General features: G+C 41.1%; 2 protein-coding genes and 2 long non-coding RNA genes across 4 annotated transcripts; all 4 read left to right on the top strand.

The window, feature by feature from the left end:
- The first annotated feature begins 84,941 nt into the window (after nucleotides 1-84,941).
- On the top strand, nucleotides 84,942-229,994 carry CACNB4 (calcium voltage-gated channel auxiliary subunit beta 4). Its single transcript, XM_040229074.1, has 14 exons — nucleotides 84,942-85,254; nucleotides 87,186-87,345; nucleotides 173,550-173,669; nucleotides 176,117-176,239; nucleotides 180,657-180,787; nucleotides 182,995-183,071; nucleotides 184,585-184,604; nucleotides 184,830-184,910; nucleotides 186,216-186,274; nucleotides 198,675-198,784; nucleotides 204,307-204,458; nucleotides 206,527-206,622; nucleotides 226,341-226,526; nucleotides 229,286-229,994. The coding sequence occupies exons 2-14, from the start codon at nucleotides 87,340-87,342 to the stop codon at nucleotides 229,544-229,546; spliced, it is 1,422 nt and encodes a 473-aa protein (XP_040085008.1). The 5' UTR covers nucleotides 84,942-85,254; nucleotides 87,186-87,339; the 3' UTR covers nucleotides 229,547-229,994.
- An 11,450-nt stretch (nucleotides 229,995-241,444) lies between these two features.
- ARL5A (ADP ribosylation factor like GTPase 5A) lies at nucleotides 241,445-269,968 on the top strand. Its single transcript, XM_040229073.1, has 6 exons — nucleotides 241,445-241,780; nucleotides 252,096-252,156; nucleotides 254,184-254,331; nucleotides 256,090-256,173; nucleotides 260,826-260,977; nucleotides 263,487-269,968. Exons 1-6 carry the CDS (start codon nucleotides 241,735-241,737, stop codon nucleotides 263,533-263,535), a joined length of 540 nt encoding a protein of 179 aa, XP_040085007.1. The 5' UTR covers nucleotides 241,445-241,734; the 3' UTR covers nucleotides 263,536-269,968.
- Nucleotides 269,969-274,769: 4,801 nt separating this feature from the next.
- On the top strand, nucleotides 274,770-282,223 carry LOC120854795. The gene is made up of 2 exons (XR_005719063.1): nucleotides 274,770-275,446; nucleotides 280,828-282,223. It is a non-coding gene; the product is annotated as an uncharacterized LOC120854795 (long non-coding RNA).
- Nucleotides 282,224-285,260: 3,037 nt separating this feature from the next.
- LOC120854793 lies at nucleotides 285,261-285,877 on the top strand. Its single transcript, XR_005719062.1, has 2 exons — nucleotides 285,261-285,372; nucleotides 285,615-285,877. It is a non-coding gene; the product is annotated as an uncharacterized LOC120854793 (long non-coding RNA).
- The last annotated feature ends 2,481 nt before the right edge of the window (nucleotides 285,878-288,358 follow it).

Genomic DNA, 288,358 nt, shown 5'->3' with positions numbered 1-288,358 from the left:
ACATATATGAAAAAAAGTTTTTAGCCTGAGATATAAAATGTCATAGTAGAAGTGGGAAAAAAGAGGGAGAGACAAGCTGAATAACCCATTAAAGTGGCCATAGGATTCTTAGAAACTAAAAGTCCAAGATGGAGCTTTATGTTTTTAGCGTTTCTGTGGTGTAAAGCTCCTAAGCCATGAGTAAAGTCTTCTGTATACACAACTGTCCCAAGTAATGGGGGTGCTTATTTGTTGCATTTTGCATTGTTACCTGTTGTTGTGGAAACCGCACGGATTTATTATTTCATGGCTTCCATGGATAGGAACCTGAGCATTGCTTAGCTGGGGTTTCTGCTTCACTTACGATCACAAGGCTGCAGTCAGGTACCAGCCAGGGCTGGAGTTTCATCTGAAGACTTCGTGTGGGGAGGGATCTGCTCTTATGCTTACTTACATGGATGGCAGAACATTCAGCTCCTTACGGTCTGTGGGGCTGAGGGTCTCAGTGCTTTGCTGCTGTTGACCAGAGGCTACCCTTAGTTCTGTGCAGCACGGGTCTCTCTGGTCAATGAAAGGGAGTCTGATAGCAAGTCAGATCATTATCTTTTGTCATCAGATCACAGAAGTAACATCCCTCAGTATTGCCAGATTCTCTGTTGGTTAGAAGCAAGTTACTCAGAGGGAGGAAATTGTATACGACCAGGAATATCAGGAGGCAGGGATTGTTCAAACCATCTTAGGAGCTGCTTCCTGTAGTTTTCAGTGGAAACCAGTATAGTGAGTTGAGGTCCACGTTTGTGGAGTCAAAGACTCAGAGCAGAGAATAGGAACTCAGTGAAGGTGGAAAGTCAGGCATAGTAGTGTCCACCAGAATGGAATACCACTCTCCCCTCATCTTCTAGGAGTTTCAGAAATCTTGGTTGTACATTGAATTTTCCACAGCATAGAATTCTGTTGTGAGCCAGTAGTGACTAGAGTATAAAGGGCAGGGTGATTCTAGTTGCCATCTGGGTTATGATAATAATAGAACTATGAAGAAGATACTGAGGATGCCATAAAAGTAGAATCTATAAATTGCCTGGTGAAATTGAGAAGACTTCACCAGGGAGGCAGCATTGTCTGGGTCTTCATGCATGAGTAGGAATCTGCTCTGTGTAGAAGAAGCAAAGTACATTTGAGGGCCCAGGAAGTTTTAGGGGTCCAATGGTTTTGGTAAACTGGGAAAAATTTAGTAAGCCCTGAGTTTGGGAAAGGTGGGAGGTAATTATAGTAAATGAGCTGAAGAAGCATCGGGGGACCTAAAATTTCTGATTTCTAAATATTTCTAAAAAACCTTTCAGGTGTTTGTGAATCAGTTGATATAACCAGAATTTTGAATTAAGATTCCCCCTGGCTGTGGTGTGAGAGGTGGTCAAAGAGGGTAGTGGTGAGGGCGAGTGATGAAATAAGAATATTAAACGTTGGTTGTCCCAATTTGCTGTGTGTGTTTTGTCACACTTTGCCCAATTTCTATTTCCTTCCTCTTTCCTAGTCAGAGAATTTCAGAGGCTAGAGTTCCTCTGACGGAAGTTATTTGTCTTTATAACAACTTTTTAACTGTCTTCACATCTCAGAATGGTGGTGGTGGGTATCACCTTCCTTCCTGCCCTTCACAGATATTTTAAGTATTAATTAATAATTCTGAAAGCCTCCAGAAGCTTAAAAGCTATCCTTAGCCATGTGAGTGTTCAAGAATAATCACAGTCATAATCAGAGAGCAGCAGGACTCTGTGGGGAGTGAAAATCCATTCATGTCTCACATTACCTGTGGGCTGTGTGGCCGCTGTGTGTGCCTGTGTGAGTGAGTCAGGCCAAGGAGAGGCCCTGCTGCTAAAATGGAAAAGAACTAAAGGCCTGAGACTGAGAAACACAAGCTGAAAAAAACCCTTGTTTTAAAAAGGATTTGATCTTTAGATATGACACAGGAGCACAGGTAATCAAAGGGAAAACAGATAATTTGGAGTCATCAAAGTTAAAACCTTTTATGTTTCAGAGGACACTACCAAGAAAGTAGGAAGACAGCCTGCATGAAGACGGAAAATATTTGCAAATCATATGTCTAATAAGAGACTTATATCTGAATATATAGATAACTCTTATAACTCAATAATAAAAAGATGAACAATCCAGTGAGAAATTAGGCAAAGGATCTGAATTGACATTTCTCCAAATAAAACATACCAGTGGTCAGTAGCCACAAGAAAAGATGCTCAGTGTCACTAGTCATCAGGGAAACACAAATAAAAACCACAATGAGATACCACTTTATACCCACTAGGATGGCTATAATAAAAAAGGTAATTTTGGCAAAAATATGATTAGTGTAATATGGACAACTAGGTAGAAATGTAAAATGATCCAGCCATCTTGGAAAATAGTGTGGTAGTTCTTTAAAAGCTTAAGTGTAGTTACCTTCAGTTCAGTTCAGTTCAGTTCAGTCGCTCAGTCGTGTCCGACTCTTTGCGACCCCATGAATTGCAGCACGCCAGGCCTCCCTGTCCATCACCAACTGAGTGACAGAGTTCACTCAGACTCACGTGCATCAAGTCAGAGATGCCATCCAGCCATCTCATCCTCTGTCGTCCCCTTCTCCTCCTGCCCCCAACCCCCCCCGCAACCGGCCCCCAGCATCAGAGTCTTCTCCAATGAGTCAACTATACCCAAAAGAAAGCATATGCCCACATAAAAACCATACATATAAGACTTTATTGGGGGCTTCCCAGGTTGCTCAGCTGGTAGAGAATCTACCTGCAGTGCAGGAGACCCTGATTCAATTCCTGGGTCACGAAGTTCCCCTGGAGAAGGGATAGGCTACCCACTCAAGTATTCTTGCCTGGAGAATCCCAAGGACAGAGGAGCCTGGTGGGCTTACAGTCCATGGGGTGGCAGAGAATGGGACACGACTTGAGCGACTGACTCAGCACAGCACAGCACAAGGCTGTTTATTGCAGCATTATTTGTTAATAGCCAAAGAAAGGAAACAACCCCAAAATGTCCACCAACTGATGAATGGAAAAACAAAATATGATAGGTATCTCTATGCAATGGAATATTGTTCAGCAATAAAAAGGTGATGCTTTCAAACTGTGGTGCTAGAGAAGACCCTTGAGAGTCCCTTGGATTGCAGGAAATCAAACCAGTCAATCCTGAAGGAAATCAACCCTGAATATTCATTGGAAGGACTGATACTGAAGCTCCAGTACTTTGGCCACCTGATGTGAAGAACCGACTCATTGGAAAAGACCCTGATGCTGGGAAAGATAGAGGACAGGAGGAGAAGGGGGCAACAGAGGATGGGATGGTTGGATGGAATCATAACTCAATGGAGATGAGTTTGAGCAAACTCTAGGTGATAGTGAAGGACAGAGAAGCCTGGCATGCTGTAGTCCATGGGGCCAAAAAGAGTTGGATACAACTGGGTGACTTAAAAACAACAAAGCAAAAGGAATTAAGTATTGATACATGATACAATATGAATGAGCCTTGGAAACATTATGGTAAGTGAAAGAAATCAGAAACTTCCCACATATTGTATGATTCCATTTATATGAAAAGTCCAGATTAGGCAAATATACAGAAACAGAAAGTGGTTGCCCAGGGCGAGGAGGGGTTGGAGGCTGGAGTAACTACTGAAGGGAACAAGGTATCTTTCTGTGGTGATGAAAATATTCTTAAATTGTAGTGACAGTTGCACAACTCTTTCAAGTCTGTGACTGTTCTAAACCGCTATGACTGTTCTACTCTTTAAAGGACAACTTAATAGTTATGTGAATTATATTTCAATAAAGCTGTTACCAAAAAAAAAAAAAAGAAGTTGATAGTAGAAAGCAGGATGATGGTCCGGGAAAAGGACTTTATTAGGTAAACGGCTCCAGCAGCCACTTGTCTTTACATTATGTCATTCTGTGTATTGCTTTCAGAAAAAGTGGATGCGCCTACAATTTTCTTTCCTCACTCTACTAGACCTGGCCCTATTTGCTTAAAAAAAAAAAAAAAATACCAGTGAGCATTGGTGGAATGTTAATGGTCTGAACTATATTAGCTTCCCATCTGTCTGTTACTCCCCAGGAAGTCTCTTTTTATTTGATTGTGACGATTAGAGGTTTTGTTCATGTTCCATTTGTGCTGATTTGGCTCATTGAGAATAAATCTAGTTTGTGATTCGCCCTCCTCCCGTCGTGGAGCATTCTAAACAGCCTCCTTCAGAGCTGTGTTCTCTTCATAAGTAGCAAGTGAGCCTTCTGATCTACCCGAGTGGGATGGAGATTGAGGGGAGTGCGAGGGTTAGAACTGGGGGTGGGAGAACCCTGCAGCTTTCGCTCCTGGTCTCTGAATGACAGGCGGCAGGTTCAGCACAGGGCGTTACTTTGGGAAGTCATTTTCCTTTGGGAAGTCAGCTGTCGTCAGCTGTATTTCACCAGGGCACCCACAGCCCTCTCCCAACCTGCTATGTCCCAGAGCAGTGCCAGCTGCATGGAGATACGTCTACACAGCAGAGGAGGGCTCCTACTGGGGCTTCTGTGGGCCAAATTAAGGCATCTGGGCACCCCACCACTGCATTGTGTCCTGGTTGCTTCAGATGCAGCTGTCTTGCAAACATGTCAATATGTTTGGCCTTTCTTAGGAGCTCCTTACCTGAGGTTAGTGTGTGTTCCTGTGCAAACAGCCCTGACATGTGACAGAGTATGTCCTATAAAAAGAGTCATTCTTTCATAGGATAAAGCAGCAACCTAGTATGTGGAGGTTTCATTCTTCAGGACACAGTTTGGCTTTCTACAGAGCTTAATCTTTGGAGGAGGTGGAATCTAAGGCTGTGGCTGGTAACCTACTTCCTTCTTCTAATGAAGAAGGTCAGGAAGAGAGGGAAAGAAAGCATCAACCAGCGAGGGAGCCACAGAAAAAGAATTGTCGCATAGAGAATGAAAGGAAGTGAAGGGATCTGAGTGCATAACAGGGAGAAGGAAGGGGGAAGCTGGTTTATAACATAAGAAGGTAAGAGAGTGGTTGTAGAGAGGAATATTAGCATTAGGGTTTGAACAGGACAAGTTAGGGTGGATAAAGATGGTGGCGATGCTGGACAATAGTAAAGCTGCTTCTGATTGAATTTTTCCTTCTTGATGTCCTCGAAATTGCATTTGATTGTTACTGACCTTAAGCCTCCTTGTATTTTCTTAAAAACCCAGTTCGCGCCTGCTGATGGGCCCTCCTGGATCTAACACAGTCTCAAGAGTAGGGGTGGGGGCGGGGTAGGGTGGGGTGGGGTTGGGGAAGAGAGTTCAGACTGAAGTTTCTGGTGGTGGTGCGAGGTGGGGTGAAATCTCATTTTACCCCAGTGGTCCTCAGCAGGGGTGATTTTGCTCCCCCCACCTCCCACCCGCCTCCCCCGAGGACTTGCAGCAGTACCTGGAGACGCTCTGGGTTGTTGCATCTAGGGGGTGCTACTGGAGAAGGAAATGACAACCCACTCCAGTATTCCTGCCTGGGAAATCCCATGGACAGAGGAGCCTGAGGACGCATCGAGTCAGAGATGACTTAGCAACTAAACAACAACCACTATCGGCATATAGTGGGTAGAGGCCAGGAATGTTGCTCATCATTCAGCAGGGCACAAATAGTCCCCCACAACAAGGAGTTCTCTGACCCACAGGGTCACGAGTGCTGAGGCTGAGAAACCCTGAATGACCAGTCCCTGAGGCCCAGGGCAGACGGAGACACTTTCTCCTAACTGATGAAAGCATCAGGAGACAGGTTAGTCCAGGTACCCAGGGCTTGGGCAGGCTGCCTGAGATGATATAAACTGATGAGAGTTTCTGGGTTAATTATCTTAGTTTAAAAAGAAGAGATTTGATGAAAAGCAGGCAGAATTCTCATCTCCTTTTGAGATGCCTGCTGCCCAACAGCTGTATCTTAACCCCCCTCATCAGAGGCCTCTGCCCAGCATGACATCTTTTTTAGGGTGGAAATAAGGGCTCTCTGAATAGGCTTCCAGTGTTCAGCCTGTGGTGCTGAATAGATGGTACTACGGATTGAGGAGAATTAAACAGAAAGGAAGTGAGCCTGAGTCTGAAGGGTGGTGGGCATATACTCAGAAGGCAAAATAGATTGTTCTGTTTGCCGCAGCCAAGTTGAAACCAGTGACAGCTGTAAGGAAGAAATTATGGAAGGAAGATAGTCATCTGAACGACTGTTCTCTAAAGTTGCTCTAGGCCAGAGGTGTTTGCTTTAACGTTTTGATAATTTAACGTCTTTTTACCTAGTTGAGCCACAGAGCGCGTTTGTGTTTGTATTAATAATATACCTGTTTTCTCCACGAAGGAGTTGTTTCTGTCTACGGTCACATCTGAAAAGATGGAAGCTTGTGTTCTTTCGTTTCCTCTGAACACATAGTTCAGGAGATATAAAAATCCACTCTTATGTAATCAGTTTCCAGGTAAAATGTTTGCTATGCCCCTCTTGATCACTTATTTTCTTTTCTCTTTTATTCAAAGCTCTAACTCAGATTGATTTTACTTATATACGATGATTCGTTTTCCTTGTTATAACTGAAGTTGCTATTAAAGAAAATTTTCCCATCCTTTCATTGATTCTCAGTTACTCTAAAGATCAAGATGTGTTAATCTCTAATACGCCTACTTTCTGGCCAATTTATCAGAACTTTTTACCCCTTCTTCCAACCTCTGTTCCAAAAAAGGGGAAAAAAGTCCTTCCAGCTGTTTATTACCTGTGTTTTCTTTTTTTTTCCTTTTCAGTGAATCTGCAAATATTTAATGTACCCCTGCTAGCCGCAAGGCACTGCACATAGAGCTGCGGGATTTACCGTTATGGATAAGGCACCATCTTGGCTCCCTTGGAACCAGGAGAGGGAATGCCCCGGACTGTGAGCTCTCAGAACTGTGTGTACCACATGGGATATTTGAGGGACCCAGATGTGAGGTAACTTATACCTGTGAGTCTGCACTCCAGACCCTCTCTCCTAATCCTTTATCTTTTAAAAAATCATGATAAAATTGACCGCCTTCCCCATTTTCAGAGTGCAGCAATGTGGTGTTAAGTACATTCACGTTGTGTGTGTGCTAAGTCGCTTCAGTTGTGTCCAGCTCTTTGTGACCCTTTGGTCTGTAGCCCACCAGGCTCCTCTGTCCATGGGCGTTCTCTAGGCAAGAATGCTGGAGTGGGTAGCCATGTCCTCCTCAAGGGGGTCTTCCCAGGGATTGAGCCTGCATCTCTTCTGTCTCCTGCTTTGGCAGGTAGGTTATTTACCACTAGTGCCATCTGGGAATCCCACCACCGTCCACCTCCAGGACTCATTCATCCTCCCAGACTGAAACTTCCTCCTTCCTGCCCCTGGTGGCAACTAGTTACTCTGTTTCTGTGAATTTGACTACTAGGTACTTCATGTAAGTGGAGTCATACAACAGCTGTCCTTTTGTGTGTGGCTTCTCTCACTTAGCATAATGTTTTCCAGTTTCATCTTGTAGCAGCATTAGAATTTCATTCCTTTTCAAGGCTGAGTAATATCCCACTGTGAGTGTGCCTCAAATGCTGTTTATTCATTCACCTGCGGATGGACATTTGGGTTGCTTTCACCTTTGGCTGTTGTGAATAATTGTGTACTCTCGATCTTTTTTCTTTTAAAGCATATTAAAAACCTCATCTGCTTGTTAAAGCACCAAAAAGAACTTAGCAGGTGATACCTCTCCATAACAATGAAAGTGAAAGTGAAGTTGCTCAGTTGTGTCCAACTCTTTGGGATCCCATGGACTGTAGTCTACCAGGCTTCTCCGTCCATGAGATTTTCCAGGCAGGAGCACTGGAGTGGGTTGCCATTTCCTTCTCCAGGGGATCTTCCTGACCTAGGGATCGAACCCAGGTCTCCTGCATTGCAGGCAGACGCTTTACCCTCTGAGCCACAAGGGAAGCCCATAACAATATATGTATACATAACTTTATGTGTTTATCTAGTTCTGTGCTCTGGAAGTAGTTACATAGTGGAAAATGACTTTTCTAATCTGAAATTCTGATCCATAACAGTAGCATTTCATACACTTGTTTCATATTCTCCCTTCTCTGCACCCAATCTCTCCCCCGACTCTCTCATCTCTGTTTCTGTATCTCTATCTCTCCATCTCTCTCATACCACCACCATTCTTTCCAATCACTTCTTTCTACTTTGTGCATGCTTGCTACGTCAGTCGTGTCCAACTCTTTGCAACCCCATGGACTGTAGTCCACCAGCCTCCTCTGTCCGTGGGCTTCTCCAGGCAAGAATGCTGGAGTGGGTGCCATGCCCTCCTACCCAGGGATGGAACCTGCATCTCTTATGTCTCCTGTATGGGCAGGCGAAATCTTTACCACTGGTGCCGCCTGGGAAGCCCCTTCTTTCTCTTAATTCAGTTCAATTTAACACATTTTTATTACTAAGAACTTTTTGGGTGCAAGGAGCTCTGGAAATTTTGAAGAATAAAACTGCCCTTGGGATGTTCATGGTCTCTCATTGGAGACAAGACCCTTTTACACCAGATGAGTGGGCGAGGCCAGATACCTGCTGTGGTGAACAGGCTTTTCAAGAAGGGGCAGAGTTGAGGGCAGATGTGTTTTAGGCAGAGATAGCCAGCTGGCAAAGGACCTAGAATGAGAAAGGTCGAGGATGTTTCATCTTAAGTTGATTTTGTTTGAATGTGGCCTTTAAATGTTCTCTTTTATTATTATAGGCTTGATAAGCCCTCTGCCTGGGAGCAAAAGTGATTTCTTTTCTAAACCCTATATTGTAGTTGTATTTAGGAAGTTTCTCTTTAATTGTTTAAAAATATGTGTTTGAGCTAATCTTAGCAGACATTCTCCATGGTTCAAAAAGAGGAGCAAGGTTTTTTAAGTTATTTTACATCAGTCATTTATTTTGATTTTTTCCATGTAATTTTATTTTTTATTAAATGAATATGATTGAATCAAATCTGTGTGAACCCTGGACAAGAAGACCTCTCAGTTTAACAGTTGACTATTTGAAGAATGAAGATATTTCTATTTATTTATTTTACAAAAGAAACAAATGAATTATAGATATTTTCCCCACAAATATATAAAAAACCAAGTATGTATATATATGTATCTGTATGAATGTATGTGTATATGTGCATGTGTACACACATTCTCACACACACACACACACCCTTTTAATTCCAAATGTGAAGGTAAAAAATCAACAACACTTTCAGCCAGAAGGAACACCCTAAGATGTAAAATACTATTTTTCTTCCTCTTGATCATCTTCTAATGATTATTTGCTTTCAGCAGATGGCCACACAGTATGAGCAGTAAGTGATGTAGTAAATTTAGGTGGTGTTTCTGGTCAATGGTACTGCCTGTCTAGCTCCTTGGACCTCAGCCCGACTTCAAAGAGTGAATCTCCTGGTTTGCAGGACTCACTCAGGAAATCTTGGAGGCCTGAGAGCTCTAGGATTTTTCTTCTGAAGAAGCCTGAGAAATACAGCTCAACACCCTGCTGCTGCTGCCATCGCTTCACAACAAAGATACGAGGACAGGGCCCGGGAAGGGGACAGATTGGGGAATGGAAATGGGATTAGACAGCATTCCCAGGGTCAGAAGGGAGCAGAAGCAGGATGTTGCTTTAGACCTTGCTGGTGACACCAGGCTTAACAAACAACTTGTTTAACGCAACTTCTTAAGTTGCGTCCAACTCTTTTGTGACCCCCTGGACTGTAGCTCACCAGGCTCCCTCCAGGCAAATACTGGAGTAGGTTGCCATTTTCTTCTCCAGGGCATCTTCCCGCCCAGGGAATGAACCCATGTCTCCTATATTGGCAGGTGGATTCTTTACCACTGAGCCACCGGGGGACCCAAAAAAACTTTCTAGCCTTCTCACTGTCCAGGCTTCTGGGAGCTTGTCCCCTAGGGAGTCATTGATGTGTTCTGGCCATGGATGTTGGGGAGATAGAGCGTTGCAACTGAAGCTCGAATTAGTCTGTTCCAGACCTGCATTTATGGTGAGGTTTTGGTAGAAGAGTGGTGGACTGAAGGGACCGCTCAGTTGATTCATTCGTTCCCACATGCAACTAAAATTTACTGAGCACCAACTATGTGCCAGGCACTATTCCAAGTGTTGGCAGTGACTGGGTGAGCATGACAAAAGCCCCACGTGGGGCTTATGTCCTGATGGAGTTTTACATTTTGATATGTGTATCTATTGTGAAACAGTTACCACAATAAGGTTGGTTAATGCATCTATCACTTCACATACATACAATTTTTTGTGTGTGTGGCAGTGTTTAAGTTTTACTCTCTTAGTAACTTTCAGATATGCCATGCAGTATTGTTAGTTCAATTATAGTTACCATGTTTTATGTTAGATCCCTAGAACTTACTCATCTTTCTGTTGGAATTGATAGAATTAGTGCTAACATTTGGTCTTCCAACTCCCAGGCATGTATCCTTCCAATAATGCTAGACCAAACACTAGCTTTTGATTACTTGCAAAGTATCTCCCTTTTTGATGGGTTTGGAGGAACAAAGAGAAGCCATACACAGAGCTGTTTGGGGAAAGGCTCAGTCTTTTTTAGAAAATCAGAGGATTAATGAAGGGAAGTGTTTCTAGTGATGTATCTCCTAGGCCATAGATATATCTCCTAGGCTATAGATATATCTATATATAGATATCAAGATGTATCTTCTTGACCATGGACTAATTTTCCCAGATTCTTCTTTCTTCCTGCAAGGTCTCCATGCTCCAGCCCCCTATCAAAATTTACTTTTCATGTAGTGATTTTAGTAAACTCTCTCATAATCAGCAATTGCAATCTTCCAGCCAATTGCCTACTTTCTTTGTTACTTCCCATGGTTATTTTAATTTCATTTTTAAAAAATTGGATTTAATCACGCATGGCACATTTAAACAGAAGTATGTAATCCCCATTACAGACTGCCCTTTTCTTTATTCCGGAAATGTTTCCCTTGAGTACTCAGTTCATGCAGCTATATAACGATGATGCCTTGTAAATTCATGGTTTGTTGAACAGATTCTTGAGGCTCAAATCACAGATCTGTCTATGCACAGAGGATTCTGCAGTGAAAAAGTCCAAAGGGAGGAAAAGAGTAGTTTGGGACTGGCTAATGGGAATGGGAAAAGTCGTCTGTATTTCTTAATGTCTCAGAATAATTATATTAAAGTCTAAGGGTCTGTTGAGAGAAATCAGGAGGGCTTTATTTGAAGTTGAGATCCTTGTTATGGTCTTTCCACGAAATTCACCGATTCTGTTCTCCTGGTCCTAAAAGACCAAGACTGGGGCTCCCAATCATTGCTCTACTTCCATGGGCATTTAGGGCTTTGCAGATGACCAGCGTAGAGATTGGATCACAATGCAGCTTTGTTTTTGTGGACATTTTCCCACTAGGAAATTGTCCTGAAAATACCAATTTGTTTTACAGAAAATATCACCCAGGGGTTAATTACCGTCATCTGGCACTGGCAGAATGCACATTTGGGTTCGAACAAAGGGCCAGATTTTTAAGTAAGATCTAATAAATATTTCTTTGATATTGAAGAATTTTTACTGAATTTAATTCACAGAAGGAAATATAACATCAGTGACTGACTAGACATGGTTCAGTTCTCATCTGAGCTACATTTGATAAAAGAGATATAAAAATTGAAGATTCTAAATTTATTGAATTCTTTTTAAAATGTAGGAGTTAAATACCATAAAGTAGGAGAATCCCAAATTTTCTGATACAGCAGATATATAAAATTCTGCTTTTTAACTAGTATATGGGTTAGACCTCTTGGTATTTTTAATACTTAAAAAAAAATCTCCCAGCTAATATATTCAGCATAACCCATAAATGAGACATTTCCATTTAGCTGTAATGAAAACAGGGGCCATCATTTATCAGCCAGTGTAATTTTTTGTAGAAATAGAATGTGGAATTAGAGTTCATATTCTCCTTGGATATAAAGTACATTCATTTCCTTAATACAATTCAGAGGATTTAATCTTTGTCAGCAAATTTTGCCCAAAGTGTGCACAAGATCAGTGTTGTAAATGTCTTTATTTTGTTTCCTAGTCTGTATTTTTAACTCCTTTGAAAAACAGATGTTATCTCGTATATGTTCAGGTTCAGCAATTCCTTCACGCTTTAAGAACAACTGTTTCTGAGGACTTATTTTGTTTTCTCAGAGCTTTGCCCTGCTTGTCCAATGTCATAAAGGAAATCCTATTTCTGTGAGCAACACTGGTCCCATGCCATTCCCTTGTCCTGTGTGACTACCCTGGGTAGAATGACTGGTCAGATGTTTTCAGTAAGAGATAGAAAGAAGCAAAGAAAGAAGCAAGCAACAAGGCTTTAGCCTCCAGGAGCAAACAACATAGTTGGAAGGGTGAGGTTGAAAGCTACGTGCAAACAATGAAGACTATTCCAGGGCTTCCTAAGCTGCTGGTGTAATGAGTAGAGTAGGAAGGTGTAGGCTTTCCACAAAAGGCCAGCCAAGGAAAGGTCTGGGTTCAACAATGGGGGATAATAAGATTTGTAAATAGGGAGAGAGATTGGAAATGTGTATTTCTTGATTTTTTTTTAAATATAAGGAAACATTACCTAAACCTTTTAAATATGTTGTTGAATTACCACTATATAAACCATTGGAAAAGACCCTGATGCTGGGAAAGACTGAAGGCAGGAGGAAAAGGAGGCGACAGAGGAAGGAGTTGGTTGGATGGCATCACTGACTCAATGGACATGAGTTTAAGCAAACTCTGGGAGATAGTGAAGGACAGGGAAGCCTGGTGTGCTGTGGTCTGTGGGGTGGCAAAGAGTCAGACTTAGCGACTGAACATCAAAACTAAACAAGGGACCTGAGTTCTAGATTACAGCTGACTCTTGAAGAGCATGGGGGTTAGGGGCTGGGCCAGCTCTCTGTGTATTATTTATAGTCTGCCCTCTCCATTCCATATCCATGGTTTCACCTTGTCCGTGGTTGTTCATACACAGAGTCAACTGACCCTGCATCATGTAATACTGCGGTATTTCCTATTGAAAAGAATCCTTATGTAAGTGGACACAAGCAATTCAGACCTGTGTTGTTCAAGGGTCAACTGTAGTTTCTTTCCTCTGTCCTGTTCCAGGGCTCTGATAAGGGACTAGCAGAGAGGCATCTCTGGGGAGATATCCTCTTGGGGTACACATGCACCAGCCTGGGAAGAGAGTAGGAGTTTCTTTTCTGCCCAGAGTGTCCTGGGCCTGGAGGCAGGAGGCCCGGGCTCCTGTTCCTCCTCACCACTAACATGCTGTGTGACCTCGACCAAATCACAGCACGTCTCGGGGCCCCTGTGCTCATCTATGTGACAGCACCCCCACCCCTGCCTCACAGTCCCTGAATCTTTGAAAATGACTTATAGCTAGTCCTGCCTTCTGTATTTTTCATGGAGAGATATGACCTAGAAGGGTGGGGTTGAGAGGTTGGGGTGGGAGGGAGGCTGACTAGGGAGGGGATTTATGTTTATATATAGTTGATTTGGGCTTCCTTGGTGGCTCAGAAGGTAAAGAATCCACGTGCAGTGCAGGAGAGTAAGGTTCGATCCTGGGTTGGAAAGATCCCCCTGGAGGAAGAAACGGCAACCGACTCCAGTATTCTTGCCTGGAGAATCCCATGGACAGAGGAGCCTGGCAGGCTACAGGCCATGGGGTCTCAAAGAGTCGGACACGACTGCACAACTAACACACACACACACACACACACACACACACAGTGATTCGTGTTGTTGTACAACAGAAACTAACACTGTAAAACAATTATATTCCTATAAAAAACAATAAAATGAAGAAATGGAATCCTTAGCCTCTGCTTTAAAGAGCTGAAGCAGAGACTGGACTGCAATAACGGGCCGGTCTGAGGCCAGGCCAGCCTTTCCTCAGTGCCCCACCCGTGCTTCTTCACGCCATCCACGTTCACCTCTGAGTCAGACTCGGCCTGGCAGCGGTCCTGAGTGCTCATCACCCGTTGTGAGCGCGCTGGCTATCTGCAATCAGGTGGCACTCCAGCCCTGCCCCCCACCCCCCACCAAACCCCTGTTGTCTTCATTAGAAGCCAAATCCGGGTGCATGGTCTGAAGCGGGCCCGTGAGGCCAAAGGCAGACAGCAGAACCAAAAAGGGCCCGGGGAGGACTGTCCTGCTGTGCTCACCCAGCATTGTGTGCCTAGGTTAAGAATTAGCAAACCCCAGAATCACAAGCTCACTCCCCTCTTGCCTTAGAAGGCTGTTTGTTCTGTGTTCCCATTGCAGGCAAGCATCCTTGAAACTTTACAGAATTCAGCAACTCTGCCATTGGCAGCATTTATGAAAGCAACCAGCACTCCCACTCTCGCCCCCAAACCCGGCTTGGGAAATCACAATAGGCTCCTGACATGCCTTTCTTTGGGGACCCCTCTGATTCTCCCCCGTTTTCCCTGCCAGCTTAAACACTGAACAGGTTCCCCAGGCCCTGCATTTTGTCACTGCCTCTTGGAGGGCTGTTGCCTTTGGCATCCAGCTGCTGAAGCCTGGTTCCATGCTCCCTGCAGGTTGGGGCGCTGCCAGCTCCCTGCTGTAGAATTGGATGCGGGGCATGCAGCAGTACTGCCAGCCTGCTGATGGTATGGCTCCAGGATGGGCGCCCTGGTTGACTTTCAACCAACCGGGAAATGAAAAATCTCTCTGGCAAAGTACTTCCTCCCTTCAGATACAGGGAAACTCTGGCTGCCTCACAGCAATTCTTTCTCTTCCTTGCACCCCTAGGAAGAGAAGAATGTCATCCTAAGTGCAGTGCCCTCATTTGGAAGGAGTTAGGTGCTTTTGGTCAAAGCAAGAAGGATGAGAAAAATATAGATCCGCCAGGAGTCAGATCACGTTGAGTTGTTATGGAATACTTCAAAATGTGTTAGTCTGTGTTTCTTGCCTCAGCATGTTTTTTTAGCTTTGAGATTCCTAAAACAAGAAATCAGATAAATAAGCATGTGTGGAAGTAGAGTTTATACTGACTCGAGAACACCACGGTTCTTCCGTACTGTGTGCAGACGTATTTCTTTTAGGAAATATTGAAGTTTGGGTCAAAGCAGGATTCATTTTTCGTGGAATGACTGATTTTGTAAATCAGTAGGATACAGAATACTACACAAATGGCTTCTCAGATTTGTACTCAAAGGTGAGAACCTCATGATATCATGAATATAGCGGGTTATTGCAGTATCTACCTATTTGAGCACTCATCAAATCATGAGTAGAATATTATTATTTCTATCCAAACCAAGATTCTCAGATACGACTAATTTAGAACGTAATGAAACAGAAGTCCACAGAGAAGTCCTTTAAGTAAGCTCTTGGGAACCTCTTTGCCCTCCAAGATAAACTGTGACACGGTCAGTAGGTGTGCAGTATGGTCTATGAGCGCCATCTTGTGGCAAATTCATTATAATTGTTTTGAGATAGAGACACCCAAACAAGGATTTGGCCAAGTTCACTGCCTTTTTGAAGCTGGATTTCATGACAACTTCTTCCTAGCCTCTGGTTCATTTCTTGGCATACTTAGCCAAGCTGTGTCAAATGAGGGGATCTCATGCTGTAGCAGAAGACCCTTGTCATATGTTACACTAGAAGGCATAGCCAAGATTTGATACTGTCTTTCAGCCATATTCCATAGGCCCTGGGATCCACAGTGAGAACAAATAGTATTCTATTAATAGAAACTAGTCTGAACACTCTAAAGTATCTTGACAATGTCACTTCCCATGTGCTGGAACCTCTGCTTCTAGAGGTTGTCATTCTCATCAAAATCTATCCTTCATCCTGTTTAACACTTTTATTCTCATTGTTATGGTGGGCTTTAAAAGTCTTATGGAGAATTTAATTTATTCTTGAAGTTTTAAAACTTCAGAAATGCTTAAGAGAACAAATTTGAGGGAGATTTTTAATTGATTAATCTGAGATAAAGTAACCTTCGCCAGCAAGGACAGCCTTAATCCATATTGGGTACATTCCAAAATCCTAATATTTTTGAAAATTGTCCTCAATAATTTGGGGAGCAAGGAAGGGAATAAATATACAAAATAAAAAAGTCCATTTAAGACAGTTCTTGCCTCCCACTAGGCCTATGAATGTTGCTTATAATGTGGGGGAGACAATGTCAGACATTTCTCTCACCTTTTCCTTCTCCTTCCCAGAGGTCTGAGATTTTGAAGGGTCTGGAATTGTAAAGTTGCCTAGCCAACAGACGATTGGATGAGGACATTGGAAATGTATTCACTTAACAGTGGGGGGGGGGCACTTAACCCCTGACAAGAATGGTTTTGTCTCTGCATTCCCTCACTTCTGCTGCCCGCGTGGTTGGTTCCCTTAATCGGCCTCTCTGCCTCAACCCTGCTGCTCATCCCACTGAGAAAAAAAAGGCACCTTTAAGCAGCACCACTGGGTTTCCCAGTGGCGCTAGTGGGAAAAAACCCGCCTGCTAACGCAGAAGAGACGTGGGTTTGATCCCTGCGTCATGAAGATCCTCTGGAGGAGGGCACGGCAACTGACTCTAGTATTCTTGCCTGGAGAATCCCATGGGCAGAGGAGCCTGGCGGGCTACAGTCCATAGGGTCCTCAGAGTCGGATATGACAGAAGCGACTTAGCATTCACTCAAGCAGCACGGCACAGTGCTTAGGAAAGAATAAAAGGGCCAGGGCAACTCTTTGCCCTGTAACTGCTTTTTCTGACCTCAAAGGTTAGTTACAATTGGAAGAGTATTTTTGTGAGGGGCGCCTTCGCCAATAGCAGCAACTCTGTACATGATGCTGTCCTCCGGTTTTTTAAAGCCAGACAGCAAACACCTAGACAGCAAAAAGGCCACCTCCTTCTTCTCATTTGTATACAAAGTATTATGTAAAAATCAGCATTTGTGGATGCTTTTCATGTCCATTTTGCGGTAACAGGGCTTAAAATAAAGATGAGAGAAGGCCAGAGCAGGCAGCGAGGTCAGCCTGCCCTCCGTGTGTGGCACAGATTGTCTTTGCTCTTAATTCCCCTGCAGGGTGCTCTTGCCTCTGCGTTGTCACAGCCTGGCACTGGAATCCTGGGAGACTGGCCTAGTGGAGACCCCAGGAGCACTCAGCCCATAAAGCCTTGCCATCTATACCCTAGTCCCCGCTCCTACTTTCCCTACAGAACTCCTGCCGGCAAGCAGTGTTCAGACCTGCTTGCGAGACAACTTCTAGTGGGATGTTTAATATGAAATGAAGCTTAAATGCACTAACCCTGTGCATTCTGATACTTTAACAGCCTGAGGAGAAAGTTGCTCTGAGTCCATCTTGCTCTTAAGCCTGACAGGCTTTATTTGGAAGAGCTGGCTGGGAGTGAGGCAGAAATGTTCATTTATTTTCCTGCCTGAGAAGCTGTTGAGCTGTATTTTTCCTCCAGGTGTTAAGAAACAGGAATTAAAGATAGTATGTGACACAGACACACTGTGTGATAAAAGTTCTTGCTTTTATCACGTTGCTGATTGCCTGAATCTTGTTAATAAGAAAGAGACCTGTTCTCAAAAAAAAAAAAAAAAAAGCTGAAGAGTGAGTCATCTTATTCAGGAAAAAGTTGAAATACCAGAGGAATTAGCAGAGTTCTTAAAAAAGAGCAAAGCCTTACGTTTTTCATTTTTCTCTTGATTTCATGTGACTTTTGCCCTCCTCCCCACTTCCTCCCACCCCCACTAGCTAACTGTTGTGTCAAATTATTTAGAACTTTCTAAATAGGGGAGGAAAAGCACTCTTGCAAGTGTAGCTGCTCTGTCTTTTGAGAAGATACCATCTGGGGAGGAGAATTTATAAAACGCTGGGAGGTTTGAGTTCCTGTTACTTTTGGAAATGGTATTTACCCAGACCACACTAAATCTGCCTCTCCCCCTAACTGGCAGATGCTGATAGAGTGGCATCTTCACGTGCTGCAAAGGCTGCTGGAGACTCTGTGAAGACCTCAGGTGACCTCAGCTACAGGGGTATCCGAACAACCACGGCGAGAAAATGCTGGCTTATTAGCCCCTCACTTCCCTCTGTGTTTTTTGCAGTAACCTTAAAGGGGTGGCAGTCCCTTCACACCACTCAGGGGGGACTTAGCCAAAGAGTTTAATTTGCATCAGCCAGTATGAATCTGCCCTCTTGCCAAAACACTTGTCAGCCTAGCTCTTCATCCTCATTTCACACCATTTTTCTTGGTGGCTGTTTTACCAGCTACAAGAGCCTTCTTGAGGCCCTCAAATATGCCAAGGTTATCCCCATCTTATCTTGTCACCCTGCTTATTTAACTTAAATGCAGAGTACATCACATGAAATGCTGGGCTGGATGAAGCGCAAGCTAGAATCAAGATTGCTGGAAGAAATATCAATAACCTCAGATATGCAGATGATACCACCCTTATGGCAGAAAGTAAAGAGGAACTAAAGAGCCTCTTAATGGAGGTGAAGGAGAAGAATGAAAAAGCTCGTTTAAAACTCAACATTCAAAAAACTAAGATCATGGCATCTGGTCCCATCACTTCATGGCAAATAGATGGGGAAACAGTGACAGACTTTATTTTCTTAAGCTCCAAAATCACCATGGACGGTGACTGCAGTCATGAAATTAAAAGATGCTTGCTCCATGGAAGAAAAGCTATGACAAACATAGACAGTGTATTAAAAAGCAGAGACACCACTTTGCCGATAAAGGTCCGTCTAGTCAAAGTTATGGTTTTTCCAGTAGTCACATATGGATATGAGAGTTAGACCATAAAGAAGGCTAAGCGCCAAAGAATTGATGTTTGAATTGTGGTACTGGAGAAGACTCTTGACAGTCCCTTGGACAACCAGGAGGTTAAACCAGTAAATAATAAAGGAAATCAGTCCTGAATATTCATTGGAAAGACAGATGCTGAAGTTCCAATCCTTGGGCCACCTGATGTGAAGAGCCAACTCATTGGAAAAGATTCTGATGCTGGGAAAGATTGAAGGCAGGGGGAGAAGGGGGTGACAGGGGATGAGGTGGTTGGTTGGCATCACCGACTCAGTGGACATGAGCTTGAGGAAGCTCCAGGCAGGGAATCCTGGCGTGCTGCAGTCCATGGGGTCACAAAGAGACAGACACGACTGAGTGACTGAACAACAATAATAACATTCCTATCTGGGCTTCCCAGGTGGCGCAGCAGTAAAGAATCCACCTGTCAATGCAGGAGATGCCAGAGCTGCAGCTTTGATCCCTGGGTCAGAAAGAGCCCCTGGAGGAGGACATGGCAACCCACTCCAGTATTCTTGCCTGGAGAATCTTATGCACAGAGGAGCCTGGGGTGCTACAGTCCATGAGGTCGCAAAGAGTTGGACACCACTGAGCACACACGCACACACAAACACACCACACACACCCATCTAGGCTGAGGAATCTCTAGGCCTTTGCGCCTGGCTCTTCCTCCTCACTCAGGCCTTAACAGAGATGGGACCATTGCAGGGACCGAGGGCGCCTTCCCACGAAGCTGGTCAGTCACTTTCCTGTTTGCTATCCTCAGAGCATTTTCAGCTCCAGAAGTGTTGGATGCCCTTTAAAGGCACGGGCTGTGACATCAGATCCCTTTAGGTGTGTCTCAGCTCTACCACTTAGGTGATGTTGGCCCTTCGGTTTGCCCATCCACATCCAAGTCCTCTCTTCCTTGTTCTGTGCTAGAGGGGACCACGGCAAAGAGAAACCTGGGCATGCGTTTAGCTGGACGTTTCTTTTGGGGGCTTAGCATCAACCCTGTTGTCAGTGAGGAAATACAGATTTACTTGTAACACTAGAAGCACATATTCTTGCTGCTGCTGCTGCTAAGTCGCTTCAGTCGTGTCCGACTCTGCGATCCCATAGACGGCAGCCCACCAGGCTCTGCCGTCCCTGGGATTCTCCAGGCAAGAACACTGGAGTGGGGTGCCATTTCCTTCTGCAATGCATGAAAGTGAAAAGTGAAAGTGAAGTCGCTCAGTCGTGTCCAACTCTTATCGACCCCATGGACTGCAGCCTACCAGGCTCCTCTGTCCATGGGATTTTCCAGGCAAGAGTACTGGAGTGGGGTGCCATTGCTGAGGGGATGTAAAATTTCATAATGTTAATAGACTTACTGAGTGTATCTCTTTTTAAACTGAAATCAATGTTTCGAAGTACATTTTACAGCCTAATAAATGCATCATGCAGTGTAAACTTCCAGGCCTTTTTTTTTTTTTCCTTTTAAAATTAGCCAGATTACATGTTTTCAGAGGATCATTGGTTTTTGTGTCTTTTGAATGTCTCTTGATATCACTTACTTAATGGCAGGGGCAGTTGGACTTCTTAGTAAATGTATTGGATCATTCCTTCAAGTGTTTTTTGGAAGAAAGCTCCTTTTGATATTTCCCTGGAGTGGCTGCAGTTTTGGTCTGTGGTATTTACTGAACTGTAGACGGTGCTACGGGGTGGGGTATGGGAGAGAGAAGGGTGATGAAGACCAAGCACAAAGACAACAGGAGACGCAGTGCTTCCTTCAAGCAGCTCACAGTTGTGTTGTATATGTAGGGAATGAAAAAGCGTGAGGCCATTTAGAGATTGTGTGTGTGCGCTCAGTTGATCAGTTGTGTCTGACCCTTTTGCGACCCCCATGGACCGTAGCCTGCCAGGCTCCTTTGTTAATGGAATTTTCCAGGCAACAGTACTGGAGTGAACAACAGTACTGCTCCAGGAGATCTTTCTGACCCGCATCTTTGTGTCTCTTATGTCTCCTAAATTGGCAGACAAATTCTTTACTACTAGCACCACCTGGGAAGCCATTTAGAGATGATTAGATGAATATATATTTGTATATAAATTAAGTCAGTGTATACAAAGGGACCGTTACAAAAGTACATTAAATGTATTTACTTTCCTAGGGAGAATTGTTAACAAAGATCATACAAGTCATTTTAGCAACACTAATATTTACTCACAATCATCAGTGTGCCCTTACTGGTGGTGGTTATGGTAAAGAACTCACCTGCCAATGCAGGAGACATTAGAAATGTGAATTCTATCCCTGGGTTGGGAAGATCCCCTGGAGGAGGGTATAGCAACCCACTCCAGTATTCTTGCCCGGAGTATCCCAAGGACAGAAGATCCTGGTGGGCTATAGTCCATGGGGTTGCAAAGAGTTGGACTGGACTGAAGCAGCTTAGCACTCAGCACACACTGTGCAAAGGAAATGAAACTGTGGGACTCATTCCAGGGAACAAAAATGGACAAATATCTAGAAGATGTCTAAACATATTTTTTTGCAAAGAGTGCTTTATTTAGGAAGATTTCAGTATGACAAAAGGGGTAGATTAGGGCCCAAGTGCTTGTTGTAATAGGATTTAGAGAAGTTGTCTAGTGTAACAGCTCCAAAATCAGACTTCTGGCATTCATATCCTGGCGCTGCCAACTAGCTGTGGATCTTGGTCAAATTTTGCTGCCTCAGTTTTTCATCTGCAGAGGGGGATGATTGTGGCCCGCCACAGTGTTGTGAGGATTAAAGGGGTCAATACAAATAAACCCATGAGTTCAGTGCTAGCTATTATTATTTGACCTGCTTGTTAATCTCCCAGCAGAAACACCAAAAACTTTAAGGTAGAAGGGTTTAAAGTACGTTGAGATCTTCCTTGGCAATAGGAAATGCATTAAAGTGAAAAAGCATTTTGATTTCTGAATTTGCCTATTGTTTAAAAGATTGTTTTGTTTATGGCTGTGCTGGCTCTTCGTTGCTGTGCTCGGGCTCTCTCTAGTTCCAGTGGGCTCTCTCGTTTCGGAGCGTGGCCTCCCGGGCATGTGGACTTCCATAGCTGTAGTTCTCTGGCACTAGAGCTCAGGCTCAGTGGTTATGCTGCAGGCTACTGGCACAGGCTTAGTTGCTCTGTGGCATGTGGGATATTCCCCGACCAGGGATGGAACCCATGTCCCCTGCATTGACAGGTGGATTCTTAACCACTGGATCACTGGGGAAGCCCCTAAAAATTGTTTTATTAAAGCATCTCAGTAATACAGTAGCCCACTAGGCTCCTCTGTCCATGGGATTTCCCAGACTAGAATACAGGAGTGGGTAGCCATTCCCTTCTCCAGGGGATCTTCTCCACCCAGGGATTAAATCTGTATCTCCTGCATTGCAGGCAGATTCTTTACCATCTGAGCCACCAGGCGAGCCCAATAGATGGTTAAACCATAGTGTTTATTTTCTGTGCATAAGGAGTTTGTAGTGCATTACAGCATCCTTAAAATGATGTCCATGGAGTTAGATATGCCAGCTTCAATAGTTGCTGGATTGACTTAGTTGCAAATCAGCAAGTCAGGTTGTTGACTTCTGTGAGTGCAAAATATGTTTGCTCCAATGTGCGTTACAGGCAAGAAGGTTAAACTGAAGACGTCAGCTCTGGGTTCCATCTCATGCTGGCTGTGTGGCCTGGGTTTGTCCACTCCCCCTTCTGAACCATTCCTTCTCTGTGGAACAAAGATGCTGGACCAGGGAAGAGGACTTCTTCCAGCTCTGACAGTCTTGGATCTGTATTTGAAACCATCTGCTGGGCAGTTTTAACAGAAGGTCTGCAAAATCAGACTTGGTCGTGTGCCTCCGTTCCTTTTTTCTTTTCCCTTCTTGGCCACGTTTACCCCACCTTGAATATCCAGACGCTTGAATCATCAAGGCTAGGCTGCACTCTGTTCTTGCCTGAATGTGAAATGAGAAAGCTCGCCCTCCCCTAATTGAACCTTAGTTAAAGCAAAGCCTTAAGCCCCTGGCTTTGTAAGACCACAGTGTTTACATTTTAGGGAGCCGGATGCTTACAGAAAAGGGTAGACTTAGCAATGGAGGAAATATCCATTTTCAAAAGCACGAAATGACAACATTAAAGCCTTCTCCTCTTTTTCGTGCCTGTGACCTAGTTCTCTGTCATTAACCCTGGATCTTCCTTCGTGGTTTCCCAGAGTTTCCACTGACTCTCCCCCGGCTCCCTGGAAGCTCCCAGGGCTCAAACCTGAGCCTGAGGTGCTGCCAGGAGGGAGGGGCACCTGGGGAGGTGAGAAAGCAGGTAAGGATGAAGAGATGATACCTGTCAATAGTGAAGGTCCAGAGGAAAAGCACTCACTCTCCTGCCTGCTCTCGAATCCTCGGTGTCCTGTGTTTCCCATTTCTGGAGTGTCTTCCTTCTGAGCCGAACTGTATGTCCCATGTAACACGTGACTGTGATTTGAGTCATGATTCACCCTCAGACTTTCATGCCGTCCTTACTTCATTATCATAATACCATACACTTGCTTGGATTTACTACCTTGTGAAGTGGGGTGACCAGCAGTCCTGGGAGCTGATGGGTTTCCCAGGGTGAGGGTAGCATGTTAGGTGCTAAATCCAAGACTGTGGCAGGCAAACCAGGAGGGCTGGTCACCCTTCCTTGAGGTCCTCTTTCTGTCCAGCAGTTTCTCAATTCAGTGTTACTTCTTCAAGTATCTTGTTGGCCCACAGCCTTATCTTTTGTCCATCCTAACACTTTTTCCCTGGAACTGAGACCCCCCGTCTGCCCCGCTTACTCCCCTGTCCTCCACCCAGACCCAAGGATGTGCGGTGAATGAACTTTCCTCCCCGGCCTTGTTTTGTTGTTTCTTTGCTTTTTAAGGTCTTTAATTTTTTTTTTCCATTGGGATATAGTTTATTTACAATGTTGTGTTAGTTTCGGGTATATAGCAAAGTGAATGTTATACATACATCCTCTCTTTTTTAGATTCTTTTCCCATATAGGTCATTACAAAGTTTTGAGTAGAGTTTCCTGTGCTATATAGTAGATCCTTATTAGTTATTTAGTTTATATGTCAGTCCCAATCTCCCAGTTTATCCTTCCCTCAGATCCTTTGGCATCAGCCTCAATCTCAGCAGTGAGTGTTTGTAAAATGGAAGAAAATGAGACACCTTTCTCTACTCAGTGTAGCCTTTTCTGTGGTCTCCTCTTATCAGGACACTTGCCTTTGCTTCCATGTGACCAGTTTGGGCCATCCCTTAGCTCTGGCTCTAGTTTCCCTGCAATATGATGTCCTCTCCCTAACAACCTAGATTTTTCTCCTTAAAGGGATATAGCACCATCCTCTACGAAGCCTTCTGAAACAAACCGCTCCTTTGTTTTCCATTCCCAGCATTCGTTCGTGTCTTTATCCTTTTCTTGCTGCTGTCCACTTGTGTGAGTTCCCTGGTGTTTATTAGAATTTAAGCGCTAAATGTACGGATCCACTGCTCCTTTCCCCTTGACTCCCCCAAAGCTCACTGCAAGCTGTTCACCACGTGATTACACATGAAATATTTTTGACCAACAGATTGCTCATTTGGTCTCAGGCTTGGTCGGATGCCAAGGAGAAGACATTAGAATAATACAGTCTCTTCTGCTTCTTTCCCAGAAAGACAGATACAAATGATACCGTTATACATACTACATGATGATGATGAAATGACTGCATCATTAGCTGGGAATCTGAATAATAAAATATTCAAAGGTGCAGTTAAAGAGTGGTTTGTCTGCAGGAGAACTGGTTATGTGAATGAGAGCAGTGATGGGGCTTGGGCTGGTCTGTGCTGTAAAACAGGAGAGGCATCTGGAGTCGGGAGAATGCGCATGAACTCTTGCAGGGCACGTGTGAATCTGGGCCATGGCGAAGTACCTGTTCATGTTGCACTGATGCATTTTGGGTAGCTTTAATTTTGTAACACAACTTCTCTCCATTGTGCCCTTTGTTGGTCTGGAGGTTCCAGTGTGTGTGTGTGTGTGTGTGTGTGTGTGTGTGTGCTCAGTCGTGTCTTATTCTTTTGTGGCTCTATGGACTGTAGCCTGGCAGGCTCTTCTGTCCATGGAGTTTTCCAGGCAAGAATACTGGGTTGCATCTTCCCGACCCAGGGGTCGAGCCAGAGTCTCCTGCACTGGCAGGTGGATTCTTTACCACTGCGCCACCTGGGAAGCCCCGACAATAGCCAACAAGCGAGTAACCCTTTGGTTTAGCATCCACCATGGGGATCCCTGGAATCCTCAGTCCTGAGTGGTTTCCTTCCATTTGAAGGGGATTATAGGCTACACCCTCTCTGCTCTTCCTTCATTCCTTTACTTCACTGAGGCCTTTGCTCAGATGACCCAGGTCTAGGGCTTGTCTGGTGGAGAGGTTCCAAAATTTGGTTCATGGTACCACATATGGGAGGAGGGTATGAGGAGATGTGTTACTCACAATGAGCATGTGTGAGAGAGCAGGACAGGATTTTGGGCAGGTCTGAAATGGCTTGGACAGCAGGGAGGGGCTATTGGCTGTGACTTTGATGGTGGGTGGACTTTGAGCTGGGGTAGCCCTTGCATAGTTTGAGCTTCCCACCAGAGCCCAGGAAGGCAGCACTTGACTTTCCTTCCAGCATCCCCTTACATGTGTCAGAAGGGGAGCAAGGAGAGATGGGGCTTCAAAGCTATCAGGGATCTAACATCAACTATGGAGACTGTCCTTTATTACAGCCCTCTCTCTCTGACCACCACTTTGCACTACCAGATTTTATATTAAAAGTTTATTCATCTGATTATTGTTTCTCCGACTAGGTTATAAGGTCTGATTTGTTTGCCATCCAATTTCCAGGGCTGAGAACTCTGCTGAGCAGCAGAAGGCTCTCAACAGTTATTTGCTGAAAGGATGCTGGAGTGTGGATGAGTTCCTCCTCCTGATGACTGGTGTGTCTCTGACCCTCCCACTTGTGGTGTTCTTCTCACCTTTGGCTCTCAAGTCACTGATTAGACTCTCTTTTCTGACTGTGAGTTCATCTACCCTGGCATCATTATCAGAGCAGCATTGGTTCCCTAAAAATTTGGAGAAATGATTCATCTTGAATAGTAGCAATTAGCCTCAGTATTTTCTAGTGATTAAGAGTCTATGCTTTGGATGAGATATTCTTGGGTTTATATCTGGTTTATATCTGTTTAATAATTATATAACTTTGTAATTTAATCAGCAGTTTGCATGCGTGTGTTCATGCTAAGCCACTTCAGTTGTGTGACCCTGTGGGTTGTAGCCCACCAGGCTCCTCTGTCCATGGCATTCTCCAGACAAAAATACTGGAGTGGGTTGCCATGCTCCCCTACAGGGGATTTTACCTACCCAGGGATTGAACCTGCGTCTTTATCGAGCTCATCTTTGCATGAAATGTTCCCTTGGTATCTCTAATTTTCTTGAAGAGATCTCTAATCTTTCCCATTCTAGTGTTTTCCTCTATTTCTTTGTATTGATCGCTGAGGAAGGCTTTCTTATCTCTCCTTGCTAGTCTTCGGAACCCTGCATTCAAGTGGGTATATCTTTCCTTTTCTCCTTTGCTTTTCACATCTCTTCTTTTCACAGCTATTTGTAAGGCTTCCTCAGACAGCCATTCTGCTCTTTTGCATTTCTTTTTCTTGGGATGGTCTTGATCCCTGTCTCCTGTACAATGTCATGAACGTCCATAGTTCATCAGGTACTCTGTCTATCAGATCTAGTCCCTTAAACCTATTTGTCACTTCCACTGTATAATCATAAGGGATTTGATTTAAGTCATACTTGAATGGTCTAGTGGTTTTCCCCACTTTCTTCAATTTAAGTCTGTATTTGGCAATAAGGAGTTTATGATCTGAGCCACAGACCGCTCCTGGTCTTGTTTTTGCTGACTGTATAGAGCTTCTCCATCTTTGGCTGCAAAGAATAGAATCAATCTGATTTCAGTGTTGGCCATCTGGTGATGTCCATGTGTAGAGTCTTCTCTTGTGTTGTTGGAAGACAGTGCTTGCTATGACCAGTGTGTTCTCTTGGCAGTGGTTGTCTTGGCTATGACCAATGCAATCTCTTGTTCTATTAGTCTTTGCCCTGCTTCATTCTGTGCTTCAAGGCCAAATTTGCATGTTACTCCAGGTGTTTTTTGACTTCCTACTTTTGCATTCCAGTCCCCTATAACAAAAAGGACATCTTTTTTGGGTGTTAGTTCTAAAAGGTCTTGTAGGTCTTCATCAAACCATTCAACTTCAGATTCTTCAGCGTTACTGGTCGGGGCATAGACTTGGATTACCGTGATATTGAATGGTTTTCCTTGGAAATGAACAGAAGTCATTCTGTCGTTTTTGAGATTGCATCCAAGTACTGCATTTTGGACTCTTTTGTTGACTATGATGGCTACTCCATTTCTTCTGAGGGATTCCTGCCCACAGTAGTAGATATAATGGTCATCTGAGTTAAATTCACCCATTCTAGTCCATTTTAGTCCAAAGCAAGAGAGTTCCAGAAAAACATCTATTTCTGCTTTATTGACTCTGCCAAAGCCTTTGACTGTTTGGATCACAATAAACTGTGGAAAATTCTGAAAGAGATGGGAATTTCAGACCATCTGACCTGCCTCTTGAGAAAACCTGTATGCAGGTCAGGAAGCAACAGTTAGAACTGGACATGGAACAACAGACTGGTTCCAAATAGGAAAAGGAGTATGTCAAAGCTGTATATTGTCACCCTGCTTATTTAACTTAGATGCAGAGTCTGTAATGAGAAATGCTGGGCTGGAAGAAGCACAAGCTGGAATCAAGATTGCCAGGAGAAATATCGATAACCTCAGATATGCAGATGACACCACCCCTGTGGCAGAAAGTGAAGAAGAACTAAAGAGCCTCTTGATGAAAGTGAAAGAGGAGAGTGAAAAAGTTGGCTTAAAGCTCAACATTCAGAAAACGAAGATCATGGCATCTGGTCCCATCACTTCATGGGAAATAGGTGGGGAAACAGTTGAAATAGTGTCAGACATTATTTTTTTGGGCTCCAAAATCACTGCAGATGGTGATTGCAGCCATGAAAATAAAAGACGCTTACTGCTTGGAAGAAAAGTTATGACCAACCTAGACAGCATATTAAAAAGCAGAGATATTACTTTGCCAACAAAGGTCCATCTAGTCAAGGCTGAGGTTTTTCCAGTAGCCATGTATGGATGTGAGAGTTGAACTATAAAGAAAGCTGAGTGCCGCAGAATTGATGCTTTTGAAGTGTGGTGCTGGAGAAGACTCTTGAGAGTCCCTGGACTGCAAGGAGATCCAATTAGTCCATCCTAAAGGAGATCAGTCCTGGGTGTTCATTAGAAGGACTGATGTTGAAGCTGAAACTCCAGTACTTTGGCCACCTGATGCGAAGAGCTGACTTATTTGAAAAGACCCTGATGCTGGGAAAGATTGAGGGCAGGAGGAGAAGGGGATGACAGAGGATGAGATGGTTGGATGGCATCACTGACTCAATGGACATGGGTTTGGATGGACTGCGGGAGTTGGTGATGGACAGGGAGGCCTGGCGTGCTGCAGTTCATGGGGTCACAGAGAGTCAGACACGACTGAATGACTGAAGTGAACTGAACTGAAAGAATGGTGGGGGAAGGGAGTAGATCATGAAGTTGGTTTTGAATGTGCTACGTTTTATGATACCTGTTAAAAATCCAAATCAGTACATGAGTCTGGAGTTCAGGGGGAAAGTTAAGTCTAGATATATATACAGTTTGGAGGCATCAGATGTAATGTCTGCCATGAGTACCAGTTGGTCCACTTTTGATATCTACCACCGCTGCCCTAGGCAGATTGCTCTGAGCTCAGATTCACCTCAAGTACAAACTCTTATCTCACTTTCTGTTTCTGGCCTTCTCTGAAGCCCCTTGTAGCTTAGAAGTGCAGAGCAACTAATACCTCCAGGGAAACCCTCCACCAATGGGAAGTGATGCAAGTGAGTAAATTCATTAGCATCCTGGCGGAGGGGGATGCTCCACACTTTTCAGTAGGGCCAGCAGAATCTAGTCCCTGTTGCCCAACAATGACCCTGAAAATATACATTTCCTTTTTCTTCATCCTCTCTCTTATTCTCTCCACTCCCTCCCTCCTGATTAATTTAATCACTTTCCAAATAAACTTGTTGCACCCAAATCCTTGACTCAGGCCCTGCTTTCAGATGAACCCAAACTAAGACATCCGCTTGTAAAAAGTATTAAAAACCATGAGACAGGATGATGAGATCTCTGAGAGAATGATTGTAGACAGAAAGAAAAGAAGGCTGGGAACTGAGCTGTGGTGCCTTCCTCAATCCTGGATGAACTTCACACTCTCCTGGCAATCTAATAATCCATTTGTGCCTGGGACCCACTCCTGCTGGATTAAGCCAGTCATCCTGGGTGAATCTAGGGTTGGGAACTACTGGTTTAGAGGTTGAGGAGATGAGATCAACAAAGGAGACAAAGGAATGGCCAGAAAACTGGGAAAGATGCCTGGAAGCCAATGAAAGAAAGAGTTCTTAGGAAGGAGAAATGATGATTGCGTCAAGTGCTGTCAGTGGTCAAGTTAGATGCATCTGACGTTCACTGAAGGATTTAACCACACGGAGGCCACTGGTGATCTCAATAAGACCAATTCTGGTGGATCACTGGGCAGAAAAAGTTTTATTGGAATGGATTCAAGAGAGAGCAGGAAGATTGGGGACTTCTCTGGTGGTACAGTGAATTAAAATCTGCCTACGAATGCAGGAACACGAGTTGGATCTCTGGTCCAGGAAGATTCCACATGCCAAGGAGCAACTAAGCCCCGAGCCACAGCTACTGAGCCGGAGTGCTGCACCTACTGAAGCCTGGACACCTAGAGTCTGTGCTCCACAATGAGAAGCCACTGCAATGAGAAGCCTACACATTGCAACTAGAGAGTAGCCTCTGCTTGCTGCGACTAGACGAAGCATGTGCACAGCAGCAAAGACCCGCAACAGCAAAAAAAATAAAACCACAGAGAGAGATCAGCAAGATTGAGATTGAAGCCACTTAACTCTGAAAATCCTTTCAAGGAGTGTGGCAGTAACAGGGAGTGGAGAAAGGGGAAGCTAATTGGAGGGAGAAGAGGCCAAGAGAGGGTGTTTTTTAACAATAGTGTATTTATATGTTGAAGCTGGTGGGGAAAAAAAGAAAGGAGAAGGTAGAAAAGGGAAAAGGATGAAGAAGGAGAGAAGAACGGGAATTGCTGAGCTCAGTCCTTGAGTCCCATCTCAAGGGGATGGTCTTGCAGGGAGCTTCTTTTCTGAGAGTTCCCAGGAGTCTCTCCTGGGCACCCATACAGAGACAGGGGCGGCCCTGGCCCTGTGCCCTCTGGAGGCACCTGCTGCATCAGCAACTCAGCTTCTGCATCACCGCCTGTGCTCTTTGCCTGTGCTATCCTCCCGTCCTCTTTACTAAACACGGAGATGGATGGAGCAACACGTGTTGGAAGAGCAGCACAGCATTTCACATGCACTGATGTTTTTCTTCAAAGCAAATGTAAACAAAAAATGCACAAAGGAAAAACGGATGGTTTTATGGTAGAATAAGCATTGACTTGTGAGATGATACTGAACAGTGTCTGCAATCTTTTTAGAAACCACAAAGGGGCACCATTCCTTTAAAACTGCAGAAAATCCCATGGTGATGTTGGAAACTGACTTCTTTGAAGTTCAGTTTCCTGAAGTTTATTTTCCTATGAAATGAGCAGCTCTTGTATCATAATAACAAGTATTTCCACCTCATGGAGCATTTGAAATGTGCCAGAGATTTTAATTTAATCTGGCCCACTTGAGACACACTGCATATTTTTCTTATTTCTCCTTTTTCATATGCTCACAGTACAGGCTGAGGGCTAGCAATGATCTAGTTTGTGCTTGTATATGGAATAAGAGAGACTAAAATGGACAATTTGAGGAATTTGGAGGAAACATCCTTGTCTTTCCTGGTTGCCACCTTACTGTTCCAGGCTCTAGCTCTGAAGCTTGCAAATTTTTTATGATGTGAAAGAGAAATTCTTTTAAACCATTTCCTGTTTTCTGTAAAATTATACCTAATTTATGTAAGCAAAAGTAAAGATTTGGGAGATAGGGTAGGACTGGGAAGAAGAAAGGTGAAATTCAGAACTGTCTTGGTACTTCCTGGCAGTCCAGTGTTTAAAATTCTGAGCTTCCAATGCAAGGGGTACAGGTTCAGTCCCTGGTGGGGGAAGTAAGATCCCCCACATGCTGTGTGGTGCAGCAAAAAAAAAAAAAAAAAAAAAAAAATTGGCTTACTTGTCTGGCAGTGTAGAAGCTAGAGCCAAAATGGCAAATTGGTTTAAAGTTAATATTCGATTTTAGATTTCTAATTTTGCAATTTCTAAATGAGTGCCACCTTCCATATTGGTACAGTGACAGGTCACTAAAGGTGCAGCACTCTTTCAATTGTAAAATGATATGCTGATGGGGATCGATGAGCTAATCCCTGTCAGAGTTGATATGCTAAGTTCATAAGCAACTGTTGAGGCAGCTGGGGCTTCCCCTGATGGCTCACCAAGTAAAGAATCTGCCCGAAATTCAAGAGACAGAGGAGAGGAGGATTCGATCCTTGAGTTGGGAGGATCCCCTGGAGGAGGAAACAGCAACCCACTCCAGTATTCTGGCCTAAAAAAAATCCCATGAACAGAGGAGCCTGATGGGCTACAGTCTACGGGGTTCCAAAGAGTCAGACAGGACTGAGCACGCGCTTGTACACAAGGCAGGGTTTATCAACTCTTTATTTCACAATTCAAAGCTAAAATACCATATAATCTTGCAAAGCCGTTTTAAGGTTTTCCAGTAAGAAAACGACAATGTTCCTTATGTAAAGGCTTTATGGAAACTGCTTAAATAGACAAGCAAAAATGGTGGAAAATAGCCATCATAGCTAAAGAATGACAAAACTAGTATCTACAAATCTTTATTTTTAGCCACTTTGTATTTTTATGAATTCAGCTTGAACTGGTAAACAGCTGGTCCCTAGACAAGTTAGGGTGTTCCTGCCATTTGATGTCTCCCTGCCATGAGCCATTCACGGTGCTTCTTCATCTTACACATCAGTTGCCACCGTGGTAAACAGTGTGTGTGTCTCTAAGGCACAGTTCTACCTTACTTGCGCCTGTAGTGGCTGTCTTCTTGGCTTTGTGATAACAGAAATGCTTTTACTTCTTTGAGTTTTACACTTCAGTTGTTTTTTGAAACAGATAGCCAGTTACTCTGGAGGGGAAAAGCTATTTAAAAGTTAATCCCAAGAATTAATGTTAAATGTCAGTCGGTACTATACCCATCCCATCCCCATAGTGGCCTTTATCCAGAGTTCCTTCTCTTTTCATTTTTTTCCTCAACTTATTTCGGTTTTGCTTTTCTTGGACCACCTCAACTTTTCCAAGTGTGAACATTGTCAAGAAATAGAAATTTAGGCAGCCTCCAAACAGCCCTAAACGCCTTTGCTCTCATCACCTGGGCCCTAATGATTTCAGTTGTGAGGCCTGCACATGATCTAATAGCTGAGTTGTGGCAACATCATCAAAGGTCCTGGGGTCCAGAGGATCCCCTATTAAACTTTCTATAATTCTTTGGCTTCCTGTTATTTCATTAAGGGAAAATCATAACAAATGTCTAATTATCTGATTCCGTAAGGAGAGCTGAAACAAATGTAGTGATTACATGTTGTTAATACTGTCCATGCTTTCATATCCACAAGTCAGTCATATTGAAGAAATGGAGATCTATGACATGCTGGCCTTTCCTTGGAACGAAAGATTGTGCTTTTTGTCCAACTTAATAAACAAGGAGGTGTTAGAAAAATTGTAGCAATAGGTATAATTTTTAATTACTCTTCATGGTTTTATATTGTACTTGGAGTGAATCAATTACTTCTTGCAAAGCACACTGAAGCACTGTGCTTTTGTATGATTTGAGCCATCGGTTGTGTTCTTTGTAAAATAATTACTAGCTTCCCATTTCCAACACTGCTTTTCTTTGACAGCTGTCGACTGTGTGATTCATCTCCGCCCTTCGCTCAGAGAATAATGAGTGGTGAAATGAAACAAATGGGGTTTATCTGGAGAAGCTAAAATAAGATTAGTGGTTCGAGTGGTGTCTGTTTGGATGAAGGTGATGCAGAGGTGGTTGGCAGGGAGAGATGCAAGTACTAAGCAGGTTGCTGAAGGGATGAACTGAGAGGCCCTTCGTCTCTCTTGAGTTTATTTATTTTATTTTTATTTATTTTTGGTTGTTCTGGGTCTTCATTGCTGTGTGCAGGCTCTCTCTAATTGCAGATAGCAGGGGCAACTCTCTGCTTGTGGTACTCAGACTTCTCATTGCAGTGGCTTCTCTAGTTGTGGAGTGTGGGCTCTAGGGACGGGGGCCTCGGTAGTTGTGGCTCACAGACTTCGTTGTTCCATGGCATGTGGAATCTTCCTGGACCAGAGATTGAACCTGTGTCCCCTGCATTGGCAGGTGGATTCTTAATCCAGTGTACCACCAGAGAAGTCCTCCCTTGAGTTTTTGTGATGGACTAATTGCAGTTAGAACTGGACATGGAACAACAGACTGGTTCCAAATAGGAAAAGGCGTACGTCAAGGCTGTATATTGTCACCCTGCTTATTTAACTTATATGCAAATTACATCATGAGAAACGCTGAACTGGAAGAAACACAAGCTGGAATCAAGATTGCTGGGAGAAATATCCATAACCTCAGATATGCAGATGACACCACCCTTATGGCAGAAAGTGAAGAGGAACTAAAAAGCCTCTTGATGAAAGTAAAAGAGGAGAGTGAAAAAGTTGGCTTAAAGCTCAACATTCAGAAAACGAAGATCATGGCATCTGGTCCCATCACTTCATGGGAAATAGATGGGGAAACAGTGGAAACAGTGTCAGACTTTATTTTGGGGGGCTCCAAAATCACTGCAGATGGTGATTGCAGCCATGAAATTAAGAGACGCTTACTCCTTGGAAGAAAAGTTATGACCAACCTAGATAGCATATTCAAAAGCAGAGACACTACTTTGCCGACTAAGGTCCGTCTAGTCAAGGCTGTGGTTTTTCCTGTGGTCATGTACGGATATGAGAGTTGGACTGTGAAGAAGGCTGAGCGCCGAAGAATTGATGCTTTTGAACTGTGGTGTTGGAGAAGACTCTTGAGAGTCCCTTGGACTGCAAGGAGATCCAACCAGTCCATTCTAAAGGAGATCAGTCCTGGGATTTCTGTGGAAGGAATGATGCTAAAGCTGAAACTCCAGTACTTTGGCCACCTCATGCGAAGAGTTGACTCATTGGAAAAGACTTTGATGCTGGGAGGGATTGGGGTCAGGAGGAGAAGGGGACGACAGAGGATGAGATGGCTGGATGGCATCACTGACTCGATGGACATGAGTCTGAGTGAACTCCGGGAGTTGGTGATGGACAGGGAGGCCTGGCGTGCTGCGATTCATGGGGTTGCAAGGAGTCGGACTGAGCGACTGAACTGAAGTGAATTGCAGTCATAACAGTTGTGAGGGAACTTGTTTGTAATTTTGGACATGTTTGAAGATTAGAGACTGTTATTTTTGATTGTATGTAGCCTTAATTTTAAATTCATATTCTCTTAGAGATGCTCTTTTCAGGAGGAAGACAAAATGTAAAAAGCTAGCATTCAGTAAAGTAAAAGAAAAAACTATATCCCTTCTTACGAGTAAGAGATAAAAACTGAAGACAGTGAGAAAAAGAAAAAAAAACCTCAGGTGACTCAGCTTTTTAATTTTCTTCCTTTCAAGGCTCAGTTTCATGTATAATGCATTGCCTGACATCCTGTGAAATCTTTAAATTAATGATATTTTTATACTTGATAAAACATATACTTTTTACACTCCATAAATCATCACGAATTCACAAGTAAAGGTATAAGAAGGGAATATAGGCACTGTTTTAATACTTAGAAAGGGTGTTAAATATTCTCCTAGACTTTGACAATATTTTTGAAAAGAAAACATGTTCAAAGTAAGAGACTTTTCACCTTGCTGACATTTCTAGGTGAATCAAATGTTAAGGAAAGATGGGTTGATGCAGTTAATACTCCTGTTTTCATTGGGTCAAACTTTGGTTGTCTGAAGGTAACTTTTTTCTTTACTTGAAATTTTAACCCTCTAAGTGCCTAACTATAATTTTATTTTATATGAAATCATTCTAAAATGAAATCATACTTGAATGCTGTTCTGTTCTGAAGTACAGAGCAGACTTTGAAAAAATTGCTTTAATGTCTCAGAGTTATTTCATGCATTTTTATGTTTATTCTTATTTATTTGGCTGCTTTGGGTCTTAGTTGCGGTACACAGGCTCTTGGATCTTTGATGCAGCATGTGGGATCTTTAGTTGTAGCATCTGGGATCTAGCTCCCTGACCAGGGATCGAACTCAGGCTGTTTGCATTGGGAGCATGGAGCCTTAGCCCCTGAACCACCAGGGAAGTCCCTGTTTTGTGCATTTTGGGAGCAAGCCACAGAAGCAGGTAGCAGCTTAACTATATACTTTTATATAAAACATATTTTAGGTGCCAGTTTAGCTGTTTGTCTCCTTTCCGTATCGTTTCACCTGAAGAAATTTCCTGTGCTTTCCTTTCCAGGGCTTCCTCCTCCAGGTGTGTTCTTGATCCTCTCACCCTGTCACCCATGTTGTCATTTAATTGTCACTGTTTGTCATGCTCTGGAACTACAGTCTTCCCCTGCCCCCAGAGAACTCCTTTGGCTGCAGTTGTACTTAAATAGACCCCATTCTGGAATGTAAATTTGGGCAGCCACTGTGGAGACCACTATGGAAGCTCCTTAAACAAACGAAAAACAGCGCTACCGTATGATCCAGCGATTCCACTCTGTGTATATATATCCAGAAAAGACAAACACTCTTAATTTGAAAAGATAAATGCACCTTGGTATTCACAGCAGCGCTATTTACAATAGCCAAGACATGGAAGCAATCTAAATGTCTGCCAACAGAGGAATGCGTAAGAAGATGTGGTACATATATACAACAGAATATTACTGTCGTAAAAGGAAGGAAGTAATGCCATTTTCCACAACATGGTTGGACCTAGAGATGATCACACTAAATGAAGTAAGTCAGACAAGGACAAATACCATATACATCACTTATATGTGGAATCTAAAATATGATGCAAATTCACTTATTTACAAAACATAAACAGACTCACAGACATAGAAAACAAATTTATGATTACCAAAGGGGAAAGGGGACTGGGGCGGAGGGATGATAAGTGAAGAGTTTGGGATTAATAGATGCACACCACTATATATAAAATGAATAGGTAAGCAGCAGTATCCTACTGTATAGCACAGGGAACGACATATAGTATATAATATAAAATTGAATCACTTTGCAGTTCACCAGAAACTAACACAACGTTGTAAATCAACTATGCTGTACTGTGCTGAGCTTAGTCGCTCAGTCGTGTCCGAGTCTTTGTGACCCCGTGGACTGTAGCCCGCCAGACTCCTCTGTCCATGGGACTTCCAGGCAGGAATGCTGGAGTGGGTTGCCATTCCCTTCTCCAGAGGATCTTCCCGACCCAGGGATGGAATCCATGTCTCCTGCGTTGGCAGACAAATTCCTTACCACTGCACCACCTGGGAGGCCCATTCTGAAATCAAAGCAGGACTAAAAACAGACACTTCCGCGGCACTACTACTGCTCCTGCCGGATCTCTGTCTCCTTCCTTTCTGGGAAGAGCAGCCTTCTATTCACTGACTTTACTTCCTCATTTCCAATCTACTTCTCAGACGGGAGCGTTTGGTTTCTTGTCTCATCACCCTATCCTGAAATGCTCTCTGAAAAGTCGTCATAAATTCACTGCCAGTTTATAAGCCTTGATAGAATGCTATTTAGTCTCTTTAGAGCGTTTCGTCTTTGTGAAGACGCTCCTCACCCTTGACTTTGGAGGCATTCCTGTCTTGACTGGAGTGTGACTGCTTGTTCTGCTTCCATAGGTGGCTCTTTAACTGCTTGGCCTTAATCGTTAGAGCTCTCTAGAATGCTGACCTGGTCCCATTCCATCCTTCATTTCTTTGGACAGACTTATCTATTTATATGATGAATACTCCCACATAATTTTACTTTCCCCAAATTGTCTTTGGGAGGCCCAAAATGAAACGGTCTTCATTCCACCACCCAAGTAATCATAGCTGATTAGTCACTTTGAAATGTTCTTTTAAACAAGACCATTCCCCTTTTGAAAAGGCTTTTGTTCAACAAGCAGCAATGTATGATGCTGCTGAGATATTGTCACTGTATGCTGCGCATCATAATGGCTAAGACTTGTGTCACTGAGTGCTGCTTCGTTCACCAGATTCATCTTTTCACCTTGCTCTTCTTTTCACATCATGCCCAAATGATTTTTTCTTTTAACTGATATTCATACTTCCCTACCCTTATTTCTAGATGGAGTTTGAAATCCCATTTGTATAATGACTTTTTAAAAATGTTTTTCCCCCAGTTTTCAACTTTATTAAACATAAAAGAAAAAGTTGTGACATAACAGATGCTAAAAAAGTATGAGACTACATTTCCCAGACTAGTTCTGTATCTGAGGCAACCTGAGATTGAATTGTATTCTTACTGGCCTTCGTGATGTAATGGGAGAGTATGTTTACAAAGCTGTGGGCACAGTGCCTGCTAGAATACTGTTCAGTGGGTGTTAATTGGCTTCTTTTCAGTTCAGTTCAGTTGCTCAGTCATGTCCAACTCTTTGCGACCCCATGGACTGCAGCACGCCAGGCCTCACTGTCCATCGCCACTCCCAGAGTTGGCCACTGTCCATCGCCACTCAAACTCATGTCCACTGAGTCAGTGATGCCATCCAACCATCTCATCTTCTGTTGTCCCCTTCTCCTCCTGCCATCAATCTTTCCCAGCATCAGGGTCTTTTCCAAGGAGTCAGTTCTTCACATCAGGTGGCCAAAGTATTGCAGTTTCAACTTCAGCATCAGTCCATCCAATGAATGTTCAGGAATGATTTCCTTTAGGATGGATTGGTTGGATCTCCTTGCAGTCCAAGAGACCCTCAAAAGTCTTCTCCACACCACAGTTCAAAAGCATCAATTATTTGATGCTCAGCTTTCTTTATAGTCCAACTCTCACATCCGTACATGACCACTGGAAAAACCATAGCCTTGACTAGACGGACCTTTGTTGGCTTCTTTTATTATTGTTCTAAACACCTGGGTTTCCTGGAGAGGAATTTCCCTGGGTTTCAGGGTCCCTAGTGTTCATTGGATTGTATTGTAGGATGTCTTGGGTGGGTTCTGTAGTATAATGACTTTTTAAATAGCTGTTTCATTATTGCCCTTTAGTTGGGCCTGTTGGGCAAGCTTCTGTTTTCTATAGTACCGTGTATGTATCATGGCTTAACCTTTTCTTCACTGTTCTCTGTAAAGGGAGGCACTGTGTTTTCTCTTTGCCTTTGGAACCAAGAGGAATATTCCCCAGAGGCAACTGAAATACTTGTAACACTGGAAGTTATGGTCACGAGGATTATTTCTGGGGCCATGTGTAGTCTTTGCTTCTATTAACTTGTCAATATAGCTCTCTTGCTCTGTTCATGAGTGCTGACCAGTTCCTTCCTGTCAGCCCCAAATAGGCAATACCCTAGGTCAGGAGAAGAATGCCAGCTCCCATCTTCACTTCACCAAAATGCAGATAGCCATGGAAACTCCTGACACTCTCTCTCAGTTAATTTGTCATGGCCCTGGCATCTCACATGGACACTGCTAGGAACCTCCCAGTTGAAAAAGGCTCTTTTTCCAAATGGGTAGGACTCCTAGTAAACAGCACCAGGATCTCTAATCTCTAGAGACTTTGACTTGGGGATGGACATGAGTCAGTACCGTAGGCTGCAGGACGGAAAAACTTGAGTTGGAAACAAATAGAAGCATAGTGACACTTTTCCGGGTTTTAAGGTTTCATCCACCTCCTGGGCCTTGTTTACCCTTCCTGCTGCCTCCCCGGCTATGGGCCCTCCTGCTTCTTGGGCCAGTCATGTGTGTTGCTTATGCAGCCCATATTTCCGTGGCAGGGTCCTCCTGCCTGTCGCACAGAGACTCCATGTGCAGAATAGTCAGAGAAAAGAGGGAGAAAGCTATTGGAAACTAACACCTCTATTCTTGTTCCTTTGCATAAGTACATAGGCACACATGCACACAGGGATATGTTTGGTGGTCGTCTGACTATATTCAGACTACTTACTGTTTTGACCTCTTTGAATCGTTATTCCTAATATTCCTTTGCTGGGGAGATACTGTCTTCTGTATTATCAGAAAAGCATTTGATTTATCTAGTTATCCATTCATCCTTCCAGTTACCCATCTAGTCATTCATCTGTTAAACATGTACAGAGGGACTGTGTTGTGCCATGGCTGCTAGATACCGGGAACTCAAAATTCGAGAGTAATGATTTCTCTTCATTTTTCTATCTGTTTTGTCATTTACAGCTGGAAAAGAATCCACCTACAATGCAGGAGACCCTGGATCAATTCCTGGGTTGGAAGATCCGTTGGAGAAGGGATAGGCTACCCACTCCAGTGTTCTTGGGCTTGCTTGGTGGCTCAGCTGGTAGAGAATCTGCCTGCAATGCAGGGGACTTGGGTTCGATCCCTGGGTTGGGAAGATCCCCTGGAGAGGGGAAAGGCCACCCACTCCAGTATTCTGGCCTGGAGAATTCCATGGACTGTATAGTCCATGCGGTCTCAAAGAGTCGGACACGACTGAGTGACTTTCACTTTGTCATATACACATATGCATTGAATATTTTTGTTTTTGGCCTCACCATGTGGCATGCAGGATCTAAAATTCCTTGATCAGAGATCAAACCCATGTTTTGCAGTGGAAACACGGAGTCTGAAGCCCTGAACCACCAGGACAGTCCCACATCAAAGTTTTGGAGTCAATTCTAATGGCTCATCCGGAGTAGACATGGGATTGAAAAGATGCATGTTTTGTAAAATGATATTCCCCAGGCATAGAGATAACCAGAAATGACCTGAAACAACTTCTGTCATCCAATTTTACTGCATGGAAAGGAGTCTGGTTGAAAAATTACCAGCTTGGAAAGTGTTCTTTTCCAGCTACATTCTAGTAAAAAATACCCCAAGTGCAAGCCCTGATGCAACATTGGTCTTTGTTCGGCATGAAAGTCTGTCATCCTATCACTGTCAATGCAACGTACACTTTTCAGACAGCAGAGGACAAGTCACATTATGTGTGTTTATTCTCCTCCCCAGACCTGGATCCTGGCCACTGACTACCCTTTTCTCCCCTGACTTCACCCGCCTCCACCCATAAACTGCCTTACACTTCTCCAGCCCACGGGAGAGAATGATCACCTGCCGGCTTTTCCGAATCTTTGTTTAATAGTTTCAGCTGTTCTAAATGGAAGGTTTCTCCAAATATTTGGTATCAGCATCCTTTGAAGAGAGTATATAGAATAAATACATCATTAAATTTCCCTCCTTTTTGTTTTTGGATGGTCCAACATCAGGAATATTTTTTTTAATCCGTCCTTCCTCCAGATGCATAGAGGGCTTAGGCTCTCAGCACTTATGCTCCCAAGCCTCGGTACTGCTTTGAATGTCTGTATTTTATTCTTTTTAATCTCTATTTATTTATTTATTTTTTTGGCTGCACTGGGTCCTTCTTGCTTTGTACAGGGTGTGTCTAGTTGCTGCGAGCAGGGGCTATTCTTCGTTGCAGGGTGTGGCTTCTCATCGCAGTGGCTTCTCTTGTTGTGGAGTACAGGGCCTCAGTAGTTGCGGTGCACAGGCTCAGTAGTTGTGGCACATGGGCTTGGTAGTTGTGGCTTGCAAGCTCTAGAGCATGGGCTCGGTAGCTGTGGTACACGTGCTTAGTTGCTCCGTGGCACGTGGGACCTTCCCGGACCAGGGATCGAACCCATGTCCCCTGCACTGGCAGGAAGATTCTTATCCACCGCGCCACTAGGGAAGCATGAATGTCTGTATTTTTTTTAATGACGTTTTTAAAAAGTTTTTTTGATGAGGACCATTTTTAAAGTCTTTATTGAATTTATTAGAATATTGTTTACATGTTATGTGTTGGTTTTTGGCCACGAGGCATGTGGAATCTTAGCTTACTGACCAGGGATCAAACCTACACCCTCTGCATTGGAAGACAGAGTCTTAACCAGCGGACCTCTGGGCATCCCGGGTGGCTCTTGTGGTAAAGACTCTGCCTGCCTATGCAGAAGTCACAGGAGACGCAGGTTCCATCCCTGGGTCGGGAAGATCCCTGGAGAAGGAAATGGCAACCCACTCCAGTATTCTTGCCTGAAAAATCCCATGGGCAGAGGAGCCTGGTGAGCTACAGTCCAGTGGACCTCCAGGTAAGTCCCTGAATGTAATTTCAAACTCCTCTTTTCTTCTGCCTTCTTCCTCACTTTCTACCTGCCTCGATCCCTTGCTGTCAGTGTTTCTGCCTTATTTCTTCTTTTATTTTTGCTTCTAATCTCTGTGTTCTTGAAAGCTAGATAACTGTACTTCTTAGAATTGTGTGCCAAATTTGAAGAATACACTCTGATCAAAGGTCCAAGGAAAATTCTAAGGAATAAAGTACAAGAGCCTTGTTGTTTTAAGACTTTTATTTTCTGATTTTCTGTCCTCAGGGTTTTTTTAAAGGCCGTCTTCTGTTTCTTAGCTTTCCTTTGCCTAGGTGAAGTGGTTTCATCTGTCTGCAACTGTTCATGAGCTGAATTTAGGTAGGTCAGTATTTTTCTAAGTGTGGTCTGCAGGACACCTGCTTCAGAATCACCAGGGGTGCTATAAAAATGCAGGTGCACTGGTCTCATTCCCAACATGTTCAATCAGAATTTCTGCATGGAGGGCCTAAAAATGTCCATTTTCACTAAACAGCCCCAGCTCTTTGTATACTCTAGAGCTTGAGAATCACTGGAGTGGGTGCTGTGCCGTGTTCTTAATCTGAACTGTGTGGATGCTCAGTCATGCATCTTTGCACTCTTTGCAACCCCGAGGGCGGTAGCCCGCCAGGCTCCTCTGTTTGTGGGATTTTCCAGGCAAGAATACTGGAGTGGGTAGCCATTTGCTACTCCAAGGAATCTTCCCAACCCCAGGAATCGAACTCACTTCTCTTATGTCTCCTGCATTGGCAGGCAGATTCTTTACCACTGTGTCACCTGGGAAGCCCAATCTGAGCTAAACTTGTCTTGTATTTGTAGTTGCAAATTTCCACTCAGGGAGGCAGAAAGCCTAGTGGTTAAAAATTCTGGAGCCAGACTGCCCAGTTTTACCTCTAACTACTACATGATGTTAGGCAACTCGTGTAAACTCACCGTGCTTCAGTTTCCCCTTCTATAAAATGGAGATGATAATAGTACCTACCTCGTAAGGTTGTTGCATGAATATGCAAACAATTAAAAATATCATACAATAAATGTTGGCTATGACTAATCATATTTTTGTAGAGTGGCTTTTGTGGTTTGTCCAAAGCACAGTGATTGCTGTTATACAATAAAAATATCCTCCCCAGACACCCTCATACCTAAGCACACATACACAGGCATGTCCGCCTGGTACCACAAATGACACATCGTGACTTGGCTTCAGATGGTTCAACTGTGAGTCACGGTCATGTTGACAGTCGCTTCTACCTCTTTGAAAGCAAATATGGAAGTTTGAAGGAGTATCACTGTCACAGCCTTAATTGTTTTATAGATATTTAAGCCTCAAATTCAGAGATTCATCAGTGTTTCAAACCAGAGTCATAGCTTTGTTTTAAGTTGAGCCAGTGAGATAGGGCTATTCCATGTGCACGAAGTTATGCAGCAGTTATGATGGAATCCCTTCCAGAATTCTAATGGTTTCCACAGCAACCTGAATTTAAAATAGGCTCTTAGAAGCCTCTTCAGAGTAGAAAAAGCAAGTTTCATTCCTCCTGTAGTTATGGAATATATAGTTTATGCAAAGCATTTTCTAAATGGAACATTTTTTTCTTCTTACTTATCTTGCCATTAATAATTTTAATGTTGTTCTACTACTGCATTCCTACATGTTTTTTTTTTCCTGTGTCTCTGAATGAGAGTCTCAACCCTCCCTAAAGTGCTCATTTTGCTATGAATAGTTAATGTTTCACTTTGTTGCTCATAACAGATGCACTATGTATTTTTGACTTTTCTGACTAATACTGTAGTAATCAGTGAAAGCGAGAGCAACTGTTAGAGGATTCCCAGGTTAGCAAGTCAACCTATTTTTAGTGACAGCTAAAGAAAAAGCATCTGAGTAAATGCCTGATTTTTGTCAAAGACGTATTTTAGCATGTATCTGCCTGAAACGATTCCAGAACTGGAGCTTGCGATCACGAAGAGCAAGTCTTTTCCAGATACCAACTGACTTGGTAATGGCAGGCTTAGTGGTGAGGATAGGCTATGTTTTCCACAGTAACAAGCACACCCAAAAGTCTCAGTGACTTATGACCACACAAATTCGTTTCTCATTTGTGCTTCCTGCTTACTGCAGGTTTGCTGTAGCTCCTCTCCTGCCATCTGCACTCTGAGACCTGGGTTGACGGAACAGGTCTTATCTAGAACATCACTGGCCCCATGATAGAGTGATCAGAGATCCCAGTGAAGCAATTTACTGACTCTTAAAGCTTCTCTCCTGGAGAAGGCAATGGCCCCACTCCAGTACTCTTGCCTGGAAAATCCCATGGCCGGAGGAGACTGGTAGACTGCAGTCCATGGGGTTGCTAAGAGTAGGACATGACTTAGCGATTTCACTTTCACTTTTCACTTTCTTGCATTGGAGAAGGAAATGGCAACCCACTCCACTGTTCTTGCCTGGAGAATCCCAGGGATGAGGGAGCCTGGTGGGCTGCCATCTATGGGGTCGCACAGAGTCAGACACGACTGAAGTGACTTAGCAGCAGCAGCAAAGCTTCTCTCCAGAAGTGACACACATTTCTGCTCACAGTTCATTGTTCATGGCGAATCTCATGTCTGGGCCTGAATCCACAGGTTGGAGACTATAACTGCCCTACAAAGCAGTTAATAGGATACTCCCTGTGATGTGTGTGTGCTTAGTCACTCAGGCATGTCCAGCTCTTTGCGACCCTTTGGATTGTAGCCTATCAGGCTCCTCTGTCCCTGGGATTTCCCAGGCAAGAATACTGCAGTGGGTTGCCACCTCCTTCTCCAAGGGATCTTCCTGACCCAGGGATCGAACCCGAGTCTCCTGTGTCTCTTGCGTTGCCGGTAGATTCTTTACCCGCTGAACCATCGGGGAAGCCATTCCCTGTGATAACAAGGGCTATCACAGCAAGGACATCAAAATTCGGAGATGACAGGTTTTTTTTTTTATAGGGGTGTTAGTGCTGGGGAGCACAGTATTTAACATTACGGCATTTTTGAGCTTTGTGAAACAGTCCTCGGAGATTTTGTGACTAACTAAAATCCTTGTAGCTGTGGGCACTAAAACCAGCTTTCTTAGCACCAATTTTTTATGGAATTAGGAGACTTGGTCTCATGGTTTTGACAAATGAGCTGTTTGTACAAGATAGCAGAGTGTTCAGACTTGGGTTAAAGTGCTTTCTCTTCCATTTGTTTTTGTCCTTTTGATTAATGGTACTTTGGATAATTAAATTAAATTAAACATTTTAATTTCTGATACTGGCACCCAGTGACTGCATAAATGTTTTTATAATTGGTTCTCTGAGGCATAGGACCTCTAAGAAATGAAGATGGCCAGCAAGATATTTTTCTACTGGTAGTTCTTCTGTATTGATTTGGAATTATGGTTGTTTAGATTGCACCCAAGCCATCAGAAAGAAGAAAGCTCTAGAAAGAGACCTATACTGGGCCAGGAAAGATATTTTTGAACCGTAGGGTGTTGTTCATACATATTCCTGAGCCGTTGCACAACTGAGGGACACCATCTGAGTCATGGGAGTGGGCATGGAGATGCACAACTGATTTATGTGACTCTATACCTGAAGCATTTCCTCTGTGTGATGTTGCCTCAGGAGACAGCTTAAGTGGTCTGCCATCCATCTGCTTGTTTCTTTGGGTAGATGAACTGCAACTGATGCTTCAGGGTCGCCAACTAGTGGTGATCACCACATCCCAGTGTCTCAAAGGGTAGCATCGGGGATTTTCTAAACTATTTGGGAAAACCTGACTTGCTTAGCTAGTGAACTTACCTATAGAGCAGATGAGGAGACAAGAAGAAGAGATGTACTGATTCAGCAGACTAGAAGCTTCCATCCTATGGCGTGAAGTCTGGAAATCGGCAAAAGGTTCCATTCTCCTGAAGCAAGAACCAGCCAGTCTCCTGATGTGTCATAGGAGGGGGCGCTTTCTTACTGCAGAGGTCCCAGGGCCTTGTGATTTTAAGACATCTCCCACAGTCTCACTGATTCCTTGGTGATGGTTGCATGAAGAGGTTCAAAGAGGACTTCTCTGCACAGGGCATACTTTTCTAAGGGGCCTTGTGCTTGGTTTAGCTTCCTCCAGGTTCCCTCTTCAGGACCTCTCTGCTATGTGAACCCCAGGAATTCCAGCGCAGAGGCTCGAGGGGACATATGCTAAAGCCATCCCCCAACCCCCGCCATACCGGAAGACATCCCTCAGATGCTCATTTTTTGTGACCTAGTATTTTCTCTCACTGAAATTTCTGTGCACCTACTGCTTGAGAACATTTAATATTCATAGTAATGTCCTTCCTTCAAGTGCTAGCAAAGACTTCAGTATGTTTGGTGAATTACACATATTCTATCCTGCCGGTGCAAGAGACATAAGAGACATAGGTTCCATCCCTGGGTCAGGAAGATCCCCTGGAGAAGGACATGGAAACCCACTCCAGTATTCTTGCCTGGAGGATCCCATGGACAGAGAAGCCTGGTGTGCTGCAGTCCCTGGGGTCGCACAGAATCTGACATGCCTGAAGCTACTTAGCACGCATGTGCATGCACACGTATTCAATAGTTTGATCTTTTGAAAATTTATGATCCTCATATGGTCTGTATCTAATTCTATTTAAGTGGGCTATATAGTGAAACTCTGGATTAGGATAGCTGAGTCTTGAGTTTCTGGGTTAGCAAGGATCTTAATGTTTATCTAGAATTCTAGATCACTGTTTCTGCTAATCATTTGTACTCTCTCACCTGTGAAGATGCAGCCCTTAGCTGCCCCATGAGTGGAATAATTCTCCTACAGGACTAATTCTTCTTCTGTATTCTTCATTGTATCAAACCTGAATCTATTACTTTATAGTTCTTGCCTTCTTTAGCTTTCAGTCTGTTTCCTGTGATCACCCAGAATGTCTGTCCTTTTTTTCCACTGGAGTCCTGCACATATGTAGGGGAATAATTACATCATCCTGCATCATCTCGTCATGGGGCCAAGTTCATTCTCTCACCTTTTCTTGCAGGAAATAGGTTTAATCTCCCCTCCCTCTGGTTGCTGTGCTTGGTCTGTGTTCCTTTGGGTCCTTTTTGGTGCCAGGCCTGGAATGGATGTGGAACTCTAGCTATGGCTGCGCCAGCACTGTCCTGGGCTGGGCAGTGTGTTCCCAATGGAAAGGGCACAGGCTTGGCCACCAGACATACCTGGGCTCGGAATCCAGCTCTACTACTTGTGAGCTGTGTGACTTGGGTGTCATTTTTCTAATCCTGGAGTGTCAAGTTTATTCGTCTTGTAAAATGCGGACAATAATTCCTAATACAAGTGGTGTCATGAGCAAAAAAGGGGTGACATGCCCCAAGTATCTAATATCAGGGTATGGCATGTAAGCTCTTGTGTCAGGAAATGTTTGATTTTTCATTTTCTGGGTATTGTACTTTTGTTTTTATTTTTAAATTGAAGTATAGATTTTCACTTTTAACTGAAGTATAGTTGATTATACTTTTATTAATTCTTGATTATATTACATCTGCTTTTTGGTAGACGTATGACTCCTATGCCACCATTTCAGAGCCACATTGAAATGATCTCAAGTCCCAAACTCTTCCTCGTGTGCTTTGCTAACCAGGCTCTCCTGTCCTGTTGAAAATGTATAATAAGTAGCCCATGGAGGTAATAACAGCACCTGCATCATGGGGTGGTCTATAGAGTGAATGATGATACACATTAAGCACGTGGCGCTATAGCTAAAGTACAGTGGAAAGAAGAAATGCTAGTGGTAATCTTTACTATTACTAATTATACTAATTGTCTTAGTACAGATTGATTCCAATGATGCTTATTTCCCTAAGGTCAATATTTTTTTTTAATTGGAGGATAATGGCTTTACAGTGTTGTGTTGGGGTGGGATAGGGGAGAGAGGCTTAAGAGGGAAGGAATGCATACATATATATACATATATATATTACAGAGGAGCTAGGAGAGAAAGCAGTCATCCCACTTAAAGAGAAGGAGTGTATGTAAAGGGTTTGCAGCAGCAGCTGAACTTGGTCACCTGTTGGTAAAACTTAGCTCCCCCATGGCGCTTGACCCAACATCAATACTTTTCTCTAAGAACTGATATAACTTCAATGTTAATCTCGAGACAGTACATTTCAACCCAGAAGAGGCAGATAAGACAGTGCTAGAATAGTTCTCAGAGTGTCTTGTGTCCTTAACCCTAGGTTTTTGTTGCCCTTTTAGCAGATGGCCCCCCTCAAGGAGAAAGATGAGTCACCTGTTAGGTAGCAGAGGCCTGTCCCCAGCCCAGCAGAGGGAGGCTGGCCTGATGTCAGATTCCGGGACAGCCAGATGCTGACCATCTTTCCTTAGTGCCACAGAGGTGTCACTTCACTTATACGAGGTCCTGCACATACCAGTCCTTTCCGCAGCAGGAGATTAAAGACACAGAAGTTACTTCCTGCACATCTGCAGCCAGTTGTCATTTTGATGTTCTGCCTATTCTCTGGGTCCCCTTTTAAAATAAACTTTTTATGTTAGGAGGAGTTTTAGGTTTACAGAAAAATTGTGAAGGTAGTGCAGAGAGTTCCCATAGTCCCCTGTTAACATCTTCCATTACTAGGGTACCTCTGTCACAATGAATGGCCCATTGCATGTGTGCGTGCATGCTCAGGTGTGTCTGACACTTTGCATCCTCATGAACTGTAGTCCCCAGGCTCCTCTGTCCATGGGATTCTCCAGGCAAGAATACCTGGATTGCCATTTCCTTCTCCAGGGGATTTTCCCAACTCAGGGATCGAACTTGAGTCTCCTGCATTGGCTGGTGGATTCTTTACCACTGAGTCACCTGGGAAACCCAAATGATCCAATATTCATACATTATTATGAACTAAAGTCCACATTCTATGCTGATTTGTTAGTTTTGCCCAGTGTTCTTTCCTGTCCCAGGATCCCATCCAGGACACCACATGCCATTGAGTCATGTCTCTTTAGGCTCCTCTTGGCTATGACAGTTCTCCCTGCCCTATTTTTTTCAACCTGCTTTGAGCTACTTTTCAAGAGATGCTTTTTCACATTTTTGGTAGATGCCTGATGGTGGGTGTTAACAAGGCTGTTAATTTTACTTATTAATCCTTCAGTCAACAAACATTTATGGAGCACTTATGAGATGAAGTAACTGAACCTAACAACAGAATGAAGTAAACTGCCTCTCCCATCCTCATGTCACTCGGCAATCAATGTGCTAGCAGATCCCTTGGAGATCTTGTTAGAATGCAGACTCTGGTTCACTGGTTCCAGGGCAGGGCCTGAGAATCTGCATTTTTAACAAGCTCCCAGGTGAGGAGCTGATCCCACACATGGAAGACAAGGCCCCAAACTTGTGCAGTGCTCCATACTAGGTGCCCGTGGGAGCTAGGGCCCTGGAATGGAGGGTGAGGGAAGGATACGTAAATTGTTTACGAGCATTTCTGTCATCAAGAAGTTTGTGGTGAGTGAAGTAAGTCAGAAAGAGCAAAACAAATGTTGTATACTAACGCATATCTGTGGAATCTCGAGAAATGGTACTGATCGACCTACTTGCAGGGCCGCAGTGGAGTCACAGACATAGAGAGCAGACTTATGGATATGGTGAAGGGGGAGAAGGAGAGGGTGCGACGTATGCAGAGAGTAACGTGGAAACTGGCGTTGCCATATGTAAAATAGGTAGCCAGTGGGAATTTGCTGTATGGCTCAGGGAACTCAAGCCATGGCTCTGTGACAGCTTAGTAGGGTGGGATGGGGAGGGAGGTGGGAGGAAGTTTCTAGAGGGAGGGAACATATGTATACCTATGGCTGATTCATGTTGATGTTTGGCAGAAACCAACACAATTCTGTAAAGCAATTATCCTTCAATTAAAAAATAAATTAAAAAAAAAAGAAGTTTGTGATTCTGTTAGGGGAAAAAAAGACTGAACAAACCAAAGAGTGAAAAATAAAGTGTGAAATGGAAATTAAGACAGTAAATGGTGAATGCTTCACACCGTTAAAATGGCCATTATTTCAAAAAAGCAGAAAAGAACAAGGTTGGAAAGGGTGTGGAGAGATCCAAAGCTCTGTGCATCGCTAGTGGGAATGGGAAATGGTGCATCTTCTGTGGAAAATGATACAGTGGGTCCTCAAAAAATTAATCATAGAATTATCATATGATTGAGCTATTCCACTTCTAGGTATATACCCCCAAAATTTGAAAGCAAGGACTTGAATTTGGGATTAGCAGAGGCAAACTATCATATATAGGAAGCATAAACAACAAAGTCGTATTATATAGCATAGGGAAGTATATTCAATATCCTGTGATAAACCATAGTGGAAAAGAATATGAAGAACAATATATATGTGCTTGTGTTTGTGTGTGTGTGTGTATGACTATCACTTTGTTGTAGAGCAGAAATTAACACAACTTTATAATTCAACTATATTTGAATAAAATAAATTAAAAAAGAAAACAAGGACTTGAACAGATATTTACATACCCATGTTCATTGGAGGATTATTATTCATGATTCACATTCACATAATTCCCAAAAGTTGAAAGCAACTCATGTTTATTAATAGTTGAACAGATAAACAAAATGTGGTACATACGTACAATGGAGCACTATTCAGCCTTATGACTTCTGACCCATAGAGAGCATTGTGTGTGCGCACACTCAGTTGGGTCCGACTCTTTGTGACCCCATGTACTGGAGCCCTCCAGACTCCTCTGTGCATGGGATTTCCCAGGCAAGAATACTGGAGTGAGTAGCCATTTCCTTCACCAGGGGATCTTCCCAACCCAGAGATCAAACTCACATCTCCTGCATCGGCAGGCAGATTCTCTGCCACTGAGCCACCAAGTTAAGTGAAATAAGCCCCATCACAAATGGACAAATATTGTATGATTCCATTCACACGACATTCCTGGAGTGGTCACATTCAGAGACAAAGTGGAATAGTGGTGGACAAGGCTTTGGGGGAGGAGGGAATGGGGGCTTAGTGTTCAGTGGGTACAGAGATTTAGTTTTGGAAGATGAGGTTCTGGAGGTGGGTGGTGGTAATGGTTGCACAGCAGTGTGAATGTAATTGATGCCACTAAAATGATAAATGCCTATTTCACCATAATTTAAAAATGGTTTTAAAAGACACATGCATAAAAAGTACAACAGTAAGTAGAGTTATCATGTGAGAAGACTAAGATGATAATAGTAAGGCTTCTGTTATGGACAACATATGACATGCCAGGTACCAGGAGCTTAATTAACTCATTTAGCCTCCAGCCACCACCCTATGAAGCTTATTAGCCCCATCCACTGATGACAAAACCAAGGAAGGGAAATGATTACACAGGCTGTAACAGTCAGGGAGAAGTGTCTGAGGTGTCAGTGAAATTAAAGGTGGGCTTTGGAGGAGAAACAGGCATTCACTGGCAAGGGCTTGGGGGGCATTCTAAACAGACAGTGGGAACTGGCTCAGGAAAGACACAGAGACTAGATGGGAACAGCTGTTCAGCTGGCATGATTGTGCCTGGCAAGAAGGGGTCATGTGAATAAAGCATGGCTAGAAAGGCAGACCATGAAAAGCCTTCAATTCCAGAATAAGATATGGGGACTTTGTCTTGTAGTGTGTAAACAAGGAGTATCAAACTCAAGTGTTTTCAAAGCCAGCAGGCAACATAAATGAGAAAAGTGAACCAGGGCATTTATCTGGAGAAAACTCTAATTCCAAAGAATACATGCATCCCAATGTTCATGGCAGCACCACTTAGAATAACCAAGACATGGAAGAAACCTCAATGTTCATTGACAGGTGAACAAATAAAGAAGATGTGAACACACACACACACACAATGGAATACTATTCAGCCATAGAATGAATGAAATGATGCCATTTGCAGCACCATGCATGGACCTAGAGAGTATCACACCAAGTGAAGTAAGTCAGAGAAAGACAAATATGATGATCACTTATATGTGGAATCTCAGTTATGACATATATGAACTTATCTGCGAAACAGAAGACTCACAGGCATAGAAGACAGCCTGTGGTTGCCAAGGAAAAGGAATAGTGGGGGAGGGATGGATTGGGAGTTTGGGATTAGCAGATGAAACTATTATATAGAGAGTGGATAAACAACAGCGTCCTACTGTATAGCACAGGAAATCACATTCACCATTCTGTGATAAACCATAATGGAAAAGAATATGAAAAAAAATGTGTACTTGTGTATAATAATCACTTTCCTGTACAGTAGAAATTAACACCATGTTGGAAACCAATTATACTTCGATAAACTACATTTTTAAAAAGAAGAGAAGTAAAGTGGCTTAATGCAAGGCAACAGATCTGGACTGCGGCAAAGTGAACAAAGCTCATCTCACTTAAGACAGTGACGTCTCATGCATAAACCCGGAGCGCGTGGGCCGCTGTAGGGTTTTCAGGCAGGCCTAGATAATACTGAGCTTCTCAGGGTGAGGTCCCCACATCCCTGAATTTATGAAAGGTCATGTTGAGGGCTTGTAGGACCTGATATATCATACGCATCTTCCTGGCTGTCTCAACAGTACTACAAGATTGTGGGTAGAAATGGACGCAGTTTCACTGAGTACTTAAAAATACATTTAATGTATGACAAATGTAAGACAAACGTAGTAGAATACTAGTGAGCTAACCAATTTAGTAGCACCCATGACTATGTTACAAATTTGAAAAATATATATTCTATCAATTAAAATAATGCAGAGCTAATTGGACACTCACTATGTGTCAGGCGTTTCCTGAACACTTGGCACATATTATCTCTGTCAACCCTCGTCACAGCCCATGAGCTCAGTACCGACATTGTCCCTGCTTACAGATGAGGCGGTGCAGATGTAGAGCGAGGAAGACACCTGCCCCAGGGGACTGTGACAGAAATCCAGGACTTGATGGTTGCTGCCGCTGCACTTATGGTTAACCCTTCCGTTTTCTGAGAGCCAGCCACGTAGCATTTTTTTCATGGCATCAGAATCCAAAGGTAATTTAAGTGGGGGCCATTAGATGTCACCACCCAGTGCTCCCTAAAAAAGAGTCGGGGAACCTTGTGACTCCACCTTGAAGAAAACAGAAGAAGCCTGCACAAACACTGGAATTTCCGGTCTTCTGGTGCAGATGCCGACATGACTGGTTGCCCCAGCACCTCGGTCTCCCCCCTGCCCGTTCTTTGTCCTGCCAGGCTAGTTGGTGCTGTCCGATCCCCGTCTGCTTTATAATCCTAGGAAAACAGAAGTACCGCTGTCATTTCATAAGTTGGTTCCCCTGCGTCGACTGCCAGCTCCATGGAGGGCAGGGGGCAGGATTGGCTCAGGGTGGAGGTTGGCTATGTTGCTAGGGTATGTCTGTTAGACAGACAGATGGACAGACATTGACAGTCTGAGTTGTGGTTTTCTTCCAGGTTTGAATAACCTGGGACACATTCCTGCTGGACACCACCTCTAGCACAGTGCTTGCCCAGACAAACGAGTGCTGGTACACAGAGGGCAGGAGTGGGGCTTGGGCACAGGTTGCTAGCGGATAAGAGAGGGATCTGGAAAGGGAATGGGAGGGGGTCCAGGGCTCCCAGGGGCAGTGGGTGATGGAGGATGTGAGAGAAATGTCCCTGCGCTCATTCGGAGGGAAACAGAGATGGAGCAAGGGGCACTGTGCTTCCTTACAGGGGACCCGACCGCCACTGATTTAGAACCTAGCCGCTCAGGGTACGGGTTCCACTACGCTGTGGATACAAACACGTGCCAAGAACGAGCAAGTCAGAGTTGTAAAAAAAATCCTTCTTCCTCGACCCCAGCATCTTCCAACTATTTCTGAAATCTTCCTTCTCTACTGTAAACTTCTTGAGACTTTAGTATTTCTAACTAAACAAAGTCAGCAGACTGATGAATTACATCACTGAGGCACGAAAATGAGGAGTAGGTTCTCTCAAACATGATGCTCATACAAAAATAGAGCAGAAAAGGAAAAAAACTGCAGGGGAAAAGATGTAAAGTTCCTTATCTCCTATCTTTGGGGGTTAGAATATAACAGACATATTAGGAACTATTTTGAAAAAAAATGAGGCCAAGTTATGAGAACAGCTGCAGAACTCTTTGAAAGAAAAATCCAGATAATAAAGCAAAATAATTTAGCTGAATGTCTTTAAATTATAGGAAGAAATGTTGGTATCAGGCAGAACATCGTATTTCATGTGGGCCCTGGGGATGGAAATTCATTTTCACAGAAATGGAAAGCATGCTTTGTTATGTTCATTAATAGGATGTGTTTTCAAAACGTTTTTAAAACATAATAATTGGTGCTCTCAAGAAACTTTCCACTTTTATTGATTCAAATGGAGAATTTCTGCTAAACACATAAAATGCAAACACTGGTTTGTTTCAAGTAGGAATACTGTTGACATTAGCACTCCCCCTTTACTGTGTGTAACTACAGACGTTTTTTTCGTTGCAGTCCTGAGTCATCACCGATACCACACAGAACGGCAGCAACCTCATTTTGATGCTGCTATATTTATTTGGTAAGAATAATAGTAGCCATACCATACATTTGAGTCACACGTTATCGAATGATTACATTTAATTCTTTTATTAACCCTGTATGTGCTGTAAAGTGTGTGTATGTGTTAGTCACTCAGTCGTGTCCGACTCTTTGCAACCCCATGGACTGTAGCCTGCCAGGCTCCTCCATCCATGGGAATTTTTAGCTAAGAATACTGGATTGAGTTGCCATTTCCTTCCCCAGAGGATCTTCCCGACCCAGGAATTGAACCCAGGTCTCCAGCATTGCAGGCAGATGCTTTACCGTCTGAGCCCCCAGGGAAACCTGTGCTGTAAGGTAGACATTGGTTTGTACACCTGTTATCTACCAAATATAATTAATAGTGCTGTCAGGTAGACATTGTTAATTATATTTGATAGATAATGGATGAATAAACCAAGGCTCAGAGAGGTTAATTAACCTGCCCAAGACCACAGCTAATTATTGTATACATTGATTGCAAAGAATTCTTATTCAAATGAACAGATCTCATTAATAAACATTTTGCTTTGTGTAAGCATCTGCAAAATCTTCTACTGCAGATGTGTATTTAGACCATAGTCACTGTGTAACCTTGGCAGTATTTATTGTGCAGAGAAAAAGCCAAGCATATCGATCTTTGATATGTATTAGTTGCATATTATTTGATATTTTAAAAATTCTCTTTCTTTAAAAAAATCATATTTCTAATTTGTTGAATCACGAAGTGCCCTCATTTTTGTGTGGTGTTTGTTTTTTAAGCAAGCAGAGGAGGGAGAAGGCAAAAAAAAAAAAATCTTCACTGTAAAAATATTGCTGGGCTTCCCTGATGGCTCAGTGATAAAGAATCTGCCTGCTAATGCAGGAGACACGGGTTAGATCCCTGGTCCAGGAAGATCCCACATATTGAAGAGCAACTAAGCCTGAGAGCCACAAATACTGAGCCTGGGCTCTAGAGCTCCAGAACTCCAACTACTGAGCCCACGAGTCACAATTACTGAAGCCCCTGACACTAGCGCCCATGATTCACAACAAGAGAAGCCACCACGTCGAGAAACCTATGCACTGCAACAGGGAGTGGCCCCCGCTCACTGCAACTAGACAAAGCCTGCACGCAGCAACAAAGACCCAGAACAGCCAAAAGTAATAAATAGACTATAAAAAATTGCTGCACTGTAAGTCAGCCACTTGGAGACTTTGAAACAGTTTTGTTTAAAAAGATTCCTGATTCCTGTAGGTAGTGAAGGTGCAGGCACGTGTATGCCTGTCTGAAGCAGGTAAGGGACAGACCGTGGTAGGAACCCCCTTTCAGTAGCTCGTGGCATGTGAAAGCTTTGGCATGCTGTGGACCACTCCTTGGAGGGCTTGTCAATGTCAGCATCTTTAGGTCTCTGCCTGGCAGGAGGGCAGAAGCCAATTTTCTAAAACTATCTTTCATAAATCTGCCTGGTATCTTTTGCATTGTCTTTGACCTGATTTGAAAAGTCTCCACTGACCCTTCACATTAACTTACCTTCTATTCAGCAACCCAGCGGAGCCACGTTTCCCAGACTCTTCCCTTCAAATTCTGACCTGAAGTAAACTTCATCCTCCAGAAGTATTTATACCAGTAGGACTCACTTTTTTAACTGAGTGACCACTGTCTTTCTAGATGGTGGCTTCGTTCAGGACCATACACATTTTATCTTCCCAACTGGAGTGTAAGCTTCAGGAGGGCAGGATTTGCAGCAACGTGGGTATACTTGGAGGGCATTATGTTAAGTGAAATGAGTTAGAGAAAGAGAAATACTGTATGATATCACTTATATGTGGAATCTAAAAATAGCCAACAAACTAGTGAATATAGCATAAAAGAAGCAGACCCAGAGGTACATGGAACAAACCAGTGGTTAAGAGTGTCACGAGGGTGGGGTTGGGGCAACATATGGGGAGTAGGAGGTACAAACTTGGGTGTAAGATAGGCTCAAGGATGTATTGTACAACATGGGGAATACAGCCAATATTTTGTAATAGCTGTAAGTGGAAAGTAACCTTTCAAAATGCAAAAATTAAATTTTTAAAAAAATAAAAATTCAGGAGGACAGGAAATGGGTCTTGGGCCCCCTTCCTGTTGCCCATCCTTCTGTCTCCCCTGGGCACCAGCCCTGGGCCCGGCCCAGGGTGCTGAGAGGCAGAGGCTGTGGAGATCAAGGCCATGCATTCTGGGCCCAATTTCCTGGGTTTGAATTCTAACTGCAGGTTACTGACTGTGACCTTTGGCAGCTCAGCCTCTTAATCTGTAAAACAGAAACCAGAATGTACTTACTTCATGGGGTTGTTATGAAGATTCAGTGAGATACGGTGTGCAGAGTGCTTAGAATGGTACCTCGTTGTTGTTGAGTCGCTGAGTCATGTCTGATTCTGTGATCCCATGGACTGTAGATCACCTGGCTCCTCTGTCCATGGGATTTTCCCAGGCAAGAATACTGGAGTGGGTTGCCATTTCCTTCTCCAGGGCATCTTCCCGACCCAGGGATTGAACTCTCATTTCCTAAATTGCAGGTGGATTCTTTATCATTGAGGCAGCAGGGAAGCCCAGAATGATACCTGGTGTGAAGTAAATATGAGAGAAGCCTGAGCTGTTATTCTTCAGTAAATTATCTGTAAGCAAGACAGGAGACCACGGGCAGAGAGAGAGGAGGAGGCGGTGCTGGGCCTCAGACACCAGGCCCCACCATCGTTCTTTTCTATGGCTAATACTTCAATGTACATGCTGCATCTTCCTTATCCATTCCTCTGCTGATGGGCACTTAGGTTGCTTCCAGTCCTGGTGAAGCAAAGGCCGCTTCACCAGCGGGGACATGAGCTCGCTAGAGTGGGGCGTCCAGCTGAGCGCTGTCGCCAAGAGGACACTGAGGTAGAGTGGACACAATGTGGAGTCTGTGGAGTGAATGTGGGGAAGCATGTGTCTAGCTAGGCTGATTAGGTCAAAGTGATGCTGCGGGTTTTGTTTTTATTTAAAAAAATTTTTTATTGGAAATAATTGATTTATAGTACTGTTAGTTTCAGGTGTAGAGTAAAATGAATGAGTTATACACACAGATATATCCACTGTTTTAGGTTCTTTCCCCATGTAGGCCATGACAGAGTATTGAGTGAAGTTCCCTGTGCTATGGTAGCTCCTTATTAGTTATATTTTATATACAGTCGTGCGCATACGTCAGTCCCAATCTCCCAGTTTACCCTTCCCCTTTCCCACCCATAACCATAAGTTTGTTTCCTGCATCTGTAACTCTATTTCTGTGTTGTTAGATGTGTTCACTTGTGCCCCTTTTTTAGATCCCAGTTATCAGTTCAGTTCAGTCGCTCAGTCGTGTCCGACTCTTTGAGACCCCATGAATCGCAGCACACCAGGCCTCCCTGTCCATCACCAACTCCCGGAGTTCACTCAAACTCATGTCCAGCAAGTCAGTGATGCCATCCAGCCATCTCATCCTCTGTCGTCCCCTTCTCCTCCTGCCTCCAATCCCTCCCAGCATCAGAGTCTTTTCCAATGAGTCAACTCTTCGCATGAGGTGGCCAAAGTATTGGAGTTTCAGCCTCAGCATCAGTCCTTCCAGTGAACACCCAGGACTGATCTCCTTTAGGATGGACTGGTTGGATCTCCTTGCAGTCCAAGGGACTCTCAAGGGTCTTCTCCAACACCACAGTTCAAAAGCATTAATTCTTCAGCGCTCAGCTTTCTTCACCGTCCAACTCTCACATCCATACCTGACCACAGGAAAAACCATAGTCTTGACTAGACTGACCTTTGTTGGTAAAGTAATGTCTCCGCTTCTTAATATGCTATCTAGGTTGGTCATAACTTTTCTTCCAAGGAGTAAGCATCTTTTAATTTCATGGCTGCAGTCACCATCTGCAGTGATTTTGGAGCCCCCAAAAATAAAGTCTGACACTGTTTCCACTGTTTCACCATCTATTTCCCATCAAGTGATGGGACCGGATGCCATGATCTTCGTTTTCTGAATGCTGAGCTTTAAGCCAACTTTTTCACTCTCCACTTTCACTTTCATCAAGAGGCTCTTTAGCTCCTCTTCACTTTCTGTCATAAGAGTGATGTCATCTGCATATCTAAGGTTATTGATATTTCTCCTGGCAATCTTGATTCCAGCTTGTGTTTCTTCCAGCCCAGCGTTTCTCATGATGTACTCTGCATCTAAGTTAAATAAGCAGGGTAACAATATACAGCCTTGACGTACTTCTTTTCCCATTTGGAACCAGTCTGTTGTTCCATGTCCAGTCCTAACTGTTGCTTCCTGACCTGCATACAGATTTCTCAAGAGGCAGGTCAGGTGGTCTGGTATTCCCATCTCTCTCAGAATTTTCCACAGTTTATTGTGATCCACACAGTCAAAGGCTTTGGCATAGTCAATAAAGCAGAAAGAGATGTTTTTCTGGAGCTCTCTTGCTTTTTTGATTCCACTTATAAGTGAAATGATATGATATCTCTCTTTCTCTGACTTAGTTCACTCAGTTCGACAATCTCTAGGTCCATCCATGCCACTGCAAGGGGCGTTATTTCGTCCTTTTTTTGTGGCTGAGTAATATTGCAGTATACATATGTATATGCTGCGTCTTCATTATCCATTGCTCTGTTGATGGACACTTAGGTTGCTTCCAGTCCTGGCTATTGTAAACAGTACTGGAGTGAACACTAGGGTGCATGTATCTGTTCAGTGATGCTGTTTACTGAGAAAGGGATCCAAGAGTGAAATAGACTGGAAGCAAGTAATGAATTCAATTATAGATACACTGAGTTTCCGGTGTCCAGGATGCTTCCAGCTGGAGCCACTCAGTAGCAATAGCAACAGATAACATGTGTTGGAAGGATATCATGTTTCGGTTATTGCTCTAAGCCCATCACCAGTACTAATCCATTTGGTCTACAGCTACCCTGTGAGGAAGGTATCGTTAGTCTCATTTTACAGATGAGAAAACTGGGTTCAGAGTGGTTAAGTCACACTGCTAATATGGGATGGTATCGATTCTGGAACTCTGGACTCCAGATTTAGCCATCACTCCGTGAAGACTCAGGCCTCCCTGGGGGCTCAGTGGTAAAGCACCCACTTGCTAATGCAGCAGGTTCCTCTGTCCATGGGATTTTCCAGACAAGAATACTGAAGTGGGTGGCCATTTCCTTCTCCAGGGAATCTTCCTGACCCAGGGGTCAAACCCAAGTCTCCTGTGTCTCCTGCATTGCAAGAGATTCTTTACCACTGAGCCACCAGGGAAGCCCAAGAAATAGCATCACCAGAACCCAATTGGCTGGCACCCTGATCTGGGACTTCCAGGTTTCTGAACTGTACAAAGTAAATGCTTACTGTTTGAGCCACCCAGTCTATTATTTTGTTATAGCAGCTGGAGTGGACTAAGACCATACTCTTGTTACATCTCCAGGAAAAAGCAATGGGTTTGATGATACAGTGATTTGATATAACATTATGTAGTACATTTCAGTCACCGAGATTTGTTTAAATTGCTTTTAAATTCCTTGAATTAATGCTCTTTAGAGGTAAGGAGGTGGTAAGTGTGATGATTGAGGGCACATACAAAGAAATGAATATGGGATAGAATCCTAGCGAGACATTCCCCACCAAGCATGTTATTTAACAGAGCACCCACTGAAAGAAGGTTGAGGTTGCAGAGTACTAGTTATGTCCTGGAGTTGGTCTGCTAATTTTCAATTAACTTTTAGGGTGGCACAGCCTGGTACCTAAACAAAATGAAGTGGCTGCTAATGATTTATTTTGTACTGCACACTCTGCCTTAATTATACCAAGAGGTTTAATGCTCTTAGCTCTCGCTGCGCATCAGAATCACAATCACCTGAGGGGCTTTAAGAAACTGCACACATATTAGAACCCTCCCATGTGGGTTTCAGTTCAGTAACTTAGGCAAGGGGTAGAGGAGCAGACTAGTGCTTGTTTTCCCTTTGGCTAATGCATTTTGGAAAAGACTCTGATGCTGGGGGGAATTGGGGGCAGGAAGTGGAGGGGATGACAGAGGATGAGATGGCTGGATGGCATCACTGACTCAATGGACGTGAGTTTGAGTGAACTCTGGGAGTTGGTGGTGGACAGGGAGGCCTGGCGTGCTGCAATTTATGGGGCCGCAGAGTCAGACACGACTGACGGACTGAACTGAACTGAACTGAATGCATTTTTAAAACAGGTGCGCTTTTGTCAAGATGATGGAATGACATGACATTTGTTTTCCACAATCTCATTGAAATGATTTCCCCCAAATAATTGCAGAAAAAATCCATAACAGACCTGGCAGACAGGAACGGGTACAATCATCTGATAAGAAAATTTGAGGCTTTTTGGGAAGATACTAGCTGATGAGATTGGATTTTAAAAGGCAGAGTAGAAAATTCAGAAGGATCCCACATGGCCTGCTGCTTGAGGTGAGTGCCATTTTTGCCCTGGAGCTGGGAAGAAATGCCATGGTGCCATCTACTGGATGGCGGAGGCGTTGGCGTGATTGATTATTAGGGTAATTAATTAAGACTGTTTGCACCTGCTTCGTCGGTGCCCAGGAGCTGGTGGCAGTTTATGTTTTCAGACTAGAGATGCAAGAACAGTTCTATAAATAAATTTTGGGCACTGTCTTGGGGTGTGAAAGAGCATTGGCAATAGAAGCAACAGAGAGAAGCAGAGGTAACTTTGAGTTTAAGGGGAGTGAGGCTTGCCACGTGAGTCCCACTTTGGTGGACGGGTTGGTGACTTGCTGGCTGCCCCGCTCATACACCCAACAGGAAGCCTGGCTGTGGGCCTATCTGCTCACTTACAAGTCGATTCTCACAATTTTGCTAGATAGCACAGGAATTCAGAGGAGAGGCCAACTCTACAAATCGACCTTCTCTGGTTAAGTGTACTAAATAAAACAACATTCTGATCCAGATTTGGCACAAGTGGCCAGTTATTAGCCGTCTCCATGGCTGATTCTCTTAGATGGATTGCTCGGGACCTCCGCTTACCTGTTTTCAGAGGGGAGATGAAGCAGAAAGAGGCATGGTAGCAGGCACTGTCGGTTTCTGTGCAGTGCACACAACTTTCACGTCTGAGCCTTTTAATAGCGCTGTGAGGTATGGGTACTTTATCCCCATTTTGCAAATAAGACAGCTGAGGGTCAGAGAAACTGAGATTTATTAAAAGTTCCTATGGATAATACATGGCAGAGTCAGGATACAAAACCAGGTTTGGAGATACCAGATTACATTCTCTTTCCATTTATCACATAGGTTCGGACCTAATTTCAGCAACTCCATAAACTTTCATTTCTCGAAGACAGAATGGACTTAGGGATCTCTACGTAGCAGTTGTTCCCTGTGCCAGTGTAATAGCTGCAAAACACTGAGGAGTATTCTCAAATGATGGCTCCTGTGTAAGCAAGATGGCGGTAGCGAAAAGGACAGTTCAGTGTATTAACACAGGGTTAATTTAGGAGTTTGATTGCAGATGGATGCAGTGTATTAGTTTCCTGTGGCTACTGTAACAAATTGTCACAAACTTGGTGGCATAAACCAACAGACTTATTTTCTCATAGATCTGGAGGTCAGAAGTCCAAAGTCAAGCTGTCAGTACGGTCACCTTCCTCTGAGTCTCTAGGGGAGATTCTGTCCCTTGCTTCTTCCAGCTTCTGGTGGCTCTTGGCATTCCTTGACCTCTTGGCTTATGACTACATCATTCCAATTGCTGCCTCCATCTTCACATCACCTTTTCCTCTGCGTCTGTGGGTCTTCTCGTCTGTCTCCTAGAAGGATGCCTGTCACTGAATTTAGGGCCTACCCGGAGAAGGCAATGGCACCCCACTCCAGTACTCTTGCCTGGAAAACCCCTGGACGGGGAGCCTGGAAGGCTGCAGTCCATGGGGTCGCTGAGGGTCGGGACACGACTGAGCGACTTCACTTTCACTTTTCACTTTCATGCATTGGAGAAGGAAATGGCAACCCACTCCAGTGTTCTTGCCTGGAGAATCCCAGGGATGGGGGAGCCTGGTGGGCTGCCGTCTATGGGGTCGCACAGAGTCGGACACGACTGAAGCGACTTAGCAGCAGCAGCAGCAGATGATGCAGGGTGATGTCATATCAACAACCTTAACTTAATTGCATTTGCAAAAATCCTTTTTCCAAGTGAGGTTGCAACTAGTGGATCCAGGAATTTGGATGTGGATATATCTTTTTTGGGGGGCACGATTCAACCCACTACAGAATATAAATATTTTATTTTTCATGGTGAAATTTAAAAACGTGTGTGTGTACTCAGTCATGTCTGATTCTTTATGGCCTCTTGGACGGTAGCCCACCAGGCTCCTCTGTCCATAGAATTCTCCAGGCAAGAATACTGGAGTGGATTGTCATTTCCTCCTCCAGGGGATCTTCCCAACCCAGGGATCAAATCCGAGTCTCCTACATTGGCAGGGGGATTCTTTACCATTGAGCCACCTGGGAAGCCGAAATTTAAAGATCCTTTGGCCTTATTCCCTGTGACGTATATTTATAGAACCTTCAGCCCGCCTCGTCTCTAGGGACTACATGCGTGTAATTTTTAAAAAAATTTTAATTTTACTGAAGTATAGCTGATTTATCCCTCCCCCTGATGTTTCCCCTTTAACTGTAAGTTTTGTTTTCGATATCTGTTAAGTCTGTTTCTTTATATAAGTTTTGTAAATAAGTTTATATCTTTTAAAAAAGTTAGATTTCATATATAAGTGATATGATGTTTGCCTTTCTCTGTCTACTTACTTCACTTAGTATGGTACTCTCTAGGTCTTTCCATGCTACTGCAAATGCCATTATTTAATTCTTTTTTTAATAGCTGAGTAATAGCCCATGTGTGTGTACCACATCTTCTTTATCTTTCTGTTGATGGACATTTAGGTTGCTTCCTTGTCCTGGTTATTGTAAATAGTGTCGCAGTGAGTCCTGGGGTACATGTATCTTTCTGGATTATGATTTTCTTCAGATATATGCCCAGGAGCGGGATTGCTGGATCCTATGGTAATTAAGAAATTTTCCTTTTTTTTTTTAAGGACTCTCCGTATTGTTCTCTGCAGTGGATGTACCAACATTTTTTCTTAAACGCCAACAGGTGGCAGCTGCGAGTTTGGAAATCAGAACCTTCCTTGAGCCTTTCTCGTGCCTGCTTAGGTGTGATGACATTTCCTATGACTTCGTCTCTCCCTTCTTTTCTTCAGCTTCCCAGGCGAAACATTTGGATTTTCAGTCTTGGAAACGGCTATTCAGAAGAGAGGCAATCAAGCAAAAGAAAACAAGAACCTGTTTTTTGGCTTCTGTATTCCTTAGTTGTAGAAAGGAATGGCAGGTTTACTCAGGTCCCAACTGGAAAGAAGCATAAAATCCCAGGAGTGGATACTGGGCTGTTTATTTTTGAGTCACTCACTTTTTCAGCTTGCAGATGGAAAAAACTGAAAGCCAGAAGGATTAAATAAGGTTACTTGGCAAGTTGTAGGCTGACCCAGCATCCACATTAGCTTTGGAACTCTCTACTCCCATTCTACAAATCATTTTACATCTCGAGGGGTTCTTATTCCATTAATCTTGGGTTGTCTGGACGATTGATGGGGGTCTTGACACTCACAGCCAAACTGACACACCGGGGAAGTCAAGCCTTGAATTTCTTGAGTTGGAGCTTTATACAGTAAATGAGTAAACAATCCAATGCTCTGGTTGTACTGTTCAGGCTCCATTTAAGCTGGCTAGTGGTGTGGTGACTGCAGTCACATGGATTTTCAGAACTTGCATCCTAATATTTACCATTAGCTGTGCCTTCCTTGAATCCAGGTAAACTGTCTGTAGGATCACCATGGCTGGAATCATTGTTTGCATGGTTCTACGAGAAAAACAACAACAAACCAGCAGACAATCTTTCTTCTTCGTTATGGACTTGCTCCAACCGTTCATCCAAAAGCAGATTGTTTTCTTTGCAGAATTTGAACTGCTTTGAACTTGTTTGCATATGCAAACAATCCGGTAGAATGATAGCTATTTGAGGAGATGGAGTAAATGTTTAAGTAAACCGGGCCAAGGAAAACTTTGCTTCATCTCAGGAACAACTGAGAGCTCTAACAGGTACTGGTGGGCCGTGTTCCAATGTGAGGCCCACTTGCCAGGCAGTTTTGCCAGGCTCCACAGCCCTCCAAGTGACAAACAGACTTATTGAAGCATCTCTGTTAGGGGTGTTATGCTTTGAATCATTTTATCTATAAATTTAGTACCTGATTCTTTTTTCTTTTTTTGTTAATGCTTACCAAACCTAATGTACTGTTTGTTTGTTTGTTTGTTTTTAATGGTAGAAGCACACACCTGAACAACTTGAGGCCTCACATCTTACACTCAAAAAGTTCACATGTGCAATTTCTTCATTTGACCTAATAGTTGCATTGACCTTGTGGTTTATCGTCATGCCTGGGGGAGTTTTGGGGGGTACATTTTGACTTGTGTTATCCGAAGGACAAGAACACTCCCGGTGTATATCTGAGGTAACAAGTTGTGTTGGTACTTATGTTGGCAGTTGTGCCTACCAGCCTTTTAGAGTTACTCAGCAGGCCAATAAGAATTTGGACTATGTCTTGTTGAGTATGAACTTCTGAAAAACTTAAAAGCCAGAGTTTCTGCAAATTTAATTCCTGCTCTGATCAGTGCATGGGCCTCAAGGCTAAGTTTGTTTTCTCTCTTTGCTTGGGAACAAAAGTGTTGGAAAGAATTTGCAAGGCTGGTTAACAATCAGTGGGCCAGAAGGGACCTGGCCTCCGTGATGTATGTAATAGATGTAGGCTGGGCAGGCGATATCGCTTGCTGAAGGCAACCGTGAAGCATCCTGTAGAATAGAGACTTGCTTCCTGATCACAGATAGTAAAATTTAAACCTCAGTATGAGGATGTTAGATACACGGGACTGATGTTCTCTAAATGCATTTCTTTGTGTTTAACCACTTCAGCTTTTAAAGCGATCTTGGCCTATGCTCCTGCGTTAATAGGATTGGCCTCTGGAACTAGCCTACTTCTCTAGTTACTTACTGGGCACCTCATGCCGTTTGTTTGTCACCCCTGGCCCACAGATTTCTCACTGCTGTGTTGTTTCACCCTTGCTTCGTCACTTTCACCCTGTATTCCTTCGGGTGTGACTCAACTTTCATCGGCTCCTGTGATTATTGTCTCTCCTGGGCCCCAGGTTCCTATTTCCTGTCTCTGAAAGTAGGTCTGGGCTTCCTGGGTCAAACAAAAACAGTATCCACAAATTACTTTTCTCAAGAAGTGTTTCTAGATATAGTGAGTGATCAAAAATGTGTTTCTTGGGACTTTCCTGGTGGTCCAGTGGCTAAGAATCCATCTTCCAATGCAGGGGGTGTGGGCTCGATCCCTGGTCAGGAAACTAAGATCCCACATGCTGCAACAAAGATCTGATGCAGCCAAAATACTTTTTTTTAATATGTATTTTCTAACAAAAGGAAATTTGTGGGTAAAGCCTTGATAGTGAAAACATGGTTCATATCTCTGACCCTGACCTTACCCAAGATATTTTCTTGTCCTTTCTTCCCACACCTGCCAAAAAAGGTACCAGAGTTGGAAACCTTGTGAGAGCAGGCCTCAATTTCAGGCCTGTCAGTGGGCGTAAGGAAAACAGTAATTACTGAATTTGGAAGCTTATAAACGTGTCATTTTGACAGTGCCTAGAACTGAAGTTTCCTGTTTGTGCTGCTTGCAAAACTGTTTGCAATTTAGGAAGTGGAATATTTCCAAAGCCCTGTTTAGTGACGTGGCCTGACCTTGATTTTGGAGGTGGAGAAGTCAGTCAAAGGATATGAAATGCTCAGCTTGCATCCACTAAGTGTTCACAGCATCATCATTTTCTTGGGGGTGATAGAATGAATATCGGTTGGAATAAGGGAAGAAATAGGCCTAAGAGTTGCATCCTTGATTTACACGGTAACTAGTCTGGCCACAGCCTTCTGCTGCTGCTGCTAAGTCGCTTCAGTCATGTCCTACTCTGTGCGACCCCATAGACGGCAGCCCCCCAGGCTCCCCTGTCCCTGGGATTCTCCAGGCAAGAACACTGGCGTGCGGTGCCATTGCCTTCTCCACCACAGCCTTCTAGGAAACTTAAATTGACTCCCCAAGGTGCCCTTCTGCATTCACACCTGTCCGGAACTCTCATAATGACTTGTGAAAGAGTTGTGCTGTTTACAGGAAAAGCTAGAACTTCGTGTTGGTAAGTAAAAACCCTCCAGAGCAGGGATCCACTTAGTGGTGCCCACCAGTGGTTATTACATGTCCTTCTCTCCATATTATGTAGCTAACAACCCCCTAAAGCCATAGTTGCCCTTACATTTCATCCTTAATTACCTGAACGATAAACTAATAATACAGGGAGTGAATGTGCACCATTATTAATTAAGATCCCTAGGAAATGGGACAAATGGAGGAGTTCTTTTTAAAAATAGTGAAGTGTAGCTTGCCACACTGCATGGAGAATCATACACTCACACAGAACTGCAGATGGCACTTCTGGGACCTCATGCCACCTCTCTCTGGCCCACCTTAGATTTCAGCTCTAGCTGGGTTTTGAGCACCATGGACGAGATCAACCTTAGAAGGAGGTCAGATACCCCTTCCACTGAAATGGGATGGAAGGAGGTCTAATTTGTGAGATGCAGCAGGAAATTGAGGGGACCTCGCTTTGTTTGCCCCTTGGTGGGTAGGGACGTGAGATCATCTGTTCATGGTTAAGAGAAGAGGGATGAGGTAGGAATTTTAGATTGATGAAGATTTGTGTCAAGTGAGGCGGAAATGGAGAAAAGATACAGAAGGAGTGCTGGTTAGTATTTATGGGCTGAAGGTCCTGTTTTGCCTCCAGGTTCATGTGTTGAAGCCCTAATTGGCAATGCGATGGTGTCTGGCAGTGCAGTCTTTGGGAGGTTATTAGGTTTATATGCTTAGGCTTCCCTGGTGGCTCAATTGGTGAAGAATCTGCCTGCAATACAGGAGACCTGGATTCAATCCCTGGTCAGGAAGATACCCTGGAGAAGGAATTTAGCAACCCACACCAGTACTCTTGCCTGGAGAATTCCACGGACAGAGAAGCCTAGCAGGCTACAGTTCATGTGATCGAGAAGAGTCAGACAGGACTGAGCGACTTTCACTTCACTTCAGATTTACATGAGGCCATGAGGGTGGAGTCTGCCATGTGAGGATGTTGCAGGAAGGCAGCTGTATGTAAACATGGGGGAGGGCTGTTGCCAGACACCAGAGCTGCTGGCACCCTGATCTCAGACTTCTCAGCCTCCAGATCTGTGAGAGAAAGGTCTGCTGTTTAAGCTACCCAGAGTATGGTATATGTTGTTATAGCATCCTGAGCTGACATACAGTGGCATTGAGAAACCATAGAGGTCATCAGGCTGCAGCTGCATAATTTTTACTGTTTTTTTTTTTTTTTTTAAGGAATTGAACTGTTTATCCACTCTCATATAGAGTAGAGGTTTCTAGATTCCACCAGGACGTGGGTTAAGTGAACATAAAAAGGGCTGATGTATAAGATAAAATTGGCGTGTTTAAGGTCTGGTGAGCTTGACTGGGCCAGAGAGCAAGTTGTTGTTGTTCAATTGCTAAGTCATGTCCAAATCTTTGAGACCCCATGGACTGTAGCACGCCAGGCTTCCCTTTCCTTCACTATCTCTTTGAGTTTGCTCGAACTCACGTCCATTGAGTTGGTGATGCCATCCAACCATCTCATCCTCTGTCGTCCCCTTTTCCTCCTGCCTTCAATCTTTTCCAGCATCAGGGTCTTTTCCAATGAGTCAGCTCTTCTCATCAGGTGGCCGAAGTATTGGAGCTTCACCTTCAGCATCAGTCCTTCCAATGAATATTCCTTTAGTATTGACTAGGGTTGATTTCCTTTAGGATTGACTGGTTTGATCTCCTTGCTGTCCAAGGGACTCTCAAGAGTCTTCTCCAGCACCACAGTTTGAAAGCATCAAATCTTCGGCTCTCAACCTTCTTTATGGTCCAGCTCACACATCCGTACTTGACTACTGGAAAAACCATAGCTTTGACTTTATGAACCTTTGTCAGCAAAGTGATATCTCTGCTTTTTAATATGCTGTCCATGTTTGCCATAGCTTTTCTTCTTCCAAGGAGCAAGCGAATGTGCGTAATTGCAAGACACATTTAGAGGTTTACTCCTAGTTTGTCTATCCCCTTGCTATTGTTGTTTGCTTTGACTTTTTGGGAAAAAAAAAATTTTACAGCCGTCTAACAACTTCCCAAGAAGATTTTACTTTACTTTGATTTCTAGATTATTTTAACAGGGTATATTTTTTTCAAACTTAAGATTTTTTTAAATGTATTTCATTTGGTAATTAGAAGGGAATATGAAAATTATTTCATGGAATCAAATTTTCAAAAGGAGAGGTACAATCTAGTAAATATATGTAAAGACATCTTTCACACAGCTTTATGCAGATGTATAAATCCTCAAGGGTGAACGCCAGAAAATGATGCATAGTGACTGGAATGTTGTCATTGGAAATGGAAATGTTCAAAAAAGAAGACATTTAAGTTGGTGGATCTCACTGAAACTGTGATTCATTTCCTTTGTGCATAGGTACCAAGAATTATCTGAGTTAACAGCATTTGTAATGTCACTAAATTTAGAAAAGTAAAAAAAAAATGAAGGGAAAGGAAAGTGCTGGTGTGGTGATTTACAGTGACACACAGCTAGATACCTAGGTGTGAACGTGTGACCTTGTAATTACACTTAAATATATGTGTCCTGGTTTGCTAATTCCAGTCACCAAGTTTGGTGCGCTTGTTAATGCTTTTTTTCTTTTATCTAGTTCAAAACATCAATAAAGTCCCTTTCTTTTGGATGCATCATCACAGCTTATTATGCCCAGTAGCCTCCAAGCTTTTCTGTCCTGAGGCTTTTTTGAAGATGCTGTCCATGGCAGAAACAATCCAAAGCCTGGCAAAGAGGCCCCTGGAGAGAGATGAACAGAATGAAACAGAGTGTTCACTTTGCTTCTCTGAACTCAACTGTGCCCAGAGATTGAAGTACCCCCCTGAGCTGTGGTAGTAAACCATAAAGAATATTCATGGCCATATAAAGATTTAATTTTTGAAGTTCAAATAGCCTATTCATCATTGTCAGTTAATTTGTACCAAGAGCCCAAGGTGGTTGGCGTGGTAATACTGATACACTGGCGACTTTATCTGTGGAACAGATAAAAGAATTCATTTGAACTCATATTTTACCTAATTTTGAAATTCTATCCTTTTTTTTCTTGTTGGAAAATTGGTGTGACTTCTTCCAGTTACAGATTTGTCAAGGACATGAGTTTACTCCTCTGCTCTGACTCAACAGTTTAAGTACTGGTTCTGAGCACTTAACTTGGTCTTCTCCTACCATCTCGTCCTTCCAGAATGGCCTCTCTGTGGTGGTAGGAGATGACCACTTTCTGCCCCTGTGAGGAAGGAAATAATCTCTAAAGTAAGATTCTTGTGCTGTTCAATTTGTGACCCCTAGTACAGTTGGACTATAAAGAGAGCTGAGCGCCAAAGAATTGATGCTTTTGAACTGTGGTGTTGGAGAAGATTCTTGAGAGTCCCTTGGACTGCAAGGAGATCCAACCAGTCCATCCTAAAGAAGATCAGTCCTGGGTGTTCATTTGGAAGGACTGATGCTGAAGCTGAAACTCTAGCACTTTGGCCACCTGATGCGAAGAGCTGACTCATTTGAAAAGACCCTGATGCTGGGAAAGATTGAGGGCAGGAAGAGAAGGGGACAAGAGAGGATGAGATGGTTGGATGGCATCACTGACTCAATGGACCCGGGTTTGGGCGGACTCCGGGAGTTGGTGTTGGACAGGGAAGCCTGTTGTGCTGTGGTTCATGGGGTCGCAAAGAGTTGGACACGACTGAGTGACTGAACTGAACTGAGTAGGGATTTTTATACAGTTTGTGGGGCTCTCACAGCTAGTATATTGGAGTGGTTTGCCATTCCCTCCTCCAGCGGATCATGTTTGGTCAGAAGTCTCCACTGTGGCCTGTCTATCTTTGGTGGCCCCACACAACATGGCTCATAGCTTCATTGGGTTATGCAAGCCCCTTCGCTTCACCAAGGAAGTTACCCATGAACTTGGGCAAACTCCAGGAGATGGTGAGGCACAGGGAAGCCTGGCGTGCTGCAGTCCATGGGACTGTGAAGAATTGGACATGACTTGGAGACTGAACAATAAGAATAGGGGTCTAGGCTCCTAACAATGCTGGGAGAGTCCGACTGGGCCCAGGCTGTTTTCTAATGCTGATATTTTCCAGTCAAATGGGGTTTACCAGAGTTGGTATGAAGGAAGCTTTTCCTTCTAACCTCAGAACTTCTTTTTTTTACCCCTCATATTTCCCTTCATTATTGTGTCAGCTAGCCTAGCTCTGAGGTTGAGATAAGAGCTCTTCCTTTGCCCAGGTTATGTCAGGGTGCTGAGTGCGCTAAGTCCTATGATACCAGTATCAATGTGTGAGAATCACTCAGTCTTGTCCAACTCTTTGCATCCCCATGGGCTGCAGCCCGTCAAGCTTCTCTATCCAAGCTTCGCTATCTATTCTTTGGAGTTGGTTGCCATTCTCCAGGGGATCTTTCTGACCCAGAGATTGAACCGGGATCTCCTGCATTGCAAGCAGTTTCTTTACCATCTGAGCCACCAAGGAGGCCCACCAGTATCAATATCAATAGACTGTTGTTCCAGTATGATGCTTAATTGGGTGAAGGGGAGGATTGGTTGTTTAGAAATGAAGTGGGATTGTGAGTGAGTCTAAAAGTTAGCTGGATCTCATATTTTGGTAAACATCAACAGAAATCAATGAATAATATCAATACTTATTCTTGGCCCATAGATTACAGGCAGAGGCTCTCCTCGAGTTGGAAAGGGTGCCATTTTGGAAACTCGCAACAGATGTTTATCCTATCTGCTGTGTAAACACTTCTGCCAAGTACTGGGTATGTAAGCAAATGGTACATCAGTATTTAGATTACTTTCTTTTTCATGTGAAACGAGGTCATTCTTAGAAATAAGACTGAGGTAGGGGCAGTGTTATGTCACTTGCTAAAAGTAGATGTCACAGGGTCCTAAGTTGCCTTCTGGATGTAAGGTAAGCAGTATAGACTAAAATGATAGTTTAGAGCATTATGCTCTTTGTCTTATGGCTAAGGAACGGATGCGGTAGCTTATTCACCTGACAGGTGTGATATGTAACTGTTTCCGTCTCAGTCTGGTGGTCTTCTCGTTCAATTACCCACTAAAATAACAGTGGACTTTTTAGAAAATATAGGTGGTAGACCATCTACTGAGTTTGAGTTTCTAGAGTGTAAACAGATTGTAAAAGAGCTCTATTTGAAGTTCAGTGGCTAGGATTCTACTCTTTCAGTGCAGGGGGCGTGGGTTCCATCCCTGGCCAGGAAAGATCCCACATGCTATGTAGCACGGCCAAAAAAAAAAAAAAGAAGCTCCACAAGTGATTCTGGTTTTCTGCCATTGTTGAGAGCCATTACCTCACATGCCATAGTCATAAGACTTTCCAAAAATGACTGTTGACAAGAACATCACTGTGTGACTGTGTGTGTGTGCACAGTTACGTATGACTCTTTGCTACCCCATGGACTGTAGACCACCAGGCTCCCCTGTCCATGGAACTTTCCAGGCAAGAATCCTGGAGTGGGTTGCCATTTCCTTCTCCAGGGAATCTTCCTGACCCAGGGATTAAACCCACATCTCCTGCATTGGCAGGTGGATTCTTTACCACTGAGCTATATGGGAAGCCCAAGAACATTACAGTCTCTGTTATTTGGATATAGGAATTCCTCATTCAGAGACAGTAAATTTGCCATGCTTATGAAAAAGTGCAGTAATATATATATATATATATATGTTCATAAGCAAAAAGTACAAATTAAAGCAACAGTGAAATGCCACTTTTTGTGAATCAAATTAACAGATTTAAAAAATTAGATAATAAGGTCTCCTATTATCCTTTTGCTGAAAAGGGTTGAGAACTAGGACTTCATATCAAACTATTAATAGTAACATGTAAATTGGTAGACTCTTTCTGTACAGCATTTGGGAATGTGAGGCTTAAAATGTTCGTTCACTTTGACCCAAGAATATCTGTTATCTAGCCAAAGAAAATAATCTGAATTACAGACTAATATAATTCCAACATTATTTGTAAGAGCAAAACAGTGAGAACTGCCTAGTATATTCATATGATGCAATATTATGTAATTGTAATAGATTATGTTTCTGAGGTTTTAGTAATTTGAGGAAATTCTTGTGCTTTTATAGTTAAGAGAACACAAAAGTTTACATATAGTATGTTCTAAATGTGAAACAAAATACACACAGAGAATGATACCAAAGTATTAGGAGCATGTTTCATAGTAAAACTCCAGATTTTTATTCTTATCTTTGTAATTTTCTGAATTTTGCAAGTTTTCTACCATACCACTTACAAATATTTTACTTTTATAGTCAGAAAAATAAATATACTCATCGGAAAATGCCTTGAAAACAAAAATTTTGTGGAATAATTGGCAGTGAAAGGTCTCATAAGATAGAGAGTTGCTTTGCAAAGGGAAGATTTGTAGAAAATTTCAGTACACTAGAAAAATGCTTTAGTTGGTTTCAAGCAGAAGAAACAGCAGGGAGCTGGGTCATAAGTATATGTTTTGAGGAAAGTGTAATGAGTGGATGAAGTAAGGATAAAGTGAGAAAAGATGTTGTGAAGTAGAGATGGCAGTAGATGAGTAGATGGAGAACAAATACAATGAAAAATATATTTTATTCTCTTCTTTAGTGGTTTCAGAGTTGTGTGTGTTAGGAAACTTTCCCATGATTTCTAACCCTTCAGCTCTCTCTGATTATTTTACGTTCATTCATTCTGTGGTTAAATGAAGTAAACATAACCAACAAGAGCTGAATGTGAAAGGAAATGAAAGACTCTACTGGTGTGCTGCAATGGGGTAGCAAAAAGTCGGATATGACTTAGCGACTGAACAACGGCAACAACTGGCTATGCGGCTAGCTTGGTCAGTCCTTTCCTTACTGGACCTTTTCTTCTTCTTCTTCTTAGTAACTGAATGCTTGATTGAAGATAGGATAATGATTTCCAAAGTTACTGTTTTGGTTCATGTCTCACTTTTCTAGGAGGTATCTTTATCAGAAGTGAAACTATTAATTTAGGTCCACAGGCCATCTTCCTGACATTGTCTGTTCAGTTCTTCAACAGAAAGCTTTAAAGGTACCTGACAGGGAAAAACTCTTAATTTCTTCATTAAGTTAGGTAAATCTGAACATTTACTAATATTCTTTTTCTAATGTCAGCTAGTAGTTCTTTCCCTGAGATTCATAACAATGTACTTATGAATCCTCTCGTTTTCTGGAATGAACTATTAGTATCTACAGTATTTCTTTCACTGCAGGTCAACATATCCAAATTATGTTAAAATGCCTGGTTCACATCTGAAGGAAAGTTACATGGCTCAAAATAGCCTGGAGTTAAACTCCCTTCCAGGTCCTTCCCACCATTCTATGCAAAACAAAGAACTCTCTCACCCGAAGAAAAAAAAAGGACATTAAGGTTGATTTGCCCAGCTCCCAGCCGGTCCAGCCTCTGGCCGATCTCCAGAATTCCTTGGCCCAGCTGTTTGAAAGATAACTACTCCGAACAACCTTGGAGAAGAACAGGCCCCCTTAAGACAGTAGAGTTCCATATATATGCCTATATATATATACTCTTTCCTTGGGTTAGTGCAGCAGCTCACTAATCTGACTGCTGCCCCTTCTTGCCTCGGTAAAGGTGATCTGTTCCTGTAAAGTGCTGATCTCGTTCTTTTTCTGAACTTGCCTTCTCTAACTCCTTACCCCACAATGTCTGTGTGATCTGGAGGTTTAAATGGTTAGAGGAGCCCAAGAAACCTCTGGAGCATGATGTTTTAACATTACTTCCAGATTAACCAGGTATTCATGTATTATTTTGTAGTTTTTGATATTTAATTTGATGACTGAGACAGTAACTTAGAGAGACTATGAAAAATAATTTGTTTTTGTTTTTAAACTACTGTTTTTGAAAATTGTGGATATTATTGTCATTCCCAGTTTAAAAGAAAATAGATTTCTAAGGTATCCAAGGCTAGAGGGTCATTTAATATTTATAGCTTACCCACCCTCACAAAGTCGGAAATGCAGTAAGGTGGGGTGCTGTAAAATACATAATACCTAAATATTCAGTTGAATATTTTTGTTTTTAATTTTCAGTCTATCAGTCTTAAACATTTGTGAAATCACTTTCTGTTATTAAGAAACATGCATTGCCAAACAATTTGCAAAGCCATGGGTGTGACCAGCCTATATGCTTATTTATTTATGTTTTTGGATTTATGAAACATGCCTACAGATATAATGGATTATTGATAGTTTTTCCACATTCTCCTCTGTTTTCTATCAATAAAAAATGTATTCTGTTTTTATTATTTGTCCCCAAATTTATACTATTTTCTATGGTGGTGATTATTATTTTCCTTGAATATTTAATGCAAGAGTCACTTCTGAGAATTGGAATTTAGATCAAGTAACTCAGTTTGTTTCCATTTGTGCCTCTTGGGGAAAGGTTTTGGACTTAGTGCTCTAACTAATTTTCCATCCAGGACTGCAAAGGAAATGACCAAACAGATTAGGAACTAAGAGAAATTATATTGAAAATCTCCATGAGGCAGTCCTTACGGACTTTGCCAAAAGTGTGGTGAATATTTCTCTCTTTGTAATGGTCTGCTTCAATTTAAAAACTCAAATGAGTTGAAGATTTTAGCCTTGATAAAGTAGTATAAAATTGGTGATTTATATGTGTTTTTAGCTTATCAACATTTTGGTTTTGTTCCTAATTTTAAAATAAACAGACTTACTGTGGCTAAATATTTACATAACAGTGTCTATTTTTAATGGCAATGGAGGGGGTGGAGAGGGGGTTTGCTTGGACCAACCACCATCTTGGTTTGGCCAACATTTTGTGAAAGAAGAATTAGAAGATATGCCACAACCTAGTGAGGGGCCTTTTTGTGAGTTCAGTGTCTACCTTATGGACATTTTTTTTTTCCAGATTGCCTCTTGCTCTAATAATCTCTATATTTTAGTTACTTTTGTACAGCTGTTTTAGTTAAAAGAAGCTGCTTTAACAAAATGATCCCTAGGTAAAGATGTCTAAATAGATGTAAGCAGCTTTCTCTTTCACCCAGCAGTTCAGGAGAGCAGTCCAGGACACCAGAGTAGCCCTCTTCACACGTCATTTACTGACTCAAATTTTTTAGCCTAATAACTCTTCTTTGTCCCTCTGTCTGGTGGAAATTAGATCATCAGTGCCGCATCCAAAGAAATGGGGAAGAGAGTATATGTTGGGCAAGCACTATCCTTTCAAGGATGTGAGATGTAAATTGGACACACATCTTCACTCACACTCTGTTGGCAAGAACAGGGTCATATCTAGCTGCAAGGGAGGCTGTAAAATGTAGTGTGTAGTTGGAGAGTCATTTGCCTTGCTAAAATTGGGGGGTGAAATTGGGTTTATTGCTAAAAGGAAGAAATGGAGAATGGAATCTAGGGCTGTTGCTCATCTCAGCTACATAAAATACTAGAAAGGTCAAAGCCTAGCAGTGTGGAAAACCATCCTCCTCCCTTCCTGCTCACTGGGATGCAGAAACTAAGATCAGTCCATTGCCTGAGACAGTCCTACTCAAGTCTGGCAGCTCTCAGTCTAGCTTCAGATGGGACCTAGAATGAGGGTTGCTGCTCTAAGTGCCATACTTTGGAGTTAGTCAGATTTCCCCACTTCCCTGTGGAAAGTCTAGGATGCTTGGTGTCTAAGGCACCATGAGATATGGATAGAACTTGAGACACAAGGTCCACTCAGGACTATATTCTGTTGTGGGGTCACCTGGATTGTACCAGTTTATTCAGCTTTTCCCAGTGTAGTTATTGAACTTCTATTTTCCAGTTATTGTGATAGGCACTGGCTTAGAGAGGGGTATATGAAGATGAATAACACCTAGTTCCTGCCTGTGAGGGGTATACAGTCTGGTGCTCTTTTCCATAAGGAAATAAGGGAAATAGGAGTTTTTCCAAAAATATGTTCTAGAGTGTTTGGGAAACACCCTAGGACCCCAATGCTACCATCCTCTCATTATTCACCAGTATCTTTTCTGCCCATGTGCGTGTATGCCAAGTCGCTTTAGTCACGTCCAACTCTTTGCGACTCTGTGGACTATAGCCTGCCAGGCTTCTCTGTCCAAGGGATTCTCCAGGCAAGAATACTGGAGTGGGTGGGTTGCCATGCTCTACTCCAGGGGATCTTCCTGACCCAGGGATTGAACCCAAGTCTCCTGTGTTGTAGGCGGGTTCTTAACCACTGAGCCACCTGGGAAGCCCCTTTCTGCCCATAGATTCCACCTAAGGAAAGCCTCTGCCATTGACCCTGTCCAGCTCACACCTGAGTTCCTCACTCCTTTCTACACTGTGGTTTGTTTTCTAAGTCTACAGCAGTTCTAAAATTGACCTCACAGGTTCCTGGCTCATCCCTTCTCTGTTGAATCCCTCTAAGATCTCAAACGTCTGCTAGACCAGACGGCATGGATTATGATGGAGGCAGTGTCGTCAGGGCTCAGAATGTGGGTCTTCTTTTCATGATTGTAATTCACTTTCTGCATCCAGTATTTATTGAGGCTCTTCTATGGAATAAAGCATTTGGGGTACAAAGCTGAATAAGTCCTGGTTCTTGCTCAAGTTGTTCATTGTGTAGTAGAATAAACAGGTCTGCTGGGTGAATTATACACTGTTCTGTGGTAGGCCCATTAGTAGAAGTCTAGGAGAATAGAGGGCTAGGGGAAGTATAGAAGGAGTGTGTGATTGTCTGAGGGAGCTGGGGAAGGTCTTGGTGACATTTATGTTGGACCTTCAAGAAAATGAATTCACTAATTAGAAAAAGTTGAGGATAAAATCTTCCCAGATGGAGGGAATATCATGTGCAGAATTGTGAAGTGTGAAATATCATGGGACCTTCTCTCCATCAGGCCCCCAACCCCCAGATTTTTTTTTCATCAACACATTATATAAATTGTTTGCTTTGAAATAAGGGTATTGTTAAAACAACACCTCTGTGTCATTAATTCATAAGAATCTGAAGCTGAACTGGACCACTATCTCCCAGTCAGGATCTGAAGACTGTTGAGGACCCTCTAGGGATGCTCATGTTCTGGGTTTCCTTAGCGCTAAAAAATATCCACATTTCATCTTGTGAGCTTTTTGTTGTTGTTGATGTTAGTTACTGCACTGTCTTGGCAGCCAAAGTGCAGAAGTAGCCAAGAGTCCAGGGCCATGGTGAATTATTCACTACTTAAAGCTGTATGTGTGTGCTCGACAATGGGCATATAACTGGTGAGAAGCTATCTGATTCCTTTTTCCATGGAACTCACATTCTGGAGACAGACAGGAATTCATCAGCCTCACTAAATGCATGTTCATGGGATTTGGGGGTCGTGGGGAGGAGGTGTGGGGTTTTAGGCAAAGGGCTCAGGCTAGACAGAGCCCAGAGGTGGGAGGGGGTGTGATGTGTCCAAGAAAGGGAGGCTGGCTGTAGAGGGAGAAAGGAGTCAGAGGTGCAAAATCAGGGATGTGAGGAAAGAAACGCTGAGGCCCTGCTAGATCATGTTAAAGATTGAGACTTCATCCTAAGGGCAACAGGAAACCTTAAAAGGTCTCACATAGGAGCCAACGTGATCTGGTTTCTGTTTGGAGGAGATATTAGGTACTCAGTAAGGATTCATGGATGTTTATTGGATGACCGAATGGATCTGAAAAAAAAAAAAGATGTTATCAAATCAAAGAGAAAAAGTGCCCCCTAACCCCCACCAGAGGGAAAAACCTGAATTTCTACCTAAAAGCAGTAACAAAATAGAAAATAACATTTCATAAATTTAAACTTAAAAAAAGTAAACTGTCTACTCTTTATAGCAAATTGGGACTCATTTGGAAATGATTTGCCCATGGTCCTGTAGTAAGTTGGTGACTGATTCATTAGGCCCCCGGCCCTGAGTGAAACTGATCCTTCCCTTCTACGTTTCCTGCTTCTTTGCAGACAAAGGGCTCAGATTCCTTTCCACCTCTCATCAGAGCTTCTCCAAATGTGAGAGCTCTGATTGCAGCCATCTCCTTGGTTTGCTTTGTCTTAAAGATTTGCAGGCGACTCCCAGGGGGTACAGTCGCATCTTGCTCATCTTTGAGTTCCCAGTCTCTAAAGTAGTGCAGAGCAGTCAGCAATTGAGTCTAATGATTAAATTAGCACCGATCGTATGAATTGAACGATGTATAGGAAGCCAGCTGGCCTAGTCTCCTCAGCCCAGTTTGGCAGAAGCATGAAAAATAAAGTTGTGTAACATTAACAAAAATTGTGGCTGTGTGGAGTGTTTTTCCCGAGAGATTGGCATTTTTTTAAAAAAAGAAAATTTCAGAAAGCAAGAGATTTCTGAGTAATACGTCAATCATGGGGAGGGATCTGTCATTTTCTGGCAAGTGAATAGTCCATGGGATTTTTTTTTTTTACCATAACTACACTCACTTTTATGAATTATGAAGTATTATTTTTTCCTGGAGCCATCAAGAGTGCAGGAAGGAGGAAAATGTGTCCATAGATTCATTCTTCTTCGAGGGTCTCTCGGATTTTCTGTCCATGCCTTTTGATCCCTCTCTGTCTGTTTCTCTTTCTTGTTCTCCTCTTGCGTTCATTGGTAAGAACCTGTCATGGCATGACAGGATTTTCACCAGTGTCCTTTCTTAGCTGTGATAGTGACAGGCTGGGGCAACCTAAGACTGGCTGGTGGGGGTGAGGGAGGTCAGAATTCTAGTTTGGTGAGAGGCCAGGCCTTTGGGAAGGTCACCATGCAGTGTTGGGCATCCTGGGGCCCGCAGGAGAGATGCAGGTGGGGGTGGCTGAAGGGTAGAGTTGTGGTCAGGCTGAGGTGGCCTGGGAGTCCCTGCCAGCTTCAGCATACGGAGCAGCCAGCCTGGCCAGATGAAGCAGGTAGGCAGCCTGAGGGGAGGCTGGCAGGAAGGTAAGTAGGGCAACAGGAAGCAGGATGCTGGTCTCGGCTCTGCTAGCTGGGACCAGGGACCCGACTGGGGGTTGAGAGGACCAGGTGGGCGTTAGGCGCAGGGCAAGGAATCCCACCCCAGAGACAAAGGGCACGGGGGGCTTCAGAACCCAGAGATGAGAAGCAGCAGCTGAGGCTTGTGTGGCACTGTGTTTAGTACCAGCCATCATTCTGAGTACTTTTTTATATCAAGGCTTTTCATCTTACATGATAATCTTGGGATAATCCTCATTTTACAAATGAGGAGATAGATGGACGCACAGAAAGACAGAATAGCTCACTGAGTGTTATCCAGCTGAGAAGAGGCACCTCAGGGATATATGAGCAGCCTGGCTCCAGAGTCACTGAACCAGCCTGCTCTGGAGAGTCCCCGTGATACCATTTCTGGGAGTACCATTCACACAAATTGCAGTGTGTGGGGGCCCTTGCAGCTGGGCGATGTGGGTGGCCCTGATTCCATACTACTTCCTTTAAAAAAAAAAAAAAAAAGATTTTCCTCTCTGCCTTCTGATATGCCAGGCACTTTCTGTGTGTGCTTTTCATACATTAACTCATTAGGTCCAGAACTCTCGTCACCTCCCTGTTACAGATGAGGCCCACAGAGACTCAAGGACACGCCTGCCTAGGTAGTAAGGTCTAAATTCAGACTCAGTGGACCACTGAGAGGGGAATCAATTGTAGCATTTTGTTTTCAGTTTTTTGTCTACCCTGCCAGTGGCAGATATCTGAAGCATGTCAGGGAGGGAACAGGGGTTACAAATATTAATGCTCAAAATGCCACACGGGTTTCTAGAGGGGAACAAGTGTATCTGTACTTGCAGAGCAGAAGAGGGAGAAAATCATCTAGTACACTATGCCCACTTAGAAAAACTTAAAGAGCAAAACAATCCCCGAGGCTGAATTGGCAGGCCTTGGACTCCTTTCCTAGCCAGAGAGCCAGTGAGAGTTTAAATGCTGTTCCTTTGTTTCATCCCTGACCTCTCAGAGTCCTGCTGCAGAACACACACATGGGCTTACAAAAGTCAGAGTCTGGAGAAAAGTGGGGGAAATTGGATAGCAGAATTCCCTTTAGTTTCCAAATCTGTATCCACTCCCTTGATCACAGCTGTGTAAAACTCAAACTAATCAGCTGGTTTTGGGCTTTTCTCTTCTTCCTCCCCTCCCTTTCCAAACAAATGGAAGAGAGAAATGCTTGTCCTTTGTATTCCACCATGAATTCCATGGGTGTGCTGTACGCCAAAGCCCAGCCCAGGTAAGGAAAAGCAACTCCATGTTTCAAAGTTTGAAGCCATCAAAGACTAACCGAATGTTGCCTCGAGCTGAGAAGAGAGCTCCCTGATTTGTTGAGGACTGTACCATTCCCTCCACTGAGCTCAAACTGCATTTGTCAAATTGCAAGCACAACCTCCGCATCAAGAATCACGTGGCATTTAGAAAATAGAGTCACACAGGCGCTGCCTTTTCATAAGGTCTTAACTTTGAACTGTTGATCATAGTGAGAGATGACTTGAAAGGAAACACAGTCAGCAGAGCAACCTCAAAATGGGATGACGCCTTTGGGGGCTGTATGGTTTGGAGGCTACTCGGGGATGAGAGATGGTGGGTTATGGGGAAACACCAATGCAAGGTGAGCCATGAGCTTTTCAGACAGGTCCTCGCTGCAACCTGAGACTGGAAGAGTAGACCTGGGGGAAGTTGGTTTCTTTTTCATCCTCTCAACCAATCACCTAACTGGCATGCATGCTAAGTCGCTTCAGTAGTGTCTGACTCCTTGCAACCCTATGGAGTGTAGATGGCCAGGCTTTTCTGTCCATGGGATTCTCCAGACAAGAATACTGGAGTGGGTTGCCATGCCCTCCTCCAAGGGATCTTCCCCAGCTAGGGACTGAACCCACCTCTCTTATGTCTCTTGCATTGGCAGGCAGGTTCTTTACCACTAGCGCCACCTGGGAAGCCCCAGTTACTTAACTGGGAAACTCTTCAAATCAAAACTAAGAGGATGCCAATCCCTTATTTGGTGTTCAACGCCTCTTGCTGCAGTGAAATATGACACCCTTAAATTGGACCCTCAGAACTTAGACCTCACAGGATCTCAAGGCCCTTTCACCAAAAGCTGGGGGCTTTTGAGAAGATCTGAAACACGACAGGAAGCTCCCAGGGACCTCTCGCTACTGTCAGCCAGCTCTCATTTCAGAGAATCGTGGGATAGAAACGGTCAGTTCCAAGAATCTCTTGGGAGTTTCAAGTTCATTTTCTAGGAACTCAGAGTTACTTTGGGAAAGTCCAGGCTGAGTGTCTCACTGGCTGAACTCAGGCATCAGCCTGAACAATGGGTTGAAGCCTTGAGGCAACTTGTACATGCAGTGCTTAATTCTGCATGAGAAGCTGCTTCAGTTGTGTTTGACACTTTGTGAACGTGTAGCCCTCCAGCCAGGCTTCTCTGTTCATGGGGTTCTCTAGGCAATACTAGAGTAGTTTGCCATGGGATCTTCCTGACCCTGGGGTCAAACCCTTGTTTCTGGCATCTGACTGCATTGATAGGTGGGTTCTTGACCACTAGCGCCACCTGGGAAGCCTGCAGTGCTTATGCTGTGGAGATTTGGAGATCCAAATGCTAGGGGCAGACTCCCCAGTCTATTCATTGATTTTCAGGTGTCAGCTTGTGGATGACCAAATGACTTGTAATTAGTTTTTAGAATGAAAGGAGAGGGAAAAATAGAGGTTTTCCCATCAAAGTGACCTTCTTTTATTTTACCAAATTCCTCCTGGGATATACCCACTCCACCTTATCTTGAAAACCCTTTCCAGTAAGTTGGCTCTTTTGCCTCAGGTGGCCAAAGTATTGAAGCTTCAGCAACAGTCTTTCCAATGAACATTCAGCGTTGATTTTCTTTAGAATTGACTGGTTTGATCTCCTTGCAATCCAAGGGACTCTCAAGAGTCTTCTCCAGCATCACAACTGGCATTCAGGCTTCTTTATGGTCCAACTCTCACATCCATACTTGACTACTAGAAAAACCATAGCTTTGACGATATGGCCTTTTGCTGGCAAAGTGATGTCTCTGCTTTTTAATATGCTGTCTATATTTGTCATAGCTTTTCTTCCAAGGAGCAAGTGTCTTTTAATTTCATGGCTGCAGTCACCATCCGCAGTGATTTTGAAGCTCAAGAAAATAAAGTCTTCCACTGCTTCCACTTTTTCCCCTTCTATTGGCCATGAAGTGATGGGACTGGATACTGTGATCTTAGTTTTTTGAATGTTGAATTTTAAGCCAGCTTTTTCAGTCTCTTGATTCACCCTCCTCAAGAGGCTCTTTAGTTCCTATTCACTTTCTGCCATTAGAGTGGTATCATCTGCCTGTCTGAGGTTGTTGATATTTTTCCTGGTGATCTTCGTTCCAGCTTGTAATTTCTCCAGCCTGGCATTTCACATGATGTACTCTGCATAGAAGTTTAATAAGCAGGGTGACGATATACAGCCTTGTCATACTCCTTTCCCAATTTTGAACCAGTCATTTGTGCCACATCCAGTTAGGTTCCCATTTAAAGATATTCAGAAACTACCCATACTCTCAGTTGAAATGGTTAAACAAGGAAAAGTGAAAGCGAAATTCGCTTAGTCATATCCGACTCTTTGCAACCCCGTAGACTGTATAGTGGAATTCTCTAGGCCAAAAGACTGGAGTGAGTAGCCTTTCCCTTCTCCAGGGAATCTTCCAAACCCAGGGATCGAATCCAGGTCTCCCACATCGCAGGCAGATTCTTTACCAGCTGAGCCATAAGGGAAGCCCAAGAATACTGAAGTGGGTAGCCTATCCCTTCTTCAGGGGATTTTCCCGACCTAGGAATTGAACTGGGGTCTTCTGCATTACAGGTAGATTCTTTACCAACTGAGCTATCAGGGGAGTGAAAATCTAAGGAGAAAAAAGACCTTCTTGCCTTGATTTTCTGTTGAGTTTGGCTAAAATATCATATGGCTATAGTGATAGAGTTAACTAAAATAATAGAATCTGGGAATTCCCTAGAGGACCAGTGGTTAAGATTTGGACTTTCTCTGCCGTGGACCCGAGTTCAGTCCCTGGTCGGAGAACTAAGATCCCACAAGCCTTGCAGTGCAGCCAGGAAGAAAAAACAAAAACAAAAACAAAAAAAACAAAACCAGAATCTGACACAGAAATTTGAGCTTACAAGTCTTTTGACCCAGTCCTTTTGCTTGATGGAAGGAAGAGCTGAAGTTAGCTTAGGAAGTGACTTGCTCCAGGGCACAGTTGTCAACAGGTAAGACTGCCACTGAATCTCTTTCTATAAAATCCTTCCAATTGTACCCACCCTCTTCTGCCATAATCCTCGGAGTAGGCACAGGTGACATGTGTAGGAACCCTAGCATTCTGGGGTTCTGAAGGACAGATGAGTCCCTTGGGCATCTTTTATATTTGGAAAGATTGATACTGTTTCTAAGGTATGCAGCTGTGATTAGAAGACCCTACTGGGACAGTATAGACCTGGAAGATGTATGCTCGGCTCAGCAGTTATAGCTCTCGGGTTATTTCTTGTGACTCAGGTTTGTTCCTTTAAGAGTTACGCTTTTCAGAGATACTGGCTAGAAGGACGGACTTCTTTTCCTGGGTCCAGGGCCAGCCAGTCACTCCTGTGCTGAGTTCCCATGAACTGCAGCCAACGCCTTCCGGCTGACAAAGCAGGGCTGTCATTGATAAGTGTTTATATTGCACTTTAGACTTGCAAAGTTCTTTCTCTGGGTTATTCTCACCTCAGTTTGGCAGGTGAAGAAACTAAAGCACGTAGAAGTGGTGACTGGTCCAGAGTCATCCGACCAATTCGCAGGGAACCTGATGCTGGGCTCAGACTCTGAGTTTCTGGGTCATTGCTTTACCCCTTGAATCATGCAGCTTCTCTAGATTATGTTCTTTGCCCCTCACCAACTTCTTTTTTCCAAAATTAAGCTGACTTCTTTTACAGTGAGCTATAGAGAGCTGTTGTTTCAAAGCTGTAGAACCTTATTGGTTGACCAGAAATCTGCAAATAGCTAGGTGTGCTTCAGTGTGGTACCTGACCTTGGTCAAACCGAGTTGAGGTATGGTGGGACCTGGGGAGGCAGTGGCACTTTTCTGATTGGGTTTTTGGAAAAAGATCAGTGCTGTTTTAGGAATATTAAAGGTCTAAGCATTGGGAAAAAGGAATTTAAGTTAAAATATTGGCTGTCGCCTAAAGGTGATTTTTTAAAAATCAAACTTAAAAAAAAAGAACGATTTTGCATCTGCAGAAGGTCTTTTGAGAGCTTTTGGCTTCGTTTTCAAACCTCACTAGTTGGGTCCAGAGGTAGTTTCTTGCCAATGAGGCAGAGAGATTTCAGTAAGAATATTGAAAACTTTTACAGTAGAAATTCCCAGAAGAAATCTTACCATCTGTTTATCCTGCTTTTCTTTTATCTTGGTTAAGAAAAATTTTTTTAAAATCATTTATTGCCTGTTTGTCTTCAGTTGCATCTGTTAAGTACAGATGTTGGATCGAGATGAGTATCTGTTCATCTGTCTTTACACAATGGTCTCTGAAAATATTATGGAATTTCTCTGTTGCTCCCCAGCCCCCCCTCCAGTGGTGCGTTTCATTAAGAAGATGAGCAGTTGTGTTTAGAGTATTCCATCGCCTGCCTTTCCCAACGTACCAAGCAGCCTTTTAGATGCTGATTTGTGTTTGTTGCAGAACTATATGATCCAGGCGAATCGGGAGGCAGCCCTCAGCTTGGCAGAGTGCTCCAAGCGGCCCTCCACTCTCCGAGGGAACGCTCTTCAGCTGACTGAAGCAGGGGAGCTGAGCCAATCAGAGGCCACTTTCCTAGCTCAGTCACCAGTCTGTGGTTAAGGAACGGTTTTGCTTTTTTATGCTCTGTGTTGGGAAGGCAGATAAAATGCCAGGTCTGGACTGCCTCTGGGGATAAGCTCACCCTGTGTGATGTGAATGAATAGCATCTTGCCTGGTACATCCACAGCAGTTGATAAGGCAGGTGCAGTTCTTCCAAGCAGGCCTTTTCTGTCTTTACCTCTAGCTGTGGCTTTACCTCTATAGCAGTTTTGGTTTTGCCTTGAAAGAGGTGCTTTGGATTATCAGACCTCCATGTATGACAATTTGTACCTGCATGGAATCGAAGACTCGGAGGCTGTAAGTATTTTCATAGATAGCTGATTTCCTCTCTCCTCCTCTTCCTTCTCTCACTAACCACCCCCCCCCACCCCTTATTTCTTAGGCAACGCAGGGAACAAGGAGCTGAAAGCCAACATTATTCGGGTGCTTGCTGGCTACTGTGTGAATGTTCTCTGTCTAGTTTAGAGTTGACTGAAATCATTCTTTATTATATAATTTCTTGTCAAGCAAAAAAGAAATTAGGGTGATAGGCAGAGGGATCTAAGTGTGTAGTCTGCCTGGATTTATACAGTCCTTGGTCCACATTTGATCTAACAAGGGGTAACTGCTCCTTGTAGACTGCCTTAAACTATGCAGCAAGTGCCTGTGTTTTCCAATAGCCGGGTTCACAGAAAAGGCTCATTCATTATATAATACACATTGTTTATTGAGCTAGCATGAATGGAAGTGCCTCAGCGGTAGCTGTATTCTGTGCTCCCTGGCCCAACAAGCAGCCCAACAAGCAGTGCAGATCTCCTGCTTCTTTGTTAAGGAAATCAGATGCAAAGGTTGTGGTCATATAACACCCCAGTGCAGAGGCAGGGAGTGTGTCCCTGTACTCTATCTACCCTGGAAGCCTGGAGTAGGCTCACATGTGTTTTGGCTTAGAAAACTGGACTCGTTTCCCTCCATCAGTCAGGCTCATGTAATCTATTAAAATCAGGATGAATGTAGTTTTGAGAAATCCCTAAAATCATGCCATCCAAAGGCTAGCTTTTGAATCCAGGGTAGAGCTGATGACTGTCTTTTACTATTGCTAGTGGCGGTTCTTGATTTTGTCATCAATTATATAGACTGCTTCGGCTTGGCTCATGGGACCTGCTGTGTGGAGACTGAATTTTCTAGGAGTGCAGTGCCATGCACGTTGCCACATTTGAAACAGGAATGTGTTATATAAGGTTCTCTGGCTAAACGACCAAATAAACAGCTTATAACAGAAGAAAAAAAAAACCCTATGCTATACGTCAGTGCAGACGTATGTATCAAATGATGTGCTAGCCCTGAAAGATAGAAACCCTCCGTGCCGATGAGGCATCCCATTTTCTTGCCTGTCTGCGTGTGAGCTCTCACTCCAACTCGTTTCCGCAAAGTCTCTCTGCGTGTTGCCCAGCGTGCTCGTAAATTACCAGCCTGTCAGTTTACTGCAAGGGACCATAGTCACAAACGGCGGCTGTGGCTGCAACGGAGAAGGTCCATGTTGGCAAGTAGGGTGGGAGGATGGAAGCTGCAAGTGAAGTGGAGTGACCTGGCTTCCTTGGCTGGGTCCTTTGGGGGCCTGATTATTTCTCCTGCCTCTTCTCTCCACGCTCCCTTACAAAACAAGTGATACCTCATTGAATCGCAACTTTTATTCCTGGTCCTTGGTTTTTAAACTTAAGTGGGTTGGACTTATTGCAGAATAAACTGGTGATGTGGGACCCCTGGCTGCTCTGACCGGAGTCAGCTAGGAACGAATGTCTCTGGCACCTTGTTCTCCAGAACTGTGTACATTTTGGAAACATTGGTTCAGAGGGGAGCCATTCTAAGTGGGAAAACATTCTCCCCCATCTTGGTCCGGCTTCCCAGGACGGCCGAGCTCCAGGGTCAGGTGGGAAGCGGCCGAGTGCAGTGATGTGAGCCCTGGAGCTAGTTGACGGCAGGAAGTGCTGGCTACCGCAGTGCCATACTCCCACTGACTAGATGGTGGCCAGCAGGCTGAGCTCCTGGGGCCGGGCATGTCCGTGGAGGCCAGGCAGGTGGGAGACCCGAGGAACTGAGAAAGACACCTGGACCATCCTGAGTTAAAATAGGGGAGGCTTTCTGATGGGTGGGATCAGAAGCATGTCCCATAAATCTGAAGGGGAAGGCAGAGGTGTTCAGAGGGGTGAACTGTCTGTGAATGCTCATTTGAGTTTATTTGTTTTTATAAGGAAGAATAATGTGATGTGTTACCCGAGATGGTGTGAACAAAGCTTCAAGCCAATGGAGAAGACTAGGCCTAAATAGCTGACCCGGTGAAGTGAAAAATAAAGGCACACCTGGAGAGCCACATTCTCTGCAGTCTTTCTCAATGTCAATGCATTTATGGCTGTAAGTGTGGGGTTTGTCCAGATGCAAGCTAAGCTCTCGGAACAGGTCTGGTGGATAGGCGTGCTGATGGCCAGCTGCAGGCCGAGAATACACAGGCACTGAACGCTGAGTATGGCGCTTCTCTTTGGGGGGTTGGGGAAGCCACCCACAAGTGTCCCAGCACCCTGCGCTGTTGCAGATGTCTTTGTGGGGTGTGCGGGGTTTTACCTGTCATAAGTGATTCTATTCAGTGTGTTCACCCAGTCAGCCTGTCATAAGATCATCTCACCTGAGAACTGATCATTTATTCTGAATAAGAACAAAGCCTTATTGTACGCTGTTAGCACCTCACCTCCCCGTAGTATGAGAGAGGTTTTGGCACTGTGATGCGAGGCTTTTTCCTAAGGTCTGGTCCAGAGGTAGATAGTATATTCCTGGTACGCTAGATTTTTTGCTTGTAACTCTCTGTGTTTTACGCACTGTGTGTATGATACAAAGAGAGAGGAACAGGAGCCATGCTGCAATACACTTAGGTCTGGGCATTTTAGACGGGAGTCCTTTGGAACCTTTTTGGACAAGTCTGTTAACTTCTGCTCTGGTTTCTAAAAGGGTGGTAAACTGTCAGCATCATTTAGGTTTATAAGGAAGCATTCATACAAAAGACCTTTTGGTGTCCCATAGCCGGGCCCCGCACAGGAGTGGAGGTTTCACAGAGAACGTCACGTCCCTCGACATGCATAATGAAGTGTGTAGTGGATAATGTGGTGAGTCCACACCCAGCCCAGGTCAGTTACATCCATCACGAGCAGCCTGTCTATATTGTCTCCTATGGGAAGGTTGCCTCATTCCACCTTCCCCACCCTCACTGGGTCTTCATGCAGCTCTTAGAACCTAAGATACTTTTCACTGGCGGAGCCCCCAATATACACAATGTTTTTTGTCTGATGCACAATTGATTTTGACAGATCTGCTCCTTGATAAACACATTTTATAAATGGATTCATTGTGTGTTTTGATGTTTGTGAAATCAATTTATGAAAAAAAATTTTTTCATGCACTAGGGGTTATTATATCAACAGTAGGAGGGAAGTTCTTGTAGGGATAGTGACAGAAGCAGCTAAGTAGAAAAAGTTACCTAAAATCCACCCAGAGATAATTGCCATTGACATATTACTGTGTATCATTTCAGACTGTTGTTATATATATATGTAAGTATGTCATTCTAAACCTGTTACTGTGTATTGCATTCTGTGAAGTCCTGTTCTCACTTGATGAAATATTGAACACAGGAGGACTAAACTGGCCTGTGGAGGAAGTGTTTTGCAAAATTGAAAGCTCCTACATGGACCTTCTGGAATTTTGAGCATTTTAAATGAAGTTCACACTGTTAAGAGTACTTTGTAACGTGAAGCCAGGCTTAATTGCCCATAAAATTAATAGCTGATCTTTCTGACATAATTTATTCCATTTTCAAATGCTTAAATATGAAAGTAGAGGGAGAGACCTGATCTTTTTCAATAAAACAGATGATCAGATCACAATTCAAGGCATTTACGAGGGAGGGAAATATATTCTTTTAAGTGTTTTCAGTCATAGAAAGGAACCATGGTGTTTTAATTAATACTATTAGAACTCTTAAAGCAAAGGTAAATTTTATAAAATCTAATGTATGTATTAAAAACACATATGTAAATTTATATCTACTTATATATTATAAGGATAACTGTATGTTAACTATTTAAACTATTCATTTTCTATAAGCCATGTAACTGTATGTGTTTGCCTACATGTCCGTATGCCCATAGGTGTACACACACTGTTCACCCGCCTATATTGCCATACATGCACGTTTAGACACTCTCCATGCTTTGCTCACTGACGGTTAATTCTAAGTGGGTGGTTTCTGCCATAGAGCTTTTGGAGAAGGAAACTTAACTGCTTTTAAGATGAAGGTACCCAAGAGGGTTGAAAAGCAACACATCCTCAAGAGAATAAATGATTGCTACTTTTAAAGATATAATAAGATTTTAAAATATGAAGATATGTCCTTGTGTTTGTTAGGAGGGAGGATAAACTTCAAACAGAAGGCTTTGTGTGTTTTGGGATCTTTGGAAAAACACTCTAGGGTTGCTGAGGATTAGATTTCTTTTGGAAATGTTTAGACCAGCAGTCTTTAGGGTTTGGTGAATCAGAAGATTCTTTCTGGGGTTGGAGAGTCTTTCTGCCCTATTTCCAAAGAGTCAGGCATGTCCTGTGAAAGAAATCATCACTGACCAGAGAGGAAAACAAAGTTCTGCTTATGGTCTGTGTGATAAATTTGACTAAGTCAACTTGTTTTACCCAGCAATTTTGGTGTTTGTTCTGTCTGTTAAATGATGAACAGAACCTTCTCCTTAATTGATCCTTAGCAATGATAGCTTTCTAAAATATATATTGAAATGATTTCTCAATATAATTGTCGTGGAGCTAAAGAGAGAGATTCCTTAGATCTGGTCAGAAGCCATGAATTTGCCTCTCTGAGGTCATCAGTTCTGCCTGTTTCTTGATACTTTCCATTTTCAAGCGACAAAGGGAAACGTTAGGATCAATCCCTGACTTTCACTAGGGGCTTCTGTATCTCCTTTCCTGCTGGTGTTCTGCTTCCTAATCAATTCTGATGAGTCAATCAGGATTTCAGAATGTGGTCTTGAGACTCCATGTGTCCCTCTGTAGGAAGATCTGCACTGATGATTAAAAACAACAACCCACGCTTCTAGGGAGAGGATGGGCCGTTTGCCCTAGTCCTTCCCTTTCCATCAGAGTTCAACTTGGATATTCCTTCTATGTGGACAGTTTCTCAACAGTCAGTCCATCATCTCCCTTAAACATCCCTTACCTACGTAAGCTAAGCCCCCCAAGGAAGATGAGGAGATGTAACTAAATGTGCTATGTGTATTCTTTTACTTCCATCTCCCACTAGTCCTTTATAATAACCAAGTCAAGAGCTCAGATTTCCATGACACTAAGTTCAAAATTATACCAAGAAGGCTGTGTAGATAGAGACTCTGTATGCTGATCTAAACTGGGGTGATTTAGGCACCTGTGGTGTGTTTGTATCGGGTCACGCAGACTGTGAACTCAGCAACAACTGCTACAGAAAGTGAGGCCATGTGGAACAGATGCCTAGGATCTCGTTTACTGAGGATGGTCACTAGTAGTGTGTAAACTTGAGGGAGTTTACAGTTCACATAAAATAATGGCAAGCAGATGGGAGCTGTAGATTTTTATACCTTGGACTTTGAACTTTTAGGACTTTGAAGAGTCTAAGATAAAACCGTGTGGCCCAATCAAAAGGAAGGTGGCCCAGATAGCTCACATGACAATTTTTAAGATCTAAATAGACCAATCCTTATTTTCATTCTACATCTATGTAATTTTTTTAAAGCACAAATGTGTGGTTTGGGCAATAAATATTTTTCTCTCTCTTAAATGGTGATGCAATATCAGTACTTCCTATATCCAATTTTTTTCTTTTGCATCTGTTTTCAGAAATATTGAAAAGTCTTCCATTTAAAGCAGGATGTTTTGAATTTGCTTTAATTCCTTTTTATTCAAGGATATTGATCTGAGTACATCTTAATGGGAATACTGGCAGCTGTCAGTCATTTAGGAGTTTGATCATATAGTTTATGAATAACTTAGTCCTCTTATTTTACCTTTTTTGTTTATATTATTCTGTAGTCCCTCTTTTCTTTTCAGCTTGAGCATCATACAGGAAAAAGAATCTGACTGTCAGTGTTATGACTGTATTAATCGATTTGTTGAAAAGTTCAGTGAGTGATCAGGTTGTAACTAAAAGTATCTCTCAGTCTTTTTTAACCTCCATAAAACTTAAAAAAATTTTATCTTCTACTGAACATGTCTATGAGCCGGAAAATGTCAAGTTTACTTTTTGTATTTTGTGTAATGATTCATGTGTATATGATGTATTAGTGTGATGAAAAACAGACTCAGTCAAAATTTTTAGGGATTAAGTCCTGGTCCTCTACTTCCTGGCTTGTGGCCCTGGGTACATAAATTTTCTGGGTATCAGTTTCCACATCCCTGAAGTGTCAATGATAATGAAACCTGCATCTGGAGTGGTTTCAAAAATTATGTATAAAGCCCTTGAAACATATACTGTGGTTTTTGTTATTATTATTAAACATATAATGAATATACTTATGCTTTTTGGAACAAAACATACTCATTCTTCGGCAGGTTTTGATATCCCCACCAAATCCTGTGGTCTATTTTCAGAGTAATGGCGTGGCTTTTGACAGTGATTTCCAAAAGTATTATGGTAGTTGACAGGTGAAAGTACACACTGGTCTCCTAAGGCCTTACAATTGGTCGATTGGTTTATTGTATTTTCAGAAGAGTGGGTGAAGGAATGTAATTGAAAAAGTGCTGGAGTTGGAGGTCTTGGACTAGCAGTGACCTTGGGCAAGTCATGTAATCACTCTAATCCTCAATATTTCCCCCTGTAAAACAAAGAGGTTTGACTAGATAATTTCCAAGGTTTTTTCAAATCCAAAATCCTGGTCTATTTGCTGATAAGCAGTTTCTTTAGTTGGGATACAGATGCCTCCATATGCCATTTGTTTTTTGAAATGATCAATTCCTGCAGTGTTTTGTGATAAGGGATTGTGATTTGGACCTTGAGTTTTTTCAGAATCTTTGAAGGAGGAAGGTATGTGTGGCACACATCTTTGAAAGGACTAGATATTTTAAAAGGGATATTTTTTAAAATTTTAGATTTTTAACATTAAAGCCAGGAAAGGATGAGTTTCCTATTGCTCATTTGCTTGCCAAAACCCACATGTACTTCTAGCCCATAGCAATTCGAGCTGGAAACACTTGAATCTCATCTCTAAGGTAAATAAATCAAAGGCAAAAGCTTTCTGAGAAGTAAGTTTCTCCTATCTCTTATTGATGATTGAGGAGAAGTATATTTCTTCTTTAAATTATGTCTGTCTCGGGCTTTTCTGATAGCTCAGTCAGTAAAGAGTCTGCCTGCAGTGCAGGAGATCTGGGTTCAACCCCTGGGTCAGGAATATCCCCTGGAGAAGGAAATGGCAAACAAATCCAGTATCCTTGCCTGGAAAATCCCATGGACAGAGGATCCTGGTGGGCTGCAGTCCATGGATGGAGTCACAAAGAGTCAGGCAGGACTGAGCGACTAACACTTTCACTTTCCTTCTTACTTGTATACTAGGAGAGTATTGACAAAAAAAGTTTTAATAATTGTTTTGTGATTTAATTATCAAGAATGTTTACTGTTTGGTGTTTTCTTGCTTTACAAACTTTTCTTCAGCTCAGCATTATTATCCTTTGGGGTATACTGAAAACAATAATTGGTCAGTAGGAAAACTCCAGGAATAGAATAATGTCTAGGAGACATTCATTATATTTTAAAACTTCATTTGTTACAATCTGTATGATTTTCCTCTATGGTAAAGCAAAAGGCCACTAAGATGAAAGAGTAAAGAATATTTACTTCAGCCCAGAATCAAATATTCCCTTAAATATTCTTTGAAGTAAGCGTTGGAGGGAAATATTTATCATCAAGCAAGTAAAGTATGATATTCATCATGCTAAAATAGTTAGTGAATAAACAAATTAGTTCCCCAGTTTATTTCCAGAGAGTCATTGCTGCTGCTGCTGCTAAGTCACTTCAGTCGTGTCCGACTCTGTGCGACCCCATGGGCAGCAGCCCATCAGGCTCCTCTGTCCCTGGGATTCTCCAGGCAAAAATACTGGAGTGGGTTGCCATTTCCCTCTCCAGAGAGTCATTATTGATAGCTTAATATCCAATTTCAACAGATGTCCCAGAGATTAATGTCTTGGGGTTTATTTGATTCAATGATTTTATTGATCCAAGAGGTAGAATTAAGAACTTATTATTAGATTTTCAAATAATCTCACATTTAATCTCATATTGTTGATGCTTAGAATATAGGGATGGAATTATATTATGTAGGTGACGTTGATAAGGTAGAGAAGTGCAGAACATTTCATAGTTACCATGATGCTCTGGGCCTGTTGAGAAGTATGAGAATCATGTAGAGTAAGAAGGAAAACCACACAGGTCCAGAAAGGCTAGGTAGATACTTGATTTTAGAAAGAGAAGATCTCTTGATGGTCACATTTTATTATTAGGTAACTGAAGACTAAAAATTTGGTACATAAATATGATGTATCTTCCTGGAGTACCAATGTTAGTTTTATTCTGTATTGTAAATTTCTGAGGTCATATATTGTATTTTATTGACCCTAAGGCCTACACCCCCCACACATACATTTTGATACATCTGAAAAGGGGCTGCCTCTTAAATTAATGACATCTCATAGTTCTTTTTGAAATGGCAACCCACTCCAGTACTCTTGCCTGGAAAATCCCATGGACGGAGGAGCCTGGTAGGCTGCAGTCCATGGGGTCGATAAGAGTCGGACAGGACTGAGCAACTTCACTTTCACGTTTCACTTTCTAGCATTGGAGAAGGAAATGGCAACCCACTCCAGTGTTCTTGCCTGGAGAATCCCAGGGACGGGGGAGCCTGATGGGCTGCCGTCTATGGGGTCGCACAGAGTCGGACACGACTGAAGCGACTTAGCAGCAGCAGCAGCATAGTTTTTTTAAGGATTATTTATTTATTTTCAGTTGTGCTGGGTCGTTGTTGCTGTGTGTGGGCTTTCTCTCATTGTGGTGGGTGGGGGCCATTCTTTGTTGCGGTGCACAGGCTTCTTATTGTGGGGGCTTTTCTTGTGCAGCGCGGGCTCTAGGCACATGGACTTGAGTGGTTGCTGCATGTGGGCTCAGTAGCTGCGGCTCTCAGGCCCTAGAACTCGCAGGTTCTAGTAGTTGTGGTGCTCAGGCTTTAGTTGCCCGAAGCATGTGGAATCTTCCCGGACCACGGATTGAACCTGTATCCCCTGTACTGGCAGGTGGAGTCCTATCCACTGTACCACCAGGAAAGTCCAACATCTCATAGTTTTATCAGTAGTTTTTCCCTAAGTGACACATAATCTGATGTTGAGTCTTAAAATCCTTGTCATCTTAAATACAGTGGAGTGGAGTATTTAGGAAAAAATATTTAAGCAATACAAAGCCATAGAGTGTGAAAAATTTGTCTTCTTTGACTACATCCCACCTGGTCCCTTCCTAAAAGGTAGCTGTTCTTACCAATTTAATGGGTATATCTTCAGACCTTTTTTTCCTATGAAAAGTGAAAGTTGTTCAGTCATGTCTGATTCTTTGTGACTCCATGGACTATACAGTCCATGGAATTCTCCAGGCCAGAATACTGGAGTTGGTATTCTTTCCTTTCTCCAGGGGTCTTCCCAACCCAGGGAACAAACCCAGGTCTCCTGCATTGCAGGCGAATTCTTTACCAGCTAAGCTATAATACATTGACATTTAGAAAAATGTACTTACAACACACACATCCTATTTGTAATTTTAAAAATATAAATGAGACCATAATAAATATTATTCTGTGATTTGCTTTCTTTACCTAAAAATATTCCATGGGTATTTTTCCCTATCAATCTATTCTTTTTAATAACTGAATGACATAATGAGTGTGTAGGGTGGAATTACCATAATGAATTTAGTCCACTGATAGATTTAGGATGTATTCCATTTTCAATCCTGCATATAAGTGTTATAATAGTTAATTTTCCTACATATGAATCTTTGTTTATACATGGGGCATTTCCTCAAAATAGTTTCCTAGAACTGCAATCGCTGGGGTTAGTACATTTCAAGATTTACAGATATTGGTGAGTATTGTAAAACATTTTTATATTAAAATAAAATATAGACATTCTTTTTTGATTGAGAATAAGCCAAAGTAGCTCAAGGTTTTAATGTGAAATATAAGACTTCAAAGAACTTTCTTGATCAAGGGAAGCAGCTTTGGGCTGTGGCCTCCAGATTTCATAGGAATAATTTATTTACTCTCTGTTGTAATACTTTTATTTTAAAAATCCCACAGAGACGTGCATCCCCCCTGCCAGTTCATTTCATTAAAAAAACAAAACAAAACAAAACAAAAAACTGAGGTTCAAAGGGGTGGGGCAACTTGTGCAGAATGACCCAGACAATCTGTGGTGGAATTGTCCCTAGAACATCCTCATAGTGCTTTCTAGAGCAGTATTCTTTTTACAGTGCCAAATTCCAGGGTTAATAATATTTTAAAAAATGGAATAAACCAATGAAGGATGGTATAAGCAAATTATTTTGTATGGTGCTTGCTTGACAGCTAACAAAGCAATTGGGAGTTGGGAGAACCTCCAAGATAGAGAATAGATTACTCTCTGACCCAAATGGTGAGCTTTTATCTAAGATTGAAATCCAGATTAAAATTGTCATTTCTTTCAAGCTTTTTTGTTTGCTATTGCTTTTTGATATGGTTTGCAATCCCCAGTCATTGATGGATTAAAGTGATAATGCATCCATAAAACTTAAATGAACATTAAAAGCTTGATACTCGAGAATGTCAGAAAGACGTCTTGTGTTTTAGGAAAATGTTAGCGTTTTTGTTATTTGTATGCAGGTCTTGATGACATCTGCATGTTGATGGTACATTTGACTCTAACCAAGAGTGACCCAAGTTCCATTTTCATTCTTTCTTATTTTCGAGTCATCTTCATGAGCTTCCAATCCAAGAAAATACTTGCATAATTCAGTAGTGATATTTTTAAAAGGTAAAAGAAAAGGGACAGCAATATTTGTAAAAGGTAAAAGGAAATGACATGTTCTGGGCGGGGGCAGCTTGTATCACTCAGAATCTCCACCAAAAACACCGATAGCATCCTCAAATTAGGACAATTTGAGAGAGTTTAATACATTAAGAAGGAGTTATTAGGGTGAAAGGAAACCACAGGGGATAGTACAGTACCCTCATGACTGTAACTGCAGAGTTGTTACACCCTTAGATTCAGTGGGGCCAGAGAAGGGCATGATTATAGAAACCTAGGACTGAGTCCTGTCAAGAAGGCTAATCAAGAAGGATCCAGTTTTGCCTTTGGAGGGATGCAGCCAGTCTAAGGGCATCCCACAGGGAGGAAGCTAGGGGATAAATACCCCAGTCTCCTTCTGCCCCCTCACTCTGAACTCTGCTGGGGCTCCCACTGGCCAAACCCAACCAGAAGCCAACAAATAGGCCACCCATGCAGTGTAAGAGTAGAGTGGGAAAGAGTGGAGGCTCATCTGGAGAGGACGCTGCTTTTATTCGCATTACTAATGGTCCTTGTTTGAATACAGTTGTGTCAATTAAGCATGCACTCTGAAGGCATTCCTAAAACACACCTCTGATGATGCCAGCAAAGCTCCAGGGGTGCTGCTGTTGGTCATTTTTCACTGGAGATGTGAGCTGGCTTCCACATGTGTCACTATTTTCATAGTTCTACTAAAAATGGAGACCTGGATTTTAATACTTTTAAAAAAAATTAAGATTTGGATTACTTCAACAAGGTCTAGCAATGGAGGAAAATAAGAGATTTAAATACTAGTTTTGTGGAGAAAGCTCAAGAAACTAAGCTGTGTGGGCTTCCATGAGAATCCACTAAGATCTCTGTAGATAAAGAGCAGATATAGAAGAGCAGGGATGAGACCAGCTTGTGGCTCAGCTCTGTTCCACTGTTGTGACCGGACCAGAATTAATTCTTAGGAGCCCTCCTAATGTCATCACATTGTGATTCCTAGCACATAAAACCGTGGGAGGGTTGGTGGGAGGAAGGATTAGCATTGGGAGATTTTACCATTTTGATGACAGGCTCCTTCTTAAAGGATGTATTGACTTAGTGGGGTGGGGGTGGGAATGCTGAGAGGAGTGTTCCCTTTATAGTGTTAAAGCACAATGTGTTTAGCAAGGTTTATAGGAAGCCAATGGAAACTACTAGCTTGGAGGCCAGGCTTCGCCATTTTCAGTAAAGTTAAATAGATCTTCTGTGTCTCTATTAAAAAGTCCATTTTGACTGCTTAGTGGTTATGCCGTGTAAAATTTGTGAAACTCCATTGAGTTGCATATGTATATGGCATGTTTCAGGGTGTGCATTATACTTAAATTCGAAGTTTTGGAAGTCTCTTTGGGGGAAGCAAGTGAAACTGTTGGGATTCTGGAAGCTGGTTAAGGGATTAGGATAGGATGGGCATAGTGAAGGCCCTTGTTTCCCATCGTTAGAGAAATGTACAGGGAGGAGAGTTCTTATACTGTTGATGTGCTGGAAGTCCTGAAATCAAAAGAACACTAATCCTGACTGGTGGACCAGTTGGCCAAGGATGGGACACGAGATTCTTCACTGGGAGATGGGAAGACCATGTCCCTCCAGTGTCTGGAGCTTCAGAAGGGTCTGCGGTTGCTTGGTGCTCATCTTGATCTCTTGCTTCACCGCTCTCACTAGAACAGGTTAGTTATTACAGTGGTGGTTACCTGCCCTGTATGGCAGATGCCTCACCTCTCCGAAAATTATGACTCCTAATGTAAGGAGGACTCTGGGGAGAAGATTTTCTCTTTGCTTCCAGCAGTGTCTGCAGGGTCAGAGTCAGGCTGTTTTCACTGGTGAGAGCTGGTCCTTATTGCTACAAAATAGTGCCAGTGCATCAGCAGAGAGCCAGTTCAGATGATAAAGAATAAAGATTGCCCTGTCTTGGTTGAGGCTTATTTGAATAAAGTTGTAAGGATCAGAGGCTTCCCTGGTGGCTCAGATGGTAAAGCATCTGTCTGCAATGCAGGAGACCCGGGTTCAATTCCTGAGTTGGGAAGATCCCCTGGAGAAGGAAATGTTAGCCCACTCCAGTACTCTTGCCTGGAAAATCCCATGGACAGAGTAGCCTGGTAGGCTATAGTCCATGGGGTCGCAAAGAGTCGGACACGACTGAGCAACTTCACTTTCACTTTCTAAGGATCAGATGTTTACTCTTGGAAGGGTGTGTGCTTGGTCCATGGGTATACTCAGCAGAAAGATGCTGATTAAGTCTTTAAATACTAAAGCTAAGCTGGGAAACATATATATGGACACAATGTTTTCCTTTTCAAAATTTATGTACTTATAAAATAATATATATTATTTTTAGACATTAGTTTCTCATATTAATTTTATAGATCTAATTCTTTAATTATTGCTAGTGCAGAGTGCAGTGTTGAAGCAAGGTGAGGTAGATCTTATAATTGAAGTATACTATTACCATTTGTTATTATAGATGCTTTCATCAGCTATGTTATTTTGAATTGTGTGTGCATGTGTGTGTGTTTGTGCCTGTGTTTGTGTATGTGTTTTAAACCCCTTGGATCAAAGCTGCAAAATAAAGAACTATGCAAACTGTGCAAGAGATTATAACTATCAGGATTTTATTAGGACTGAGTAGCACATTGATTAGCATGATAGTTTTGCCTGGTTTTGAAATACACACTGGTATAAAGGTAGCTAAAAGAAGTTCTTCATGCCACATTCCAAACTTAGTGGGGGTGGACCTCTCCAAAATTTTTTAAGAGAAAGGAAAAGAGAGAATACAAGAAAGAAAAATAAAAGAAACTGCATAGCCTAGTTTCTGTGAATGTTTTTATTCATATTCCTTTTAAGTAAAATATGTTCTGACTGTAAGCTGTGCAACTGGTTGTTAGATTTTTCATTTGAGTGTTGATTTACATAGAGAAGCTGGCTTTCAAAATGCCAGCCAGCAGCCAACTCAAATGCTTAAGATTTGTCTAACTTACTGACTACTTTAGTAAGAAGATTTCCTGATGATGTTTCAAGGAAACACATATCAGAGACCTTGTTCTGGAAAACTCAACCAGAATTTTGTCAGTTATGATCTATCAGATTCTTAGGGTATTTGATTTTCACTTCCTAATTTAGGGCTTGCCAAGATTCTGTGAATATAAAACCTCACCTCCACACACTCAATTGAAGAGGATACTTTTGAAGTTCAAGACTGCCTTCCTGGAGAAAACTTAGGGATATTCATCAGGCTCTGGCTGTAAAATATACCATTTCTTTTTAAAAAAATTTTTAAATGTTTTTTAGTCGAAGTATAGTTGATTTGCAATGATTCAGGTGTATAGCAAAGTGATGCAATTATCTACCATTTCTTTATAAGTGTAAGACGTGTCCATCATCCCCTAAGCATTTATGTTAAAATGACTTCTGAGATCCCCCAGCCAAGGACATGGATAGATTCTGGAAGCATTTCCTGATTTACTGATTAGGGCTTCTTCTGTGTCCTGACTCTCCAAAAAAATTATTGGACCTTTTGGCAATACTGGGGGACAGATCAGACTTTGATGGGTAGTGCTCTTTATTGTACCGACGTGTAATGACACTGGCCTTCAATTTCAAAAGGACCCTTTGAATGAAGCCCAGGTATTATATTAATGTTCTGCAGAAGACGCTTTGGGAAAGATTCTTTGTAGCAGGTAATTGGGAGGTATTGAAGTGTTTTTAAATGGAAAGTGGTGTGATCCAATGTGCATAGGTCAGGGTAGAAGACGGATTTGAGGAGAGAGAATTCAGGCAAAGTTCAATTAGAAAGCTCTTGAAATAGTCCAGGTGTGAGATCATGGAGGCCTCAAGTAGGGCAGTAGCAGTGGGAATAGAAGAGGAGGCGGACTGAGAAATATTTAAGTCATAAATGCAGCGGGTTTAATAACTAATTAGCTTAGGAAGGGAGCAGAGTCTGGGATGAACCACTCCACTCTGGCTTGGGTGACTGACTGGTTAGTTGTATGCTACTGAGATTGGGAAACTAGGCCATTTCTTCTGATGCCTTTTGAATTAACCCCAAGGAGCTCAGGTTAAAAGCAGTGTCCAGATTCTGAGGGCTTCAGTCTTCCAGCGCTTGATCTTGATTCCTGGCTAAGAAAATTACTTGGCTTCATCCCAAGGTTGTGAAATAGTTTTGTTCCAGAGATCCAGGATGCCCGGAGACCAGGAGCTGGCTGCACAATAATTATGTTCTAGCCGTCTCCATCTCGAGCCCAGGAAACACGCCATAGTCTGCTAGCTTTGGTCTTGAGGACGTTCTTAGCAAAGAAATCTTCAAATTGATTTTTAAACATCCTCTTCCTCAGTAAATGAGTATTTTTCCTGGTGACAACCAGACTACCAAGAAGGGCATTTGGGATATTGCTTAAATAGTCACCAAAAGGAAAAACCATTTTTAAAATCTTATTCTGTTATATATGCTTCTTTTTCTGTTAAGCAGTAGAAGATGATAATTTTTTCCCCCCAATGTATCTTCCTCTCTTAATTTTGTCAGTTTTTTCCTATTCATTTAGTATGTCCATTGACATATGTGAAAGAAAAAGGGGTTGGTCTCTAGTTATCAAGTAAATTTGGTAATGACCACGTTCAGTGCCCTTTCACAGCACACAGTAGGCCTTTCAAATCTCTTGCATTCTGTGATAATTAAACCAGTCACACCTTATTTAACCCAATGGTATCCCTAAGTCATTTGACCTCAGAACCCATTTTTTGCTCCCCCAGTGAATGCCTGTTAACTATTTGAAGAACAGGTATTCTGCAGAATGTACCTGGGGAAAGGCTCATCTAGTTATTTACACAAAGTCACATATTTTCTGGGAACAATCTCAGCATCTTAAATTGGTTGCGTTTTGCAGAGTGGGATGCAGTTAACTTTAGATGGGTATACATGTTCCCCGGCCTTCCTCTCAGAAACTTCAGTTCACTAGTTTGGGATGGGGCTTTTAGGATTTGTGTTGTTGACATACACTTCTAAGGTAATTTTTTAAAAACAAAAAAAAAAAATCGTTTGATAATTTGTTTACAGTGTTGTGTTTGTTTCTGCTGTGCAGCAATGTGAGTCAGCTTTAAGTATACATGTATTCCTTCCCTCTTGAGCCTTCCTCCTATCCCCCTACCCACCCCCTATCCCAGCCCTCTAGGTCATCACAGAGCAGCAAGGTGATTTTTATGTAGCAACTTTGAGAAACAATATGTGAAATTATTGCCCTGATCAGCCAGTGTTTGTGACAGGGCACCATTCCCCCTTTATTAAGTCTCTGCCCTAGAAGAGGGCTTCCCTGGTGGCTCAGATGGTCAAGAATCCGCCTGCAATGCGGGAGACCTGGGTTCGATCCCTGGGTTGGGAAGATCTCCTGGAGGAGGGCATGGCACCCCATTCTTGCCTGGAGAATCCCCAAGGCCAGAGGAGAAAAGAAAGGTGTACTGTCTCCCTTAGGGTGGCAAGTCCTTTGAAGTAGGAATGCCTTTCTTATTCCTCTCCCCACCCTTGCCTAGCCTTTGTAGCCTGTGTACTTGCCCCAAGACAGACACTTAATAAATGGTTGCTGGGTGAATTGAAATTCAATAACCCCAGTTCCTTCAGAAATCAAGAGGGACCTGGGGAGTGGTCAGAAATGGTTGAACATGGTGTATGTGTCAGGGATTGCCCAGGACATGTATACATATATCCATGACCAACCTCACAATTATTTTTTCTTCGAAAAATCAAAGTAAATTTAAAATTAGAGGTTAGCAGGTTTAGGAAATTAAAAGGCCTATATTTGTAAAAAGAGCCAGAGTGTGCTAAGGGAAATTCAGTCTTCTCCCTTTATCGTTTCAACTAGGCTGTATTTGATTGTAATCATAGTGGTGACACTGTAAGTTTCCCTCCACACCAGACTCTCAGCCCCTACTCCCTGGAGCCTACCTTATTTAATAGTTATTTTTTTAACTAGAAACTTTTTTGAGATAGAATTCATGTATCTACCACACAGTTTGCAGAGTGGGACACGACTTAGTGAGTAAACAACAACAAATTATACAGTTCACCCATTTACAGTATATAGTTCTGTGGTTTTAGTAATATTCAGAGTTGTGTAGCTCTCACATCACCCAGGAAGAAATCTCATACCCATTAGCAGTCTCTCCTCCCTGCACCCAATTTCCCCAGTCTTGTCTCTGTGGATTTACCAGTTCTGGACTGTTCATACCTATGGAACCAGTCTTACAATATGTGGTCTTTTGTGATTGGCTTCTTTTATTTGTAAAGTTATTTTATTTAAAAATTTTTTATTGAAGTGTAGTTGCTTTACAATGTCGTGTTAGTTTCTACTGTACAGCAAAATGAATCAGCTATATGTATACACATATCCTTTCTTTTTTTGATTTCTTTCCCATTTAGGTCACCACAAAGCACTGGGCATAGTTTCCTGTGCTATACAGTAGGTTCTCATTAGTTATCCATTTTATACATAATGTCAGTAGTGAATTTATATCATTCTCAACCTCCCAATTCAGCCCAACCCTCCTTCCCCCTTGGCACCTATACATTTGTTCTCTCTGTGTCTCTATTTCTACTTTGTAAATAAGATTGTCTATACCAGTTTTTTTTTTTTCAGATTCCACATATATGCATTAAAATACAGTGTTTGTTTTTCTCTTTCTGACTTACTTTACTCTGTATGACAGTCTCTAGGTCCATCCATGTTTTTCCAGATGACCTAATTTTGTTCCTTTTAATGGCTGAGTAATACTCTGCTGTGTATATGTACAATATCTTCATTCACTGAACAGCATGTTTTCAGGCTTCATATATTTTGCAGCATCTATCAGCTTTTCATTTTTTTCTATTGCCAAATAATATTCCATTCTGTGGATATAAGCTATCCGTTTATCTGTTGATGGACATTTGCATTGCTTCACTGTTTGGCTGTTATAAATAAATGTTGCACAAGTTTTTGGTGTATGTGGAACTTAACCATTTCTTGACCAGTTACTTTAAAATGTAAGCCATTTTTAATAATTTGAGATGTACTAAAGATATATATTGAAGATTCAAGGCATTTTAGAATCCTACTCTACTGACCTATGGACATACCTCAGCTATTTCCATGTAACCCTGCTCTAGGCAGTGTGGTTCCCTCTCAGGTGCATGAGTAGGCAGTGTTCAATCTTAAATACAAGAGTTGTGAACACCATTCCCTTTCTGGGGGGAAGCCCCACCCCCTTTATAGGTTTCACATTGCATAAGCTCCAACTCTTATTCTTTTCCTTCTATGAGGCTCTTTCCAGAGTTTCCAAACTCTTCTGAACTTGCAGGGTGGCATCTGTCCCACTCATTTAGGTGCTGACCACCTGCAGCTCCATAGGGCTTTCTCACCGTTTCACACGTCTGTGTGTTCTCTCTGCAAATGAGATGCTGGAGGGTAAGGATCAAATCTTACCATTCTTTTGTGCCTCCCATACCCAAGGGTTAGAGAGAAACTGATATTGAATAAATGAATGGATGCTACAGCTCAAAGTCTCTGTGCCATCAGTGTTCTCTGTGCGTAGTAAAATGGGACTGGTTTGCACCAACCAGTGAGGAAATGACAAGCGTCATGGATTAAACCAGGTGCAGCTCTGAAATTGCGAGGGGCTCATTTAAAGAGCTGCTGACTTGTCACAGAAAATGCTGAAAGGCATTCTGTTTAGAAATAATCTTGTCTGAACATCGTATATTCTCTTCATTTCTTCTTACTTGTTCTCATTTGCAAGGACATGTTCAGGGACATTGTCTTGAAAATAGGATCTTTGCAACTTCCTCTCTTTTATTTCCAAGCTCAGATCATAATTTAGCAGCTCTATCATTATCAGACCCATTATGTCTGTGATGGCCATAAACCGAATGTCTCTTCCGTGACTTCGCAAACAAGGTCAGTTCTTTGAAAGAGCCCCCGTAAACAGTCCTCATGTTTATCTCTAAAGCAAATGGGAACTATAAAGAAAAAAATATTAAAAAATCAGATAGCAAAGTATAATAATTTGAAACAGAACAAAGATATTTGTTTTTCTGGTATTTGGCAATGAAAATCTGAGCCGCTTTCCTGTAAAATCTTCTCCCCAGATATTTCTCTGTGAATGAAAGTATTAAACAAACCATCCCAGTTCTTTCTTATGGTCGAGTTATGAGAAGGTCCTTGGAAATAATTCTGCCTAAATATAATTACTGATTCATAGCCTGAATTTTTGTGTCATGTTGAAAAGAACTATAGACTAGGACAGACGGCCTTGGTCGGTGCTCCCCTGGTTTATAATGAGGGGCTGGCTGAGGGCTGCAGAGACAGACTGTACAGACTGTACATTATAATGAAGCTGCAGCTGTTTGTTATTATGTTAGGGCCACGCTGATTTGCTTGCTCACAGCTGTAATGGGTAGAACAATGGTGGATCCCTTCAGCAGGAATGTGTCGCCATTCACATAAAGACGGGGTCATCTGGGTGACTTCTTAAGTCCCTACTGTGCAAATATGGTGACATATCTGTTCAACAAACAGGTGGAATTTGTTGTGAGGCATGAGCTTTGTAAATTAATCCTAGGCCTATTTATTGGTTGTCTTTGTGCAGGGCAAGTTAATAAATCAGAATGTTACCAAAGAACTGTTTATGGATGTGTTTATTTCTGAGCATCCAGACAAACGTACTAGGACTTGTAGAGCTTATAAGAGTAACAGAGATAGAAAGTGTATGAAGATGCTCAGAGTTCCATCGAGAGATACTAGATCTGCGCATATGGAACAACTCGGAGGAACCCTAGAATAATGAGATGGGGCTTTATTTTTGCAGAAAGACTTGGAGTCACATGGTGCTTGCCATTTACTAACTGTTTGGATTTGGACAAATTATTTACCTCCCCGAGTCTATTTTCTTGTCGGTAAAGTGGGATAATAATATCCTTACAAGTTTATTGAGGTGATGAAATCAAATTAGATAGTGTACATAATAAAATAAAGTTCTGACACATTGTTTAATAAAATTTAGATACTATTATTAATTGGAAGGCACATTAGGATGACTGAAATCAGGTTCAGGAGGTTTAGGCACAAAAGAATTTGGGAATCAAAAAAAGACTTTGGAGATATGGAATTAGTCTCTATAATTTTATAAAGGTAATAATATCTAAGCCAGACTACTATAACCGTAGTAATAGTTACCACATGTTATGGGCCAGAGTTGTTGTGATTGCTCTATGTGAATCTTTCCCAAATTTTCACAATAATCTTATGATGTAGATACTCTTATCATTCATTTCCTAGGCATAGAAAAATGTTAAATGATTTGTCCAGAGTCACGCAACTAGTAAATAATGGAACCAGGGTTTCAATCTGAGCGTCTGACTCAGAGCCACTTCTGAAAAAAGGGAAGCGGGGGTTTAGGGTGAATAGAAAGGTGGAGATGGTGGATCAAATAAAGAAACAGAACCGTGAGCGAAAGACTGGGCAAAGTATTAGCCAACTGGGAAAGATGGAGACGTGCTGGTGATCAGGCGTGCTGTGGAGTGTTTGGACTGATCTGTGGGCAGAGTGGAGCCACTTCCTTGCATCTGGAGGAATCCTGGAAACGTGGTGGTCTCATCTGAATGCGTCTGCTCCATTTTTGAGTTCTCTTGACGATGACCAAGCCACTTCACGTACATTTCCTGTGTCAGGGCAGAATCTTTTATCTCATCCAAGTTGTTCCTTAATTTCCTTAAATTTAGACTGGAGTTGCATTCCAGAACCCTACCTGATATGCACTTTCTTCTTTAAACATACCCTGTCCGCTCTTTTCCAAAGCCATCCATGCACTCACCCATCTATTCATTTACTCAGGCCAAACACTTGAACGCTGTGCTAGCAGAGTGATGAACAAAGCCGGAGACCGGCTTCATCCTTCTCACACAATTCCAGGAAGTGTACCCTCTATTCTGGGGAATATCAGTCTTTCACATATTTTTGAAAACAATGCCAAAATGTGAATCAACTATGTTACTAAACATGCTGTTAGCTTAGCTGACATCCTTCCCCTGCCCCCACCTCCCCCCATAGCAATCCTATTTTGATGAAAGAATCAGGGCATTGATCTTCATTCCTGTTCATGCTCTTCGTTTTTGAGGGGGGTAGCTCTTTAAGTCCTAGACTTGGTGCTTCTGTAGTCCCTTTATTCAGGGCTTTTTCAGGTTTTTTTTTAATAATTTTTTTAAGTCTTTATTGAATTTGTTTCAATATTACTCCCATTTTCTGTTTTGATTTTTAGGCAGCGAGGCATGTGGGATCTTATCTCCCTGACCAAGGATCAAACCCATCCCCCTGCATTAGAAGGTGAAATCTTAGCCACTTGACCACCAGGAAAGTCCCTATTAGCCAGTTTCAAATGTACCTTGTGCCTACTTACACTTCCTTCATGCTTTCTTTTTAAGCGTCTGGGAAACAGGATCCATTTTGCCACTTTCCTTGGAGATCGCCTGTCTACAGAGGTGGGGATAGGAGAAAGAGGGGTTTCCAGGCAAGAGGGGCTTTCAGACATCTTTTCCAGCTTGTGCTCACCCTTGTCTGTCATACAGAGAGCTATGTAAGAGTGGTGATCTGTATTTATAGAAACAGACACCGCCTCTCCCCCCCAAATTCTGTTTCTAGTTGCCTCTTCCAAGTAATAGTTGCTCTCCATTGAAGGCTTACTGTGAACCATGAGCTATTTCAGGGCAGACCCATGTAGCACTTGCGCATGTGAACATGGGTGGGACATGACTGGTGTCCATCCTGATTGGACTGTTTATTTTGGGCTTTTCTCTGATTAGTCGGTATTGGTATCAGATCATTTCTCAAACAATTTGAATATTACCTAGCACTTCCTGAATAATGACATGTATCATTTCTGTCTCATGAGAGCAGATGAGGTAGAGGTAGGTGTAATGATTCCTATTTTATAGATGAGAAAACTGAGGCATAGAGTGGGTACGTGACTTCTCAAGGTCACACAATTAGTCCATGGCAGTATCCATGTTCATACCCAGAGCCTCCAGGTCTTTCCAGTGTGCAGTACTACTTTCCAAGCCCTAGAAAGCCCTTTTCCGGTTCTCAGTGCACCTAAGTCATGTCTTGCTGCTTTGTTTACTAGATGCAGGCTCTCAGAATGCCTCATTCTTGGAGACCAGAGGAGGGAGGTTTAATCAGCATCCTTGTGTACAGTACTCCAGCCTCATTAGTCTTTTCTATTAGGAAGAAACAGAGGCGCCGCCACGGCAGAAGCCAAACATTGCAGTCTAGAAGCATCTCACAAGCTACTTCCCCAGAAGCTTGCTGTGTGTGTTTCTGTGGTGAGACCTAAATGTTCCTCCCAGGCATGGCCTTACATTTATGATATATCACATCCTCTTAAACTATCAGATTCCACCACTCAGAGGAGCAAACTGAAATCTGTTCTCGCTGCCCTCCCTGGTTCTGCTGGCGCCTCTACACTCTCAGCATCCTTCAGGGAAATTGAAAAATGAAATGTGGTTATCTGTGGCTGTGTGCCGAAACTGGAGAGCTTACTCTGGTCCTTAAAACACTTATAACATCCTTATAACACTTCAGTTAATCAGATGTTCTGATTATAGGGGGAAAAGGGTTGGAGAAAGAGGAGAGTGAAATTGGGTCATAGGCTTCCAAATTTTTTAATTGAGGTGGAATTTATATACCGTAAAATTAACCATAGTACATTCATAATGCTGTACAACTACCACCTCTCTCTTGTTCCAGAGGATCTCATCACTCCAAAATAAAACCTAGCATGCATTAAGCACTCCCACCCCAGGTATCCACCGGTCTGCTTTTTATTTCTGTGGATTGATTAATACTTTTTCAAATATTTCATCCAAATAGAGTCATACAGCATGACTTTCTGTCTGGCTTCTTTCACTTAGCAGAATGGAGATTCATCCATATGGTAATACGTATCAGTACTTCATTTGTTGTTATGGCCAAATAATGTTCTGTTACATGGATATACCCTATTCATCCATTGACAGACATTTGGGCTGTTTTTATCCTTTGCTGTTAGAAACATTTTTGGATAAGTATTTGTTTGAGTACTTGTTTTCATTTCTTTGGGGTATATACCAAGGAGTGGAATTGCTGGGTCATATGGTAATTCCATGTTTAACTGTTTGAGGAACTGCCAAACTGTTTTCTGCAGGGGCTGAAGCTTGAGTCACTGGTTTTGACAGAGAACTTTAGAGCGGACATGGTGAGGACAGGAAAGAACATGAGACTCTGTCTCTGTAGAAGGTCTGCACATTTTAGAACGAGACTGAAAATGTACAGGAGTGTGTCTTCAAGGAACCAATCAGTTCAGTTCAGTCACTCAGTCGTGTCCAACTCTTTGCGAACCCATGAACCACAGCACACCAGGCCTCCCTGTCCATCACCAACTCCCGCAGTCCACCCAAACCCATGTCCATTGAGTCAGTGATGCCATCCAACCATCTCATCCTCTGTCGTCCCCTTCTCCTCCTGCCCTCAATCTTTCCCAACATCAGGGTCTTTTCAAATGAGTCAGCTCTTCGCATCAGGTGGCCAAAGTATTGGAGTTTCAGCTTCCAACGTCAGTCCTACCAACGAACACCCAGGACTGATCTCCTTTAGGATGGACTGGTTGGATCTCCTTGCAGTCCAAGGGACTTTCAAGAGTCTTCTTCAACACCACAGTTCAAAAGCATCAATTCTTCGGCGCTCAGCTTTCTTTATAGTCCAACTCTCACATCCATACATGACTACTGGGAAAACCATAGCCTTGACTAGATGGACCTTTGTTGACAAAGTGATGTCTCTGCTTTTTAATATGCTGTCTAGGTTGGTCATAACTTTCCTTCCAAGGAGTGTCTTTTAATTTCATGGCTACAATCACCATTTGCAGTGATTTTGGAGCCCAGAAAAATAAAGTCAGCCACTGTTTCCACTGTTTACTGAGCAACAAAAAATAGAGTGGTCTGTGTACATATAGAAGCAGAAACTTTCTCTTTTTTTGCCACTTAATTTTTTAAATGAGAGATAATCACTTTATAGAATTTTGCGGTTTTCTCTCAAACATCAACAAGAATCAGCCATACGTACACCCATGTTCCCTCTCTCCTGAACCTCCCTCCCATCTCCCTCCCCAACCCACCTTTCTAGATTGTCACAGAGCCCCTGTTTGAGTTTCCTGTGTCATACAGCAAATTCCCATTGGCTATCTATTTTACACTTGGTGATGAAAGTTTCCATGTTACTCTCAGGAGCAGAGACTTTCTTATGTCTCCCCCAGTCCATCTCCCACTGGGATTATTGAGATCACCTCTTTGCTAGTCACTCTCCTTCAGCCACTGTCCCTTTCCAGTCTTTCCCTTGCAGTGGCTGGCTCTCAGAAGTATCTTTTTAAAGAGCAAATCTCATTTTGTTACTCTCCTATTGAAAAGCCTTAAATGGTTCCCCATGGCCTTCAGAATACATTGCATCCCTCTGCTTGGTACATCCGGACCTTCATACCTTGGTCTTTGCTGGAGTCTTTAGCTCCAGCTTCTGCCACTCCCACAGGCATCATCACCTTTGGACCACTTAACCTCCTTGTAGATCCTAAAGGCCCAAGCTTTTATACATTCTTGCCCTTGACATGTTCCCTCCTCTGCCCACAGAGCTAACTGTTACACTTCCTTCCAGGCTCTGCTTAAATACCACATCCTGCTGGACTCCCTGGCCTGAATCTGGTATGCCTCAATGTATTTTCATGGCTTCTTTCCAGCTCTTACTAGGCTCTACAAGGATAGGGACCGTTACTCTGTTTGGTTCATTGTGTGTCTCAAACACCCACAACAGTGTTGGCACACAGGAGCTCTCAAAATAGATCCTGAATGAATGGGGTCAGGATGGCATTTTTCATTTTGTTGTCTTACCATCTGATTGGTAGTAGGCATCAAATAATTGTTATTTGAATGAAAGAAAAGAGGAAGGGGCAAGTGAGGGAGAGTGGGAGCAAGACATTGGAGAGAGAGAGAAGAAGAAAGCAGGAGAGGCAAAGAAACAAAAAAAAAAAGATGAACAAGAGAGTGTATAAAAGAGTGAGAGAATGATTGGAACTGCGGGAGGCAGAGAGGAGTTAGGCCAGTGATGCCTGGATTTAAAAAAAAATGTAGCCATTTATTCTACAAATGTCGAACATCACATTCAAACACGTGCTTGGGTATTAGAAGGATGGAGGGTTTCAAGTCTTGGGATGCATGTCCCCTGATCTCGCCTCATTCCATGTCCATTCTGCACGGGGCCAAATCCCTAAGGGTATAAGACACTTGGCAGGAATAGCTGCTTTCATTAGACCATCATTATTAGTTTTTTGGAGCGCCCGCTGGGTCAGAGCACATCAAGGGATGTTTGAGATCAAAGCAGGAGTGGCTGTCTTCTGCTCCGCCAAGGTGGCCAGCCTTTGCTTACATAGCACAAGTTATATAATTTGCACTTTGCAAACAGCTGCTCAGTGATGCTGCTACCTTCTGACTCTGCAGTGACACAGGAAAGGCTCACTTAGGAGATGCTAGCGTGGGGCTAGGCAGGCTTTTTAAATTCAGATCTCTGCCAACACCAGCTTCCTTCCTAGTTTCTCATAAGTGATTTTTAAGCAGCTAATCCAAATGCAATAAGTGCCCTGGTGACTCTCTCCTCCCTACCCACATTGCTTCATGCATACCAAAAAGTGGGGGAGCTCCAAGTGAGTCACTGGTCTCCTCGGGGCCTGAGCTCCTACCTGGAGTGTCAGAACTCTCTTACCTTAATCTGGCAGCCCTAGCCAGGAAAATATACCCCTCAGTGTCCCCCTTCTGCCCTCTTTCATTGGCCCGCCCTGTTTTAAGGCTACTGCTGCTTGTTTCCATAAACCAAGCACCAGTCAGCCCAACAGACTGACATGTTCATAACGGTGATTAAACTCTGATTTCATGTTTCTCCCTACTGGGCTCTGTGGTGGGGCAAGTGTCTGTAGACGGCGCTGGGCAGGTTCAGAGAGATGACTGGAGTTGGCAGTACTCACCCCCAATTAGAAGCGTCTGCTGTGAGAGCCAGAAGACCTGATGGCTTTTTCTGCAAAGCCAAGAACCTTCTCCTTACAAAGGGAGCCCTGAAGGAAATGCTTCCAGAAGCACCTTTGGAAAGCGCACAGACATTTTCTGAGCACTCGGGCATTGTTCCTAAAGTTGTTTAGTCTCAGTGTGATCCTTAAGCCCTGCCAGGGGGTGGTGGTGGTGGTGGTTTAGTCGCTAAGTCGTGTCTGACTCTTGCGATCCCGCTGACTGTAGCCTGTGAGGCTCCTCTGTCGCGGTTCTCAAAGCTCTGCGGTGGAGTCCTCCGGGAAGCTGGTTAAGAAAGCAGTTTCTGGAACCCCACTTCGCCTCCACTAGGGGCAGCAAGGAGCACCGTCTTTAAAACGCCACGGATGATTACTTGCGCCGGGCGCCAGAACCAGTCTAACAGGTTTACCGAGCCGCAGGTCTTGAAAGGAAAGCCCCAGACGTCTCCTGTTGACACACCTGCAGAGTTTCTTCTCTGTGTCTCACCTGGGTGACCCCCTGGTCCAGGATGACACGACCAAACACAGCACCTGCTGCTCGCTGTAGAGGGCACTTCTGGAGCTCTGACTGAAGCCATTCTTTTCAGCTGGGCTGCTTTTCCTGACAACTGCTTTTCTTCATATTGGCTGCATACAAAATGGTTTTCATCCGGTGTTTCTCCTTGGGGGACTGAACTGAAATCAGATCTCAGACCGTGAGCACATGTCACACCAGGATTTGTAGCACCGGGTGCCAGGATTTACTCAGATTTTGTTTTTCTAAAGGACTCAGCATCAGGACAGTCCTTCAGAGTCCTAATCTTCCTTCTCTAAAGATCTATAGAAAAGATCCTTATGGCTGTGGTAGAATACCCTCCACCTAAGGATGGTTTCTGATCAAATGGAGAGGGAGAAACAGCATTTCTCTGGGACTCTTGTTTTCTTTCTTTTTCTCTGCTCCCTGTTGGGCGTGCTCATCCCCTTTCCATCTTATTCTACCTGATGCAAAATGCTCAGTGGCAGTGCTTAGCTGGTCAGGACATACCCTGAAGCTCTGATTTTTTTGTGTGTGACTGCCCTCCAGAACTTATCTGTTAATGATGTAAAGCATTAAGGGATATTAATGGTTTAAGCCACCCAAACAACTGTCTGGTAACACCTGCATCTCAGTAACACCTCAGGGAAGTGAATGAGGTAGGAATTTGAGGCCCCTTAGGTGGACCCCATGCCTTCCCAGGTGGCTCAGTGGTGAAGAATCTGCCAGCCAAGCAGGATACTCAAGGTCCTTTCCTTTGGTTGGGAAGATCCCTTGGAGAAGGAAATGGCAACCCACTCCAGTATTCTTGCTTGGAAAATCCCATGGACAGAGGAGTCTTGCTGGCTATAGCCCATGGGCTCACAGAGTCAGACATGACTTAGTGATTAAACAACGACAACAGGGTGACCCCAGCCTGGCTTGCCAATCTGTGAAGCACCCCCATCCTAGGTAAACCAGGAAGGTTAGACTCTGAAGTCTCACTGGGGAGTTATTTTATAATAGCAACAACAGCAATAGCATTATCAGCTAATATTTATATGGTGCTTCGTACCAGGTGCTATTCTCACTTCTTTACACATATTAACTCAAATATTTCTCTCAACAGTCCTATGTCTATGTACTATCATTAGCCTTTGTTTGTAGATGGGAAACACGTATGCCCAGGTTCATGCAGGAAAGACTTTCTGAAATTCCTTAAGTTACCAGCCATGTTTTTGCCTGTTCTTCATATAAGGCCATCCTGCAAGAGCTGGCCCTAGGATAAAATAGTCTTCAAAATCTGAGTATTTTTCCATATTGCTTGTGACTTTCCTTTCAATGAACTTTTGGTTTAGTGGAAAAGTTGAGAAATTGTTCTAACCAACAAATTCACTGAGGGAGGCATCTGCAGAAAATTACTTGGTGCTCAAAGTGTGGGTTTCTCTATTAGTAGAGCTTCCAATAAATGTTAAACTTAGTTCCGGTGAGTAATGGAGGTACTGGGCGAAAATATTAAACAGGGCCTAGGTTATTGACCCTGGAGCAGTAGCAAGATCTAAAGGAGGCCCATTATTTGCATGTTAGTCTGCCTCTCATGCCACAGCAAAAATCACTTAAACAACAGAAAATAAACAGCTTATTTTCTCATGGTTCCAGAGGCTGGAAGTGCAAGATCAGAGTGCCAGCAGGCTTGGTTTCTGGTGAGGCCTCTCCTCCTGGGTTATAGATGCCACAGTCTCCCTGTGTGCTCACCTGCATTTCCTTTGTGTAGCTGTATCCATGGCGTTTCTTCCTCTTCTTCACCAGTCCTGTTGGATTAGGGCTCCTAATGACCCCAGTTAACCTTAGTTACCTTGTTATTAACCAAATACATTAGGCATTAGGGCATCCACATATGAATTCTGGGGGACACAGTTCAGTCCATAACAATCTGGAAGGCAGAACTTCCTACTTCAGGGCTCGGTTCTGTCACTGATTTCCTTCATGAATATAATTCTGAGCCTTGTTAAATGTATCCTTTTGTACAGCAACCTGATACAGTGATTCCACTCATTGAAGAATGTAGTATAATCTAATTTGGACTCTGCGTACTTATGCTTAGGTTTCCCAAATCCATAACTCCAGACTGTTGTTGAGTGTGTTTGTGTGTGTCTAACTGGCTCCAAAATCACTGCAGATGGTGACTGCAGCCATGAAATTAAAAGATGCTTACTCCTTGGAAGGAAAGTTATGACCAACCTAGATAGCATATTAAAAAGCAGAGACATTACTTTGCCAACAAAGGTCCGTCTAGTCAAAGCTATGGTTTTTCCAGTGGTCATGCATGGATGTGAGAGTTGGACTATAAAGAAAGCTGAACACTGAAGAATTGATGCTTTTGAACTGTGGTGTTGGAGAAGACTCTTGAGAGTCCCTTGGACTGCAAGGAGATCCAGCCAGTCCATTCTAAAGGAGATCAGTCCTGGGTGTTCATTGGAAGGACTGATGCTAGAAACTCCAATACTTAGGCCACCTGATGCAAAGAGTTGACTCATTGGAAAAGACCCTGATGCTGGGAGGGATTGAGGGCAGGAGGAGAAGGGGACGACAGAGGATGAGATGGCTGGATGGCATCACCAACTCGATGGACATGAGTTTGAGTGAACTCCGGGAGTTGGTGATGGACAGGGAGGCCTGGCGTGCTGCGATTCATGGGGTCGCAAAGAGTTGGACACGACTGAGCGACTGAACTGAACTGAACTGGAATTTACAACCATATAACATAAAGTGTTTATAGCAGAGGAAAATTCTGCGGGGAGCAGAGCTATTGTAGAGTGACAAAATAGGTGTCTACTCCACTATCAACTGTTTCTTCCACTATTGCTGATCTTAGAATGTTAGATCTTGGACCCTGAGGCCTTTTTTCCATTCTTTCTGCCTAAAAGCTTCCCCTTTTCACCTTTTACTTATATTCATAATGCTCCTTCATGGCGAAGAAGCCAGCACTCCCCTCCTTTCCTTCAATTCCAAACATTTCAGTTTTGCGGTCATTTAGTCTCTAAACTTAAGGCACTTTGCATTGTTTATATATATTGCTTGCTGTTACATTTCTGTTCGGAAAGAAACACAGGTTAAGGAAATGTTTGTTGGATGAGTACAAGTGAGCTTGTTATCTTGATCAGATCGTAACCATAAACTTCTTGATGGGAGGTGCTAGTCTTACATTTTTTCCCAATTTTTTAATTCTGGAAAAATTCACATAACATTAATCATCTTGAAGTGAACAATTCACTGTTCTTTGGGGCAGTCAAAATGGACTTCCTAGGAAGGCAGCTGCAAGAGTCTGTCTTTCCAAATCACTCCTGGTCTGGCTTGGCTCATTTCTGTGGAGGTACTAAATGGAAATCTACTTTCTAAGTGCTACTTGCTCATCCAGAAGTCTTTGTCTCTAAAATAATAGCGTGAGAGAGTCTAATACTTTCAGAATAAATCTTCCTTTAGTCCACAACTGAGAGTTTCCAAAAATAAAACACTGGCTATGTTTACAAATTCATTTCAGAGGATCTGGATAATTAGTCATTAGTCGCAGCACGCTTATGGAGGCAACCTATAGATTATTACATCAGGTTATTGGTAGAAAATGCCTATTTGAGAATTTCTGTGCTGAAAGAAGACTGCCGCAGCTATGGGCACCATGATGGAATCATAGCTTCACACATCTCTCAGGATCCTTTAGAATCAGGCCACTGTTAGAAATGCAAGTATTTAACAAAGGCATATTATCCCACTTTAAACAGTTCATACCATGTAACTCTCTCTTGTCTTCTTTAATGCTTTCTAGTTGGCAAAGGATTTCTACCTCCAGGAGCCAATGAGCCAGGTGGTAGTAGTATTGCGCCCATTGAGATGAAGAAGACAAACCCAGATATGACAGATATCTTGCCTGAAGCCCAACAGTTAGTAAATGCTGAACTTGAGACTTCAAATCGAGCCTTCTCTCCCAAGTCTTTGGCTGCCCTCAAGATATTTGCAATTCTCAGATTTGTCCCAAGTCACAAGGAATCAGAGATAAAAAATTTGACCTCCTATTCTGGAATCCTGTTTTTTTTTTTTTTTTAAATCAAAACTGTATTGGTAACTATGAATTTTATTGTGTGGTACTTTCTTGTGGTGTGCACCTGTACAAACCTTTCAGGCAGTGGTCCACAGCTGGGTTATGAATAAAAAGGCATACATTTTTCTCTCATTTTATTAAAAAGAAGTTTAACAGTACAGAAAAGTCACATGACCTTGGTGGATCTAGAGTCCTGTTTTGGAGAAGCATTTTAGCTGAAAGTTTCCATTCCCTCAACACATCCCTTTCCTGCTTTTTTCACCTTTGTGAAGCCCTTTCTCTCTTCTAGTAGCACTTGCACGTTTGCTGTCTAAATCCTACTCAGTTTCAGAGGTTTCTCTTTGGGAACATTCTTGAAATTCTAGAAGACTCTGGGTCCTGCTGTGTGGTTCAAGGTCAGCACCAAGGGCTTCACATCTCTCCTGTGTACAGTGAGGACTCAGAACACTATTTGTTTATAAATGTCACATTAACTAGAAAGAGCCATTCCTCTTAGGAAAAAGTCTGGATTACACTGCTTATTAATTTTTTACTTGTTCATGTATGTATATACCTATATACATGTTAACACTGCCAGTCAAGTAAATAAACTAGAAATTGTTATTTGGGCAAATTTTATTAGGCTGGAACTTTTTTTCTGCATCAATTTCATAACTAACAGGAGTATAATTTATGAGTATCTTTATATAGATTATTTTATAGGAAATTTGATATAGTTTATAGCCACTCTTATCTAAGATGCTAGGCTCTTTTACTTTAAGAAATGAAAGGAATGAGACGAATGAAACAATTGTTTTTCTTTGTTTCATAAGTCCTTACATTTGTGTACTGTATTGTTGCTTTTCCAAAAAACCTTCATATTGTCACAGAATGAGTTTCATCATGTCCCGGTTTCTTTGGTGGTAGAGGCTGCTGGTAGGTGCCCACGGTCATTGAGAAGCATGGTACTCACATGCAGCAGTTTGGAAGTGGGTCAGCAAAGTGTTGGGTCATAGAGAGTCACTTTGGTTGGCTGACTCCCCAGTGAGGTGCCCATAGCTGTGAATGGAAAGTTTTCATCTGCCAGAGAGAAGTTGTTCATCCTCAGGGACCCATAGTGATGATATAAATGATAACTAACCAAGCTTTGTCTGGAGGCTTCCAGACTTTGTCGTTTGTTCAGGGAAAGTCCTGGGCCACTTCCACCTATTTCCAGTGGATTCCCAGACCTGTTCCCCTTGTCTGAAACCCTCTGCAAAACCTGCTTTAAGGTCAGGGCCCTGCACCCTCTCTGCCTCCCCTCCACCCTCAAAATCCAGGTGACTGTCATCTGGTTTCCCCTGGCTTACAGTTTGAAGATCTTTTCCTTCTCAAAGGCACTTTCTTCTCTCAATAAAACCTTCTACTTCAAAATAAGCATTTTGGCTTAGTTTATTATTTTGCATGTTTCTCTTATAAGTATCAAAAATTTTTATTTTGAAAGTCAGAACTGAGTGTAGACTCATTTTTCTCATTGGGTTCCTGCTCTTTGGATGCCAGTTCCCTGAGGCAACGTGAATGCTGCTGAGAGGAAAGAAAAGGGCTCCAACAAGGACGGGCAAAAAATAAACGCAAAAGGATTAATAGCTTGAGACAATATATACTAGCCTTTTTTGATTCTCTTAGGAGCAGCCTTGGAACATATGTAGAGAAAGTATGTCTATTTTTAAGAGAAAGAAACGAGACAGGAGGCGATTTGATGAAGGTCTCAAAGTTAGTACACGGAGCTGAGAAAGAATGTTTAATTTCCTGGCTCCCGATCCAGCTTTTCTGTCACCAGCAGACATCGCCAGTTCTGGTCCCTGACTCCTACCATTGTGTTTACCACATTTTTGGACATCTGAGGCTGTGTTTGCAACTATGTTACCGTCCCTCCCCCTTGATCCTCCAAACTCTAGAAATTCCAGATTATTCTCATTTTTATGTGTGGGAGAGAAAGATAGACAGTTTAACTCCAGTCATACTTCATATTGTCTTTTTATAAAAAATATCTTTTAATCTCACTGACATCCAGATCAAACTCTGAAATGATAGGAAAGGTCTCGCTTATGGAATTCAACCTAAGGGGAAAGTAAAAATGGGTGAATTGCTGAGCACCAGTGATATCCATCTATACCCAAGAAAGAGGGTCCCATCCCTCGCTAGCCCCACCTCTGCACTCAGTCACAGTGTCACTCTGCAAAGACACAGATGAGAAATAGAAACTTTGGTTGCAAAGGGTTTCATATAACCAGTGACAGGCTAGTTAATTAAGTTGGGTCCAGAATTTGAAAATGCTCTATCTCATAGTCCTTCGAAAAAGAAGATGCAAATGTACAGCTATAAAAGAAGAAACAGTTCAGAATGGTTGGCATAGCCTCCTGAAACTTTTCATATGGGCAGGTACCTTCTGTGTGTGCATGTCTACTGACAGTCTGCCAACCTGGTTGTCCAGGAAGCCATGTTAGCACATTAGGAGCCCTCGGAGAAGACTTTTATTCTTCTTATTAACTATTATTTGCTGAAAATATGCTAGGATTATTTTAAATCTAAGGCAACGTGTTTGTTATTCACCATTTCTGGTGCATAAAGGACTCAAGGTATGAGACAACTGTCTTAAGACATCTCAGTGACTGTCATGCTTGTCTAGCTTATTTTGTGGGAACTCAGGGTACTGGATCAGAACTCCTGGATAGAAGACTCAGGCAGGTGGATTTTTATAAAACATAAGAATAAAAGTTGAGAACTTTCGGAAAATTGGATGCTTGAGTTCCCAAGCTCAGCAGGTGTTCAAACAGAGACTGGAAGACCTCTTGGTGTTTGTTATCAAGATGCAATTCAATTCTTAAACTGGCAAATGAACCACAAACTCTCTGAGACATCCTCCAACTTTGAAGTGAGGTGATCCTGTGTGTCAGTTGGAAGTTAGACTTTGTAATTTGACCATTGTATCAGTGACCATTTAGCAGCCATCAAATAGGGCACCATGATGTAAGATTCCACTGCAGTTACAGGTCACCATATATCCATTGTCTACAGGAAAGGGGACCATGGACAACCCCGGGCATAGCGCTCCTCAGTCTAATAGAGGGAGAGATGGTGCATGGATTCCTTAGAAGACCTTCAGGTTTTTTTTTCCTCTGATTTCTTTGCTGCTACCATTCAGAGTATCCATTCAGAATATACTGTTCAGTGTATCTTCTCCATACTATGCAAAAGCATATTGCAAATAGAAATAAATTGAGAAAGGTTTCCTTCCTTTTGCAGGGCTCTGGCATCTTTACTCTCCTCTTTCACCTCCAGGCTCTGAACTAACTCTTGGGCAGCTGGGAAATGAATTGATAGCTGAAAAAGGCTTAATGTAGCACCCCTTGAGAGGTCTTTCCATTTTCATAGTAGGTTCTGGATGATCAAGGCAAAATGAAACAAACCTCTACCACTTAGTAGAAATTGACCTTGGGACTGGCAGAAAGATTTTTGGTGCAGGAAGTGGAAGGGAGAAGAGCCTTCCTGGCATATAGATCATGATGCAACCTATCCACTTACAAGGCCTGCTCTGATAGGAATTCACTGAAATGTGTTAATTGGAATGGAATTTACTCACTGCTGAAATTGGGTCGAAAGGTAATTTGTGCCTTTTCCCATGACTGCCACACATCTCCTCTGACAAAACCTTCTCTGATCCCTACAAAGAAAACCTTATTCAATGAGACATATAAAGATACCAAATTCACTCTCATGAAATGACCTCCATAAATCAACTGAAGCATCTTCAGTGATTTATGCTTTGAGAGGCCAGAGAACATTTATAATCTTGAAACACAGGAGGGCTTTTAGAGGGTTTTAGTGGCAGTTCTTCTGGTGCATGTTAGACTAAAGCATCCTAGTCTTTAGGAGGATTGGCTTTATACCTAATGATGCAGTAGGCATCTTATTTCCCTAATGAGAGGTGGTCCAGGCCCCGAGGTCTTTGCAGCCATGTATTACTAAGAGAGAAAGAGGAAAGGGGAAGGGGACTTGTACTTTTGAATGTTGGACCTGCTCCCAAGAAGGCTACTTTTCATCCCTGAAGGGGGCGGTTGATACGCAAATGAGCAAGGAATCAAATACCACAGGACATCCCAAGCATAGGAAACTTGAATTCACAGAGTCTGAGATTACACAACATGATTCAATTTCAGCAGTTGTTTTCACAACGGGACCCAGAGCCTTTTACTCTTCTTTGTGGAATGGGAACCACTTAGGCACAACATTTCTTTGGAGGTCTGGCTGCCATTTCATGCTTCTTTGACTGAGATTTTTGGCTCAATTCCCTGAAGAAGTGGGCAGAACCAGAACACATTGTGATCTATGACTGTCCATTAGAAGCGAAATATGGCTTTTCATTGCAAGAAAGCCACAGTCCTCGGTGTAATAAACAGAGTTGGCTGCTTCCCAGAGTGCTTTAATCAAGGATAACTAACTGCACATTGTCTGAACTTTCACTCCTTGGAAAATTAACGTGGGCTTTCTGGCACTCTGCAAAACCTGTTTACATTTCTGTTTCAAATAGTACTAAAAAATTCATGATTTGTACTTTATTCCACAACTTCAGTTTATTATGGATCAGATTATATAATTGACCAAATCTTGGGAATCTTAAGGTAAAGTTGATATAGTTTTGTTTGCTTTGTCTTTCAGAGCTGGTTTATGAGTTCCTTTATGTATTAGCACTTGTAAATTTGATCCAGTAATAGTTTGGGGGGAAATGAGTAAATTCATTTGCATAAAAATTGTACCAAAAATAATAACAAATCTTTCAGAAAGCAATCCAGGGACTTCCTGGCAATTCTGTGGTTAAGGCTCCATCTGTATTTCAAGTATAGGGTGTACGGGTTTGATCCCTGGTTGAGGAATTAAGACTGCAAGGGGCAGTCAAATAAATAAATAAGAAAGCAATCCAGATCTCCCTTTTTTAAGCATTTCAAATTCTTTGAAGGGATACTTTTTTGAAAAGTTGATATTTTAGTTGAATAAAAGAACATATCCTACCATGAAGATTAATAGCCTGTTTCTTCAAATCTTATAACAATTTTTATGTCCATATTAACATCACATATTTTGATAATTTGTAATGAAATGTAATGAATATAAGATAATTTGAATTTTCTTGACTGAGTTCTGCATCTGCATTCAAGTAAAATGGATTTATATCCGCATATAGATTCATCTATAGGGATTGCTACAACTACTGTAATGATTGTTTCCAAAAGTTTATTGGTATTAACACAGCCTCCTTCCCGAGGTTCTAATAAACAGGTCTTACTTAAGGCATTCTTATGTTACAATAGGAAAGTTCACAGAGAAGGAAATGGCAACCCACTTGAGTATTCTTGCCTGGAGAATCCCATGGACAGAGGAGCCTGTCAGGCTACAGTCCATGGGGTTGCAAGAGTCGGACACAACTTAGCGACTAAAGAGAGAGAAAAAAGTTCACATAAACACGAAATCAAAGCACACATTTCAGATGTGCAGAGCTGTTGCTTTAGACTGCGTGATAATTTCCATTGATTCAGCCACAAGCTAAGTCTTACATTTACTCCAGGAACCCTTTGTGGTATATATAATAGTAGTATAATTACAAATGATGAAACAGAGACTTTGAAAATTAGTCATCTACCCAAAGGTGCAGCTAGTTAAGTAGCAGAGCCAAAGATTTAAATCAAGGTCTCTGGTTCTAAAACCTCTCACTTCAGTCTCTTCGGTTTAAGAACTTTCTTTCCATCTTACAAGAAAGTCTTGTTTCAAACTGTAAAATACTATGCAAATGAAGGCAATATATTAAGGTTCTAATGGTTCTAAGAGCTTTACTTTAGTTAATAAGTCCACCAACAGATTTTATGATGTTCCAGGTGAGTTCTGGGAAGGTACAGAGATTGCTATTAACTACACAAAGGAAAGTGTGATTGGTATATTTATACCCACATATGGACTCCTCTTTAGGGATGCGCTCAGTTCCGTTCAGTGTAGCCGCTCGGTCGTGTCCCACTCTTTGCGACCCCGCGGACGGCAGCATGCCAGGTTTTCCCTATCCATCACCACCTCCCAGAGATCACTCAGTCTCATGAACCGCGGTGCTGGGGAGGACTCCTGAGAGGCCCTGGACTGCAAGGAGATCCAACCAGTCCATTCTGAAGGAGATCGGTCCTGGGTGTTCTTTGGAAGGAATGGTGCTAAAGCTGAAACTCCAGTACTTTGGCCACCTCACGTGAAGAGCTGACTCATTGGAAAAGACTCTGATGCTGGGAGGGATTGGGGGCAGGAGGAGAAGGGGACGACAGAGGATGAGATGGCTGGATGGCATCACTGGCTGGATGGCATCACTGACTCGATGGACATGAGTCAGAGTGAACTCCAGGAGTTGGTGATGGACAGGGAGGCCTGGCGTGCTGCGATTCATGGGGTCGCAAAGAGTCGGACACGACTGAGCGACTGAACTGAACTGAACTAAGCAACTGAACTGAACTGAACTGATGTTAATCGAGTCAGTGATGCCATGCAACCATCTCATACTCTGTCATTCCCTTCTCCTCCTGCCTTCAATCTTCCCCAGCATCAGGGTCTTTTCCAGTGAGTCAGTCAGTTCTGCATATCAGGTGGCCAAAGTATGGTAGTTTCAGCTTCAGCATCAGTCCATCCAATGAATATTCAGGACTGGTTTCCTTTAGGATAGACTGGTTGGATCTCCTTGCAGGGATATGCTATAACTATTATAATAGTTGTTTCCAAAAGTTTATTAATACTAACACAGCTTGCTTCATGAGGTACTAATAATCAGGTTTTCCTTAAGACCTTCTTATGCTGAAATAAGAAAGACTACGCAAACCTAAAATCAAAGCATAATTTTCAGATTTCAGAGTTGATGCTCTGAAAACATGGAGCAAATATGGGTATAAATGGGTATATTCATAGTAGATGTGTGTGTTTAGTCATAGCATATTTTTGTCAGTACTCAATCAAATATTATTGAATTCCTATATGTAGTGTGGTATCTTGGGTAAATAATGATTTTGATTGAGTCTTAGATCTGCCACTCTGTTACTTATGTCTTTTTACTTTTGTCAGTCCAAAATTGGGGAATATATTTGAGGATAATAATCCCTGCACATCGTATGAAATGAGACAATGCCTGTTAAGCACCTAACACTGTATCTGGTACATGGTTGACTGAAAAATGAAGCCCTGCGTAATTTGCTCATTTCACCCTCCCAGAAACCCGTGTATCCAAGTGAATGCATATCTGTGCATACACATAGCCTCTACTAAACTCTCTCTGGCCCCTAAATCTAACCATGTCTGCACTCACTTCCTTGACCATTTTTATGTTCCCCAAATTTAAAAAGTTGACAGGATGGCAGAAGAGAGCAGATGGGTACTGGCCCACAGAGTGAACATTATTTTTCCTTATGGCCCTATGAATGCACTGGTTGGGGACAATGACCTCAAGTTCCAGTTGTTCAACCCACAAAGCTGCTGCTCTTTCCCTTTCCCTAGAAAGCAAAAGACTTTTCTTTTTCCTTTCTACATTTTACAAAATTCATATAGTTTAGCTGTTCCTTCCTTTTCAGTCAGATTATAGCTCTATTGAGAGTAAGAGTAGGAAAGTCTATACCTCTCAGAGTCTTGCTCTCCTTGGGGTGAAAGTCCCAGATTCGCATTCGGTAGCTGTGAGACTATGGGTTTCATATTCCAAATCAATTCCTACTTTATCAGGTTCAATAACTAAAGTTATTAGAGATAACTACCTATTAGAGATAACTATCTTCGGCAATCTCCTCCATAAATTAAAAAAATTCATCAATATAGTTATTTTAATGGTGACCCTATAATGTTTAAAAAATCTAAAAATACACAGAAGTGGATTTCAAGGGTCACTACAACTTAATTAACGATTCCAATGTCACAAGCCTGTCCTTTTCTCATCACAGAACCACACACTGTGGGGGTTCTGAGTAGAGGCATGGGTTTTAGCAGTTCAAAGTGTGGACTTGATGCTGCTCAGATCATGATGTGATCTTTTAACTTTTAACTATGTGATCTTGAGTATGTTGCTTAGTCTTTCTGAGCTGCTGTTTCCTTGTCTGTAAAAAGGGGATGGTGATAACAATAAAGGGATTGCCAGATGGCGCTACTGGTAAAGAACCCACCTGCCAGTGCAGGAGACATATGAGTCAGGAAGATCCCCTGGAGGAGGGCATGGCAACCCACTCCAGTATTCTTGCCTAGAGAATCCCATGGACAGAGGAGCCTGGCGGGCTACAGTCCATAGGGTCGCAAAGGGTCAGACATGACTGCAGCGACTTAGCACACACGCACGCAATAACAATAAGACTGACAACCTCAAGGGTTGTGGTGGGGTTTATATAAAATAGTGTATGCGGAGCACGATGTTTAATATTTGGAAAGTAACCCAAAGTATCATTACTATCAGTATAGAATAAGATATGGTCAAGGTGCTTTCCTGTCTTGTTAAGGAGACAACATGTGTCCGCAGGGCAACCTGAGGCTATAATCCTGTCAAGAGCTTACTGAATTGTGTGAAATATATATCAAGGCTAGCACTGAGACACTAACATTTCTGGTTTACCTTGTTGAGTATGATATTAATTTCCTGGGCCTGCCACACACTGGGTGGCTTAGAACAACAGAAATTTATTGTGTTTATGGTTCTGCGGGCTGGAAGTTGGTGGAGCTTTTGTGCCAACATTGGTGAGGTTTGTAATATCTAGGGCCTAAGAGCGATAGGAAAAAGACATGGTATATATATTTTCCTCTTACAAAACGACCTCATTTAAACATTGATCACCTCGATAAAGACCATATTGCTGAGAAAGGCCACATTCTGATCTATAAGGGGTTAGGAGCTCAGCACGTCTTTTGGGGAGGACGCAGTTCACCCCATATCCAGACACCTGTTCTCTAGCGTTGTCTGTAACCCTGGGCTCCTCCAGTGAGCGGTCCTCCCTTGTGCTGTTTACTGACTGCCATGCATTGGCTTTTTCAGAACTTGGGGCTCGTGCCTCGTCCATAACTTTAGATGTGGTAGAAATCTGTCCTTCTTGCACAGATTCTTTCAGGAGGTGTAGTTCACCAGTGGCCTACTGCACCTTGTTCTAAATTGCTTTTCCCTTTTAAAATTTTAAAACTACAAAAGTTACGTGTGCTTTTTTTAACAATTCAGTGAAATGTAAAAACACAAATTAGCTGTCTCCCTAGCTTTCTTTCATTTTTACCTTCTCCAGTATTAACGTCAGTCTTAGTAACCTAGTGTCTGTCTTTCCATTATTTATTCATGTTTAATGATGTGCAAATATACCTTTTCATTCTTTTTGATAACTTATTTTTGCCTAAAGTGGAATTGTACCATATTAGTTATTTTGCTTTCATCCACGTCAGAGCTTTTGCTTTTTGATAGTTGCATGATTTATGGGTATACTGCGATTTTTTTCTATTTTTAAAACTTACTGATGGAAATTTAGATATCCATTTTCCCATTCGAACTGTAGGAAATGTTAAGGAGGGGTGGAAATCATTTATTTTTCTACTCGGCAACTTGAAATTTTATTATTTTTGAAGAAACGCCTCGAAATCTCAGTTCTTACCAATGTAGGGATGTCTGAAAGGGTTTCATAGAGGAATTAAACCCTTGGCCACTTCATTGCCCTGTGCCTTCGTTCAGGAAAATGGCAGAGGGAGCGCCTGGGACTAAGGGGAGTGTGAAATGTGGTTTGGGACCATCTTTGACCTTCATAGTTTAATAATGCTTGAGTTTCTCTAATTCGGTATTGCTGTGTTCCGTTTGTGAGCCTGAAAATAAACCTTCATGTGTTATGTACTACATATGTCTTTGCCAGCTAGACTGCACAAGCAGACTCTTTAGGGAAAAAAAGAAATAGAATGCTGGGAGGCATTGGGGGCAGGAGGAGAAGGGGACGATAGAGGATGAGATGGCTGGATGGCATCACTGACTCGATGGATGTGAGTCTGAGTGAACTCCGGGAGTTGGTGACAGACAGGGAGGCCTGGCGTGCTGCGATTCATGGGGTCGCAAAGAGTCGGACACGACTGAGCGACTGAACTGAACTGAAGTGAAATATAACCTGGATTTTATAGGTAAGCTTAAGTTGACATCACCCTCCACTTTCAGGTCATTTCAGAACTTAGTTTTTTGTAGAAATATCAGTAACAGGCTCTTAGGGACTGTGTTGTAGTCACTAGCTCGCATCACTCCTAAACTGGTTCTGTGTTCAGAGCAAGCACAGTGTACAGGTTCCTTAGCAATTTCTGGTCAGCAGTCAGTTAGTATAGTGCAGTGACGGAGGATAACCTGAGAATTTACTGCAGGAAGTGAGTTTATAGGCTTATATATATTTAACTGCGGGAACTGAGTTTATGGTTTATATATTTCAGCAGAGTGTAGCTAGGGTGGGGGAGGAGGCGGCATGGCATAGTTGCATGGGGCACTGCCGTGTGTTCATTCTCTGCTTTTTAAAAGCTCGTGATAAAACAGACTTCACATAGCACTGAGGGGTATAAAGTGATATGTAAAAAATCTGGGGTCCCTAATTCTAATCTCCAGAATTAGCTGCTAACATTTTCTTGTATAATATGTATATTTTCAAGACATATTAAGTGAAAAGAGCAAATTACAGAAGATTATATATAGTATTTTCTACCTATAGTACACAATAAACTATAAGTATTACCCACATATATACTACATGGAAAAATACAAGTATATATATGTACGTCTATATGTATAGAATGTTCTGGAATTTTCCCTTTCACTGAATAATATGCCTTCAACATATTTCCGTGTCAGTACTTCTAGATCCGCCCCATTCCTCTCAGCTGTATCAAAATTAGTGTCACTTGTTTTCTAATTCACACCGGTTAATATTTTTAAACTGCAGGTCACAGCCCATTTGTGAGTCATTAAATCCATTTAGAAAATTATGACCAGCATTTTAAAAACCTTAAATAAAATAGAATAAAAATAGAATAGAAACTATCAGAGAGTATTACATAACTAGAGTTATGAATCGGAGAAGGCAATGGCACCCCACTCCAGGACTCTTGCCTGGAAAATCCCATGGACGGAGGAGCCTGGTAGGCTGCAGTCCATGGGGTCGCTAAGAGTCAGACATGACTGAGCAACTTTACTTTCACTTTTCACTTTCATGCATTGGAGAAGGAAATGGCAACCCACTCCAGTGTTCTTGCCTGGAGAATCCCAGGGATGGGGGAGCCTGGTGGGCTGCTGTCTGTGGGGTCACACAGAGTCAGACACGACTGAAGCGACTTAGCAGCAGCAGCAGCAGAGTTATGAATCTGAGATTTCAGGGGTGTGTGTGTGTGTGCACGTGTGTGAGCACACGCATGTGTCTTCACTGGGTCACAAGGTAAAATTAGTGTCTAACTCTCAGTTGTGGTGAAAAAAATCTTTAACATGCACTCATATATGTGATATCATTTCTGGAACTTACAGGTGCTTTTCCTTTTCCTCTGGCAGTTAGAGGATACCCTCCTTCCTCGTGGCTCCATTTACCCCTTGCCTCCCCATCAGAAACACTAAGTGGAATTATGTAACCACTGTGGTCTTGATAGCCTCTTGGTGGAATGGCAGTGGGGGCAAAGGCTCTGGGTTGGAAGGTGCTACCTTCAGCGGAATATCCACGATGTAGAGAGTGAGGCCAGGTTGCTTAAAGAAAATGATGAGCAGTGAAAACACTATTTGTTGAATTTAGACAGAATAGTGAATCCATCTGTATTACCTTTTTTGGTTAATTTTTAATTAGTTGCTGAATGAAATACAAGAATAGCATACCCATGCTTGATTTTTCAGCTGCCTTTCTGACCACTTAGACACCTCTGTTTCTCAAGGAGGCAGAAGTAGGAGACAGATAATGATGGTGTAATTAATCCTTTAAGAGTCATCACACCTGTGTGTAGACTGCCTCTCAAGCACATGGGGATGTCCTGAGAGGATGGGACTAGACCAGGTGAGGTCCCGGTTTCATAGAGCTGCTTGGGCTTCTGTTACACTGTTGTGATTCAGATACTTACATTTGAATATCTGCAATTTATGTAGAAAGTGCTGTCAAAGGGAGCATTAAGCAGGTCAAAGACTTCCATTTTTAAGTTAAAATGGGAATTAAAAAATTAGGCAATAAATGGCTCCCATTTGCTTTTATACCCTTTTATGCAGATAGTTGTATGTGCTGGAAAGTCCAGAGCAGCTCCAGGGACCAGTTTTGAGCAGGTCCTGCTCTGAGCAGCAGACACTGATGGATCTTCACTCTGACGGTCAACCATTCTCCTGACCAAGTACTCTCCTTGTCCTTGAGGATGCTGCCTCATACTCAATGCTGGTTTCTGCTTACTTAAGGCTTCAGCTTTCTCACAGCCCACCCATGCCTCTCCTCCATACAGCCTTTGCTTCTGCTCCTGCTGCCACCTGCCTGATGATTTTCCTTATTCTCATGTTTGACTCAGAAAAGCAGGAGACAGGAAAAGAAAGAGAAAATGACTCTGGTTGGGCACATGTATCCATCCATGCTCTTCCTTTTCAAGCCGTTGGCCACTCTCAGCAGTCTTGCCATTCTCTTGTTTTGTCTTTGTTCACACAACCCTAGTTGTACACAGCTCTCCACCTACTCAGCACCTGCACTGCTGCAGCTGAGTGAAACTAGAGGAAAGCACACGAGTGAGTCATGTTGACTCACTTGAAATTCATGATCCTGAACCTCAAGAGAGTACTCGGTCTTATCCTGCAGTCACTCTGTATTTCACTAGTCCATTCACTCTCCTGCCCTTCAAGATGACCATTTCCTTCATGCTTTCTGCTCTCTTCTCAGACCTCTAGCACTTCCTTCCTATTCCTACTCTCAATGGATGACTTTGCTTCCTGTTTTAATGAGAAGATAGGAGCAATCAGGAGAGAACTCCCATAGGGTCTCATCAGCATCTCTTTTCTCCCTACCTTTTCTGTCCATATTCTCTACCTTGTCTTCTGTAAGTACACAAATGACCTAGGTTCGTATCCTAAGCCAACCCCTCCATTTGTCCATCCATTAGATGGATCTAATGGTCCATCTCCTCTTGCCTACTCAAGAACATCTCTTTCACAATTCTCCCAATTTTTACATCATCCTTTCTTCCCTGTGTAGTGACTCATTCTTATCTGCCATACAGATGCCTTTTTATTTCTCCCACGTTGGAACATTCTTGTTGCTACTTCCTCCTCCTTCTATCATCCATTTCTCCCTTCCATTTTCAGCAGGCACTCTTGAATTGTTTGCGTCATGAATACCTTGAATGGTCTGAGAAAGTCTATGGATTCCCCGGAATATTGCTTTCAGATGCCCAAAATAAAATACAGGATTGCAAAAGAAACAAATTACATTGGAATATAGTTATCAAAATGACTTTCTACTGCTGTGATGTGGCCACATGTTTTTCTTTATTAACGTACTAGATAAGACATGTAAAATATAAGCAAGGTAAGTTAAATTTTATTTTTCAAAAGCGAACTGCTACAGAGGTTCTCTTCAATCATGGCTTTTGCATCTTGTAACCTTTTTGTTACAAAAGGTCGTGCTATCTTATGAGGATTAAGAATTCTCATTTGATCTGTCAAGTTCTGTAAAATTTAAGGCATGAAAATCATTCATCTTCTTCCATGTATTGACCCAATAAGCAATTATGAATAAAAAAGGAATATCGATAAGCAACAAAGGTCTAGTTCCCACTGTGAGAATATGTACTTTCACTGTCAGGTGGCTGAATGGCCTTTGGGTACATTTGCCGAGTGTTGGCCAGCCATGTTTGTCTCAGCACTGGAACAGCATGGGGCCAGTAGTTACTGTACATTTGAAAGAGTGATGATCATGATGTTTTGAAAGATCTGTAAAAATTATAATGTGATGTGAAAATATCCACAATTTCTAGATTTGGCAACAAAGAGACAGACATTGCTGATTTTACTTTCATAATTGAACAAAATGGTAGATTAGTTAGAGAGTAGTGTAAATAAAGGTGTAATCCTTTTCCCATCTAAATTCATGAGCTCTCTGAATTCTATCCTTAGATTTTTGGGGGACCATGATTTAAGAGGCCCTGCTTTTGATAGCAGAATTCACTTTAAGAACTGTCATATCCTCTGCTTTCTATTCTTGTTCCCCTTTCTCAGTTGGAGTCCATGCCTATCAGGCATTTCCCCCCATAATCCACTGAAACTGTTTTTCAGTCAAGGTCACCAATGACTTCCATGTCTTTATAACCAATGATCTTGCTTGCCCTATCGGCAGTATTTGAGACAATTGATTGTTCTTTCTTTCTGATTTACTTCACTTGGCTTCAAGGATATACACTCTTTCAATTTTCCTCCTGCCTTTCTGGCCACTAATTCTCAGGTCTCTTTGCTGGTTCCTCACCTCCTGTATGCTGAATCTTGGACTGGCCCAGGGCTTCGGCATCTTTTTCTTTTATTTGAGCCTACGCGTCACTCCAAATCGTGTGACATATGCATTCTCTTCGGAGAAGGCAATGGCACCCCACTCCAGTGCTCTTGCCTGGAAAATCCCATGGACGGAGAAGCCTGGTGGGCTGTAGTCCATGGGGTCGCTAAGAGTCAGACACGACTGAGCGACTTCACTTTCACTTTTCACTTTCATGCACTGGAGAAGGAAATGGCAACCCACTCCAGTGTTCTTGCCTGGAGAATCCCAGGGATGGGGAGCCTGGTGGGCTGCCGTCTATGGGGTTGCACAGAGTCGGACACGACTGAAGCGACTGAGCAGCAGCAACAGCATGCATGCATCCTCTTATTCTCCGTGAGGTTTTTACTCATTGTATTCTGATATTCCCACCCAGTATTTATAACTCCAGTCATGACCTATGGGCTGAATTCCACTCTTCTGTATCCTACTGCCTACTCAGTATCTCCACCTGGTTGCCCAATAGGCACATTTGTCATGTCCAAATCCGGGCCCCTGATAGTCTCCCCAAACCTGCTTTTCTTGCAGGTCTTTCTCAGCAAGTGGCAGCTGTTCTTCTAGTTTCTTCAGTCGATCACCTTGGAGTCAGGTTTCGTTCTTCTTTCTCTCACATCGCACATCCAACCCTTCAACAAATCTTAGTTCTGGCTTCAGAGTGTATCCCACTCTGCTGTTTCCCACCTCACTGTGGCCATCTGACACAAGTCTCTAAGGGCTTTTCTCTAGTATATCATAGCCCTCTCACCGCTCTCTTCACTCCTTTTTATTCTGTCCTTAAACCTGGAAATTCACAAATCTTATAAGCAACCCATTCACTGAGCTCATCTGTATTCAGAAGAAATATACACAGATGCCTAAATATATTCAGGTTCTTCTAAGTGCCAGATATTTATTGCTAATGTACACAATTCCAAATGATGGATATTTTCCCATGCATGACTCATGGAATTCATTCAGCAGCCACATTATTAACCTGATAGGATTTTACTTGTAGCTCTACAGGTTTGATACCCATATTAAGACAGTTTTAAAAGCTTGGTACCTCAACCCTAGGAACTTGTTTTGAAAGGATGCTCAGAAGTGGTTTCAAATGTTCAAATGTCCCCAAAATATTGTGTTATTACTGTCATGTGACTGCCAAACACACAAAATGTGTTAGCTAATAGCACATTCTTCTACTGTTCATTCTCTGCTCTTGCATCAGAAAAGAATGAAATGCCTCAAGTACCTTAGAGTGCTGGTAACCTTCTTTAGCTATTAATGTCATTCATTAAGTAAACACTTCGAGTGGCTTTTATGTACCAGGTATTTCAATAGGTGCTAGGCATACAAAGATGAATAAAATCCAGTGAATATCCTCGAAGAGCTCACAGGCAAATGGGGGAAGCAGAGGAGGAAAGAATTAGGTACAATACAACCTGACATGTGCCATAATAGAGACTGTATGCATTCGATTTAACACTAGGACAAAGGAGGGAATACTCAGCTCTGCTTAAATTGATCTAGAAGTTTCAATCCTGAGGCATTATCTGAGATTCCTTGAAAAATGATAAGCTCTTGGGCACTATGTATACAGAGTCCCTGTCCCTACCATACCTCAACTCTGTACTGGGGCTTGGAATTCTAAAGGATAAAAACAGATATCATAGGTATCGTAACCACCCTAAGTTGGAAAAGTGCCAGTCTGAAAGGCTCAAAGTGGGATCTGTTCTGAAACCTCCTAAAGTAAATATATTCCAGAACCTCTCTTATTCAGACACTAAGAAAGCTTCTAGACATTCTTACCTTATAAATAATTTACCTTCATCATATTATGACTTTTCTCCACAGTGATGTTTTATATATAGGAACATACACATACATACATAAACATGGCAAATACTTTAGGAGGTTCTAGATTTTATATAATATATATTCACACAGGCATATATATTTGTAACTATATATAATATAAATATATTTATATAAATAAAAGTAAGTATATATTAATTTTGGAGAAGGCAATAGCATCCCACTCCAGTCCTCTTGCCTGGAAAATCCCATGGACGGAGGAGCCTGGTAGGCTGCAGTCCATGAGGTCGCACAGAGTCGGACACGACTGAAGTGACTTAGCATATATTAATTTATAAATATATCAGAAAAGATATATTTAAAAACCAGCCCTGCTTAGTGGAGATGAGCTGGAAACTCATGGAAAATTGTTAGAAATTTTAGAATTATAAGAGACTGATTGATATGTTAAAGTGTCAGTGTTCCCATCTTATTTTCCTAATAATAGGGTACATAGAGCCAGGAAGCAATCTTTCAATTCTCTTCATAATACTTATGAGAAAACTGAGACTGATTTGGGGATGAGGAACTTTCCTAGAGTTATCCTGTGGGAATGAAACCCAAGTTTCCTGCCCCAGGCTTGTACTGCTTCTTCCACTTTCTTGATGTGATTTCACTGGCTGGCACACAGAAACTTTTCCATCAGGATTCTGTCAGCCAATCTGAGCTTATTTAGGCAAGAATAAATTAGCATGCTGTACTTGAAGAATGGAATATCAGCTAGATGCCCACCTTTGGTCTCTGATCAGGTTCTGTCCCACCTAAAAGGCCACAGGAATAGCTCCAGCAGTCCACAAGCGAGGAGCCCCTCTGGATCATGGTTCTGATGCCAACACAGAAGCAAAGCACAGGAGAGTGTCAACATCCGGACAGCAATGCACTGAAAACCAAGCGAGCACATGAGGGATCTCAGTCACAGTCTTTTTAAAAAATTTTATTTTTTATTTATTTTTTGGTTGCTCTGGGTCTTCATTGCTACGAGTGGGCTTTAGCTGAGGTGAGCCGGGGCTGCTCTCTAGCTGCGGTACGCCGGCTTCTCATTGTGGTGGCCTCTCTTGTTGCAAAGCACAGGCTGTAGGCATGACGGCTTCAGTAGCTGCAGTTCCTGGGCTCTAGAGCAGACTCAATTGTTGTGGCTGGTGCTTGGGCTTACTTGCTCCGAGGCATGTGGAATCTTCCCAGACCCTGGATTGAACTTGTATCCCCTGTCTTGGCAGGCAGATTCCTATCCACTGTACTGAAGTCCAGGACATCACAGGCTTTAAGGACAGAGTGGAACTGAGAGGGCAAAGTGAGGTGAAGCTCTAATGGCAAAGTAGTTATCTTGGGTCCCCTGGAACTGTAGAAATTGGAGCCAGGTTCAGAATGGAAGCAGCTTCTAGTGGGAGTAGCAAACTTACAGCCTGAGGACCAAATTTGACCTGCAGTTGTGTTTGGCTGGGAACAGTTATGATTTTAAAAATTAAACACTTTATATGAGTCACATGCTCTCCATCTTGTGGCAGTCTCACCTGCTGTCTCACACTGACACAGACAGGTACTTAATGAGCCCAGGCTCAGGGTCCAAGTACTGCACAGCAGGTTAGGAGGCAAACACCATTCCTTAATACAATCTGCCAGTCCTCAGAGGTTCACAAATGTGGATAAAATTCCAACCTGAAATTATTTCATAGCTGTTCAGTTGTTCAGTTGTGCCTGACTCTTTGTGACATCATGGACTGCAGCATGCCAGGCTTCCCTGTCCTTCACTATCTCCCAGAGTTTGCACAAACTCATGGCCATTTATTCAGTGATGCCATCCAGCCATCTTGTCCTCTGTCGTCCCTTTCTCCTCCTGCCTTCAATCTTTCCCAGCATCAGGATCTTTTCCAAGGAGTCAGTTCTTTGCATCAGGTGGCCAAAGTATTGGAGTTTCAGCTTCAGCATCAGTCCTTTCAGTGAATATTCAGGGTTGTTTTCCTTTAGGATTGACTGGTTTGATCTCCTTGCAGTTCAAGGGACTCTCAAGAGTCTTCTCCAACACCACAGTTCAAAAACATCAATTCTTCAGCACTCAGCTTTCTTTATAGTCCAACTCTCACATTCATATGACTACTGGAAAAACCATAGCTTTGACTAAACAGATTTTTGTCGCCAAAGTAATGTCTCTGCTTTTTAATGTGCTGTCTAGATTTGTCATAGCTTTTCTTTCAAGGAGTAAGCGTCTTTTAATTTCATGCTGCAGTCACCATCCGCAGTGATTTTGGAGCCCAAGAAAAGAAAGTCTATCACTATTTCCATTGTTTCCCCATCTATTTGCCATGAAGTGGTGGGACCAGAGGCCATGATCTTAGTTTTTTGAACGTTGAGTTTTAAGCCAGCTTTTTCACTCTCCTCTTTCACCTTCACCAAGAGTCTCTTTAGTTCCTCTTCACTTTCTGCCATAAGGGTGGTGTCATCTGCATATCTCAGTGATGCTGTCAAACCATCTCATCCTCTGTGGCCCCTTCTCTTCCCGCCCTCAATCTTTCCCAGCATTAGGATCTTTTCTAGTGAGTCTTCTCTTTGCATCAGGTGGCCATTGGAGTGTGAAGTCAAGTGGACCTTAGGAAACATTTCATTGTAGGCAAACCCTACTTGGAAATTGTCTAGACCTGGTCCTTTGCAATCAAGTCAGTACTTTATAAAACTGACTTATGAAGTTCAAAAAGTTTAAAAATAATGGTATGGAAATACCATTTGTGATTAACAACTGCCTTGTAAAATATATATATTTTTTTAATGTTTTGGATGTCAGGAAACTCCAGAATGTGCATGCCAAAGATCAGACCCTTGGGATGTCATGAATCTTATAAACTTGTGCCTCACACAGAGCAAATTTTATATAAACTTCTTAAGGCAGGCAGAATAATGATCTTCCAAAGATGTCCCCTGGCTTCTCTGGTGGCTCAAGATGGTAGAAAGTCCACCTGCAATGCAGGAGACCTGGGTTCAATCTCTGGGTTGGGAAGATCCCCTGGAGAAGGGAACAGCTACCCACTCCAGTTTTCTAGCCTACAGAATTCCATGGACAGAAGAGCTTAGCAGGGTACAGTCCATGGGATCACAAAGAGTCGGACACAACTGAATGACTTTCACTGCCCCCAAAGATGTCCACATACTAAGCCCCAGAAGCTGTGAGTATTTTAGGGTACCTGGCAAAGAAGAATTACAGTTGCTTATTAGCTAACTTGGAAATGAGAAGACTATCCTGGATTATCCCTGCAGACTCAGTGTAGTCACTGAGGTCTTTAAAAGTAGAAAAGGAAGGCAGAAGAGAGAAAACCAGAGTTGACAGCATGAGAAAGACTCAACCAGGCGTTACTTGATTTGAATATGGAGGAAGGAATCCATGAGACAAGGAATACAAGTGGCCTTTAAAAGCTGGAAAAGGCAAGGGAATGGACTCTCTGCTAAACCCTCCAGAAGGAACACAGCACTGCCAATACCTTGATTTTAGGCCAGGAAGACCCATTTTGTAATTCTGACCTTACAGCTATAAGATAATAAATTTGTATTGGCTCCAGACACTGTTTTTGTGGCCCTTTGTTACAGCAGGATTATGAAACTAATACACTCCCAGGTAAGGAGACTGTGAATAAGGCAGGTCTGGATCAAGGTGGCTCATCTGCTTCGTTCATGTTGTTTTAAACCAAGACTCACCATCTGATATTTGTAATTTGCATTTGCAACAACATGATGAAACTGGGACTTGTTCACAAAGGATGTTTGTGATGCTCTTTGAATTCCTAAACCCATCAAGTGAGTTTTAAATGGAAAAAGCTAAAGATTCTCAGGCCAGCTCTCAAAATCTTGAAGACACTTTATAACTAGCCACTTGGCTTCCCTGGTGGTCAGTGGCTAAGACTCTATGCTCGCAATGCAGGGGATCGAAGTTTGATCCCTGGTCAGGGAACTAGATCTCACATACTGCAACTTAGAGTTCAGCATGCCACAGCAAAGATCCCAGGTGCCACAACTATGACCCAATGTGGCTGAATAAATAAATATTAAAAAACAAGCAAAACAAAACTAGCCACCTAGCACTGTTTACTTTTCAATTGTGATCATAAAACATAAATTACATGTTTAGATGGAAGTTTTCGTTGGTAAGTGGAGACCCAAATTAGGTTAGACTGATGAATGTCTGAGATTACTGCAAAAACTCTAGTAAAGTCAAAGAGGAATATAAAACAAAGGCTCTTTATAGTTGTTCTAGTTCTGTTAATTAATATTCAGAGAATAAAGACATATTCTGACACCTAATAGTTTCTAAATTAGTGTGACACTTAGTGGGTTGTCACAATAGGATTACCAAACATCTAGGAGGAGCTAATTACAAGGCATTTAATTTGGAAATCACAGCCATTGCGAAATGGCTTTATTGCTTGGTTTTTTTGTGTGTGTTTGTTATGGTGGGAGGAAAAACGAGTCAGTTGGAGATTCAGTCCCGTCTTATCTGAACTTTCCAAGGTATATCCTGGTTTTTAGTTGCATGAGGAAAAAATTCCATCTGGGTAGTTCTTTTTTAGACTTTCACTTAAGAAGTGCCTCTTTGGTGGTGAATCTGATCTTAATGTTTCCTTTTGGCTTTGCTAGATGCTGAGTCTTCAAACTGTGCATTAAGGACTGATATACAGATTAAGGGGGCACCAAATTGGAGGAAAGGAGAAGGGAGGAAGTGAGCCAGTGAGGAGCCTAGAGTACAAAGTTTAAGGAGGTGCTCACTCTCTGGCCTGCGCACATGCCAGTCTACCCTTCTTTGACCCTAACGGTTGATGCCTCCTTAAAAGAGTGGTGCCTCCTTAAGAGGGTGACATCTCCTTAAGAGAGTGGTGTCCAGAGCACAGATGTAACCAGGCACTCATTCTCAGGGTCATGCGTGTGCCCATTTGGCACTTGCTCCATCCTGAGGGTGAGTGCCTGTTTAACATTTTGCACCCAAGGCACGTCAGTTGCCTCAGTGGTCTTGCCCTCAAGATGAGGGCATGGCCAGCAATGACTGCGAGGATGGCTGTAAGCCTGTCTCTAGGTTGGAAAGTCAGGTGTTGTTCTGGAACCCCTTGTGCATCCCAGACCACCTCCTTTGGCCAGAAAATAAATAACTATAGAAGGCCTACCTTAGAATGGCCCCAGATCAATCCAGAACTGAGCATAGTCCCTCCCGTGAATCATACCTCCTGAGCCTACCCTGGTCAAGGCTCTCCACCCACCCCTCAAGAGAGCTCAACCCTACTGTTGGCTCTGGTCTAAAACACACTTTCCATGTGTTACAGAACTTCAGGGAGCACATTCATTTAGCTCTCCTGTATGCCTTTTGATTTAAGGAAACTCTTTCTAGTCACTGATTATTTGAATCTATTTTGTACAAATAGAAGCAAATCTGTTTTGTACAAAGTTGGAATGGTAAAGTATAGTCATAATTAACATGATATTTCCATCTCTGGGCATCCTTTCATTGCCAATTCTGCCTTTTTAATGCAAGGGATCACTCTCACGGAATGCTAATGCTACACAGTGCAGTTATAATATGAGTTTTACTTGGGGAGCAATTAATAAGCAGGCTCACAGAAGCATGCACACAATCCTTTGAACTCTCCTCCCGTGGCTTAGGCCGGGCATGGAGGTCCGTGTCCGCTATAGCTGCAGCTCTGGGGGAGAATGCTCCATGCATTTATAGGGTCACTGGCCTGGGCACATCTATGTGGTTGCACAACAGTAGAAGCTCATGGAAGTGGCCTTATTAGAAAGGGAAAGCCTTTGGAGCCCAGCAGTTGGTATCAGCTTATTTTCCATTAAGCTCAACTAGCTTTCTTCTCAGATGGTAAAAGAGGGAAGGAAACGAGTCTCCCGCACCGTCCATATTTGTGTGTTGCTATGCCAAAGCCTTTGACTGGGTGGGTCACAATAAACTGTGGAAAATTCTGAGAGAGATGGGAATACCAGACCACCTGACCTGCCTCTTGAGAAATCCGTGTGCAGGTCAGGAAGCAACAGTTAGAACTGGACATGGAACAACAGGCTGGTTCCAAATAGGAAAAGGAGTATGTCAAGGCTGTATATTGTCACCCTGCTTATTTAACTTATATGCAGAGTACATCATGAGAAATGCTGGGCTGGAGGAAGCACAAGCTGGAATCAAGGTTGCCGGGAGAAATATCAATAACCTCTGATATGCAGATGACACTACCCTTATGGCAGAAAGTGAAGAGGAACTAAAAAGCCTCTTGATGAAAGTGAAAGAGGAGAGTGAAATAGTTGGCTTAAAGCTCAACATTCAGAAAAGGAAGATCATGGCATCTGGTCCCATCACTTCATGGGAAATAGATGGGGAAACAGTGGAAATAGTGTCAGACTTTATTTTTTGGGGCTCCAAAATCACTGCAGATGGTGACTGCAGCCATGAAATTAAAAGACGCATACTCTTTGGAAGAAAAGTTATGACCAACCTAGATAGCATATTCAAAAGCAGAGACATTACTTTGCTGACTAAGGTCCGTCTAGTCAAGGCTATGGTTTTTCCAGTGGTCATGTATGGATGTGAGAGTTGGACTGTGAAGAAGGCTGAGCGCCGAAGAATTGATGCTTTTGAACTGTGGTGTTGGAGAAGACTCTTGAGAGTCCCTTGGACTGCAAGGAGATCCAACCAGTCCATTCTGAAGGAGATCAGTCCTGGGATTTCTATGGAAGGAATGATGCTAAAGCTGAAACTCCAGTACTTTGGCCACCTCATGTGAAGAGTTGACTCACTGGAAAAGACTCTGATGCTGGGAGGGATTGGGGGCAGGAGGAGAAGGGGACGACAGAGGATGAGATGGCTGGATGGCGTCACTGACTCGATGGACGTGAGTCTGAGTGAACTCTGGGAGTTGATGATGGACAGGGAGGCCTGGTGTGCTGTGATTCATGGGGTCACAAAGAGTTGGACACAACTGAGCGACTGAACTGAACCACAGGTTTGGCTTCCCTGGTGGCTCAGTGGTAGAGAATCCACCTGCCGAGCATGAGATGCGAGTGTGACCCCTGGGTCGGGAAGAGTAGGAAATGGCAGCCCTCTCCAGTATTCTTGCCTGGGAAATCCCATGGACAGTCCATGGGGTCACAAATGAGTCAGACATGATGTAGCAACTAAACAGAAGACAACAAATCATAGGTTTACTGTTCCCTTTGCTGGACTGGGGGCAGAGAAGAAAGACAAAATTGTATGATCTTTGTACCTCCTGTGATGCTCTGCCTGTGACCGAGTGCTTAATACATACTTGTTGATAGTATAAATGAAATATAATAGACTTCAATCAATGCTAAATGAATCCTGTATTTAAAAAAATAGATCCTTTACTTCATGGCAACTTGAAAACATGGGCTATGCCTGCATAATGGCAAACCACATATTTTGGCAGGGAACAAACCAGTACATATGGTTGAGGGTGACTACTGTATGTTCTTAATGTGCAGATTGGTAGCAGTCTTTCTCTGCCTCACCACCCCCCCCCCACTTTGCAATTTTGTTTTTAAACATTTGTCCCTGCCATGTTGAGAGGAGTTAAGACAAAAGCCTTCCTTTAGTTGTCAGTGCATGGAGGTTTCCAGCCCGCTCTCTCTTTAATGCCTTTCTAGGTGCATCTACAAAGCATACGAAGGGGAGAAGTTTGGGTAAACAGTAGTGCTCATTTCAGAAATATTCTTCTTGTGCTGACTTGGTATACATGCTAAGAATGACAATCATCGCCATTATCTTTATTCTAGCGAATGTATTTTTGGACATTTACTCTGTGTTTGCAATATACTGAGTTCTTTATGTCATGTAGTCCTCAATCCTGTGTGGTAGTCACTCTTTATTAAACACATTTTCAGCACATTCCCAGACCTGAGCTCACCTCGGAGTCCTTCTATGTGTTTGTTTTATAGCTCCGATTCCTCATAAAACAGCAGCTGTCTTGTATAGGGATCCAACTGAGATGCAGGCAAGCAGGTTTTGCTGGGTCTTCCTAAAGCCTTCCAAGTTGGCAGTTGTCTTTTCCTCCATGATAGTTCCCTAGCAGGGAGCTCTATCCTACTCTGCTTATTCAAGGGGTGTGAGATCAAAACACCAGCTTTATAAATACTGACTGATGTATTACAGTTCCTATATGCTGGATGTCATCTTATTGAAATATTTAAAGTGACGCTATGGCTGACTGATAGTTTTCCCGTTCATCAGAAAAAGCACAAATATATTTCTAAACATATCCACTTAATTAAAAATATATTGAAAGTAGAAAGAAAGTAGCTCAATCGCATCTGACTCTTTGCAACCCCATGAACTATACAGTCCATAGAATTCTCTAGGCCAGAATACTGGAGTGGGCAGCCTTTCCCTTCTCCAGAGGATCTTCCCAAACCAGGGATCTAACCCAGGTCTCCCAGGTCCGCATTGCAGGTGGACTCTTTACCAGTTGAGCCACAAGGGAAGCCCAAGAATGCTGGAGTGGGTAGTCTATCCCTTCTCCAGAGGATCTTCTGGATCCAGGACTCGAACCAGGGTCTCCTGCATTGCCGGCGGATTCTTTACCAGTTGAGCTATCAGGGAAGCCCATTACTGGCCCAGTAATGACCAGTAAAAAATGTATTAATGGTCATTAATGAGAGCAGATGATTCTAAGCCAGAGTTTCTTCTTTTCCCCTAACGTGTGCAGTTTGTTGAGTTTGGACATAAGCTTGTAACTGTAAAACAATTACCACAATCGAGGCAGTAGACACACCCATCACCTCCAAGTTTCCTGTGCTCCTTTTCGTCACCTTCCCCACCCCTATGGTAAAAACCACTTAACATATGATCTACCCTCTTAACAAAATTTTAAGTGTGTAATACAATATTATTTTAATTATAGGCACTATGTAATTCAGCAGATCTCTGTAACTTATCTATCTAACTGAAGCTTTACTTACACCCATTGAACCACAACTCCCATTTACCCCTAGCCCCCACACCCACCGTTTAATTCTCTGCTTCTATGAGTTTGACTCTTTTTTAGATACCTCACAAAAGTGGAATCACAGTATTTGCTCTCCTGTGACTGGCTTATTTCACTTAACAAATGTCTTCCAGGTTTATCCATGTTGTTGCAAATAACAGGACTTCCTTCTTTTTAAAAGGATCAGTACTATTCCACTGTAGGCATACATGACATTTTCTTTATCTGCTTATCTGTTGGTGGACACTTTGGGTTGTTCCTATAGCTTTTTCTTTTAATTGAGGTATGCAGTCAATGTACAATGTTACATAAGTTTCATGTGTACAGTATAGTGATCACAGTTTGTAAAGGTTAGATTCCATCTGTAGTTAACTATAACATATTGGTTATATTCCTTATGTTGTACAATATATCCTTGTAGCTTATTTATTTTATACATAGTAGTTTGTATCTATTAATCCCTTACCTTATCTTGCCTTTCCCCTTTCCCTGTTCCCACTGGTAACCACTAGTTTGTTCTTTGATTCTGAGAGTCTGCTTCTTTTTGTTATTTTCACTATTTTATTTTTTAGATTCCACACATAAGATCCCATACAGTATTTGTCTTTCTCTGTCTGATTTATTTCACTTAGCATAATACCAAGTCCATCCCTGTTGTTGCAGATAGCAATTTTCATTCTTTTTTATGGCTGAGTAGTATTCTATTCTAGGTATATCGATCTATGTTGTTGTTCAGTCACTAAGTCATGTCTGACTCTTTCAGGCCCCATGAACTGCAGCACATCAGGCTTCCCTGTCCTTCACTATCTCCCAGAGTGTGCACAAACTCATGTCCACCGAGTCAGTGATGCCATTCAACCATCTCATCCTGTCACCCTGTTCTCCTCTTGCCCTCAGTCTTTCCCGGAATCAGAGTCTTTTCCAATGAGTCAGCTGTTCACATCAGGTGGCCAAAGGATTGGGGCTTCATCTTCAGCACTAGTCCTTCCAATGAATATTCAGGGTTGATTTCCTTTAGAATGGACTGGATTGATCTCCTTGTAGTCCAAGGGACTCTCAAGAGTCTTCTCCATCATCACAGTTTGAAAGCATCAATTCTTTGGCACTCAGCCTTCTTTATGGTCCAACTCTCACATCCATACATGACCACTGGAAAAGTCTTAGCTTTGACTATAAGGACCTTTGTTGGCAAAGTGATGTCTCTGCTTTTTAACACACTGTCTCGGTTTGTCATAGCTATTCTCCCGAGGAACTAGTGTCATATCGATCTATCTATATAAGTTATATATCTCTATATCTCACGTCTTTATCTATCTATATAAGTTATATATATCTATATCTCACGTCTTTATCCATTCATCTATTGATGAACACTTAATTTGCTTTCAGATCTTGACAATTGTAAATAATGGTGCTATGAACATTGAGGTGCATGTACTTTTTTCAAATTAGTATTTTGGTTTTTTTTTTTTCCAGATATATACCCAGGAGTGAAATTGATGGGTCACAAGGTAGATCTGGTTTTAGTTTTTTGAGAAACTCCATACTGTTTTTCACAGTGACTGCATCAATTTATATTCCTATCAACAGTTGTATGAGGGTTTCTTTTTCTCCACATTCTCACTACCCTTTGTTATTTGTGATCTTTTTGAGGATAGCCATTCTGACAGGTGTGAAGTGATATCACATTGTAGTTTTAATTTGCATTTCTCTGATGATTGATGATGTTGAGTATCTTTTCATGTGTCTGTTGACCCTCTGTATGTCTTCTTTGGGAAAATGTCTGTTGGGGTTGTATGCCCATTTTTCAGCTGAGTTTGCCTTTTGATGTTGAGGTGTATGAGCTGTTTATATCTTTGTATATTAACTCCTTACTGGTCATATCATTTGCAAATATTTTTTTCCCATTCAGTAGGTTGTTTTTTGTTTTGTACCCTGGTGGGCCTGTTAAGGTGTCTTCATTGGCCTTAAGCTACTGTTCTAACAAAAATATTAATAGAATCCCCTGTTTATCACGAAGCAGAACTTCCACTTCCTTTCAGCTTAAAATAGTCCCTGCATAGTCTCTGCTTTCAAACTTTCCAAAGTGCTTCAAGTTCACCATCTATACCTAAATATACTTCTCTCTATCATCTAAAGCCTGGGAACATGGAAATTAGCGGCAAATGAGCTCCTTATTTTCTGCTGTTCCTGGCATACAGACCTTGAAAGGCCCCTTTGCTGAAAACAGGCTCTCCCTGGTGCCTTTGTTCCTTCTCCCACTGTGCCTGTCCTCTCCAGCTTCCCTGACTGGTTTTTGACAGCAGCAAAGGCTCATCCCATCCATATATTCTCCTCTTGCATCTCTTTTTTCTAACCCATCGCACCAAGCTAAGCTTCTGGACAAGAGCCTCTTGAAGAATATTTGAGAACTTTTGATCCATGTGTGATCCCTTTGAAAAACCAACTCCGGATGCTCCTATTACCAGTTGTCTTCATGGCTATCATCTTTACTCTACCTAAGTTTCTTTTATTTAGAAACTGTGTGCTGACCTGACTGAAACATTCTTAGCCCATATGAGCAAACAGCTGTGCCTGGAAATTGAAGCAGGAAGGCACCTGGTGAGCACTTCCTGGCTGAGACCAGGAAAGGAGGCTGCTGGCCTGCCCGTTACACTTGAGATGGAGGAAACGAGGGGCATGGTTGAGATGTCAATCTTTGAAGCGGTATTTCTTACTGGAAATCAATTAATATTTGATTTAGAAAATCATATTGTCTTTGTTGTTTAGTCACTAAGTCATGTCTGACTCTTTTGCAACCTGAGGCACTGTGGCCCACCAGGCTTCTCTGTCCCTGGGATTTTCCAGGCAAGAATACTGGAGTAGGTTGCCATTTCTTTTTCCAGGGGATTTTCCTGACACAGGGATCAAGCCCATGTCTCCTGCATTGATTGGCAGGTGGATTCTTTACCACTGAGCCCAGAAAAATATATATTAAAGATGATGCTGTGAAAGTGCTGCACTCAATATGTCAGCAAATTTGGAAAATTCAGCAGTGGCCACAGGACTGGAAAAGGTCAGTTTCCATTCCAGTCCCAAAGAAAGGCAATGCCAAAGAATGCTCAAACTACCGCACAATTGCACTCATCTCACATGCTAGTAAAGTAATGCTCAAAATTCTCCAAGCGAGGCTCTAGCAGCATGTGAACCGTGAACTTCCTGATGTTCAAGCTGGTTTTAGAAAAGGCAGAGGAACCAGATATCAAATTGCCAACATCCATTGGATCATGGAAAAAGCAAGAGAGTTCCAGAGAAACATCTATTTCTGCTTTATTGCCTATGCCAAAACCTTTGACTGTGTGGATCACAATAAACTGTGGAAAATTATGAAATAGATGGGAATACCAGACCACCTGACCTGCCTCTTGAGAAATCTGTATGCAGGTCAGGAAGCAACAGTTCAAACTGGACATGGAACAACAACAGACTGGCTCCAAATAGGAAAAGGAGTACGTCAAGGCTGTATATTGTCACCCTGCTTATTTAACTTCTATGCAGAGTACATCATGAGAAATGCTGGGCTGGAGGAAGCACAAGCTGGAATCAAGATTGCCGGGAGAAATATCAATAACCTCAGATATGCAGATGATACCACTCTTATGGCAGAAAGCGAAGAAGAACTAAAGAGCCTCTTGAAAAGTGAAAGAGGAGAATGAAAAAGTTGGCTTAAAGTTCAACATTCAGAAAAGGAAGATCATGGCATCTGGTCCCATCACTTCATGGGAAATAGATGGGGAAACACTGGAAACAGTGTCAGACTTTATTTTTCAGGGCTCCAAAATCACTGCAGATGGTGATTGCAGCCATGAAATTAAAAGACGCTTACTCCTTGGAAGGAAAGTTATGACCAACCTAGAGAGCATATTAAAAAGCAGAGACATTACTTTGTCAACAAGATCCGTCTAGTTAAGGCTATGGTTTTTCCAGTAGTCATGTGGATATGAGAGTTGGACTATAAATAAAGCTGAATGCTGAAGAATTGATGCTTTTGAACTGTGGTTCTGGAGAAGACTCTTGAGAGTCCCTTGGACTGCAAGGAGATCCAACCAGTCCATCCTAAAGGAGATCAGTCCTGGGTGTTCATTGGAAGAACTGATGTTGAAGCTGAAAGTCCAATCCTTTGGCCACGTGATGCGAAGAGTTGACTCATTTGAAAAGATCCTGATGCTGGGAAAGATTGAAGGTGGGAGGAGAAGGGGACGACAGAGGATGAGATGGTTGGATGGCATCACCAACTCAATAGACATGAATTTGGGTAATCTCTGGGAGCTGGTGATGGAAGGGCGGCCTGGTGTGCTGCGGTTCATGGGGTTGCAAAGAGTCAGACACGACTGAGCAACCGAACTGAGCTGAAGTGTAATATGATATCCTAAGATGAATACTGGACCAGGAAAAAGGGCATGAATGGGAAACTGGTAAAATCTGATCCTGTCTGGAATTTCTTTAATGGTAATGTACCCATGTTAATTTTTCAGTTTTAACACATGACTGTGTTAGCATCTATGTAAGATGCTAACATGAGGGGAAACTGGGTGAGTGGTATGTGAGAACTCTCTGTACTGTTTTTGCAACTTTTCCATAAATCTAAAATTTTTCCAAAATAAAAAGTTTGTTTTAGAGGGCCCCAGCTCACCCTCAGACCCCACTCACACCGGCAGAGACATTTGCATACATGCTGGATAGAGCTGGATAAACTGAGGTGGGCAAATAGCCACACTGAACTTGGAATCACAACCATTTCCCATGGCTTCTGGACATTCTTTCCTTGCCAAGGCCAATTCTATATTTTGAGGCTCTCCATGAGTTAAAAATAAAGAAATGCAACATGAATGTTTAAAAAGGCTCATTTTAAAAGACAGGATATTTTTCTCTAGAATAATTTGGGTTTCTCACTTCTATTTCTTTGGTGGTCAGTATATTAAGGACCTGATTCAAGGAAAAAGTATTAATATAACATACAACTTTAGCAGGCAGCAAAGGATGGTTAAGGCTGTAGCGCATCCACGTCTGTAATGAGAGTATCTGATCATATATTAGTGCCCTTGCTTGCGCTGTTGTTTCTACCTTCTGTTCTCTGCTTCTATATAATAATTATTTACTTATTTACATGTTCCCATTCAATAAACATTTGTAAAACCCTCTATGAGTTTAACCCTAATGGAATAATACATGGCTCCTGCCTGTGTAGAGCACATGAGCTAGTGGGAAAGGAACATGCAGAGGGTTGATGAGTAAATAACATGAGTGCGGTGATAACAATGTACATAGAAGTTTTTGTGGAAACTAAGCAAGGATGTTGGATTTTTTTTTTAATCCCAGAAAGCATCCTGAAGGGGACACAGCTTCTTCTTTCAGGATAAGTAGGGATGATGATGAAAGCACTGAAGAGACACATCACAGTAGGAGTCTTCATGATGCGTTCAGGGAACTGGGGAACTACATGCTTTCAGCATAGCAGGAAGGAGGCCACAGGGAAGGGTGGGAGATGAAGCTGGGGAAGTACACTGGAGCCTGGAGCCTGTCTTAGGGCCTACAGCATTGAGTGGACCTTCTGTTGTTGGACAATACTGCAGTTTTCACCCCTTAAATAATAATCAGATGAAAATAATAAGACAACAAAAGATAAAGACCAGAGAACTTCTTCTTCCCTTTATTTCCCATCCACGACAGTGGCTCTACCGTTTCCCAAAAATAAGGCTAATCTGAAGGAACTGTTCTTGTCTTAAATGAGTTGATGGCTTTATAGATGCAATAGTTAATCTTAGGCTCTTACTCTCTGCCCTAGTAGCTGAAAGCTGGTTTATCTGTAATGTTCATACAGGGTTGATGCAATTATGATTACCACTTAAACAAACAGTAAAACATCAGACAATTTTTTTTACCCCTGCAAAAAGAGGGAAAATAAATCTGCTTTTATTCATATTTCACCCAATGTATTCAATTAATCCTCTTTTTTAAAACTTATATGTGGAGAAGGAAATGGCAACCCACTCCAGTATTCTTGCCTGGAAAATCTTGTGGACAGATGAGCCTGATGGACTAGTCTATGGCATTGCAGAGTCGTACACAACTTAGCAACTGAACAACACACAATCAGGCAGATTGTGATATGGGGAAATAGTTCTTGATGGAAATGTGACATAAAATGAAGAGTGAAGTGACCTAGCAATATGGAATACAGAGTTTTGTAAGAAATTAACATTTGTGTATAGAATAATAATTGCAAATATTCAAACAATAAAGTCTATGGCCAAAGCAGCTCAAAAAAAATAAAATAAAAATAAAAACTTATATGATGAAATATGAGACATTGTCATTTAAAGAGGCTGATAAGTCACTTCTTTTTAAGTGTTCGCGCACTGGTGATCATGTTTGAGTTAAGGATTTCTAAAAATAAAAATTCATCTGAGTACTTTTTTGGGACAGGGTCACTAAACTATTTGGGGGGGAAAGTCAGTTTTTAATATTCTGGATCTGCTGCAATTCCTGGAGGCTATTGAGTAGGTAGATGATTTTGTGTGTGTGTGTGTAGAAAGATACCATTCTGTAGCTGGTTATGCAAAGTTGAAAGGAAACCAAGATAGGGTTTGTCTAAATATCCTTTTTTCCTTAAAGAGTTTCTGGCTATATCTGGGTTTGCTCCCACTGAGTTGAATATGAACTTGATGTAAGAGGTTTAGTACTATTACTTCAGTTTGTAAACAGTTTCATTAGGAAATTACTTTAGACAATAAATGGTGTATTTCTATTTCCAGCCAATAAATGCTTCTTGAGTGCGAGAAAGTCCTTTCTGGTTAGTTTCTTCAGATTCCAGTTCTACTTGGTTCTCTTGCCCTTGATGAGCCTTCGGTCAGTGATGTTTCCCTGGGATGTGAAGAATAATCATTTATTAACTAAAGACCCTACCCTGATATAAGGTAACTGATACTTGAAGGAGGAAGCTGAGCCTGATCCCCATTCTATATTGTCAGATATAATATACATATTTGTGGCCATTCTGTCATATTTTATTTTCTTTAGGACCCTGAATTAAAGAGAGCAAGTCATCTACCCAACACTTGCAAACACTTGGTCTTGACAATCAAACTATCCATTTCTTAAGCCTATGAATTATTCCTCTCTGCTGCAGAGTTGGATTTTTTAGTTTGAAAGTCAAGTGCACATATAGAAGACGTATTAGATAGAAGTAAGACACATTTTGCATTATCTGCAGCATATGCAAAACTGTTAATCGATATAGTAGCCAATGGAATGACAACTGGTGACCAGCAATGTCTCACCAATAGCTGGTGAGAACTTCAGTTCAGGAGAAGGAAATGGCTAGGCATGGAGGCTGAGCTTTGGAGGCTAGATTGGCTATTTTGGGTTCATCTGCAGGCCTTGATTATATCTAATAGCACAGGATCCTGGCACACACTCAAATGACGCTGAGAGGCTGACAGCCAAAATGAGCTGGATCATGTTTGCACTTCATTATTTGATTGCAGACTGTGAGGGGAAATGAGAGCATTCTAGTTCGTTTTGGAAAAGATTGCAGTACCTTTCAGAATGTTTTCTTGCCAGATGCTGCACAGGCTTCAAGTGTAGTTCCCCTCTTCCCACCCAGCTAATAAACCTGGAAGCCAGAGACATGTATTTACTTCAGTTTCAGTCCTTAGTATGTTGCTAATTGTTGCTTTCTTTATGTTGAATGTTTCAGGGTTTCCCAATTTAAGGAATATAGCTGGATTTTTTGTACCCAGTTAGTGGAAGAAACAGAAAGATTAAATGGCATCACATTTATTATGACAGTAACCAAAGGGGCAACTGGAGGTCACATAGTTACAGCCTTTGTAAATTATTCAGTTGTTTGTCAACAATAGAGTTTGTTACTCAGTTTTGATTGGCTGAGGAGTAACAGGGGCTCTGTTTCAGCAGATAAATACTGGGGATTTGAATCTTTAGCAAAATTAATGATAATTGGAAGAATTCCCAGGTGCACATGTAACTAGACATGCTTAACTACCCAATTAATCATGAATGAATGGATTCAGTGAAACACAAAATTCAATCCACTTTGCAGGAGTGGTTTTCAAAAATTGGAGGCAAACATTTTTTTCCATTGAATGCAACTCTGAGTAGCTAATAAAATGCCATACATTCTTTTCTTAAAGCAATGCAGAGAACTTTCTTCCTCCCTCCCTTCCATCCTACAAATATTAGACACCTACCATGTGCCAAGCTCATATTGGAAGCACAAAGGTGAAAAAGTGTAGTGCCTTCTCTGAGTGGTTATTCCCAGGAAGGAAAACAGCTACATATACAATTATAACTCAGTGGTTAGATGAAAGAGGGTTTGCCAGATGGGCAAGGAGAAAAGGAGCTTTTCAAACAAGAGTCAACAACCTATATGAGGGCAGGAAAGTATCAGAGCATTCCACCTTCTTATTCAATAAGTATGTTTTATGTGCCTACTATGTACCACACACTGTGAATGAAGCAGATTTGGAAAAAGTGTGAGCGGCCTATTATGGCCAGAGCATGTTGGAAGAGAAAGATGAAAGATGAGTATAGCTATTGGCAAAGACAAACTACCACTTTCATAATGTTGCTCCAAGTTTTGCTCTTCTTTTCAAAGCAAGTGAACAGACATTTTCTTTTTGTTCTAGCTTGATATTGATGAAATAAAGAGTAGTGGGACAAAGATTTTTTTGTGTTGCTTCAGTACATGTTTGTAATCAATCTTAGTAGATATACAAAGAAACATACTGAATTAGTCACAGACTGAGCATCGAAGAGCAGAACTAGGCCAACCCATGGCGTAGTAAACTACTGAATTTCTTATTTGGAAGCTTTCAAATGGCTAGTGGAACCCTGGACAGACAGCAAGAGAGAGATTGAAAAGCCTCCTGTCTGGAAAGAGAATCTGTTGTTTTTGTTCAGCCGCTCCTTCATGTCTGGCTCTGCAACCCCATGGACTGCAGCATGCCACGCTTCTCTGTCCTTCACCATCTCCTGGAGCTTGCTCAAACTCATGTCCATTGTGTTGGTGATACCATACCACCATCTCATCCTCTGTTGTCCCCTTATCCTCCTGCCTTCTATCTTTCACAGCATCAGGATCTTTTCCAGCGAATCAGCTCTTCACATCAGGTGGCCAAAGGATTGGAGTTTCAGCTTCAGCGTCAGTCCTTCCAATGAACATTACGGGTTGATTTCCTTTAGGATTGACTGGCTTGATCTCTTTGCAGTCCAAGGGACTCTCAAGAGTCTTCTCCAACACTATAGTTCAAAAACATCAATTCTTCGATGCTCAGCCTTCTTTATGGTCCAACTCTTACATTCATACATGACTACTGGGAAAACCACAGCTTTAACTAGATGAATCTTTGTCGGCAAAGTAATGTCTCTGTTTTTTAATGTGCTGTCTGGGTTTGTCATAGCTTTTCTTCCAAGGAGCAAGAGTCTTTTAATTTCATGGCTGCAATCACCATTTGCAGTGATTTTGAAGCCCAAGAAAAGAAAGTCTGTCACCATTTCCATTGTTTCCCCATTTGCCATGAAATGATGGGACCAGATGCCATGATCTTAGTTTTTTGAATGCTGAGTTTTAAGCCAGCTTTTTCACTCTCCTCTTTTACCTTCATCAAGAGGCTGTTTAATTCTGCTTCACTTTCTGCCATAAAGGTGGTATCATCTGCATATATAAGGTTGTTGATATTTTTCCCAGCAATCTTGATTCCAGCTTGTGCTTCATCCAGCCTGGCATTTCAGATGATGTACTCTGCATACAAGTTAAGTAAGCAAGGTGACAATATACAGCCTTGATGTATTCATTTTCCAATTCTGAACCAGTCCATTGTTCCATGTCCAGTTGGAACTGTTGCTTCTTGACCTGCATACAGATTTCTCAGGAGACAGGTAAGGTGGTCTGGTACTTCCATCTCTTTAAGAATTTTCCACAGTTTGTTGTGATCCACACTGTTAAAGTGGATCAAAGTGTCAAAAGCTTTAGCGTAGTCAATGAGAGTGTAGTCAAAGAGAGTCTATTAATGGTTGGTTTAATAGTTGTTTGTGGATAGCAGCAACCAAGGGCTCCAAAAAACTATGTGCATACTTCTATAAAGGAAATGGAAAAAAAAACTGCACTCATCACAAATAGTAGTTTAAAATTTGGTAAAAACTATTGTTTGTTTGTTTGTTTGTTTAAAATTCTAGTTGTACCTCATCTACCAGAGATTTTGAGGTGACTTAAAAAACCATATAAAGCCCACCTCCCAAATTAGTAACAAGCAAAAGATTAGGGACATGGAAAATGTAAATTCGGATTGGAGATGTTCACCAAGAGAAAAGTTAAGTGTTAGCTCTGAGCTTCCTAGTGGCTGAAGCAAAAAAGCCAAAATATAATCAATTAAAGGCTTATTGTCCATGCATGCATGCGTGCTAAGTCACTTCAGTCATGTCTGACTCTTTGCAACTCTATGGACTGTAGCCTGCCAGGCTTCTTTGTCCATGAGATGCTTTAGGCAGGAATACTGGAGTGGATTGTCATGACCTCCTCCAGGGCAATCTTCCCCACCCTGGTATCAAACTCACCTCTCTTGTGTCTCCTGCACTGGCAGGCAGATTGTTTACAACTAACATCACTTGAGAAGCCCCTATTGTCCTTAGGGAGGACGGACATATCTCAGGACAGATGATTACTTAGTTTTTTTTTTTTTTTTTTTCTTTTTTGGTCTAGAGCATAAGGGTCTAATATTCGTGAAGAGCCTTTCTTCATATAGTCATTTGAGGCAGAAGGTGATTGTAGACAGCTTTCCATGATTTGAACAGTCCTTTGCCAGGGCATTTGGGGAGATTTTTGCTGCAGAGGTTTCATGTGAATTTAAATTGGTGTTTTGGTAAAAGGCAAGTGAAAATGTTATCCACCAAGAAGAGTGTTGCCAACTTCAGCTACAGTCACTTTGTTCTCACGAGGAATGCTTTTTGACAGAATGTATAGTGATTTATTTTCTGGTCAGGTTTGGGTATTCTGCCAATGTGAGCTTCATTTTTTCTCCATATTCAGCATGTTTACAGCCTTTCATGCCAGACTGTGATAGGTTCTATTGTAGTTTCAATTTTGTAAGGGAGTAATACAATTTGCAGTAAAACCAAGCTTCCCTGGGATTTGTTCAGTAAAGCAGTGATTGCTTAAAATGAGAAAGGCTTGTTTCTCAAATTCTTAACTCTTAAAATTAGTGTAAGCCCCAGCCTCCATGCATTTTGCTTGTCCCTCATGGCTAGTTTTTATGTTCTCTCTGGTTATAAATAACTTCTGCAACAGGTACCAGACCATATTTCAATAGCAACTTTCAAAACTCAATCCACTTTCCTTTTTAAATCCTCTGTGACCTTTTCTTGGAGGAAGGATTATTTATGAATTTTAATTTTGTAGTCTTGTAGATAGTATTGCCTTGAACCTACAGAGTTTAAGTTGCTGAAGAATGTTTTTATAAAATATGAAGTAAATGAGGATTTATTGGATTTGTTAAATAAAGGGCATACTTTTATACTTTCCCACCTTTACTACATTTTCTCTCTTAGCGTTGATTTTTATTTCTCCTTGTTTCTGCTGCTGCTGCTGCTAAGTTGCTTCAGTCGTGTCCAACTCTGTGCAACCCCATAGACGGCAGCCCACCAGGCTCCCCCATTCCTGGGATTCTCCAGGCAGGAACACTGGAGTCGGTTGCCATTTCCTTCTCCAGTGCATGAAAGTGAAAAGTGAAAGTGAAGTCGCTCAGTTGTGTCCGACTCTTAGCGACCCCATGGACTGCAGCCTACCAGGCTCCTCCGTCCATGGGACTTTCCAGGCAAGAGTACTGGAGTGGGGTGCCATTGCCTTCTCCCTCCTTGTTTCTGCTGAACAGGAAATAGATTAAATGCTGATAGTTTGTTGATGGATTTAGCACAGTTTTAATAAAAACCAAAACCATGAAAACTCTTGGTCTTCAAGTTGAAATGATTAAATTGAAAAACGTGATTTGTTTTCCACTTCCAGTCACCTTTGGCCAGCATCCCATCCGGTGCCCAGCAGACACCAAGCAGTCAGTGAAGTGTATGTTGTTGTTCAGTTGCTGAGTTGTGTCCCATGGACTGCAGCATGCCAGGCTTCCCTGTCCTTCACTGTCTCCTGGAGTTTCCTCAAAATCATGTCCATTGAGTCAGTGATGCCATGCAACCATCTCATCCTCCATCATCCCCTTCTCCTTCTGCCTTCTATCTTTCCCAGCATCAGGGTCTTTTCCAATAAGTTGGTTCTTCACATCAGGTGGCCAAAGGATTAGAGCTTCAGCTTCAGTATCAGTCCTTCCAATGAATATTCAGGGTTGATTTTCTCTGGATTGACTGATTTGATCACCTTGCAGTCCAAGGGACTCACAAGAGTCATCTCCAGTACCATAATTCAAAAGCATTAATTCAGTGCTCAGCTTTCTTTATGGTCCAGTTCTCACATCCATACATGGCTATCCCACATAACCTGTCAATTTATGTTTTATTTTTCAGATTATTTATTTATTTATCAGTTTTGTTTTGGCCTCACTGCATGGCATGGCATGGCATGTGGGTCCTTTTTTCCCTAACCAGGGATTGAACCCATGCTCCCTGCAGTGGAAGTTTGGACTCTTAACCACAGGGCCACCAGGGAAGTCCCTGTCAACCATTTTTACAATCTGTCCTTTGATGTTTGGGTTTGCCTTTGGCTCCTCCCTCGTCCCAGTCCATTTTCCTGTCTGTCTCCCCATCTGTCATTCTGACTGTCTCCTTTCCCACTTCTGGACTGAGCTTCCTAGTGCCCTGTCCATCTGAAATTGTCCTGCTCAAGTGCAGAGTCAGCCGTCGACTTCCCAGCAAAGGGCTGCAAACGCCTCCTCTTGACCTGCGTTTACTCCCCTCTACGACTTCAGGTTTTATTTTCAACCACTCCTCAGCATGAGCTTCCAAGGGAGCTGCCTCCTGCCTTTGTTCACATTTTCTTTGCCATTTTTTTTTTTTTTTTGGAAATGTCTCAGCTACAGTTTTCTAACCTCAGCCTTCTTTCAGTTCCAAACTAGTAGCTCTCATTGCTTTTCCCTCACTCTCTCTTCTTTTATCTTTTATTTTTATTATTTTTATCAAACTATAGTTGATTTTCAATGTTGTGTTAGTTTCAGATGTACAGCAAAGTGATTCAGTTATACATGTATGTATATATATTCTTTTCCAGATTCTTTTCCCTTGTAAATGATGATAAAATATTGAGTATAGTTCCCTATGCTATATAGTTGGTCCTTGTAGGTTATCTATTTTATATACAATAGTGTATGTATATTAATCCCACTACTATATATATATATATATAAATCCCAAACTCATTGCTTTTATTAGATACCATAGTTCTAGCACTGGATTGCTATGTTGCATAAACGTATCTCTCATCTCCTCAACTTGATTATATACAGCTTAATATCTTTGGTATCTAGCGCGACTCCCACCTGATACCAAATTCATCATTCTGTAAACATTCCATTCTTTTCCTGCTCATTGGCTTTGCTCTCCTCCCTGCCTGGAACACTCTATCCTGGTGACGTGCTATACTGTCTATCCCTGACAGTCCTGCCTATTTCAACAGCCTTCACCTTCTCCCAAACATCTTCTATTCCCTCAAACAGAATTAATCTGTGTTCCCCTGCGTTTGTATTTCTGCTATAGCACTTCGCATGCTCTCCTTCATTCATCATAATGTAGTTGTTTACAGACCTGTCTGCTCTAGCAGACTATGAGCCCCTGTTATATAAAGACCGTATCTTATTCACCTTCTTGCTACCATTGCACTTACCACGGATCTCGTACTTAGCAATTTTTCAGCAAGTATCTGTCAGTTTAAGTCTCGTACTGGATGGTAGACAACTAGACGTGAACTAGTGTCTGTTGTTAGACACCTACAAATGTGGTTGGTATGTAGAGAGCTACTTACCTGCTCTGTGCTCTTGGGATACCTGGACCCTGGGGATAGTTATCAGTTAGAATCACCTGGTTCGCATATAAAACTGTGTCTCTGTTGGGTATGATTTCACTGCTGTGCGGACAGTAAGTGGCACAGGCTCTGTGGGGCAATCCTCATTGCAATGACGGGTCACTCTGTGACCAGTGAGCCCATATTCTGCTTTGGGAAAGGAAAAGAATGTCTTATCTGTTAGAACCAGTTTAGGATTCTACAAGTTCCTGATGAATTGGCTTATTTTGTTGACAGGCCTGGCCCTGACACCAGGGTCTGGGTGGGTTAGTAGAGGGACATGCCTGTCCTCTGTGACGGGTGACTGTCCCAGCCCTGGGCATCTTGATGAAGGCGCTGGGGACCTAGAGAGGAAGGCCACCCCATCAGCCCGGGCTGGCAGGCACGTTGCTTAGAGCTGCCACATGGTTCAGAGGGGAGAGTGGGTCAAGGACATCATCCCGTCCCCCTGTGCAAAGGATAGCAGTGCTTTTTCTGCTGCTGTCTAACCAAAAACCAAAACTGATTGTCTTCAGGTTACTCTCAAACAAGGAGTGCCTCCTGAGTGAACACAGCTTTTGCAGGCAGAAAAAAATGTGGAAGGATAAGGCCAACCTGATTCCTCAATTTCATTTTAGCCCATACCTTTAATTGTCCCTATCAAAGTTCTAATTAGACCCTTTAATTCTTCTTCACCTCGACTGATATAAACTTTACATCTCTATCCATTTTGGGGGGGAGGGGGTCTTAAGCAACATCAGTTTATCTTCTCACACTTCTGGATGTGGGAAAGACAAAGTTAAGTGCTGGTAGCGTTGGTTTCTGGTGAGACCTCTCTTCCTGGCTCGCGGCAGCTGCCTTCTTGCTGAGTCCTCTCATGGCCTTTCTTCTGTGTTGAGACACTCTTGTGTCTTTTTCTCTTGTAAGGACACCAGTCCTGTTTGATTAAGGTCTCACTATCCACTTTCTTTTCCACTATCCACTCCTTTTAACAGAGGAGTTAAAATAGCAAATATGGGCTCAGTCAAGAAACAAAGGGCCAGGATAAATCCATCAACAGAAGTGTCCTTGCTCACCAGTCCAGAGTGCCAACTCCACTGAGTGCTTGCCTTGTTCTGAGGACATCTTCTTCACAGTGGTTCCTTGGGTTAGGTTAATATGTTCCACTTCAGAAAGGAGACTGAGCAGAAAAAGATTAAATGTCTTGTCCAAAGCAAATATCTAGTAAATGGCAGTCTTAGGATTCCAACCTGTCTAGTTTCAAAGCCCAACTCTGAACTGCTTATTTTTCCCAGCTCTCTTGAGTAATCACGGCCTGTCCTTATGCTTCCTAATGAAAAATAAAGGTGATCTGAATAAATTAAATCATAGTATCGCTCTCAAACTCATTCTAGTCAATAATTTTATCTCAAATTTTTGGGGGGTTCAGTCCAAAAGTTTCCAACTAAAAAAAAAAAAAGCAGGCGTGAATTTCTTCCCTGACCACTTCGAATATACAATGAGCTAATGGATAGACCTGAAGGAAGGAGGGGAAACCTGCAAGGCTGTTAGTCTCATCCATGGGAATAGTTGAGTGCATGTATTTTGATGTCAGTTCAAATGAATATTCTATCACCAAGTACTTGAAGACATAATTCTTGGCGCTTTGAGGAACAGACTCAAAGAACATCTTTAAGAGCAGACCTCAGAAGAATCTTAGAGATCATTCAAGAGAAGCTTTGACCTGAAATGCAAGTCTTGGCTTCATTATTGATGATGGAGTGACTTAGAGCATGCAGCTTGAGCTGTCTGTGAGGGCTCAAAAAGAGCTTTGAAGAGAAATCAAGATCGTGTAGGAAACAGCATACTTGGTAATTGTTGGTTTGTTCTGAAAGGAGAGAGAGAAAGAGAAAGAAAGGGATTCTACATTTTTTTAAAGCCTCAAGCCTTGGTGACCTCTCATCCAGCAGTGCCTGCCAACGCCTCTACTGGGCTTGGTGATTAGCTATTTATTAGAAAGGGCTTCTGAGTCAGTCAGATCAGAGTTCACCACACTTCGCCCACTGCATGACCTTGGGAATATTCAGTTTCTCTTCAGTCTTGGGTACTTCAGTGTGGATAATGAGCTCCACGTCTCAAAGTTTTTATGGTGACTAATTAGATAACATCTGTAAAGTGCCGTTTTACTGTGATTAAGGCCTCATTTCTTAGTTCCAAAGGTTGACCCAAGAATTTCCTCTAACCTAATGAGCTCTGATGTAGAATTATCAGATGGCAGTCAAAAAACAAGACTTGTTTTCATTGCCAACTTCTGAACCCACTGGGGAGGAAGGGCATGGCTTTTGCCATCCCACATACCAAGTGAAGTTGATCGAGGCTGATGGGGGAGGGTTGGGCATTGTCTAATCATGATTAAGGCCCCAAAGAGCAAAGGGTGGGTAGCAAGTATGAGGAATATAGTAGCTGGAGGACAAGTCCCGTGACAGTAAGATGCTGGAGGACTTCTTCTATAGAGGTAACTAGGCGAAGGTGTGGCTCCGGCGCAGAGCAGCGTGCATTCTACATATGCATAAGGGACCCACCAGACCACTCATATACCCTCAAATCATCAGTCTTATAATTCAAAAATAGCATTGGTACCTAAATTTAAACTACTGCACTACGTTGCATCATCTTGTTTTTAACGTAAGACCTACAGGCTTTGCAAATTTAGGAGACTGGTGGCCAAAGAGAAAAACTCACACTCAGCTGCCATTTGTGGGGACCCCAGGACCTTTCAGAGGGGATATTCTTTTCCAAAGACCACAGTCAATGAAAGTGCTTAACACTAAGTGGGACATAGTAAGTGCTCAATAAATATTTTGGTTATTATTGGTTTTGATATTTTTTTTTGTGACCTCTTGCATTTTGTTCTCAGATGACATCTGGTATAAGGTAGATTTTGAGAAATTTAATGGGAACTTGACTACCTTTATCTAGTATTTATTTATTTGTGTATGTGTGTGTGTGTGTGAGCATATATGTGTATGTACAGTGTAAATAGTAATGTCATGTATACACACTCTATATTTAGCATGGATAACCATCAAGGGCCTACTGTTTACCAATGGTATACAGTGGTTTTGATATTATGATGATTATTAATATTTAATGTTGCCCATCAAAATCATCATTTGAGGTTAACATAGAAAATTTCAAGCTACGTGCTGCTGCTAAGTCGCTTCAGTCGTGTCCGACTCTGTGCAACGCCATAGACGGCACCCCTCCAGGCTCCCCCATCCCTGGGATTCTCCAGGCAAGAACACTGAAGTGGGTTGCCATTTCCTTCTCCAATGCATGAAAGTGAAAAGTGAAAGTGAAGTAGCTCAGTTGTGTCTGACTCTTAGCAACCCCATGGACATAATTCTATTAAATAAGTACATACTCATTTATATTATATATACAAATGTGAATATCTATATACATAATATTAGCTTAAATTTCTCAAGGTAAAACTTTCAACTGTACAGAAGGGTATAAAATACAATAAATGAAAGTTTGTTTTCCTCTTCTTCTGTGTGTGTGTGTGGAGAGAGAGACTCTTAAAATATTTATTTTAACACAATTTTAAAACAACATGCCAGATTATTTTATAGTTTGATCTTATGACTTAATTTTACATATAATTACCTAGAGGTCTATATCATGCTTTTTAACATCTACATACTATTCTATGTGTGAATGCACCATACTTTTAAAAACATATCTTCTATGCCTAACATCTAGGTTTTTATGATTCTTTTGCGATCATATGCAGTGTTATAGTGAATATTCTTGTTGTTGTTCAGTCACTCAGAGATGTCCAACTCTTTGCAATCCCATGGAGCGCAGCACACCAGGCTTCCATGTCCTTCACTATATCCCTGAGTTTGCTCACACTCTTGTTCATTGAGTCAATGATACCATCCAACCATCTTATCATCTGTCACCCCCTTCTCCTCCTGTGCTCAATCTTCCCCAGCATCAGAGTCTTTTTCCAGTGAGTCAGTTCTTCCCATCAGGTGGCCAAAGGACTGGAACTCCAGCTTCAGCATCCGTCCTTCTGATGAATATTCAGGGCTGATTGCCTTTAGGATTGATGGTTTGATCTGCTTGATATCCAAGGGACTCTGAAGAGTCTTGTCCAGCATCACAGTTTGAAAACATCAAATCTTCAGCACTCAGCCTTCTTTATGGTCCAACTCTCACATCTGTACATGACTACTGGAAAAACCATAGTTTTGACTAGATGGACCTTTGTTGGCAAAGGGACATCTCTGCTTTTTAGTATGCTGTCTATGTTTGTCATAGCTTTTCTTACAAGGAGCAAGCATCTTTTAATTTCATGGCTGCAGTCACCGTCTGCAGTGATTTTGGAGCCCAAGAAAATAAAATCTGTCACTGTTTTCATTGTTTCCCCATCTATGTGCCATGAAATGATGGAACCAGATGCCATGATCTTAGTTATTTGAAAGTTGAGTTTTAAGACAGCGTTTTCACTCTCCTCTTTCACCTTTATCAAGAGGCTCTTTAGTTCCTCTTCACTTTCTGCCATAAAGGTGGTGTCATCTGCATATCTAAGGTTATTGATATTTCTCCCAGCAATCTTGATTCTAGCTTGTGCTTCATATAACCCAGCATTTTGCATTATGTTCTGCATAGAAGTTAAATACATAGGGTGACAGTATACAGCCTTTTCCCAGTTTTGAGCCAGTCCATTGTTCCATGTCCAGTTGGAACTGTTGCCTCTTAATCTGCATATAGGTTTCTCAGGAGATGAGTAAGGTGGTCTGGTAATATAGGAATAGTCTTGTATATACATTTATACATACATATCTGATATAGGTACATTTCTAGGGTAAATTTCTTCAGATAGAATGGTTTGGTTAAATTTTTTGTCTGTTTTAATTTTGATTGTTTTTGCCTCATTACCTCCAAAAATATAATATCAACTTACATTCTTACTAACATATATTTACTTTTACTGCTCCCTCACTAGTAGTGGGTATTATCAAATGCTTTGATCTAATAAGTGAAAATAGTAGCATATTTTAAGTTATATTTCCTTATGTAGGAAAGAAACCAAAGCCCTTTTCAGTGTATATTCTTGTTCGTTTTTCTGTTTCTTAATTTCATTTGCCATGTTGGTGGGTAAAAAGGCAGGTTGTTTATCTTTTTCTTATTACTTTGTTAGTGCTCTTTGAGTATGAAGAACATTAAGCCCAGGTCACTTATGTGACCATTTTTTTCTATTTTTGTCATTCTCAATTTTGTATTTCTTTCCCAGATAAATATTTAAAATTTCTATATAGTCAAGTTAATCTTTTCATAGCTTCTGAACATTTTTGCATGCTACATTAAAACTATAGCCATAGTTTCTGTTAGTGCTAGTATAAATATGTGTGTATATGTAATAAATATGTAACTATATATCCATAATTTCACCTTGAAATTTCTTCATCTGAAATTTATTTTTATACAAGAAATCCAGTAGAGATCTACCTTTTTTTTTTTCTCCAATTGGCCATCTACATTTCCCAACATTACTTATGGAATAATCACTCTCTCCCCATTGATTTGAAATGTTTCCTGTGTTTATATTAATTATCAATATACAGCGGTTGATTTGCAGACTCTTATTTCTTTGTTCTGTACCAATACCAAATTTACGTTCTGTAGTTTTATAATGTTTTAATATTTATTAAAAAGATTAATTCATGTTGGTCTTTTAAAAATATTTTTTCTGAGAGATTTTTGAATATTAATTTCTCCAAATCAACTGTCATATCATTTTGTCAAGCTAACATCAGTGCTGTTTTCTGTTCTCTCCAACGTGGCTTTCAGCAGCATCTGTAGGCCGCAAGTGTCTGTTCCCTTTGGGTGAAGCCTGGGCCTTACCGAATGCTCCTTTTACATTTGTCTTCCTCCTCCTGAAACCTCCTCTTTAGGTTTTTCATTCAGTAGACAGTTTTGAGCTCGTGTGTGATGCAAAGCTCTGTGCTGGGGGCTCTGAGGACAGCAGAAGCTGAGAAGACCCAATTCTGCCTGAAGTATTGATAGATGCTCCACTCTGGCTTCTGTCACATCTGTAGGCATCTCTAAGGAGGCAAATTGCTGTTCTGTTCTTGATGACACACCTGGATTCTTTTAGCAGTCAACATGCATTCCTTTAATGAGAGACATTATGAGTATTTTCACAAAATTGAAGATAATTTTTCATCAAACAGTTTTTGAGGCTACAGAATGGTAAGGAGAGGTTCAAATCCTTTTCCTATTTTCTTCTAAACCAACCTATATTATTCTTCCCTTTACATACTAGAAGGAAAAGATTTAAAAAAAATTTTTTTTTAAGACACAAGTGATTGCATGTAGCCACTTTTAGGAGAAACATACTTACTGTTGTTAGGTCTCTAATATGACTCTGGAGAAAATAGACCACAGCATAAAAGTAGTGTTTTGTGGGCTACTTTGTAAACTACTGTGGGGGAATGTGAAGTGTCCGTCACTTTTCCAGAAGGGTCGTGTGTATGTGTGTGCTCTCTCGTGTCCAACTCTTTCGACCCCATGAACTGTAGCCCACCAGGCTCCTCTGTCCCTGGAATTTTCCAGGCAAGAATACTGGAGTGGATTGCCATTTCCTACTCCAGGGCATCCTCCCAATCCAGGGATTGAACCTGTGTCTCCTGCATTGGCAGGTGGATTCTTTACCACCGGCACCACCTGGGAAGCCCCAGAAGGATCACAGATGGCCACATTTATAAGTAGTTGCCTCATCTCTATGCAGCTCAGCAGTTACTAGCAGCACATTCAAGATTTTCTGAGCAAATACTGTCATTTCCTTTTGAATATCTCTCCTGAAACTAAATTAGTGCAGCTTGAGCCGCTGCCCCTGAATGAAGACTTCATGCTGCGGCTGCTGCTTGCAGGTAGATGCCAGTGCTGGGGTCAGCCAGGCGTGGCCACCTAGGCACTCACCTGCGTCATGTGCATTGGTCAGGCGCGCTCGGTTCTGACCAGGTACGGCTGGTCCCTGGGGTGGCTGCTCAGTGTCCCAGGATGTTGTTCTGTGACCTGTACTACGTAAAGCTTGACTGCTTGAGGCCACCTTCTCCAAGCAGGCAGTCACTTTCCCTTTCCCAGGAGACTGAGCTCCATAATCTCATCATCCATACCATTAGAATAGCATTCTTACTGGATGCAAAGTCTGATCATGACTCTGTCAATTTCTGTCACCCTTTAGTCTCACAGTTTCGATTTATTGCGTGTTCATTGGTGTAGCACTTTTTCATACTTGTATGATGTTATGCCTGCATGCATGCGTGATCAGTCACTCAGTCGTGTCCGACTCTTTGTGACCCCATGGACTGTAGCCCACCAGGCTCCTCTGTCCATGGGATTTCCCAGGCAAGAATACTTGAGTGGGTTGCCATTTCCTTCTCCAAGGGATCTTCCCGACCCAGGGATTGAACCCAGGTCTCCTGCGTTGACAGGTGTGTTCTTTGCCAGTGAGCCACCAGGAAAGCCCATGATATTATGCACTGATAGTCAAAGCAGTTTTGCCAAGTAGCATTCATGCAAAGTAATCTCTGTCTCTTGTTCTCCCCCCACAATGTATTAGGCTGAACCATATGAAATCTCAGTCTTCATAATAACCCAAGATAAGAGGAGTCTGTCCCCTGTCACTACCATCACCATTGATTTACCTTTCAAATCTCTTAGCCCACATTTCAGCTTCTCCTTTCCCACAATCTCCTAAATGGCCATGGCGATACAGATTTCCTTTTTATCTCTATTGGGGCCTTTTTGTCACCTCCCTCTTTATACTTATGAGGCCAAAAGAAATTTTTCTGCTGTTATTGTTTCGTCATTGATGGGTTTCCTTGGACTAGCAATCAAAAGAGATACCTATCAATCATGACGTATGTAAGTCAAATCGTTATGCTATACATCCTAAATTTATAAAGTGCTGTGTATCAATTATATCTCAATAAAAGTCAAAGAATAAGTGCAAAAAGGAGAGAAAAATACCTATCTGAAATCAGGCAATTACAGCAGTTGCCAAACTAGTCAACGTAACAAGAAGGATACGGTTGGCTAAGTTTTCTAAATGAATATTATTTCCTTTTACTGAAGTTATGTAAAAGCAGTTATAGTAGAACCTATTGATTTGGATTCCACTAATCAGATAATTCAGACTAATTATTATATATAATTAATTATGTAATTATAATTCAGTTTTAAACTATATATCGATATGTAATTATAACTTAGCTACAAGAAATAATTTAAATACGTAGTATAATCACAGGTGGAGGAGTTATCACTTAAGAAGAAAAGAAAACTCTCAAGGGGGCCTTAACATCCTCTACCAATCACTAAAATTCTGAGTAAAAGTCCCATCATTAAAGAGAAACTCAAAGAAACCCACACACTAGAACCTTGATAATCTAGAGATACTATGTGAAGTGAGAAATAGCAAACATGCCTTTTGGAAAAGCAGTCTGAAATTCCCTTTCCATGATCTAAGAGTGTCATTTTTTTACCTGCATCCATCAGTCCTAATTAGTGAGATTTTGGTGTACAGTCTACATTAACAAAATATTTTGCATCAGGTTTTTGTGATAGCACAGTTGGTAAAGAATCAACCTGCGATGCAGGAGACCCTGGTTTGATTCCTGGGGCAGGAAGATCCCCTGGAGAAGGGATAGACTACCCACTCCAGTATTCTTGGGCTTCCCTTGTAGCTCAGCTGGTAAAGAATCCATCTGCAATGCGGAAGACCTGGGTTCAATCCCCCGATTTGGAAGGTCCCTTGGAGAAGGGAAAGGCTACCCACTCCAGTACTGTGGCCTGGGGAATCCCATGGACTGTATAGTCCTTGAGGTCGCAAAGAGTCAGACACGACTGAGCAATGTTCACTCTTGTAGAGGAAATTTAAAAAGAGATTCTGCCCATACTCCTGCACCATGCCCTGTGATAGTGGCATGAAGGGAAGCTCTTATTGCCTGTCTGAGCCTCAGATGCTTCATCTATTTAAAGTGAGGATAATCATAACCTATTTTTTAGGGCTGATGGGCTGATATAAAGTTCATAAGTTAGTGAATCACATAAAATAAGGGATGAGTAAGCATTCATTCTCTTCTGTTTCCCTTTATGACCTTTTCTGATCATACTCCTTTGCTGCCCTTGACCAACTGCCCTTTGAAGCCTAAAATTGAAGCTTAGTCAGAGTAATTGCTGGGCTTCTGTCCAATAAAAGTGGGCTGCAGAGTTTGCCTTATTCTTTCAACCAACATATTCAAAGACCTCTTTACAAGACACAGTGCAAGGTACCTAACAGCAAAATTAAGTGGTCATCTCTAAGGAATTTCAAAAGTTACTTGTTCTGCCAAAGTTCTGGTAATGTACATATTATTCAGTGCTCTGGATTAGGGCACTGAAAACCATAATTCTAGAAAAAAGAAAATCTTATGCTATTGAGGGGTGGGACAGCTAATTAACATCACACGCAGTTAGTATAAACTTTGGTCAGTAAACAAACCACCTATCATGGAACAAAGAAATAGATTTTGATGAGAAGCAGAGTGTCTTTCTCTCAATATATTTGAGGTTCTAGTGAGCCTTAGAAAGCATCACTACGAACAAAGCTAGAGGAGGTGATGGAATTCCACTTGAGCTGTTTCAAATCCTGAAAGATGTTGCTATGAAAGTGCTGCACTCAATATGCCAGCAAATTTGGAAAACTCAGCAGTGGCCACAGGACTGGAAAAGGTCAGTTTTCATTCCAATCCCAAAGAAAGGCAATGCCAAAGAATGCTCAAACTACCGCACAATTGTACTCATCTCACATGCTAGTAAAGTAATGCTCAAAATTCTCCAAGCCAGGCTTCAGCAATACGTGAACCGTGAACTCCCTGATGTTCAAGCTGGTTTTCGAAAAGGCAGAGGAGCCAGAGATCAAATTGCCAACATCTGCTGGATCATGGAAAAAGCAAGAGAGTTCCAGAAAAACATCGATTTCTGCTTTATTGACTATGCCAAAGCCTTTGACTGTGTGGATCACAATCAACTGTGGAAAATTCTGAAAGAGATGGGAATACCAGACCACCTAACCTGCCTCTTGAGAAATCTGTATGCAGATAAGGAACAACAGTTAGAACTGGACATGGAACAACAGACTGGTTCCAAATAGGAAAAGGAGTATGTCAAGGCTGTATATTGTCACCCTGCTTATTTAACTTATATGCAGAGTACATCATGAGAAATGCTGGACTGGAAGAAACACAAGCTGGAATCAAGATTGCCGGGAGAAATATCAATAACCTCCAATATGCAGATGACACCACCCTTATGGCAGAAAGTGAAGAGGAGCTAAAAAGCCTCTTGATGAAAGTGAAAGTGGAGAGTGAAAAAGTTGGCTTAAAGCTCAACATTCAGAAAACGAAGATCATGGCATCCGGTCCCATCACTTCATGGCAGATAGATGGGGAAACAGTGGAAACAGTGTCAGACTTTATTTTTTGGGGCTCCAAAATCACTGCAGATGGTGACTGCAGCCATGAAATTAAAAGACGCTTACTCCTTGGAAGAAAAGTTATGACCAACCTAGATAGCATATTCAAAAGCAGAGACATTACTTGGCTGACTAAGGTCTGTCTAGTCAAGGCTATGGTTTTTCCTGTGGTCATGTATGGATGTGAGAGTTGGACTGTGAAGAAGGCTGAGCGCCAAAGAATTGATGCTTTTGAACTGTGGTGTTGGAGAAGACTCTTGAGAGTCCCTTGGACTGCAAGGAGATCCAACCAGTCCATTCTGAAGGAGATCAACCCTGGAATTTCTGTGGAAGGAATGATGCTAAAGCTGAAACTCCAGTACTTTGGCCACCTCATGTGAAGAGTTGACTCATTGGAAAAGACTCTGATGCTGGGAGGGATTGGGGGCAGGAGGAGAAAGGGACGACCGAGGATGAGATGGCTGGATGGCATCACTGACTCGATGGATGTGAGTCTGAGTGAACTCCGGGAGATGGTGATGAACAGGGAGGCCTGGTGTGCTGTGATTCATGGGGTCGCAAAGAGTCGGACACGACTGAGCGACTGAACTGAACTGAACTATGTGGCAGTCACTGCCCAGGTATATCTACTTGGAGATCCAGACTAGACCCTGCTAGGCTGGGTGGGTGCCCTGCCCTTGCAAAAGGCTCTGGACATGTTTGATGAAGGGGTGGAGAAGAAGAAAGCAGTTGCAACAAAGTGAGGAGCTATCCTGTAAAGATAAATGTTACCTAAAAGACTTTTTTGCCTAAGGCAGCCTCATGAGGGGATCTTTACCCATCTACCCTGGGAAACCTGGGAAAGTAATCGAGAAAGAGCTCCGTTTCTTCTGCAGTGTGGAAAAATGCGTTGCAAGTCATTGCAAACTCAGTGGGAAGAAACAAGCTCAAATCCATTGGGATATGCATCTATGGACATTTACTATCACTTAGTCCACTTAATGCAACTATTAAAATACCAAATCAAGTTTATGTAAATTCACTTGTCTCATCTGGAAGGAAAACTGCACAGTCCAGTGTGGTGGCCACTAGTTACATGTGGGTTCACTTCAGTTGCTCAGTCGTGTCCAACTCTTAGCGACCCCATGGGCTGCAGCACGCCAGGCCTTGCTGTCCACCACCAACTCCCGGAGTTTACTCAAGCTCACGTCCATTGAGTAGGTGATGCCATCCAACCATCTCATCCTCTGTTGTCCCCTTCTCCTCCTGCCTTCAATCTTTCCCAACATCAGGGTCTTTTAAATGAATATTCAGGACTGATTTCCTTTAGGATTGACTGGTTTGATCTCCTTGCTGTCCAAGAGACTCTCAAGAGTCTTCTCCAGCACCATAGTTCAAAAGCATCAATTCTTCAGTGCTCAGCTTTCTTTATAGTCCAACTCTCACAGCCATACATGACTACTGGAAAAACCATAGCTTTGATTAGATGGACCTTTGTTGGCAAAGTAATGTCTCTGCTTTTTTTTAATATGCTGTCTAGGTTGGTCATAACTTTTCTTCCAAGGAGCAAGCGTCTTTTAATTTCATGGCTACAGTCACCATCTGCAGTGATTTTGGAGCCCCCCCAAATAAAGTCTGTCAGTGTTTCCACCATTTCCCCATCTATTTGCCATGAAATGAAGGGACCAGATGCCATGATCTTAGTTTTCTGAATGTTGAGTTTTACATGTGGGAATCTACATTTAAATTAATTGAAGTGAAACAAAATTTTTAACCCTTAAAAATTAAATGAACAATGCAATTCTTCAGTCTTGCTAGGCAGATTTCAAATGTTCCGTAACCACATGTAGTTAGTGGCCACCATAGTGGACAGTGCCCATGCAGAGAATAGCCATCATTGCAGAAAGTTCTCTTGGACCACACTGGTCTTGTTTGTGCCATTATTATGCTTGTACTCTATGCTGTACTATGGCATCTTAGTAATTCTCTAAAATAACCCTGAAGGGTTCGTTCCTATTTTGCAGATGAAGAAAGAATCTCAGAAAAGATAAGCGGTTCCTCTCACATGGCTCTTACTACAGAACCTGACAGATGGTCAATGTCCAGTGAATGGTAGGGAGTGAGAGGCCCAAGACTGACCACAACGCTCAAAAGTTCCAGCAGTAACCAGATTCTGGTCCAGTGTTAGTGCATTTTAAAATCAAACATTAATAAACTCTCCCTCTCCTTGCTCTAATTTAATGGCATATTTAAATACTAAAACTACTCAGAAGAGAAAGTATATATTTCAGTTTTAAAAGGACAAGACAAGTAAGTGGATCCCTGGGTCTTGTGGTGGGTTTGGAGAGTGACTACAAATGGGCAGAAGGGTTTTGTTTTGTTTGTTTTTGTGTTTTTTGAGGTGGTAAAAATATTCAAATGTTAGATTTCTGTGTCTATAAATACTAAAAGTGTATGGAGTTGTATATTTAAACTATGAATTTTATAGTATGTAAAAACTGATGCTTTTGAACTGTGGTGTTGGAGAAGACTCTTGAGGGTCCCTTGGACTGCAAGGAGGTCCAACCAGTCTATTCTAAAGGAGATCAGTCCTGGGTGTTCTTTGGAAGGAATGGTGCTAAAGCTGAAACTCCAGTACTTTGGCCAACTCATGCGAAGAGTTGACTCATTGGAAAAGACTCTGATGCTGGGAGGGATTGGGGGCAGGAGGAGAAGGGGACGACAGAGGATGAGATGGCTTGATGGCATCACCAACTCAATGGACGTGAGTTTGAGTGAACTCCAGGAGATGGTGATGGACAGGGAGGCCTGGCGTGCTGCAATTCATGGGGTCGCAAAGAATCGGACACTACTGAGCGACTGAACTGAACTGAACTGAACTGAAAGCAAAAAAGAACAAGATATGAATCCTAAAACTCTAGGGCAGCCAAAATTGAATTTGAAAAGCTGCCAGAAAGTTTAATTAGTGAGTCAAAGATTATTTGTTGGCATTTCAGGAATCATCCTCACGATGGTAAAAGAAATGCTGTTCCATCTCAAATCAAACACTGGGAAACTTGCAAGATCTGTGTTATTATTTCCATTTCACAAGGGAGGAAATTGAGACTCAGAAAGTGAAAATAAGTTGCCCAAGACCCAAGGCCAGTAAGAATGGACAGCAGTGTCAGACCCAATATGGCCTGGCCCAGAGTCCACAGCCACTCTTCCATCTAGCTCATGGCCTCTCTTCTCTGAGCAGGAGGAGCCCTTCCACTGTTTGACCTGACATCACTTTCCTTCTTCCAGGACAACAGTAAACTGATTTTTCAGTGCTTCTATAGGGCCTGTGTTTTGTACTCAAGAAGATTTATGAAAGGTATGAGTCTGGAATCTGTTTTCAGTATTGAATAAAAGGGGAAAAAATCTGGGCCTCATGTTAATAGGAATATAAATGTTTCTTTCTTTTGATATTTACTAGGATGCATTATTTTATGGCTTTTACAATGACTCATATATACGTGTGTGCAGAATATTATATATATATATATTTTATTTATATAGAGAGAGACATACTTGTTTCTTTTCCTCCCAGGTTAGTTGATTCTTTGACATTAAAGATGTGACTTGCAATGGTGTCTGCATAGGAACTTTTGAGGTGCTAGCCTCTATCGTGCCTGTTACACATGGGTTAACACCCCAGGTTAGACTCACTCGATAATCTGTGGAGCCTGCTCTTTGCCCATTTTATAGAGTGCAATTCTGGAAAATAAAAAGCTGATGGGGCTTCAATTTGTAGCTTTGTCCAGAGCTAGTAACTTGTATATCATTAGTTCTGTTCTCTTAACATCTAGCATTATTTTCTTCTTGCATTTTCCCTGTTCCCGATCATAAAGATTTAAGACCTCTGGGCAATTCACCCCACCCTCCGAACCCTCATCCTGACCCTCCAGTCCTACCAAGCCTGCTACAGCCCCGTTTTCCTTTCCCACTCTTGATGGGAAGCCAAGGCAGTCTCCTCTTGCCTCTCTGTGGCTCTCTGCTTCTCTCCATGCCATTGTGAACAACCTAGGTTCTTTTTCTTTTTTCTTTTTTTCTCTCGTCTATACTTTGATAGAAAATTGAGCAATTGAAACAAAACAAAATAAAAATAAGTAGATGCAAGAAACTAGTTCCTTGCCAAATCATTAGCACATGTCCATGGGCCAAATTTGGGCTCTTGATATTGGACCTCTGCTATCTCTAGGACCTTGAGAGTCAGCAGCAATGATTTCCACCTTCAAAGAAATGTGAATATCAATGAAGAAGGAAAAACACAATCCAGAGTAAATGCTGTGAATTGTTGTTCATTTGTGTCTGACTCTTTGTGACTCCATGGACTGCAGCATGCCAAGCTCCTCAGTCCTTCACCGTCTCCTGGAGTTTGCTCAGATTCATGTCCATTTAGCCGGTGATGCCATCTAACCATCTCATCCTCTGCTGCCCCCTTCTCCTACTTTTAATCTTTCCCAGCATCAGGGTCTTTTCCAATGAGTCATCTCTTCACAGCAGGTGGGCAATGTAATGGAGATTCATCTTTAGCATCAGTCCTTCCATGACACTGTAATTATGAAAGTAAATATCACAGTGCTTTATTTTTCCTTCTACCAATATTCTTAGAATATTATACGCTTTTACATTTTTTGGCAGTAGTAGAATTTATTAAGTAATTTTGAAATTCTTGTTCACATTTCAAAATAAAGTGGACTTCCAGGAGTCTTTGAGTCACTTCTTGTGTGTGCAGGTGATTGAATGCCAGGATTTGAAAAGTCATTAACGCAGTTTCGGGAAATTAGCCATCTCCTAGTGTCAACAGTGGATTGTGTATTTTAGCTATTTGACTCACTGCTCCAGTGGGCAGCCTGCTTTCTTGTGAACTGCAATCATTAGCCTTCTCCACAACGTGTTTTCAGAACAAGTGCCTCCTCCCTGACTTCCCACATCGTTATCACTTTATAGTCCAGGCACCTCTGCAGACATCTAACACCTTAAATTGGTCTACCGCAGATATTACACTTCAGCAAAGCATTGCCTGGAACTAACACAAAACTGGCTTCATATATTCTCTGTTACTCTGGATTTTGTGCTGCTGCTGCTGCTGCTGCTGCTGCTGCGTCGCTTCAGTCGTGTCCGACTCTGTGCAACCCCATAGATGGAAGCTCACCAGGCTCCCCCGTCCCTGGGATTCTCCAGGCAAGAACACTGGAGTGGGTTGCCATTTCCTTCTCCAATGCATGAGAGTGAAAAGTGAAAGGGAAGTTGCTCAGTCATGTCCAACTCTTAGCAACCCCATGGACTGCAGCCTACCCGGCTCCTCCGTCCATGGGGTTTTCTACCTAAATTTGGACAAAAGCTTTGTTCTGAGAAACTCTCATTTTAAAGGATTTCAAGGTAGCTCCTTTTAAAGCAATGAATGCATATATAAAATTGTCATCCTGTATTTATTTATTTTGAAGGTCCAGATTTTTCCCCAGTAGATTTGCACAAAGGAATTTGACTATTGTGTGGTTAGCAAATGCATTTTCTCTGTAAAGGGCACTTTTAAGTAGCATCAACGTATATGTATTACCATGTGTAGGGTGAATGGTTGATGAGAGGTTGCTGTATAGCACAGGGAGTCCACCTCGGCGCTCCTACCCCCGTGGGATGGGGAAGGGGGTGCTCAGGAGGGAGGGGATATATATATAGTTATGGCTGATTCACATTGTTGTATGGCAGAAATCAACACAGTATTGTAAAAATTAAAAAACAAAAAATAAAGCAGTACATAAAGTGCATGGATTTGGACTCACTGCAGTTATCAAACTTACAGTATAATCATTTTCAGTATATAAATGTATCAAATCAACACACTGTATGCCTTAAACTTCTACAGTGTTATATGTCAATTATATCTCAATAAAACTGGGGGGGGGAACTATGTCTTCTATGCAGTAAATACGATGAAAACAGATACATTTCAAGATGGGCTATTGTGTATATATAAGTGAATTGAAAATGATTAGAATCTCTTAACTTTTTTCTTAAGTCATAGTAGAAATATCAGCACTAGGAAACAGGAATGATAATGTCTATTTATTGTGTGCCTACTATTTTACAGATGAGAATGAGTCTTGAAGTGGTTTAGTAACTTGCATAAATTTTTCAAAAGTGGGTTGCAGAGTTAGAATTTAGAACTGGGATTCTCCTCAGCATTCTAATAAAATTCTAAGCAGGAGTTATTGTTCTTGGCTGCTGGAAAAATCTGCGCTGGGATTGTTTTTATGGTGGGACAGACTAACCCAGCTAAAATGACACCCCCTGCCGAGACAAAGCTGCCTTTATGGCAGCAAATTCACAAATAATGTATAAAAAAAAACAAATGCTAACATTTCTAAGTTTAGAAAAAACTTTTAAAGGGCCCATTTCAGCAGTCAACCATCCTTAGCATTCTTTTTTTGCAGTGGGTAGCAAATTCTCAGCTCTATGGATAGGTATATGCTTCTGTGCCTGGTTTATGAAACATGCCAAATACACCACTCCTATCAATAATCCTCTGTGTAAATGTCATCATCTACGCAAATACCAACTTCTCATGCTAGCTTAAGGAGACTGTAAGGATGGTATTCTTTTAGCAAGCAGAAGGCAAACTGCTGGGGTGTTTGTTTTTTGTTTTTAGCTTTTTAGCTGCTGTGGTTTTCAATGCCTCTTATGGCATGAGCACCAAGTGATGTTTGCTGCCCCCAATTCCTTGACCATATGAATCAGGCTGGATTTCATCATTGTTCAAACAGCCCTTCTAGGCATGGGCTTCAGTTGAGGACATCCTTATTCAATAGTGTTGATGTTGGAACTGGAAAGTCTTTAAAACAGGTTTATGCTTTATTGTGTTGAAATCTTAGACAAATCCAGTTCAGTTCAGTCGTGTCCGACTCTGCGACCCCATGAATCGCAGCACGCCAGGCCTCCCTGTCCATCACCATCTCCTGGAGTTCACTCAAACTCACATCCATCGAGTTGGTGATGCCATCCAGCCATCTCATCCTTTGTCGTCCCCTTTTCCTCCTGCCCTCAATCCCTCCCAGCGTCAGAGTCTTTTCCAGTGAGTCAACTCTTCGCATGAGGTGGCCAAAGTACTGGAGTTTCAGCTTTAGCATCATTCCTTCCAAAGAAAACCCAGGGCTGATCTCCTTCAGAATGGACTGCTTGGATCTCCTTGCAGTCCAAGGGACTCTCAGGAGTCTTCTCCAACACCACAGTTTAAAAGCATCAATTCTTCGTCACTCAGCTTTCTTCACAGTCCAACTCTCACATCCATACATGACTACTGGAAAAACCATAGCCTTGACTAGACGGACCTTTGCTGGCAAAGTAATGTCTCTGCTTTTCAATATGCTATCTCGGTTGGTCATAACTTTTCTTCCAAGGAGTAAGCGTCTTTTAATTTCATGGCTGCAGTCACCATCCACAGTGATTTTGGAGCCCCCCAAAAATAAAGTCTGATCGTCTGTAATCTAAGATATGGGCAGGATTTAGCTCTTGAAATAAATAGGCTGAGTCTCTTTTTCCTTCAAATCTATATGTAAAAGAGAGAATGGAATGAAACTTCAGTTCCACAAGTCATATGGGCTTAATATAAAGATAGTACAGAACCAGAAGAATTGGGGCTGGATATCATATAATTTTCATTGCTGTTTACTTTCTAGCACTTAATCCAGTCAAAATATTTCCCTTTACAACATTGCTACCTTCCGAATTACTCAGATGCTTAACTGTATTCTGCATCTACATTTATGCAAAAAGGCACAGAGCGTATGCATCAGATTCTGTGCAAATGAGAAGAACTCATTCCAGGAGGCCCTTATGGAATTGATGATGTAAGATGCCCTGCATCACCTCATTCAGGCTACTCTCATTTTTCCTTTCCAGGGTTCAGCGGACTCCTACACGAGCAGGCCGTCTGACTCCGATGTCTCTTTGGAAGAGGATCGGGAAGCGATTCGGCAGGAGAGGGAGCAGCAGGCGGCCATCCAGCTTGAGAGAGCAAAGGTGACGTTCTTGCCCCTCTTGGGTTCCAAAGTGGCATGTTGCTCAGCAGGTATCAGCTGCTCTTCCCCTGCCTTAGATTTCTCTGGAATAATCGTTTTATGATCGTCCTGATTAGGCATCAGATTGCTAGTCCCTCATGTGTTTACCCCTGGTAGTAACATTCTCAGGGAGTGGTAGCCTGAGACCTGGACCCTTTCAGTTTCCTTTTGCATTTGGTTGGGTGGTGAAAACTCTTGGTCATCTTCAGTTTTCGTGACTGTGGACCATACCCAGCTTGCCCCTCCGGATGTTGGTAGAGAGCCTCTCAAGGGACCAGCTTGCCTGCCCCGTTCTCCATGACAGTAGCCTTCATTACTGGCCTCAGGTGCACAGCTGGTCTATGCACTGTTGATGTCTCTATCCTTCCCTCCTGGTTTCAGTCTCCCACCTCAAGTTCCTTCCCTGTTCAGAACTTTGAACAACGATTAGCATTTCAGCAAAATCGAGCAATAAAAAGCTTTGCTGAAAGAGACCTTCAGATATTCCACAGGAAGAAGACCCCATGCTGCTGCTGCTGCCAAGTAGCTTCAGTCGTGTCCGACTCTGTGCGACCCCATAGACGGCAGCCCACCAGGCTCCCCTGTCCCTGGGATTCTCCAGCCAAGAACACTGGAGTGGGTTGCCATTTCCTTCTCCAATGCATGAAAGTGAAAAGTGAAAGGGAAGTCGCTCAGTCATGTCTGACTCAGCGACCCCATGGACTGCAGCCTACCAGGCTCCTCCATCCATGGGATTTTCCAGGCAAGAGTACTGGAGTGGGGTGCCATTGCCTTCTCCAGAAGACCCCATAGGAGGCAACAAAGAACAAATTGAATTTTTGAATGTTAGAACGAGTCACTAGAGATCTCCCATGCTATGTCTTTCAGTCTTTTTTTTTTTAAGCACAGCCCCTTATTTTGAAATGAAATTTTATTCACAGTAACGGACAAAACAGATTCCTAGTCAGCGTCTCCTCTTTGCCCTTCATGATAGACTCCTAAGGCATATTGGTCCAGTCTTTCCAAGTTTTAGGAGGAAAAAAAAAGGAAGCTCAAATAAAGTGAATTCCTTCCCTTTTCTATTTTGACAGTAAAATATTTAAGAGAGTGGGAAGAGGAGTATGAGGCAGGCTCAGGAAGTGTCTTCCTTTGCTTTGACACCTGTGATATCTGTGCCAGGTGGTGGAAGGGGGTTGGACGCAGTGAGGTGTCAGTGGGACCCAAATCCAGGTCCTGCGTTGACCCTCTTGCTCCCCAGGTGTGTTCCCAGCTTGAAGAAATGAGCCCATAGCAGAGCAGCCTGCTAATGGTACAGAATTCGCCTGCCAGTGCAGGAGACCCAAGCTTGATCTTTGGAGCTTGAAACTGCAATCCACTCCGGTATTCTTGCCTGGAGAATTCCATGGACAGAGGAGCCTGGTGGGCTGCAGTCCATGGGGTCACGACACGACTAAGAGACTAAGCACCTCTAGAATAGAGCAGCCCAGGACTGCAGGAACCTGGTGTGTTCTCTTGTGGCTCATTTCTATTTTAGTTTTCTCTCAGGGTCTGTTCTGTGGCTGCTGTGGTCACCCAAATGTCAGCAGTAGTGCTGTCTGCTGAAGCTGGAAGTTGGCTGAGCCTCTGCCAAGCTGCAGCTGCCCAGGAGCACTTTGCTGCAGGGGAATTTGTCTAAAAAGAGTTTCAGAAGCAGTTTTGTTAGCTAGGGAGAAGGTGATGTGATGTGTAAATGGCTCCGCCCTCCCTGTCTGCCCTGGCCTGGCTGGCCTTTTTTTCCCTGCCAGGACAAGATATTCTATTGAGTGGGATCCTGCAGGTTTTCAGATCTGAGGCTATTTCAACAATATTTATTTTACCCCTCCACCTCTTTTTCCTTTAAGACCCAGCATACATTTCCTATACCCCAAGATGTGGGTATCTGTTATCATTTAAAATAATAAACACGAGAATTTCTTGGTGGTTCAGGAATTAGGACTCCATCCTCTCACTGCTGAGGGCCCAGGTTCAATCCCTGGTTGGGGAGCTGGAATCCCTCAGGCCTCATGGTGCAGCCAAAGAGAGGTAAAAAGAGTGAAAGGACACTCATATCTCAGAAAATAAAATAACAAACTTAAGTTTTATGACTAAAGGACAAAGCAGACTGCTCCTTCTGCCTTCCCTCCCCAAGATCCTGGGGCACAATTCTTTGGAATGTTGGAAAGTATGACGGGAGGGGGAACATGGTTGGGTGAGTAGAACGGAATCCTTTTCAGAGTCCTTTCTGCAGATTTCTTAGTGCTGCCTAGAAATGCGAAACCCAACTGAGATCCCTCTTTGGAAAGTGACTTCTCTTACTGCCTGGTGCTCTCCGTGATCTGATTCTACATTTCAGTGAGAAAAACCCTCCTCGTCTTCCTCCCTTCATCCTTCATTCTATGGTTCTGTTCCCAGTCTAAACCCGTAGCATTTGCTGTGAAGACGAATGTGAGCTACTGTGGTGCCTTGGACGAGGATGTGCCTGTTCCAAGCACAGCCATCTCCTTTGACGCGAAGGACTTTCTACACATAAAAGAGGTAAATGTAGGATGCATTCCTTAACCTGCCACACAATCAAGGCCAGGAATCAGCTCTGAGTCAAACTAAATGGAGAGGAGCCCTGAGGAGCTACCAGTGTTTTGCCTCATTTAATTGGAAAGGCTTCCAAATCCATCCCTTCTCACCGAGATTTAGAAGACTGAGGTTGTTGCTTGCATTATCACATATTTAAAATAAAACTAGCTGTTGGAGAGACAGTGGAATGGAGTGGGAGAAGTCTGGAATCAGGGAGACCGTTAGAGCTGTTCTAGATGAGGGATAATGGGATTGAGCCATCCTGGTGCTACTGAGATGGAGAAAACGATCTTTCTCCACATTTGAAGTATATTGTGGGAATTCAATGAAGAGTGCTGGTGATGAACCTTGTGTAGAAGCTAAAATTGAGGGAGACATCAGAGATGATCAAGGAAATCAAGGTTTATGAGTTGAGCAGCTAGGTTGGATATGACTAGGGTGGGGTGAGGACAGATGGGAAGGGAATATGGGGAGTGGGCGTCTCAAAGGAGATAGGAAGCAGGAAGTTAGATGTGAGAATCTGGAGCTCAAAGGAAGGGGTTGGGCCAAAGATACACATTTGGATCGTTAGTTTATCCAGGTGGCATGTAAAGCTGTGGTAATGAATGAAGTCATCTAAAGACAGAGGAAAAGGAGGAGAGAAGGCAGCCCTGGATCAAATCCAAAGGAATTCCATCCTGCAAAGGTGGGGTGCATGAAAAGACTCAGCAAATAAGGAAGCTGAAAAGGAGAAGCCTGAGATATGGGAGGAGAGCTAGGACAGAGCAGTTCATGGACATCAACAGAGAAGAGTGTGTTCAAAAGGAGGAAATAACCAGTTGCAGCCAGTGTTGCGACATGTCACCTAAAGTGAGGAGAAAGGAATGGATGTTGGGTTGGCAGCACGGTGGTCAGCAGCGTGTAGGTCACTGGGACCATTGTCTGGAGTTTGGGAGATGAAAGCTGGATGCAGTGTGATGAGGAGAGAAGGGGAGTTAGGAAGTCTATTTAGCAAGCACAGACCATGCTGCCAAGGGAATTGACACTGACCAGGCAGCAGACTGAAGAGGGTATGAAGTCAAAAGAGGTTTTCTTTCAGGATGGGAGCTACCAGAATATATGTCCATGCCTGTTAACAGAGAGAAAAAGAGAGAGATTGATGGGAAAGGTGGGAAGGTTTTGGTAGTCAGGAAGCCTGGGATCCAGACCCCAAGTGATGGGGCAGACCTTTGATAGAAAGGGGAACACTTACTCATTATAACAGATTAGGGTAAAAGATGAGTTTAGGTACTCACAGCTTTAGTTATGAGAAACTGAGGAAGCATCGAGTTGACCTCTTCTGCTTTCTCGATCATGTATGACATGGGGATATTCATATGTGCCCGAAAGACAAGGACTCTTAACCCAAAACATGTGCCCTAGCACCTGAATGGTTAGGTTGACTTTGTGTCATCATTCTCATCAAAAACGACCAAACCATTTTCATTAGTTTCTCATTTCCATTGTTTCCAAGGAGAAGCAGCACTTGAAACTGTAAAAGAAGTCCTAAGATATTCCATGCATACTACTCACACCTGCATCCCCACCTTGGTGCATTTTATTGTTTTCCTCCATTCCATCAGTCATCTCCATTTGTCCTGTTGGTTGCTTTTTTGATCTATATGCTCCTCGAGCAGTGACTTTCCCTTGCCTGGCAGTTTGATGTATGATGTTGAACTGGTAATCCTATATGGATTAGAGCCACTTGTTTGCAGATTTTGAGATCTCAGATAAGGAAACATCTTAGGAAGAGAACGTGCTCATCATTTTCAGGAAAGGAAAATGAGAAGAATTGGAATAGCACTAACGTGACTTTGCCAGGAAGCTGGCATGTACTCCCAGAATGTCAACACAAGTGAACATATTTCTATAATCGAGTTGTAGCCTTTCCTCTCATCCATAGCCTCGAAGGCCATTTGGTATGCTCTATTTTCAGTACTTTCTCAGTAATGAAAAGCTTAAAAGTAGAGAAAAGCTACAGCTGTCCTTATCACATACACCAAATGACAGTAATTTAAGCCCTTGAACGTACAATGTAACTTTGCTCTAAGTGGCTCAAAGAACTTTCATTAACATTGAGTCAGATTTTCACTGTGCTTTAGCTGTTTCCTAGAAGAAAGTAAAACATCTTGGGAAGTTATATCAACTATTTCAGGAACCCCTTTAAGATCATTTGGGTAGCAGTAAGTTAGTGTTCCAGTGGGCTAATTTGATTTCAGGAGGTAACTTAAGCTGTGGGAAACTATGACTCACTGTCTGTTTTGTCCCCACCACAGTAAAATTTAAAAACTCCAAATCCATGCACCAAACATTCTAAAGTGGTCCCATTGCATTTTGTTAATTCCAAAATAAATAGACCTGTTATTTCAGGAGTGTTATCCTGAAATGAAAGCTGGAAAGATGGGAGAAATTGAGACCTAGACTGTTCAAGATTTTATATTAGGTTGACTCACATTTCTTCAGTGCAGGCTCAGACTGCTTGCCATGTGTGCTTTTTGTAGGAGCTGTATGCGAAACAAAGGCCAAATCTCTAACTCATATCTTTTTGCTTTTGAGTATAAAACTGTTACTCAGAATTACTCAGAGTCACCCGGAATTTTGTGCTTTGATGATTCAGTGGAAATATCCACTTCTCCTTCCCAGCGTGTCAATGTCATATACATATAAATTCTACTGTCCTGTGAGCTAAGCAAAATATACCATATAGAGTTATGCTTTGAGAAAAATAAGATGCTTCCTGGATCAAAGGGAGAGAGTTACCTTGTCCGACACTAATAAAGACAATAAAGGAAGTTTTTGGAGGTATCTCTGGAGGATGTAAACAGTAGGAGTAATGTCTGTTTTCTGGAAATCACCTAGCTGAAACCTTCCCTTGAGGCAGGTAGCTTGGATTAAACATTCCTTCTGCCCTAAGATTTGTCAGCTACAGACTAGTGCTTGCCATGGGTACTTTACTGACTGAGCCACCAGGGGGGCCCCAAAGAGTCGGACACGACTTAGCGACTAAACAGCAACAGCAACCCGGGCCCTTGCCGTCTGCCTCTGTAAGGATTAAATCAGTGCTGCTGCAGCTGCTGAGTTTCAACACCCTCTGAAAGTGGAGAGCAGAAATGAGGCACTCTGTGCTCTGGGAAAAACTGGCATAACTGGTCTTCAGAGAGTTAAGTATTTTTCAGGAGCCAATTTTATGAACCCAATTCTTATGTCTCCTCATATTTAGAAAAACACTAAATTCCTTCTGAATGATGACTGCTCCTTATGACTAGCAGAAAGCTTCTGTTTGTGCTTGATTGAATGTACGCTTTCTGACCTTCCTCCACTGCCTCTTGGAGCAGTTTCTCAGAACAATCTGAAATGCTGTCTCTTGGGCTATAGTCCTCATTTTGCCCCAAATAAAACTTAACTTGCAGCTGTCATATTGTGCATTTTTTTTAAAGTCAGCAAATTCAGCAAATTTATCATTACAAATGCAGTTTTGCTGGCCCATCAAATAGGACCATGTTACCCCATATTGACTGAAGCCTTTGTGTGGGGTTTGTTTCCCAAGGTTACATGTCTTGGAACTTTATTTAAATCGAAATTCCTTCATTCCTATTGGATTTCAGGTCACTTGGAGATTACTTCAAAAATTCCACTTATGTAAAATATGCTTAGTCTTTGTGAGAGTAGGCTTATTTTTCTTCAGGTAATAAGATGGACCTTGATTTGCAAATCTGTATTTGGAAGATTATATTGTTTTTCCCCAGAGAGAGTAAAATACAGATACTACGATGGAATTTTTACCTCAAAGCTTTTGATAAATAACAGACTGTTCAGTGTATTTCATCTTAGACTTGTCTCTCTTGTCTTCCAGAGTTCTAATTACAGTGGTGCATATTTATCCTTACAAAATCTATTCCCGAAGATGTGGCAAGGGCTTCTTGATAAGGACCAAAGGAATCCGAACGTTAAAACCTGCCTTTAGCCCAGGGATTAGCAAACGGTGTCCCAGGGGCTGAAAGCAGCCTTCTGTCTTTCAGAAGGAAAAGGTTTACTGAAGAACAGCCATGCTTACGTGTTTATATATTGTCTGTGGCTGCTTGCACACCACAACAGAAGATTATAGTGGTTGCATCAGAGACCATATGGCCTGCAGACCCTGAAGTATTAATTATCTTGGCTTTTGGACTAGAAAGTTTGCTTTATTCTTTGGAGACCCCCCCCAGATATATATAATATGGTATAATATACTATAAATAGTGTTTGTGTATATAATATGGTACAGTATAATATTATATAACATAGTGTTTCAATCTTTTGGCCCCCTGAAATGAATAAATGGGAAGATAAGTGAATTGATAGCATCTTTGTTTCTGTGTTCCAGAAATATAACAATGATTGGTGGATAGGAAGGCTGGTGAAAGAAGGCTGTGAGATTGGCTTCATCCCAAGTCCGCTGAGACTGGAGAACATACGGATTCAGCAGGAACAGAAAAGAGGCCGTTTTCACGGAGGGTGAGGCTCCTTCTTTTCTCCACATTTTGTTTGCAGGGAGCAGGGAAATTAGGTGATGTTTTCAAGTTTCCTTATTAAGTTAAACACGTATGCTTTTGAAGTAAAAGCTATTTTTCTACGTGCAAGGCATTTCTGAAATTGACACAAGGAGGTTTCAACTAGTTCATGCCCCCTGTTGTGTACTGAATGAAGCCGGACGCTCCTGAAATCAACATGAATTCCACAGTGGAGACTGTTTTCTGTGACCCCAACACACCCTGTTGGGAACCTGAGCTTCCCTCTGTGAGAGTCGTGTAGAGCATCCTTTTACAGTACCGTAAGTGGGGGCCTGGCCTGACCTAGCATCGTAGCTCTTCTTGGTTATCTTTCAGAGAAGCTCTTTCAAGTGAGCACAGAATACTGTGGTACATGCAATACCATCCAAGGACTAGTAGCAACTTCTCCAGGGTTTTCTGTAGCCACTGGTTGGTAATAAAGGGAAGACTCTGTCCAGCTTCAGATGAATTAGCCTCTAGTGAACAATGAAGTATCCATAAAGATCAGAGTGCAGGTGTTTAAAGGTCCCAGGGATACAAGCAAAGCCTGAGAGGACAAATCAGCATCATATTCAGTTCAGTTCAGTCGCTCAGTCGTGTCCGACTCTTTGCAACCCCATGAATCGCAGCACGCCAGGCCTCCCTGTCCATCACCAACTCCCGGAGTTCACTCAGACTCACGTCCATCGAGTCCGTGATGCCATCCAGCCATCTCATCCTCGGTCGTCCCCTTCTCCTCCTGCCCCCAATCCCTCCCAGCATCAAAGGCTTTTCCAATGAGTCAACTCTTCGCATGAGGTGGCCAAAGTACTGGAGTTTCAGCTTTAGCATCATTCCTTCCAAAGAAATCCCAGGGCTGATCTCCTTCAGAATGGACTGGTTGGATCTCCTTGCAGTCCAGGGGACTCTCAAGAGTCTTCTCCAACACCACAGTTCAAAAGCAGCAATTCTTCGCCACTCAGCCTTCTTCACAGTCCAACTCTCACATCCATACATGACCACAGGAAAAACCATAGCCTTGACTAGACAGACCTTAGTCAGCCAAGTAATGTCTCTGCTTTTGAATATACTATCTAGATTGCTCATAACTTTTCTTCCAAGGAGTAAGCGTCTTACATATTAAGCCTGCATATATTGTGAGCCTACACTGAAGCACGGATTTGATATGTTTTACTGTTTTTTGAAAGTCCTAAAATAGAATTAGTTCTTTCTCTTAACCCTCAACCTCTTTTTTCTTTAGACCCTTTTCTGTTTCAAAAACGCCTCTGTTCTTCAGGAGGCCTTTTGCCTTTGTCATAATGGGAAGTTCTTAAACAGTGATTGGAGATCACTACAGTGTGAGCCCCACTTTTAATTATCAACCTTTGTTAGGATATAACATGCCTGTAATATTATAAATGATAACATGCCTGTAATATTATTAATGATTCATCCCTCTTATTACTTCTTCTCTAGACTTTTTGTCTCTCTTGCTGCTCCATGTGAAAACCTATGTTCCTTTGCAACTGCTCTTTTTTCTTACCGGATCCTTTCCTTCACTTTTCTACTGGATCACTCCTTCATCTGCTTCAGATCTGTGTTAAATCTCATCTTTTCAATGATTCAGCTCCTGCCACCATATCTAAAGTTGAATCCATTTCTCTCCCCTTGCTTATCTCTCTCCCATCTCAGTTTTCTTTGTTGCACTTACTACTATCAAACATACTACATTTTATCTGACTGATACTGATACCACTAGAATTTGTCTGTATAAGGGGAAGAATTTTGTTTTCCCCTCACTGTTGTATCCTTAGTTCCCATAACAGTGGATACTCTTCTGCTCATTCTGAGCTGTGTTTGACATACAACCAGTGCATTGGTGGTCAGTGTTGGTTAAGCAAACGGTTCACAAGAACACTCCTCTTAGTGATTCATTGGCCTCATTTCTGCATTAAATAATTAGGAAAGAGACTTTCACAAAGTATTTCCAGATCTTAGTTAGTTTCCCACTTTCTCTGAGAAAGGAGGTCAAAGAAAACATTTGGGCAGATCCTTGAAGCTCTACTCTAAGAGCAGGACTTGGTGTGTTTTGAATTATTTAGTAGGATTAAGGCCAAAGAAAGCTTTGTACTCTCAAGTTCTATTTTCAAGGAATTTGGGGAATGAGTCCTAAGTTCCTTTTCTGTATCTTAGGAAATCCAGTGGAAATTCTTCTTCAAGTCTGGGAGAAATGGTATCAGGGACATTTCGAGCAACTCCCACATCAACAGGTGAGGGTTTTAGTTAGACTTTTTTTTTTTTTTAATGGAATGTAGTTTTTTCTTAATCTTTGAAAATACATGCAAATTTTTTTTTTACTAATTTGGAAGCAATTTAAAGATTTTTCTACTTAATATTTCATTGCTTATTTGCTTTTCTCTAGTAATTTAATTTGAATTAAAGGGTACTTGTGTTACTAGAAATTCAGATCATTGTAACAATGACAGAGATTACATGTTTTGATATGGCTCATGATTTTGTACAATCTTATTTGCCCTCTATTGTATAAATCATTCAGAAGCAAGTTCACTATTCCACCCAAGAACCCAGCACACTTTAAGATGGTGAGGGTCAATTATATGAGTTTTAAAAGCATTCTAAAGAAAATAATGAGTTCCAGTCTTCATGTAAAACTTCAAGGTGTGTTGGTACAACCTGAGCTGTGGAGGTGGGGAGGGCTGAAGCAGAGAATGAGGTTTGGCCCAAATGGGCTCATTTCTGTTTGAAAAGCAGACAACTGTGCCCTGAATTTAATGGTAATGAAGGGACAGTGATGGCCCAATCAGGAGCTGTACATTTAGAAATTGTGGAGGTATTCAAACAAGAATTTTTCTTCCACCACATTCCCTGGCTCTACAGGCTCATTTCGTTCTGCTCCAGAATGGATGCTGCCTTAATGTATCTGGGATTATCATTTCAGAATGACAGATCCAGTGTCTATCCTGGCATACCATAACTGCAAGAAACTGGGTTGGTTCCAGAGCAGATCTGAATATCGGAGTCCTTGTATGTGAAACCTGATCTCCAGGGCTCTGAACCAAAGTCTTGTTCTTTAGGTTGTCCGCAGATGGACAGGACTGCATGGGTGGCCACAAAGCCAGAGATATTGAATATATTTTGCCTCATCCCCATTTACTGAACATTTAAGTCATTGCAGCTGTTCACTATTACACACAAGAAATAACAGGGACAACTGATTATAACTTACTTGAAATTAAAAGCAGTGCACTAGGAAAAATATGTCAGTATTCTGGAAAGTGAACAGAAAGCCTTAAGAACAAAAAGAACTGCAAATTCTTCTGCTAGTTTACCAAAATTACACATCCAAAAATAACTAGTGAGTGCAGTGATGGTCATTATTATACAAATTCTTGTTCTAAGTCTCTTTTTATCAAATTATATTTGTCCAAGTTGCTCTCAGCCACACCACATGCTGTGTCCAGCACGGGAACAACCCATGGCCTGTGGCTGGCCGAGCCAATGTTATGAAATCCACCCTCCCCACCCATTGTGAAATCAGGGTATGAGGTCATTTGTTCAGGGAGGAAATGGTCTGTTTTTGCATTTGTCTTCCCAGTTGGCCCAACCAGAATGAAATAGTAGAGTAATACTCTGAACAGTGGGTGATTGGGAAATGACGAAAATAAGAGGAACAAATTGGCATATTCTTCCATCTTTTAAAATCGTATGCTAACAATGACAGAGATTACATATTTTGATATGGCTCTCATTGTTGTCTTTTAGCAAAACAGAAGCAAAAAGTGGTAAGTCATGTTTCCTTTTTAAATCTCCTGTGAAGGTTTCTATCCGTAAATGCCTGCAATGCTCCATTTCAGTGACCCAAATGGCTGTAAAATGAGGGAGGCGTCCCCTTGGTGGGACCCATGGTTATCATTTCTCATTTGGCCGGAGGACTGTGAATGTTGCGGCTGTGGAGGAGGGCTGCTGACCCTCACGCCTTGTTACGTGTGTCCAATCGTCTCTTCCAGACGGAACACATCCCCCCCTACGACGTGGTGCCGTCCATGCGTCCGGTGGTGCTGGTGGGGCCGTCGCTGAAGGGTTATGAGGTACCGACGTCAGTCTGTTACCCATCAGTTCTTGATCAAGAACCTAGGAGACAGCCACTGGGAGCTTCCTCCTTGGGTTCTGCTTACACTCGGGCCCTCAGCTTGTGAAGACAGGAGGTGCTTTGTGGGATTCACGTGGCCCTTTGCTATTTCCTCCCTCTCTGGCCCTCTGCTCATCTTTCATGTATTACAGTGTTTAGAAATAGCTCCCTCAAAATAGTTATAATGGGAAGTTCTGGTCAAAGGTTTGCTCTGCTTTCAATTCAAAGGAAAGGATTTTATCTGTCTCAACGGTTCCTGTTGCTGTTAGAAAAAATAGCGAATGAATGCCACAAGGGAACATAAAAGCAATCTGCCAGCAAACCTCACCTCAGAGCACCAACCAGTCTCACTTTGCTGGGTGCTCAAGACGATGGCATAGTCCACCAAACATTTCTCTGCTTCTTTGTTTTAATGGACGTAAAAAAGGGAAAAAACTCCATTAAAAATATCATTGAACTCCTTCAGAGATGAACTAAGCAATGTAAGGAAGAAGCACGCAAACAGTTAGATGTACTGCATTTCAGATGTTGCCATTTTGACTTTATGCCAGCATGGATAAGAATAATTGGGTAGGACATTATCTGAAGGTGGGCCACCTCCGTGGCACCCTTCCCACTGAGTCAGCACAAATCTGGCACATAGTCGGCTTTCAGTGCACATTTGTTGAGTGAATTAATCAATCTCTTTGACGCAGGTTTAAGAATACCATCTCCTTCTCCTACTTCCCCTTTCACGCCCTCCTCTCCCCTCCCCCTCTCAATGGGGACTGTCCGAGGAAGAGCAGAGAGGGGTCTACAAAAGTCCAGCCCTGGATGTGGAGAATGTGTCCACCAACTTGCACAGACTAGCTGGCGGCCGGGCCTGGGGCTGGCCCACGGAGCTCTAGTTGCTCCTCACTGCAGGCAGGCACCACTCAGGTATGGCACGGACAGGCCGTACCTGTGCACAGAGCCAGCTTATCCTGGTCTCCTGGTGGCCCTTCTATCCCCTAAAAAAGAGATGAGGGTCTGTCTTGGGTCTAGTGAACACCGCTGGTTCACCCCTCAGCACCCTGGAGGAGAACCATTGGGGGAAACTGAGTAAGTGCAAGTAGGTTAAGTGTGAAAAACTCTGTTCGTGGTTGTTTGCCCTGTCCTACCCCCAGCAGACAAATAGCTGTGATAAGGTCTTTAGTTGGAACGCCCTTCTTTGCAGCTCTCTCACTTTTGATTTCTCTCTCTCTGCTGTTGTTTGCCTCATTCTTTTTTTCTCACCTCTGCAAAGGTCACAGACATGATGCAGAAAGCCCTCTTTGATTTCCTGAAGCACAGGTTTGATGGGAGGTGAGACATACAGATGCTTTTGCATTTTTATTTTCCTTTAACCACCATGAGTGATAAATTGATTTGTAGGTCTATGTTTCCTGTGATTGCAGATGTTCTCTAATTAAAATAACTCAATGTTCAAGGAAGAACACAATGAAAGTGCTCTGAAAATATGAAGTTAGGATGTATAGCATTGAATCTCTTAAAGGACCTTGATAACGAAAATAATTCATTTGTTTTATTTAAATGTATGTGTTAGTCTTTATTTTCTCACTTGTAATTGAGTTCATACCAAACATGTATATGAGAAAATAATGAAAGATATAGAATGTTTCTGACAGTATGGAGCGTCGCTGGTCAAGTTGGGTAGAGTCATTTGGGAACTGTGTGCATGCATGCATATTTGCATATATATCATACGACGATATAAAGTACTAAATTTCCTTAAAAGAAGAGTGCAAGAAATGTTTCCATCGTGGTGGTGGCTTAGTTGCTAAGTTGTGTTCTACTCTTGCAACCCCATGGACTGCAGCCCACCAGGCTCCTCTGTCCATGGTATTTTCCAGGCAAGAATACTGGAGTGGGTTACCGTTTCCTTCTCCAGGGCATCTTCCTGACCCACGGATCATATTGTAGGCAGTCTTCTGCACTGCAGGCAGATTCTTTACTGACTGAGGCACCAAGGAAGCCTGTTTTCATCATAAGCCTCCCAAAATGACTATATTTTCGGGAATAGTATTTCTTTGAATATTCAGTTCTGGGTTTGTTTTACTAGAAATTACCTTGCTATTTTATTGGTTTCTTTTCTGTGTATCCTATTCCACTATGACCCATATCAACAAGGCACAGTCTTTAACCACTGGGAAATTTTATCATTTCAGTTTTGTGAAAAATATCTGGAAGGAGCTTCTGTATTTTGCAGAGAAACGTTAAAAAGTCCACACCGACTCAATACTAAGACCTAAGCTCTTTCACAACGCAGAATGTATTCCATGTAAAAATAACCACATGAAATCAATACCTGAAGATTTATTAGAAATGAAGAAAACTTAGTACTGATGGATAAGTATGGATAAATGCATCCAGCTTACTAAATTTTTAAGTATTTAAAGATTTTTTTTAATTTCCACATAGGTTTTTAAAAATATGATATTTTAAGAAAAAAGCAAATATGATAATACTTTAAGTACAAATTGTATATATTTGTTTAAAAGAAAAACATTCTGGATAACTGTGTTTAAAGTATTTGCTAGTTTCTGAGACTATATATAATAGAAAGAAAATAAGCTGGGATTTTAGTTCCAATAATTGATGTTTTAGTTCAAGAAAGCAGAAAACTTCAGTGCCATTATGTGAATTGCTAAGTACCTCAGTACAGACTTCAGTTTCAGTTCTGTTGCTCACTTGGGTCTGACTCTTTATGACCCCATGGACTGGACTGCAGCATGCCAGGCTTCCCTGTCTATTACCAACTCCCAGAGCTTGCTCAAACTCATGTCCATTGAGTTGGTGAAGCCATCCAACCATCTCATCCTCTGTCATCCCCTTCATCTCCTACCTTCAATCTTTCCTAGCATCAAGATCTTTTCCAATGAGTCAGTTTTTTGCATTAGGTGGCCAAAGTATTGGAGCTTCATCTTCAGCATCAGTCCTTCCAGTGAATATTCAGGACTGATTTCCTTTAGAATTGACTGGCTGGATCTCCTTGCAGTCCAAGGGACTCTCAAGAGTCTTCTCCAACACCACAGTTCAAAGCATTAGTTCTTCGGTGCTCAGCCTTCTTTATGGTTGGACTCTGACAGTCATTCATGACTACTGGAAAAACCATAGCTTTGACTAGACAGACCTTTGCTGGCAAAATAATGTCTCTGCTTCTTAATGTGCTGTATAGGTTGGTCATAGCTTTTCTTCCAAGGAGCAAGTGTCTTTTAATTCCATGCTTCAGTCAACATCTGTAGTGATTTTGGAGCTCAAGAAAATAAAGCTTGTTAATGTTTCCACTATTTCCCCATCTATATGCCGTGAAATGATGGAACCAGATGCCATGATCTTAGTTTTCTGAATGTTGAGTTTAAGCCAACTTTTTCACTCTCCTCTTTCACTTTCATCAAGAGGCTCTTTAGGTCCCCTTCACTTTCTGCCATAAGGATGGTGTCATTTGCCTATCTGAGGTTATTGATATTTCTCCCAGCAATCTTGATTCCAGCTTGTGCTTCATCCAGCCCAGCATTTCTCATAATGTACTCTGCATATAAATTAAATAAGCAAGGTGACAATATACAACCTTGACATATTCATTTCCCAATTTGCAACCAGTCCATTGTTCCATGTCTGGTCCTAACTGTTGCTTCTTGACCTGCATACAGATTTCTCAGGAGACAGATTTCTCAGGTCACGTGCTCTGGTATTCCCATCTCTTTCCAAATTTTCCACAGTTTATTTGTGATCCACACAGTCAAAGACTTTGGTGTAGTCAGTAAAGCAGACGTAGATGTTTTTCTGGAACTCTCTTGCTTTTTCAATGATCCAACGGATGTTGTCAATTTGATCTCTGGTTCCTCTGCCTTTTCTAAATCCAGCTTCAAACTCTGGAAGTTCTTGGTTCACATACTGTTGAAGCCTCACTTGGAGAATTTTGAGAATTACTTTGCTAGTGTGTGAGATGAGTGCAATTGTGTGGTAGTTTGAACATTCTTTGGCATTGCCTTTCTTTGGGATTGGAATGAAAACTGACCTTTTCCAGTCCTGTGGCCACTGCTGAGTTTTCCAAATTTGCTGGCATCTTGAGTGCAGCACTTTCACAGCATCATCTTTTAGGATTTTTAATAGCTCAGCTGGAATCCCATCACCTCCACTAGCTTTGTTCGTAGTGATGCTTTCTAAGGCCCACTTGACGTCACATTCCAGGATGTCTGACTCTAGGTGAGTGATCACAGCTTCATGGTTATCTGGATCATGGAGATCTTTTTTGTATAGTTCTTTCTGTATTCTTGCCACCTCTTCTTAATATCTTCTGCTTCTGTTAGGTCCATACCATTTCTGTCCTTTATTGAGCCCATCTTTGCATGAAATGTTCCCTTGGTATCTCTGACTTTCTTGAAGAGATCTCTAGTCTTTCCTATCTATTGTTTTCCTCTATCTCTTTGCATTGATCACTGAGGAAGATTTTCTTATCTGTCTTTGCTATTCTTTGGAACTCTGAATTCAAATGGATATACTTTCCTTCTCTTTTTTGCCTTTTGCTTTTCTTCTTTTCTCAGCTCTGTAAGCCCTCCTCAGACAACCATTTTGCCTTTTTGCATTTCTTTTTCTTGGGGATGGTCTTGATCATCATCTCCTGTACAATGTCATGAACCTCCATCCATAGTTCTTCAGGCACTCTGTCTATCAGATCTAATCCCTTGAATCTATTTGTCACTTCCACTGTATAATCATAAGGGATTAGATTTAGAGGTCTAGTGGTTTTCCCTACTTTCTTCGATTTAAGCCTGAATTTCGCAATAAGGAGTTCATGATTTGAGCCACAGTCAGCTCCCAGTCTTATTTTTGCTGACTGTATAGAGCTTCACCATCTTTGGATGCAAAGAATATTATCAATTTGATTTCACTTTTGACCATCTGAGGATGTCCATGTGTAGAGTCATCTCTTGTGTTGTTGAAAACAAGATGGTGGAATAGAAGGACATGTGCTCATCTTCCGCAGTGAGAACTGCAAAATTTCAACTCACTGCTGAACAATCATTGACAGATTGTTATCTGTCTCACCAAAAAAACATCCCCCAAAAAAGAAACCCTACATCAAGGGCAAAGGAGAGGCCCCAACAAAATGGTAGGAGGGGTGAAATCACATTTAGAATAAAACCCCATACCTGCCAGAGATGCTCAGAGGGCTCAAACAAAGCTTTGTGTGCACTGGGACCCAGAGTCCCAGAAAGACTGAGCCAGACCTGCCTTTGAGTGTCTGAGTGTCTCCTATGGAGGCACGGGCCAGCAGTGGCCTGCCGCAGCAACAGGGGCTCTGTGTGTAGCTACCTGGGACATGCAGTGTGTGGCATAAGCCCTCTTGGAGGAGGTTGCCATTAGCCCCACCATAGAGCTGCTGAGCAAATGACCCACAAACTGCAGAACAATATACCAAAGAAATTCTCCTACTGTTAAGAAAGAAAGTTCTAGGACCCACAACAGATTTCCCAACCTGGGGATCCAGCAAAGAGACTGAGAACCCCCAGGGAATTTGACTTTGGGGGCTAGTGGGATTTGATTACAGAACTTCCACAAGAATGGGGAACAGACTCTTGGAGAGCACAAACAAAACCTTGTGTGCACCAGGATCCAGGAGAAAGGAGCTGTGTCCCCACAAGAGACTGAGCCAGACTTGGCTGTGAGTGTCCAGGAGCCTCCAGCAGAGGCATGGGTTGACAGTGGCCTGCTGCGGGGTCAGGGGCACCGAATACAACAGTGAGTGCATAAGTCCTTTTGAAGGAGGTTGCCAACAGCCCCACCCATCAACAGGAAAGTGGGCTAAAGATTTACTGAGCAGGGCCCTGACCATCAGAACAAGACCCAGTTTCCCCCACAGTCAGTCTCTCCCATCAGGAAGCTTCCATAAGCCTCTTATCCTTCTCCATCAGAGGGCAGACAGAATGAAAACCACAATCACAGAAAACTCACCACACTGATCACATGGACCACAGCCTTGTCTAACTCAATGAAACTATGAGCCATGCCCTGTAGGGCCACCCAAGATGGATGGGTCATGGTGGAGAGTTCTGACAAAATGTGGTCCACTGGAGAAGGGAATGGTAAACCACTTCAGTGTTCTTGCCTTGAGAACCCTATGAATAGTATGAAAAGGCAAAAAAATATGACACTGAAAGATGAACTCCCCAGGTTGGTAGGTGCCCAAAATGCTACTGGAAAAGAGTGGAGAAATAACTCCAGAAACAATGAAGAGATGGAGCCAAAGCAAAAACAATGCCCAGTTGTGGATATGACTGGTGATGAAAGTGAAGTCCAATGCTGTAAAGAAATGAACCTGGAATGTTAGGTCCATGAATCAAAGAAAATTGGAAGTGGTCAAACAGGAGATGGCAAAAGTGAACATCGACATTTTCAGTTCAGTTCAGTTCAGTCGCTCAGTCGTGTCCGACTCTTTGCAACCCCATGAATCGCAGCACGCCAGGCCTCCCTGTTCATCACCAACTCCCAGAGTTCACCCAGACTCACGTCCATCGAGTCAGTGATGCCATCCAGCCATCTCATCCTCTGTCGTCCCCTTCTCCTCCTGCCCCCAATCCCTCCCAGCATCAAAGGCTTTTCCAATGAGTCAACTCTTCGCATGAGGTGGCCAAAGTACTGGAGTTTCAGCTTTAGCATCATTCCTTCCAAAGAAATCCCAGGGCTGATCTCCTTCAGAATGGACTGGTTGGATCTCCTTGCAGTCCAAGGGACTCTCAAGAGTCTTCTCCAACACCACAGTTCAAAAGCATCAATTCTTCGGTGCTCAGCCTTCTTCTCAGTCCAACTCTCACATCCATACATGACCCCAGGAAAAACCATAGCCTTGACTAGACAGACCTTAGTCAGCAAAGTAATGTCTCTGCTTTTGAATATACTATCGACATTTTAGGAATCAGTGAACTAAAATGGACTGGAAAGGGCAAATTTAATTCAGCTGACCATTATATCTACTACTGTGGACAAGAATCCCTTAGAAGAAATGTAGTAGCCCTCATGGTCAACAGAAGAGTCTGAAATGCAGTACTTGTGTACCGTCTCAAAAATGACAGAGACCTCTGTTCGTTTCCAAGGCAAACCATTCAATATCACAATAATCCAAGTCTACGCTCCAAACACTAATGCCAAAGAAGCTGAAGTTGAATGGTTCTATGATGACCTACAAGACCTTCTAGAACGAACACCAAAAAAAGATGTGCTTTTCATCATAGGAGACTGGGATGCAAAAGTAGGAAGTCAAAAGATACCTGGAGTTAACAGGCAAATTTGCCCTTGGAGTACACAATGAAGCAGGGCAAAGGCTAACATGTTTTGCCAAAAGAATGCACTGGTCAGAGTACAGGCTAGATTACCTTGATAAATAGAGCCCAAAATGCATAATGAATCAAACTTGGTGGAAACTTATTGTTGCTCATTGTACAGTCTGAGGCGGGTGTTCCTCAGCTGGGAAGGTGGGTAGGATGGAGAAGGGAAGGATGGGAAAGAAAGTTTATCCTGTGCATCATTTGGGTCTGCTGGCCTGGGGCTGATCTCTACAATCAGCTGTAGGGAGAGGAGTGAACCAGCTTCTCTGGTTCACATCATTCTCACATTTCATTGGCTAGAACTTACACATGTGGCCGCACCTTCTTGCAAAGGAAGCTAGGAATGTGCCCAGGAGGAAGAGAAAATGGATTTTGTTGAACAAATAGTAGTCTGCCATATTTATCTAGTGGACACGAGGGCTTAATAAGAAAGCCATAGGTGTATCCTCTCTCTCTCTTTAAACAAGATAGACAGAGGATGAAGTAATTTCAAAGAAAACAAGTGAATAGTACTGAATAGTAGACTATTGGAGTTGGAAGGAAATGTAAAAAGTCCTTATATTCTAATCTCTTAAATCAAACAACAGGTAGATGGATACCCTGCTTCTGTTTGTAACTTTTGAGTACCGGGAATCTACTTCTTAAAAAAGGCATTGCAAAGAAACAGCTGAAGTCTGGCTTTTTAACTTAACGTTGGTTTTGATCCTTGCCTCTGATGACAGGGGCCATGACCCTTATCTTCATGCAGCTCTCCCTGGGTTGTTAGTAGCTGATATGCCTGGCTCAGTCAAGCAGGCTTCCTTCAGCTGTGCTTAGAGTCACATGGCTTTAACCTGTGGGCCTTTACTTAAGGAAGTTCCGAGCAGTGCTTCATCCTGTGGCCCCACAAGAGCTCTTGAGCTGAACAAATGCCTCCCACATGCAGTCTAAGTTTCTGTTTGTTTTGGTCCCCACATAACATCCGTATAAACAGCAGTGTTAGTAAAGGTTTGCCAGGTAGGACCTTATGGAAAAGAAGGAAGTAATTATTGTAATTTAGCAAAGCGAAAGTGACTGACTTAATTACTGCCTTCAAGAATGAAGAATCTGAGGTTCTTCCTCAATCTTCAGACTTAGAGAGAAGAAGTGCATTTAATTGTAACAGCAGAGATTTATCAGCTTGAGTTACCTGATTCATCAAGCATACACTATTGAAGATGATTTTAATAGAACTAAAATTCCAATGCCAAGTGATCCAAGGTGTCTGATGGCACACACAGCAGAGGGTGTAGAGATGCGAGGAGGAATACAGCAGCAGCAGTAGAAATGGCTAGAGAGAGACTCTGCCCTAGAGAGATCTGATGTATGGCAGAGTTTGAGAAAGCTAGATAATAAAGGTGGGAGGAGGAGAGAGGGCTTGCTTTCAAATTAGCAGAGGCCACTGCAGCAGAAAAACAATAATGCATTCACTGGTGCATACAGAAACTTTGATTAGGAAAAAGAAATGTGCTTGTAGTTTCACTATGATTCTGACATGTCTGCTGTGTGGGGAATATCCTTACATTTTGAGCCATGACAATCTGCTGCATTGTGTTCCACCAATTAATAAAAGGAGAAAAAACAACAAATAGTCTTTAATTGAAACCAGCCAAGAGAACAATTACACAGCGGGCTTTTGCATAGCAATACAGCATAAACAATATGTTCTAATGGAAACCTCCTCCATGTTTCACTGGCTATGAATGCAGTAGGTTAGACAAAATAGGATAATTTCTTTTTCAGAAAGAGCCAAAAGAGAAAAAGAAACTGCCTAAAAGTCTTTCTTCTTCAGTACTGTTTTTCAGATCTTGGCTAAAAAATAATTCAACAAATTGAATTAAACACCAATAGTGTCTCCTACAGAATCATATACTTATTCTTTTATGATACCTTAGAAATGATCTGAATCAGTTTAAAGCTGCTTATTTTACAATTTTATTGTCATTCATTGCTTAATGGATTCATTGCTTAATAAATTCAAGGCTTAACTAGAATGTATGTAAGAAAGAATGAAAAGCACAATACTGGATACTTCCTCAGGGAACCCCTGTAACATGTGAATATCCAGCTCCATTTCTTCCTTTCTCCTGACAGTGGATATCCTGATAGTTCCTACGTACAAGTCATAAACTAAGTGAATGAGTCTAACGAACTGGTACAGTGCACCAGCCTGGCAGGGGCACGGTACATGCACAATGGCATGGAGCTTTTCACTCTTCATTTCACACCACAAACATTCATCAGGGATCATCCTTTCAGATGAGGTTTGTTCAGCTGGTTGAATCTACCATTCACAGGCTGAACAGCAAGCAGTCAAACCAATTGCAATGTGTTGACCTATGCTAATCATTTCAAATCCCAACAAAGTTGTAACTTTAGGCTTTTTGACAACTGAATCAGATCAGCTCTATGGCAGTTATAGGACACTTTGTAACTAACCAACATGATTATGGCCCCAAATCCTAAATGAACATACAAATAGGATCTGAAGCTACTAGCCAAGGCATGCTTAAAAAAAAAAAGGTTCTAGGAAGAATTTAAAGAAAGGAGGCTAAAAATATAATTGAGGGAGAATCAAAGAAGTAGTATTTATTTATGAAAGGAAATGGCAACAGCTGATGCTATCACAAAGCAGCCAAGACATGGAAGAATGAGAACAACTTGTAATCGTAGGCGACAAATGGAAAAGAACAATACAATGCCTTCTGTTTCATAACCAATAGCACTCTCTTAGCAGCTCCTCCTACTCGCCATTCAAACACAGACTCATCTGTGGACACTCAAGCACTCGAGATAATTTATTGAGCCCCTCACGCCAAATATGAATATTCAGATTAACAGATTTTGATTGTAACATGTCTGACCTTATTCTCCCACCCTCAAAGTATGTGTAAGTTTCATGGACTCTGGCAATGGGAGAGTTCATGCTATAACTATGAGTGAGTATTCAAGAAAACACTTTTAGATATCGCCTCATTGGTTCCTAGTGACTGTCCTGTGAGATGGTCTGGCAGAGCTACTATCACCATTTTATTAATTATCATCCTGATGCTCAAAAAAATGGCATGATTTGTCCATGGTCACGCAGCCAGCAAGAGGAAGATCCAGAGAGACTCCCCAGGTCCATGTATGCCTTCCATTCCTTCCCCTCTCCTGACAGTGTGCTCTCTGACCTTTGGAATGTTTTGTTTTGTGAAGAATAAGAGTTAAAAAAAAAAAAAAACAAAAACCTAATATACTAACAGGATTGCATATTGGGTGTGGTAAGGATAGAGTATAAAAGGATCTTTAGATTTCCATTATCAACCTGGAAATACTAATTATTTTTGAATGAATGTGTCTCACCTGAGAGTAATGTCTTTCCATAGATAAGTCACAGAAAACGAAAACTCATAGCACCGATGGAGTGCAGAAATTATGAAGGATTCCAAATCGGAAATGAGTAACAACTAGGATTCAGATTTACCAGATTTATATATATCCAGTCTGCTGGGGAACTGAACATCCTTTATCCTTCACTAGTAATTACTGACACTGTGTCACAGAGAAGTATCCAAGGGAACTTTTTAGAGATGTATGTCAAAGGTACATGGAAGTATTAAGTCACTAGAAGATATGAAGGTATATCAAGAAAAGAAGTAGAAAGAGTATTAGTTTAAGTAAAAAAAAAAAAGTATGTAAACTAGGTAGCATTTAATAATGAATGTAATTACTTTACTGGGGAGCCTTTTAAACAACAAAAAGTTTGGATTTGGTGTCTGATTTTGATAATAGTAAGCATCTTTACATAGAAAATGGAAACTCCTACTTTGTCTTATTGGAGGGTTTCTGGAGCTGTGTCTGTCTTCTAAACTCTTTTCTACATATGTATTTTTATTAAGAAATAACACATTAACAAATTAGTGAAGGACAGGGAAGCCAGGTGTGCTGCAGTCCATGGCATCACAAAGAGTCAGATACAATTTAGCAACCACCAACAACAAATTAGCTGGTATTTTATTGACCAATAAAAGAAGAAAAAGAATCTTTTATTGTCCACACCGTTTTTGTTTTCAGAACACATGAAGCAGTTTTCATTTCCTGTTTTTTTGTTTGTGTGTTATTATTCTGCCTCTTGGTAAAAACTTTATATATATTTGAAAATGGCTTTGTAAAAGTGTATTAAAACCCAGAAAAAATAAGAGTGCCCGTCTGCTGATAATCCCTCCAACTTTTAAGAACCAGGGTCACTACTTGGCTAGTATAAAACTAGAAGATTTGATTCTCATCTAAGCAGAATAGAATCTTTGGATCCTCTATCCTCTAAAAGTGAATATTCTAAAAGGCTGAATTCTGCCCCTACACCAAGCTACTTGTCTCCAGTCATATGTTTGAAATGCTCTAAAACTTGATTGTATTTTTCTAATCAGCAACTCCATTCTTAAAACTGCAAACAAAGACACAGAAACACAAAAATAAACAAGCAAATCCTATTCTGTAGGTAAAATGAGCTCTGACCACAACTGACTATTAGATTTCATGCCTCAAATGCAGCAGCCAGCTGAGTAATAGAGACTCAGATATGGGCTCCACGGACTTTAACCTGACTTAAAAAGTGGCCATCATTCTGTGTGGCCCAGATATGCTCTTGATGGTTTGGCTGGTATCTGGAGATTCGGGGTTGCTGGAGAAGGAAGCTGAAACTGTAAGAGAATTATGAGTCTGGTGACTAAGTGCTGGCCTAGAGCTTGGGAGCCTGTGCTTTAGACCTTCTTAGACGCTAGGGATCCATGTGGAACTTCCTCCCCATGTCTCACTTTTATTCTTGATAAAATGAAGAAGTTGTACAGACCAGTATTTTGCAATATAGGTAAGGCCCCAACAGAAATGCAGAGGCGTTTATTTGGTATTAAGCATGGGAAAGATGGGCCCCTGCTGGCCAACTCGGCCCCCATTTGATGTTCTCAGTGACCTGAGATAGTTCACAAAATTCTTGGTTTCCACAGAAGACAGTCTGAAGATGGCTCAAATAATTTATTAGGGCCTGAAAAATTCTAAGGAATTAAAATGCTTTAAACTTCCTCACCATCTGCAGCTTATATATCCAACACAACCAACAAAGAGTACTTTGCTTTAAAATGGCACCAGAACTTTTTCTGCACAGCCTGTTGCTCTAAAGAAATAATTTCTGACCAAAGAGGACTGTCTTAAATTCTCCCCAAGGATTCAGGTCCCTGAAGTCAAGTGAGGAGTCTCCTGAGAGGGCTGACAGTATCCCTAAATAGGTGCGAGATAACCTAGGACTCAATTGTGGATAACTCTACCCCCTTCTTGCTCCACCCTCTAGAGGAGCTTGAAAGTTGGGGAAAAAGAGTGCGTGAGTATAAAAAGGAAGGGGCCTTGTCTGTTTTCTGGAATCCTCTAAGCTCTGAAGATAAGCGTGAGGAAGGGCCCACGATGGCAGTAGCTGGCTTAGAGAGGCATTCTTTGCATTCTGCAGATAGATCATAATTTGAAGTTGAGCAAACCCAGCCTAAAATAAAGAACTTGAAAGTTGTAAGTTCCAGAGATTCTCATTTGCTAGATCATATATACATAGACAAGATAGACTTCTGTCTCCATTCATTGGCAATGTCTCTGCTTTATTCTTGTCTTGCATGACTGCAGGATACTTTCTAACTTAAAATCCTGGCACAATCCTCACATTGCCCTCAGCAATAGTGCCTTATTTCTGTCCACCATATGCATTCAAAGTAATATGCAAACATGCTAAGGAATCTTGTGCCTGTAGAAAAGAAACCATATTTTTCATATTCTTAGAAATGAAGCATTCCTTCGGGCCTGTGGCAAAATGCTTCATGTGTCATGAGTTAACTGTTGAGCACCAGGAATGCAACACAGCTACCAACTGGTTGATTGTCTTTGATGATTAAAATGAAGAGGATTTTCCTCTTTGACCAGCAGCACTGAGGCACTGTGCAGTTCCTGAAGGTCTTGTTCAAGAGAAAATCAGCTATGAATTGTGGGGAAATTGTATTGCTGCTTGCTAGAAAGAACATGGTTTATTTATATGTTTTGATTCCCTCTTGGTATGGTGTGTACTTAAGGAGAATTCGGCAAGACAGACAATAGTGGAGGAAGAGTTTGCATTCTTCCCGGAGTTTTTTTGTTGTTGAATAGCCAAAAACCTTCCTCCATTCTGCTCTGCTTGTGTTTTAATGCTAGCCAAAGCCTATTTAAAATACTTGTGGCCAATGTTTTATTATCCTGTGGTTGCACTATAGTATGTAAAGTGGTTATTAAGTACTGTGGTTATAAATCGCTTGGAGAGCCCCACCACATTTTTACTGGTTTGTTCTCTTCTGTGTTCCTATTCATAGGATATCAATAACAAGAGTGACAGCTGACATTTCTCTTGCTAAGAGGTCTGTGCTAAATAATCCCAGCAAGAGAGCAATAATTGAACGTTCGAACACTCGGTCCAGCTTAGGTAAGATGTTCAAATGTGCTACTTCTCCAAGCTGCGCTTTCAGACTGGGGTGACACGTGTTGCATTTGTGAATGCTTTTCCAGTTTGCTCTGATGCCATTCTTTATTTTTTTTTTCCCTTTATTCATTTATGTATGGCTGCTCTGGGTCTTTGCTGCTGTTTGTGGGCTTTCTCTAGTTGTGGTGAGCAGGGGCCACTCTTCGTTGTGGTCCTCGGGCTTCTCATTGTGGCGGCTTCCCTTGTTGCAGAGCACAGGCTCTAGGTGGGCAGGCTTCAGTAGTTATGGTGCACTGGCTTTAGAATACACCGGCTTTGTTTCTCAGAAGCATGTGGGATCTTCCTGGACCAGGGATCAAACCTGAGTAACCTGCATTGGCAGGTGGAATCTTAACCAGTGGACCACCAGGGAAGTCCCTGCTCCCCATTCTGAAAGGAGAAGCACTGATTAACTGACGAGAAGGCCAGTCGTACAAAAGCAGAGAGCAGAGTCGTGCAGCTGATCCTTCTCTGTCTCAGCTCCAGTCAGTTAGCTAATTAGTAGTCTGGTGGGAAGAATCCTCAAGAGGCTGTCTTCATCTATTACCATCTCAGCACACGAAGCCACCCATCCCTGCTTTACCCAAGCTTCTCAATGAGGCTAATGACATCTGTCATACCTGAGTCACAGCTGACTTGAAAGCAAATGAGATGTCCACCTTTCTCAGATCCTTGGAAGAAAGCTCGATAATGGTGTTCTCAGTGTGGTTTCTGCTGCCAGCTGGTACCCAGAACAGTCACATCCTTAACTGGATGTAGCAACTATCATTAACAGTATGTAAGGAGTTTAAACTTGTCTTTCCTGGTACACCAGTCAGAAAGCATCATGAAAGTCACCATGATGGAGAAGCAAAAACACTAATATATGTGGTTAGCTCCATCAAGCCATACAGGAGCAGGGCTGTTGGGGATGGATTCACCAACCACAGAAGTGGGTCCAGGCTGCCCGAGAAGCACAATACTCATCTCAAAAGCCTGTTTGTGGTTTCTGTGATGGCCCAGAGTGGTGCAGTCCACCCATAAGTCTCTTTTGCATTTACATTCTGGTCTGCTTTGTGAAAGAATGCTGAACATACCAAATGGGACAGTTGTCAGTGTCTGTGGGAACAGGATCCCAATCATCAGGGGTTCCTTCTTTAGTTCTCTGTTTAGAGCCTTCAACATTATAGAGTGAAACACTCTTAAAGGCACAGTATTTTGACCTTCAGGGACGATGAACGCAGAGTTGGTGATGATGAATCAGATTACTAACTAAAGTAATATATCATGAATGGCAAGGATGCTGAGTTAGATTGAAGATTTCTCAAATAAGCATCTGTTCTCCTATCTTCCACCCTCCTTTTCACTCCTCAAAGTGCCTTTGACTTTTAACCATTCCTTCCCTTTGAAGTCATCCCGTATAATCTATATAGTCACCTATTGTCAGAGCCAGTGGAGTGGGTGGAGGGGGATTAGTGTAAACAGTGAGAAAGAAACAAGGTAGATATCAGTTCATTGGTTTTCCTTTTCACTCTGTAAAGTCTTATAGCCACAATCACTGGAGTTAATTTAAGGGCAACATCTTTTAATAACCACTCTGTGAGCCACTTATGCCCTTTTGTCTGCTTGTTAATGCATATTTGTAGATTCTTTCATTAAATATTTATTGAACACTTTTTACTGCCATGCATTACACCAGACTTAGGAAGTACAAATGGGACTAAGACAAACTATCTTACCCATGATAAGAAAACAGAAAAAAGGAAGTGATGGTTAAAATGCTGTGTAATAATGGAATTATGAGCAAGGTACTAAAAGTGTAAAGAGAAAAACATAGGGAGTAAGAGGTATCTGAGAAGACTTTACAGTTTTTTTTTTTTTTTTTTTTGAGCTGATTCTTAAGGCAGTCAAGAATGTACAAAAGCATTGACATAGAAACAATATGTGGTTGAGAAATAAGTGGTTTTTCTTGCAGATCATGCTTAGAAAAAGGAAGTGGAGGGCATGAATTGAGAGCAACAGAAGAGACTGTAAAAATAGGTTTAGGCCAGTATATTAGGGCTCTAGTATGCTTTGCTAAGGAGACCTCCAAAATAGATCCCACAGAATGTTGATTTTATTTTTCTGGCCTTACCACATGGCATGTGGGATCCTAGTTCCCCCATCAGGGATCAAAGCCATGTTCCCTGCATTGGAAGCTCAGACTCTTGACCACTGGACCACAAGGGAAGTCCCAAAATGTTGATTTTTTAAAAGGTACAAATAGTATGTTTTTCACGGTCATCCATGAAATTTATGGATTAAATAGTTGTCAGGTTTCTTCGCCGCAAGACTTCTTAGAGACATGAAGATAAAGAAGGTAATGCATGTTTGAAATTCCAAAAGAAGCTATTATAAATGTGATATTTCCCTAGTAGAAAATCCCCTTCTTTGTGTTTGTTATCTTGAGATTAGTGTTCCAAGGTACTCCCCTTGGAAAATGTCATTTGGGGCCACAAAGAGCCATTGACATAGCTTAAGCATTTAGATATGAGAGAAAGATCACAGGTGACAGGGTTGCTATGAGAGCTGAGTCCAGACCAGCTGTAGCCGAGTTATTAGAGAAGTGTTCTCTCAGGTTTCCCAGGATCCTAGTCCATGACTTACCAGAGTTCATTTGTCTGGAATAATATTATTACAAGGCTTTGACTGGAATCAGCATGGTAGTCAAGATATTGTTGGGTTTGGTTAAAGTTTTTCTTTAAAACAACAAAAAAAGAAGGATATGAGCGGATTCCTTGGCAGTCCAGTGGTTAGGACTCTATGATTCCATTTCAGAGGGCCTGAGTTCAATCCCTGGTCAGAAGACTAAGATCCCACAAGCCCTGCGGTGTGGGTGAAAAGGGGCTATGTAGATAATAACTTTCTTTCTCACATGTATAATTTAGTTATTGTATTCCTTATACATATTATTCAAGTATTAGACCCACTCCAGTATATAGAGTGGACCTCTGCAGCCTCCTGGCCTGCTCTGCCCCAACACCTCTCTGTTGACACCCATGGCCCAAGCTTTGTGTTAGGTTAAGCAGTAGGTGTGCCTGCCCTCAGCACTTTCATTTCCAGGGCCTAGGTTCAATCCCTGGTCAGGGAACTAAGACCCTGCAAGCTGAACATCAAGGATGAGGTCAAGAAAATCTCCCGAAACATTGCACTTACCTCATTGCTGGTGCAAAGTAAATGAGGCCCAAGTATCTCTGAATTATTTACACAGAGACTCCGAGTGCCTCAAGGGTTCTTTGCTCCAGGGCAATCTACTTTGCCTCACTGCCTTTTTTGCTACATCAGAAAACATTGTATTAAAATTTGAAGCTTAAAGCAGTATAACCTTGTTTTAGTACAGTTCTGGCCAGGAGTTACATTCAACGGTGACAGTTTAATGGAAAAACAAACAAACAAAAAAACCCACACCCCAACAGCTAAAACTTACTACAATAAAAACAGACTTTATTTTCCAAACTTTTCCACTGGGAAAAAATCTTTCTGTTTCTGACATATGAGGGAAAAAAGGGACAAGTAGGTTGTCGTTGCTAATAAATGTAGACTGTATTTCAGAATTTTGCAAATAAGCCAAATTGTCCAGATTCTTTACATTGCTATATTGAAAGCTAGTCAGCATTCAAAGTAACGTGAAATCTTTCCGGCCATTGGCATTGGATAATATGATATGTTGACTTTTTTTTTTAATGGAAATTTATTGCCTTAGAATTCTGGAGGCTAGAAATCTAAGATCAAGGTATCCACAAGATTGCTTCCTTTTGAGGAATGTGAGGAAGACTGTCTTCCATGCCTCTCTGCTAGTTTCTTGGGGTTTTTCTGGCAATCTCCAGCATTCCTCTCTTATAGAAGCATCTCTCCAGTCTCTGCATCCGTCTTCACATGGGTTCTCCTCTGTGTGTGCCTGTCTCCAAATTTCCCATTTTTATAAAGACACCAGTTGTACTGGAGTAACACTCACCCTAATGACCTCATTTTAACTTGATGATCTCTATTAAGACCCTATCTCAAAAATGAGGTTACATTCTGAGGTACCAGCGGTTATGACTTCAACATAGAAATCTCAGGGGGATGCAATTCAACCCATTACAGGAAGGAAATCCGAGAGCATGTTGTGAGTCAGAAGTTGAACTGAACAGCTTCTACTGGGTCCTGGTGACTCTTTAAATTCATACTTCTAATACAGATCATGCATTAAACATCAGTGATTTTGTGGGAAATAAGAATTGTATAAGAATTTTATGCTATTATGTGGAACCCTAGAAAATAGTTACATGACAGACTTGAGCATTCATGATCCCACATACCCTGTCAGTCTATTCAGTTAAAAAGAAGGTCTTTTTGGTGGTTGACGTAAATTTGTGTTTATTCTGAATAAGTAAAACAAATCATGAGATTCTGGCACATACCCTTTTCAATGAGGATATTTAGAATGACATCAACTTTTTCCTAGTCCATCTTTGAAATAATTTAAATTAGATGCCTTTGTCTACTCTGTGTAATTTAGACAAGATTACAATATAGGAAGGTCATACCTGTAGCCAAAAGAAACCAAAAAGCAAAATGAGATCATCTCTCTGAAAATTAAATAGACTAATTCAGATTTTGGACATGATCAATAAATCAAGTGATTTATAAGAAGATATATTACAAAAAGCTTTTATATTTCAGAAATCCATGTTATGTTTTGCAGATAATCTGCTTAATTTTTACTTAAACTACAGCCAGATTGCTTTGAACATTGAAAATAACTAGATCTTTCATTTGACCAGATTCATGAACAAATTCAGGTCAGTTGGCTATTACACCTGGCCCAGTAGTTTTGCATCGAAATGCATTGTGACACTTTAATTGGCATTAAGTTGTATTTTTTAATACTGAAGATAATTATGCCATAGAATAAGTCCACTGGCCCTAGCACTTAGTGAAGACTTAGCAATATGCTAATTGTAAGAGTAGGTCCAGAACATTTAACAAAGATACAAAAATGTGCATATCAGTCAGAACAGATGAGCTGCAAGACTTTATAAAAACATATCCATAAAATATTAACCTGTAAACTGTTGATTGGTAGACATATTTCAGTGCAGTTTGTTTTCCATGTGATGTTGCTCTGCACCTGCATTTTGGTGGCTTCCTAAAATGTGGTTTCAGCTTCTAGAGCTAAAAGTAAAGTTCTTTAGAACAAAATCACAATCAAACAACATAGCTATGTAAATAGCTAAATATTAGAGTGAGTGTAAGAAGCAAATCCAGTGCACCATCTCAGTTTTTTCCACCAACTGTTTAGTTTTGGGTAAAATTCAAAACCCATCTCTCTTTGGAAAAGATCTTAAGTTAGACAGAACTACGAAAATTCAAAATATTCTGTTTTGCAATTTAGGCTAACAGATCTGAAACAGGTACTATTTTTTAAATATAGGAACTAATTAATAAAAAATACGTGACCTGTTATTTGTTATTTCTCCTTTTAGCGGAAGTACAAAGTGAAATTGAAAGAATCTTTGAGTTGGCAAGATCTTTGCAACTGGTTGTTCTTGATGCAGACACCATCAATCACCCAGCACAACTTATAAAGACCTCCTTAGCACCAATTATTGTTCATGTAAAAGTCTCATCTCCAAAGGTAATTAGCTCATTTCTGTCTTAAGATTTAGAAGGTCAGTTTCTTTTGAAACACTCTTCGCTCTGTGCATTTTTGTCTGTGGCAAGGAAAATGTCTTTTTAAGACCCTTTTAATGAATACTGTTTTTGATTCACCTGCTCTGTACAGGTTCTTGAAGTTTTGAGATAGCAAATAAAGAATAATTTATTCCTTCAAGAAACTCACTGTCTGTGTGGTTCCCAAACCAGGCAGTTATGCAAGAATATAATAAAAAGCAAAAAGAAAAATCAAAAAACAAAAAACAGGAAAGATGACAAAAAGTTAAGTCTGGCTTTTCAGAGATTTTAGGTGCTATCTTGGTAAATCTCTTAGGTAAAATTGATTCTTATATCACCTATATTATCTCCCCAGTTGAGAGAGAAAATAGTTCAAGAAGTACACATATATTTACCATAAATGTAAAGCCAAACATCACTGTATAACATCTCTCGTGGAAACTTTATAGATCCATGCATTTATGCTTAGGTTGGGTTCTTCAGGGCTTCCCTGATAGCTCAGCTGGTAAAGAATCCGCCTGCAATGCAGGAGACCCCGGTTTGGTTGTCGGGAAGATCTGCTGGAGAAGGGATAGGCTACCCACTCCAGTGTTCTTGGGCTTCCCCTGTGGCTCAGGTGGTAAAGAGTCTGCCTGCAATGCAGGAGACCTGGGTTTGATCCCTGGGTTGGGAAGATCCCCTGGAGAAGGGAAATGCTAGCCTAGAGAAGGGAAAGGCTAGCCACTCCAGTATTCTGCGTGGAGAATCCTTCAAGGAATATAATTATTCTGTGATGAAGCACAGTGGAGTATCTGCCATGTATCTTTATGCCAATAGGGGAGATAAAAATAAAAGTGAGACAGCCTCAAATCAGTCCCTTTTTTCCCTTACGAACTTTTATATATCCATTTATTTATTTATTTTTAAATTGGTCCCTTTGACTTGGATGTTTTTTAATTTTAAAAACGTGATGATGTTCTAAAAAGTGAATATGAAATAGATACCCTTGGGAGCTACTACCTTAACAATCAGTTTCTTTCCAGTGGCTCCAAGAGTTCATTTTCTTGCTTAAATGCATATTCAGCTTCGAACCAGACCAGTAGTCTCCTCTCCTAGAGAAAGCATGTACCCTTCCCAACCCTCCTGACTTCCTCACCCTTCCATCTCTCCAGGCACTGGTTCTGTGCAGGGTGAGCTTGGAGTCCCGACCAAGCCAGGACTTCTGGGCAATCATTAGAATGGAGTGAAATGACTTTGACCACTTCGAGTCGCTGACTCAGAACTGAAGGGGATTCAAGCACCCTTCCCTGCAGCGGAATAGAGTTCAACCTTCTGGCCCCAGTCGCCAGGGAGTCCACAAGTGCAGGAAAGGGTCCCCTTGTCGATATGTGTGCTGTGGTATCATAGAGCCTCATAGATCAGTACTGTTTGCGAGGAAGCATCCTATTTCAGCAAAAAAATAATTAAGGGAAAGAGGAGTATATAGAAAAATGCAATTACAGCAGTGCCCCAAAGACATAGGTATATATATCACTGGTTTATATGTAGCAATATACCAGTGCAAATGTTTTGCCTAGATTTCGAAGATGAAATTGTCCTGTTAATGTCAGATTAGACTGGAATGCCTTAATAATTATCAATGACATAAAGAGCCAAATATATAAGTGACTGTGATATTGATCAGACATCAAGATAGTGAACCAAAATGCTACTCAACTGAATTTGGACATAAATGATCTGGTATAGATCAGTGCCTCCACTTTTGCAGGGCTCTTTTTGAGATCTCTGGATAAAATCTAGGAAGGGGACTTAGGAACCCACCAAGACCTCACATGTAGCAAGAGTAAGATGGACATATCAAATCCACTATAACTGAAACCCAATGTAACTGAATGATGTCATTACAGAGTTTATATGTATATAAAACTTGTCATTTTGTGTTTCCTCCCTATTAAATACTCAGGGTTAAACAGACTCTGAAAAAGATGTCTTGATTTATGTGGTTTTCTTTCAACTCACTGATAGTATCTCAGATTCATGTCTTCTTCTAACAGGTTTTACAGCGGTTGATTAAATCTAGAGGAAAGTCTCAAAGTAAACACTTAAATGTTCAACTGGTAGCAGCTGATAAACTTGCACAGTGCCCCCCTGTAAGTACAATCATTTTTTTTGGTCTTAATCATTGTTGACTAGTTAGAAGAGGCTGGTGGGTTTTTATCATATTGGCATTGTCATTTTTATTCTAGAATGGTCATGATAATGGTATGTTGTCATAAACCTAAAGGATTTCTTGGAACAAACTGCTGCTGTCACTTTGGCTACCCAAGCATCCAAAGCTCGGTTATGTCTGCCACGTAATAAGAAATGAACTTACTGTCCAGGGTCCAATATCCTTACTGCCACCTTGATTGCCTTGCAGACACTCAGCAAACTACTTAATGCAGTCCTGTGGATGCTTTTATGAAAAGAAAACAACAAATAAAACACACCGATTTGACTTTAACTTTTCTGCCAGAAAGTTCTGATAGGCATAAAAGATTATGACACCGAAAACTGAGAATTTATTAGAACTAGAAGAGCCCTGTGGTTACTGCAGATGAAAAGGTCAAGGCTAAGTAAGGTGAAAACCTGTATTATAACAATTTTGCTTCTAATGCCACTGCCAGAGAACAGCTGCTGAGTTCAAAGCCGAGCAAACAGTGAGGAGGTGGGGGGCTGGGGGATGGCAACTGTGTCATGTGGGTCACCAGTGTCTACACCTGCTCAGCTCACGTCCTGTTTCTGTGCCTGTGTTTCTCTAAAGGAAATAACTGTTTGTCTACTGATTTAATTCACTAGGTTTTGTTATATACTTGTGTAAGGATCGTTCATGATCTGTGGAGTCATAAAGTCTAATTCAGATGTTTAGAGAAGCAACAGTGTAGCTATTAAAAATATAGACTCTGAAGCTGACTGCCTGGGTTCAAATCTACCCAAATCTATCACATCCCTAGTTATCTCATCTTGAGCAGATATATGGTTGGATTGATATAAAGGCTCAGTGAGTGCATGTATAGTAAAGCTCTTAGAACAGTACCTGGCACATAATAAGCAGCATCTGAATGTTTCTGTTAGAATTACTGGATGTACTTTGTACTATAATGTGCCAACCTGTCAGACTCTGTGAGGATCTGTGCCTGTCAGTTTCACTGTTATGTCTCAAGTTCCTATCATAGTAGACCCACAATAAATACTGAATGAATGAAATGATGTAGAGGCAATAAGACTACAGGGTAAGAATCAGGATATACAGGCAACACATTGGACGCTTACAATGGGCCAGACACTGTGCTAGATGCCTTACCTAGGTTATCTCGAACCCTCACAATTAGTAAATTAAGCAGTATTATCCCCATCATATAGTTGAGTCAACTGAAGACAGAGAGGTTAAGTGATTTCCCTAAGGTACATAGCAAATTAAGATTAGATTTAGATCTTCCTGGCACCCAAGCCAATTTCCTTCCCTCACAATCCCACCCACCTGTCCACACACCCAAACATGGTTACCTGCCTGCAGATGATTTTGATGGGTCAGAGTCTGGAATGCTATATTAAGAAGTCTAACTTCACATTGCTGACTACTGAAGTTCACTCACACATGGAATCCATGCTTAAAGTACTGAGCAGATATAGAAGTGTATTACTCAGTCCCTGACCCTGTAATGCATCCCACTTGGAGGAAGCTAACCTTTAACTGAGCAGCTACCAAAAGACAGGAACTATGCTATTGTTTTAAAATTTTAGAACAATTTTCTACAGGTAGTTATATCAGTTGGGTTTTCTGAGAAGCAGACACTTAAGTGAATTCAAAGTCCAGATTTATTAGGGAAAATGCCTATAAGAGTGAAAAACCTGGCTTAAAAGTCAACATTCAAAAAACTAAAATCATGGCATCTGGTCCATCACTTCATGACAAATAGAAAAGAAAAAAGTAGAAACAGTGGCAGATTTTATCTTCTTGGGCTATAAAGCCATTGCAGACAGTTCAGTTCAGTTTAGTTCAGTCGCTCTGTCTTGCCCGACTCTTTGCAACCCCATGAACCACAGCACATCAGGCCTCCCAGTCCATCACCAACTCCCGAAGTCCACCCAAACCCATCTCCATTGAGTCGGTGATGCCATTCAACCATCTCATCCTCTATTGTCCCCTTCTCCTCCTGCCCTCAGTCTTTCCCAGCATCAGGGTCTTTTCAAATGAGTCAGCTCTTCACATCAGGTGGCCAAAGTATTGGAGTTTCAGCTTCAAAATCAATCATTCCAATGAATATTCAGGACTGATTTCCTTTAGGATGGGTAGGTTGGATCTCCTTGCAGTTCAAGGGACTCTCAAGAGTCTTCTCCAACACCACAGTTCAAAAGCATCAGTTCTTTGGTGCTCAGCTTTCTTTATAGTCCAACTCTCACATCCATACATGAGTGCTGGAAAAATCATAGTCTTAACTAGATGGACCTTTGTTGACAAAGTAATGTCTCTGCTTTTTAATATGCTATCTAGGTTGGTCATAACTTTCCTTCCAAGGAGTAAGCGTCTTTTTATTTCATGGCTGCAGTCACCATCTGCAGTGATTTTGGAGCCCCCCAAAATAAAGTCAGCCACTGTTTCCACTGTTTCCCCATCTATTTGCCATGAAGTGATGGGACCAGATGCCATGATCTTAGTTTTCTGAATGTTGAGCCTTAAGCCAACTTTTTCCACTCTCCTCTTTTACTTTCATCAAGAGGCTCTTTAGTTCCTCTTCACTTTCTGCCATAAGGGTGGTGTCATCTGCATATCTGAGGTTATTGATATTTCTTCTGGCAATCTTGATTCCAGCTTGTGCTTCCTCTTTGGAACCAGTCTGTTGTTCCCTGTCCAGTTCTAACTGTTGCTTCCTGACAAAGATGCTCTTTGGAAGGAAAGCTATGATGAACCTAGACAGTGTATTAAAAAGCAGAGACATCACTTTCGCTATGAACCACAAAGGTCCATATAGTCAAAGCTATGGTTTTTCCAGTAGTCAGGTACAGATGTGAGAGCTGGACCATAAAGAAGGCTGAGCGCCAAAGAACTGATGCTTTTGAATTGTGGTTCTGGAGAAGGCTCTTGAGAGTCCCTTGGACTGCAAGGAGATCAAGCCAGTCAATCCTAAAGGAAGTCAGTCGTGAATGTTCATTGGGTCTGATGCTGAAGCGGAAACTCCAATACTTTGGCCACCTGATGTGAAGAGCCAACTCACTGGAAAAGACCCTGATGCTGGGAAAGATTGAGAGCTGGAGGAGAAGGGAGGAACAGAGGATGAGATAGGCTCACCAAATCAATGGACATGAGTTTGAACAAACTCAGAGAGATAGTGAAGGACAGGGAAGCCTGGTGTGCTGCAATCCATGCAGTTGCAAAGATTTGGACATGAATGAGCAACTGAACAACAGCAACAAATGTCTATGAGGAAAAAAAAGTTGGGGGGTGGGGAACAGAAGCAGAGCTGGAAGGAGAGCCTCCAGATCTGATGCAGTTCTGACTCAGTGAAAGGAAAGGAGGAAGGAAAAAGTGGGGAGGGAGAATCTCAGACTGTGATGGAGTTTTGAGAAAGTCACCCCCTAGGAGCTGGGGATTCCCAGAGTACTAGAGGATCCTCCAGAGAAGGCAATGGCACCCCACTCCAGTACTCTTGCCTGGAAAATCCCATGGGCGGAGGAGCCTGGTAGGCTGCAGTCCAGGGGATCGCTAAGAGTCAGATACAAATAAGCGACTTCACTTTGCACTTTTCACTTTCATGCATTAGAGAAGGAAATGGCAACCCACTCCAGTGTTCTTGCCTGGAGAATCCCAGGGACGGGGGAGCCTGGTGGGCTGCTGTCTCTGGGGTCGCACAGAGTCGGACACGACTGAAGCGACTTGGCAGCAGCAGCAGCAGCGGATCCTCATTTTGGGCAGAAATGTTCTGGCTCTAGTGCCCATACTCAGGCAGTGTCTAGGAGCAGCCCAGGGAAAGCACGGGCTTGAGTACCTGATGGATCCTAATGGCACAACAACGCCAGGCTATCTGCTGACTGCTCTCATCACAGCAGGCCCTCACTCCAGGGGAATGGGGGCATACACCTCTGTGACACCAGAGTAGATAACACTGTTCTTAGTTTCTCCAGGAGAAAGCTAAGTTCCCATTAAGAAATTTATTGAAAGTAACAATTAGTTGTGCTCCAATATAAATAGAAAATAAGTGAGCCCCAAGACTCAACCCTGGGTATGTCTGACTCCAAAGCTCTGTCCACTGTACTGCTCCACTAGGACACATAGATGTGTCGTGTGGATGGATTTCTGGCCCCCAAGTTCACTGTGCGAGAAACAGCACTTGGGCAGGCAGGATGCTTAGCCACGCTTGCAGCTGCCTTTACCCTAACCAAGAGCAGAACAAGGACCCCCAAATGGTAAGAAAGTTGAGAGAATGAGGGGAGGAGCTCCAATTCAGAGAACCAATTCACTAACCAAATCCACATGGTCCTTAAGAATGGGTGTTATGGGACTTGCTTGGTCCAGTGGCTAAGCTTCTGAGTTTGTGATGCAGGTGGCCCAGGTTCAATCCCTTGTCAGGGAGCTAGATCCCACATGCCTTAACTAAGAGTTTGTATGCCTCAACTAAGATCCTGCATTTCACAACTAAGACCCGGTGTAGACACATAAATATCTTAAAAAAGAAAAAGAATGGATGTTGTGTTGCATCAGACCTTATTGGGAACAGGGGGTCTTTGGCAAGGCAGGGAGACACAAAGCCCCTCTGCTCTGGGGCATTGGCAAGAGAGCTCCCTTCTCTATCAGTATCTTCCCCCACCCCTTATTGCTATTAAAGGAACTTCCTCTTTGCTTTTGTTGTATCTAAAAGCATCCCCACCTTCTTTTGTTTCCAGAGGCATTTAGCACAAAATGTTTCCAACCAGTTTAGGCTTTAAGGACACAAAATCCAGAAGGGGAAATGGAGAGCAGGCAATTTCCTGTAACAAACACCCCTTCCCTCAGCAGACAAGGAAGCACAGACCCTGCCACCTGCTTGAATGGTGGAAAATGAAGAGGGAAAACTACACAAGGAAAGATGCCAAGTAAATATCTCAGCTCTCATTGACCATGTCTGAGTTCACACTGTGAGAGCAGCACTGCTTCCAGGAGGTCCCAGACGTGTGGCTAAGATCTGTAGAGTTTGAGGAGCAGACCTGGGTGGACTTGAGAGCAGTTGGGCCTGTCTGATTTCATTTGGCACAGTGATCAGACTTACCCCAAAGGAGGAAGGCATTCCACAATGGCTGTCTGAGTAGAAAGAGTGTCTCTAATTGCATTCAGTTGGAGGTAGGGGTGGGAGTAGAGTGGGACCTGGGACCTGATGTCAGGTGTTGTGGAAGGAATCTCCTCTGGTGAAGACCAAAGGCTGTGGCCTCTGACATCCGTTCCCTACTTTGACACTCTGATTCTACCTAGAGTTTGGATTTGATCAGCATAGACATATTATGGAGATCATGAGGGTTGTAGAGCCCAGGGAAGAGAAGAGTATAAAATTAAACAGAAGATATGTCAAGTCAAGTAACATGCCTATTGTTTGAAAACATCGTTAAGACGTTTCACAGAAAACATGTGTGCACCTCTGAGTACATGGTATCCATGCCTCTATAAGGTTAAATCAGACAAATTCGAAGATTTATTCATCTTAATTCTGTGTAGCTCACTGTTGACTTAAAAAATATTCACAACCTAAAAGTTGAGGGTTACGTTTTATTCGGTGGGAATTTTTAGGACTGTAAGCCCGAGAGACAACATCTCAAGTAACCCTGAGAGAACTGCTCTGAGGAGGTGAGAGAGGAGACAGGTTAAATAGAAGTTTTGCAACAAAGGGTAGGTAGTCTTAATGTCAAAAGATTGTTGTTAATGAAAAAAAAAAAAACCCAGGTATCTCAAGTTAAGGAATTTAGCACTTTTATATGAATGGGAAGGTGCAAGAGTCTGGGCTCACTGAACGCATTGCTTTCATGTGCATCTCCGCTATCTGGGGCCAGTACGCTGTGTTTTTCTTACATCTTGAGCTCCCCTGGGGCTCACTGTAGGGAGTGGCTGCAATCTGTGACTGGTATTCTTTTCCTTCCTAAAGTGCCTTTAACGCTCACCAGCTCACATTCAGTTCAGTTCAGTTCAGTCGCTCAGTCGTGTCCGAGTCTTTGTGACCCCGTGAATCACAGCACGCCAGGCCTCCCTGTCCATCACCAACTCCCAGAGTTCACTCAAACTCATGTCCATCGAGTCGGTGATGCCATCCAGCCATCTCATCCTCTCTCGTCCCCTTCTCCTCCTGCCCCCAATCTCTCCCAGCATCAGAGTCTTTTCCAATGAGTCATCTCTTCACATCAGGTGGCCAAAGTACTGGAGTTTCAGCTTTAGTATCAGTCCTTCCAATGAACACCCAGGACTGATCTCCTTTAGGATGGACTGGTTGGATCTCCTTGCAGTCCAAGGGACTCTCAAGAGTCTTCTCCAGAACCACAGTTCAAAAGCATCAATTCTTTGGCACTCAGCCTTCTTCACAGTCCAACTTTCACATCCATACATGACTACTGGAAAAACCATAGCCTTAACTAGTCGGATCTTTGTTGGCAAAGTAATGTCTCTGTTTTTTAATATGCTATCTAGGTTAGTCATAACTTTCCTTCCAAGGAGTAAGCATCTTTTAATTTCATGGCTGCAGGCACCATCTGCAGTGATTTTGGAGCCCAAAAAAATAAAGTCTGACACTGTTTCCACTGTTTCCCCATCTATTTGCCATGAAGTGATGGGACCAGATGCCATGATCTTAGTTTTCTGAATGTTGAGCTTTAAGCCAACTTTTTTGCTCTCCTCTTTCACTTTCATCAAGAGGCTCTTTAGTTCCTCTTCACTTTTTGCCATAAGCGTGGTGTCATCTGCAAGTGTACACACTGCTATATTCAAAATGGGTAAACAACAAGGACCTATTGTATAGCACATGGAACTCTACTCAATGTTATTTGCCAGCCTGGATGGAAGAGGTTTTGAGGAAGAATGGATACATGTATATGTATGACTAAGTCCCTTTGCTGTTTACCTGAAACTGTCATAACAGGAGTCTTGGAGAAGACTCTTGAGAGTCCCTTGGACTCAAGGAAATCAAACCAGTAAATCCTAAAGGAAATCAATCCTGAATATTCATCAGAAGGACTGATGCTGAAGATCCAATACTTTGGCCACCTGATGGGAAGAGCCAACTCATTGGAAAAGACCTTGATGCTAGGAAAGACTGAAGGCAGGAGGAGAAAGGGATGACAGAGGATGAGATGGTTGGATGGCATCACCAACTCAATGGACATGAGTTTGAGCAAGCTTTGAGAGATGGTGAAGGACAGGGAAGCCTGGCATGCTGCAGTCCATGTGTCGCAAAGGGTTGGACACAACTGAGCAAGTGAACAACAACAATCACAATATTATTAATCAGCTATACCCCAATACAAAATAAAAAGTTTAAAGTTTGAAAAAAGCAAAGAACAGTTTAGATCAGGGTTGCTCCACATTGTGTGTTGGGTAACTTTTGTTATAGGGACCTGTCCTGTGCATTGTAGGATGTTTAGGATCATTCCTGGCCAGTAACAACTACTGAGTTGTGGCAGCTGGAAATATCTTCATACATAGGGAAAGCCATCACTCCCTGTTGAGTAACACTGGTTTAGAGGAATATCTACACAAGTTTTGGTTAATGATGTTATAAGAAGTCTCAGTATGTGATTCCTTGAGATGCATTTCAGGTGAACTAAACTAGTTCCTTTTGAATTTGATCTTTTTACAGAATGTGTTTGTTAACATTTATCTCTAATAATTACTAGAGAAAAATAACTTGTCTTATTAATATTGATATATTTTCGCTGCTGAGAGGCTTGGTAGTTGAGTAGTTGTGTGTGAGTACAACATATTACCTCTGAAATAACTGGAACCAAGAGAAGATAGTGGACTTCAATGCAGATAGTACTGTGAGCGGCCTTACGATGTGTGCTCATGTCAGGAATCTCCAACATCCTGATGCACTGGGAAGGCAGCTTTGCCCTGTTGTTATTTCAGCAGGATCAACACTTTCTTGTTTTATATAACTGGTTTGATAACCTGGAATTCTAAACAAGTAGTCTGGATAAGCAAGGTTACTTTGTATTTAATATTCTGTATACACTCTGTATTCACATTGTTAAACATGTTCATTTGGTATTGTTTGAATAGCTTTGTAATACTAAGAAGGAACTGTATACTCATTTTGGAATTTCTGAGAAAATCTTCAGATTATAAAAACTGGTAGTAATCTCAAAATGTATCTGCATTTTCCCTACTTCACTTCAAGACTGTAATTATCATTGTCATCCAAAGATGGGTGATCACTGTGTCATTTTAGTTCCTCTAGGAGAATCTGCAACTTCCTTAATTGCATCTCCAATCTGAAAAGTCAGCAAATTGCACTAGCGGAGTCTCACATTGCTAAGAAATTACAAGCAGCAGTCTTTAGAAAGGGAAGTCTAAAAAAGTACTGAAAAGATTAACTCTCTGTACTTAGAAAAATGAACTCAGGGACTGTTGAAGAAAAAAGGGACCTTGAAAAGCACCTGGTGTAGTATTTCCTGGCGTGTATTCTTCCCAGTATGGGTTCTTTGCAGAGTCAATAGGTAGAAAGCACTTTGGTACCAAAAATGTTTGAGACCACATTTGTGTAAACAAACATAGACTGTTCTCTTTACTGCAAAAGCTTTAATATGCTAATAGATAGTTTATAGCCCCATTAGGATAGTGTACCTTGCTTCTCCTGAATTTCGACTATAGAACCATTTCCCGCAGAGCATCCTGTGGGTAGTGCTCATGGAACAATTCTAGGGGAAGACTGATCATTTAGCAAATGAGAGAACTGAGACCAAGAGAGATGTACTGACTTTCCAGAGGTCGTATATCTTTGCCAAGTCAGCATAAGATCTCTGTCTTCTCATCTGACAAGACTTTAGAGACTGAATGGCAACAGATAGGTTACTATATATGATATAATATACATCATAAATATATCATTATATCATTAGATAATGATTATATAGTGATATATATATATATTCCTGCAGAGAGAATCATGGGTTTCATGAGTGAGGCTTCTTCTAAGAATGGGATCAGCAAACATTTCCAGTAAAGTGCCAAGGAGTAAATATTTTAGGCTTTGTGGACCATGTGGTCTTTACAAAACTACTCAACTCTGCCTTGGGGGCAGGAAAGTAGCCACACATAGTATGTAATTGAATGTGAGTGTTCCAATCAAACTTTGTTTATAGAAGTAGGAGGCAGGCCCAAGGTAGCCAGCCCATCAAAGTTGCCACCCTTGTTCTAGAACAAGGTTCTGGTTGTCTTTTTCTGTGCAGTGAACTTCCCCAAAATTTAGTGACTTCAAATGACGACCACTTGGTGGTACAGAGCTGGTGACTGACCTAGTCCCTTTCCATCAAGAATATGAGTGTCTTATGTGGCAGCTCCCAGGGCTCCAAGAGCAATTATTCCAACCCCTTAAACTTAGATATTGGGTTTACTGGCCCAGCATCACTTACACAGTGTTCTGCTAGTCAAAGTAATCTAGAGGCTGCTCAGATTCAAGGAGACAGGACATAAACCCTACATTTCCATGCAGAGAGTGTTAAAGAACTTGTGGCCATTTTCGATCTGCCACAAACAGAAAGACGAGCTGGAAGGATGGGCTACTGAAACTTCTACTCTGGAAGAAGGACTTTCCTTCATTGCTTCCTCTAGATTCACAGAAGAAAAGGTGAGATGCAGACAGAAAAGGGTCTTGAGAGAAGAGGACCCACAAGCCTGTTTCATATGTGTGTTTTTATATGACCAGCCTGAATTTCCATTTGGGTTATACACCTATACACTATAGTGCTGGATTTCATTTTGCTTGCACCAGATACCCTTTTCCTTTTCAGAAAAGTTGAAATAGTACATTTAAGAAGTGCAAAGTTCAAGTTGCCCCAGTACTATGGTATTCAGTTACATAATGCATGGTGAGAAAAGCAGATAGGCAGACTATTGAATATATAAATGAAATGTAATCCTTTAATCCTATTTAGCTACAAGCTGGCTTGTGTTACCAAAAGCTGACCCTGGTTCTTTGAGCTCTGTAATTTTTCTGTACGTGTAAAATGACAGTCATCACTCTGTCTGCAAGAGGGAAGCACGTCTCCTCCACAGAGACTTGCAAACCTCCAACGTTACAGTAGCCATGGTCATTCTCGTCTCTCACCCTTTATTTTCCGTTGCTGAATGGACTCAGATTTACTCTATTAAACACAGGAACTCTGAAGTGAATGTTAGTACCCAGGATCCTATGACAGTAGTATTGCTATCATACCGCCCTATTCCAGTAATTTTATTTAAATTACTTAGAATCATGTGGATTCTCCTACCTGAAGTGCCAGCCGTGAAGGTGCATTCACTAGTACAGAGCCTCTGGATTCTCTACAAGTACAGAAAGTAATTCACAACATGACATTTGAAAAAGTGACTAATCAATTTCAGATGTTTCCTTCATGAAATAAGGCCACACAGGATCTAGTTTCTCTCAGTCCCAAGGAGACTACTCTTGTTGCAGAAATTTCAGTCACCCAACTTAGATATACCATCTTAGGGCCAGTTCACTCTCTTCAGTCCAGTTCAGTTCGGTGGCTCAGTCGTATCCAACTCTTTGCCACTGCATGAACTGCAGCACGCCAGGCCTCCCTGTCCATCACCAACTCCCAGAGTTCACCCAAAACCATGTCCATCGAGTCGGTGATGCCATCCAGCCATCTCATCCTCTGTCGTCCCCTTCTCCTCCTGCCCCTAATCCCTCCCAACATCAGAGTCTTTTCCAATGAGTCAACTCTTCTCGTGAGGTGGCCAAAGTACTGGAGTTTCAACTTCAGCATCAGTCCTTCCAATGAACACCCAGGACTGATCTCCTTCAGAATGGACTGGTTGGATCTCCTTGCAGTCCAAGGGACTCTCAAGAGTCTTCTCCAACACCACAGTTCAAAAGCACCAATTCTTCGGCACTCATCTTTCTTTATAGTCCAATTCTCACATCCATACCTGACCACTGGAAAAATCATAGCCTTGACTAGACAGACCTTTGTTGGCAAAGTAATGTCCCTGCCTTTTAATATGCTGTCTAGGTTGGTCATAACTTTCCTTCCAAGGAGTAAGTGTCTTAATTTCATGGCTGCAGTCACCATCCACAGTGATTTTGGAGCCCAGAAAAATAAAGTCAGCCACTGTTTCCATGTTTCCCCATCTATTTCCCATGAAGTGATGGGACTGGATGCCATGACCTTAGTTTTCTGAATGTTGAGCTTTAAGCCTACTTTTTCACTCTCCACTTTCACTTTCATCAGGAGGCTTTTTAGTTCCTCTTCACTTTCTGCCATAAGGGTGCTGTCATCTGCATATCTGAGGTTATTGATATTTCTCCCGGCAATCCTGATTTCAGCTTGTGCTTCCTCCAGCCCAGCGTTTCTCATGATGTACTCTGCATATAAGTTCAATAAGCAGGGTGACAATATACAGCCTTGATGTACTCCTTTTCCTATTTGGAACCAGTCTGTTGTTCCATGTCCAGTTTGAACTGTTGCTTCCTGACCTGCATAAAGGTTTCTCAAGAAGCAGGTCAGGTGGTCTGGTACTCCCATCTCTTTCAGAATTTTCCACAGTTTCTTGTGATCCACACAGTCAAAGGCTTTGACATAGTCAATAAAGCAGAAATAGATGTTTTTCTGGAACTCTCTTCCTTTTTCAATGATCCAGCAGATGTTGGCAATTTGATCTCTGGTTCCTCTGCCTTTGGTAAAACCATCTTGAACATCTGGAATTTCATGGTTCACGTATTGCTGAAGTCTGGCTTGGAAAATTTTAAGAATTACTTTACTAGCATGTGAGATGAATGCGATTGTGTGGTAGTTTGAGCATTCTTTGGCATTGCCTTTCTTTGGGATTGGAATGAAAACTGACCTTTTCCAGTCCTGTGGCCACTGCTGAGTTTTCCAAATTTGCTGACATATTTAGTGCAGCACTTTCACAGTGTCATCTTTCAGGATTTGAAATAGCTCAACTGGAATTTCATCACCTCCACTAGCTTTGTTTGTAGTGATGCTTCCTAAGGCCCACTTGACCTCACATTCCAGGATGTCTGGCTCTAGGTGAGTGATCACACCATCGTGATTATCTGGGTCATGAAGATCTTTTTTGCACAGTTCTTCTGTGTATTCTTGTCACCTCTTCTTAATATCTTTTGCTTCTATTAGGTCCATACCATTTCTGTCCTTTATTGTACCCATCTTTGCCTGAAATGTTCCCTTAGTATCTCTAATTTTCTTGAAGAGATCTCTAGTCTTTCCGATTCTATTGTTTTCCTCTATTTCTTTGCATTGATCACTGAAGAAGGCTTTCTTATCTCTCCTTGCTATTCTTTGGGACTCTGCATTCAAATGGGTATATCTTTCCTTTTCTCCTTTGCTTTTCGCTTCTCTTCTTTTCACAGCTATTTGTAAGGCCTCCCCAGACAGCCATTTTGCTTTTTTTGCATTTCTTTTTCTTGGGGATGGTCTTGACTCCTGTATCCTGGACAATGTCATGAACTTCCATCCATAGTTCATCAGGCATTCTGTCTATCAGATCTGGTCCCTTAAATTTATTTCTCACTTCCACTGTATAATCATAAGGGATTTGATTTAGGTCATACCTGAATGGTATAGTGGTTTTCTCTACTTTCTTCAATTTCAGTCTGAATTTAGCAATAAGGAGTTCATGATCTGAGCCACAGTCCGCTCCTGGTCTTGTTTTTGCTGACTATATAGAGCTTCTCCATCTTTGGCTGCAAAGAATATAACCAATCTGATTTCAGTGTTGACCTGGTGATGTCCATGTGTAGAGTCGTCTGTTGTGTTGTTGGAAGAGAGTGTTTGCTATGACCAGTGCGTTCTCTTGGCAAAACTCTATTAGCCTTTGCTCTGCTTCATTCTGTACTCCAAGGCCAAATTTGCCTGTTACTCCAGGTGTCTCTTGACTTCCTACTTTTGCATTCCAGTCCCCTATAATGAAAAGGATATCTTTTTTGGGTGTTAGTTCTAGAAGGTCTTGTAGGTCTTCATAGAACCGTTCAACCAGCTTCTTCAGCATTACTGGTCAGGGCATAGACTTGGATTACCGTGATATTGAACGGTTTCCCTTCAGTACTATAATTTAAAGTATTGGGTTAATATGGACTCAACAAAAACACCAGATGCCTCTTCTGCAGACAGTAGCACTAATAAATGTTGTTAAAACCTTTGAAGATTAAGAATGGACAGGGTGGGAGGTAGGGGTTGGGAGGGAGTCTCAAGAGGGAAGGGCTGTATATTGTATACCTATGGCTGATTCATATTGATATATTTCAGACACCAACACAATATTGTAAAGCAATCATCCTCCAATAAAAATAAATACATTTGAAAAAGAAAAAAATGGACAGGATGGACTTCCTTGGCAGTCCAGTTGTTAGCAGTTAGAGTTTTTCACAATTGTGGCCTTGAATCTAATCCCTTGTCAGGGAACTAGGATCCTGTATCAATAACCTATGATACGCAGATGACACCACCCTTATGGCAGAAAACGAAGAACTAAAGAGCCTCTTGATGAAAGTGAAAGAGGAGAGTGAAAAAGTTGGCTTAAAAGTCAGCATTCAAAAGTCTAACATCATGGCATCTCGTCCCATCACTTCAAGGCAAATAGATGGGGAAACAATGGAAACAGTGAGAGACTTTATTTTCTTGGGCTCCAGAATCACTGCAGACAGTGACTGCAGCCATGAAATTAAAAGACACTTTCTCCTTAAAAGAAAAGTTATGACCAACCTACACAGCATATTAAAAAGCAGAGACATTACTTTGCCGACAAAGGTCCATCTAGTCAAAGCTATGGTTTTTCTAGTAGTCATGTTTGGATGTGAGAGTTGGACTATAAAGAAAGCTGAGTGCCAAAGAATTGATGCTTTTGAGCTGTGGTGTTGGAGAAGACTCTTGAGAATCCCTTGGACTGCAAGGAGATCAAACCAGTCAATCCTAAAGGAAATCAGTCCTGAATATTCACTGGAAGGACTGATGCTGAAGCTGAAACTCCAATACTTTGGCCACCTGATACAAAGAAGTGACTCATTTGAAAAGACCTGATGTTGAGGAGGATTGAAGGTGGGAGGAGAAGGGGACAACAGAGGATGAGATGGTTGGATGGCATCACTGACTCAATGGACATGAGTTTGAGCAAGCTCCAGGAGTTAGTGATGGACAGGGAGGCCTGCAGTCCATGGGCTCACAAAGAGTCAGACACAGCTGAGTGGCTGAACTGAACTGAACTGAAGCTGGGCAGCACAGCCAATACATAAATAAATAAAAAGCAGAACCATCTATTTTTTTGAAAAAAAGAATGAACAGTATGCATGGGTGTGGTGAGGAAAATGTGTTTGGGTTCAGAATGAAAGTCATAGATCATTAAAACAGAGGAACTAAAAGGTATCAAAGTCACCATATTCTTCACCTTCCTGCTTTCCCCACAGATCAGTGGTAGGAATTATGATTGTGTTTCCCTTTTGGCTCATTAAAGTGGAAACTGTGCCTGAAACGAACTGCTAGAGCAACATGATATTAGTAGGCTTTCCTTTATCCCCCAAAGTACTCCTAAATCTTTCAAAATCCCTTTAACTTAGAGTTTCCTATCACTAGTTGACCAGTGAGTTGAATACTCAGGAATTCAAAGCTTTAATAATATAAAGAATGCAATTCTGACATGAAAGAAACATTGGCTGGTTATTTTATAATTAGCATTGCCTATGTGCCATTCAGCCATTTCATTTCACTGAATAGTGCTTGCCAGTCATTTTTTTATGTGGTGGCAAATCAAAGATCTCTATGTTCCAATAATAAAGAGGCAAAACTATGCTCACTCCTATTATTTCTTTTTTCCACTTAGAATTAGGAAAGATGGCCCATGTGAGGTTCTATCTCTGCACAACAAATCAGTGAAAGCAATGCATATACCATGGGAGAGTTTATATATATTTAATCCCCTGGCTACTTAGTGCTGTACCAATTTAACAAAAAAGTTAGGATTCAACTGAAGCATTCATTTCTAAGTTTTATAAACTTTTAATTTTAAAACATTTACTAACAACTCCTAGATAAAACATGTTAGAAATTATTTTTGTTTTAACGAGATTCTCCCTCTTTGCTGGGAAGTATGCATTTCACAGTCATAAAGACTTGCCCATTCCCTCTCTATATCCTCCAACCCAGGAGAATGTATTATAAAAGAAAGAAATGGAACCTGTTGAAATCGTCAGTGTAGTAACTGAAAAGTACTCCATCTTTCCTGCAGACCAGCATGACCTACCTTCCGATTCTCCCCAGTTTTGCAGATTTGCACACTCAAAGTACTTCTGGGAAGGACTCAGTCCCAGGTAAACAAGGATGGCTTGCTCTAATTCAGATATCTTCCTTGGGCAAGTATGTGATACTCCGTGAATGAAGAACTAGACAGATCTTCACATACTTAAATTTTTTTTAAAAAGCTATTGCAGACTTTCTTCATTCCTATTATATTCAGCTTCAGTCTTGCTCCCTTTATTTCCTGCCATTTCTGATTTCTGGACCACTGGATAAGCTAGAGGCATGTTTTTCACTCGTTATTTCTCAGGCTTCAGTTTTTTCATTTTTCTGAAAGAGGTTATCCAGAAAAGGGACCTCCTCTGCCTGATTTTCTGGTGATTTGTTTTGACTCTTCTGTTCACTCCTTATTTACTTTGGCAGCCACATTATTTCTGCCCAGCTCAGCTGAAGAAAATATATCATCACAGAATGTCAGAGGCGCGTGCCGTGTCGGTACTTTGAAAACAGCTCAGCGTTACCCCTATCTCCAGCAGTCTCAAGGGCATGGTGTCACAGAGTGGGTAACCCCTCACTGCCTATGACTGTCCCATTACCCACACCCTCTTCTGATAAGATAGCTCTCTGCATCCATATCCCATACCGAAGGCCTCACAGATTACACAGTGAAGAGCTAACTGCACTTGAACCTTTAAACTTATGAAACATTGGCAGAGCTGGTTTGCATAATTCATTCGTCTGCTTTTCTTTGAATTTCTCTTTGTATAATTAAAAAAAAGTTTTCCTGCCTTATCCTCATTTTGTAACACTCTGGTCTAATCAGCTGTGTTATTTCCTAAACAGTTGAAAGGAAAAATTGTCATAGATACCAAGGCTGTGAGATTCCTCTTAGTTGGGAATAAGCTGCATATGTCAGTATTCATTCAAAAGCTGAAATTTGCTTTGCTCTGTGCTTTTGAAAGCCTAAAAGCAATTTCAAATCATCTTCCATCGTATAGCTGTCTTTTTAGCAGTGCAAAAGCTTAGTTTCCTAGAAATGAGTGAGACTTTAGCAAACAGCCATGTGCTGATGCATACAAATTCTATCCATTGGCAAAGGAAAGCACTTTATTAAACTACTTGTAATTAAGTGTGTGTTTAATTCTGTCTGCAGCCATGACAGTGTATTGATAACATGTGGAATAGCCAGGAAGATAGAAATCTCATTCAAATAATGCTTTGCAATGGGTGCTCCTTACCACATTTTGCCCTCTCTGGGCTTTGCAGTCCTGGCTGTGATAATTAGAAACCCTAGTCCAAGTGTCTCTGGATGGTTCATTAACTTGAGAGTTTATGAAAACAAGAAAATGACTTGTTGAGACTGTGGCTGCTGCTGCTACTAAGTCGCTTCAGTCGAGTCTGACTCTGTGGGACCCCAGAGACAGCAGCCCACCAGGCTCCCCCGTCCCTGGGATTCTCCAGGCAAGAACACTGGAGTGGGTTGCCATTTCCTTCTCCAGTACATGAAAGTGAAAAGTGAAAGTGAAGTTGCTCAGTTGTGTCCGACTCTTAGCAACCCCATGGACTGCAGCCTACCAGGCTCCTCCGTCCATGGGATTTTCCAGGCAAGAGTTATTGAGACTACCCTTTGGTTTCTGGGGTTTTTTTGCTTGTTTTTGTTTTGCTTTGTAAATTTTTATTTTAATTATTTTTGTATTTTTAAACCTCTTTTTTTATATTGGAGGATAACCAATTAACAACGTTGTAATAATTTCAGACAGACAGAAAAGTGACTTGGCCATACGTATATATGTATCCATTCTCCCCCAAACTTCCCTCCCATATAGACTGCCACATAATGTTAAGCACAGTTCCCTGTGCTATATATAGTAGGACCTTGGTGGTTATTTATTTTAAACATAGCAGTGTGTACATGAGACTACACGTTGTTGAGATCCCATATTATAGAATGAGATTTATGTAATTGAATTATACAGTTAACATAAATAACACTATATAAACAGCAGACTCCAGATGAAATACAGTCTGGAATTTGTGGCCAGTTTTAGCCTGGACTGGCTGACAGAGTGCTCCTTTGTGCGGGCCAGTTTCCTCTTTCTTCTTCCTGTCTCGTCTAAGTATGTGCACACCCTCTGGGATGGGGCTGATCTTGTTCCATTCAAGCTAGCATTGCAAGGCCATCAGAGAATGCAATGTGTATGTCGGAGCATTAGGGACATTTTTCAGAGTCTACATTTTTAACCGTTGATGGTTTAGGTTGATGGTTGATGGTTTAGGTTGATGGTTGATGGTTTAGGTTTAGGAGGGAGCTTTTGATTTCAAGAGACAGATACCCTCTTGATTTGCGATAGTGGGAAGAGGATTTATTACAAGGATATATGCTGACTGACTCTGTGGACCTAGCTGTTTTCTCATTTTCTCATGGACTGTATGGTCTCTTCCATTGTGTCTTTTGCTCCTCTGGTTTATTCTCTTCTCTCTACAGATAGAATTCTTTGACTTACTCATAGTTTCCCCTCCCTCATAAATTTGACTTTCACATATCTCTCTGTGCCTCCTTCTATATCCATAACTTTAAGATTCAGTGGCTCAGTCTCTGTTGTTCTGAACTGAAGTCCCAGTGTGGCATAGACTATTATGGATTTTAATACCTGTCTCTTACCCAGAGTGAATGCTTCTTGAGCATAGGGGTGGAGTCTGTTTTCTTTGCCACAGGATACTCACAATGCCTAGCACAGAATAGGTATCAAGTAAATATTTTATGAATGAATAAAATATGCAAAAACCCATCTGAAATCCACTAATAAGCATTCTTGTGGGGGAAAGGTTTCTACATGACTTCAGCTGGCTGTCTTCTCAAACACCAGTTGGCTTAGACTGAAGTCACCTTATTATTTCCTAGTTGCTAAATACTTCTCACTGCCTTGCAAATTAGGGTCAAAATGTTCAGTAAAGATTGATGTGATGAAAACATTCAAAGAGTAAATGTTGGGAGGGAGATTGTTTCCATGGTGACTTCTGCTTCAGGGAGCCCTCACACTGATGAGAGTGAGTCAGCTGACCCCCCACCAACCCAGAGCCATCCAGTTGCTGAAAACCGACAAGCCACCTGCAGCATCAAGTCTGGGTGGCAGCAACCCTGCATTTAATCCAGTACTGGAAGCTCCTTCTTTGGCTAAAATGAGCTTGTAAAAAAGCAAGTGGGGGCGGTGGAAGTGGTGCAGCAGGCAAGGTGTGGATTCAGCTGCTGAAAGTCAAGGGTGTACTCTCACTTACCTGTGTAATGGCTTTTATCTCTATGAGGCTGACCCTTCAGAGAATCGGTGTCCCAGTTATATTCTCTCTGTGTTCCCAACCACACTGCAGCGACAGAGGGGCCACTCTACTCCTACGGGGCAGAAGAGCAACTTCCAGATTATAGAACAGGTGTCGGACCAAGTCCTTAGTGGCAACACATGGACACCAGACACGTCTTCTGTGACCCCTCCCCGACCCCTAACCACCACCTCTGCAATCACTTATTCCTTGCTCTTATTCCTGTTTAACTATTTCACACAATTATCCTCTAGCAGCAGAAAGACTATGCTGTGGTTTTCTACTATTAATCCTTTACCTGTCGTGTTGTTTTATCATGAGAGAGATTACATCATTTCACAAACATCCTAAAAATTCCCAAGGAGGGACTTCCCTGGTGGACGAGTACTTAAGAATCTGCCTTACAGTGCAGGGGGTGTGAGTTCGATCCCTGGTTTGGCAACTGAGACCCCACCTGCCACGGAGCAACTAAGGCAGCATGTGGCAACTACTGAGCCACAACTAGAGTTTGTGCACCCAAAAAAAAAGATCCCACAGGCCACAGCTAGGACCCAGTGCGGCCAAATAAGTAAATAAATGTTAAAAAATAAAATTACCCAAGTAAATGTTATTTCCTCCAACATAGTTAATTTGCTAGATGAAATGTTCATTCCTGTGCTACATTTGTTACTGAAACATTTTTAGAACTCCTCTTTCAGTGCCATTAACTTGCTTCTCTCATATTCTGAAGTAAGTAAATATTCAGTAAGTATCTATAGGAATATATGGATAAAGATATAAACACATATGTGTTTTCACTATATTCTACTTAGAACTCTTCTTTACGTACCTCATCTTTTTTTTCCCCTAAATAATGAAAGATCCAGATATCTAACGAGCATTCCCATTTTTATGCTTTGTCCAAATTGGTACATGGTCAACCTTGCAGTTCTTCACTTGACTTTAACTTTAGGAACTGCTGGTACATCCCCTCAAATTTGATATTTGCCATTGGACGTTAGAAACAACATTCTCTGCATGAAATAGAATTTCAGGTTTCATGGTCTAACATTTGAAGTGTAAATAAAATGGATTTTCTTTTTATCTGCAGGAAATGTTCGATGTCATCCTAGACGAGAACCAGCTGGAGGATGCCTGTGAACACCTGGGAGAGTACCTTGAGGCCTACTGGCGTGCCACCCACACGACCGGTAGCACCCCCATGACCCCACTGCTTGGGAGGAACCTGGGCTCAACAGCACTCTCGCCATATCCCACAGCAATTTCCGGGTTACAGGTAGTGTCCCTTGTGCTTTTACAGCCTTACATTTAAGCTTCTGTAGGAAACTCGATTGCGATGGAGACTGGGATTGTCCTTACTCTGAAGAGAGAACTGTGTACATTACTATATCAAAAAGTCTTAAGTAGTGGCTACTCATATAGACTATTTTACATTTTATACACTCAAATGACTTTGGTTCATATACTTGCTATAAAGTATTAGGAAAAAAATTCTTCAGATTCGCATCTTTTGGCTGCAGATTCAAACAGATATGTTACACTTTCACATATACTATTTTACGGTACGCTCCGAAAGCACTGGGCTTCCCTCGTGGCTCAGATGGTAAAGAACCGGCCTGCAGTGCAGGAGACCTAGGTTCCATCCCTGGGTTGGGGAGATCCCCTGGAGGAGGACATGGCAACCCACTCTAGTATTCTTGCCTGGAGTATTGCCATGGACACAGCAGCCTGGCGGGCTGCGGTCCATGGGGCTGCGAAGAGTCAGACACAACTGAGTGACTAAGCGTACACAACACGCACAGAACGCATATCCTAGTCATGATCTACCCCAGACAGAATTATCCAGAGAATGGCCTTTTCCTTAGAACTTGGTACTCTGTTCATTTATAATGACTTTTACTTAAATTCATCCCTCCTCTGCTTACACTGGTGGTCCAGTGGTTAAGACTCTGCGCTTCCAATGCAAGGGGCAAGGGTTCGATTCCTGGTTCAGGAACTAAGATCCCACAGGTGCTAGTGTTGGCCAAAAATGAACTCATCTCTGCTATGTCTAAACCCCTCTAAGAAACTTACTACCTACTAGTCAGGGGTCTATTCATTACTTCTCCACATCACTTCTTCAGGATTAGACAGTGGTGGCGCTGTCAGGCACAGGACCAGCTAAGTGAAGACGGAGAGACAGACATTATGACCAATCTTACCTAACCCCGCCCCACAGGCTGCAGGGCCTGTCCATGTGCAAACAGAATGCGCAGAGTAGAATCATCTTGGTTGGAAATAGTGACAGATCTCTGAGTTTTCTTAGGGGTTAGCAAGGCCCACCTTGGCCATCACCTATGGCCTTTAGGGGAATGGGGGATGAATGCAGGATCAGGAGGCTCGCTCTCTTGCTGTTCAGGTGCTGTGCTCAGGGCCAGACGTGGGGAGCCAGAGGCATTACACTATGAAGTGAATCTGATATGAATATGAATGAATGATATATCTGAATGAATCTATATGATACCAAGCAGCTGCGGGAATGTGGCCAGACCCCCAGCTGACTGAGGAATGGTTGTCAATCGAGTTCTCTTGCATCATGACTAGTATTGTATTAATGGGTTATAATAGTCATAATGTAGATCATGTCGAGTTAACTCTAATATAAATAGCACTCTCTGAAATGTTATTATAACTCTATTACTCTTTTACAAAGCTACATCTTTGTAAGAAAAAAAAAAACTACCACATAAATAAATAGTTTTTTGTGGCTGGAAATGAACTTGGGAAACATCCTATTATAATATGCAGTGTATATGTGGGCACCGGGACTCTTTCCTTCCTTGTTTTACTGCCTGCATGCTGATTTGAGTGTGGCACGTCCACTGACCAGTTAGAGTTGGCTCTGAGCTATACATTGTGGGAGGAGAAATGGATAAATGAAGCAATGTGATTCCACCTACACAAGTTGGTAGAGATGAAATGTTGTAGTTTGTTTATGAATATAACACTCCTGACTTAGCACCTCTCAGACAACCACCTGGAGTGGTTCCCCCAGTTTCACTTGAGTTAACATGGTGCCCTTGGTCCTGGGGCCAAGTTCTCCTAGTAACCATGGGCACTTAATTGTTAGACCCCTAGTTGGGGCTAGAGGCAGAGGCTGTGACTGTTGAATGAGTTTCCCGCTGAAGGTGAGTATCCTTTAGAGAAAATGTATCTTGGTCTTTGGTTTCATCAGTATCCTGTTTCTTAACTGAGGCAACCTACTTAAGCAGGTAGGCACAGCTAAGGATACATGTTTTCCTGAGATTTGAAGAAAAATGTTAACAGCATTTACTGAGCACTTAAATAAGTGACTGAAGATATTAATTTCATGTTATCAGAGAAATTTAGTTTATATTCTGAGGATTATTTTTCCCGGACATTTTAGTTGGAGGAAGCAAGAATTGTAAATGTATCAGTTAGCTGGCTTCAATTTATTGTATTCTTCTTTGGAGAGAATGTTGCTGAGTCTTGCATTTATGTAGGATGTAGAAACTAATATTTTATGGGCAGTACAAATCATAATTTTACTAAAATATTTTTAAAAGGTATAAGGAACATTCAAGGAAATAAAGAAGTGTGTGACTTTAGGAGGAGGCTTTTATCAGTTCAAGAGAGGAAGAAAAAATAGCAGATACTATTCTGAACTTTAACTTATTTTCCAGTAGTAAAATAATCCTCATTTTTGCAATAGAACTGGAATTATTAGGCTCTCCTAAATATACTAAGTTCCATTCAGCAGTTAACTTTCACTTTTATATTTTTCATAGGAAGCATAAGTATACAGTGTTATATAATTAAAATTCACAAACTACCAGCACTTTAAGCCTCTTCGCATGTTGTATACCAAATACATAAGACCAGATATTTCGAGCAGACCATTTGTACATCAGAATGTTTTATTAAGTCAAATAATTAGCATCTTATTGTACAGATCCTTCTGTTGTACATACATTTGCATGTTCTATGTGAATAAAGCGGATGTGATTTAACCAGTGAACCATCTGATATTTTTAGAGTCAGCGTCTGAGGCACAGCAACCACTCCACAGAGAACTCTCCAGTTGAAAGACGAAGTCTAATGACCTCTGATGAAAATTATCACAATGAAAGGGCTCGGAAGAGTAGGAACCGCTTGTCTTCCAGTTCCCAGCATAGCCGAGATCATTACCCTCTGGTGGAAGAAGATTATCCTGACTCATACCAGGACACTTACAAACCTCATAGGAACCGAGGATCTCCTGGGGGATATAGCCATGATTCTCGACATAGGCTTTGAGTCTGCAGAAACAAACAAAAAGTTCATCTGTTGACGATTTGCCATAGCACTGCTAGGATACAACCAGTCATCTTAACGTGGCAAGTGCAGCACAGTATTGACTGTGCTTATGGGCTGCTGTCATTGATGCTCAGGAGGGGCAAAAAAAAAAAAATGTACATTATGCCCTTAAGTCTAGATGGATCTTAGATGCCCAATCATACAGATATTTTTAAGTGCAACATTTACATAGCAGTACCTTTTGTTTTCTTCATTAGATTTAGACACATCAATTTGTAATTTAGGGTACTTATCAAGGCACATATAAAATAATTTCCCATGCTGGAAATTCCAAATGACCAGTTCCAGTTGGAACCAATTTATAAACCAATTCCTGTTGGAATTTGGGTGAATCGACTAGAAAGTCTACTTGAGCATGTTGTAATCAATTTAAAAATCTGAAAAAAAAGAAAATAATTAATAAGAGAATCAAAATACCAATAGAAGTGAAAACCAGCTGTTGTATTTATTTGCTGGAAGCTAAATTTACACTTAAAGTTGGAATGTATAAACATTTTAATACACGTTAACATTGCCAGAATGGCTTTTCTAACTTACCAAATGGATTCATAGTGCCAAAAAAAATTCTCAAATTAATGCAGAAATTCTTTAGTCTCCTCAGATTTTAATATTTTTTATTTCTCTTCTGGCACTGCTGTTGTATTCAAAGTATTTTGCTTTTTTGTTTCGTCACAACTGTTACCATGTTTGAAGTTGGCAAAGAAATTCAACATTTCTTTATTTTTTTTTTTTTTTTTTTTATTATTTTATTTTATTATTATTTTTTTTTAATTTATTTATTTATTTTTAATTTTTACTTTACAATTCTGTATTGGTTTTGGCATAGATTGACATGAATCCACCACAGGTGTACATGCGTTCCCAAACATGAACCCCCCTCCCACCCCTCTCCCCACAACATCTCTCTGGGTTATCCCCGCGCATCAGCCCCAAGCGTGTCATATCCTGCATCAGACATAGACTGGCATTTTGATTCTTACATGTTATTATACATGTTTCAATGCCATTCTCTCAAATCATCACACCCTCTCCCTCTCCCTCTGAGTCCAAAAGTCCGCTATACACATCTGTGTCTTTTTTGCTGAGCAGTGAGAGAGGATAGTAAAGAGAAGCCCAATCATAGCTGGTTATGCAAGATGGAAAATGGGGTGTTGTTTCCCCTTTCATCAATTTGAGCACGACTACATCTATCCAGGAATCTGAAGTCAGACTCTAAAGATAACACAGATCCTCCTGAGTGCAAGGCTAAACATCTCCAGTTGAGATTTCATCTGTCCCACTTACCACAAATATGTTTGTGCTTTCCACCAGCTCAATTCAGTGTCTTTCCATTGCTTCCCTCAGTCTCTGCCTTTGAGTGTCTGAATGTGCTAGCCCTTCACCAAATTCTTTATAATTATGCTACGGGTTTTTTGTTTTACATGAACACATTGAATTTTGATATTGAAAGCTGTGTTTATACAAAGTGATTAACTGAAAAACTGTGAAAATGAATTTAAAAGCTTGCAGTAAAAAACCTCGTAGATTCAGAATAGATTTGCTCACTAAAATTATATCTTTTTTATTTAAGAGAATTATAAAGAATTTGAAGATTGAACTGCCTTATTTCTAACGAACACTCTTCTTTACCTATTAAGTCTTCACGGTTTTTCCAGTGGCTATAAGTATGGAATCGGTGATCTTATGTCTTATATGATCAAAGAAGCCTTAGATTCACTCTGATCCAAGAAACTATTGAAATTGACTCTTTTATACAATACACAAAAGTCTTTAGGAAAAGACTTTTGTTTCTAAGAGTCCGTTTTTCTAAAGCCCCCATAGAATCAGGCATAAAAATCCTTTTCTACTACTATGTCATAAAGCCTATTTTTTTGGAAAACAATGATAATTCATTTTCTGTTGTCTTATTTCCCCCATCCAAGCCTTTCAGTGTTTATGCTCTCCAAGCATGCACCAGTTAAATAATTTTTTTGACCATGAAAATAGGTTCCCTACTCTTGATTAGTTATATCTTGAACCTCATTATTGACCCCCCACAACGCCCTCTCCTTCTGTTGTGCACTGTGCATACCCCATTATGAACCTGTTTAGCTGATAATGAGGATATCCATAGTTATGTGAGTTATTGAAATATTTGATAGAATTAAAAACTGTGGGCTCAGTGAATTCTTGAAGTTAATATGTGATACCGGCTTGTGAGGTTCTTTCGTCATCTAGTGAAGCTTACAAAACTTTCAGTTAAGACATTTAAAAGAGTTATATCCACTAGGCACTTTAATAAACATACAACCTACCATTCTAAATACTTTGTTAGAGCACAGAAGAGCATTTTCCAGCAAACAAATATATTTATTACATGTACAGCACATATTTGCATGAGAAAGAAGACATTAGCCAAAACATTTTTCTATATGCTTTCCTGGTTTCTTGTTTGTGCGCATAAAAGTATTTAATTGCAAGGAGTGCACCAAGGTGTTTAAACTTAGACTAGACAGCTGTTCAGCTTTTTCTGTAGTAGCATTAGCAATCTGGTCATTTAACTACTTTAAGATACTTACATTTTACAGCAGGTAGCTGTAACAGCATTTACATATATTTCCTAGTCAGCAAGATTACCATATGCTTTCAACTTTTAAAAATCTATTATTTTTAAAGACCTCTCAATGCCTAGTTTCTGTGTCTTCCGTGTTATGCTGATAAAAAGAGAGGTTTGTTCAATGTCTGTGCACAAGACCAGTCTTTCCTTTACCATCTAGCATCCACACCTGTTTTGCTTTGTGTTCTTATTCAAAAGCTAACAACCTTGGAAAGGGTATAATGTATGTTTTCTTGATGGATATACTTAAATTTTTACTTGGCTTTGGCACATTCTTTCCCCTTCCTTTTCTAATAAGTTGTCTTTTCCAAATGAATAAGGGATATGCATTTTCCTTTTTTTTCTTAAGCCTTAGAGTTTATTGTGCAACTGATACTAAAATACAGATACATACTAAATGAAAAGTTTTATTTTTGCCAAGCACATCAAGAACCTTTGGAAAATACATATTCCACAAATACTTTGTTTTCAATGGGTTTCATCTAACAATAGCAAATGATAAGGAGGGGAAACAAGTCTTAGAACGTTTTGAGGCTGTATTAACCTGTAGTATAAACCACATATTCTGTACTTTCAGTATATATAATTTCAGAATATGTAAATCATATTCTGTAGTTTCAGTCAGCAAACATGTAACAATGTAGACTCGTGTGACTGTGTGGAAATGTAGTCTTGGGAAAAAAGGAATGCAATTTGTCAATCCTGATGTTGATTCTCAAGGCTGTAATGTGACTCCAGTATTATTATCAGCAATGTTTACTCCAGTATTTAAAGCAGCACTTAGATATGTTTTTAAATGACTGATAATTCTCTCTTATCTTTATACAGTTCTATTGGAAAGAAAATTGAAATTCACAATTCAGACCGGTAGTCTTTCCTAATAAGAGAGTCTTAATTATGTGATAGTATGTCTTTGCACTTAGTTCTTAATGAAATGAATTTTTTAAATATAAAACAAATTCTGAGAAAATTATATGTTCCCTTTGAATAATTTGTTAATTACTTTAATTATTATTGTTGTTGTTTGCAAAGTGTATTTTTGGAATGTTAACCTCTTTTCATACCTGCATACTTGAACTTGTCTTTTGTGTGAGGGCCTTAAAATTCATAATAGGAACCTAGGGCAGTGAAAGGGAGGGAGAGAAGGAATCAATGCCAAAAGACGGTTTGCAAATTTAAACTCCTTGGATGAACATATCATAACATGTTGCTGAGACCCAGGATGTCTGTTAAGAATGTTTCTAGGCAACCTTAATTTGCATGCCAGTGTACTTTCTTAATTACACAATTTTATTTTGGTATTGGGTAAAAAATAAAAACAACATAATGCCACTACAGAAGCTCAGCTGGTAAAGAATCCGCCTTTAATGCAGGAGACCCTGGTTTGATCCCTGGTTTGGGAAGATCTGCTGGAGAAGGGATAGGCTACCCACTCCAGTATTCTTGGGCTTCCCTGGTGGCTCAGCTGGTAGAGAATCTGCCTGCAATGTGGGGGACCTGGGTTCTATCCTTGGGTTGGGAAGATCCCCTGGAGAAGGGAACAGTCACCCACTCCAGTATTCTGGCCTGGAGAATTCCATGAACTATACAGTCCATGGGTTACAAAGAGTCAGACATGACTGAGCAACTTTCACTTCACTATAGAAATTGCCCTATATATTGATATTTACACTACCTCTTCTCTAGAGAAGACAATCTGTCTTTAAAGAGAAAAACACTTTTCAATAAGTAGTGAATTTATTACTCTTAGTGCTAACCCATGCTGCAAAGCTCACTGAATAAATTGTTAAAATATACTTTCCCTTTGGATTTTAAATTGTTGCCAAATTGCTCGTCACCCTTTCATTTCTTCCATGTTAGTGAAATTTTCTTTGAATCGGTTCACAGTTTATCAAGAGGCAAGGTAAACATTTAGTAAGTCAGTAATCATAGGAAACAAGACAGACTGCAAGGAAATTGCTTTTTTATGCAATTTGTTATATCATCAAACTCTAAAAACAGATTCAGAGACCTGATGTTTAAGTGCAGCTGGTTTGCAAATTCAAATTTTGTTGATCCTTGACTTTTCCTGCATACACTTGGCCATCTTGGAAGCCCAGGCCATTGGAACAAATTCATATGAATGTTTCAAATAAATGGGAATGTACCCCTATTTCTTTTATATTTTTGCCTATATTTCTGTCTTTCATAACACTGTTGCATGTTCTTTTCTTTATGAATTATATAAAACTCATTCTTTGAATAACTATGAATGAAAACATGATAGAAAATTATATAATTAAATTTGTTTCTTCAATTCCTTATACCTTTAAATATTGTTAATGCCATAATTGTTAAGTTACTTACTAAATTGTTAATTTACTTACTAAGCTATGTCTATAGGACAGAGCACAGAAAAGTCCTCTTCTTTTAAATTACAATCATAACCAAACCACTCAATATTATAGTTGTCAGACACCAAGGATAACTCTTTTGTTGTAGTCAAGTTAGTCAAATAGTAATTGGTTTATATCAAACAGCTACAGCATTCAAAAATTACTTTTTAAAGGTTTATCCATTTGTTAAAATAGACTTGCTCAAATGAAACTCATCCTCATATAGCAACTCTTTCTCTCTGCTTGTGGATGGTTTCATACCAAATGCTTCATGTAATTAAGGGATGATTTGAAAGGACTAGATAATATTTCATTGGATAATCTTGACTAAGGGCTGTAACTCCCACTTACCATGAAAACATATAAATAAGAGTGAATAGTCATGAGTTTGGGGGAGTCATAGTTACATATGAAATTTTCCTTTGTTTCTTTTGATGTATTTAAAATGTTTGTAGAAAGATGGTAGAAAATGTTACTAATGCATTTAGAGTGTCTGGGGAAGTGAAGACTATCTGGGAACTAAAAGTGGCTGGCCTCTAGCTTTTCAATACTTTGTAAGTGTTCTTGGTTGTGTTCTGAACACTTAGATTTTCTCAACAAATGGCTATGCGTATATGTAGGGGTCACTCTTGCTCTGCTTGCATGCCACTTTCACACATCTTTAACTAAAATCAGTGTGAATTCTGTATGTATAAGGGATGTATTTAAAGATGCAGGATCATTAATGCTATATTGTTGCATACTCTTTTTCATATGCCTTACAATATTTTCTGGGACATTATTAAAATGAAAGCATTTTATTGCCAAAATAAATCTATGTTGTTATTTCTAATCTGCATTAGCAGTAGAAAAATAATGTAGCAAAAACATATATTGTACAGTACAAAATTATAAAAGATATATATTTTGCCAATAATATAAAAATAAGTTGAGGAGAAAGAAGCACATTTGTTATAGCACAAACTTATAACAAAATCCACTGTTAAATTTGGCAGTTGTATTTTTTAAAAGTATATAGATTTAGTTCTAAGTTTTATCAGATTTATTTCATCTACCATCTTTTTAACTTGCTGCTTGATACTTTTCCAGCAATTTACTTCAGAGCCTTGCAATCTGTGGATGTAATTTATTTTACTTTATTCCCTTCTATAAAACTCATTAAATTTTATTTTGTGATGACTCATACTACATTTACTGTTCTTATTTCTTCTCCTTCAATAATCACTACAAAACATAACATCCAGTGAGCTCACAGGGCTCCTCTGAAATGTGGACATGTTTGAAATGTTTTCGATTTTTCACAGCCTATAGTCAAAATGATAAATAAAGATGTCCCAATAAGTATTTAGGGATTCTTCAATTTGTTTTATGCTGAATACTGTTTTGAAACATAAGTGAAAGCCATTAGCAGTTGTTTTGAAAGGTTGGTGGGAGGGAAAAACAGATAAACTTATTAATACTAAAAGTAAACATGGCAAACTGATGTGAAAAGATTTCCCTGCTATTCCAAGAACTGTTGATACCCCAAGTTATTGCTGTGTTTCCAGCCACAAAGTGGAAAAACAAACAAAAAATAATAACAACAAAAAATACCTTTATCCAGTATTTTTCCTTTCTTTACATTTTAATTATTTATTTGATAATTTACCCCCTTTCATTTCCTTATATAGGTAAATGTGTGGCATTCTACAAGGCATGCTGGGTAAAATATACTATGCAAATGTGTACAGTGCTGCATGTTTTGTTCTCCCTCTGCTTTAGTGGCTTTAAAGGAAAAAAAAAATGTGTTGTTATTTTTGTGAACCAAAACATTTAACAAAGAAAATGCAGAGTGCATGCATATAGTATTCTAATTTCTATGGATTTGTTTTATGGAATTTAAATGTGTACAAACCAACTGCATTAATTTTTTTTCTTTTATACAATAAATGAAAAAAAAAAAAAACACTGAAACCAGCGTTATACCTCTCCTTTATATTATTCTGGAGATATACTGAAGATATACTGGAAATCAGTAGGTATATTCCTCTATCTCTTAAACAAAAAAAAGTCTAAACATTTAGCCTCAAAACTCAGAGTCAATTAAATGACTGTTACCTGAAACCTCTGCTAGGTATTATGAAGTACTTCACAAAAGAAGTACTATTAATATATTGGGAAAGAGCATGTAGTTAAATACATACACATACACACACAAATGCATAACCATGTGTGAAATAGAATGTTACAATATATGTATGGAATAGGATTGAATATAGAAAGACAAACAATAAACTGTATTGTTCACAAGAAACCTCTATATTATTAAACAATTATCAGAAGTTTCCAAAGGTATTTTGCACTAGTAAGAATTCCATGGATGGCATGTAGCTTATGACATGACGTTTCACAGGCTCAGTGTCAAGTATCTGTGCTATGACTTGATCACACTTGACTTTTCTCTCAGTGTACAATAAGTTCAAAAGAAATGTGTTCTGTGTTTATTATTAACACAATATTGGGATTATATGGTGATTTATTATAGCCAAATTATTTCACAAGCATTATCACATTTGCTCCATCTGCCCTCCATCCCAATGGAAAATAGGCAGAGCATAGGTTATTAGACACAACTAAAATGAATAAACCAAAGCTCACTGTAACCTTTCTCTGTGAAGTACTTTTATCTAAAAAATATATTAGATGCTTTTAAGCTGGTAGGCATCTGAAGCATACATAACCATGCCTGAAATACAATAAATATTACTGAATGAATGGTACCTCAGTTATTGGAGACGTACTAAATAAGGCTGCCCCAACTGTCAAGGCATTTCCACCAACAAACTGCAAGTTCCAACTGGAAGAATTGCAGCTCACTGCAATCATTCCATCAGCCTGGCCCTATGCCTGAAGTCAATCAGTACATCTCCACTAATGAGATACTTGTAGAGGGAAGCGTCTTGCTTGTCCTGTCATACAACATACAGATTAACATACTGGTTAGACTGTGGCCTCTAACCTTGGCTGGGTTCAAAGCCTAGATCCAGCAGTTACAAGCTATGGTTTTGGAGCAATCACTTAACTTCCCTGGGCCTATATCTATTTTGGTAGAGCAATTTTCTTTTGGTTATGGATCATAACTCATGTTTCTTTGAATGTCCACTAATTTTTTATTTGATTCAAGGTATTGTAAATTTTCCACTGTGAATGATTTGATCTTGTCATCTTGATCTGTGAAGAATATTGGACTTGCTTTGATAGACAACTGTGAATTAGTTTGATCCTTTCAAGGTTTGTTTTTAAACTCCTTTAAAACTGGTCTAGGGTTCCTTGTAGCTCAGTTGGTAAAGAATCTGCCTGAAGTGCAGGAGACCTGGGTTCGATCTCTGGATTGGGAAGATCCCCTGGAGAAGGAAATGGTAACCCACTCCAGTATCCTTATCTGGAAAATATCATGGACAGAGAAGCCTGGAGGGCTGCAGTCCATGGGGTCGCAGAGTTGGCCACAACTGAGCGACTTACACAAACACAGAGTAAGATTTATCTTTAGGTTAACTTACTTCCTCTTTAAGGCCTCTGGGGTATCCGCTGAATGTCCTATATATATTCTGTGTCTCCTCCTCACACTGACTAAAGAGAACTCACACTGGCCCTTTGTTATCTCTGGAGATTACTTGTTTTATACCTCCTCAGTGCTTGCTTTTTCCTCAAGTCATTATTGACTAGCCCCGTGGACTAGCCTCGTACTGGTTTTACATTACACACGTACAGACTGATATGCAGCCAAAGACTCAAAGGCTTAACCTATGTAGATTTCTGAAGATTTTATCTGGATAGCTTCTTCCTTTCAATCACTCTGCTTCACAGATTGTAGTAGCCTTGATCTATGTTTTCATCTCAAGGAGATTGCCAGACTCTGTCTGAGTTTCCACTCCCACTGTAGCTAGCTAGAATTGCCTCCAGGCAGAAATCCACATAATAATAAAACTATCCCCATTTGTGTCTCTTATCAAGGATCTCAGTCCTGTGCTGAGTGTTGGCCAATATCTGAAAACAGTTGTTTTCTATATTTTGAACAGTTTCCTATTTATTAGTGGTAGGAGTATAATTCAAGACCACCCCTCTCTCTTACATATGGAAGCAGAAGTCTCTCCAATGATATTTTGCCCATCATTATAGTCATGAATAAATTAATCTTTAAAAAGTCTCATAATAAGAAGTCTTTTTACAAACAGTTTCATACCATTCAACAAACGTTCCCAATTACTTCTATAGTAGTTCCAAATTTGTATTTCACCCATGGGTCCTACAGTTGGACAAGACTGCATTAGGGAAACTTTTTTTCCCTGCCCTGCCATTTTTTTTTTTTTTTTTTTGAGAGATACTTAGAAAATAAGCTGAGAGACCATCTCCCGGGTAATAATGTAGGTTTGTAAAATATGAAGCCCTAACTTCCCAAGTTAATGTGGCTATGACATCCATTTAATAAGTTGACACAGATGTATGAGGAGTTTGTAAAAAGTCTTAGAGCTGCCAAAAGCATTATCTACAGTGTGCAAGAATGGAAATATTAAGAGAATTAATATAATTTGTTATGCAATTTTTTTTCTAAATAGTACTTTATTATGTAAATATAAATATAACAATCCATAAATTAAAATGGATTAAATCCATAATCCATAAAATAAATTAATACTGTAATATTCTTTCCCTTCTTACGTCTCCTATAAACTTTGGCTGTTTAACCATAAGCCCCAAAAGAAACCAAAGGCGATTTTTTGAACAGTTGTTTAAAAGGAGACATGCTTCAGTCCTGAATGCTGCCCTTTGTTTTATCGGTAGAAGCTTTCTAGCTCAGACAACTAAGAAAAACTGTAGACTGTCTTAATGTCTTCCTTAAATGGATTATTTTTCTATATATTAACATGGGATAGTGTATGACTAGGAGAAGTGGGGTGGGAAGGTGGAGTTCATTGTTGATCTTGTTTCATTTCATTCAGCTCTTGCAGATGAGGGACAGAGCAGTTCCAAATGACTTTTACAGCTCTCTTACCTTTTTCTTTCTGTTCCTTTTTACCGAAGTTAAAGAGAATAGAATGGGTTGGAGCTGTTTTTCTTTGTGGAAGAGAAGAAGTAAACAACCTTGGTTTCTTGTTTTCCCACCTCTTGACTCTAATAAATACAGACTAATTATCATAGACATCCAATGATCTAGAATCAAAAAAAGACCTTAGAGACAAACCCTCTGCTTCCGTATGTCAAAATGGAAGCCTGGTGAGGCTAAGTAACTTGCCCAGCTAAAAAAAATAATATGTAAAACAAGAAGTTTGATATGTTACTTAATGATTCACTTGTATTCTAGCTTTCAGCTAAGTAAGTATCCCACACTAGAGGCTGGCTGAAATAGTGTGGCCCTTGCATAGTAGGTGACACAGCTGTTCAAGGTGTGCAAGCCTTACAGAGCAGAGAGAACATTTCACCAGCTGTTTAACCAGCTGAGAATAATAGGAGTTACCGCTGGAAAGGACAGTTGAGGCCAAATTGTGGAGTCAATGCATATATCTCTAAGGTATTTGGACTTTACTGCTCAAACAGCTTTAGGTGCCACTACACATTTTTAAACCTGGGAGTGAACAAATCAAGATCGTTATTTTGGGCAAGATTAATCTGCAAGTGGAGGGATATTGGAAAGCAAACAACTTTGAAGTACAGGACGGCCATAAGGCCACTGCTTAGGTAAAGCCACCCTTTTGGGTGTCGGCGTCGAGATGTGAAGGATAAAGGTATTCAGTTCAGTTCAGTTCAGTTCAGTCGCTCAGTCGTGTCCGACTCTTTGCAACCCCATGAATTGCAGCACGCCAGGCCTCCCTGTCCATCACCATCTCCCGGAGTTCACTCAGACTCACGTCCATCGAGTCCGTGATGCCATCCAGCCATCTCATCCTCGGTCGTCCCCTTCTCCTCCTGCCCCCAATCCCTCCCAACATCAGAGTCTTTTCCAAGGAGTCAACTCTTCGCATGAGGTGGCCAAAGTACTGGAGCTTCAGCTTTAGCATCATTCCTTCCACAGAAATCCCAGGGCTGATCTCCTTCAGAATGGACTGGTTGGATCTCCTTGCAGTCCAAGGGACTCTCAAGAGTCTTCTCCAAAACCACAGTTCAAAAGCATCAATTCTTCGCCGCTCAACCTTCTTCACAGTCCAGCTCTCACATCCATACATGACCACTGGAAAAACCATAGCCTTGACTAGACAGACCTTAGTCAGCAAAGTAATGTCTCTGCTTTTGAATATACTATCTAGGTTGGTCATAACTTTTCTTCCAAGGAGTAAGCGTCTTTTAATTTCAGGGCTGCAGTCACCATCTGCAGTGATTTTGGAGCCCCCCCAAAATAAAGTCTGACACTGTTTCCACTGTTTCCCCATCTATTTCCCATGAAGTGATGGGACCAGATGCCATGATCTTCGTTTTCTGAATGTTGAGCTTTAAGCCAACTTTTTCACTCTCCTCTTTCACTTTCATCAAGAGGCTTTTAAAGACCCTGATGGAATTCACGTCTTCGAAGGCTAGGAGGTGGGGCTTTTGATGAAGTGTGCGCGCAAGGTTGGGGAAGAGCACTCGATGACTCGTTCACACTATGGCTCTGTGGAAGAAAGGTAGAAAAAACGCCAGAGCAAGCAGTCCAGAGCCACCTGCCCCAATCCGAAGCCCGCTTCGCCTGACCCTGGGGTTCAATCCCGCCGCCTACAGGTCGCTTCGATTGACAAGTAAGCCCGGGCCAGGCCGGCGCTCTTTCCCAGGCTCCGCCCCTCCGGCCGCGCGCCTGCGCCTTCCCGTCCCATCCGCCCCGCCCCGCGCCTCCCCCGCCCGCCTGGTCGCCGCCGCCGCAGCCGCCCGAGAGGAGCTGGGGGAGGACGGTGGCCCGCGAGGTTCGTCGCACACAACGCGGCGGCGATGTCCGCGAGCCAGGCGGGAGCCGCGGCGGCAGCGGCGGGGCCTCGCGCACGGCACGGCGGCCTGGGCTTCGGCCTCTCTCCGGTTCCTAGGAAGCGGGCCGACGGCCAGGGCGGCGGCAGCAGCGGCAGAGACGGAGGCTCCGGCGCGTCTCTCTCCCCTTGAGCCTGAGCCGGGGGAGGCCAGGCGGCCCGGGTGGCTGGAGAGGGGTCCGCTGCCCGAGAATGGGAATTCTCTTCACCAGGATATGGAGACTGTTCAATCACCAGGGTGAGGGGCCCGGGCCGAGTGCGTACGGGTAGGGGAGAGGGGCACCCGTGGCCGGGTGGGTGGGTGGGTGGGTGGGGGTCTCCGAATGCTTCCGGAATGTGGGCGCTGCGGTCTCGCGCGGTCTCTGCGCTGAGTGCCGGGTGTTGCGGCTGCGGGCCTGGGGCTGGTCGATCCCACTCCCAGCTCGGGAATGGTTCCCGACTCGCTGCCCTTTTGTCTTAGGAGACCTTCCTAAGAAATCCATTCCGCAAATACACCCATTGCTCCGATTTCTGTTGGGAGTGGAAAAGGTCTCTTGTCCCACGTTCGACGCCCCTTGAGTGGCCCAGCCTGGCTCACGTTTCCGTCCTTTTACCTTCGGCGATTGGGTTTGCACAGCACGAAGTCCTGGGGTTCTCTGGGATGAAGGTTATAGGTTGTGGCCCCAAACGCACCCCTGAGCGACCGAGGATGGCAGAATGCGGAAAACACGAGAAATCTCTCTTGACTTAGCCGGTACGTTCAGGTTTGTGAGCCTTCCTCGCGCCTCCACCTCCCCGTTCCTCCTCCCCCACGCCTTGGGAGGATTCTTATGCATCCTGAGTAGTGATGTTCCTCTCTCCGTTTGCCAGATTTGTATCTGTGTTTAAGGTTAAGCTTAAGGTCATTTTCCTACTCGTGTTTCTTGTTTCTTATTTAAGTGGAGGTTTTTATGAATGGATTTAAAATGTTAAAGTATCACTGAAAGCACTTAAAAATCATACCATGTGAAACATCTGTTAACTGTGACTAGTAAGTTACCAGATATGGAGTGTATTATCATAAAGAGATGCTTAAGTTCATCTAAGCTCAAACATTACCTTGAAATGCATGTCAGATTTACTGACATTTGTTACAAAAATAAGTGTAAAACTGGGGGAAAGAGGATGCAATTTTAACAAAAAGAACACAGCCATGAAGATACAAAATAGTTACTGGTGTACTTTCAATTCTTTTTAACTCAAGTTGGGTGATTCATCATCCCGGCTGTCAATAACTTTGTGTTTTCCTCCTGTGAAGCTGGTGTTACTGTCACAGCCCAAAATTTTCCAGTAAAGACGTAAATGAATTGTGGCATCTATTATGTGCAGCCATCCCTGCCTCCTCCTTGGTGATCCAGCTGCTCCTACAAGGAGGCAATGGGAAGGGAGCAGAACTGGACCTTGTGATCGCTAGTTTATCTTTTAAAAAATATTGATAGTGTCGATCTCATGATACTGAATGGAAGAGCAACATTTCAAATGATTTTCAAATGTTGTGGAGAATTTTCATGAACTGGAGAAAGCCCCTTCTAATATACGCTGCCTCCAGCCGGCTGTTTCTGTTGAGAGAAGGGTGAATAGAAACCAGTCACTTAACCTTTGTCCATCTGGGTCTCACCTAGAGCAGCAGGGAATCTTGACTGTGTGACCATGGAGCCCACAAATCCTGAAAACTTAATCTGTAGGCCTTAAGAATTGAAACTTAACATTGCCATGATACTGGTGGTACTTATAGTAGCTAGTCTGTTTTAATGCTTAAATCCATAGTTTTGTATTACTTTAAGCAAAGCTAGTATTTCTACTCTACTGTGAAATTTAGAAAGGTTGTTAATTGATCTATAATCCTGCAAGAAAAATTAGATATCTCCACTTTCTATTTTGAGTCAATGATAAAATTGTCTCTGTTAGTGAAGAAAGAATTCGAACTTTGCCAGCAGCTACTGGACAGTACTAAATAATGACGTGTGCTTTGTTACCACTAAAAATCACTGAGTAGTGTTCTTATTACCTCTATTTTGTGGTAATTTTTGACTGGACCTTTTTTTCAGTATTGGGAAATAGTAAGAAATTAATAAAGTTCTAAAAATTTAGATGTCAGCATTATGAAAATATGAATAAACTATTTCCTGTTAAATGACATGATTGTCTTATCAGCATGGTCACTTTAAATCTATCAGGTACTTGTTGGTCTTTTAGTTGTGCATTAAACTTTATTTTACCTCCAGAAGATACAGAACACCGTCCTATGTTCCTTTCACATAAACTCTTGGAAGGAAGTTTTGAGGGATAACAGAATTTGCTATGCTGACGAAACAAACTGTGTGACATCGCTATCTCCCTTTAGACCAGCTTTTTCAATTTAAGCTTAGCTAGGTTGAGTACATAGTGAAAACTAATTGTATATTGCTCTGACTTGAAAACCCAGAGGTTGCATTTACGTGATACTTAAACTAATAGGGTACAAAGTTTGTTCTAGATGCTGTTGTATATATCATTTTTTTTAAGTTTCTACAGTCCTTTGAAGTAGTTTTTCTTTTCTCCTGAAAATAGGAACCTGAGGTGCCAGTGGAATGATTTTCCTAGGTGATGCAACTGGTAAATACTGCAGAAATATTTTGCTGACACTGGCCTTAAAGAAGTGACTGGCATCGTTTCTGCATGTGAATTCTCCTCCCGCCCCCAGTCCCCACTGCTGTTTCTCAGTTACTAAACTTTAAGTCTTTACAACTTTAGGGCTTGGAAGAGTTGCCACTAGTATCTTTTAGTATAGAAGGGCTTTTGATCAGAACTCCATGTGTTCATTGAACAAGTATTTTGAACACCTGTTTTGTGCTGGGGTCTGTTGTAGAGGGCTTCCCAGGTGGCACTAGTGGTAAAAAAAAAAAAAAAGAAAACCTGCCTATCAATGCACGGAGACACAGAGATGCAGGTGGGGTAGACCAAGAGCAAGACAGACAAGACCTCCTGCCTTTATGTGGGGAGATAAGCTAACTTCGTCTTTATAGATAAAATAATAGCAGTTAATATTGACTTGCAAGGTTAGGGTCTGTGTGTTTCATGCAGTTAATTTAGTCTTCACTTAATTGATTTACTCTTAATAAGAACCCTGTGAGCCTGATAGTCTCCAGTTTTTAAGATGAAGAAACATTAGGTATTTGTTCCAGGCACTAGAGTTAAAAGTGACAGACCTTTGGTGCTAAGTTGCTTCAGTCGTGTCTGACTCTTGGCTGCCCCATGGACTGTAGCTCACCAGGCTCCTCTGTCCATGTGATTCTCCAGGCAAGAATACTGGAGTGGGTTGCCATTCCCTTCTCCAGACTGAACTTGAATCTCCTGCATCGGCAGATGGATTCTTTACTGCTAGTGCCACCTGGGTAGCCCCTTTAGATTGAGACTTTAACCAGGATCATCTAGTGCTTAAGTTGGTGCCCTTGAAACCTAACAAAAACTTCTTTGTATAAGAAGGATTCATGTTAGATAAAAGGAAGAACTTTTAGACTCTAATGTGAACTGTGAAAGAAGTTATGAAGTTTCCTCATGGGGAGCATTGTTTCATTCTCCTGATTAGCTCACAGAAAAGGAATGATCCATTGTGAATGAATTCTGTAGAAGCTGCTGGTGCTGCAGGACCTGGTGCTGGGAAAGCCACCTCTGCTTCTGTTGTTCTTTTCATCGTGTGGGAATTCAAACATGTAAACAAGCATCTATAGAAGCTGAGTAGCCAAAGGGGTGAACTGTGCCAGTTATTAAAACTTTAGCTCCAAACTCACCTTTTTGGTGTGCTCTGTGCATACAGAGCTGGGTCTTTAAATACTAGTCTTTTAAAGGCACGGTGTCAAGCTTTGTTGGTAGGTGGCGCTGGTAGAGGAGGGGGTTTTCCTTCTGGATACGATGCGCCTCTCAGCAGGCCCTCTCCTGCTCGTGCAGTGCGGTGTGGACGCCTTCTCCAGCCGCTGGCCCTTGCACTGTCTAGTGGTCACAGCAGCTTCCTCTAGTACCCACTTCAGTTGGTTTCAGAATGGAGGTCCTCCAGGGAAGCACTTCCCAATGAACAGCTTTCCCCAGCATGCTAGAGGGAGGATTTCCAGAAAGATCCACCGGCGAGTCCACACAGCTACTTCTCTGACATTCAGTGAGCCATGGCCAGGCCCTCAGCAAGGTCTGCATCTCAGTCCTGGGGAGCTGTGGGGAGAAGCCCTGTCTCAGCCCTGGGGTGGTGAAAGCGCTGTGTGTTTATCATTCCTTTAATCTTTATTGTTACTTCTTGTTAGCCAGTCCCTCATTACTCCAGTCCTCTGGAGTAGTTATTTTCAAGTTCAAATTGCTATGTGGTTTCTGTTTCCTAATTGGATCTCTACTTTTGTCGTGTATAATTGTTGCTTTTCATCCAGCAAAGTTTTTTGTCCCCCCCCCCCAGCCGAAACTTCACTACCATTGCTATAAGTTGCAAGTTTATTTTCAAACTTCGTATTTTTCAATTGATGATGCTTTTAGATTTTGCAAATTGAATTTTTAGTATGAGGGACTTTATCGGTTATCTCCTTTCTAACCTTTATGTCTTCCAATTTTGATTTATTTATTCATTCATATTTTATTAAGCACATGGTTTACTCTAGATTCTGTGTTAAGACCTGTGAAAACTACAGTATACCTGACAGAAATGGGATTTTTTGTTCCTTGTGAGACAGAATCCATGGGACTTAGTTTGGATATGAGGTGAGAATGAAGAATCAGGGTGACTCTCAGTTTATCTGCCTCAGTATTTGTGTTTTCTAGCTTTGGTATGATTAACAGAGATAGAAGTTCTCCAGGATAACGATGACTTTTTTTTTTCTTTGCTTAATTTACTAACTGGTAGTTGGCAAGATACATATTGACTTTTAGAACCTGTTAGTAAATAGAACTGGTATGCTGCCTGAGTATATCAGAAGGAAATAAAGAAGGGAAACAAGCATTTTGATGACAAGAGAGTCAAGTATTGATTGGGAGACTATAAAGCCCAGGTGATAATGCAAAATTCCATCCAGGTACTGTGACAAGTGTACAGTTGTTTGGGCTTATCTGAAAAATTGCAAGAATGCTGTGGCATAGATACTCTAAAAGAAAAATCATGCTAAGTAGTAAACTTGTCATAAATCACAGGCATCAAAGCATTGAAACAGCCAAAAATTTTGTTACATTTTCACATAATAACTGTCTCTTGTATTCACATTGTATTTTAGGTTCTATGTAGTATTTGTTTTGAAGTGCATTGTAACACTTTAGCTGGAATATGTGTTTTTCATAGAAGGCTCTTCTATCCTGGTAGTGAGAGAAACAGGCTGCAGTGGTGAAAGAATCTAAGGCTATTCAGAGAAGGCTGATTATTAGAAAGTGTGAATCTAACCCTATAGTTGGGGATAAACTAACTCTTCACCTTTGACTTGGCACCTTTATCTTTGAGCCCATTGCACAATGATGTCTTAATCTTATAGTTCTCACTGTGACCCACATGCTATACCTTAGAATTAGGAAGCTATTGAAAATAGCCATGGTGCTTTACTGTAAAAACACAGAAATTCAAATAGAGAAAAAACAAGTCTTGGGAGGAAGTAGATATAAGTTGGTATTGAATGTGGCTTTGTGGGTGTTAGGGATGATGAGGTGAAGGGCCTCTGGCTCGTGGCCTCATTGGACTATCCTGATCTCAAGACTGAGCCACAGAACGTGGGGCTCCCCAGAGGTTTTCTGGATTCTGCACGTTTGACGGAGAAGGCAATGGCATCCCACTCCAGTACTCTTGCCTGGAAAATCCCATGGATGGAGGAGCCTGGTGGGCTGCAGTCCATGGGGTTGCTAAGAGTTGGACAGAACTGAGCGACTTCACTTTCACGCATTGGAGAAGGAAATGGCAACCCACTCCAGTGTTCTTGCCTGGAGAATCCCAGGGGCAGGGGAGCCTGGTGGGCTGCCGTCTATGGGGTCGCACAGAGTCGGACACAACTGAAGCGACTTAGCGGCAGCAGCAGCAGCAGCACGTTTGATGTGAGATCCTTTCTTCTTTTTAAAATATTTTAGCTGCTAAAAAACCTTCATGTGTTCAAATACGTTAGTTTGTATTTCCTTGATTGACGTTGGAAATCTGCTTTATGTCTTAAGAGTTTGGGGGAATATTTGCATATTTATGCTTTTGTAGGTGACGGTTATTCACTGAGTTTGTAAAATTAGTTAGAAGAGGGAGGTTGCTTCCAGTATGGAGAGTGGTTTGAGCTGCTTCTTTACTTCGTCTCTGAATATCTCTGACACTCTTTTCTCCTGTTTATTTTCTACCACACCAGGCATGAATTCTCGCCCTGTATCATCAACTATGCCTTCTCTCCCTAGTGTGCTGCTTTTATTTCTAGGCACTAGTGAAGAAAGGCTTAACAAGAGTTTACATCTTTATCCACCAAATTGTGTGACCTAATTTCGTCTTATTGATTCTCTAGTTCATTCATTCAGTGGCTTGTAAAAGACGTTGTATCTTGAAACTGTTCACCCCGTCCTGTCTTCCCCTTGTGTCAGGAGAAGACGAAACCCCACTTCGAGCTTCTTGTGCCGTCTGCTTTCTCTCTGTATGTTTATTATTGCACAGTGGTTGGTTCCCAGTAGTTTGACTTTATCAAGTTCATCTTGTGGTCAGGTATGACACAGATCCTTCTTTAGTTTTTTTCTTTTTTTGCCTAGTTAGTCTTTCCTCACAGAAATGGTAGAAAATGTGTTTGAAATCAAGAAATAAGTCCTATGGGGGCATGGCTAAATTAAGGAGACCACTTTAAAAACAAAACCAGGTAGGGTTGTCCCCTAAAAGCAGTTAGCCTAGGAGGCCAGATAGTTTTCTACTGATAAGTCCTACTGTTATTTTTTCAAATACCTTTTGAAACTACTTTTAGAATTTTTTTAGAGGCATATTTTAATATTATCATTTAGGGATCACACCTCATTTAATAATGAAAAAGTAACACTCAACTGCTTTTTACCTTATGACTGAGATGATACCACGTGACTCCCCTCCCCTTTTAAAATCAGATTCATCTTCAGGGGTTAAACAGCGACCATTGGGAGTGTTCAGAACTGTGTGTCTCAGGCTCTGAAAGCAATTGCAAGAGAAAATTGCAAAATATTTTGAAAAATGACAGCATGGTTAGAGTAAGTGTTTAACCACCTTTAGGGACTAAGGACCTTGCCAGAGATAATGCTATTGTATTTGTGATCTCTCTGTGTAAGATTCATAAACACACACACATTTTTTAGTTACTGTGTAGTTATGTATAGATCCTTGCCTAAATTTTTATTGGTTTTGCCCCTATTAATTGCGTACTATTTTTAGAGTACCATTTCTCTCGTTGGTCAGGGTAATTGTATTTTCTTCCTGAGTATTGGCAAGTCTGTCTAAATTTAGTGCTGCAGCTAATACAAAGAGGTTAACAAAATAACATTCCTGAAACTTAAAAATAAGCTGATGTTTTATGAATTATATTATTAAAAACTGGTATTCTATTCAAGTGGGAAACTAAAGTTAGAGGTCAGAGAATAGCCCAATGTGAATTCTGCTTATATTAAAATGTTTTTATAGTTGCTAGTATTACTAGAACTGAAAAAGATATCTGTCATCAAAGGGGAAGTGCTCAATTTGAGGACATAGAAAAATATAGTCAGGCAAAATTGCCGTGCCATTTAAAAACTTCCCAGGTATAAAGGTTCCCCTGCTCCAAGGACTTAGTAATCTGGCCCTGTTCAGGTGTGCCCTTCCTGTGAAGATGGATTTGCCACTGCCTTTTTAACACTCTCTTTGAGGAAGCCCATGCTTCTGATTTTAATCCAGTCACCCTGTACTTTTCCTTAGGAAGAAACTGTCCTTGTCAGGTAGTTCTCATTTTCTCAGTTCCTTCACCCTCAGTTCTGTTCAGTTCAGTTCAGTCGCTCGGTCGTGTCCGACTCTTTGCGACCCTAGTCATCTCTAAAGATGAAATAGACTGGGCCCTGCAGTTTTAAAATGACTTTTAAGAACTTGTTTTGGGGGAGCATGGTCACATCAGCTAGTGGTTTTAAGCTGCCTGCTCTTCAAAGATATGAGTGACTGGACAAAACTGATTTTATTAAAACTTTCTGGGACTTCCCTGGTGGTCCAGTGGTTATGACTGCGCTTCCACTGCAAGGGGTGCAAGTTCCCTGATTGGTGAACAAAGATCCCACGTGCTGTGCAACCTGAAAAAGAAAGCACTGGCCTGCTAAAGTATAGTATTTAAAACAATTTTCTGTTTACTTGATCTTCATATTTTTGTGTAACAGGAAGTGCCTATATCACATTAGGAATTCCTCTTAATGGTAAATGTTGTGTTTGAAAAACATCTACCACCTGACTGCAAAAGCTTTCTCTTGAAGAGCTCCTTTATCCTTAACATTTCTTATTTATAGAATGAATATTAATTCAGCATTTATTATACCAGAAAAGTTGCAGTTACTAGGAAGTACCCTTGCAGGGTGCTTCATTAAACTGAGATGATTAGTGTTCGTGTAAATCATTATAAGTGCTCTGTTAGAGGTGTGGCAGAAGAGCAGGAGAAAGTGATTTTTCTTGGGAAGCTAAACCTTAAAGATTAGTAGGAATTCTTGAAATGGAGAATTGGAGACGATAATTCCAGCACAGGCAAACACCATGAGTAGAGGTAGAGAAGTGTTTGCTGTGGATGTAGGTGTCAGTTTGTGTAGGAAGAACAACTTGAACTCCAGCTTAGATGCCTGGTGGTCACCGTGAGGGATAAAGCTGAAGCATACTCATTTGGGACTGGCTTTGTATACAAGGCTTAGGACTTGTACTTTGTTTTCCTGTCAAAGTGGAGAGCCATCATTTAAATAAGAGTGTGGCATTATCAGCTTTATAGTATAGAAAAGTTACTCAGGAAACCACAGGACACGGATTGGAGATGGTCCAGTTAAGTACAGTAAGAGATGAGGAGGACTGCAGCTAGGACAGTGGGGAGGAGTAGGTCCAGAATATATTTTTGAGGGAGAATAGAACTTAGTGACAAATTAGAAGTTGAGGTTGAGGAACTCCAAAGGCATCTGAAATCATAGTAATACCAGTAAGCAAATAAAGAAAGAGAATCAGGAAGAGGTTTGAAAATTGGGTTTGGGGGTGTGTTGAAGGGCACTGTCTCTATCCACTACGATTGGAGCTTGGGAAAGATATGGTAACATGGATTAGGAACTGTCTTTCTTGGTAGTGGGCTCTGCCCTAGTGCTGTCTTACTTATATAACCCTGAAAGATAGCATTGTCTCTCCCTGTTTTACAGTGAGGAAGCTTAGGGTTAGAGGACTAAGTCATTTGCTCAGCGTCACACAACCACATTTGTTTTTCCATCTTGCTTCTGTTATCTGTTGTTGTGTAACAAGCCAATTCTTGTAAATTTGGTGACCTAAAGGAATTATTTATTACTGTCTCTCATGGCCCTATGAGCTCACTAAGCTCAGCTAGGAAGTTCTGGCTTGGGGCTCATTTGATTACAGTTGGATGGCAGCTAGAACTGGAGTCATCTCCGGCTCCACCTGGCTGCATATCCAAGGGGGCTTCTTTGTGTGTCTGGCGTTTCAGCTGGAATGGTTAGAACAGCTGAGGGCAACTGTCCGTCTCCCGGGCTTCCTCACATGTTCACAGCAATGTTGGGGTAGTCAGACTTGTTACCTGGTATCTGGCTTACTCCAGGGGAAGTTGCCCAAGAGCTGGGCAGCAGCTGCAAGGTGTGAGATGATCCAGGTGTGGAAGTCACACAGTCACTTGTGCATTTTGTTGGTTAAAAGCAAGTCATAGGACCAGCCAGGATGTAAGGGGGCGTGAATATCCAGAGACCATCTTTGGAGATTAGCTTCCTCCATGCAGTGCTGTCTTTGGGAGTCGTTTTTAGACTGGATGGCAATAGATGGGCCCCAAGATACCTTGCTAAAATGTGAAAGGAATGCAAGAAGTCAGCATGAGTGTTTGAAGGAGGGCCCAAGGAAAAGGAGTTGGTGGAAAAAATTAATCAAGAGAGGAAGAAAAAGTTGGAAAAAGTGATGCTGTAGAAGGCAAGGGGGCAGGGAGTCACTGTCACCGTAGCCATAGGTCCTTAAATTTGGTTAGAAGGACCCTATGGTTCACATGTACTCAAATACTTAGAGATGCCTGACAGCAGCTTTAAAAGGCTGCCCTTTTTCTCCCTGCCATTCACCCATCTCACCTGTACATACCCCATTAATGCCTTAAATTCACAATTAGAACTTAAATAACTTAGTCCAGTGTGAAACATTAACACGTTAAGTCTTACATAAATTGTTGTGCTTGCATTTGGGATAGATAGTTGACTGAGAATCGGCTTCCAAGGAGTGGAAAGAATGTAGTACTTCTGGCTTCCTAGACAGGTGAAACTTCTCAATGTAGGAATAAAATGCCATACACTGAATTATACCGTGGTTGTAAAGAGTAGATGAAATGGGAAAATTTTTAATTAATAAATCACTGTTTGTTTTTTCCCCCCAGAGCACAAAGTTATCATTGTTGGGCTGGATAATGCAGGAAAAACTACCATCCTTTACCAATTGTAAGTACTAACTACCTAAAAAATTGTATCTTTTTGTTTATAGTTACTTTTTCTGCCTGAGTGATACTTAATTAGCAAAAGCAGTAAAAAATTGTATGGAATCCACCTCACTCTGTAAGAAGGCAGGTTGGCCATGAACCAGGAGCCCAATTTAAGCAACTGCTTCTGGAGAGCAGAACTGTATAAGACGTTGAGCGTGTGGTTCAGTTGTTTGCTTGTAGAGAGCAGACAAATATTTGTTTCTGTCGTTTCTTGGAATGAAACTACTGAGTGTTCCAGCTAGTCCACTACCTAGTTCCACCTCTGTTTTGAACTCTTCATTCATTCTTTTTTTTTTTTTTGAAGTTTCAAAGAGCTTTGTTTTGTTGTTGTTGTTGTTGTTTATTTATTTTTTATTTTACTTTACAATTCTGTATTGGTTTTTCCATACATTGACATGAATCCACCACGGGTGTACATGGATTCCCAAACATGAACCCCCCTCCCACCCCCCTCCCCACAACATCTCTCTGGGTCATCCCCGTGTACCAGCCCCAAGCGTGCCGTATCCTGCATCGGACATAGACTGGCAATTCGATTCTTACATGATATTATACATGTTTCAGTGCCATTCTCCCAAATCATCTCACCCTCTCCCTCTCCCTCTGAGTCCAAAAGTCCACTATACACACCTGTGTCTTTTTTGCTGTCCTGCATACAGGGTCATCATTGCCATCTTTCTAAATTCCATATATATGTGTTAGTATACTGTATTGGTGTTTTTCTTTCTGGCTTACTTCACTCTGTATAATCGGCTCCAGTTTCATCCATCTCATCAGAACTGATTCAAATGTATTCTTTTTAACAGCTGAGTAATACTCCATTGTGTATATGTACCACAGCTTTCTTATCCATTCATCTGCTGATGGACATCTAGGTTGTTTCCATGTCCTGGCTATTATAAACAGTGCTGCGATGAACATTGGGGTACATGTGTCTCTTTCAATTCTGGTTTCCTCCGTGTGTATGCCCAGCAGTGGGATTGCTGGGTCATAAGGCAGTTCTATTTGCAATTTTTTAAGGAATCTCCACACTGTTCTCCATAGTGGCTATACTAGTTTGCATTCCCACCAACAGTGTAGGAGGGTTCCCTTCTCTCCACACCTCTCCGGCATTTATTGCTTGCAGATTTTTGGATCGCAGACATTCTGACTGGTGTGAAGTGGTACCTCATTGTGGTTTTGATTTGCATTTCTCTAATAATGAGTGATGTTGAGCATCTTATCATGTGTTTGTTAGCCATCCAGCTTTGTTGTTTTTATACAACACGTGATAGTGATGTATTTCAAATTTTACCAAAGAGTGCATCTTATTAGGGATGGTTCATATCTGTGATTCCAGGAATATAGTTTTTTCAACACAGAGAGTCCAGTATGTGTATTTGTTAGTATTTTTCTGAACATTATTTATTTATGTGTGTTGTTATTGTTGTTTAGTCGCTAAGTTATGGCCGACTCTTTTGTGACCCAGTGGACAGTATTCTTCCAGACTCCTCGGTTCATGGGATTTCTCAGGCGAGAATTCTGGAGAATTCTTCTCCAGAGAATCTTCCCAACTCAGGAATCAAGCCTGCGTCTCCTGCATAGGCAGGCAGATTCTTTACCACTAAACCACCTGGGAACTCCTACACATGTGTGTAATATGTAGTATCCTGTTTTATTTATTATTATTTTTTTATTTGGAGTACAGTTGCTTTACACTGGTATGTCAGTTTCAGCTCCTCAGCAAAGTGAATCAGCCATACATAGATACATGTCTCCTCTTTTTGGATTTCTTTCCCATTTAGGTCACCTCAGAGCACCAACTAGAGTTCCCTGTGCTGTACATACAGTAGTGAACCTTTTGTTCACTCTTAATAAACCTAGTGGAAAGGGGATATTTGGGTATAAAATATAAAAGGAGGTTATGCTGATTTGTCCCTTAGTTGAAAAATATTCAAACAATCTAGTTTTTTTGCTAATTGTGATATATTTGAACTTTTCCCCCAGTTCTATGAATGAAGTTGTACATACGTCCCCAACAATAGGAAGTAACGTAGAAGAGATAGTGATTAATAATACACGTTTTCTAATGTGGGATATTGGTGGCCAAGAATCTCTTCGTTCTTCCTGGAACACTTATTATACTAACACGGAGGTATGTTTCTTAATATACTAAGTCTTTTGTAAATATAATACTTGGGAAACACTTTCTAGATATGAACTCTTAAAGTTATCTTATTGAAATATCACAGTATATTAATGTTAATATAAGTAGACTTTAAACATAATGGAATCTTTAATTCCCTCTTTCAGGGTCATTGTTCTGTATATCCATTCTCACTGAACCTCTGTAAGAAGAATTGGTGATTGATTAGTCTGATTTTGTACTGATCTCAGAGCTTGTCTTAAATAATTGTTTTTCTAAAGAACTCCATTTCACAGTTTGCAACTTCATTTCTTGTACTATTTACTTGTGTCTGTATAGAGGAAATCCTAGTTAAATGAGAGGACTCTGGTAGTTTGAATGCTTATTCAAAATTTTACTGTGTATTTTCTTTTATGCAATGCAATTGCACATTAAAGAACTCTTTTTATTATAAAACAGTTTAGATATAGTCATATGTTTTATTTACATATTATTTGCCAAGAGGAAATTTCTGACATTTGAGAGCTTCACTCTGTAGACCTTGTCAGATTAAAGGCTGTCACATTTGTTTTTGTAGTGCTGGTTATAAGTAAATAAGTCTCCAACTGTATATATGGATGAACATGGTATCACTGAGGCACTATTAAATGTCTCTAATGACCTGGTTCCCTAACACTCTGTTAAGAATTTGATTATGTCTTTTGGAGAAAGAGGAGTATTTATATGATTAGTATTCCCATATAAAATGCTGCATGTATTATAAATTCATGCCAACTTCTTGAAAATCAATAGCTTTGTTAAAAGGTTTAGAGTAGGGCATGTCTTAGAGCAGAGCAATATAACCACATATCAGTGAAGTCTCAATGAGAGAAGAGGTCAGGTAGCAGTTCTCTTATCCATCCGCATTGTGGTTGATGAAATCTGAAGAATAGAAAAGATCCTGAAAATTAAGTGGTTTGGAAATGAAAAGCTAGTTCTAAACAATATATAGTGCATACTAATAATAGGCAGTCAAAATTAACTTGGACATAGCCAGTGCCATCATAAAGTAACTATACCTCCTCCTGTTTCCCTGGTGCCTTTTGGTGCTCATGGAGTTGAAGGAGGGGGCCATTGTAGCTCTGTCCTGCACAGCTCCTTTGTGAGTCTTTGCATCTTCTGATGCTGGTCTCATGATCAGTTCAGGAAAGAGTTGTGCTTGCAGTAGCAAGGACCACTTGAATAAGGAAGAGGATATGGTTTTAGATAACAAATCTATTCTTTAAAGTTGTTGATTTTTTTTTTTGAAAATTAACTCATATTACTTTATTCTCATACACCTGCCCTTTAAAATTTTTTAATTGACATTAATAAATAGTATCTGTCTAGAAGTAACTTAAATTTTGGGCCATAATATATTTTTGTCTTATGGACTTATAGTGCAAATAGAATTAAGATACTAGATATTAATTAAGATACTATAGAATTAAGATACTAATTTAAAAAACAAATGTTATATTTGCTTAGTTTATTAGCAGAATATTCTAATAGAATGATGACATCATATTGTCTTTTATTTTTTCTTAAAAATCAGTAAATATGTTTGAATTAAAGATTAGACCTTTAGGCTTCACAATGTATAGTGGATATCTCTGGTTTTCAATAATGCTATACCATAAGGTTCTAATTTCTTGATAGTTGTTAGACTGTAAATCAAATAAAGACTTGATAAATTTTACAGATAGCAAATTATGTAATCACTAATGACTTTTTTTATAATTATTTTAGTTTGTAATAGTTGTTGTGGACAGTACAGACAGAGAAAGGATTTCTGTAACTAGAGAAGAACTCTATAAAATGTTAGCCCATGAGGTAAGTAGGATTCTGGCATTAGATGTGTGTTGGGGGGATATTTCTATCACATTTTTACTTTCTATTTTCTCATGGGGATGCTATTTCAGATTTTCGGAAAAAACTATTTATCTGCTGAGTTTGTAATTTTAACACTTTCCAATTTGGAAGTGTATCTGGAAGCAGTAGAAAGATTGTGGAGTGAGTTGTAGATTTTTAACTCCATTTATCTTGGATAAATTTGGTTTAGAAGTTTTCCTGGACAAAAAGATCTAAAGTGGCTTTCATTTTTCATTTTAAATAGATTAATCATACAGAGGAGTATCATTAAGACTTTACAGCATCTTATTTCTAAGACACACAGCAAGTTCTGATTATAACTCAGTTATCTGACTAATACTTAAATTTGTTGCCCTTTAGTCTCTGATAGTTTTCCCTCAACTGAATAAAATTATATAGCCACATTTTCTTAGTCCTTGAGAAATGTAACTGTTAACATAATTTGAGAATTAAATGGACTGAATAATATGGTCAGTAATGATAATAGTAACTGTACCTCTGTGTTAGCAGAGTTTTGGTTCTAGGATGCCCGTAGGTACCAAAATCCAAAGCTGTTCCAGTTCCTTGTATAAAATGTACAGTATTTGCATATAACTTATGCACATCCTCCTGTATACTTTTAGTCATCTGTAGATTGCTTATAATATCTAGTACAGTGTAAATGCTATGAAAATATACAGCAAATCCAAGGTTTTTGTTTTTGTTTTTTCCAAGTTTTGCTTTTCGAACTCTGGAATTTTTTTCCCTGAGTATCTTCAACTTGAGGTTCACTGAATCTGTAACTGCAGAACCCATGGATAAGGAAGGCCAACTGTAGTGGCATCTGATTATTTTCTCTTGCCTTTTATCACAGATGTTACTTTCTCAACTTGAAGGTGGTAATAGAGTAGTAAATACTTAAATGTGTTGTATAATTTTTATTTGAGTGGAATTTTAATAAAGCTTAAGGAAACTGGGATATCTTTTAATGAAGTTTTTATTAGTTTTAATATTGATTCCATTTTCCTTTTGTGATTTTCATTAAGAATTTTGGTATGTTTCACATGTAAGGAAACTTGGTGAAGTATTTATGTAAATTGAAGTTCCTGTTTTGCTTGTGGTGGTCATACCCACCAAGATGCCATTTTGAACTGATTCTAGCAGCTGTTAAATCCTTTGGAATTTTTTTTTTTTAATTCATCTTGCCTTTGTAAATGTATTTAACAATTTTCAATTCTAGTTTGAGAAAGAGTAAACGGTAAAAGAGGCACGGGCTAAGGATTTTTAAAATTTTCCCTTTGCCTTTTACAACAATGCATCATTCTTCAGTTTTTACCAAAGAGTTATTCTATTGTTGTTTTATCAAGACTTTAGAAAATGAAAATTAAGATGCAAAACGTATTTGTCTCTTGACTATATTTTTTACTCTGTTAACTGGTAGCCTCCCTATTTGATTCTTACCCTAATGGGCCAATATGTAGGACATCAATATTATAAAAAGTCCAGAGAGTAGGGCTCTAACAGAGTCGTTGGATTTTATGAGTTGAGTCGTTAACTTGCATAGATCAATTAACCTCGTCTTTTATGGATTATAACACTGAGGCCCAGTAGTTTATGTGACTTGATGAGCTTTTTAATTTAAGCATTCACATCATTCAGGCTCTTCACTAGGAAAAATAGTAAAAGTCAGAAATAGAGCCTAGCTGGAAAGTGAAAGAGGGGATGAGATTAACAGAAAAGAAAGAAATTACAGGTGAAGTTGGGAACTAGAGTTAAGTTACTTATTAGGGTCAGGAAGAGCCAATAGGCAGAGTTCTGGGGAAGAGCTTCCAGCTCAAGGATGAGAATTTGTGAATGAAAAACAAATTTCAACATGGGTCAGTCACGTGCTTCATGCATACCACAATAAACAACAGTCTTCTTATCACCAGTAATGATTCTGTGTATTACAAAGTACAGAACTACAGCATTTAAATACATTTAAATCTTCATCTTAAATGAAGCACAAAAACGTTGAAACTCATGAATTTTTTTTTAAATTCCAAAGACGAAAGAATAGATGAATTTTATTCAGAATGACTCAACTTCTAGTAATTATCTTTACAAATGGAGCTTGAGAAACAGATTGACAACTATATATGGCATATAGACAATGCTAATAAGTAAATATGTCTGTGTGTGCTACTATTCATTTCCTTGACTAAACTAAAAACTATTTTTAGACTCTTAAGAACAGAAGTCTGTGGTATGGAGCAGAACTTTCTCAAACTGTTTAAAATGGGTGATGTATAAAAGATCACCACTCTTTACCTTGTACTTTGACCTCTTGTTAACAGCCTTAATCCAGTGTATCTCTTTTCTACTATTAGCATAATGCATTGTTGTGAGGTTATTTTAAGAAAAAGTAAAGGAAGACTTAATTTTCCTCTTTTCCAAAATATTTAAATTTAGATAACATAGCTTTAAAAAAAAATCAAGAACCTTAAATAAAATTTGAGCCTTTAATAACTAGAAAAATTACATTCAATATGGGTTTTTTTCTTTTTTTTTTAGACATTGCAGTACCTGGCTCTGTTTCTTAGGTTTTCCAATTTTCAGTCTACGGGCCTCTGCAAATAATTTTGTTACGAAAAGTGATGAATTTAGGTTACTTATAAATAGCATAAACTGTGTGTCCTAACTTATGCCAAATATTTCTGTTGTCAAATATTTCTAAAGTTTGTTCCTTGAACATGCCAGCATTACCTGGCATGACCTATATAAAGATTGCAACACATGCTGGCAAGAAGAGATAGTGAAACCTAAACGATAGGAAGATAGAAATTAAATCCCATGGAAAGTCCATCTACTCAGTGATTCAGCCATATATCAACTATTGATAACTGTTCCATTTTCCAATTAGGATAAGAGAAAAAAATCCATATACTTGATAATGCATATGAGCACTAGTTATAGGTCATCCCTTCAACTTTTTGCCTTATATAAATAGGCAGATGATCTGAATTATAGGTGAAACAAATTGAATTGGAACTCTCTTGGGGGAGGGGTAGTTTTTTTTTTCATTTATTATTATTTGAAGGATAACTGCTGTGTTGGTTTCTGCCATATATCAGCATGAACCAACCATAGGTATACATACGTTCCCTCCCTCTTGAACCTCCCACCCCATCCCACCTTTCTAGGCTGTCACAGAGCATGGGTTTGAGCTCCCTGAGTCACACAGCAATAAATAGGAACTCTTAGAACTTAATGTTTTCAGAGCAGTGGTCGCTGACCTTTTTAGCACCAGGGACTAATTTTGTGGAAGACGATTTTCCCACAGTCCGTGGAGGGGAAAGAGATGGTTTCCTGATGAATGAAGCACATTACATTTATTGTGCACTTTTATTTCTATTATTATTACATCAACTCCATCTCAGATCATCAGGCATTAGATTCCAGAGGTTTGGGACCCTCGTTCTAGAGTATCCCTTTTCTGACCAAGTTATTCAGGTAACTCTGTCCTTGTCTGTAGTACCGTAGTGCCATCCTGCAGAGGGCGCTGTAACTAAGTCAGTCTCCATTGTTTATGTAAAGCATACAGCAGAACTCCTTTTAACCAAGTAAGAAATTTACTACTTCTGTTGTTTATTTACTTCAGAAAGAATGAAAAGCCATCGAGACTCTCTTCTAGCAAGAGTAAAATAATGTGGAACAATGTCTGTTTAAATCTACTGAAGACTCTTGCTTCAAACACAGAAACACATGATTGAAACCAAAATATTCTCACTGAGATCCCTGAAAAGAAGATGGCATTCAGCAGAGCTGGGAACACTTGCAGACATAGCACCAAAGCCTTAGTTTTCTCCGTGTCTCTTAAAATATATAGGCAGAGTTTTACGAGAGTTCAGTCCACTGGTTGAGTGGATCCATCATGGTTTCTTAGCCCAATATTCACGAATGGACTTTAGGATATCTATGAGCACCCTAAAATTGTACAAAACCTTTTTTGGGCATATATACATACGTACATTTTCATGAGGGAGAAGTCTATAACTCTCCTTAGGTTTACCAGGGAAGCTCTACCTAAAGTATAGGTTGGGCAAGAATTTTGAAAAGCTCTTGAGTGCCACGCTAAAGAGTAATTAGGGTTGAGGTGGTTATTGTTTAGTTGTTAAGTCACATCTGACTCTTTACAACCCTGTGGACTTAGCCCATCAGGCTCCTCTGTCCATGGGATTTCCCAGGCAAGAATACTGAAGTAGATGACCATTTCCTATCCAGGGGATCTTCCTGACCCAGGGATCAAACCTCTGTCTCCTGCATTAGCAGGTAGATTCTTTACCATTGAGCCACTTGAGAATCCTGGGGGAATGGTTAGACATGTATTAAATTGGAAGATGTGACTGTTAAATAGAGCACATAGGACCATAAAAATGTAATCTAGGACTGTAAGAAATATGTAAATACATGCAAGTATAGATTGATTAAATGTGTTCAGTTTGATGTTTACTTTCCATCATAAGAGCTATGAGATACTTTTATATAAAGTAGTTGAGACAATTTAGGTTACCCAGATTATCATATATAATCTGTGAAGCTGGAAAGTATTGAAAAAAATGAACTGACCTTTACAGTTTTGTTTGCTTTTGTAGGACCTAAGGAAAGCTGGATTGCTGATTTTTGCTAACAAACAAGATGTTAAAGGATGCATGACTGTAGCAGAAATCTCCCAGTTTTTGAAACTAACTTCTATTAAAGATCACCAGTGGCACATCCAGGCATGCTGTGCTCTTACTGGCGAGGGGTAAGATGTCTTCTTCATGAATGACATGTATTTAGCTTGAAAACATGCATCTCTTTTAAAAATCAAATATTTAAGGTTACCATGTACAGAACTTTGTGAGAGAGAGATGTACAACACCATCCATGCAAGTCAGGAAATAGTTCCTGCACTGTCATTGAGACTTACATTCTAAGAAAGAAACTGGCCCTTGCTGAGTATGTCCTGTGCCTTGTGTGCTTTCTGTAAAGTGTATCCTTTATTCCTAACAGTCATGTAGACCAGTTATTTTAAATTCATGTCTTATGCATAAAAAAGCTGAAATAGAAGATTTGCATGAGGGACTAGTTTACAGATGTGCTGACAGTGTTGCTGAAAAGAAGTTCCTGCACTTCAAAAAATAAGAGTTAGAACTGGAGAGAGTGTGGCAGAAGGGTCCTTGGCCCTGGAGGGAAGGGTAGTGCCTGCAGTAGAATTTTGCCCTAGCCTAAAGCCCAGGGGTGAAAGGATTTCAAGCAGGCGGAGCTTGTCAGCGTTGTTATAGGTAAGATATAGAACATACAATGTTATATGAGGCATAGCTAGATAGTGTCAATAATTCAGTATTTGGTTTACCCTTCTCTGTGACCTTAAAAGGAAGGGAATTTCTGATATGGCAGGTAAATTCACATCTATGCCTCAAGCTTCTTCCCTTTTCTAACACCTGAAGAACCCCACTGCCAAATTTAAGAACTAAATTGGAGATGAAGCCAAATCTTGGTGAAATAGAAGGCACCGTTACCTGATTATAGACATGTGAAAGAGCGTAGTTATTAGAACCTCAAAAAAGCAAATCTGTTCATTAAAAAAAAAAAAAATCAGATAATACCAACTATCCACATACTCATTTAAGTAAAAATATCTTCTACATAGTTCTTTGTTAAATAGTTTATATACATATATAGATATCGGTATATCTTTATTTGTATTATCTTTATCAGAAGTCTTAAAGCAAAAGCACTGATTATGTGAATTCTGGCAGTTTTAATGTGTTAAGAACGTTACTTATTAAATTAATTTTTGTGGCAAAATATATATAATATAAAACTGGTAATTTAACCGTTTTTAAGTGTACAATACATGGGCATTAAGTACATTCAAAGTGTGATACAGCCATCACCCCCCTCTATTTTGAGTTCCAGGAGTTTTATTTTTAAAGGGGGACATCAGCAGATGATGCCATCTTTTCAGCTTTGGGTTTATGTGGTCTTCCATTTGCACGAGTTAGCAAATGGAAATGTTTGGTTTAGGGGAAATGTTGTTTCCTGTGTAATCTGACCACCTTAGTTTTGGTTTTCGTATTGGTGACATTTTGACTCCGACCTGTCATTTGCTCACCTGTCTAAGTCAGGCTCCCTCTGTAATATGGGAAGGGTTCTGGTCCTAGTACTGTGAAGATTAGATAAGGGATAGTAAGTGCTTAGTGCAGTCTCTAGTTTGCTCTTAAGTAACTCCTGTGCCTTTAACAGTGTAAAATTGATTAATTTACTCATCTTGTTATTGTATCATTTCCTGTGAGTAGTTGAAAGGTAGCGAATTAATAGGGAAAAAGTATGGGCCTATACTAAAACAATTGTTTATTTACTTCATTGCCCTCTTTTCCTTCTGTTTCTATTGTCTTTACATTTTTAAACTTAGGCACAGAAATCTGAGTTCTGGCTTTTTAAATATTAATGTGGTAGCATTGTTTCTCATATCTGGAAAACCTCCTCATAGATGTTGATTGATGGTTCATAACAGTCCTTCATTTTGTTATATTTCCCTCTTGCTAAATAAACATTTAGATTCTTTTACCATAATAAATCTCTCTTTCTATATTTTGGATTATTCTCAATTACCCATTGTTCAATGATATCTGGTGTTAGTAATATGAGATTTTATTTCCTTCAGGTTTTTTTTGATGTATAGATGTCACAAATACTACATGCATACTTTGTTTTAATAGCTACTATATATTAAATATCCTGCCATTTCTACTTCATTTATATTGTGAGCATTTTGTCATATTGTAAAACAGTCTTTGAAAGGAATTTTTTAATACATCATCATATGAATGTTCCATAATTTGTTAAATTTTTTCTCTTTTGCCAGACATCTAGATTTTACTATTTCCTATTAAAAATGTTTTCATGAACAGTAATAATACATAAACATGTCTTTATCTTTTTTAGGATATATTTCTAAAAGTAGAAAAAAGGGTAGAGTATTGGTATTTCAAGCATTTTTGATACTTCTTACTAAATTACTTTCTATGGGCATTCACTATGTAATTATTGAGCTTCTCTTATGTATCAGGCAGTATTCTATGCACTAGAGACATAGCAGAACCAAAAATGTACAGTTGTACTGTATGAAAGTATAGCACCCACATTGAATATTACTGATTTTTCTAATCTTTGTTGGTTAGATAGATAAAAAATGGTATCTTCTTTTAATTTGCTCTTCATAGCTTTTTAGTTGAGAATTTGATCAAGATATTTTATTTTCTTTATAGATTATGCCAAGGACTTGAATGGATGATGTCACGACTTAAGATTAGATGATCTCTACTGACCTCTTCTCATAGACTTTGTGTAAATGAAGTGCTGGACTTTACCTGAAAGCTGCAAAAATTAATGGTTTAGATATATTTATAATAAACTGATTTAAACATTTAAACTTTTTCTATAAGAAGAAAAATTAAGACCACTTATTTGAAAACACAGATGAAGTTTCACCTTTCAATCTGCTTTCTCATTAGTTCCTTCCAAAGCAAGGTCTTAAAGCTGTGATTGACATTTTTCTCATAATGAATCCTCTCAGGACATTGTGTAGCCTGTGGTAAGTACAAAGGGAGAGGAAGACATTTTTAACTTTCAGAGCTTTATTATCAGTATAACCCTCCCTTGTTGAATGTTGTTCTCTTCCTGTTCCATTAAGTCAAAATGCAAATCAGCACAGATACTCAGTTTCCAATATTTTAAAATGTAATTATGAAAAGTATTTTGCATAAGGTTGTGTATGTATTGTGTATATACCTCAAGTTCGAGTTAATGGCTTTGATTTATGTTCTTAAAGAAAAGCAAATAACACAAAAACTAATATCCTTAGTTACAAACATAATGGGATGAGTACTGGCATTGATGGTGAGTGCCGTTTTATACTTCCCCTATGTTCTCTGTATTATACTAACCCACCCCAAATCATTGAGCCACTCTTTAAAAAAAAAAGAAAGGAAAAGCTTCACATTGTGTCCCTAGTCTTTTATTGAGCAAATCACATACATGGAAAGCTGTAATGTAGCTGAGTGGAGTATCTGTCATATTCTTGACTTAGTATTACTAGTGGGCGGAATAGCACACTGAGCAGTTATCAGATTGCTCCCTTTATTGGACCTTATGCCATCTAAATTTACTGAGTGGATTGTTAATCCATTAATTGGCCGATCATTAATTGTGATTAAAATTATAAAGTGATTTTTTTCAGCATTAATTGGAAACTGTTGTGTGAAATATGTCTACCAAGAGAAGTATCACACCATAAACATTGTCAAGTAATTTAGCTACAATCTTCTTAGATACCAAATTATATGTCAAGCATTTAAAGTGAATTTGCGATGAAAGGTGAAGCATATTGTGTAAGCAGTGAAGATAATTTCTTAATTTGAAAATTTCTGATTTCTTATCTTAGGAGTTGAAATTATTTGAGGTTTTATTTGTGTCTAAGTTTTCTTTTATCATCTTACACCATGTGAATGTATTGTTTGACAGTTACAAAATATGAATTTTTTCTAATGCTTTTAAGAATTTGGTTTAAAAATAGATCAACATAATGTATTATTTTTATTAAGAAGTAACTTAGTCCCCAAACTTTTTATGTTTACTTGGATATTTCTTTTTTTCTGCATCTGAAAATCTAAGGTATTTCAGTTGTAACTGTAAGCAAACTTATCCTAAATATGTTAAAACATATTCTTGGGTACTATGTTGGTATATCTTTCATGCCCTGAAAATCTGATGACTAGTGCAAAACTGACGTGCTTTAGAATATTCAAGGGAAAAAAATGACTTTTAATACCAGCCTTTTAAGTTTCAAAGATTTTGATGATAAATAGTACAGACTATAATTATTGACAAAACTCGGAAAATTCCTTTCTATAAAATACTCATTATATAAATCCAAGTCAGGCATGGGAGATCAGTGTTTAAAATTATATGTTATGTTTTCTTTTATATTATATTCAAAATGCAAGCATAACACTTTAATATTTGTCAACTTCCTTTTAGAAAGTAAATCCTAAATTACTAACTTTAGTTGTTCATATGTCCTCATGCTTTTTCAAATCACTATAAGGAATTGCTTGTATATTAAAAACCCAAATCTATTTTGTAGATGTTGCAGTGTCATCAGAAACAAATACTCTGTAAAGTAACCCAGTAAATCCACATCTTTTATCCTTTTTGCCTTTCAATTTGAGTAATTATAATTTAGTTCCTTGGATTGCTGCCACATCAGTTCAACTGTATACCCGCACAGTCTGTCCCTTGTCATCAAGGTGTTGGCCAAAATTTAATCCTAATTGGATGTTTAAAGCGTGTCTTACCTTGTTACAATTGGTGTAGTGATTGACATGGCATCGTGAGAATGCATGTACTCTTATACCACATTGATAAAACATGCTTTTTTGGTTATATCTTACCCTCCAGGCCAAGCATTAGAAATAAGAAGGGTACCTTTATTGTTGTTGTTTTAGTCGCTAAGTTGTGTCTGTTGCTTTTGTGACCCCATGTACCGTGTAGGCTACGTTTATACTGGTGCATAAAACCAGAATTACAGCAGAAAAATTTTTTTAATTTGTAATGTGAAAATACATCAAAATCATTTTAACAGTATTACTTCCAAATAACATGGAGCACCTCATGAATAGTCATGTTGGCAATTTATATGTAGTTTTTAAGTGGAATTAAGCAAAGGGCATTGTTTTTGGTTTTTAATATACTGCGTTTGGGTTAAACAAACATCTTATATAGGGTTATTATGCTCAACTTTGAAAAGAACAAAGCTTCGTACCTCTGTTCATGTGACTGGATTTAAATATCCTATGTTTGATACTAATTTTGAAAATTGTGTTAACTTCTCTCAGTACCGTGATAAAAGGAACCATATTGCTAAATGCATTTAAATATGTTTAATTTTGTCATGAAGCATGTAGAAAGCATATCTTACACATTCTAATGAGGATCCTCATTTGAGATTTTCCAGTTCTGTCTTTTTTGGCCCTCATGGATGGGCAAAGAATACATGGAAGGCTGGTGGTTTGGGGTACAGAGGAAAGTGGGTAGGGAATATGACATTTTGCCTTAAGAATAAAAAAGTGCTTCACCTGCTATCTGGCATTGTTAATGCAGGTAGTTAAAGTGATTTTAGAAGCACAGCATGAAATAGAAAAGAGTTTCTGCTTTCTGGTCTTCGGGAAGTGCCTGGTAGGTAGTGTCAGTGGGATCAGAGGAGTGCAGGGCACCGAGCAGAGGCAGGCGGTGCCTGAGGCATGCTTGGCTCTTTTGTCTGAGTGTATAGCACTAAGATGCCTAGAAGTGGGATTCGACTGTCCCATCTCTTAGGCCCTTTACGTTTCTTGCTGTGAATACAGCAACCACATACAGTACAGACAACCTCAAAATTTGTCTATATTAGTGTAAATAAAAAAACTGTAGACAACTTCTCTGCAGGCCTTTTCAGGAATTTATCTGTTGTGTTCTACTTTGTATATAGGGGATAGCAGCACATCCCAGACTACCTGTGAACTCTGGGGTTATCTTCTCTCAATTGCCCAGTTGTATGCTGAAATGAATCCATCTTTCAAGGCCGGGTTTTGCATGACTTAACTTTGAACCCTGCCACTGTCCAAGTATAATCTGGAACTTCTTGCTTTGGGATTGGCTTTCCCATAGCTCAGCATCCCCTGCACTCCTTTCCTCATCAACAAAGATATGTTCTCTTGGTCCTGGAGATATTCTCAACTTTACCTGTATCCATTATTCTCCAAACTGCTAGCCTGTAAGTTGGTTCTGTTGTCCTGTGCTGTCCTCCACTGGCTTGATTCATTGATTTGCACTTTGCTTATTAGAGAGTATTGTCAGAGTTGTTGAGTACATCACAAACTGGCTTGCTGTGTGCACAGCACATAAATGCCTGCAGTAAAGTCCTTTAAATTATACTGTATTTAGCATTTTAATACTTCTTAACTTTAGCTTCTCACATTGAAAAGTAGATTCAGAAAGAAGAGAAGCACCTAGACTGTCAGCTCCTTGAGCTGCTAGTTAGATGTGAAAGGGATTAAGTTATATACATGTATTCTCTTCCCATTACCAAAATAATATCAGTGCAAATAATATGAGAAAGATGACAAACCAAATCATATATGTAGTGTTTAACCTGAAGCCATCCCCACATCCTTAAAACCATAAACCACATCCCATTTTCCCCCGACGCTTACTTAAAGAACAGAGGTAAACATTAACTGTCTAAAGGAATTAGTAATGAGACACTTATCATTACAAACTAAACCTGTTGAAATGAACTTTCAAAGACATCAGAATTATCAGCCATCATGTTTCGACACTGTAAATGCACATTTAATATAGAAAATAATTTTTTTTAAGTTCTGCTTATATAAAAATGATACTTCTATATCATGCTCCCACAAAGAATGTGTGATATTTAAGACCGGAATGGTGGAGTAAAGGAAAGAAAGAATTTAAAAACTTTGGATGCTAAAGAATGACTGCTTCTATAAAACCCTAAAATTGTGTATGGAATTATGAAGAAATTGTAACCGGGTACAGTTGGGTTAATTATGCAATATATCTTATCAATTGTCTAGCCCTTGTGTATTGTTCTAAAAACTAAAGTTTGAATCTTTATGGTCTTGCCTGCTAGAAATTATGTTCTTTGGTAGAGAATTCCCATAGTCTGTACTCAACAAGTGCCTAAAATTGATTTGTGTTGATTTTTAAGTCCATCTAATAAATTATATGTGTTTTCTATGGTATTATATGTGCTTGGCTTACTGATGATACAGCCTTGAAGGTTTTTAAGTCATAATTTTTACTTTGAATAAAAAGCCTTGAAAATGAAAATACCCATCCTAACCCTGAATAACCCATAGGTTAAGGAAGCGCGAGCAAATAGCAGATCCATTTTTCCTCTTTCCAAGTACAAATATTCCCTGACTCCGGTGTTAGTTAATGCCGAAACTAGAAAACACTCTGTTGCTGTTTTTTAAAATAGTTTTAACACACAGAAAATTATGTTGTGTATTTTAAAACCTTAGTAAAAGTTTGCTGCCTGGGTAAGAGTAGCCTCTTACTTCTCCTCATACTTAGTAATTTTAGTGGTTAGTGATTTCGTCATATCATTTAGATCTTGAGCCATTTCATGTGCATGCACACCAGAATCCTTCCTCTTTAGATTCTTCTTAAAAAATAAAGTATTTGATAGGCTGCTGTTATGTTTCTCTAATTCATTCTTCTTTTTCTTTCATTTTTTTCTTTCCTTCTGCCTCCTTCCTTTCTCCCTCCCTCCCTTCCTTCTTTTTCCTTCCTCTTTTCCATCTTTCCTTCCTCCTTTCTCCCTTCCTCTCTCTCTCTCTCTTTGTTGACTGTGAACTCTAGGGGCAAAGACTTGACTGTTTTCTTCAATGATTTACAATTATATTTTGTTCCTATTTTAAACAATCTTGCATGAAAAGTAAAAGGTATATATGATTTTAATTATTATATACTATCCTCTTCCCAAACTTCTTACATTTGTGATATAAAGAATTCCTCCAATTATTTTTGCTTGAAATAGTCCTTTAGATTAGAGTAGCTCTTTCTTACTTTATGTCCCTCTATGGTTCCTTAAGAGGAAGTGATACCTGCAGAGCACTTTTAAAGATATTTTTTAGGTTAATGTTCAAGATAACACATTGAAAAGAAAGCTATAATTATGTCCAATGAGGGCTCTTTTGGTTGCTAGAGATGAGGAAAATGTATACTGATTTTAATTTGTGCTTAAAATACATTTTACTAATTAACTTGATTTTTAAATATGATGGATTCTTCTTGTAGATATTAATCTTCCTTACTGTATTTTCGTAGAGAAACCTAAATGAGGATGTATTCCAACTAGTCTCTGTATATTGGCATATATGCTGTATGTATATTGACATAATTGAAACTGCATTTAACACACCAAATTAGAAACTTTTTGAACATTTATTGTATTTTAAACATTTATTGTATGAACCAGTCATACAAGGTTTTGACTCAAGCTTTGTATGCAAGAAGAGGTGGACCTTTTTTCTTATCTCTTTGTCATTTTATTAACTTGTATTTCTCTGTATCCTAGGAAAATTTTACATTCAAGAAATGTTCCAAAGTAATGATCTTAGGGCACTTGGGTGCTTTTGTATTTCATCAGTGCTGATGTGTTAGTTATGTAGGGAAGTAATGCTTCTGGACCTTCCTGACAAGACCACTTTGTGGGTGACTGGGGGATACTTATGTTGGTGCTCATGTTGGACGTCACGGCAGATGATGTAGGGACTTCTCCATTGGTAAAATAGTGCAGTCAGCTTTTTTGCAGATGTGTTACTTCATTATACTTGTAACATCATTCTTGTGTCCATAACGGACTGAAATGTCAAGCTCCAGAAATGTAAGTTACTGGGTCAGGTGACTGATTGTAGGACCTTGTTTCTATTGAAATAAAGAAATAATGTTAAGGTATGTTTGAGGGGAACTAACAAATACGATTTTACTGGTGAATTTCCATGTTTAATATGTATATTAACTTTTTTAAAAGTTGCATGTAAAGCTGGTATAAAGTATTGTCTCTGCTTTATGCTTTGAGTAAAAAGAAAAAAAAAAGATGAGTTAAACTGTTACCCTATTATGTACTATTACAGATCCTTTTCTTTTAGAAAAGGTTAATTACAATTACTATTCACATGTCCAATGTTGTCAGTGTTTTCATTCTGGTTTTTTGTCTTAATGTGTTCAGACTTGGTGATGGCAGCTCTGTTAACTGCCCAGGACTGAGATCACCAGGGCAGTTGAAAAGGTACGACAGCTGTATTCTGCAAATGAAAACAAAAATGCTTGTCCTAATCTCTAGAATCCTTTTTGTGCAACTTAGTCAATTAATAGCATTCTACCTTTTATTTCTAGATATTTGAATTGGACATGAACGAACCTGATAAATAGTGACCAGTTTGTGTGATTGATTTGTCTTACAATGTGAGGAAAGTCCAGTCTTTTCGTTTTAACTGAAATTTTTAAAGTGAGCATTCGTGAGAATGGTTGATAGTAAACAGAAGAAAAAGGAGGAAAAAAGTTGTGGATGGCAGGAGCAACATTCCCATATGCATGTTTATCTGATTATTGGTCTTTCTCTCTCCTAGAATATAAGCTTTAGACCACTGTGTTTACAATCTGTGTCTCTCAGCACTGAACACAATGCCCTAGTACATAACAGGTGTTCAGTTTATATGTGTTGACAAATCAGTGAACAAACTTAATATTTTTGTGCTCACTCCATGTATGAATTTTTCTTAACTATGTGATTGTAGCATAGAACTACCTCATTTAATTGTCTCAATTCTTATCTCAATTTTTATTTAATTCTGCCTTATTTCAAAAGGAATTCAAAGTCACTATATATTTTTCTAACTAGTTCTTCTAATAGAAATAAGACTTGTTTTCTTAAAAATGGCCTAAAAGCATCATGCAGAACAAATAAATATGTACAAATCTTATTTCTTTGAGATCTGTGTGACTCTGCATCTAGGAATGTCAGGAATGCACCAGAGTTTGCGGTTTAGCATCTGCAGACATTGAAATAATAAATGGTACAACAGCTCTTTTGGGAAAAGATCTGGGTCATCATCATCTTGATCTTTTATGCCCTTTTTTTTTAGTTTTCACATCTGGAATATCCTCTTTTGGTGGTAAATAACCTTTGTCCCATGAAAAGAGTGATATTTTCATAACAGAAAATAGCCTCTGGCAGTCCTTTTGAATGTGTTCCTTATGACTTACACCGATTTGGGGGGATTGCTTGAGTTGGGCTGCCTGAGTGACCAGTTTCTCATATCACTACATGCCTTACATTCTAGCATATCCTTCTATATCAAAATGGATAAAGTCTTTTTGAAATAGATCCAGTGTTTGAATTCTTCTACTATTTAAATCCCCAAATAATGTTCTACTGTATTTCCATTATTTTCTTTTATAAGGAACATCGTGATGGACAGCTTCCACTGAAAGTTGTTTTCATAGTTCAGAGTATTCCTTTATTTCTTTTGGCTGGAATCCCAGCAGAGAAACTATTGGATTAAATGGTTTGATGGGATTTAAGAATGCCTATTTTTCCATACTTATTAATATTGTATACTTGGAGGGGGGCCTTTTCCACTCTAATAAAAGGATAAGCATGTTGTCTTATTTTGCACTTATTTGATTATTGAGACTATTTTTCTTGCATGCTTCAGTTTCTTAATTATTCTTTTGTTCGTTTATTATTAGAATCTTAGTGTTTTTCTTGTGAATGGAATAAGTTCTTTAAATAGAAAATATATTAGTCTTTGATCATTAGATTTTCCCATTTGTCCCTTTAATTTTTGTAATTATCTTTTTAGCATATAAAAGTGTTTGTGAATGTAAAAAAGTTAAGAAATGCATGATTTCTTTGAGTAAAAACTAGAAAAGAGACATAATAGCAAAAAGAAAATTCATCCATTGCTCCATCATTCTAATAAAACCACTGTCAGCACTTTGAAATGGGTATAAATTTGAGTCAATATTTTGAATGCAGAATTTTGAAACCCTGTAATTTTTTTCACAATGTACTATAAACATCTCTTACATACAAGACATTATTTCAATGGATATATTGTGTTTGCTTGTTTGGGTTGTTGTAATTTATTTAACCATTCTCATGTTAAATTGTTCCTTATTTTTTACTACAAATAGTACAATTAATACTTAAATTTATTTTTTATTCAGTTTACAAATTGAATTGCTGAGTAAAGATGTGTCGATTTTTAAAAAGCATTATTTACATATTGCCCAATTATCTTCCCAAAAGAGTACCCACATCCTGGTCAATTATATCTGAAGACATTTTATAGTATAGTAAGATTTGTTAACCTGTTCGTCTCTCTTCACAGGCGGTTCACAGGCCTGCTCTTCCCAGGCGTTTTCAGGTTGTGATATAAGCTCATTAGTTAGTTCTCCCTGACTTGGCCAAGGGCAGTACAGAGCTTCTCTACCCTCAAGTTTTCTGTAATCTTTAACCTTTAATTATTGTGCAAAGTTTACTTGTTAATCCTCTTGTAATGTAACCATTGACTTAGCAACAACAGCAACAGTAAGCCAAACAGTAGGCTGAGCTACAACCTGGGCTCTAAACTTAGATGTACCACAATACACAGTTTCCTAAGACCCTCAACTTCCTTACTTTTCAAAGTCGTTTTATAGCAATGGAACTCTTTTTCCTGAAGTGATATTCTGTGGAATGTGAAATGAAAACAGCTAAAATTGATGTTTTATTTCTGCAAGTTCCCATATTTACTAGGTGAAAAAAAGGGGGAGAAGTATAATTAAAAATTAATTTCCAACTTAATTAAAATTTTACATTTATTTAGAATTTGTTAATGTGTTTACTTTTTGAAAGTATGAAAATAATGAATTTGACAAAAATGAAAAGATCAATTTACTAAAGATATAAATAAATTTTAAATATTTAATAGTCTTTTTGTAAATAGTGTTAACATTTTGACTGTACAAAAAAGGATATATTTTAAAAAATCATTTTTTTAAGAAAATATAAAACCTTCGTTTCAGATTATAAAATTGCCTGTTTTTGTATTTAATAAATGAGAACCAAATTAAAATTATTTATAGTTTAATGGAATGCTTCACTAATATTTGCCAGATGGTAATATTACTTTAATGAAAGATGTTTATACATTTTTCATGGTAGTATGGTTCTCAAATATTTTATTTTTATATTATCATTTGATTAAATAAATTCATTTAATTCAGACAAAATTATTTGCTACCCCTAAAAATGAATACATACAAGAGCCCATCCATGAAAAAGCAAAGCTGATACATAGGGGTGGTTAACAGATACTGTCTATAAGGAATGGGATTGCAGGAATGCAGTCTAACTTTTATGCCAGGTATAAAAATGACTTAGTTATAATTATTAAATTTTGTAATTAGTACCAAATTTATTGTAATTAAACAGTATGTTATAATTTTGATGTAAAATTGGAATAGAGAAGTATAAGAAATACATCTAATGAATAATGACTATAAGCAAATAAAATATAATTTTCAGCTGACTTATCAAAATTCATGTGCTGAATCTGAATATGAGAAAACATATCAAGCTAACATTTTAAACATTAGCAATGTATTAAAATGACTGTTACTTTAAAAGAGGATTCAGGTATTTCACGCCAACCTTTCTTTTGATTTCAAGTTGCTAACTGATAGAGTACCAGCATGATAACTTTGTGAGCACTGTTGCTGTCAACAAGCATATATTCGGTTCCTGCTCTGTGAAAAAGAGCCACATGTAATGATTGTGGTCTTATTCAAGGACAGAGTGCTGATGATATCATTTCCATAGACGGTACAATGCTGCAGCTGGCTCTGTCAGTCTAGGAGGAAAGTGTACTTAAAAAAAGACCATGAAGTAATTAGCGATTCAGGGGCAGTGTTTTAAAGGAAATGAGCTGGAAGTCTATTCATTAAAGTCAAAGGAAACCTGTGCTTTTTGTGTGTGTGTGTGTGTGTGTCTTCAAAGTGCAACCAAGCCAGCTTGCATAGCCCACATTAGGAATTCAGGAAAGGCTGACAGGAAGAAAATATAGGTGGCTAGAATTTAAATCTACATTACTAATTTCATCTAAGACAGTTAAGTATGTTTCAGTGAGTATGTTTATTAGTTATCTGTTTCCTCACAGAGCAAGGCTGACAGGCATATAAGTGCACAGTCCCAACGGCATGAAAGCAGAGAGTCAGAATTCCCATCCTCCTTGGCTCAAAGGAAACACAAATGAAGTGAGTAGCATTCAGTGACCAACAACCTGGCCCAAAATCTGTAAAGTGTATAGCTAGTTTTCCTAGGACAATATTTTAGCTAGAAGTGACTTTTTGACACCATGTGTATCTCTTCACTCCCCTTCTCTCGTGTCCAAAAGTGCATCTTGCAACTTCCTGTATACAATAGCAAAATGAAATTCAACAGATAGAGACAGAGACAGAATGAATGAAGCCACATATGTTTACAAGTTGCTTAATCTCATGGGGAAGACTTACAAGCAAATAACTTATGCAGTGTTAGAAACATCTAACATACCACATGTAAGTATTTCTGTTTCTAGTTGTAAGGTTTCTGGCCCAATATCTATAAGAAATAAATCTATGCCAGAGTGTCTCTCCCTTTTATTATGTATCAGTTATATTGTTTGGTTCTTCTTTGGGATATTTTTTCATATGTGTGCCTACTGACTTCTTTTTTACCCTATATTGTGGGAGTTCCTCCAGATACACCACCACTCTGCTACTCTTAAGTCATTCAGGGTTTTGCCAAACTCCCTGTCTGTTCCTGACAATTTGCTTTCTATTTAGACTCATGGTGCCTACAGATGTATGATGCCTATGTGTTCAGGTGTCTGAAATGTGATGTGTCTGTCAGAACAACTTATCTTCCCTATTCCTGACCTCTGGCTTCCTTCTTCCTTCCTAAAGTCTAGTATAATGTTTTAGCTAATATTTCTTTCAGAATTACCATTCAAGTTATTTAATACTAGTCAGTTACTTTATCACAGAAGTATACTAGTAAACCAAGTATCACTTTTAAAAGATTTAGCGGAACAGTGACAACATTTGAAATAATGTTTGCTAGTGATTATGCATTTAAATTAATAATGTTCTGTATGCGTGTCTTTCTTGAATTCCTAGTCCACTTGACAAAAATGGTATTAAAATTGATTTAAGATATTGTTTAAAAAGTAAGCTGGTAGGGAACAGCTCTGAGTTGAACTTCAACATGTATTGAGAGATTTTCTAGTTGTCCAGATCTTTATTCTTTTCTACTCCAAATACTGGCACCAACCTAAATAAGCCCATTGAATCTTTCAGTATTCAAGAACCAAAAGTCCCATAAAATGATCAAATGGTGCTGAAATTAACTAATTTTCTACAGATTTACTGTTTACCTGTAAACCGATACTTTTTTTAAAAAACAACTTTTCCTTAAAAGTCAGAGATTTCTTGAAGTTGTTTATTTCTCCCATAATTGTCCAAGGCAGGTGTTCCATTTTGATGGCCAGGTCCTTCCATCTTGTGGCTACCCATCCCCTGGGCCTTGCTGCTAATTGCATCAAGGTAGAAGAAGGAACAGACAGTGGAGGAGGTATGTCTGCTTCTTAAACTGTTTCAGCCCTAAAAGTAGCATGCCTCATTTCTGCTCACATTCCATTGGCAAGAGTTGGTCACATGGCCACCTCAGGATGCAAGGGAGGCTGGGAAATACAGTTCCTGGCTGGAGAGCTGCTTTCTGTCATCACTGTATCACAAGCCTTGGGAGCAGTGGGATTTGTAGACAACAACCCTCTGTCATGTAGCACACTTTGACAAGTTGACAACAGTATGGCCATAAAGAATACATTTAACTCAGTTAATTCAGACTGGGAGAGAGGTCAAGAAAAGCTTTGGGGAGGGAGTGACATTTGAGCTTTGTTTTAAGAATCTTAAGTAAATCAGGTGAAGAAGAAAGTGATTTGGGGGCAGAGAAAGCTTGTGAAACATGAGGTATAGAAGTATATGGCCTATTCAGAGGACAAAAGTAGTGCAATATATATGGATTGTATTGTGGAGTCAGGATAAGAAGGTGAGCCAAAATAGGTGGCTAAAGAGGTTTTAGATTCATAGGAAATGTTTGTAGGGTGTAGAATCCACAAGGTTTGGATGGGGGACGAGGTCTGAGAGGTAGTAAGAGGCCACATCACCTAAGGCCTTGTAACTGTGGGTGAATTTTCAATCTTACTGTAAATAATACAAAACTAAGGAGAGCTGGACTGTGAAGAAAGCTGAGCATCGAAGAACTGATGCTTTTGAACTGTAGTGTTGGAGAAGACTCTTGAGAGTCCTTTGGACTGCAAGGAGATTGAACCAATCCATTCTAAAGGAGATCAATCCTGGGTGTTCTTTGCATGGAATGATGCTAAAGCTGAAACTCCAGTACTTTGGCCACCTCACACGAAAAGTTGACTCATTGGAAAAGACTCTGATGCTGGGAGGGATTGGGGGCAGGAGGAGAAAGGGACGACCGAGGATGAGATGGCTGAATGGCATTACTGACTCGATGGACGTGAGTTTGAGTGAACTCCCGGAGTCGGTGATGGACAGGGAGGCCTGGCGTGCTGCAATTTATGGGGTCGCAAAGGTCGGACACAACTGAGTGACTGAGCTGAACTGAACTGAAGGATACATATGTACTTATTCAATCAAACATACTCTGTCCCTACTTTCTGAAATACAACAGTTCCTAAATGGTTCATGTCAGTATAGTGTAGTAGTATGGAACTCTATTTTAGAGTGACATTGAGTTGTTTATGCAAATGAATGTTCTCAGCTTTGCTGTCTCATGGTGCAACAGAAATAGATAAAAATAGGTATAGGGAGATGAGAGAGAGTGAAAACAATACCAAACAATGCTATTGTGAATTTTTTCTAAAAGTTTGGATATCGTTTTGCAAAAGCCAAGGCAAGATTCAGTGTTGGGGGAAGTCTCCAAAAAGAAAGTTTTCCTTTCATGTAAGACAAAGGCGTCATTTCCCCCAAAGGCTGAGGCCCAGTTCTTGTGGTGTCTGTGACAGCCCCTGACCCAGCAACTCCATGCAGAGGATTTAGGGAAGGTTCAAGAGAGGGTCAAGAGAATTTATATGAGAAAACACTTGCCTCTAAACAAGATTCTGGGATGTGATAATCCAAAAATGCAGTTTTCAAAAGTGCCTTCTTTAGACCCAAGGAATAATTTTAGAAAAAGGAAAGTCTCAGTTAAGGAGCAGATGTTGACACAGTTGCTTATAGTATATGATATGAGAGGCATTTCTGAGAGAACTTCCTATTCAAAACAACAGTATATTAATAACTAACTTTGAATAACTAATCCCTGGACCCCTCGCTAACACCAGGAACTTTCCAAAGTGCTTGGTATTAAAATGGCTTTCCATTGGTTAAGGTGAAATTTTTATCTCTTAACAGTGGAATACCCTTATCTGAGTATGGTAGATAACGATTACTGAGTAACAGATGGGAATCCCATTTTGTACAGAATGCATTCTGAAGAACCTAAATCCACACACAGCTGCTGCCCCCTCTCCTTGCCCAAATGAGGTATTGTAGCCCCTTAGTGGACAGCTAGGGTCTCCACCATTTTCCTTACTTTCCTTAGCCCATGCTCAGCAGACAACCTTGCTTTGTAATTAAAAAAAAAAAGTCAAGGCTATAAGGTGTTCATTTCTTGATTTTCCTGGCCTCTTCTCTGCATAGTTACCTCCTCCTGCCCATTTTCTGATTATTTGTTTCCTCCACTCACAGAGGAAGGCATATGGATTCTGCAAGATGTGTCCTTGAATCTCTAGATGTCTAGGCAAAAGGTGGATTCCCAAAAGGGAGGGGAGCAGGTGATGGTGCTTTGAGGAGAAAAATGACCTTGCCCTTGGGCCCCATCTCTGCCAGGAGGAGGTGTAGGCTGCTGATGGCCAGGCAGGGTTTTAGCTGGATTCAGTTTTCAGTCTCTCCATCCCTGATTGGTTGTAGGATTTGGAGCAAATTATTCTCGGCCACCTCTTTTAGCTTCATTTTTCTTCTTCATGAATGGATGTAACGTCTACTTCATGAGAATTAAATAAGGTCGTACAATGTGGAGGAAAGAAAATATGATTTTAAAACCTAATTTCAGATGCTTCCACATGAAAGGTCCTCAACAGAGGAAAATTTATGCTTTTGATTAAGAAAGGATATTGATGGGCCATCTACTTCTGAGAGGCAAAGTCCAGACCCAGCTGGACGGGAGAGATCGGGATAGAATGGGTGTAAAAGTAGCTTCCTCTGAGAAATGAAGCAATGGGATTTTCAGATTTTCTCCCTGGAACCAGAGGGAAAAGCAATACAACCAGAGTGCTCTTCCCAACAGGCATGGTAGATAATAAAGTGAAGGCTGCTTTTTCTTTGGTGCTCCAGTTTCTTGTTACCCTTTCCTGTGTCTTTAGTGGAGATTTGCAGCTTCCTTAGACTTGAATTAACACTGCTTTAAGGAATCAAGAGAAGGATTGATTGGGACAGGCTGGGGCATCCTGCAGACGTTGATAAGGGATCAAGTGTTGTGTCTAGAGCAGAGACCAGGAACAAGTGGTGAGGAACCACCAGGAAAATGTAACTTCCTCTCTGGTGATCCTCAGAAACATAAAGAAGGGAACTGAACTCTCCTAGTTATTCATTTGCATTTGATGATCTTTGTGTCCCTTTGAGCCCAGAAGCCTGGAAGACTTCGGGACAAGTGAAATATATTGAGCACTTTTTACTGCTACCACCTTAGAATAAGTTACTACCCTTCTATCCTGAACTCCTGCAATTGCCTCTCTCATTTTTTTAACTTCAATAAGTTTTAATGGCAAATCTTTATCTGTATGCAAATACACTACAAGTATATTTTAATATGATAAACATTTGTAATAAGAATAAAAAGTATGCTATTTATAAATGCAATTATCTGATAATCTGAGGATTATCAATTCTTTGAGTGCAGGAGTGCTTGGCATGCTATAAATTATCAGTATGATCTCATTGAATTAAAATTTCATTTTCATTTGTTTATTTTCAGTCATTGTTGAGAGATTAAGCTGTTGCTTTTTGAATGTGCTGATTGAGGACCCCAAAGTAGAGAATTTATAAACAATAGGAAATCATTAAATGCTAATTTTAAGAATAATCGATTGAATTTTTACATATATTCTACCGCAATTTGTTCCTATTTATATCTCTACAATGTAATCTAATATAATAATTTTATCATGTAAAAATAATATGCAGAAATAGGTATATTTCTGAATGAATACTCACTTAAGCAAATGAAAAATAAAGCCAAACAATTCCAATAAGAAATGTCTGTTTCAATCAGCCCCCTTAGCTTGATTTAAAATGCCATGTGGTATATTGATCTGTACTTGACATCTGCCCAATTTTTTTTTTAATACTTTACAATGTTGTGTTGGTTTTGCCATATTTCAACATGAATCGCCATGGGTGTACACGTGTTCCCAATCCTGAACCCCCCTCCCTCCTCCCTCCCCATACCATCCCTCTGGGTCATCCCAGTGCACCAGCCCCAAGCATCCTGTATCCTGGATCAAACCTAGACTGGCGATTCGTTTCTTATATGATATTATGCATGTTTCAGTGCCATTCTGCCAAATCATCCCACCCTCTTGCAATTGCCTCTTAACTACAGAATCTTCCACTGTCCCTTCCAATCCATTCTTTATGCAGTTGCCAAAAAGACGTATTTTAAGCATAAAATGGATCAATCTGCCACTCCTCTTAAATCTTTTCTTTGGCTTCCCATTTGCCTTGAGTAAAATCTGAACTCCTTTTGACCTGTCAGGCCTGCATGTTTTCATGAACAGCCTCATATGGTATCCAGTGGTCCCCTTTACCAGCGGTGCTCCAGAACCCTCAGGGTCTGTACTGACCCTTCTCTCTTCTGAAGTCCTCCTCCTCCTGGGTTTCATGCATCTGGCATATCACCCTCAGGTCTCTACACCAGTGTTACCTTCTTGGTGCAACCTTCTCTGGCCACTCCACATAAACTGGCCCCAGCCTCTCACCATTGCTATTATCTGTTGCGATACTCTGGTTGTTTCTTTGGCCACCTGATGTGAAGAACTGACTCATTTGAAAAGACCGTGATGCTGGGAAAGATCAAAGGCAGGAGGAGAAGGGGGCGACAGAGGATGAGATGGTTGGATGGCATCACCAACTCAATGGACATGAGTTTGAGCAAGTTCCAGGGGTTGGTGATGGACAGGGAAGCCTGGCAATCTGCAGTGCATGGGGTCACAAAGAGTCAGACACGACTGAGCAACTGAACTGAGGCTGTTTCTTTGTCGTACCTACCCTGTATTGTGATTATCCATCTTTCTGCCTTATTTACTGTCTTTATGAGGGCAAAGGCTTGGCATACTTCACAAACCCTACCAATGCATCTGTACCTGCTTTAGTGCCTGAACCCTAGTAGGCCGTCAATAATATTTGAAGGATGGGATGGATGAACACTTGTCCAGAGTAACGTCATCCAATAGAAATATAATGTGGGCCACATATGTAACTTTAAATTGTTCAGTAGTTACATGTAAAAAACAGTAAAATTAATTTTAATAATGTATTTTATTTACCCAGTATATCCAAAATCTTATCATTCCAACATGCAGTCAACATAATTGTTAATGAGAAATTTTACAATTTTTTTATACTAAGTCTTGAAAACCCATCGTGTATTTTACACTTTCAGTACATCTCAATTTGATGTAACCACATTTCAGGTGTTCAGTAGCCATATGAGGCTCTTGACTCCTGCACTGGACCGTGAGGTCTAGAGTGTATAGGGCTTGATATGTTGTAGCTATTAGATAATAAAAGTAATGCAAAGCTTCAGAGTAAGACAGGCTCATTGCGAGAGCTGCAGAGAAGAGCCGTACCTACTGACCTGAGGCCTCTTCATTCACCTGCTAGCACCTGGAACCACAGGGAGACCTAGTGTGCCCTAATGGATAAGGCCATAGGATGAGGGACAAGATGGACATCTGTACAGAAGGCAGACACCCACAGAGCACGTGCAGAGAACACCAGAAGGACAGCAGCATTGTTGCCTGGGCGGGAGAAGAAAATGGGCAGCAGGCTTTGCCAGAAAGTTCTCTGCCAGCGGAGAATCTCAGAATGGAATCCATTGAGACACCATCGGAGATCTCGCAGAAAGATACTGTTCTTGGGGTTTGTTGGTGACAGAGTATGTAATGCTGATCATTTTTTCTTTTCTTATTATGAAAACTTCCTTTGGCTAATTTGTGGCCAGCAGGTTTTCAGTTAGGAATTTGAAACAAGCCAACTAGGCTGTCTACTGAAGACAGTTTTCCAGGTAGGAAATTGTCTCCTAAAATTGACTTTTAGATGAGAGCCTCTTGCTAGATAACATGCACCATTGCATCTATGGCACAGTGCTTGAGAGAAAAATCCATTGTGTGCATTTAAAACTCAGTTGTCATACTCTGAGAGTAATATGTGTGCAGTACAAGAGGTAAGCCACTCACTTGTTTCCAAAGCAAGAACTGTCTTCCACCTGCACTTGACTAATGATTACGTTTCATTGGTCAGAACCATCATCATCTCTTGTCACTGTGAGTTCTTGAATCAGAGGGACAAAAGGGCCATTAGTGCAGAGTCGCTGAGCCCACCTCTGCTCTGACAGAGCAAATCTGGGGGGTAGATTCTGAATCATTTTGCACAAAGTTCCTGAAGGTGTCATGGGGATCTGTGAACAAGAGCATGTTTAAGGATATTTAAGGGCAAATTCCACAGTGCATATCTGAGAATGGTTTTAACATGTTGACTTCTGAAAATGAAGACCCACTCTGCACAAGTTTCAAACAGTATCTGCCAGTAAAATTTTGTTAGAGACCCATGGTCTATCTATAAAAGATCCAGTAATTTTCATGAGAGGTTTCCAAAGTGGGGTGAGGAAGGTAAGACTGTTTCCCCAGCACAAAAAAAAGCTGCAATGTGACAAAATACCAGCTCTCTTTGACAACAAACATGCTGTGAAAGCACAACTCTTATTTTCAGACTGTATTAATAGAAAAATCTAGTAAACAAAAAAGATTAGTACAAAAATGTTCTACCAAGTAGATCCGACTTCTCCAAGGAAAACTTAATCCATACTTGCTACTGGCTTTCACATTAAAAAAAAATGAGTCATCATTGTCTCACTGATTATTTTAAGAGAGTTTATAAATGTTAATGGATGTTTGAGTCAAATGAGTCTTTTTTTATTTTTTTCCCTCTTCAAATATTTATAAAGAGCATTATGGTTGTATTCTTAATGAAACAAAACATTAAAATATATTTTTAAGTTCTTATGGGCCCCTTGCCAGTTTCAATCCTCTTTCCCGCCTAAACTATTTTATGATGTCTGTGCTCCTTGCATGTTTTCTACTTGCTACATATGCATATATCCAGAGGTGGAATACAGAATTGCCTTTGCATATTTTGATTTTCAAGTAAATAATTACTACTTTATATCTTCTTGCAGATTATGTCTATGAATATGCAAGCTATATAATTTTTACATAAATAAGCTCATATGCACTTTTCTACACCTTGTGTTTTCCCTTAATATGTCTTAGATATCTTTTGTTTTTACCCATGTAAATCTGCCTCATTTGACTTAGTAGCTCTGAGTATTCCATGCTAGATGTAACTCAATTTATTACCCCAGTTGCTTATCAATAGAAAGAAAAGTTGTTTACTTATTCTATTGCAAACATTCCTCTATTACAGATATTGCTGAAAATATTTCTATGCACTTATAAAAGTATATTTATGAACTAAATTTCATTTTAAAAAAATAAATTTATTGATTTTAATTGGAGGTTAATTACTTTATAATATTGTAGTGGTTTTGCCATACATCAACATGTATCCGCCACAGGTATACACGTGTTCCCCATCCTGAACCCCCCTCCCTTCTCCCTCCCCATACCATCCCTCTGGGTAGTCCCAGTGCACCAGCCCCAAGCATCCAGTATCATGCATTGAACCTGGGCTGGCGACTCATTTCATATATGATATTATACATGTTTCAATGCCGTTCTCCCAAATCATCCCACCCTCTCCCTCTCCCACAGAGTCCAAAAGATGGTTCTATACATCTGTGTCTCTTTTGCTATCTCGCATACAGGGTTATCGTTGCCATCTTTCTAAATTCCATATATATGCATTAGTATACTGTATTGGTGTTTTTCTTCCTGGCTTACTTCACTCTGTACAATAGGTTCCAGTTTCATCCACCTCATTAGAACTGATTCAAATGTATTCTTTTTAATGGCCGAGTAACACTCCATTGTGTATATGTACCACAGCTTTCTTATCCATTCATCTGCTGATGGACATCTAGGTTGCTTCAGCGTCCTGGCTATTATAAACAGTGCTGCAATGAACATTGGGGTACACGTGTCTCTTTCAATTCTGGTTTTCTCGGTGTGTATGCCCAGCAGTGGGATTGCTGGGTCATAAGGCAGTTCTATTTCCAGTTTTGTAAGGAATCTCCACACTGTTCTCTATAATGGCTGTATTAGTTTGCATTCCCACCAACAGTGTAAGAGGGTTCCCTTTTTTCCACACCCTCTCCAGCATTTATTGCTTATATACTTTTGGATCGCAGCCGTTCTGACTGGCGTGAAATGGTACCTCATTGTGGTTTTGATTTGCATTTCTCTGATAATGAGTGATGTTGAGCATCTTTTCATGTGTTTGTTAGCCATCTGTATGTTTTCTTTAGAGAAATGTCTATTTAGTTCTTTGGCCCATTTTTTGATTGGGTCATTTATTGTTCTGGAATTGAGCATGTATATTTTTGAGGTTAGTTGTTCGTCAGTTGCTTCATTTGCTATTGTTTTCTCCCATTCAGAAGGCTGTCTTTTCACCTTGCTTATAGTTTCCTTTGTTGTGCAGAAGCTTTTAAGTTTAATTAGGTCCCATTTGTTTATTTTTGCTTTTATTTCCGAAGGCTGTGTTCATTTTAAATTTCAATAGTCATAACTGAATTGTTCATCAAGAAGAATGGTGTGTTTCCCCATGTTGTTGGGTATTATCAGATGATCTGACATTAGTCAAGGATTGGTGAAGAATGGCATTTCATTGCTTGAATTTACAGTTCTCTAATAATGTTTGTCACCCTGCTTATTTAACTTCTATGCAGAGTACATTATGAGAAACGCTGGGCTGGAAGAAGCACAAGCTGGAATCAAGATTGCCGGGAGAAATATCAATAACCTCAGATATGCAGATGACACCACCCTATGACAGAAAGTGAAGAAGAACTAAAGAGCCTCTTGATGAAAGTGAAAGAGGAGAGTGAAAAAGTTGGCTTAAAGCTCAACATTCAGAAAACAAAGATCATGGCATCTGGGCCCATCACTTCATGGCAAATAGATGGGGAAACACTGGAAACAGTGTAAGACTTTATTTTGGGGGGCTCCAAAATCACTGCAGATGGTGACTGCAGCCATGAAATTAAAAGACTCTTGCTCCTTGGAAGAAAAGTTATGACCAACCTAGACAGCATATTGAAAAGCAGAGACATTACTTTGCCAACAAAGGTCTGTCTAGTCAAGGCTATGGTTTTCCCAATGGTCATGTATGGATGTGAGAGTTGGACTGTGAAGAAGGCTGAGCGCCGAAGATTGATGCTTTTGAACTGTGGTGTTGGAGAAGACTCTTGAGAGTCCCTTGGACTGCAAGGAGATCCAACCAGTCCATTCTAAAGCAGATCGGTCCTGGGTGTTCATTGGAAGGACTGATGCTAAAGCTGAAACTCCAGTACTTTGGCTACCTCAGGTGAAGAGTTGACTCATTGGAAAAGACTCTGATGCTGGGAGGGATTGGGGGCAGGAGGAAAAGGGGATGACAGAGGATGAGATGGCTGGATGGCATCACTGACTCGATAGACGTGAGTTTGAGTGAACTACGGGAGCTGGTGATGGACAGGGAGGCCTGGCGTGCTGTGATTCATGGGGTTGCAAAGAGTCGGACATGACTGAGAGACTGAACTGAACTGAATAATGTTTGTAAGAGTTGGACCATAAAGCTGAGCGTGAAAGAATTGATGCTTTTGAACTGTGGTACTGGAGAAGACACTTGAGAGTCCTTTGGACAGCAAGGAGATCCAACCAGTCCATCCTAAAGGAAATCAGTCCTGAATATTCATTGGAAGGACTGATGCTGAAGCTGAAACTCCACTACTGTGGACACCTGTTGCAAAGAGCTGTCTCATTTGAAAAGACCCTGATGCTGGGAAAGACTGAAGGTATGAGGACAACAGAGGATGAGATGGTTGGATGGCATCACCGACTCGATGGATATGAGTTTGTGCAAGCTTTGGGAGTTGGTGATGGAAAGGGAATCCTGGCATGCTGCAGTCCATGAGGTCGCAAAGAGTCAGACACGACTGAGCGACTGAACTAAATAACGTTTGGAGTAAAAGCTCTTTTCATCTGCTTACTGGTCCGTTTTTGTCTTGTGAACTCCCTATTCATAGCCTTTTCTCATTTTTAAAATTTGATTCTTTTATCAAATTGCTATATAACTGCTTTTGTGTATTAGGAAAATTAACCCCATTCTTACATATATCACAGGGTTTTTTGTTTGTTTGTTTGTTTTTTTAACAAGTTTGTTTTCTTTTGACTTTGTTTATGGTGTTATTTAAGTTACTAAACCATACAGGATTTGATTCTTTCTTCCTCTAGGCAGGGTCCTTGGTACTTAAAGATTCCCTATTGAGGAATTACAAAACCAAAGCAGAGCATTACTAATAAACCTGTCTCAAAAAAACTGAGGAATCTCAGACCTTGAAATGGTTCAAACAGGCAGTAAAATTTATCTCACAGGAATGTTGTGTGGAGGACAGGGAGATTAGATTTGACTATATTAAAAGTTCCTTCCACTTTTCTGTAAAACCCATGGTGCTATGAAGAGTCTGATTGGAGTCATTTTTTGGAGTCTTTTCAGAGTGAGTGTTTTTTAGTTCACTTTGTAATCTGTAGTTACTTGTATTTATTCTAGGAGAGTTTACTGTCTTGGCTGCAATTTATGCACATGTGACCCTGTGGAAATAAAAGAGGTTGGAAATAAAATAGCCTGACTCGGGGCCTGTGGCCAACACCCTCCTCCCCGTCCCACACATTTGCTGCCCTTGAAGGTCCCAGCGCTTCCCTGACCCAGGTGGGGAACGAGGAAGTGGGTTTGTATGATGTGTGAGGCCTCCAAGGGCTGTAGAATGAAATGTACCCCTTCCCAGCCCACATGTAGCGTGTTTGCCAGCTTCCTGATGATGGAGATGTTGCCTTTTCTGTTTACTCCATAGACATTCAATAGACAGCAAACGTTGGTAGTCATAATAATCCATGGTTGCCCTGAAAAACAACAAATTCTTGAGTAAAACCAGCATTAGTGGACTCCAAACAGATGTCATGTCCCAGGCGCCTTTGAGCCAGCTTGCTGTTTGGTAGCCATGACCTTTCGGTGTGAGCCTGCCCCTGGGTGTCACTGGAGGGGGACCAGCTGCTTTCCCAGAGTGCTCAGAGGCAGCTTCCGACAGCTGTTTGCTCAACTGTTTGATGTCACCTCTCTATTTAGTCCATGAACTAGATCTGAGAAAAGAAAACACAACAGCAAGTTCTAAACTGTAAATATGACATGGCAATAAAATGGCTTATCTGCTTAGATATTGGGAATGCTCCATAGAGGCCAGGCTGAAGGCTGGAAAGGGAGGCAAGGCTAAGGCTTGGGGGTTCCTATTTCTAAATTAAGGCCTTCAGAAGTCTGGATTTGTTTAGCATGTAAATTCCTTAGAACTGGTTTTCCTTGATTGGAGAGTCTGAATCTGGGCTGCCCGCAGAGGGAAAGTTGATGGGTCCACCAGAGTTAGTAATCATCTCAGATTTCTTCAGTCCCCTAGTTCTGGCACTACCTGGGCCAAGATATTTTATCTATAGACATAGTTTATCTCAGTTTGCCTATCTGTGTAATGGAGAATCAGACCTCATTAGATTGTCCATAAGGACTTTTCTGGCCTCTGACTCTCAGAGCTTCAGTAACCTTTGCAAAGTTAAAACAGACCAGAAACTAGGAAGGTACATGATTATCTTTCCCGTCTTCCTACTTCTTGGAATACAGATGAGGTGGTTTGAGCTCTAGCATCTATCTTGGACCAGGAGGTGATTTGAGAATGGGTATCATGCTAAAGTTTGTAGAGAAAACGTAGGAGTCTGGGTTAATGTTATTGTTAATTAATAAAGCTTGAGAACTGCATGCTAGCCCCAAACTGCTTATCTTCAGACTTTTTTTACATGAAAGAGCATTTTAAGGCATAGTTCCTTAGTATTTAAAAAAAATTTTATTAAAATATAGTTGATATACAATATAATATAAGTTTTACAGGTGTACAATATAGTTATTCACAATTTTTAAAGGTTAGGCTCCATTTATAGTTTTTATAAAAGACAGGCTATATTCCCTGTGTTGAACAATATATCCTTGTAGCCTTTTTTTTTTTTTTTTTTGGCTGCATTGTGTCATGTGGGATCTTAGTTCCCTGACCAGGGATTGAACACAGACCCCTTGCAGGGGAAGCACAGGTTCCCACTGGACCACCAGAGAAATCCCCCTGGTAGCTTATTTCCTTTTATATAGTAGTTTGTACCTCTTAACTGCTATACCTATCTTGCTCCTCCCTCTCCCCACTGGTAACCACTAATTTGTTCTTGATGTCTGTGAGTCTGTATCTTTTTTTATTATATTCACTAGTTTATTTTTTAGATTCCACTGATAAGTAATATCATACAGTATTTGTCTTTCTCTGTTTAACTTATTTCACTTAGCATAATGCCCTCCAAGTCCTACCATGGTGTTGCAAATGCCAAAATTGCATTCTTTTTTATGACTGATGTATAGTTTCATTTGTGTATATATATTTTTTATGTAATTTCTAATAAAGTTCCATGATTTTAAGAATAAAACTGGTAGCTAACTTTTTTTTGCCATGTGTCAGATACTGCAAAAAGTACATTACATGTATTATTTAATGCTAACAGTAACTCTGTATGATAGATGCTATTATAGTCTCTATTTCACATGAAGAAATTGTGTCTTGGAGAAGCTAGTTAGTTTCCCAAGGTCACAGAACAGGTTACCAATAGAAATGGCAAATATTTCCTTCCTTCTTTAAGAAGGTTAGTGAGTTCTTTCTGTCACCCCAGACAAGTGTAAGATGAGTATGGAGTGCTGAGCAGAGAGTTTTAGGCTAATGAGAGTATTTATCTGGCTAGTTCATAGAGCCAGGACATCAATTTTTGACTCCCTAGGTTTTGAGTACAATTGAGGGTGTCCAAGCATGCTGTCCATAGTAACTTTTTTTAAAAAATACATTACAGGAGAGAGTTAAAATGTGAGAAATATATGTAAGTTATCTCTGAAAGGCAAAAATAAACCC

The sequence above is a fragment of the Oryx dammah genome, unplaced genomic scaffold (genome assembly GCF_014754425.2).
Source record: "Oryx dammah isolate SB20612 unplaced genomic scaffold, SCBI_Odam_1.1 HiC_scaffold_27, whole genome shotgun sequence".
Classification (NCBI taxonomy): Eukaryota; Metazoa; Chordata; class Mammalia; order Artiodactyla; family Bovidae; genus Oryx; species Oryx dammah.
Note: the sequence above shows the minus strand (reverse complement) of the source record. Positions and strands in the feature narration are given on the sequence as shown.

Excerpts from the sequence above, each read along its gene's own strand:
- ARL5A (XM_040229073.1), top strand. The coding sequence starts at position 241,735 with ATGGGAATTCTCTTCACCAGGATATGGAGACTGTTCAATCACCAGG. Across the intron at positions 241,781-252,095 it reads GAGACTGTTCAATCACCAGG|AGCACAAAGTTATCATTGTT; the intron begins GTGAGGGGCCCG and ends TTTTCCCCCCAG. Across the intron at positions 252,157-254,183 it reads ACTACCATCCTTTACCAATT|TTCTATGAATGAAGTTGTAC; the intron begins GTAAGTACTAAC and ends CTTTTCCCCCAG.
- CACNB4 (XM_040229074.1), top strand. Across the intron at positions 184,911-186,215 it reads CGTCGCTGAAGGGTTATGAG|GTCACAGACATGATGCAGAA; the intron begins GTACCGACGTCA and ends ACCTCTGCAAAG. Across the intron at positions 204,459-206,526 it reads TAAAAGTCTCATCTCCAAAG|GTTTTACAGCGGTTGATTAA; the intron begins GTAATTAGCTCA and ends TTCTTCTAACAG.